Source organism: Astatotilapia calliptera, chromosome 17 (genome assembly GCF_900246225.1).
Source record: "Astatotilapia calliptera chromosome 17, fAstCal1.2, whole genome shotgun sequence".
Lineage (NCBI taxonomy): Eukaryota > Metazoa > Chordata > Actinopteri > Cichliformes > Cichlidae > Astatotilapia > Astatotilapia calliptera.
In genome coordinates this window covers 16159921-16448278 of record NC_039318.1, presented here as the reverse complement: position 1 = coordinate 16448278, position 288358 = coordinate 16159921, and the positions used below count along the sequence as shown (strand labels likewise).

The 288358-nt window shown below is 42.3% G+C and overlaps 7 protein-coding genes across 11 annotated transcripts; 4 read left to right on the top strand and 3 right to left on the bottom strand.

Annotated features, from left to right (window-relative positions):
- Positions 1-18537: 18537 nt before the first annotated feature.
- kcna1b (potassium voltage-gated channel, shaker-related subfamily, member 1b) lies at positions 18538-24628 on the top strand. Its single transcript, XM_026146634.1, has 2 exons — positions 18538-20536; positions 20829-24628. Exon 2 carries the CDS (start codon positions 20999-21001, stop codon positions 22487-22489), a length of 1491 nt encoding a protein of 496 aa, XP_026002419.1. The 5' UTR covers positions 18538-20536; positions 20829-20998; the 3' UTR covers positions 22490-24628.
- A 34083-nt stretch (positions 24629-58711) lies between these two features.
- Positions 58712-103494, top strand: LOC113008816 (potassium voltage-gated channel subfamily A member 1). 2 transcript variants are annotated; one of them, XM_026146629.1, is made up of 3 exons: positions 58712-61376; positions 69216-69291; positions 98345-103494. In XM_026146629.1, exon 1 carries the CDS (start codon positions 58902-58904, stop codon positions 60603-60605), a length of 1704 nt encoding a protein of 567 aa, XP_026002414.1. In that variant the 5' UTR covers positions 58712-58901; the 3' UTR covers positions 60606-61376; positions 69216-69291; positions 98345-103494. The 2 variants fall into 2 exon arrangements, with proteins under 2 accessions (XP_026002414.1, XP_026002413.1); XM_026146628.1 differs by lacking the exon at positions 69216-69291.
- Positions 103495-131176: 27682 nt separating this feature from the next.
- On the top strand, positions 131177-131575 carry LOC113008837 (histone H4). The gene has a single exon (XM_026146667.1). It carries the CDS (start codon positions 131214-131216, stop codon positions 131523-131525), a length of 312 nt encoding a protein of 103 aa, XP_026002452.1. The 5' UTR covers positions 131177-131213; the 3' UTR covers positions 131526-131575.
- A 710-nt stretch (positions 131576-132285) lies between these two features.
- On the bottom strand, positions 132286-132779 carry LOC113008833 (histone H3). Its single transcript, XM_026146662.1, has one exon. The coding sequence runs from the start codon at positions 132741-132743 to the stop codon at positions 132333-132335; it is 411 nt and encodes a 136-aa protein (XP_026002447.1). The 5' UTR covers positions 132744-132779; the 3' UTR covers positions 132286-132332.
- A 3325-nt stretch (positions 132780-136104) lies between these two features.
- LOC113008828 (histone H1.10-like) lies at positions 136105-137250 on the bottom strand. Its single transcript, XM_026146656.1, has one exon. The coding sequence runs from the start codon at positions 137204-137206 to the stop codon at positions 136571-136573; it is 636 nt and encodes a 211-aa protein (XP_026002441.1). The 5' UTR covers positions 137207-137250; the 3' UTR covers positions 136105-136570.
- An 8144-nt stretch (positions 137251-145394) lies between these two features.
- LOC113008752 (protein NLRC3-like) lies at positions 145395-159337 on the top strand. Of its 4 annotated transcripts, none has more exons than XM_026146445.1 (8): positions 145395-145454; positions 146538-146701; positions 150531-150763; positions 150887-152669; positions 153661-153861; positions 154991-155164; positions 157256-157429; positions 158315-159337. In XM_026146445.1, exons 2-8 carry the CDS (start codon positions 146574-146576, stop codon positions 158322-158324), a joined length of 2703 nt encoding a protein of 900 aa, XP_026002230.1. In that variant the 5' UTR covers positions 145395-145454; positions 146538-146573; the 3' UTR covers positions 158325-159337. The 4 variants fall into 4 exon arrangements, with proteins under 4 accessions (XP_026002230.1, XP_026002232.1, XP_026002234.1 ...); XM_026146447.1 differs by having other exon boundaries at positions 157256-157433; XM_026146446.1 differs by having other exon boundaries at positions 145427-145454; positions 146563-146701.
- Positions 159338-166140: 6803 nt separating this feature from the next.
- On the bottom strand, positions 166141-269970 carry LOC113008751 (potassium voltage-gated channel subfamily D member 2-like). The gene is made up of 5 exons (XM_026146444.1): positions 268492-269970; positions 181302-181464; positions 176535-176630; positions 175681-175919; positions 166141-167415 (listed from the first exon to the last, which is right to left on the bottom strand). Exons 1-5 carry the CDS (start codon positions 269601-269603, stop codon positions 167229-167231), a joined length of 1797 nt encoding a protein of 598 aa, XP_026002229.1. The 5' UTR covers positions 269604-269970; the 3' UTR covers positions 166141-167228.
- Between the last annotated feature and the right edge of the window lie 18388 nt (positions 269971-288358).

Here is a 288358-nt window from a genome sequence, read left to right as displayed (position 1 = left end):
AAAAAAAAACAAAAAACACCTGGGTCACCTGTATGGAGAAAAAAAACAGAAGAGAAAGCAAACAACAAAGAGCAACATAATAAAAAATAAAACGGCACCATCACAATAAACTAGCTAGCAGTAAATATCAGTAGATACTAAGTAATAAACGATATTGTGCAGCACGCAAGATAGACAGCGCACAATGTGCTTTGAGGCAGCAGCCAAGAAAGCTGTAGTCCGCGTCTGTGAATACCCGTGTGTACACCTGTGTGCATACCTGTGTGCATACCTGTGTGGATCAGCATGCTTGTATTCCAAAGGTTTCTCCATGTAACGATCTGCTAGGGAGTGTGGGGGAGCCACAGCCCTGTCCTCCAGGGTATGAAGCAGGTATGGAGGAGATCAAAACTCCAGACATCCAGAGGCCCCCAGAACACAAGAGACCAAGGAAGACCAGAGGGGCAGCCGCGCTACTGTCTCAGTAAGAGCTGAAGAGAGTCCCAGATGAGGGCTCACTCAGCAGCCGCGGAGCAGAAGCCAGGGGGAGTTGCAGTGACGCGCCCGTGAGCTCCACCGGCAGCCAGCTGTGCCTGAGTGACCGAGCCCCAGGCCGAGAGGCCGGGGGCACCCCACCTCCGAAGTGGCCCGAGCGAGCCCCAGGCTCCAGGCCCTGACAAGCGGCCGCCAAGGAGTGAGCCGGTGTGTACCCGGACGCCCACCCCCACCCCCAGACACAAAGAACCACCAACGCACCGACACCTGAGGGAGTCCGCCACTGGCAGGGGAAGTGGTGGTGGGTGGAGATAGGCCTCCAAACATGGAGGGCCTGAGATGTCCCCAGAGAGGTGGCGTCTGATACCCAACCTGACATATAGACACAGACATACAGGCACACACAGACACAAACATCCATTCCCACCCTCATGCTCTCATATGCACTTACTCCACACTCAACCAACGTGGAGACAGACATAAAGAGACGCTGTACACACGATCACACTCCCCAAGCGTACTCTACGAACCGGGTCTAGGTACCCTTGCCCCTGGAGGGGGGAACCGCACCCAGACCCAGGTGGTGTTACCCTTTTCCCTGCGGTGGGGAGAGGCAGACCGCCCCGACTCCGCAGCAGCAGGGAGGCCCCACATTCCAGACCGCAGTCGGACGGCCAACTCCTCCTAGCCCCCCCGCTCCAGCAGGCCGCAGAGAACGGGGGTGAGAGAAGACTCCAAACCTCCATCCACCCGCTCATTGTAGTGTTGATGCATGTGTGTTCTAAGCCTCCTCTGCACCCTGGTGACATACCCCTACTCCAAGGCCCTGCATGTGTGGGTGGTTGTGGTGGAGCGGGAGGAGGGAGGCAGCTGGAGATGGGGAGGGAAGGAAGGGAGGGGCAGGTGACCCCTCCCTGGGGCCAGCTCCCCCGCTGACCCCAGTAGGCACTCCCATACTCCGTGACCCGCCAGGGAAAGCTCTGCTCTAAAAGAACGTACGTACCTGGCCCCGCCTACTATCCTCGGAAACGTAAAATGATTGGCTAGAAGTGTATCACAGCTCAGGAAAAAAAAGCACCGAAATAAAGCACCGAAATGTGCTCTGCTTTTCGGTCTGGTTACTACCGTTTATGTCAGAACCGGTGCCATCATGGCACCGGACACCGGTACCCATCCCTACTCTTCTGTGGAGCCAACTTCCAGTTTGGATTAAGATGATGGACACTACCTCTACTTTTAAGATTAGGCTTAAAATGTAACCATTTTGATAAAGCATATAGTTAAGGCTGGATCAGGTGATCCTACATCCTCCCTTAGCTATGCTGCAATACGTCTAGGCTGCTGGGGGATTCCCATGATGCACTGGGTGTTTCTTCTTCACTCACTATGTGTCTATACACTTCTATACATTTAATCATTAGTTATTATTCATCTCCAGCATCTCTTTTTTCCTGACTTCCTCCCTTCACCCCAACCAGTTGCGACAGATGGCCGCCCCTGCCCGAGCCTGGTTCTGCAGAAGGTTTCTTCCTGTTAAAAGGGAGTTTTTCTTTTCCACTGTCACCAGAGCACTTGCACAGGTGGTCATATAATTGTTGGAGCTTTTTCTGTTTTCTCTTTGTTATTGCAGGGTTTGTACCTTACAATATAAAGCACTTTGAGGCAACTGTTGTGATTTGGTGCTATATAAATAAATCTGAATTGAATTCATGCTTGTTACCACAGTGAGATACTTTCGCCTCGAGTTTAAAGTAAGAAATAAGACACCAGCATGAACAAAGCTTAATTTCCTGAAATTGTCTAATGAGCTGCTCTGAGAGTATCTCAACAGCTGAAGACAGATGGTGATGAGGAAGAGGAGCTATCATGGAAGTCCAAGTCTCTGCATGGGATGTACCATCTTCAGAACTTTAATAGTCTCAGTGCAGCCTAGGATACAGTCATAACTTTTAACTGCTTAATTTTCAGATTTTCACTTTTTTTTTTTAATAATTAATGTTTATGTACTGAAGGCAATACAAAAAAATACTCTGAAAAAATATAGATACATGAAACATTCCTACTGAAATAGATCAGTTTCAAAGACGTGCTTAAAATGACAGACCATGTCTTTGTATTTTAGCATATATATATTTTTTGTGACTATTTCCTATTTTTCCATGAAAGAAAGCTGACCATGTGAGCCACAGAAACGTTAACGAACGTAATAACTGTGCCCAGTTCTTATAGTCAAAAACTGTATTTTCTAATAATACTGTGACATAGAAAATAGAAAAAAGATAGAAGTGATGAGGCTGATTATCTCTAACAAATTAAGATGAGTCTGTAACCATAACTATACAAAAGCATAGAGAAAGAGCATTCATATTCCATATGCTGATTTCATTTTTATCTCAGCACTGCAGGCTGAAATGAATCCATCTTTAATAGCTGCTAAATACTTTCTAAATGTATGTAAATATCAGAGGTCAGATGTATTTTTATATGTATCTGTTGGCGCTCTGACAGATCTGTTTAATGTTGTCGTGTGGCTAAACATGGACTTCAGGGTTTTCCCAGCCTTTACATTCGCTCCATCAGCAGCAGCCCCGCCGTTATCTCCCCCTCCCCCCATCTGTCAGTTCGCCTCCCCCTATCCTCGCAGGCTCTCCCATGACGTGATTCTAATAATAGCTCCCTGAAGTCGGGCCCGGCAGCCCCCCCTCTGGGGGGGGGGGGGGGGGGGGCTTGTTGGTCTTGAAGGGCTCAGCATGAATTGGCTGCGCTCTTCTCCATGCGAGCTGTGGGCCTTATAAATAGCACTGGGAAAGAAGAGGCTCTGCATTGGCGTTATATAAGCATCTTGCATGTTTATGAATGGGGGGGGGGGGGGGGGGGGCATTGATAAGTAATGCTGCAGCTGCTGCTGTTTCACACACTCACCACTCTCTCATCCCTGTGTGAACAAATTCTGCACGGTTACTGGATATACTACTATAAAAATATTCAGTTTTTTGAGATGCAGGCACCTCCTTTAACCTACAGTGTGCCTGATCCTGACACAGAAGTGACTTTAACATGTTGCCTGAAAAGGTCACAAGGAATCCAGTTTGGACATCCTGTTTAATTCAGAATATATAAACCACACACAGGCACAGGTCCAGCACACACATCGTTCAGATATCTGGGTTTCCATCCAAATGTAATAATTTTTAAAGAAAAAGTCTTTGTAATGTGCAGGCGGAGGAAGAGTCAGACACAGGAGCTTGAGGAAGAGAGAAGAAGACCAAAACCAGGAGGTGATTAAAGAAGAAGATACAGGGCAGGATGTAGAAACCATCAGACTACAGACAGGGACATGAGAAACACAAGGATGAGCTCAAAACAAAAACAGAAAGTAAAGAGGACATGAAATTATTGATGTTAATGTCCACCTCCTCCCCCTTTTTCTTTATTTATTGGGCACCAAAGATCATCTGCCTCCTATTCCAGCATCCTCCTCTGTCACACCAGCCCTCTGCATGTCCTTCTCTACATCCATGAACCTCCTCTGAGGCTTTCCTCTTTTCTTCCTGCATGACAGCCCCATCTTCATCATCATCTCTCCCTCCTCTGACAACATGCAAACCATCTCAGTCTCTCTGACTCTGAGCTGTCCCTCTGATGGACTCCTGTACATGCTACCCACTCTCAATGAACATCTGAACATCTTCAGCTCAGCCTCCTCAAAACATCCATCATATGTGTCTGTATCTTCTTTTAGCTCCATCCACAGCCAGTGTAGGGACTAACGCGTCATTAAGTAACGTGTTACAGTAACTACGTTTTTAGTTTGGTAACGAGCATGGTAACTAGTTATTATGTCAAAATCAGGAACACGTTTATCGTTACTGGGATTTAGATAGGGTTATTATTCGTTACTTCGTGTGGTGGCTATCGCGGAGCTTCCACAGATTCAGTAACATTAGCAAGTGGTGGAGGCCAGCAGGTGGATGAGGGAAAGGGGAGGCGGGAGGAGCAGAGACCCGAGGCAGCTGCCGGTCTGAGTGTCAGGTGAACTGAACTTCAGGTAAGAAGTTATGAGCTGCAGTCTCTCTGGGTCAGATATAAACCAAGTTTGGGTGGAGTTTATTTTCGTTGTGCTGACTTTTTCATACTGGTACTAGCTAGCATGATGGAGTTTCTATACAGCTGGATGGGTGCTATGATGTTACTGATGTTGAACTTTATTTTGTTCATAAGGTCAGTTATTAGATTTGCCAACTGTCCCCTAAAAAATGGAATCGTCTCGTATTTAGAGTTAATATTACACGTTTCGTATTGAGGTGAAAAGGAACAGTTTGTCCCGTAATTCAGCTACAATGAAAAAGACACACAGCTGGAGTTATTCTGTGTCTTTGCTGCACAGCTGCCTCTTCTTCTCTCATCCTCTCCCCCTCCCTCTCCTGTTTCTACTTCAATCATGAAACTGATCAATGATCAGCTGATCGGCTTTTCTCTCGTTTGTTTATCGCCCACTTTGCGCCAGAAAGAGGAAACCAGCGGAGGTCGCGTTAAACAACAGCAGCACGTTTAAGCTTGATCAGCTGTTGTTAGAATTTATTTAATATTACTTTCTAGTATCAGCTGATGTTTGCTGGAGCCACAGCTGTAAAATCTGCTGGTCATGATGTCGGTTTGGATATGTGGTGAGAGGGAAACATGAAGATGAAACCAGGAGATGTCCTTACTGAATCATCAGAGCTGTGATGGAGAAACAGGTTTACCTTTTAGGTGACATGAATGAGTTGAAGGGAAGTTATGAACTGTTTCTGAGAGACAAATAACACCAGGATCCTTTTTTTATGTAGCTGACAACTGGTAACTGTGCAGGGGCGGGTCTAGCAAAGTTTTGCCAGGGGCGCCAGGTAGGGCATTAACAGGGAGAGGGGGGCACAAAGAAGTACTTTTCTTTCTTATTCTCATTTAAAATGTCTCGCTTTTAAAAAATAATTATCTGAATCTTACAACAAACGATTGACAGATTGATGCATATATACCATCAGAACAGTGAACATCACTGTCACAACAGGCAGAATTTCTGAGTTCTGAGTACAATCAAAAGCACCACGACTGCAGTTTTCGTGTTGGATTTAAAAAGCACACATGACTCTGTGACGTAGGCTAGAATCATGGTGGTGGTCAATGACAGTCCAGGCGTGGGATTTCTCTCGTGGAAATATGCACATTATTTTTTCCTTTCTATTAGGTAGGTGGCACAGTGCACTTGTGGCAAGTAAGCAAGCTAGAAGACTGGCAATCTTGCTGGGTATCCAGTTACGGAAGCAACACATTAACAAGAGAATTCTGAGTAAAACCAAAGTTACTTTCCCTAGTAACTAGTTACTTTGAAAGCAATGAGTAACTTATAGTTACTAATTTAAAGTGAAACTTACCCAACACTGTCCACAGCTGATGCCTTTGCCTCTCCTAAGGCTGGTTTTACCTTCAGGCCATGTAGTTTTGTTAAGGTTAGGGTTTCAAATGTACTTCATGCATGGGATTTTGAGAATCAGGCTTTAAATGTCACGGCTGAGGCAACAGTCGTGTAGTGGAATGAATGAGGACCCAAGATGCAGATGGCGGTGGAGATGCGAATGAGGATTTATTTACAGTGGAAAATAATCCAAGCCAGGACAGAACTAAACATAAACCTAGACTGGGGAAACTAATAACAAACCAAACCCGTAACCATAACTCACGGAAAAACATAAGGAAGTTACACCGGGATGACGAGCCGAGAAAGGAGAGCAGGAACAAAGGACAGAGAGACACTGAGATTACCAAGAAACACAGACGACACAACGAGGGACACAGGCAGACACACGCTATAAATACACAGAAGGTAATGAGGGAATGGCGCACAGGAGTAGGGATGGGTATCGTTTAGGTTTTATCCGATACCAGTACCAAACTGGTTCTTTTGAAACGGTGCCGGTGCTTAAACGGTGCTCGAACCGGTGCTTAAAGAATGGAGAACACAAAATTGGTCCAAAAACCTCTCATGTTCAGCTGTTTTTTTGTAAAAAGATAACAATGTTAGCCTTTTCTGCAGCTATAGGGGATTTATGGCATCCCTCTTGGCTGGAAGCAGTGCTTAAACAATGGAAAAAAACACCAACTTTGTCCAAAAACCTCTCATGTTTAGCATTTTCCACTTTTTCTTTGGTCATTTTAGCTTTTTTGGCCAGGGTGAAGGCAGTATCTGCCATCAAACAAGAAGACAGCCGCATGTAACTACGACGGTGTTTGCTAGTTCACCTTACATGAATTAATGTAATAACGTGGTTAGCCTACTCAACGTAAATTACACACGGACAACATTAAGCCACTCACTCAGAGAAGAACGGCTGCTGCTGCCATCATCATCCATCATCATTTCTGCTACACTCGCAGGGCTAGGGGCCAGGACTCTCCTCTTCGGGTTTTTGAGGGATATTGCTAACTCCGGGTCCGATAACAGGCAACCCACCCGCAGTAGATGTGCCCGGTGTGAGGTCTCACAGCAAGCTATCAAATACGGCGCATTTCTCGGCTTTTAACAAAATGCTATACGTCGCCAGGTGTTTCATCAGATTCGAGGTGTTACCTCCTTTGACAGTATCACAGTATCAGCTTAAAGCACTTGTTGCAGGTTGCTGAGTTTGCATCTTTTGCTGTGAAGTACAGCCAGACTTTGACTGCTTTGCCTTGGGCATTTTTAATCTGTAGCTCTGCTCTAAAAGAACGTACGTACCTGGGCCCGCCTACTACGCTTGCAAAGGTAAAATGATTGGCTAGTATCCAAAGTGTATGACATCTCAGGAAAAAAAAGCACCAAAAACAAGCACCGACATGTGCGCTGCTTTTCGGTCTGGTTACTACCGTTTATGTCAGAACCGATACCGGTACCCATCCCTACACAGGAAGGGAGCACAGCTGAACCTAATTCACCAGACGAGACACAAACCTTCAAAGTAAAACAGGAAACACACAGACTGTTTTACAACACAAACACGGGGGCACGAACAGAGCACCGAGGACAGACACAGGTAGGGCTGATAAAACACTAAACTCCAGGTTCAACCCTAATCTAATACAAAATCAGAATAAACACAAAATGATCCAGGATCATGACATTAAACATGTTTATATCTGCTGTAAAGTTTTAACATGGTGTCTGTGGGACTGTGCTGGAGCCCCTGCTGGACATTAGAGGAACTGCTTTTGGTTTTTCAGCTGTTGAACACACATACCCACTTAAATTTGGAAGTGTGGAAGCGAAAGAAGTAAAATTGAGCTCCAGGGTTTCCTCATTTATTCTACTATCACTCAGATTTTCATCCATCATTCTCCATCTTTTCCCCTGAGCTTCAGCTCATTGTTACTAACCAGTGTGTTATATTTTCGTATGATTACATTGGATTTTTCTACCATCTTCACCTCTCACTGTCTCCTGAGGTTTCCCTGATGGTAAAGTGAGCTGAGAGTGAAGAGATAAGTGGGATGTAGGATGAAGTGATGGCTGCAGAGTGTAGAGGAGAGGGGGAGGATGGAGAGAGCGATGAAGAGCTCTGTGGAAAAGAGGAAGGCTTAATGAGTATGTTGCCCCTGACTCGGGCACGAGTGCGAGGCAGGAGATGACAGAGCTGTGCGTTGCCACGGGGGATGCAGCGCCGGCCTGCACAAAGCAGAGGCTGCCCCCCACCCCCTCCTCCACCTCTTCTCTGCTGCTCATTGCAGGAAGACCAGGGTGCACAAGAGTGCCGCTCAGCCACTTCCACACAGCATTACTGCACTATGGTGTTAATGTAGGCCTCACATTGTGATGGAAATGTGCTTTAGCTTTAGATGATTTATATGTAAGAAAAGTGAAATACAAGAAACTTTCTATTTCTGCTTTCTTGACGTGTTTGACTTTAATGGAGTTAGAATTTGCTTTGTGAGTTACACTGTGTGTCACTGTGAGTTTAGATTTTGAGAATGTAAGCATTTAAATGTTTCAGAAAAACCCAGAGAATAGAGTTCACTTCATTTTACAGGCTGTAACTTTAATTTCTGTTCTCCTGAATGTAGGGTTTATGATTTTTTTCCCCCAATTTTTCAACTGGAAACCAATGATGTTCTGTTAGGGCAAGCAAGGCCAGCAGTGCTTGCCCTGTCAAATATAAAAATATCCATAAATCAAAATGTACCAAAGTAAAACGATCTTGCTCCTTTTGTATTGGACAGCACCAGGGGCAATTCTAGGATCAGAACTTTGGGGGCGCTGAGCACCCAGAGAGCTGCCCAGCCAGGCAAGATAAACCTGTCTCTGTCAGTCCCTGCATCCTTAAATGTTGTCGCGAGTTCTCTCTGACTGTCACTTTGGTGCATTTAAACCCCTGTTCCTCCTTGTCCTCATCGTCTGTTGTATTCATCTCCGTTATCAGTCATCATAATTTTACCATCTCTGTGCAGGTCTGCAAATTTCTTTATTAAATCATACGATTCTTAAATTCATCAAGTCTCTCTGTGCCTGGGTCCTCGTCACAAAACATGACATCACTGTTTTGTGCATTTTAACACAATTTAATCCCCACATTTGTGAAAGAAAAGCAAAAAACTTTTGTGAAAAGTCTGTAACAAAACCATCAAATCTGATCAAGGTTATTTTAATGCTGCAAAAGAAGAATGGATTGGAATAAAAAAAAAAAATACATATCCTAACCTTAATTACTGGGGGAGAATAATGAATGATGCTCATAGTGAGTAAAAAGTAAACTGAGTGCATTTTTTGGACAGAGATTCACTTTTAATATATATGTATAATATAATACAGATACATAAAAAAAACACTTCCAAAACAGAATAAATTATTACAAAATATTAAAAAATATATATATAAAAATGGAGGCAACTTTGCCTGTGGTAGAATGTATGCAATGTATGAAAAAATCTTTACTGCAGATACTAATTTTACTAATGTAATAATAATAATTTTGTGCTGTAAGATTTATGAGTTTCATGCTTTCATAGTGGTCCTTAGGAGAGCTTGACATTTTTATCAGGTGGTACACACTGTAAAAAGTTTGAGAAACACTGGTAAGTGTATGTGTGCTTTTGGAAAACATTTAAAGCTGCAGTACAGAATCTTTGAAACAAGCTTAAAACATTTTTAGAATATAAACAGAGCACTCTGCTTCTCTTTACAGCTCCTCACTCCACCAGGGCTGTTTGGCACTTTCTGATAGTGTGCAAATGTGGTGCAATGCGCCAGTCATACAGACAACTGGACGGTCCAAATGTTGGCCTACCTATTACTGGCTGAGGTTTTAGTAGAGTTGTGGCTGAACCACATAAAAATATATCATTAATTTTAATCTCCCCAATCAATTATATTGTTATGTTGGAATGTTGTTAAAGAGGGTCAAAAATGTTTCAACCCAGTTTGTTTTGCAGATTCTGTATAACAGCTTTAATATAGGGAGAACACAACTTCCTGATTGTGTGAGTAAAATCAGGTTTTTTTTCTCTTTGTCAGTTTAACAGTTTCTGTTGTGCCTGTCACTGTTCCCTGTCTGTTTTCTTACCTGGTTTTTCCTGACCTTGTACTTTCTCCTCGTGTTCTCCTCTTTCCTCTCTCCCTCTTTGGACTGACAATCATACACAAATAGATTGTATTCAGTTAGATGAAAAATTACATTAATATGAAAATAATTCTATTAAGATCACTAACAAAAAGTCCTCTCTCAGTTTACTTTCAACCAAAAGGCAAATAACCAAACCACATGAACATCTAATAAAAGATATAAACATTGAAACACTGATCCAACATTATTCTTGATTGCTAGATCATTTGATCATCATTTTACCTGAATGTGGCTCCTGTTTTTTTGGAAAAAACTTCCTTACATCCATTATGAACCTGGCTGTCTCTCTGTACACACACACACACACACACACACACACACACACACACACACACACACACACAGCAGGAGTTATAAGGTTAATGGGCATCTAGTCAGTTAGCTAGTTAGCTAGTTAGTATCCATTTCAAACAGGACAGTGGTAACAACAGTAGGCTGTGGACAATTTTAAGTTTTAGATTTTAAATAGGCTGTATACATTTCAATGGGAGCAACAGGACGGTCAAATATCACTGATTTTACTACAGAGCAGGACGGATTGTAGGGTAGCAAACATTGTCGGAAAACACGTTTTCAACCCAGCAGGTTACCTGGTGTAATGTTTTTCAGCTAAAAAGAAACATGTTCTGACTCCTACCTAACTATATAAAGAGTAACTGAAGGTTAAATGCAGCTAACATGTCCTGTTTTAAGGCAGGCACTTACACCTCTGCTCCGCTGCGTCTCAGCCACCATCGCTCTGGCAGCAAGAGCGCTAGAGATGTCAGTGAAGTTGGCCCCCCCACCTTCTTCAAATCCAGGTGGGCGGGCCAACTTCACTCACATACTTTTGTTGTTAAAATATTCCGTCTCAAACAAGTACAGTACTGTATGCTTTTTATATTTTTAGTAGTGTGTCACACAAACAGCAAATATTGTAAAAGAAAGAAAGGTAAGAAATCTTTGGGGGTGCTTTGATTCATTTTGAAGCATCCCCAAGAATGGGCTAAAATTGCCCCTGGACAGCACTGTTATACAGTTCCTCGCCTGTTTGCAACCATCCTTTACATTACTGCCATCTTGTGGCCACTTGTGTCACTGAATGCTTAACTTGTTTCTTACTCATAGGAAACTGTACTTTTCTCTCGTTTACATGTGTGTGTGTCTCCCATTAACAAGCTGGTTAAACTGAGAGGTCAGCAGTTTTTTTTTCCTGGTGCTTTGCACATTTTGGCTAAACCTCTCATCTTACACATAAATTGATGACTCAGCTTTCACTGCTCCAAGGTCAGTTACTATCAGCACTTTGCGTGGAAACCCATCTAGCATTAGCGAAGTAAACGAGCTCCAGAGATTTAGCATCTTAACAGGTGAATTTGATCTTGCTAACTAACTAACTAACTAACTTGCTAACGCTTGATTTAAAGAACATGGAGTTTGACAATGAAAAAAAAAATCATCTTTTCTGTAAACGTCATTGCACACCACTGCTAGAAACATTGGTTCACTGGTTTCTAACAGCAAAGCACAGCAGAAGAAGACATTAGAAAAGTTATATTGTAAATATTTTTTTCATATTGGTGCGATTCTAAAACAAAGGAATCTGACTAAATCTGTTTTTTATTTTAAATACTGTTATTTAAAAAAGAAAGAAGCAAAGATTTATAACAGGCAATGTCAGACTGACTTAGATAAGCCAGTAGTTCCCAAATATGATTCAGCTCCACAACACAAGTGAACAGAAAGTATTGAGAATTGAATTAGTACACATCGAGAGTGTACACAAAGAGTGTAGTACACAAAGAGTCTAAGTGATAGTGAAGTGGTAAAACAGATCACTCTCCCATGTGAAGCAAACTACGACTAGCTAAACTTTCAGTGTCCAGGTGTTTTAAACATGCCTTCATCTAATATTATACAATTAAAAGAAAATTTCACATGTAGGCTACTTCGTGCAAGTTTTAAACCCTTTGGTGTGAATTAGGAACAGCTGTTATAAAAGGGCACAATTACACAGACAAAGTGCTTTAATATGTTCAAATCCATAAATTCTGGGAGACAGATTACTTTAAAAATCCTAAAACAAGAACTATGGAGTTCTCAGTCCTTAGTGGAGGGACAGCTCACATTTATTCTGTTATTTATCATCACACAGTAGTTAAATTGTGCTCACTAATGTACTAAGAGTGCATGCAGTCTGAGCTACAGCTTTCCTTTGGGAGGAGGGTGTTTAAACTTTGCATTATAGGAACCCTAATCTCCCGTCTTTTGAAGATTATGCATCGGAATTTCAGGAGTGGGACCACGTCTCCAAACATGCTCCTTCCGATTGTCATCTATATAGGTTCCCCCAGTTCTGCAAGCTGTTCATTCTCGTTTACGTGCCCCACTCGCCCTCCCTCCTTATTCTCAGTTCTTTAACTTCTTCATTTCTATTTAGTGCATGGGGATCTGCCAGGCCCGGGAGCCGTCGCCAGTCCCCTTTGAGGCCTTCCCCAAACCGCAGCTCAATTCATGTCCAAGCATTCACTTTTACCTACTAAAACGCTGTCAAACCTAAAATGAGGACATGGGCCCAGCTATTGAAATAATGTTAAATCATCTTGAGAATACTCTTTTTTTTTTTTGTTAAAATTCTTACTTTGCCTAAAGTTACTCACAGTGCTTCCATCATTAGACTAGAAGTATTTCACTCTGTCTTGTGTGCTGTTTAATGAAGTGCGGCAGTCTTTGTGCTGTCACTGTTTGACTGATGAGGTTGTGTTCAAATAATTCTCCTGTGCAAATTAAAAAGCTAATCCTTGCCCATCCTTACAATCACTGCCTCCCAGCAGGCAACACCGGGCCCCGCACGGGCTTAGTGACGGCAAACGCCACTGCTGATTGGCTGAGCAGCAGATGGAGGAGCCGAAGAAGAGCGCTTTCAAAACTTAAAGCGCACATTAAAGTTTCCACTCACTCTGAGATGGGATTTTAGGTGCGGCATGCGTCTTCGGTTTCAGCTGCAGCTGTAATCCGACACGCCGCCACTTATAGAAGGGGCAGCAGGCTGTCTTTGTGCAGCAGCAACGTGCACGGATCATCTGACGGCAAATAAAGAAGCATGTCAATGAAGTCATCCGGGGTGCACCTGTGCATCCGCGTCAATGTGTGAATATGTGCATTCAGCACTATGTCATCTTTTACAGGCTCGGCGCCTCGCTTGTTCTCCCCATCAAGTTTTCACATGGTTCATGCTTTCATTCACAACAAACCTTGTGAGCATGTGCTGTCCAGCTGCATTAATCTTGTGGAGCATGAAGTCATGCTAGGAAATCTTCTCATTGGGTTACCGGTGTTTACCACCAAAATAGACTTTACAGGACAGTTTACCTGAAATCTGCAAACCAAAAGCAGCGGGTAGGAATAAAGGTTAAAACTACCACAGACAGCCAGGAGGAGACAGACCCCAAAACCATAGGAGACACAGGTTCACTCTATCTGCAAGGAGATGCAAACCAACAGAAAACAATGAGAAAATGAAGCCACAGCAGAGCAACAGCAAACAAATATGTGCAGTGATGTGACAAAAACAGAGAGACACAAAACCAAACACACCACAGAATAAAATGAAGAAGAGAAGATGATCTCAGAAAATGGATCAATCAGTGGAAAACAGTCCTGTGATTTAGAACTTCTTCAGGTCTGATGTTGTGACTCTTCCGCTCAGTGTTATATTATATTTGAGTTCCAGATATGTGCAGATGTGTTGGAGTCAGTTTCTTTCTGGAGACTGGCTCAAATCTTTAAAACCCAGGCCTACATTTCCCACAATGCATCTAAGCTCTAAGCAGCATGTTTTCCTGTTTGTGTGTAAAACTGGTAGAATTTCTCTTTTAAAACTGATTGTTATTACAAAGACGTGAGCCTCAGTGAAGGACAGCCAGGTTATAATCTGGCCGTTAGAGGTCAAAGGTGAGCGTAACATATGGATCCAAGCGTCTGCCATATGTGCAGATTGGCTGCTGTGCATGACCGAGCACACATTCAGTTCCCTGTATGGTGGACATGTGCCAACTTACATCCTGACCGTGTGTTCCAGAAATAATGACATTTCTGAGCGTTAATCATCCACACTAGTGCTCCTGCTGCTCCCAGCTTCTTAAATTTAGTTTTCAGGAATTTGTTTGGAGCCACCGTGCAGCAGAACCTCAGCCAGCTGTCAGACAGTTACAGTGACAAACCACAAATATAGTTCAGTCGCTCACACAGAATAACCTTCATCCACAGTAGAGGACATGCTGTACATTTCTTCCATGCTCGCTCCCTCTCTGCCTGATTCACACTGTTCAGCTTTTCATTTTTGATCTTTCACGTTGAAGCACGCTGCAGCTTTCATACTCACAGTAAAGCTTAAATCAGACTGAAGAAGAAGCTTTAGTGAGCAGTCACTGGTGGACGGGACAGGTAGCCTTATAGATATCTGCTCGCTCAAACCACAGACTGTATACAAAAGATGGACATTTCCACTGCAACATCACCCACTGTTTCTGAGTATTTGTCAACATTTATGTTTTGGTCTCCACCAGTCGTCTGTGTCCGCATCCACCTGTAACTCAAAGAGCTCACACCTCCCAGAGCAGCCTCAAGTGGACATCGAGGGAACTACACTTTCTAGTTGCTGCTTTGCAGCAAACGAACCTTTAAATGTCAAAAACAAACAAATGAGGTTCTGTTTATGTTTTACTGTCAGTTAATGCCGCTGCTAAGAAAAATATCTTCATTTGAAACAATGTTTCTAGATTCATTATGTGTCTGATCATTCTCTGTGTTCTCCTTGTTGTCTCTGAAGTGATTTTTTTGTCCTCTCAGTCTAACTGGGACTGATTCCAGCTCTCCGGCCAGCTGATCCCACTTCTTCCTGCCCACTGCTGCCTCCGTCTGCTGGGCTTTCACTCCTGCTGCCTCCATCAGGACTGAGACTGCTGCTGAAACTACACAACATATATATTTTTAAGGGACTGAATACAAAAAAAGAGGAAAATAGTTTGAGGATGTTTGGAGAGGTGGAGCTGTCCGTGGTGCTGAATTCTGTCTCCTGGGATTTTGGAAACACTTGTCATACACACTGCCTGCCTGAATTACACAGTCTGGTCCCAGCAGCTGAAAAATCTTTATGTTCGTGGACACGAATCATCAGACATGAGAAATTGTGTTCAGGGACATGAAATCTAAGAGGGAAAACATGTTGACATTAGAATCTGAAAACAGACGAGCATTAAATTAAATATTGTGAGCATTTTTCTTTTTCTCTATGATATTAGTGAGCATTTGAAGCCTCAAGATCATCACTTTCACTTTCATCTTAGTCTCTGAAATGCGGACATAAGGAATGAGGTGCAGAAACCAAACCACATTGCAGACTCACACAGCAACGTGACTATCCCTGCCTTAAATCCTCTCTTTCCTGGTCTCTTTTGACTGTAACAGGACCATCATTTCCACAATAAGACCATAAACTGATTAGCTGAGCACATATGGCGTTATTTTTGTGCCACTATTCTGAGCGCACGTAAAAAAATTTTGCAGGTGCAAGTGTTGCATTTTGAGGAGAAATTTATTTTGAGCGAAGAAAAGCTGAATTTGAATGAACAAAATTCATTTTTGCATGCAAAAAATGTATTTCAGTGTTTGCTATTATTCATATACACACACAACAGCAGCCCCTCTCGCTCAGTTTTTGCATTTGCACTTGCTCGCAATGTGTTGCTTGCGCTCTCAACATTTCTGCCCGTGCGTGCTTAACTCTTTCTGTACACCGTTACATATGTGCCACAAAACCAGCCGATCACAGACTTGGATGCAAAACAAATCTGATTGGCTGTTTTGGTCCAATCAGCTCGAAATGACGAAATGCATTTCGAATGCCAGAATCCATTTCGTCCAAAACTCAAACGAGGCAGTGGTGGAGGAACACAGAGTGGCGGAGTTTGAAATATTACTTTCTGGGTCACAAAATAAACTTTTAAGATATTTTCATGGATTCTGGGATATTGCATTTCATCATTTCGAGCTGATTGGAGACCAATATAGCCAATCAGATGTGTTTTGCATCCAAGTTTGTGATTGGCTGGTTTTGTGGCACAAATATAACGGTGTACAGAAAGAGTTGAACGCGCATGGGCAGAAATGTTGAGAGTGCAAGCAACACATTGCAAGCAAGTGCAAATGCAAAAACTGAGCGAGAGGGGCTGCTGTTGTGTGTGTGTGTGTGTGTGTGTGTGTGTGGGGGGGGGGGGGTGTGGATAATAGCAAACACTGAAATACAGTTTTTGCGCGCAGCAATGAATTTTGTTCACTCAAATTCAGCTTTTCTTTGCTCAAAATAAATTTCTCCTCAAAATGCAACACTTGCACCTGCAAATCTTTTTTACGTGCGCTCAGAATAGTGGCACAAAAATAACGCCATAAGCACAAAGCTCATTTTCTGATGAACTATAAAACAATTGGACTTCTCTTTACCTTCGCCCCTGGTGCACATCAAAAAGAATGCAGGTTAAAGTACTTCAGCGTTAGTTTCACATTTCAAAGCAATTAGTGAGGTTGTCCTTTTATCTTTTATGAAAATGCCTAAAAAGGTGGAGCTGGAGCCGAGTCAAGTTGCAAAGCAGAAACTGTGGGTTGAAAATGTTAACAAATTATTGAAAGAATCAGTGTGTCTAAAGCTGGCACTATATATTTATGAGTTAAAAATATCAATTTAGAGCAAAGTCAGAAGGTTTGGAGATGAACTAACAGGATTTATTTATAAACATATTTACACCTGCAGATTTCCTCTGATTCATACATCCCATTTAAAGCTTCTCATTGATCTAAATTAGAGGCAGCTTGTTAATCCACAGCACGCAGAAGATTTCCTATTTTATCTTTTTTAGACTCTAATTTTAAAGTCACACCAGCTGACTTAGACTCAGCCCACTGAGCTGACCTCTCCGATGATCCAGGTGCGATTACTCAGACTCAGTACCGAGGCTAAGAACTCAATAAAGTCAAATTAAACCTCAGAGCGATTCAGGCTGCAGGTTGGGGGCTTTTTTCTAAATCCTTTATCTCACTATCACCTCATTGCATTCGTCACACAGATCAGTCCTTATAGCAGGAGCAGTATTTTTTATAAAAATGATGAAATTTAATTATTAAAAAGAAGATTAATATCTGTGAAGACGCAGAAGAGTAAAGATTTGGTGGACATTCTGATGTTTATCAATAAACTTTTTTAACTAAAACAACAACAAATATTCAAATTCAAATATTTAAAAACTGATTTTTTTTTTCAATTACAGTGGTCCCTCAGTTATCACGAGAGTTACGTTCCAAATATAACCCGCGATAGGTGAAATCTGCGAAGTAGTCATTATAGATGTTTTAAGGCTGTAAAACCCCTCACTACACATTTTATACACTTTTCTCAGACAGGTATGAACATTTTCACACTTTTCTCTCTTGTTTACACACTCTCAAAGTTCAAATCTTTGTAGAAAAATAAGTCCAGTATTATAGATTGAAACCAAAGTCACCCACTGGCGCCTTTAACGGTGCAAAACGTTCCGTTGACATTGTTGTGTTTGTTGGGGAGAAAACTTACAAACATACAGTACAGTACTTTAGAGTCATACTGCTAGTGATTTAAGATTTATGTAAATTTGACAAGCTGAACACATTCTGTACTGTACAGGAGACACGGTATGAGATTGATTGACAATGGTCTACAGCCAATCAGGTTGCAGAACACAATGCGCTGTAAAAAACAAAAAACAAAAACAACAAAAACATGCAAAATTGCACTAAAATGAAATCCTCGAAACAGCATATGTAGTTTAAAGTTTACTTTAAAAAAACAATTACTCATATATTTGTATGAGTCATTAACCCTCTGGGGTCTCAGGGTATAATTGGCCGTTTTTGACTATTTTACCTCCATATTTCACCTTTAAAATATGTTTTTCTTGCCTTGTTTGGTATCATTATTTTCAGCACAACCTCAAATATCTGAAATTTTAGTTATTTTTTCATTTTGGCATACTATATTAGCACAGTTGATCTAAATTCAGACAAAAAATTCAAAATCTGAGTAGAAAACAGTTACATTTTCACATTTCAAGTCATTTTCATAACTTGAAATGCAAATAGAAATTGTACATTTCTAAAAATTATGCACAAGTTTTGCAAACAACAAAGTTATATGGTACTATTTACCTAAAAATGCAGCCAAGGCCTCAGGCATTTTTTATATAACCATTTAAATCTATTTACAGAACAATCAGGTGTGCTGCATCAAATAAGATGGCACACAAATTATTTGTGCCAGTCCAAAAAATGTAGTTTGTGTTCAGTATAAGACAGAGGAGAACACCACAGGCCTAAACCCTGCAGGTCTGACAGCAGGAGGTGCATCAGTCCAGTTTTCCATGTGGGAACAGTGTTTACACTGGAATCTGCCTTTTCACGGCTTTTTTAGAGCAAATATGAAATTCAGCAGTCTAACTGACACACAATACAAAACAATAACTACACAACAAACTAACTATAGCCTCCAAACATGCTAAACGTCACTAATGTCTCACATATGAATACTAGCTCTCTCTGTCTTTCGCTCGCCTGCTTTCTGTCGCGGGTGTCACTCCTAAAAACTTCCCCTTCTCCCTAAACAACCAAATGTCACATGTTTGCCATATCATTTTTTTGATTGACTGACATGGTAAAATCTAACACCAACAGGGAAGGGGTGTTTTTTCTTTTTTCTTTTCACTCGCAAGCGGAGAGTGTTTGCTAGCGCTGTCTGTAGAAAACGCCGTTTTTACAGTCCTTCCCGCTGTAAACGCCACTGTTTACACATCGTGTGTATTTTTTTATCACAACTCTGGTTTTACGTGGCCCATCGACACAATTCAAAAACTGGTATGTAGTTTGAAGTCTGCACTTTCGACCCAGGTTGAAATGGAGACTCTGACTTACTGCATCTTGTAGCTGTGTCGTCTTAAATTGGTCATGTGATTTTGACGGCGACCCAGCGACCCCAGAGGGTTAACATATTTTAATAGTCAAATTATTTTATTAATCTGACTCTTAGTTTTTAACACAATAGCCTTTAAGTTGATCATTGGCAAGTTTTCCATTGTTTTCTGTAAGCTAAATATTTTTGAGGGTCTCTGTCATTTTAGCTGCCAGAACAGTTTGTTTCAAGTAATTTAGATGTTGACTGTAAATATATGATGAATAAATTCTTTTGTATTTTCGATCTTTGAAATAAAATTCAGGATGCTTTTACTTTTTTCCCCCCTGGATTTTGTTTTTGTAATTCATTCCACTTTGTTGGTGAGTTTCTTTTCTTGGCATTAATGAGCTTCCATACCTGATGGTGATAATTATATTTCTTCTCATGTATGAGGCTCTCTGCGTGTTTAAATAAAGTTGTTTTTTTTATTCTTGATTTTTCTCTGTTACACAGTCAGAGCAGATGAAGTCTGCTGATTTTTCTCTGTCTCCATAGCAACACGGAGGTATTTACACCAGCATGCAGGTCTGACTGTCGCAAACTGCTCAGCAGCCAATTACAGAGGCCAGTTTGATCCTCTGCAGATTCCTGCAGTCAAACCTGAGACCTGCTCGCTGTGAGACACCTGCAGCACAAACACGTCGAACTGGTTACATAACCCATGATGCAGTGCGCTTCTTTCGCTCTCGTTCCTGCCGTTGTGGGGCGCGTGTCCGCGGATCCTTCATGTGGATTTTAGCGGAACTTGACGGACAGGGGCCGAGCAGCTCAGCTCGACCTGCTGCACGACTCTCCGCTGTTTGTGCGCACATTCAGTACCGGAGCACCTGCTGGCTTTTACAGTCTGTCTGCACTGCGTCGAACCCCCCCTCCTCCTCTTCCTCACTCCCCTCCCTCCCTCTGTCGCTCACTTATTTTCTCCCTCTCCCTCTCTCTGTCTTTCTCCTCATGAAATCCTGCAATATGCTTCCAAATTCCCGGACGCGGACTCTCTCCTGAGCCGGTTTTCCTTCAAAGCCTCGGATTTTTTTTTTAACCGTTTTTACCGCAGAGAAAATCACGAGTCTCTGAGTGCGGATGCTGCTGCAGTGCCAAGTCCTCCCAGTCCTCCCCTTCAGACTGAGAGCCAGCTCTTCTTGGGAGTTCTATCTTTTTTCCAGCATGATTTTAAGAAATTGTCAGTCAGGATTTTTGCTGTCTGAAGCCTACTCCTTCTCTTCTTTCTCCTCCTCCTCCTCTCTCTGCGGGCTTCTCCAATCGACGCTGAAAACCTACACCAAGAGGATACGGATGTTGACCAAGACAACATAGTCTATTAATATTTCAGAGCTACTGTAAAGCGATATTAAACCCCAGGTTGTGGCGGGTGGCTGGGGAAGGTGCACAGGATCTCCATCTGCTGCTCTCCAGCTCTGCTCAGGTGGGTTTTATGTGTCATCTTCATCACTTGGATTCGGGTTGAAACTGTGTGCTGGTGTGAAGGTGAAAAGCTTTTCGTGGCTGAAGGTTGAGTGATGTGCGCAGTGGGGCTGCAAACTCGAGTACTGATGTATGCGGTAAAATTACAGCAGATGCAGCGCGGCTTCTGGAGGTGCTGCAGGATTTTTTTTTCTTCCCTCTCAACAACAGGAAGCTCTCCAGCCAATGAAACATGTCTGTGGTGAAATAAAACCATGTTTGAGTGACGGCATGTCATTTTTTCTATCTTTCAGGTGAGAAAAAAGAGATGTGATGGCGATAGTGCTGAGGATGATGATGATGATGGAGAGGGAGGTTCTCCACAGCTCCTGGCCGCAGTAGGAGCTTCTCCACTCCAGCCTACCGCCTCCTTCTCTCCTCTACACCTAAACTTCCTCTTTCTCTCCTCCACCCGCCAGGAAGGATGACTGTAGTGTCCACAGAAAACATGGACGAGACTTCCACCCTGCCGGGTCACCCGCAGGACCCCTACCCGCCTGATGATGACCACGACAACCATGACTGCTGTGAGCGGGTGGTTATCAACATCTCAGGGCTGCGCTTCGAGACCCAGCTGAAAACCCTCGCCCAGTTCCCGGAAACCCTACTGGGGAACCCTAAGAAGAGGATGCGCTACTTTGACCCCCTTCGAAACGAGTACTTCTTTGACCGGAATCGCCCGAGTTTTGACGCCATCTTGTACTATTACCAGTCAGGAGGACGGCTGAGGAGGCCGGTCAACGTGCCGCTGGATATGTTCTCAGAGGAGATAAAGTTTTATGAACTCGGTGCTGAGGCAATGGAGAAGTTTCGGGAGGATGAGGGGTTTATTCGGGAGGAAGAGCGACCTTTGCCTGAGAACGAGTTCCAGCGGCAGATCTGGCTCCTCTTCGAGCACCCAGAGAGCTCGGGGCCAGCTCGGGGTATCGCCATTGTCTCGGTGATGGTCATTCTTATTTCAATAGTAATTTTTTGCTTGGAGACATTACCAGAGCTGAAGGAGGATCCCAACGACCGGATTCGCATGGTCGGCAACACCACCATGTACTACAAAGCAAGCGTCCTCACAGACCCTTTCTTTGTGGTGGAGACGCTCTGCATCATCTGGTTTTCCTTTGAGTTGATAGTTCGGTTCTTTGCCTGCCCCAGCAAGGCAGCGTTCTTCAAAAACATGATGAACTCTATCGATATTGTGGCTATAATCCCGTATTTCATCACTCTTGGCACAGAGCTGGCCGACGACCAAGAAAACAGGGAGGGTAAGGCTGGTGGGGAGCAGGCCACATCTTTAGCCATTCTCAGGGTAATCCGTCTGGTGAGGGTGTTCAGGATCTTTAAATTGTCCCGACACTCCAAGGGACTCCAAATTCTGGGGCAAACTCTAAAGGCCAGCATGCGGGAGCTGGGCTTGCTCATTTTCTTCCTTTTCATTGGCGTGATTTTGTTTTCCAGCGCTGTCTACTTTGCGGAGGCTGAGGAGAAGGACTCGTTCTTCTCCAGCATCCCAGATGCTTTTTGGTGGGCTGTGGTGTCGATGACAACAGTCGGCTATGGGGACATGTACCCTGTGACCATCGGAGGGAAGATTGTCGGCTCGCTTTGCGCCATAGCCGGAGTGTTAACCATCGCGCTGCCGGTGCCAGTCATCGTGTCCAACTTCAACTACTTTTACCACCGGGAGACGGAGGGTGAGGAGCAGGCCCAGCTGCTCAACGTCAGCAACCAGAACTTGGCGTCAGACACCAACTCGAGTCGCCGCAGCTCCTCAGTGGTCAGCAAGTCGGAGTACATGGAGATAGACGAGGACTTAAACAACAGCATTGACAACTTCAGGGAAGCTAACCTTAGGACTGCCAACTGCACAGCTCCCAGCCAGAACTGTGTTAACAAGGGCAAGCTGCTCACTGACGTGTGAGGCGGCATGCGACCACCGCTGTAAATATTGTAGAAATATCTGGATGCTTTATATCCATTGGTGCATTTTATTCTCATCTTTGCATTGATTCATTCAGACATTTGTGGAGACTTTAATGCACATGTGGTCAAATTATTAAAAAAAAAGAAAAAAAAAAGAGAAAAACATTTGTTTGGCAATAGTACAAAAATCTGCAGGTTCGGGGAAACATTTGAGAAATTATTGACAAAGTTTAGTAACTTGCACCCTTCGATTTTCTAATGGTCTAAACATTAAATGGAAGCTTTGCTAATTTTACTTTTGGTCAAGGATTTCCATAGACTGTATATAAAAATATGGATGAAAGGTATGAAGAGTGAAGCTAGTGCTGAGGTGGCTTAAACCTACATTCCTTCTTCTGCAGCGGATGACCCCTCTTTGAGAAGTCTATGAGAAAATGAGCCTACTGCTTACCTGACTTCTCAGTTCAGCAATATTTTCCTGATGAGTTTATGCTCTCAGTTGCTAGTTTCACGTCTTACTGATTAAAACACTTTGGAAATTACGGTCCTGTTCGAGTCATATGGGACGATAAAAGAGGGGCGGAGCTAGAACAGAGCTTCCTCGTGACTGTCTGAGCATGTCCCTCGGTTCCTCATTCATCCCAGATCTCATGCTTCATGTTCAGATTCCAAACTGGCTTCAAACGAGGCTTCACAAAACAAAGCGTGCCATCGTCACACTGGCTACATCCATCTTTTATATACAGTCTCAGAAGTTAGTTTAAATGTCTCAACTTGTCAGTTTATCTACACTAAATTTTGTGGTAAAAACTGGACCTGTGAATTTTAAAGATATGAAAAGGCTGTAAAACAGATACCCACATTGCATCCTGGGAAATGCAGTGTTTTGTCCCAAACTAGAGATGGAAAAGTAAGAGTATTTCTTCTTCCTGTTTTATATCACTTTTAACCATTCTTCCAACTCAGTGTAAAAAGAAAACGCATCCTTTTGGAAGGGAAACACTCACCTGATGGAGTGCACCTTTATCAGAGTTATTACGGTAATATCTTCTTAGAATCCTTTCATAATTACGATTTAATTTAGGATGAATTAAAAGAAAAACTTTAGAGCAAAGCAATACAACTTTTATCTGTGCTGCACTGTTTGACAAAGAGATATTACGCCACAGAAAAAAATGGATCAAATGTAGGTTTAAAAGTAACAGAAAAGATTCAGAAACTATCAAAAGCAAGCTAAGACAATGACATATATGCAAGGCATATATTGTGAATTTAATAGTAGAAATGACTAATTGTACAATAATGAATCAAATGTCTTCCCGACACCTGCCAAGTTTTGTGCAACAGACCGAACTTTCAGGAAAAAAAAGGAACAGAAAAAAATAATTAAAGCCCAACTGAGATTCGAAGAACGATTTCCTCCCTGAAGAAACGCTTTCTGCGTGGATTATTTCAGGTGTGTCTTTCTGCGGCACATCCAGGGAAAGTTTGGAAAATGCGACGCCGGATGTAGACCCCGGCTTTTCAGGCACCTTATCAGAGATAAACAGGAAGCGTGCCGAGCCTTGTGAAGGATTACGTGCATCGCTGCTGCTGCTATGGGTCGGCTGGAGGTTCCCTGTATGATGCCATGCAACACTCCTTTATATAGAAGCATGTGGAGACTCTCTTCTCTCTTATATCGGCATGCACAAGACGTTACCTCATTTCATTTCTACATTCTTCTGTGCGTCGAGCTCCATCTCCCGCTCCTGGATTTTTTCTCTCATTTGTTTTCACCAAAAGTGCACTGGCTGCTTATTCTTATCATTTCAGTTGTTTCAGAGCATTTAAGTGTTGAATGTTTAAGGGAACAGGAACTCTTCTTCTTTTGAAGATTATGGCATGTCAAAATACTAAAGCATTATGGCCTAATTAGCTATGGTATAGCTACGTATATTCAATGCATGACGTCAGTATTAAATTGCTTGCAGTTGGGAGGGACCTGGGGAGGTGGAGGATGACGATGATGATGATGTGTGTTCTCATTATTGTCGCGCTAAAGACAGAATTTGGTGCATGATGGAGCTAAACTGTCGGAGGGAACAAATCTCCTAAAAAAGAAGAAAAGAAAAACAAATTAAGAAAAAAAATGAGATATAGCTGATGATCTCTAAAAAAAAAGATCTCATAAATTCCATCCTCCGTTTTCATTTGTTTAAAGCTTTGATCTTGGAGTGCATGGGATCATTTCATGTGATTTATGACCCCAAGAAGGAAAGCAGTAATATTTAGCAAATTTCGTAGATATATCTATAATTAGCGTCTTAGTGCCTTGAAGCCCTTCTCGTTCTAAAATTGACTGAAGTGCCTCCCGTTCCAAGAGAAAATCAAAGAGCTTACTGTGTGCAGCTTCTCCTGCCATAAAGATGCACTGCTCCCTGCACATATGGAACTAAACACAGATGAACCCACATGTTCAGAATTTAGTCCTGATTCCTGGGCCTAAAACACACAAAGAAAAGCTTTCTGGGATGATGACACACAGCATTCGTGCAGGAAAGTTCAAATATGGATCATTTAAGATTTCCTTATTTTTGGTACATTTGGAGTTTGATGGTATGTATACCACACGGATACTCAGACCTTCCAGATATTACCCATTAGAAAAGTAACATGGAGGTGATGTGTTGGATGTTCAGATGGAGTGACTGTTGAAGGACAGGAGCTGCTCAGCTGGTTCAATTAGAACAGGACAGAAAGGTCAAACAGCTCGATTTAATAGAAAGTCATGAAGGAAACGGTCACAAACCAAGGCCGACAGTTTGAGGATGGTGACCCTCATGCTGGTGCAGTACATCTGTGCATAGGTGTATGAAGAGGGATATTATAGAGTGATTGACAGAGTGACTTACAATAGATATGAGGAAAGAGGCAATCGGTGATCGGGTGATGAGGTGTGATGAGCAGAGAAAGAGCAGCGAAGAGCTAAACCCTGCGGTGAGGGTTCCTCTGTCATAGTGTCGTAGTTCGCATGTTGTCTGAAGGTTCCTACAGACTGTGATCTGATCTGTGCCCATGTCAGAGCACATAAGCTTCAGGTTTAAATTAGTAGTCTGGACTCTGCTGCTGAAGTCTGGATAGGCTTTGGTTGGATGTAGGTACCCTCCTCTGTGCACAGCAAAGAGGGATTATAACAGCACCCTCATCCACCATCATCCAAACACTGAGGTGGTGTTTAACCCTCCACTCGAGCTCCGAGCGTTCGAGAATAAAAGCCGAGCACCACTAAAGTTCTTCCTGCTGCCTTAACCTTTAAATGACTTAACATCAGTTCTTCCTTTAATTCTTCACATGAATGCTAAAAGAAGGCACTTCAATGAGCTGCTAAGGGAGCAAAATACCTATTCAGACACATGAAACTAATGAAATTAGTTTCTTATTTATACCAGCTAAATGCACAGAACTGTATACACTGATTAAGGTAACAAACATTTTTAAATAGCCACAGAAACGACACAGAAAAATACATTTAAAATAGCATGTGATCAATAACTGGTGCTAATTATGGCTCATTATTCTCACTTTTTTTAAAGAACTAAAATTAATTTGGAAGAAAAGTCAAAAAAGTGACAGCTCAAAGACCACTTTGTTAGGTACACCTTTGAAATCTAAAGTCATACATTTCCTGCCTTTACAAAAACTGCCATGTAAAACAGGTGATGATTTCTATTTATTACAAAGCTCTTTCTCAATTATGTCACATTTTTTAGATTTTACAAGTGTACCTGGGTTTTAGCGCAAAATGCAGATTTTGTGGTTTCACCAAAAAAAGTACCTCACTTTCAGAGAAATTTCTTAAAAATCTAACAATTATTGGCAATCTGTGAATACAAACATGGCGTGGGCGTCCTCGATGAAGTTAGGGAGCCTATGAACTGAACAGAACAGCAGAACACTGCCACCTTCTGATGCCGGGGACCAAAAACTGCTGGAGATTTGACCAGAGTCCTTGGAAAGAGTAAAAATTGCAGAGAACGATACTTCTGTCATCGATCTGTAACACCTTCACCTGCCTCTAGTCACTGCTGTGTTTGTGATGCCTTTTACTTGTCCTGAGTGAAAGGAAAAAAGCCTCTGCCTGTGTGTGGATGATGGTGGATCTGACCTCAGTGTTTCCTCTGCAGAGCGTCTGAACATTACCATGGGCGTTAGTCACTTAGCACGCCAGCAAAATGGCACTGCTGTTCGTACAGGGGAGAACCTGCCTGTGTCAGGGAAGACTGCTGTGATATTTTTTTCTGTTAAAACATTGACTTTAATTCCACACGGTCAATTTTTAGTGACATTAACAGGTGTAAGTGATTAATCATCACTTTTAGTGTTACAAAATGTTTTAGACTGCATCCAAGTGTCCAAAAATCCATCCAGTCAACAACATGACTGTGAGGGCACACTAGAGGGAAAGGATCAGGACACAGACACACACACACACACACACTTATAAAATATCAACTGTACCATGTGGACATCAGAGGAAACACAGGCTTCATTTTTGGTCAGCTGGGAGCGTTTATAACTCACTCGAAGTGATTTGAGACAAGGCTTAAAATGTCATTAATAACTGTCCAATCACAGGTTCTTGGCGTGGGAAGCCTCGCCCCTGAACTTTCCTTAACTTTTAGAAGGTACTGCCACAACTTTTCCAGTACTGTGCCGGTGTTTTTTATTCAGTTTGTAAGGCTGGCCCGCTCTGCTGTGGTCACTATAACGAGATTCTGACTCATGTCTATTTCACAGAAATACGAACATGAATGTTATCAGGTTTCTCTGGTGGGAAAATATCAAGGATAAAAATGCTGGATTTTGATCCTGAACCTCACTTCAGATAAAAACACCTGCAGACTTTCAGGCTGCTGTTACATTTGAAGCTGAACCTCAGAGTCAGAGCAGCAGTGACCCGAGGAGTCCTCTGCAGCCACCCACACAGCTGTTTTCACTCAAGTCTGTGTGGGCATGTGCAGACTGGACCTGGGACCGACAACATTAATCACTAAAAACACTAAACAGAGAGTTCAAGTTAATCAATTAATTATTTATTTATGTAACCACCATGTTTTAATTATTATTGTAGGAAAATGTATATGTGGTGCCATATTTTACTCATCAGTCTGCACTTAGTCACAAAATGAAGTTAAACGCAACACACAAGATTATATTTATGCTTTCTTGGCTATTAACCTTGAAAACACAAACTATTATTAATGTGAAAAAGACTACATAATCTGAAACATGCATGGTGGTATTTTCAGGTAACTTTTTCCATAAGATGCAGAAATTAAAATGAGTCTAATTTTGCATGCAATAATATCGTTCATACCAAAACAGTTTGGACAAATTCCAGGCTGGGGATGATATGAAGATAAAAGTTTACACCTGAAAGATGAATTTAAAAATGAATCGCTATTAGACACTAATAATCCGTGCACAAAGTGTGTTTGTGTGTGAGAGAGAATTATCCTAATTTATTCATGCACATGAACAGTTTCAGCTTAGCACGATGTATACAAGCACAGTAATTGTTTATGGATAAACTGAGAGAAGTCTTGTTGTGTGCAGAATTATACATTACAAGAAGCGTTTACAGAAGTGTCTCCCTGCAACTCTGAGATGTTGCTGACAAGAAAACGTGTTAATGATCTGATTTGACATCATGGTGATAAAAGAGCCTTCTTGCGTGCTCCAGCATTTTTATCACAAGCAAACTGGAGTCTCTCTTTTGCACTCAACAAACAAAAAAAACATCTATTTTCAGCCCTGCCTATGATTAGAATTAGATTCAAATTATTATTTGATCTCTTTTTGTCGAGAAGTTGTCTTATTGCTACACGATACTGATAAGAAAAATATGTTTTCTTGATGCATAAATGTTTGTATTTTGTGTCACAGTTACTGATTTCCAAAATTCTTATTTTAAGATTAACTTCTGGCACAGAGCACAGCTTCATTTGGGACTCTTGTGCTTCCTGAAGCTTTAAATTTATTGCTGCTGTGAGTGATGGAACATCAGGAGGAAGGTTTATTGTGCGTCTCGGCTGTGTGTCATCATCCTTTTACCTTTAAGGCTTGTCTTATAAACTGCCGAAGAAAAAAAATCCCTTTAATTAACATTTCAGTCTGATGGAAAAATTAATGCATGCAACGAAGGTGCTACGTTTTAAACATGCAGTATGTTCTAGGGAGCAAAATTACAAATTCCACATGTTTTTAAAGGAAGGATCACATTCAAAATGTCTATATTTTTTCTTAACAGCTGTTTAAATTTGTGATGACATCCAACATCAGGGTGATCGGTCGTCTTCTTGTGGTTTGAAATTCTGTTTGTTCATACTTGTTTACCGCAGGCCAGAGTTAGAGACATATCTGCACCCGAATGGACCAAATCATCATCAGAGCAGCTAAACACACGGATGGTACACAAACATTTTCTAGATTAAAGCTCATGTGTTTGGAGAGATTTTATAGTGTGTAGTTATTTTTAGAACCTTTATCATTTGGTTATGCAGTAGCGAGGAAGAGAAACAAGTTTCCTTTCAAATTAAAGTCCAGTTTTTATAACTACTGTAAACATAATTTATTTAAGAAGCTTCCAGCTGCCATGCGCAAACCGATCAATTAATTAATTTGCAGATGACAACATTAAATGAACTGCAGCGCAATCATTTTTATTCTATCTGCGTTTTCATTACAGGATGTTTGATTTTTTACAAATATTATTCGGACTGCTGACTCAAGCCATCACTGCAGAGTTTCTCCACCTTGAGGAGATCGTATATCCGTATCTGTGTATTTAAGACTGAGTTATTACAGAAAGTGTTGTGCAAACACAGAGTGCAGGAAGCAAGAAATCAGTTGTTGGAACATTACCAACTGTGATTGTTTCCATTCCATTAAAATCAGACATTAAGAGTCTTTACTAATTATTGATAAATATCAACATCTGTGGGGTTTGTGGTGAAGATTCTTTCTGAATTGAATATCTCTGGAGAATTTTTCAGCAATATTTACGCTTTTTATTGCCACTGAATTAAGATGGAAGAAGGAATTTTCTTTAAAATTGAAACTTCAAGGAGAACATAATGAAAATTATAGGTGAAGCAGTTATGAAAAAAATAAATATAGTTTATGTTTTAATTTTGCAACATTAAAATTAATAATTAATCTTGACCTTTGAATGACTTTTAGTGAATGACCTTATATAGCTGATGAAGGGTTGATGCCTGTAATCATCTGGAAGAGGGCATAAATTGAAACTTCCTTGTGAAAGTTCACCATTGCATTTTTCAGCGTTGAAAATTCAAATATATAACTGATTTTAAATTATATTCTGACCATAAAAGTGAGTTAAGCCTTCAAAATGAAGAGAAAATGTACATCACAATTTGCAACAGTTAACCCAACAGATTTTGGGTTGAGAAACTCTGTCTTATGTCATGTTCCGTAGGTTTTTGTGATATTTAAAAAGCCATGACGCAAGTGAAAATGATTCTTATGATGCAGAATTATAAAAAGTATGTAAATGTGTTTCAAGGATTTTTGGAAAAAATGTGATTATGTGCTGATGGTTTTTGTCAGCACTGCAGTGTAAAGAGAAGGTGCATGGATGAGTGAAGACTGAACTGCATGAACTTAACATTAACATAAATTTATGCTGGTGGAGATATATTTTTGCTTAAACAAACACTCTAATGATTGTTTGTCTTTTTAGAAACTCATAAAAAGATTTCCAGCTGGTTACTTTGGGACGAATTATGTTCGGCTTAACATTTAGCTTAAGTAAGTCTGTTCCCTCTTAGTCTCAAGCAAAAGTCATCATTTACAAAATAATATGATAAACGTACTTGTTTCCCCTTTGCTGGGGTGCTGAGATCCTCCTTGAACTCCGCAGTCATCAACATCGCAATACGTCTGTTTTACTCTGCTTTTATTGCTTTTTTAATCTTAAAGGCTCTTACTGGAGAGCACAGCGTTTGTCATTTGTTGTTGAGGCATAGTCTGTAACCTATGCAAGGTTAGTCAACGACATATGTCCATTCTGATTATCATCATATAACAGCAGTTTCAATAAATCTTCAAAGATGAACCAGTTCCTGTGATTCATTTAAAAGCACTCCATGTGGACTGTTTGTCTGTAAGGTGAAATTTTCTTTGCAGACGACCAACCTGTTTATGTATTTTTACAATCAGTTTAATAGCTTCTCATGTAAATGCCACAAAGCCACAGTTAATGACCTAAAGACACTTGAATAAACACATTTATCTACATTTCTCATGAAAACTATGATGGTGGTCGAGTAGAAGCAAAATGTCTTACAGAGCAACAGCTCTACTGATTTCTCTACTGCTAATTTCACATGATATACGTGGTGGTAATGAGCTTCCTTCAAAGGGTATCTGGTCTCTAGTCTCAGAGATATGGTGAGGAGCTTGGTGATTAGGATGAGACTCGGAGTATAGCTGCTACTCCTTCACGTCAAGAGGAGCCAGTTGAGGTGTTTTGTCATCTGACCATCACATCACCTGGTGATGTGATACAAGCATTTCCAACTGAGAATAGATCGCAGGGTAGATGCAGAACAGTGGTGGGACTTTATTTCTGGATTGGTTTGGGAATGCATTGATGTTCCTCCAGAAGAGCTGGAGGTGGCTGTGAGATCTGTCTGTCTCTGTTTTGACTGCCTCCAACAGGAACTAGACCTGCATTGGCATGAGAAAATGGATGGATGGATTATGTTTTATCAGCTTGTACTGTTTTTAAGGAGCTTTCTAAAATAGCAGATTGCAGGTGATATACACCAGCTTTTTACAATTTTAAATGTAATAATTCATTTGCTGCTGTCGTTGGTAGAGTTACAATGTTCAAATTTGCTGTGTTTTATAAGTTCATCATATCTTATGTTAGAAGCACAGGCTCACTTGAAGCTGTTTGGAAAGCTCAGTGTCAGCACTTTGAATAGTGTAATATAATATCTCTGCACATTTTTTCATGCCTGGGAGTCAATTATACTTGAGCACAGGATCAACACGAGCAAAGTCAAACTCCAGGAACAAATGTTGCAGAAGAGCAGCAGCACGTGTAGATGTGACCGCTCTAAAATAGCTTGACATATGAAGCAGCTCATAGAGTCCAAAAGAGATCCTGCTCCACATCAACACTCAGACCACTGTGATGAAAACGAGCATAGAAATGTGAACCAAAAAGTCCCAAACATTTATCCAAAAACATGCTACGGAACGCTTTATAGACTCTAATGACAGCTTGTTCGTTAGAGTCTACAAAACCTGTTTTATTCAGTACTGTCTGTGCCAATTAAGATTAATAAAAGGAAAAATGATAATGGAAGTGAATAAAGGTAGGTGGAAAGTCAAATAAATTAAAATAAGTCGAAGTAAACGAAAGGTATAAACAAATAAAACCAACTTTCAATGAACAAAGACTGATAAAAGAAACAATCTTTGACAAAAGAAAAGAAAGACATAAGATGAAGAAATGTCAGGAACGGTGAAAGGAAATAGGAAAAAAACAACACAAGACAAGGAGTGTTGAAGGTAGAAGACAAAATTCACATGGAAGGAAAAGTGGTGGAAGTTAAGGGAGGAAACTAAAAGGAAAATAAACCGGGGAAAGGAGAACGCATAGGAGAGGGAGTAAAGAAAAAATATCAAAGTTAAGCGAGAAAACAACATGATAGGAAAGCAAACAGAAAACAGAATAACAGAAAACTGTTAAATAGGAAAAATGAAATAAGAAAGAAGGGAAAATGTATGTTAAAGAAAATAGAGCAGGAAAGGAAAAGAAAGGATAGGAAAGTGACAAACATGAGGGGATTTATTTTACACGCTGGAGATATGAAGATGACAGTAATGCAGTGTTTTCCTGTGTGGAGTGCTGCCGGCCTGGTGGAGGGCCGGTGTCTGTGCTGTTTGCTGTGCAGGATTTGTTTGTGTGGAGCTGTTTGAGATGCTGCTGCGAGTTGTATTCTTAGCTCGGTAAGAATAGCTCCTCTGTGACTCAGATTGTTCGGTGCAGCCCACAGAGCAACTTCTCATGAGGACAGTATGGAGTCTGTACGGTAAAACGCTACGGACTCTAGCTTTAAGGTCACCGGCACTGCAGCAGGACTCACAGTGTGACTCACGCATGTCCTTAAGCTCAAATACTCTTCCTGTTTGTCGTGCCTCTTTTTTCTTCTTGGCCTTTTTTTTTTTTTAAACTTTCCATTGTTTTTGTTTTCTATTGCTTCCTTTCCTTCCCCATTTTCCACTGAGTTCCTTGTTTGCCTTTCACGTCTTTTCATTTTGCTTCCCGTCTTTTCCTTTTCTTTCCTTTTTCTTCCCATTTCCTTTCAAATTTTGTTTTTCTTTCCTTTCCCCTTTACTTCCTTTCCACTTCCATTGCCTTTCATGTCATTTCTTTCTTTTCTTATTTTACCTTCTTTTCTGTTCTTCAGTCAGAGAGTTACCTGACCTACAGCTGACTGGATTTGGGGAAGTAGGGTTTCTTTTTTTGTTTGTTGTTTTCCAGATTTGTAATCAGGAAAACAAATATTCCCATAAATGTTGGACTGATTCTGTTACACAGTGTGGAGCATCTCTCAGTTACTCATCTGCTCCATGTCTCCACTGGATGTAAATAATGATGATTTTCCTGACACTAATTCCTCCACCATTTTTATAAGAGTTTTTTTGTGTTTGCATGAATCATACCGATGCTGGAGACCACTGTGGCATACAGTAAATGTTAGTGTGTGTGCTGAAAATGAGAAGAGCCATTTCTGTATATATGGAGACAGAGAGGCAGCCTGGGGCAGAGTGCATGTTAGGTTAGTGTGGGTGGATGCAGAGGGAGATCCAGAGGAGAAAAAACACTACAGAAACAAAGAGAAAGAGAAGGAAACAGGGCAGAGGAGGAGGAGGTAGACAACCAAACACTGAGAGGTCTGCTATTTGTGGAAAGAGGAGAAATTGAGATGCAGCAATGGAAAAAAGAAAAGTTTGAGAGCGATAGATTTAGTTACATCGCACATGAAGCTCTGTTAGAGTCCTGGAATAATCTATCTGCTGCTGCTTTTTCTTATTGTTTATGTTTGATTGAGGTTCTTGGCCATAAAGAACATTCTGTTGACCCTGGATAATGTTCTCTAATGATGAAGCACATCCTGAACTGTTACGGATCCTTGGATACATCCAAACATTAGCCTCTGGGGCTGAAAAATAAAGGCCCCAGGCCTGCAGTTTCTCTAACGTCCACTAGAGACTCCAGCAGTGAGTCAGTCTCCACAGACTCCCACGAAGACATGTCCAAGTTTGTCTCTGCAGCTTGGTTTTTAAAAACGACAGCCCATAGGCTCATAGCTTTTAAATTCTTTAAAAACAAACTTGCTCTCAGCCCAACCGACATGTCAGTGTGGTTATTAATGCCCTGCAAACAGCACAGCAGCAGAATGATGACCAACCTCCTGCTGTGGGTTGATCATCTCAGACATTGTAGCTAGCCACCAGATAGCACATCATTATGCAGGGTGCATCAAAAGGAATCATCATGATTTCACGATTTATTTGTAAAGTGATGCACATAGAAGCTTGCACTAAGATTTGACATCAATCACTGAATATACAGTTTTACGTACATACAAAATATCACAAGTGCTCAATGTTTCCCTGCCTGGACACACAGCACATCTGTGAGCATGTGTGAAGTCACTACTGTTGTTATGCTGGCTGCCGTAAACCTTGTGAAATTCAAAAATCCGCCCTTTGTAACAGGACAGGTTTCCATCATTACCAGTGAACAGCTGCAGAATTAAAGCTCTTTGAAATCAAATGATTCTTTTTGATACACTCTCCGACTTTAGCAGCTCTTCAGACATCATTAGGGTTTATGTCCAAGGTTATAGCATAGCTGTACGGTACCTCTGTCAGCTAACATATAATACAAGATTTATACTTCTGTTTTAAATCCATGCCATAGGTAAACTGTAACCAGACACCCTTTATGCCACAACCTGAAATGTAGAAATGAAGTTACATGTCGGCCAGCAGCAGCATCAGCCACATGAGCAGGCTACACTGGAGGCTGTACTTTATAAATCTTCTTTTTATGGATGCTGGATGTTAACATCTTATGGTAACAGATGAGAGAACAGCCACACAGATCATTTTACTGGAGCTGAAAGATTTTCAACAGTTTTTAGCTGAGAGTTTGGTGGATTTTAGATAATAACAGAAAAGTCTTTGACCGGAAAGGGCTCATGACGTCAGACTCAAACGGCAATAAACTCATTTTGATGACACAGTATAATAGGTCCAAACCCGACAGGTGACGTCTCAGTGACAATGAGCATCTTTCCAATAGAATGAGACCCTCGGAAGCATAAATATATTTTACTGAGTGTTTAATGAGTTTTATGGGTTTGGGTTGGTTGCATAATAACTTTCGCTGGATAAATTTAAGGGGGTGTTTCATTTTGTGACCTTGCTGATAATGAAATACCTCGTGGTGTTTATTCACAGCTAAATTAAAATCTGGAAATAAAAATGATTTTTGGGTGTTATTGCATGGTAGAAAGGCGACTCTGTGACTCTTCTCTTATGGACGTTCCCTTAGGAAGAGGCAGAGAGCATTTATGCAGCTTTGTGATTGGTTCGTTGGTGCTTGCCAGTAACTCTCTCAAAGACAGTCAGCAACTCACAAAGAACAAAGAGTCCAAATTTAGTTCCTGGTTCTCGTCCACAAGCTGGACAGAGAGGAGAGGAAGAGGCTGAGCCAAGCAGTTGGTAGAAGATTTATTTTGTTAAGTTCTCACAGTGGAAACAAGTTAATAATGCAGCAGCTTTCAGTATACAGGTGTTCTTTGATGATTTACTCATGTGATCTGTTTCAGGACTCCTGTACAGTGAGCCTGGCTCTTATTACTGTGCTTCTCTACAAACAAGCCTGCACATTTCCTCAAGGAACAAAACACTGAGTGTGGAGGCCGATGCTAACCACAGCCCAGCCTTTACCTAACACGGCTCTGGGGCTTGTTTCACTGTTCGCTTTAACTGTGGGCTCGCACACACACACACACACACACACACACACACACACACACACACACACACACACACACACACACACACACACACACACACACACACACACACACACAGACATGCAGCTGTGCATCCCTAATTTCAGAGAACATTCACATATTAGCTTCCTGGATATTCTAACCTTAAACACTGATACTTAGTATCTAATCCAAACCTTAAAGATGTAACATGAAGACACAGTCTCAGGTGACTGAATCAGCTGTTGGGTTTTGCACTTTGCACCTTGTAACTTCAGAGATGGAGCGTCTGCTTCTCTCTGTATCATCCATCATTTAAAAGCCCCCTTTAGAGAGCTTTGTTTGATATCAATCATTCAGGTGTGTTGTCCGCATGCCAGCGGAGGAAGCTCACCTGACAGAGAGCAGATCTCTGCCGGACTGCATTTAACAGACCTCTGAGAGCAGCTTTTAAGTGCCAGCTTCAGAGAAATCATCTGCTGACTGAATGTAAACAAACAGATTTCCTCCAGCTCACGAGTTACAGTGATGGAGTCTGTGTTGCTCACAGGGGGGTGGTGTGGGCCTTCCTCAGGCTCAGCTCTCATAGCTATTCCTCGGACTTCACTCTTCTGGAGACCTCTGATGTTGATGCTGGACTCCAGGCCTAAAGCTACTCTTACTGCTGCCACTACCTTCAACTTTACCTTCCACATCTGCTCCAGCTGTTCCTTCAGCCGTTGGCACTTGTCTGCTTTCTCATGCTCCTTCTTTCTCATGTTGCTGTCTGCTGGGATTTCCACATCTATCATAGCTGTGGTCTTCTGCTCCTCGTCAGCCGCAGCCATGTCTGCTTGGTTGGGCAGCAGCTGCTTGTCTGTCTGGAACTTGAAGTCTCACAAGACTGTAGCCCTGCTGTTCACAACCACCTTTTGAGCTGTTTCCCATCAGGTCAGGCGAGCTTCTTCCCCCCGCTACAAAAACTGTTTTGGTCTCTGTAGATAATTTCGTAGCAGCTTTAATAGCTCACCTGTTTAGACTTTAAACTGAGGTGTCAATATTAAGGGTGCAGGGGAGGTCGACAAATGTGTCTTTATTGGGAAAGAGTTAAGGCTTACAGTTTGCATTATTAGGGGCAGATGGACTGACAGATGGATGGTGACCCATGTGGCTGTAGCTGCTAGCTTCACCTGAACTGGATATCTGGACCGTGCTGTTGGAGCCTTTGGGAGCATTTTTAATGCCACCATGTGGCCAATAATATGGCTGCTGTGAGGTCACTGTACTAACAGACTGTAGGATGCTACTGAGCTCTGATTAACGGGTGTCTGTGTGCCATACAGGTGTGGGGATCATCAAAATTAGGCTTTAGCTAAGCTTCAGAGGAAGTGAAGAGCTGAAAAGTGACTCTGGCTTCAGTTTCCCTCTCAGCACTGGGAGGACACACATGAGTGCAGCCTGTGGACTGAGTCATGATGTCAGGATAACTCATTGCTTTTAATGTCTTTGTGATGTTGTACAAGCATTAATTCCCTGATTTGATAGTCCTTTAAATGACTCCATTAACATGCTGCGTCTGTTTCTGTGTGCTAACCGGGCTATGCCTTATTTCATTCCATCCTAGGTGAATATTTGTCTTCCTTTATCACACTCGAGCTGTTTATTGTGACGGTGTGTCAGCTCTTCCTGTCTGTTTGCTGTAACAGCGACTTTTATGCTCCCCTCTTGAGATTTGATGTTGCTTTTTACAAATTCAAGCAGCGCTGCTCCAATTTCATGCTACGCACTTATGTTCCTCTTTCGCTTCTGGATAAATATTTGTCTGGTGTGGCCTTAAAATAGCAATGCAGATGACACATTTTTACATTACCGCTGGTGATAAGTGTGATGGGCTGTCAGTGGGTCGCCTTAGCGAAATGTTGCATCCCAAATCCCCTCTCAGCTGCACTAATCTAATGTGAGAAGAGGGAGGGGGAGGCTGTTAACTCGAAGACCAGCGGCTGAGGTGACTGCTTTTGTAACCTGCAGAGAGGAGGTCGGAGCAGGCTTCAGACAAACTGGTGACCTAGATGGGATATGAAGATATGAAGTACCTTCGGCTCTTTATTCCAGATCATGCTATGATCTTATATGTCTTCTGAATGACCACATGCTGCCCTGATCCTCATATGAAACATCGAGTAAATGATTCTACAGCGTCACAATGAAACGAGACAAAAAGAGCTCGCTCCTCATTAGTATGAGACCAGCAGATACTTCATGAATCAGTGTGGGATTACGTGAAGAAACAAATGTTGCACATTCACAGCTATAACATGAGAAATACCAGCCAGTTGCACCTCCACATGTTCAGCATTGCTGGTTCTCACAGTTTAGATAAGGTAATTTCTTTTTACAAGCCTCCAGAGTTTCTTTAATAGCTTCTTAATTCCTTTTTATGTGCAAATAAAGAAACATGAACAGTTGCTGTTGTTCACATGAGTGAGATGTTGAGGTTGCTCGACCTTAGAGAGGACAAAGAGGAGGAGACTCCTCGGGCCTCCTCACATGGCTGGGAGAGAACAGGTGCATGCAATGGAAGGCTTGTAAAGATGTGGCTGGTGGAAAAAGTGACGCAGACGTGAAGCTCACATGCTACAACAGGTGATGCTAAGCTGCTGCTGCTGTTCTGCTAACGACTGACGGGAGGTTTAAATTTCCTTCATGAAAGTTCCAGTGGACAGATACTGCAATAAAAACCTCTCACTTTATATTGACATTATTACACCTGAAATATGTGTTCATTGTTCATCTGTTTGGGATTAGTTTCTGAGGTGGATTGATTCACATTTGGTACCTTAGTGTATTGGACACAGTGAAATGAGATTGGTAGAACTTATTTGTTTTTTTAAAGTTTTCACTTGTAGGGTTAATTCCACTTCTTTTCTTGTGAGAAAATATCCACTGATCACCGTTTGTGGTCAGTTTAATTCTTCCTCTGGTTGTTTTACATCTTTTCATAGTCATTTGGTGTTTGCATGGAGATGTTTTCTGCCTCTTTCTTGTGTTTTCTGATTGGATGTGCATTTTTTGTCCACACTGTGGGTTGAAACAGTCAGAAAAACATGATGTAGAAACTGAACCCACTTAATGTGAGTGTAAATCTTTGTGATTTGGTGCAGCTGCTTGAGTGCAGCAGACTTCCTAACGCAGCTCCTCCCACCTTCGACTTGCGCACGAATCTAGTCTGTGAAACCTGGAGACAGCTGTGTGATTGGTTTGATTTTGGTCCTGAAGCTGACAGACACAGAACTAAAGCTACATCACCTCAACCATGAAGCAGACGGTTTGAAGACTAAAAGCAATCAGCAGCACATATAAACACTCACACTTACAGCTTATATCTTGCATACAGAAGTCAGTCAGCATCCACAAGGCTCAGCAACCAGAAACATTTATTAAAGATTAACAGAAGAACTTATGGTTAATGCTGAGAATCTGATTGGTCATGGGGACATCTCAGGCCCTCCAAGGTTTGGAGGCCTATCTCCCCCTACCACCACTTCCCCTGCCAGTGGCGGACTCCCTCAGACATCGGTGCGTTGGTGGTTCTTTGTGTCTGGGGATGGGCATCCAGGTACACACCGGCTCACTCCTTGGCGGCCGCTTATCGGGGCCTGGAGCCTGGGGCTCGCTTGGGCCACTTCGGAGGTGGGGTGCCCCCGGCCTCTCGGCCTGGGACTCGGTCACTCAGGCACAGCTGGCTGCCGGCGGAGCTCACGGGCGCGTCACTGCAACCCCCCCCCTGGCTTCTGCTCCGCGGCTGCTGAGTGAGCCCTCATCTGGGACTCTCCTCAGCTCTTTCCGGGACAGTGGCGCAGCTGCCCCTCTGTTGGTCTTCCTTGGTCTCTTGTGTTCTGGGGGCCTCTGGATGTCTGGAGTTTTGATCTCCTCCATACCTGCTTCATGCCCTGGAGGACGGGGCTGTGGCCCCCCCACACCCTCTAGCAGATCATTACATGAAGGAACCTTTTAAAAAAACAAGCACGTCCATACTCACAGGTGTACACACAGGTGATCACACCCACAAACTACACCCTTTTTGGCTCTTACCTCAAAGCACACTGTGTTCTGTTGATCTTATGTGCTGCACAATAATGTTTAATATTTAGTATTTACTGTCATATTCCCATATATCATTGTGATGCTGTTTATTCTATTACTCTTGTTCTCTTCTGCTTGTTTTCTTTTTTCTTTCTCAGCAGGTGATCCAGGTGATCGATATATGCATTTTTTATTTCTTTCTTTTTTTATTTATTCTGCTCATTCTGTTGGTTTTTGTCTTTTGCCCTTCTCCCCCGTCCCTCTTCTCAGCTGTTTCTCTTTCCCTCTTTCTTTCTCCCCTTCTTTCCTCCAGCCAAGTCTGTCCCGTATTCAGTAAGTGAAAATAAAATAAACAATAAAAGGTGAATCAAATGGACCATTACGGCAAGGCTGGCATGGTCAATTTGGTAAAGTAAATCCGTTGGGCATCTTTCTTTGCCTTTAGACAACAATTATGATGGCAAAAGAGCCAAACGGGACAGGCAAAAAAAAAAAAAAAAAGAGAATCTGATTGGTCCTTTTGCTGTGCTGATTTACTGTTTAATAACGCTACTATGAGGCATGGCTCTCACACAGAGGTGATCATCAGTTACTCATTGTTTCAGGTGTTCTTCACTGCCTCTGATCTGATCATTCGTCCTCTCAGACAGCAGGATTCAGACTGGTTCTGGTCTTTTGTTGGACTCCATGCCGGGAGCCCAGTGCTGGCGCTCAAAGCTCTTTCTCAGCACACTCAGGAAGAGATGAAACCCAATCAGCTAGCTGTTTGTTGTGTGCTGCATCAGTCTGTCTGGTGCTTTGTGTTGAGCAAAGGCGGTCGGCTCCGCTCCTCTCTGCCTGAATGCGCTGATGGCAGCTCAGGTAAATGCTGGAACGCCGCAGTGGAAAATGAAACTCGAGGAGACGGCCGGGCTATTAGTCGAGCCGTGTCTGTGTGTCTGCATGTGAGAGAAAGAGGAGAGATGTGTGTGGGTGGATGTGAGTGGGTGTTTGCAGCCTGTGTCAGTGGTGCTCCCACAGCAGCTCTCCAAGGTCACTGATTTCCAGCAGACTGACCTGGGCTCAGCACATCATTAGAAAGCAGCATGGAAACACACTTATGTGGCTTTCCAGCTTCATTTCCAGCTTGTTGAGGTCATTTGACCTTATCAGGTAACGTCCCTGTAACAATAATGTTCCTCAGTGTTACAGCTTCTTCAGGATGTTCACTGAAAAGATATCAGTGCATTCATGTTGACGCAGACCAGTACATAAGGGACCAGCTGCCTCTGCTTTACAGTGTGGATAAGAGCTAACTGTCACATAATCGATCAATACTTCTTGCTTTCAGGCATCTGCTGAGGGCTGTGGGTAATTCACCCCACCAGGTCTTGCAGAAATGCAGACTTAGTGTGAATAAAGGGCTCAACGTGTCTCCCAAAGAGCCCCAGTGGGAAAACTAGAAGCTCCCACTGCCTGTGTGAGACATCAGGCTCGGGCCTGCTCTATAATGGAGAGAAGCACTAACAGCTAATGCTAGGTCATCAGGAGAGTGAGAACACAGATCAGTTTGCAAAAACCAAATGGGTGAGGTGTGAATAAAAAGTTCCTGCAATCTTTCTATAACAAGGAAAACCAGCCCATTGTCTTGGTTTGGCGGGATCCCCTTTGAGGTTGGTTCCTTGTGATGTGCGGCCTCGTTTCCAGCTCTGATCTCCTTGCTCATGTCAAAAAAGGAGAAATTTTACAGAAATGTATATTTTGAAATGCTTGCTTTTCCTGAAACGAAAGACGTTGTACCTGTTCAGGTGACTGAACAGCTGACTGACTAATTTTCTGTTCTCCCTTGAAAAATGCTCCGTAAAGATGAACAGACACCAGGGTGAAGTTGCTCTGTTATTTGCTAATGCTATCCTGGTTAGCCAGCTGCAACCATTTTTGGACTTCTTATATGATCTGTTAGCACAGTAACTTTACAGCAGCCGTATTCGTCACATGATGTCATTAAAAATGCTCCAAAAGGTTCCAACGCATAAACGCAGTGCAGAGATCCAGTTCAGGTGAAGCTAGAAGACAGCTAACCGCTACAGCCAAAGAGGCCACGCACAAGTCTTAATAAACAAGTGAGTTATAGAAACAGTTGTTTTGAAGGGAGAAGTCATCTATAGAAACATGTTTATCAGATTTTTTCTTTTTTTTTTATCACAGCGTGGTAAAATGAGAATCAGAGCGTGACTTCCAGGGAGTGACGTAACAATAGCAGCAGCACTGGAAACTGTTCAGAGATGCACAAAGAAAGATCTGCCAAAACTGAATAGGGTCAGGTTGTTGTTTTTTCTCAACTTTTACCTTGTGACAACCTGAACACTCACACACTGCACACATTTTCTTGTGCAGTGCTTGAGTTACAGGTTTGGTGGGACTTTTAATATTCATCCACAGCAATATGCTTCCCATGCTGTTACACCACAGCATACAGTTCATAAAAGTTATTCTAGTGAAAACTGGCACAAATGAAAGGCGATGTCGCTGTGAGAGAAAGTGTGGAGTGCTCTGCTTCTGCTGCTGTTGACGCCTGAAGCTGGGGCTCGCTTGTAAAGACCACATTATGAAAACTTACATTTAAAGTGTGCTCAGATGCATGAGTGTGCACCTCTTCCTCTGGGCAGCCGGCCTTTGCATCATTTACATAACCCTGCCCCTTACCCTTTGTTTTTTCCCTTCTTGTGTCTGTGCCGTGTTGTCGTTGCCTTCGTCACGCGCAGGCTCACTGCCCCGCAGCGAGGCCTTCCACAGGACGGGACACCGTGTCTTTAATGCACACTGACAGCGGATACTGGCTTTCTGCTTGTGTAAGTGCACATACTGTAAGGATTCGACTGCCTTTTAAGGCTAGAGACAGAACTCTAAAAATAGGAGCTGTGAATAATAACGTCAAAACAATAATCTTCAGGACAAAAGGACAATTTAAAGACTCATCTTCAGAGGACAGAAGAGCTGAGTGGACTGGTGTCAGTTTAATGGCAGTCACTGAGATTGAGAGTGGACGGAGAGTCTTTGGCTGAGGAAGGTCATCATGTTCAGATGAAAACTTGGATCTGAGCCAAACAGATAACAGGGATGGACCAGTAACCCTGCACACACAATGTTGAATTTTGGTTCAGACATTCATAATCTGCAGTGGAATGAACCCCAGTGAAAAGTCAGTGAAAATGTTTTAACTCATTTTATGACAAAATACCTGCAAAACATCTAATCCCATCTGCCCCAGCCGCCCTTAGAACTCATCTAAGCACGCTAACATAGGAAAATAACATTTTCCTAAACCACAGTTTATATATATATATATATATATATATTTTTTTTTTTTTTTTTTTTTGGAGACAGGAGTGACCATATTTGGATAAGAACTCTAAGTTATCAGCTAATGCTTCCTTGCAAGGTTATGAGCTGCATCCATAGACTATATGGGAGCACCACAAGGGTGTTTTAGCTGTTTCCTCTTTAAGACCACCATGAATCCTTTTAAGCCGCCTTTCTCCAGATTGGTTACCCCTCATGAACTTGAGAAACCTGTGCCGAAGATCAAAACATTATTGTTTTTATTTTTATTTGACATCATGAAAACATGTAAAAAAAAAAAAAAAAAAAGACAAACTTTTCTTTTTTAAAATTCCAGGCATCAAGATGTCATCCTGTTCCGCATCCTCTGTTCCTTCAGCAAGGGTGTCGAACTCCAGGCCTCGAGGGCTGATGTCCTGCAGGTTTTAGATCTCACCCTGGGTCAACACACCTGAATCAAATGATTAGTTCATTAACAGGCTTCTGGAGAACCCCAAGACATGTTGAGGAGATAGTTTAGCCATTTAAATCAGCTGGGACAAGGACACATCTAAAACCTGCAGGACACCGGCCCTCGAGGCCTGGAGTCCGACACCTGTGCTTCAAAGCATGAACCTTTCTCTTAGTGCTGTAAGGCAGTCATGCTGTCTCATTCTATATATTTTTAATACATAAAAACATAATTACTCACTAATGAGTGCGTATTTGTGAGTACAATATTCTTTTTTTCTAATTAAATAACCTCAAAACACAACTGACTGTACCTTTAAGCAATACTGTTGACGATGTTTAATAAAAACAGGAGAGATATGATTTTGAATAAAGCCACATTTGGCACATTTGAAAGGTTAAATATTCACATAAACTCCACTGTGACTTTCTGCCAGAGTGAACCAGCCCGTTAAAACTAATCTTCCTCTCCTCGCTGCTGACTCTGGTCACCCTGATCTTCTTCCTTTCTGCCACAGCCCTGATGTCCTCCAAAAGTCTTCCAGCATCACCTTGTGGCTGAACTGCAGCACTGCAGGTTACTGTTTTTTCTCTCATCTAATAAAAGCAGCATTATGGAATACACATCCCCATATCTGATACACGATCCATCACACCGCTGTGGGAGGGATGCTGTGCTGGCGTGGAGACGAGCCTTGGCAACAGGCAAATACTACTGTGTGTCGCTATGGTAACCTGTGAACTGGTGAGATGGAAGAGAGAAGGAGATGTCAAAAACTGAGGGTGGAAAATGAAGGCAGAGGAGATGCTACATAACAAACAGTGATTATGACAACATGTCAGAGAGAATCCCCCCTCGGGATGAGTTCACAAACTGACGATCAAAAAAATCAAATGAGAGAAGCAGGCCGGGAACGCCTCCGGGACACATTCAGTGTTTGTACAGTAAATCTCAGTTTTTATTTCTGTCATCGTCTTTTTTATTATTTTTCCTCTGAGTCAAGTCCCTGATGTGTGACCTGTTTAATGAGCGATAAAATAGGACAGCCTCTTCCTGCTGGGCACTTCTCAGACAAATTCAGTCCCCTCCCACAACGAGCACAAACACATGGATGAAAACGAGGGGCTCTGCTGTCCAGGGTGACGGGCAGTCTGCCCTCAGAGCGCACACTTTCATTACAAATATGGAATCATTTAACACACTTTTATAACCATGGTGTCGCAAAGACAAGCATTACATTTAAACTGGTGCCTTTCTGGGTTCATCTGTGACTTTTAACAATAGAAGAGCAGCTTTTACCAGCCAAGAATGTCACAAAATAAAAGCTGGTCTCATTTGTAAACAACTATTTATCTCCTCTCGGCTTCATGGCTGTAACTTCCTGCACATATTCAGCTTTGCTTTTCATTTGAGTTGTGCTGTTTGTTCATGTTGGCTTTATGGTAAATGGCCTGTATTTGTATAGCACTTTACTTAGTCCCTAAGGACCCCAAAGCGCTTTACACTACATTCAGTCATTCACCCATTCATACACTGGTGATGGCAAGCTACATTGTAGCCACAGCTGCCCTGGGGCACACTGACAGAGGCGAGGTTTATGTTCTGTGTTTATTAATATAAGTTAAGGTGAATATGTTGCAAAGCACCTTGGGTAATGTAAAAGAAAGAAATGTAAATGTAAATAAAAGAAAGAAATCAGTCCGATTCTTCTCTTCATGCATCATTTTATGTGATCTGAGTCATCAGAGACTCGTTCAGCTCAATCATCATGTTCACCTGTTAGAAATATGACTGTGCCTCAAGTGCCCAGCAGAACATTGCTGACTAAGTGGGAAACATTGACTTCATAGCAGAGATGCTTCCCCACTGGAGATGTTTTAGGACAGGGGTGTCCAACTCCAGTTCTCAAGAGCTACTGTCCTGGAGATTTTAGATGCATCTTTGTTCTGACACACCCAAATCAAATGGATGGCTTGTTACCAGACCTTTGCCAAACTTGATGGCATGTAATGTAATCCATTAGATTTAGGTAAAGCGAACCAGTCAATGGTGTCAGTTCCTTCATCCTGAAGGAAGTGTGTGCATACTCTCCACATGAGGTCAGGCATTGTTGTGCACCAAGAGGAACCCAGGACCCCCTGCACCAGCATAGTGTCTGACAGTGACTCCAAGAATCCAGATGGCTGATGGCAATCAGGGGGACGTTGCCTAGCATGTAGAGTTCTGAGGTCCCTCCACAGATACGTGTTCAGTTAACTATTTAGGATTTACCTCCCTAGACACTTACCCGCCACCAAATGGGTCATGCTGAACTACGTAAAAGGCAGACATCCTCCACGGCTTCTCCAGAACCATTCACATCTGTCACATGTGCTCAGGGTGAACCTACTCTCATCTGTGAGAAGCAGTGTTGGTCAAGTTACTTGAAAAAAGTAATCAGTAACTAATTACTGATTACTTCCCCAAAAAAGTAATCCCGTTACTTTACTGATTACTTATTTTTAAAAGTAATTAATTACTTAGTTACTTAGTTACTTTTTAAAAACACGATTTACAACCTGAATAGGTGATAAAGCGATAGCTCTTTCAGCCCAATTCTACTTTTTCTGCATAATCCATCATACAAAATGTAATCAAATGGAAAAGTCTCTTTTTAAAACTTGTTTTATTAGTTTTAATCTTTTAACTTTATGCATCAAGCAAAGACATTGCGAACGTTTCCTGGCCATCCAGTGTAGATGTTAGTGAAACTGTTGGGAAGGCAGCGTTAGAGAAACGTGAACATTTTATTTGTACTGTATAATCTGCAGATTCTGACAGAAATCTGCAACTATCCTTTGAAGCACTGCTCCTCTAAAACAGCAGTAATGATAATTATTAGGCCATATGTAAATAACAAAAAGTTAAAGCAAAATTGGGAAACGTAAAGTCCGAAACAAGTCTTTATATTAACGGCCATCAGTCAAACGATACTGTTTGGTCTGGGTCTATACAGAGCGTGTTGTGTGTGACGTCTTCTTTTGCGCATGTGGGCCGCTTTGAGCGTTCACACTAGAGCGCGTTTGCTGTCACATTTTATTTGTAGTGTGAACAAGCAGACAAAAAAAATCGGATTTGATCAAAAAATCGGAATTGAGCATTAAGACCTGCAGTGTGAACGAAGCCTTAGAGACATGCATGCCAGTGAGCTGCTGGAGGCCAGTTTGTAGCTCTGGCAGCACTTATCCCATTGCTCCTTCCATAAAGGAGAACATACTGATTTTGCTGATGGGTTAAGGCCTTCTATGATCTGTCCAGCTCTCCTAGAGTAAATGCCTGTCTCCTGGAATGTCCTCAATTGTCTTGAAACTCTGCTGGGAGACAAAGCAAACCTTCTGACAATGGCAACCTTCATGCCACCAGCAGTGACCTGACCCTAGTCAAATACAAAACTAGTGAGAAAAGACGAGGAGAGAAAACTGTCAGGGTGCTCCGCCTGTAAAACCATCCCTGTTTTTGGGGTTGTCTCATTGTTGCCCCTCTTGTGCACCTGTTGTTAATTTCATTATGACCAAAGCACCTGAAACTGATTTAAACCCCTCTGCTACTTAACTGACCAGATCAACATCCTAGACGTTTCACTGACTCGATGGAACACTCTGGTTAAATGTTCCTTTAATTTTTTGAGTAGTATATGAGCAGAGTGATTTTTGGTTTTTAGCCTTTGCTGTTCCCTTAATTGCCTCATGAATAAAGTTATTAAAACTGTTAGGTTGAGATAAGCGCTGGCTGTAGCTGCATTTCTGCATGTATTAACATAATGTCCTCTGAAGGGCTGGAAACATGGCTGTGTGTGCTCTTGTTGGGAATTCAATGTGCCGGACGATGTTCCCTCATGCTGAAAAAATTTGTCCTTCCTTTCCTCGTTCCTCTCCAGGGGTGTGTGTGTGTGTGCTACAGCTCTCTGCGGGGTTTGAAGTCATCTGGTTCAGTTTAAACAGACGCTGCAGTGTAATGTTCAAAGCTTTAATTTTTGTTGTGCGTTTCTTGTAGTTGCAGATATTCATGTTCAGCGTGTCAGGTACAGGTATGAATGTAAAACTCCTCTAACAACGACTTTCTGTTCCACTTGATTTAACCCTTTAAGACCTACCATAGAACCAAGTCTGCCAGAGCTTATCTTTCTATTTTTAAAAGCTGTGGTACCATTTTAGGGAGTATTTCAAGTTGCTAAACATTACAGCCGTTATATCCCAAATTTTAATAAAATGTATGCATTAATTCCATAGTAACTACATAAATTGCAAAAAATGCAATAAACTAGAAAATTTTTTAAATGTTTTTTGTTTTTCAAGTTAGAGAAATTTCAGCAGTATATCCCTCAAAACGGTAAATGCAAAAAAGTTACCCAAAATAGTTTCCAACCACGGGAAATTTATTTTGAGTGTCTTCATAGTTTTATATCGGGGCGATCGTGGCTCAAGAGTTGGGAGTTTGCCTTGTAATCGGAAGGTTGCCGGTTCGAGCCCCGGCTTGGACAGTCTCGGTCGTTGTGTCCTTGGGCAAGACACTTCACCTGTTGCCTACTGGTGGTGGTCAGAGGGCCCGGTTGCGCCAGTGTCCGGCAGCCTCGCCTCTGTCAGTGCGCCCCAGGGTGGCTGTGGCTACAATGTAGCTGCCATCACCAATGTGTGGATGACTGGATGTGTAATGATACACCAATTTCTATACACTGTAGGAAAAACGAAAACAAATATTAAGATGCAAATTTGGGGGAAAAAAGCATTTGCATCAACACAAGCTATTTCTAACAGTGTAATTTGAGTTCTAAACATCCCAGAAACTATACAGAAAGCCATAAACTCAAACATGAACTTTAAAAACGCCAGAATATATTTGTAAATGCCTTATAGGAAAAAAACTAAATTTTCTGTGAAAATGAAGTCACTTCCGGTTTTGGGGAGGTAATGGCGAACGTCAGATCGCGCTGATGTCTATTCCAACGTAGGAAGTGTTATGAACAGCTGATCGGATCGGCAAGGCATGTTTCTCGAATATTATGTTTTTGTTGCTGCAAACGCTTTTTATGCAATTTTTGCAAAGCCATATGTGGAAGGAAACCATGACCTATGACAAGCTGATGGCATAAGATGTAAGTACAATTCCTCTGGTTTTATATGCATTTTTTTTTTATTGCGCTAGCTTATGTGGTTGCAGTTCTACCAGGCTTAAAAAATAGTTACACAAAATGGAGCGTGCCCACTCCGGCTGGCCAGTAAAATATTTAGCAGAGAAGAAGCTTACAGCAAAAATACCACCAGTTGTGCAGCTCTTTGAAGCCTCCGTTAGCTCTTTTTCATTTTTAAGTGTTAGGGCATGTTAATACCACTGACCATGGCTGCTAACAAAAATGGTAATCTAGAAATATGGTAATTTGCAAATCAAGGTAACAGAGAAACTCTATTTGAAAGTTATTATTCAAAACTTGCAGTCCTGCTGATGTCCAGGAGAGGCAGCAGTGAGTCAGTCCCCTTAGACTCCCGTCTACAGCAGAAACCTTTACAGCAGAAATGAACATGTTTACAGCCTGATACACAAACTGTTTGGTCTCTGTATAGCATTTAAAGTTTGCATTTTTAAGGTCGTGGCCTATTTTAACTGACAGCTTCACCTCTTCTTTAAAGTCCAACGGTTCAAATTTGTTTCTTTTTTTTGTAGCATTTTTGATGCTTCATACCTTCATCAGTCCAGGAGAACACATTTAAGCACCAAGAATCCCAAACTGAAGACTAAATGTACATTTTGTTCAGAACGGTTCTTTTTGGGGTTTTTTTTACCAACTTTGAGTGTCAGTACGTTGAATCTATCATAAATTTTACAAACTGCAGCTATCTGATGTCTGTGACGTAGAGGAGCACAAATATGTGTGGGTACCCCGGATTTGTTCTGGTTGGTCTGATAAAGGTTTAAATGCCATATCACAAGCTGCAGTCCTGTGAGCATGCCCACACACTGTGGCTGGTTTTAAAGCACAGAGAGGGGCGGTGTTCATCTTTGAAATACAGCCTGTGAGGTGATGCTAGCTCAGCTTTCGTGGCTCTAACCACAGTGTAAGCAGGTTCCTGCAGGCCTGCTGTTGCTGGCACAAGTCGCACAGGGTCAAATCTCATCAGAGCTCAACAGCATCATGACACAAAGGACAAACCAACAGAATGATAATCAGCTGTTATTTAACGAGCTTCTGCCTCCTCCTCAGGACTTTACATCCAATAGCCCCTCCACGTTGGTGTATGTCTGTGTGTGTGTGTTTGCTTGTGTGTGTGTGTGCGAGTGCGTGCGTGTGTGTGAGAATGAGAGAGAGAGAGAGAGAGAGAGAGAGACAGAGCAGAACACTTAAATCCTTTTTTTAAAATGCTTTTCACTCTTAATACCCTTGCTTGAGAGAGAAGATGAGTGATATTCACTCAGAACAGGAGGGGTGGTGGTAATGGGGGTGGGGGGGCTTATGGACAGCTGTCAATTAAAAAACCCTCGACACAATCAGTTTTCTGTCCCTTCCATCACACCGATCCATCTCAGGTGGCGTCCTACCCTTCTCCTCCCTCCTCTCCTCCCTTATCCCTCCTCCCTCTTCTCCTCCCTCCTCTCTTCTCTCCTCCCTGCACTTCCTTTATGACTCTGATGTCTGTGGAGAGCAGCAGAGGTTGTTGTTATTATTTCTCTGAGGCTGTAATCCCCTCTCTTCCCCCCTGCAGCCTCTGTTGAATTATTGTAGATTTGACTCTGTGTGTGTGTGTGTGTGTGTGTGTGTGTGTGTGTGTGTGTGTGTGTGTGTGTGTGTGTGTGTGTGGTTAATATCCTGTGTAGGCTGCTGTGAACAAGCACAGATTTTTTTTTTTTTTGTGATCTGCATCCCCGAGGGTTTTTGAACACATGCAGACACATTGAGGTGGGTGGGATGGAGGAGGGGAGGCCCTCACCCTGTGTGTGTGTGTTTGTGTGTGTATGATGGGGTTTACCCAGGGTGCACGTTAAAGCTGGAGGTGCAATACGTGACCAGTGGAGACTGATGATTGGCCCACAGCTCCTCCAGTCGCAGTCACCTTTTTCTATATATCTATATCTATATATATCTATATCTATATCTATATAGATATAGATATAGATATATAGATATATATTAGTGCTGACAAAAGTCATTAGTGCTGACAGCACTATATTTTCTGTAATTAATCTTAAACTATCACTGATTATTTCTGTCTTGGTTTTGATGATTTTTCCTAAACTGTGCTGAATTCCTAGACAAATGTTCAGTACTTTAGCTCCAACATTATTTACTTCTCCATGATTAAAGTTTTAGCACTTTATGAGCTTTGAGTGGAATGATTCCTGCAGGAAAAAACGATTCCTCCGGGTTCCAGGTATGAATCCAGAACCAGGTGCAAAAGAAGAAATGAAACCCTGATGTGAACCACTGACCTGTGAGCAGCGGGAACGCTCATTAGCTTTTAAATGTTAAAAATTAGTATTACAGGAGCTCTTGGTTTTAAAGCATTGAGCATGAAAGTGTCCTCTAATTATGTTTATGAAGCTAATATTTGTTTTAAGCTTAGCTGATTGTGGATTTTAAAGCTTTGAGTTTTCTGAAAGCGAACCAGCAGATCAAACAAAGTTTTTCGCCCAGCAAGACATTTCTGCTCAAATGGAGAAAAGAAGTGAAGCAGAGGTAAGGGCTGATCTTCAACTTCATCTTCATCATCATCATCATCATCATCAGTGCGCCTGCAGCCTCGCCAGGTAAATATCCAGCAGCCCTTTCTGTGCAAGCCGGTGTGCTGAGAGAACATCACATCACGCCTCAGCATCAGCTTGCATCACAAATGCAAAACAACACGCTCCTCCTCGCTCTGCTGCAGCATCCTCTGTCCACTCCAGCTCAGCGCTGTGATGTGCACTCTCATGCCTTAGCACGCAAACTGGTCCTCACAGAGACAGAAGTACAAGCGTGCACACACACACAGACACACACAGGAGGAGGAGGCAGATAGATAGGAATCCATTTTAAATTGCTGCCATGTTGACGCTGATGGTCAGTTTTTCTGCAAGAATGATCTCAGACTGAATTTCAGACCACAGTGCAGAGCATCCTGAAGGACCTGGACTCCAGATTCCAGGATTCCAGCTCTGTTTTAATGAGCTACATCGTCAGCCTGAAACGCTCTGCCTGTTTGGGCTGAAGCTGAACTTGGCCTCCTCCTACACATCAGCATCTGCTCACAGGCTTGCTGACAAATCTCACCAAACCAATCATACTAACAAACGCTGCCTCGACCTCCACCAAGCACACACACACACACACACACACACACACACACACACACACACACACACACACACACACACACACACACACACACACACACACACACACACACACACACACAAACACACAGCTCTTTAAATCCCTGCTCGGCTATATTTCTCAGCACTGATTTCCAAATCCATTTAGCAGCATCTGCAGCCTTTTCTGCACATAATCTGCGTGCACGCTCTAAGCCGCCACAGAAACTGTTACTTTAAATGAGTGGCACGCATGACGTGGTGTCCTTGATTTTCCTGCTTGCACATGTCCTCTCTCTGCGTTATTATGCAGGCATCTGCTGTCAAGACTTCTTAAACTCATCACAGTGCTCCCCCCTCCACGCCACTCTCTGCATGCAGCCCTGAGCCTATAAACACACACACATATATTTAACACACACACATGCAAGCACTCCGTGTGAAACCTACACACACGTGCACACACACACACACACACAGATGTGGTGATGTGAGGTTGGTGACGCTCCCTCAGGTGTTGCAGAGTCTGACTCAGGCCTACTGTCATCCCAGCAGTGTGCTGCTCGTCTCCACATGGGTACTGAATCTGACATTTCTCTGCTACTGTACCGATACACACACACACACACACACACACACACACACACACACACACACACACACACACACACACACACACGGTTCTGTGTCTGGAAGAACCCACGCAGATAAATGTTTCTGGAAGAACGCAGAACTTTGAGCTGTTTCTCGTGTTGTCTGTCTCCTGGTTTCCACTTCCTGTCTTTCTTGCCTGTTGCCTCTGATTCGCTGATTGTTCCCACATCTTTCTCATTCTTCCTTCAGCCCAATGGAGGAGTCGAGGAGAGGAACTGAACATGCACAATCTGAGAAATAAGAAGGGGAGTAGTTTTGTGTTTTTCCTTCATCATTTTCTCTGTTTGTGCTCTTCATCGTCCTCAGGTGTTCCTCCATTTAATGTTGTTCTCTGGTTTGTTTTGTTGATGCTCTGCATGCTTTTGTGTCCTCTCTGTGACCTTCATTTCTTTGTCAGGGGGACAGAAAGTACTTTGATGACTGGCACCAATCAGACGGCCGATCTACCCTGACCTGCAACAAACCAAAGAACAATAATCATATGAACACATGATAACGTGATAACAGAGTCAGCATCAGAGAGCTGCAGCTGTAGATATAAGCAGGTGTTATCTGCTGTTCATAGGCTGGAGGGTGAATCATCCAGCTGTGCTCTGGCATTTATTTGGGGTGTTTTCATCCTTTGTGTCCTTTTTGTTTCATAATGCTCGAGTTGATTGTTTCTTTTGTTGCCTTTATTTGATAACAGAACAGTGAAGACAGGCAGGAAAGTGAGTGCTGGTCAGACTCAAACTCCAGCTGCCACACTCCAATCATGTGGCTTATGGTCACCTGCCCACCACTGAGCTTTTCTCATTTCTTCAGCACTGTTGTTATCTCCTTTATTGTGATGGGTTTGTTATCTCTCAGTCCTCTTATTAAATAACTGGACAAAATTTAATTGTTTGCAAGTTTGTTGGGTTTTTTGTTGTCTCTCTGCTGTAGCATTATTTTAGCTAAGGCTGGTCAGTCTTCCAGGTGTGGACCTAACCACAGATGCCAGAATAAGAATACTGTGTGCTGATGGGAGGAGGCAGGAACTTGAAACAGAGAGAAACCAAAGTCCTAGGTGAGGTGTTTCAGGCACTGGGAGGAGACGCTGGAGCAGACACAGGACATGGTGATTTGATCTGGGATAGGAGCTAGAGCAGGCTGTTCGATCCACTGGGCTGGACATAGAACCCCAAATTGTTCCTGATGGGTTCATTGGGGTGAATGTAAGATAGAAACCACTCTGGCTGCTGAAGCAGAGCAGAAAAGGAGTACTAAATAACAACCAGTCCTTTAGGTCTGAGGAAGGCCTCAGTGTCCCCCAGAGGAGCCATTGGAGGTGTCTGCCCCTTCTTCTCCAATGACTGGAGCAGAGGAAGTGTCCAAAAGAAGATGGAACCAAAGTATGCACACAACAAGTTGCTCACAGCCTCTGGATCCTTGTAACACTTACTGATCTTTAAACAGATGAAAAACCGGTGCTTCTCTGGTATTTAAAAGTAGATTTGCTTGTCTCTGTGCCTCTGCTGTGTTTAAATGAGAACTTCTTTGTTGTGTGGCTGACCTGCAGACCTGATGCGTGTCTGCAGTTTTTTTAAGAAGCTATGTTGTTGTTATCAGCTGCAGAAGCTCTGAACTGTGTCTCTGTAATTAGAGAGCTAATTTGTGAGCTGCCGTCGTTATGGTTGCTGGTTGTTAGTGGTTACCTGTTGTTATGGTTACCGTTTCCCTGTGTAGCTAGTAACAGGACCTGGAGTACCGCAGAGTGGGACTCAGCTCCAACTCCTACACATGTTCATCAGGATGGCTGAGGTTTGGGACATTCTGTGACTGAACCTCCGTCAGTAACACAGCAGGATGCTTCCATCTCGGAGTTCAGAGTTTGCACACCTCAGGCCTTAAAAGCAGCCATTTTGTTTTTTACACATGAACTGGAGCTGAGGATGAAAAAAATCTGCTGTAAAATACATAATCAGTTCAGCTGTTTTTTTGTTTTTGTTTTTTATTTAAGCTAATACTACAAAATTAAAAGTTTATATAACTACATGAATCTGCTCTCCTTCCTTTGCCCCGAAGGAGCAGTCACTGACCACACTCACATGCAGGAGCTGTTTGTGTGATGGGGGTTTTTATTCAGCACCTGAAATCTGTCAGCAGCTGATGCCAGAAAGGTTTGTGCCTTCATGTCCCTCACAGGATGATTCCTGCACACTTCCTTCAGAACATCTTTGTGTTTTGCGAGTGTTTTGCCAAAGTGAGCGGACCCAGGTAAGTCCAGCCTGTGCCAACTTGGTTTTTCACAGAGACATTCATATTGGCTCATACACACCTGAGTAAAACACAAGACGGAAAACTGGCTGGATTTTTTATTTTTATTTTAGTGACCTCAGGCTCAGGGTAGGGCAGCAGAACAAACTGAGTTGTTTACGTGATGTAGTTATTTATACGTGTTTTTTCTTTTGATGTGTTGTTACACACCTGCAGCCTGGCCTTAACATTTTCACATGTATATATAATTATGCTTAAAGGTCAGCATGTGGAGGCATAACATTAAAACCAGAAGCCACCGCACAGCCCCTGGAAGATCAATGACATGAACAACACTTGGAGCTGCAGCGAGAACGCCATGGATGCGCCTTTATGCGCGGACCACAGTCCCCACCTGTTCGATGAGGACAGGTGCAGAATTTGTTATGTTCATGGTGTCAGGATATAAGGTTGGACCAAGAGCTTTCAGATTTAAACACAACCACTCCAGTGTTTGTATATTCTTTATGTAGCACTTGTGACTGCACCTGCTGCCATGACCACAGGTCTTAGGAGAAGATTTCTCATAATAATAGAACACAGTTAAAGCCCTCCTTCCCTCTGGGCCTCTGAAACCTGCAGATCAGACACATGTGAACATCACATTAGGATGCAGCAAAATAATCTCTCATCTCTGTGCTAATCATTTGCTCTTTTCTCATGTCCCTGTTTGTTTCTGCTCCCCCCCCCCCCCCGATTTTATACCTCACAGCATCCAGCTACAATTTCATGTTTTTGGAGCGCCCGCATGACAAACATGATAAAGTTTATTGTAAAAACCTCCTAATGGCTGTATCCAGTGCGTGAAATCGCTGTGTTGCCAGTGGCCAGTCACACAGTGGGATGGGTGATGGTGGGATATTATTCATGGCTGCAGGAGTCTGAGAACAGTGCATTAATCCAGGGGCGGGGAGATGCACAAAGTTCTTATCATGATGAGGCTGCGGCATTAGATAAGGAAACGGATAAATATAGTGCTCATGCTTTGTTTTGCTAATCCACCCACAGGGCTGAGAAACTAACCTTTTAAATAGGTCGCCCTCCTCTGCTTTTAGAAACAAGCGCTCCGGCTCTCTGTGTCCACCGGCGTGCATCTACGTGTCCTTTGTAGGATTTTGGATGTTCAGTCGGTGCACTCTGAACAGTACTCGGTTAAAGATCTTACATTAGAGGTGAGGTAGCAGGAGGGGTCTCAGTGGCGATGCTTCTTAAAACCAGGAATTTAACTTAGGTGACTGCAGTTTGTATTCTTCTTATTTCTTTTTTTTTGTTATTAATGGTAAAATGGTAAATGGCCTATATTTGTATAGCGCTTTACTAGTCCCTAAGGACCCCAAAGTGCTTTACACATTCAGTCATCCACCCATTCACACACACATTCACACACTGGTGATGCCAATCTACATTGTAGCCACAGCCACCCTGGATCGCACTGACAGAGGCACTGCAAATGCTGCCAAAATATTACCAGATCAGATTGTTCCCCGAATCTGAGTTACTGCCTGAATATGAAGCTCTGTTACGTTTGCTTTTCCTTTATGTCTAAAATGTTCACCTAACATAGAACCAGAGATCTTATTTCTTATGAAACATTTGCACTGTTTTGTTTTTCAACCATTCAACCATAAATAGCACCGGAACCTTGATCGCACCCTGACAGTACAATCAAGAATCCTCAGTCTAATCACGTCTGCATACTGTCGCTCATAAAAAGAGACATGCCAATTATATTCAAACAAAAGCAGTAGGATAATGTCAGACACAGTTTTCTGTTTTGTTGGTTGGCTTAAGCGACCCTGCACAATAACTGGCCTGGCTCTGCTGGAGGTTTCTTCTTGTTAAAAGAGAATTTTTTTCCTTCCCACTGTCACCAAAATGCTTGCTCACAGGGGGTCATATGATTGCTGGGTTTTTTCTGTGTGTATTATTGTATGGTGTACCTTACAATATAAAGCACCTGGAGGCGACTGTTTTGATTTGGCGCTGTATAAATAAAATTGAATTTGCTGCCTTGATTGGAAATACTGCTTAAATGTTGTGCTGCGTGTAGCTTTTTTATACTATAAGAGCCAGAAATCAACACCTGTGTCTGAAACATGAAGCTGAGTTTCCTTTTGGGGTGTTTGTAATGAATAATCTGACCAATAATATGGCTGCCTTCAGGTTTTTGTACTAACACAACATCTAGGAAATCTGAGCTCTGGTTTTGCTGAGTGAACCTAAAGTCATGAACACTGGGTAGTGACTGAGAGAATGAAACCTAACCGGTAAGGTTAAGTTAACATCTTCTCTTCTATTCAGAAGACCAGAATACCATCCATGAAGTTTGAGGGGCAGTTTTGTATTTTATTTGGATATTGCTGAGCAGTGACTGAAGTTCTCTAGACATCAACAGCAAGATACTGAAAAGCACAAGAAAAAAAAACATTCAAACTTATCATGAATTTCTCATAAAACCAACAAAAATAATGATTAAAAAGATGATTAAACGCAGAATAAACTCCACAGAACACAGAAACAAGGATCTTTCATGATTACAGCAAAAACAGAAAGTGATGCTCCAGCTTGTTGCTGGTTAATAATTACAATGTTGACATAAAGACTCACATGGCTGCATGAGATCCAAACATGATAGTACAAGAACTCACTTCAACCATAAAGTAACAGCTGACCAGCAGTGGTGGACTGATGGGGATGTTTCTATATGTGCAGACAAACACGAGTTTGTGTTTTAAAGAAAAGATGTATCCATCTCCTTCAGAGCCAGCAGGATGAGGCAGAGTGTGGCCCCAGGGCCGAGCCAGCAGCAGCAGAGCAGCAGAGGACACGAGCATAAAGGAAACAAAGAGGCACGCATGAAAGCCGCGAGTCCATGGATGCCACCATGTGGAAAGCAAGCCTTTATGCTCACACTGTAAGGAGATGGATGTGTGCGCAATAAGGAGACCTGAAAGCTTGCACACGTGTGCTGCTGTGGCAGCAAAACACACAAAGGAAGGTCTGATGTTGTGTAAGGAGTGAAAATAAAAACAAAATGACAGAAAGAAATCACCACATGACCTCACAGCATCTCAGTTTATTCTGTTTTTCAGAATAAACTGAAGCATGGATTTGTGTCCACAAAAACCAGCGAGGTCATCTGAGGTAGTGTTAGTCAATGCCAATCCTCACTCTTGTTAAGGGTTATATACAGACACCAAAACAGCTTCTGCATGAGCCTGTCAGTATGTTTATGTTAACAGGACTTTGTGAGGACTGGCTCACAACTGGTGCCCCTGGTGGCCGGCAGAGGAACAGCAGCGTGTGGTTTCAGATGGAATTTCATGGTCGCTGTCCTCCGCAAACAGGTGCGGCTTCAGGCTGAGTGTGCAAGCAAGTTGGGCTGTCTCTGTATTAGGAACCAATGCAAGGAGATCACAGATGGCTGACAGGGAGAGGTCAGAGTGACAGGAAACAGGAGCAAAGGTTTATAAATCAAGACAAAACAAACTTCATGGAAATAAAAAGTTTTCATGTATCTTCTTCTCCAACACTGAAATACTGACTCTGTTCTGTCCTTGGGCAGCTGTGGCGCTCGCAACCTTTGACCTCTTCATTCACACTGCCTGACAAGCTCACAGGTGTGTACCGGGTGGGAGCGCGCAGGTGAGACATGTGGGCTTTTTGCCACAAACCGTCATGTTGTGTTGGATCAGACTTTGATCTTTGAGGTTTTCAGTGACATTTTTAAACCGTCGCTGTTTGCACGTGCGCGCGGACTGTCCCCTGCGCAGAAATCCAAATAAATGAAAGTGAATATTAAAAAATGAGATGGTCAGTGCGCGCGCTTTGTCCCCAGAGAGAGAGAGAGAGAGAGAGAGAGAGAGAGAGAGAGAGAGAGAGAGAGGAGAGCGCAGCAGGTCGAGCAACACTTTTGACGTCAGGAGTGATCACTGCTGCCTCTCTCTCTCTCTCTCTCTCTCTCTCTCTCTCTCTCTCTCTCTCTCTCTCTCTCTCTGTGTATCATCCGGGTCTTCTTCTCCTTTTGTGCGCTTTTCCCGTCCGTTTGGCGCAGACGTGCGGCGGCTCGGAGCCTGAAGAACAGAAGACCCTCCACAGATGCGGTCCCTTGAGTAGGAGCTGCAGGAGCTGCGTCTCCCCCGCTGCTCCTCTCTGTGAGTTTCCTGGAGGATGTTCGCGCTCAGGATCAACAAGTCTCTCCTGCTCTGCGCGCTGTAACTGTGGATGGCTGCGGGATGGAGATAGCCTTGGTGAGCTTTGAGAACGGCGGCGCAAAAGGGAGCGGTGGAGGAGGAGGAGGTGGAGGCAACATTGCCGAGGAGAGCTGCCGGAACGCGCTGGATGTCCCTCAGCCGGGCTTCGTTCAAGGCGGGCGGGGAGAGGACTACAGCAAGGAGCTGAACACCCGGGGCGGCCCGCAGCCGCCGCACAGCCCCTGGAAGATCAATGACATGAACAACACTCTGAGCTGCAGCGAGAACGCCATGGATGCGCTTTTACGCGCGGACCACAGTCCCCACCTGTTCGACGAGGACATGCTGGACATGGACATGGATACGGAGAGCAACGAGAGGGTGCTCATCAACATCGCGGGTCTGAGGTACGAGACCCAGCTGGGTACCCTCAACCAGTTCCCTGACACTTTATTGGGAGACCCCGCTAAGAGGATCAAGTACTTCGACCCGCTCCGGAACGAGTACTTCTTCGACCGGAACCGGCCGAGCTTCGACGGGATACTGTATTTTTATCAGTCCGGAGGAAAGATCCGGAGACCCGTCAACGTGTCCATAGACGTGTTTGCGGACGAGATCCGGTTCTACCAGCTGGGGGAGGAGGCCATGGACCGGTTCCGCGAGGATGAGGGCTTCATTAAAGAGGAGGAGAAGCCGCTGCCGCAGAACGAGTTCCAGAAGCAGGTCTGGCTCATCTTCGAGTACCCGGAGAGTTCCAGCCCGGCCCGTGGCATCGCCATCGTGTCCGTGATCGTCATCACCATATCCATCATCACCTTCTGCCTGGAAACGCTGCCGGAATTCAGGGATGAGAGGGAGCTGGCGGTCACCAGCCGTCTGGACAACAGCACGGTGCCCCGGCCGTCGCTCACCTTCACCGACCCCTTCTTCATCATCGAGACCACGTGCGTCATCTGGTTCACCTTCGAGCTCATCGTGCGCTTTTTTGCGTGCCCCAGCAAGTCCGAGTTCTCCAAGACCATCATGAACATCATCGACATCATGTCCATCATGCCTTACTTCATCACCGTGGGCACTGAGCTGGCGGAGCAGCAGGGCCAGGAGCACCAGAACGGTCAGCAGGCCATGTCTCTAGCCATCCTGAGGGTCATCCGCTTGGTCCGGGTCTTCCGCATCTTCAAGCTGTCCCGACACTCCAAAGGGCTGCAGATCCTGGGCCAGACTCTGAAGGCCAGCATGCGCGAGCTTGGCCTGCTCATCTTCTTCCTCTTCATCGGGGTCATCCTCTTCTCCAGCGCTGTGTACTTCGCCGAAGCTGACGAGCCGGAGTCCCACTTCTCCAGCATCCCCGACGCCTTCTGGTGGGCGGTAGTCACCATGACAACTGTGGGTTATGGTGACATGAGGCCGGTGACAGTCGGGGGGAAGATCGTGGGCTCTCTGTGCGCCATCGCCGGAGTGCTGACCATCGCGCTGCCGGTGCCCGTCATCGTGTCCAACTTCAACTACTTCTACCACCGGGAGACGGACCAGGATCAGTCCTCCCTGAAGGACGAGCCCAACAGCGGCAGAGAGAGCCCCGAGCTTAAGCGCAAAGGCAGCAAAGCGTCCGTGAAGTCTCAGGATGTGGAGAACAACGAGGCGGGCGCTTCGGTGGAGAAAACGAACATCAAAGCAAACAGCAGCGTGGACTTCAAGAGATCCCTTTACGCGTTCTGTCTGGACACGCGGGAGACGGACCTGTAGCCGTGCACGAGCACACCTGGGCTTAAAGCAGATACAGTCGTGTAGAATAAACCCCATTAATGGGCTCTTAAGTCTTTGCACATTGCAGTTGGAGGATCAACACATTGCAATCCTGAAAAGTTTTAAGAGGGTTGGTTTATAAAAAGCACACTTTAATCCCCATCATCTGGTAAGCACGACAGTTAAAAGTGCGGAGTTATGAACGAGCTGCAGCGCATGTGATGCAACACAGAGGCCCTTTAATAAAGCAGGGACACCTGCAGAGCATCAAATCTAACTCATGGATGAATTAGAGGGAAGTGGGACATCAGATGCTGCAGATAATCAGGGACAAGCACGACTCGGAATAATTACTTGACACAGTGAGAGGATTACCGGGACCAACCAGACTGTGTATATAATGCAGGACGCAGACCACATTCAGTAGTGCAACAACAACAACAACAAATAATAATAATAATAATAATAATAATAATAATAACAATAATAATAATAATTTCCCAACTGTGATGTTTATACTGGCAGCAGACGTGTAAATATTCCCCACAGGCTGCTCTTATTGTAGAAAAACAAAAGTATATTTTTGAGATGCAGACACCTGTTTTCCTTCACTCAGGTTCTGTTTAAATCAGAGAGGGTTTGGGGGGGACCTCAGCCTTGAACTTTTAAATAAAGAACATTTGGGATTTTTTTTTAAACTGAGGGAACAACAGCCAAGAAAAGAGGACAGAGCAGAAACCGTCTGGAGAGATCGAGCATCAGCGATACCAGGTGAGAACATGTGAGCACATTTTAAGAGTTTTTATGTAATGACATGCTCAGTAGTGTGCACGTGAGGCACAGTCATGTCGCCGGGAGCTGTCCTTTCAGCACCACGCTCCTCGGTATGGAGTCCGATTGATGCCAAATTTCAAGTTACAAAAATTCAATTATATCTTAAATTTAAATTAAATTTTATTTTTGTCTATTAAAAACAAAGCATACAAACTTCTACTCTATATTATTTAAATATACACGAATTTTGGTTATATTCATATTGCATCCGACTTATGCTCGGATGCAATATGAATATAGTCTTTAATATAGTCAACAAAGTCATAGTCACCTGAGTGACACTTTAGATTATATACTATACTGCACTTGACAACAGTGGGGGGGGAAATCTCCCTTTTAACAGGAAGAGATATGTGTCAGAAACAGGATTAGAGCTTTTTGTTGCCACCTTCAGGCAGCAAGAGAAATTACACAAATACTTTTGAGACAGGGCAAGTGTGGCCCTGCTGATCCTATAAAGAGCTCTGCAGACCAATGTGTACATGTTGTTGTGCTGTACTGTCAACAGGGGGCAGTAGTTTGTTGTTGGTTATGTTGTTTAGCTCCACCCACAGAGAAAACAGAAGTGAAAGTAGAGAAAGAATTTCTTTATGATGGCGTGAAAAGAAATTAATCAGCCTGTGTGAGCTTTTTTTTGGATCTTTCATTATTTTTCGTATTTGTGGTGAATTTTCATTTCAAGTCCTCTCTTATCCATGCGCACGTTTCAACCAATCAGCATACTAACCACACACCAGGATACTCGCTGTGGATTTTATTTCATTTCATTTCATACTTTTTGGGAGGAATCCCCCTTCTGACCTGTTCCTACAGGAGTGTCTTTATTTAACATCTGTCCAAGAATGAGTCCGAGTTTAGGATCATGTTTCATAACACAGCTAAATTATTTCAAGTGTCCTAAGAAAATGATTGATTATTCAGGCAAACATGATAATTACATCATTACTCTAAATATTTTTTGAATCCCAGCATGTTTTTTCCCCAACATACTCAGCTAAAAATACAGCTAATAATATTCTGCAGTGAACATGGAAGTCTTCATCATCATGCTAAAGCTAAGAGTCTGGAAACATTACTAAAATGATTGCAGCTTTCACACAGGTTACATGTGGCTTGGTGCCTTCAGAGCTTAGCTCAGTATCAGAGCCGTCTCTGTACCCATACTGTTATCACAGCATTACAAACTAAGCTGCAAATATGGAGGAGAAGTGACGTGACGACCATCCATAACGTCGAAGCTGAAACCTTTCACCATGTTTGCTTGTATGACTCGAGTATTTTAAGCACTGTGATCGTAAACTGGTGGCTTTTCTCCAGTATTTCTAAATCCAGCAAGCTTTAAAGTGGCAGCGTCTTTAACAATCACACATCTTCTAATTAACCTTAAAGTCTGGACATCTGTTTGATGAATCACTTTCACAATATCTCCTGGAGGGCTGCGAACTCTAACTAACCCACTGGTGACTGAAGTCGCTAATCCTCACCTCGCAGGCTTCGTTAGGTCTCAGGCTATGGAGTACAAAGCCTGTGACATGTAACCTCTGATGTGTTAAAAACAGAAGACTTATGCTGGGAAAACAAAACGCTGCCTTTGACCTGCTGGAAGGACAAGTTGGAGCTGTTTCAGAGCAGATTAGTGTGAGAGTTACCGCAGAGGAGGGATGTCTTTGTGAAGATATGGGGCAGACTGAACACGGTAACTAAAATCATGACTTTTTTGGACAACTTAACTGTTGAGCCAGTGTCCAGGTAGATTTAAAATTAAAATGACTCCAACAGTTTGTCAGACTTACAGCTTCCAAATGATGAAAAGACACATCACTGTCTTCATGTACTAAGACCGGTATTTAAAGATGAATATTAATATTGAATATTTAAAGATGAAGGCAAACATTAAACGGAAAGCACTTTCACTTGTTTCATTCATGCTCTGCCTTCCTGTCGTTCAGTTGGACTCAAGCTCCCACCTCCCTCAGTGGAAGGTGGGGATTTGTTATCTTTTATTTTTAGTTTGGGTAAAAGTGGCAGTGCACAGATGGAGTCTGCAGGCGAGAAGCCATCAGCTGTCACTTTGGGTATTATCTCTGAAGCAGCTGGGAGCTTCCTGCACATTTTTCCTGGGAAACCGGGGAGCGCTGGAGGTTCGATGGGGGCATCTTAATGCACCAAACAAGTCCACTTTAGATATTTATAGAGGTTTTTATCAAAATTAGGAGAGACTGCACATCACAAAATCTGCATCCCTAATTATAAAGCAGCTTCCTCCTTTGGCCTGATCCTGTCCAGCAAACAAAAACAGCACACAAGGAAACCACCACATCGTTTAGTTTGAAGGAGAATATTGTCTGAATCGGTCAGTTATATTCAGCTTGTCTGAAGTCGGGTAGCAGCAGCAGGCTAAACAGGATATTTCAGATGTCACATTCCCCAGCAACACCTTCCAGTTTCTCCTTTGGGATCCCGAGGTGTTCTCAGACCAGAGGAGTTAAATATAATCTCTCCTGAGAGTTTTGGGTCTACCCCGGGGTCTCCTCCCAGCTGGGAGAGCACAGAAAGGCTCTTCATAACGTCTGAACCACCTCAGCTGCTTCCATCACAAAGAAGCAACACTACGAGATCCGTGTGGATGTCCTAAAGCACATTCAACTGAAAGAACTACTGGCTGTTCATGCATCAGTTTGTGGCTGATGGATGCTTACATAATACTCTATTACATTTCCCACACAGCCTTTAGTTTAGTCAGCAATATCTTGCCTTCTATTAGTAGTTGCGTCTGTTACCTCAAATATCGAGAGCAGTTTAAATCCAAAGCTCCTCATTTCTGTAGCTGACCACTGAACATTCGAGTTCAATTTCACAGTCTGCTCCAGCCCATTCTCACTCCCGACGCGGAATATACTGATGATTTGTCACGCCCCGAGGCGTTCCATGGGAACGCGAAAGGTGATGGTTTGTGTTCTTATGCTGCGTGCTGGATTGTGCAAACAGAATGATGCTCCTGCGATAACACATGTTCCAGCCCTGTATTCCAGCCCTCACCCTAACATTATCGCTAACCTTAACCATAACTGTTAACCACCACCTTAATCATGTTAGATAGTGTTTTCCAAAGTGATTTAAGTAAAATAAAAGTACATGTGTAGATTCATTCCAAACGGTTCTCATGTTTCCTCATTTTTCTGAACTCGTAATATAGGGACCTGTTGGGTGGCTGAAAGTGTAATATACAGACAATTTGTCACCTAGCATAAAATGTTACGCTTTGGGAGTGAAAGCGTGTTGTCTGCTTATTTGATCCACATGCTGAAGAAGCAGAGTTCCAGAAAGAAGAAGCTCCTACGTGTTTAGTAAAGTCTTTCTTACAGACAAGTACATGTGAATCTGACGTAACCCAGGTTGGTTTCATTCTATCAGTCACTACCCAGAGTTCACGACTTTAAGGTAGAACTTCAATGTGAACCAAAACTGGAACTTACAGAAACCTCACAGCAGCCATGTTATTGGTCACATGATGTCATTAAAAATGCTCCAAAAGGCTCCAACAAGCACAAACACGGTCCAGAGGTCCAGTTAAAGACAGCTAGCAGTTCATGCCACCGGCATCACCATCTAACTGTCAGTCAAAGAGGCCAAGCCCCTAATAACCCAAACTTTAAGCTTTAATACAATTTTATCTTAAAACTGTTGTTATGAAAGGAGAAATTATCCACAGAGAGAAAACCATTTGTGTGTCAGGCTGTAATAATGTTTATTTCGGGTGTGAAGCTTTAACATGGGATTGGGGACTGAGGAACTCAGGAACTGCAGGTTGGTTGCTGTACATGTGAAAATAGCATTTCATTTTAAGCATATTAAGCCCCACATATTATGAATTCAATATGAGACCATATAAGGTAAACTTCAGTTCTGACAGTTCAGCTAACCAATCAGTTGCCCGAGCTTTTCAGGAGGCAATTTTATAGAGAGAATCCAGAAGTGAACTTTCTGCTTCTGGCATCAGAATAAAAAGGTACATTTTTTAAGATTCAAGCTCCACCATTGCACAATGAGCATCTAAATGAGTATTAATGGCTGCATTATCACTTTCTCCATTTCCTTTGTAATAACTTCCAATTTATGAGGCCTTATGATCACTGGCACATCATAACAACTGTCTGCCTGTGAGAGACAGCCTGAAAAGCAGCTGGAGGAGAAACCCTTCTTTACTTACTGCTTAAAACAACGCTGTCACCGTTTATACCTAATGTTGGCTGCTGATGTTGGATGAGAACATTTGACTCACAGTCATGGATTTGCAGTGAGGGTCATCCACAGCAAACATAGGAACCATTTCTTCAGAGCCGGCTTTGTACTCGATAGTCGTCATGTAGACACAGGAATTAGACAAAATCAAACTGTGGAGCTGGGGTATGTGGGGTGTTACTGTGATCTTAGAGCTGTCCGAGATCATCCTTCTGCGGGAATGAAGGACTGTGAAAGTCTGTTTGCTTTGGATAAAATTAGCCTTTAAATTTAGTGTTTCAATGTTCTTCTTGTCAACAGTGCGAGTGAATAAAGTGACCTTTCCTACTTAACAGGCTGAAAGTTCTGGCTGGTATATCTGGCACCGCCTTAGACTGGTTTTCTTCCTATTTATCAGGTAGGACCTTTTCTGTTAGGACTGACAGGTTCTCCTCTAACATTGCTGCCCTAACCTGCGGGGTTCCACAGGGTTCAGTTTTGGGTCCATTATTATTTTCTTTTTATATGTTTCCTTTAGCTGGCATTATTCAGTCTTTTAATGATCTGTCTTATCCTTTCTATGCTGATGACATTCAGCTGTATATATGTCCTTTAAGCCTCATCAGCTGGATAGGCTGTCCACCCTAGTCCAGTGCTTAACTCAGATTTCTGACTGGCTTTCTAACAATTACCTTGTTTTAAACATGAACAAGACAGAGACCATGATCATAGCTCCTTCTGATCTATATTCTAAAATCAGTCAGGTTCTTGCCCCTTTCTGTCCTTCTGCTAAGCCAAATATTCGAAATCTTGGAGTAATATTTGACTCTTCTCTGGGCCTTGACTCACACGTAAAATCTCTGTCTCCATGCATTTGTGTCATCGCGTTTAGATTATTGTAATTCCCTGTTTACCAGCTTGGATAAATCATCGCTTTCCCGCCTCCAAGCTACACAAAACGCAGCAGCCAGACTACTAACTCGCAAGCGTGCTCACATTACTCCTATTTTATGTTCTTTACATTGGCTCCCAATAGATTTTAGAATTTGTTTTAAAATTATTGTTTTAACGTACAGAGCAGTACATGGCCAAGCCCCAGATTATTTATCCAAACTTCTCACAAAATACACTGCTGCTCGTTGTCTCCGCTCACAGACTAAGAGTTTGTTGGTTGCTCGCCAAACACAACTGAAGATGAAAGGGGACAGAGCCTTTCAGTCTGTGGCACCAAGGCTGTGGAACAGTCTACCTCTACAACTGCGTTTGTTTGACTCTGTGGAATCCTTTAAAAAGTAGTTAAAAACTTTATTGTTTAAACAAGCCTTCGGTTGACCAACGCTTTTTACATTTTTAATTTACATTTAACCTCTTATATTGTGTATATTGTGCATCTTGCTATTTATCGTACTGTTTATTTTAATCTTTGTGTGCAGCGCTTTGTGACTACCTGTCTATGAAAAGCGCTTAATAAATAAACTTTACCTACTTACTTATTTTACACTGAATGTAAAGCTGAATTATTCTGATTATTTCCAGCTGTGTGTTTTTGACTCCACAGCAGCTTTGAATAATTAATATCAATATCTGATACTGAAGTTCTTTGATCATTTTTGGGCTAATAGAAATTAGCTTCCAAGAACTTAAAAAAATATGATTTTATCTGGAAAATACAATTCCTATAAGAAAATATTGAATCCTGTATTTCATAGCTGGTAAAACTAAAGTTAAACTTGGCTCTGCAGTAAACTGCTTCACCATCCTTCTGTAACTCATTTTACTCATCTGCTTATCAGCAAAAACCTTCTTCACTTCTGCAAACCTACATGTTGTATACATACTGAGGGCTTTTATTGTGAAGGGTAGGAGCAGGAAGCCCTTTTCACACATGCTCAGTGTGTGTTATGGTACAGATGATGGTGACAGTAAACAGAAAAGCAGGTTGGTGGGGCTCCTGTGCTTTCCTGCTTACTGCAGGAGATACAGGAAATAAAGAGAAGCAGAAAATGTCGGCCTTAGATGTTGAATTGATTGATTGATTGATTAATTGATTGATTGATTGATTATACAGTCAACTTGTTTTCATAGCGTAAATGGATGCTGTGACTCAGTGACCTTCTTTTTCAGGCTCTGATTCAATAACAGGATAAAGAATATTTATCCAGAGGATAAAAGAATCAAGGAGATGTTCCCTGAGTCACTGATATGTAGACATTTTTTTCTACCTAATCATCTTGGCTCAACTTTCCAAACCTCATCATCCATCAGCTGCCCCCTCCTGCCTTTAATCATTTCAGGGGCTCTTCTGCTGACCTTTGTGAACGATCCAGGTCCCCTCGCTGCCTGAATCCAGTTAGATTATGTAACTTTTCTGTTTATCCATTTTTATCTCCACTCGCCATCGTTTGAGGCCTCTGTAGCCATGATGATAGTTGCCTTTTTCATGGAGAAAACGGTCGTTTAGCATAATTTCTGCTGTGCGAACCTTTCACCAACCAGAAAGCTGCAGGACAAAAATCTGTCCTGCAGATCCACATGGCCTCACCTACACCGACACGCCGCCAACAGTGCAGCATCTGGACGCAGTCGACCAGAAGCCAATGCACATGCTAGCCTGCATCCTTTATTACTTTCATCTGATTTCACTGGGTAATTACAGCCTTCATCACCATCTCCTCTGTGCACTCCTGGCTGCTTGTTAAAGAAAGGCTCTGAATGATGGCTAAATATCTTTGAACACTTCTTCTAGAGGTTAATTGTTTGTTTATTTGATCGTTTTAAAGTCTGTTTATAATCAATAATAGACATGAACATTTCTGTAGCTCAAGGAAATATAAATGTCAGCCAAGCCAGATGTCCATCAACAAAATATGGCATGAAATCACAGACTGTATATAAAAGATGGCTGTAACCACCTTGCTGTTGCCCACTATTTTCTGGACTCCACCGTTTAAAGTCTTAATGTTTGAATTTTGTGCTAACATTAAGACGTGCGAAGCTGAGGCAAACGTGTCCTGGAGCTGTCACAGTAGTCTTCATATTTTGGGGGTTTTGGTAATCGTTGGTGATGGTGATGAAGGTTTTGTGCAGCACAGATTGTTAACATTTTACTCATAATGAGCTTTACTGGTCTAGTTTTCCTCCATCTGGGCCCTCTCTCTTTCTCCAAAGCCTGACAGCACTGTAGATCAGACGTCTTTTAATAATTTGGCTCTAGGCTAATAAACACCTTCAATACTATACTGCTTTAGAGCTGCTGGATATTGAACGTTTCATGCTTTTATAGAAGTTGGACGGTATTTTCTGAAACTAACACATCTTTATGTCTCACTTTGTTCAAAGACAGAATAACAGGATTTGTCAGATTGGTGTAATATGCTTTGAGACACTAATTTGACTGTAAATAGTAGAAAAGTAGAAAGTACTCAAAGCTCTTCAGATAATGTTTTTAGTACCTGTTCTTAAGCTTTCAGTGGTATGATGTAACTTTCATCAGCCAGCATGAAATATACATATTTGCCTGAACACTGAAAATCTCTCTCTGTCTCTGCTTTAAAGGCTGAGACCTCATGCAGACGTGGGTCAGCTTCTCACACTGATGTGGCACTGATGACATCCTTCACTGCAAACAGGGGTGAACCAACAAGTGTCATCAGTTTTAACAGTGTGTGAGGGAGATAGATGTGCGAATTGGCACAGGCTCCTAGTAAATTAGGATTAGGGCCACTTCTGTTTTTTCAGTTGGTTTACATGAATACATTTTATTCAGAGGCAGCCCAAGTACAGGGAGTGCAGAATTATTAGGCAAGTTGTATTTTTGAGGAGTAATTTTAATATTGAACAACAACCATGTTCTCAATGAACCCAAAAAACTCATTAATATCAAACCTGAATGTTTTTGGAAGTAGTTTTTAGTTTTAGCTATTTTAGGGGGATATCTGTGTGTGCAGGTGACTATTACTGTGCATAATTATTAGGTAACTTAACAAAAAACAAATATATACCCATTTCAATTATTTATTTTTACCAGTGAAACCAATATAACATCTCCACATTCACAAATATACATTTCTGACATTCAAAAACAAAACAAAAACAAATCAGCGACCAATATAGCCACCTTTCTTTGCAAGGACACTCAAAAGCCTGCCATCCATGGATTCTGTCAGTGTTTTGATCTGTTCACCATCAACATTGCATGCAGCAGCAACCATAGCCTCCCAGACACTGTTCAGAGAGGTGTACTGTTTTCCCTCCTTGTAAATCTCACATTTGATGGACCACAGGTTCTCAATGGGGTTCAGATCAGGTGAACAAGGAGGCCATGTCATTAGTTTTTCTTCTTTTATACCCTTTCTTGCCAGCCACGCTGTGGAGTACTTGGACGCGTGTGATGGAGCATTGTCCTGCATGAAAATCAGGTTTTTCTTGAAGGATGCAGACTTCTTCCTGTACCACTGCTTGAAGAAGGTGTCTTCCAGAAACTGGCAGTAGGACTGGGAGTTGAGCTTGACTCCATCCTCAACCCGAAAAGGCCCCACAAGCTCATCTTTGATGATACCAGCCCAAACCAGTACTCCACCTCCACCTTGCTGGCGTCTGAGTCGGACTGGAGCTCTCTGCCCTTTACCAATCCAGCCACGGGCCCATCCATCTGGCCCATCAAGACTCACTCTCATTTCATCAGTCCATAAAACCTTAGAAAAACCAGTCTTGAGATATTTCTTGGCCCAGTCTTGACGTTTCAGCTTGTGTGTCTTGTTCAGTGGTGGTCGTCTTTCAGCCTTTCTTACCTTGGCCATTTCTCTGAGTATTGCACACCTTGTGCTTTTGGGCACTCCAGTGAAGTTGCAGCTCTGAAATATGGCCAAACTGGTGGCAAGTGGCATCTTGGCAGCTGCACGCTTGACTTTTCTCAGTTCATGGGCAGTTATTTCGCACCTTGGTTTTTCCACACGCTTCGTGCGACCCTGTTGACTATTTTGAATGAAACGCTTGATTGTTCGATGATCACGCTTCAGAAGCTTTGCAATGTTGAGACTGCTGCATCCCTCTGCAAGATATCTCACTATTTTTGACTTTTCTGAGCCTGTCAAGTCCTTCTTTTGACCCATTTTGCCAAAGGAAAGGAAGTTGCCTAATAATTATGCACACCTGATATAGGGTGTTGATGTCATTAGACCACACCCCTTCTCATTACAGAGATGCACATCACCTAATATGCTTAATTGGTAGTAGGCTTTCGAGCCTCTACAGCTTGGAGTAAGACAACATGCATGGAGAGGATGATGTGGACAAAATACTCATTTGCCTAATAATTCTGCACTCCCTGTAGTATCGCTCCCCAACTTGTGGGCCAGATCTGGACCTGAGTTATGAACGCTGGCCCAGGTGAGATCCAGTTCTGGTTTATCTGATTGTTCTGAGTTGGGGTGGGCCTGATGACCTTAAAGCTGTTGTTGAAACTCAGTTTATATGTCACAGAAAAACCTTTTATGAAAATGGAATAAAAGAGAAATAGATGCCAAACTCCACTTTAATATCAATATCAATATCCATCATCAATTCATCAATGATTTCAACAAAGGTCAGCCTAATACTTCTACATCCACTGATATTTAAATAAAGGTGTGAATAAACAATATTAAATTGTTTTTCATAGAGAAAGACAAAATTGACACTATTTAAAGGGACCAGACTTGACAGACATAAAAATATATTTAATATATTTAAAGGAAGTAAAACACAGTTAAAATGGACAAAATCTCAATCTACTGATTCTCAGGTGGTCACAAACTTCTGATCTACATTCCCATCTTTCCTGTGCTGTTTGCTGTTATTGGGCTAAACTGCTCTGCTGGATGCAGATATAACCGTAGCACCGGGACACCGTCCAAGCGTCATAAACTCTGGCAGCACCGCCGTCGTCCTGTAATCTGGTGAACTGGCGGCCGATCTCCCAATTAGGGGAAGCCGTCTGCTGCTGGCAGCTGAATAAACAGTGTCGAGGAGGGGGCTTAGTGTCATCCACAGATCCATGACAACATCCCTGAAAATCTGATACGGGCTTCAGTTTCCTGCTGGATAGTTTCAATGAAAAGTAATCTGTGCTTTTTGCTGTGAAGTCCTCGATGTTAGGCATTACTGAACCAAATCCATTACTATAAGTGAGAAACGCATTAACAGATTTATTCTGGGCAAATCTAGCAGATAAAAAATGCTTTTCTAGTCATGAGAACAGTAGATACTGTAGTGAATCACCATAATTAACCATAATGAGCATTCCCATTTTCACATTTGTTTATTTTATGGATGTTTTCCTACAGTCATTTCGAGCTTGTCCTGTTGATTTTATTTTGAAATTATGCTTTAATGCTTTAATTGTGAAAGAAACCATACGGGAACCTTATGGTAAATCTTTTCTGCGTCCTGCTCCTTTGTGACCTGACCATCATCACCAGGACAGAGCTCACTGAGCTCAGAGGTCAGGTGAGCTCTCTCCTGAGATTATGTGGGACCTATCCTGCTTCTCCTTACTTCCTGTCATATATTCAGCCTCCAATAATGAGCTCAGTGCAGAGATAGTAAAACCTGTGAACAAAAGTTCATGCTGCAGAGCGCTCTGAATACTCAGTTTCGCACAGCTTTTTCTACTCTTTGCTATGAATTATGTCACAGAGACAGGTTATCCATATCATGATCATCTCAGGCACAGAAGCCCCACCCACCTGCAGTCCAAACCTGTTTACAAGTGCAGCCAATAAGAAGAAAGTCAAGGAAGAGGAGCTATAGCAGCTTGTTTCGGACAGTGTGAGAGAAGGATTTTTATGAACACTGAATATGCAAAGCTGCTGTAATAATGTCCAGGAATAAAAGCATGGAGAGCGGTATCTGTGTTTGTCCATCGTGACTTTTTATTTATATTTTTATGTGATCATATTGGGTGGACAATTGAAAATCGGATGGAAAGTGTCTTATATAACACATGTACTGCAGCCTTATTTACTATGAACAGATATTCTTCTTGAAGGATTTTGTTGGCACAGAAAATTAGACACGTGGATTCAGATGTCTGGATGTGAGGAAGCAGCCGTCACTGCACTCTTTTTTCTTCCATCTTTTGTCTGACCTTGAACATTTTCCCAGTATTTGAGCCTGAAGTTTAAGCTGTGCCCTCAAAAACTTGGAGGAGATTAAAAAAACTTTGCATGCCGGCAAAAATACCCATCCGCAGCTGTCAGATTGACTGACATCTCATTTCACTGAGAGCCGAGAGATGCTAAAAAGACACCCCTGACTAATCTGAGCCACTGTCCCACAAATTCAGATAACACACATACTGTGTGCAGTATTTACATTATCCTGTTTCTATTTTTAATAAATGTACGAAATCCGCGGGCGTCTAAGACTTTGCATGACAGAAAAGCAACACAGGAAGTATTAGTGGGGCTGTAGCAGCACATCTAATTACAGCGCTCTGTGATTAGCACAATTACAACACGACCATCAGAAGCAAATATGTGACCATGAGGCTCAGCTGTGGACACATTACTGAAGCTTTTGGCACTAAAACTAACAGCAAAAGGCAGGAAGGCTGCGGAGCCTGCTCTGAATCGGCTGAGGTGATTAGATGAGCTCTGCAGCCCCCCAACAGGACTCTGATCCCCTCTGCTCTGCTGTGCACAGGCCAGGAAAACGCTGGGAGCAGGAGAGACAATGCAATGAGGAAGTTACATAACATGTACACTCATATAAATATATTTCACACACACACACACACACACACACACACACACACACACACACACACACACACACACACACACACACACACACACACACACACACACACACTCAGTGCTCAGCTGCAACCTCGGCCACTGCCTGAAAAAAGTGTGAGAGCAGTGAGAGAGCAAAGATGGGGTTGAGCTCATCCTTCGAGTGAAGGCGATGACTCTGGAGGAAAAGAGTCATTTCTATGGCCTCTGTGTTTTCAGAGCCTTTGGATCTTCATTCAGGTTTGACCTTTAACCTCTGTGTGGGGACAGGAAGCTTCCTTTACAGTTTTTTCTGATTGCTTAAGCACATTTTTTGTAACTATTGGCTAATTTTGCAAAACTCTTCACACAAATAAGAAAACCTGTCACCCAATCATCAAAACATTGTAGTTCTCTTGCAAAAGCAAACACAGCTGGATTAACTCTTCACACCTTCGTAAAAATGGTGTTTCCGTATCAAACAGTACACACAAGCCATCATCTACTAAGCACACAATGCGCCAACTGCACACTGATGGTATGAATACAAAACACATCTGGCTTTTGCTGTCTCTGTGCACAAGGTAGGCTATGTCAGTTTGAGCTCATACTTCTGTCATAGATCCATAAGCATAGAGGGATCCAAACTTCAAGTACTGGTGTTTATTCAAACACATCAAAACAAACACAAGTGTTTATTTCCAAGTATAGGATTATTTGCAGTCGCCATAATGACTATATGGGTTACTTGGTCTGCAGTGAACATGCTTCCTCTGCCCCCCAGGATCTGGTCATCTAGCAATTCTGTAAAGTAACAATTTCAGTATTTTTAAATCAATGGTATTGGTGTGTTTCTCATTGGCATATGGCAGTGCTACAAATCTTAGTGCGAAGTGACTGTACTAACCGATTCTCATTTCAAGATGTCCTTATGGTACTTGCTACAGTGTAGCGGCTCGAGTTAGGCTGGACCCGTTGGCCAGCTACCCTCAGGGTCATTCCACGGTTGATTACATGGTCCACTATTGTAGCTCTGATGTCATCAGCAATTCTATTTCTTACTCTTCCTACCCTTCCTCTCCCCCTCCTCATCTTCCTCTCCCCCCTCCTCGTCTTCCTCTTGCTCCTCCTTGTCCTTGTCGTCCTCTTCATCCTACTTCTTCACCTCCACGTCCTCTTCCTCGGCCTCCTCTTCTTCTCACTCTTTCTGCTCCCTCCATTGTACTCCGCACACACAGCTTACCTGTATTATAGTGCTTAGGCTGATTGCAAAGTGAACTAATTATCTAAGAAAGTTTTCACATGTGAAAGTGTGCCAGACAGTTGGCAAATTAGTGTTAATGATAGCCATACATGTGTATACTTTTGCTAGGAGTGTGTTGGAAATTTGGAAATTGAGTGTTGTGCAGTGAATTGTGCCTACAGTTTTGCAAAGTGTGTGTTACAAAATTGCAAACTGAGTGCAAAGCAGTTTTTGTGCTTTTAGTTTTGCACACTCAGTGAGTGGTTTTGCTATAAGTCTGACTAGTTTTAGAAATTGTGCTACAGGATTCACAGTTAGTGTTTAGGCATTCGGTAAAAACTGTAAATCAGAACACCTGTAAGCAGTGTTGGTCAAGTTACTTGAAAAAAGTAATCAGTAATTAATTACTGATTACTCCCCCCAAAAAGTAATCCCGTTACTTTACTGATTACTTATTTTCAAAAGTAATTAATTACTTAGTTACTTAGTTACTTAGTTACTTTTTAAAAACACGATTTACAACCTGAAGAGGTGATAAAGTGATAGATCTTTCAGCCCAATTCTACTTTTTCTACATAATCCATCATACAAAATGTAATCAAATGGAAAAGTCTCTTTTTTTAACTTGTTTTATCAGTTTTAATCTTTTAACTTTATGCATCAAGCAAAACATTTAATTATATGCAACATTCTCTGACTTGAATAAATTAGTTTAACATTTAAACCTATTTTCTGCACATTCCAGCACATAAAATAAAATATTTTTTGTGTTTTCACTCACTCTTTCAAACAGATGCAAGTAAAACACAGCAGAAAATAAATAAAGTCAAAGACTCAGCGGTCCTTTTGCTCTATTTTCACCTGTAAAGCAGGAGCAGGGTAGGCGGAGGGTTACCCTGGTGTAGGTGTGCTGCGGTCAGTTGAAGAATCTGCGCGAGTGTCTCTGTGAGTTTCCCATCACGTCGTAGCTACTCGGTGCTTGCTCGGAAGTTTAGGGGTTTTTTTCGCTGTAAAAAGAAGTTTTCTTCCCACGCACGATGGACGCTAATGTTTTTGTCACTTTTTATGGAATCAAACTCAAAGTAAGGTCAGTACTTCCACACTTTAAACGCTGCACGCTCATACTCTCTCCTGCACTCGATATATTATCCATTGTTGATCTGCACACAGCTGCTGTCACCAACGTCGCACTTGCTTACGTCACTGTCATGAGACATTCTCGCAAAAAAAATCACGGTTTTAGTAACGCAGTAACGCAGCGTTCCTACGGGAAAGTAACGGTAATCTAATTACCGATTTTGCAATAGTAATCCCTTACTTTACTCGTTACTTGAAAAAAGTAATCAGATTACAGTAACGCGTTACAAGTAACGCGTTACTGCCCATCTCTGCCTGTAAGAGCTATAGGCGAAGACCTTGCAGAACAGACTGAGAAAACAAACTACTTCACTCACTGTAACACTTTGTTCACTCTGTAGTTTACAATTTGCCAGTGACCGCTCAACGCTCTCTAAAATGCACAGAAAATGAGAGAGGAGATCTGTAGTCATTCAGACAAATCCGTCACAGCTTGCAGTGGGAGTCAAACTAATTGAGTTTCAGTTTTTAACAGAGCTTAAATGTGCTTTTCAGCCCTGAAACTTTTATTTGGATATTGGCTGTATGTAAGTTATGAAGGAAAAATATTAAACAGAACCAACACCTGGAGGCTGTGTGACTGAAAACATCAATAGGAGGGGGAAACTGCATGGCTTCTGACTGACTCTGAGGGAGTCTGTTTGAATTTAAGTGAGTGCCATTTCTAAAGATTAGTGTGACTGTGAGTGTTTCCTGCATTGATAAGAATCACGAGAATCCACTTTTCCCCGTCAACTTCCCAGGGTAGATGAGTTGTTGTCCACCTGTTCACATTTGTGACCCCAGCACAGTCTGAACATGTGATGGGGACACAAACTGGTCACCACATATCATGAAATACTTCCACGTTGCACCACGATTACGTACTGTTTACTTTAGTCTGAATCATGTCGTGCTGTATGATTCCTGATTGGAAGGACTCGTGGTGTGATTAAAAAACTGCATCACTGATGAATCCATCTTTGAGGGGCAGAAATGTGTTTTTTTTTAATACAGTTCAGCTGAGTGCAGAAATCTGCTCTCTTCCTCACATTTCAGCTGCTTTGTCCATTACTTCTTCTGCTGACAGTAATCTCTGTGCTGTGTGGAGGATTTATTAAGCCTCTCGTTGCATAAGAACCAAGCTCCTGTATGGAAGAGCAGTCGTAGGCAGAGGAGCACAGGTGTCCACGGGCAGACTTTAAATTCACCTGCCAATGAAGCTACTCAGTCACCTGTGACTCAGATTGATGAGCAAATATGCGTGCTTCTGGCTGAAAGTTATCTTAATGTTATGTAAACGTTAAACAAGAACAAAAGCTCTGCAGCATCTCAGGTATGACCAGGAGCCCAGTTCGATGATAAACAGTTGCTGCAGCTGAGGTTAATGCTTTGTGTTAGAGCTGAACAGTGAGCTGTGGTATATTTGAAGTCCTCACAGACGTTTAAGACAAGCTAAAGATGAAGCTTTGAAATGAGTTAACACACTGAACATCATCAACATGCCAGCTGAGGCTGAGCTGTCAGTCAGAGCTGGAGTGATAGCTGAAGGTGAATCCTGTCAGCTTCAAATGAAACTGAAAGCTGTTAAAGTTGAGTGGATATGACAAAATATAGAAGTTGACGCACTTAAAGACGCTGTAGTGTCACTTTAATGTGAACTACTAAAGTAATTTTATTAAAGCAGTAACATTTTTTGAAGCTGAAGACATTAAATCATTCAAAGTGCTTGAGGAGCAGCCGTGGAGTGTCAGTGCACAGGTGAGCCGTGAAGTTTGAAACAGTCGTCAGCGGTGGCACTGCTCCCTCATTGATTACATTTGTAGACGTGTTTATTCTCACTCTCCTGACTCACTGCCTCTTGAGCATCATTGCTGAGTGTGAAGCAATCATCAGGATGATCTCAAGATAAGAACTAATCCAAATAATCTGGACCCAGATGTCCTTCTGGAGCTACGCTCATGCACGAGAGTCTCCGGCTCACAGTTCAGTTCAGTTTAGGAAACAAATGTTTCAGAGATGATGACGTGTTTGGTTTATTGTGGACTCCCTCAGTGATCACTGACAAGTCCTGCAGCAGTCACTGCTGTGAGGGACTGAAGTCTTTATGATTATGCTGCACACTGAAAAAAGGTTGGCATTCATATGCTATTCAATAGCTGGGCCCACATCCTCATTTTAGGTTTGGTAGCATTTTTAGTAGATAAAGGCGAATGGCTTAATCAAGAAATGAGCTGCGGTTTGGGGAAGGCCTCGATGAGGACTGCCCAGATCTGTGATTGGACACCCCTCCCTCATTGCATTTACCTGGGTCTTTGTTGGTTGTCGGCCTGCTTGCGGTTTTGCATTTGCCGTCTTTGGTCGTTTCTTGAGTTTGTGTTGGCGTCTTCGCACCTCAGAAGTAAAGCTCACCTTTTGTTCATCATGTCTGCCTCCTGCTTTGTGTGTCTCCACTTGGATCCTAATAGGCTTTGCATTACTAAACCAGTAGCATATTGTCTGAGAGCACCGCACTGCTGCAGAGTGGATGCACACCTGCAATTACGTAAAAAAGATGGATCGGATGCCGGCGTGGAGTTGACACAGGTTATTTTAAACCTGGGCTGTACCGGGTCATTAACTGGAGCCGTGAGCGTAGCAGAGAGTTCATGAGTAAATAGAAAATGATTGCCTCATTGGCGTGTGATAATTAAAGGTTTTCAGCTGAGCTGCTCAGCTGGCTCGAGGTCTGTGACATGGAAATGTAAGACTCAGATGAGCTTATGCAACCTAATTGTTTAGCCCTGGAGAAGAGCAGTTAACTTTAAAATGGAAAGCATTGTGAGGGCTCAAATTAATCAAATATATGTAAACTCTGCTGAGAATGCTAATTAATCCCTCTCGGTGTCTCCGCCTTGCGTGCCAGCACCTTCCTGGATAAACTCTGATCATCAGACAAGCCGGGGGGGGGGGGGGGGGGGGGGGGAGGTTGCCTCGTAATTTCACTTCACGATAGCGTCACCTCCCTGACAAACAGTCTCTGAGAGTAATTAACATATGAAATGCAAATAAACAGGTTTCCAGTGGTGCTCAGAGGGACGTGGAAGCAGAACTTTCGGAGGGGAAGTTTGATCTGTTGAACAGAGTCAGTCTCTGTGAGGCCGGCTGCACTTAAAGGTTCCTGCTGTAACCTGTTGATGGGACAGGAGGACAAAGATGCCATTTATGTCTTTTATTTATAACAACTGCATGAGAACCTAATAGAGTATCAAAGAGAAGTTCTCCTCTGGCCTACTCACATCAGCTCATGCATATTTTCAGTATATTTAATGAGGCCGTGAAGGCCCACAAACAGCACGCTGTTTTCCAGTCTTTCGATCTCTCATTACTTCATAAGTGCAGCAGAGCAGAGCTCCATATGAAACTTTCAGGGCTGACAAATTGGTTTAAGCTCTGATATAAACTGCAACAGGATCAGTTTTACACCCACTGCAGGCATCACAGACCAAAGAAAAAAATCTGGTTTTAGTTCTCTGAGCGACAGTGAACATCAGTGCGATGGATCGATCAGAATCTGAATAAACTGTCATAGAGGAGCAGAAACCAAAGTGCATTCTGGGTAAACTTTCAGGCTCATCGCAGCAGGTGGGATAGGTGTCTGCTCAGAACAGGTTAGAGCAGAGAAGAGAAACCAGGATTGTCTTTATCGAGCTGTAAAAATAATAAGTAGGAAACCTTTGAAGCCAAAAACCTTTCCAGTGAGAGAAAGCATGAAGTTCACATCTGACTCAGATCTGTAATGGTGCATATACCAAACTTATTTTTGGTCTTAATTAACTTTCCATTAACCAAACTGTTTGAGCACAGTATGAAAACTTTTTATAATCTTTCTCTTTGTGTTTTTTATTCCTCTACTGTTTCCTTTATTGATGGCAGATATTCTCAAATGTTATGATGTCATTAGTTATGATTTTCAATCGTTTTCTGCAAATAGAATAATTTGTTTTAAGGCTTCTGCAGCATGAAACTATGTTTCAGCTGTGCAGTTATTCTTACTTCATGTTTCAGCACATTTATGAAGTTGATTCTTAAAGCAAAAGTTTAGATTTTGGGCTCATTCTGTTTGCATGTCTTATATTGGCTTTGCTTCCAGAACATAAACGTATCCTGTCTCGATGCACCTGCCATCCTTTTGACATTTGGCAGATTTTACATAATGTAGTCATACAGCATTAGTTTATATTTGAAGGCAATTAAGCAATTTTAAAACATAGCTTTATAAATAAAATGGACAAAGGTGAAAATGTAAATATAAAACCTAATAGTCTAAATGCTCAGGTGCAACAAATGTGGACACCATCGGTGATAAAACGAGCCATCAAATATCACAGAGGGTCAAAGTGACAGGTGTAAAAAAATCCATCCAAACCTTTTAACTGCAGATTATTTTTGGTTTGTGATTCGTTTCAGCAGTTTGACAGTTGTTCCTCTGCAAGCTGGGAGAGAAAGATCAAATATGCAGAAAACAAGCAAACAAAGAGGCATCAGTCCAGCGTTATCTAACCAGACTGACTTAATGCAACGTTTCCAGATGAGCGGCTTCTGCCATCACTTCTGCATCATCTGCTCTGAGTGCAGCGCCATAACTGTCTGCCACAGGGCTCTGTGGCACCTACACTGCTGCTCAAAGTGATGATGAGGATGGTGCTCACAGCCAATCAGATATCCAACCTACAGAAGCCACGGTTTCATAAAGGCCTACCTTATTTTCCCAGTGGCAATGCTGTCTTTGGAAGCAGAGGCTAGTGATGTGTCTAATGCAGTTACATAAGCGCACAACACCTACATTTACAAAATGTCAGATGCCTTCATGATGCTGTTTCGAGCTGCTTAACTTTTAACCCTCGGCTGTTTTTCTCTTATTTCATTTAGCGAGGGTTGAAATACTGGAGCTATTTTGGGTTTTATCATATAACACTGTTACGTTTTTCTCTGTAGACCAAGAAATTACAATTTGGAAAATTTCTACTTGTGGTATTTTGTCGTGCCTTTGTAACCCTTTGGCACTTCATTTATATGCTGCTTTGTGAACTTTGTGCCTCATGTTTGCGAATTGATGTGGTCAGTCTTTATCTCTTTGTGACAACTGTTTTGTGCCTTTTAATAGTTGCTTAGGTTCCCTTTTCTGATCTATATATAGATCAACCATATCTATCTATCTATCTATCTATCTATCTATCTATCTATCTATCTATCTATCTATCTATCTATCTATCTATCTATCTATCTATCTATCTATCTATCTATCTATCTATCTATCTATCTATCTATATATATATATATATATATATATATATATATATGTGTGTGTGTGTGTGTGTGTGTGTGTATATTAGGGGTGCAACGATACACAAAATTCACGGTTCGGTTCGATACTTTGGTGTCAGGGTTCATTTATTAAAATTATAAATATATTTTAACTCAAACGTACAGTTTTTAAATTTGTTGTTGTTGCTGAAACAACAAAGGGATAAAATAATAAATCTATCTGATTGAGAAATCACTCATCTTTGGAAAAGAGAGTTTATTACAGAGAAATGGCTCTTTCCAAAATTAAAGCTATACTATACGCTTCTTCTGGGCTATATTCTCAGCAGCATATTAAACATATCAGGTCCCCATAAGGAGAATCCTGTGCTAACGGCTGTCTAAATGACTCGGGTAAAGTTTGTAGCATGCCTGCTTGTTGTTTTTGTCTGCTTCCACTTGTCTTTGCACTAGGATGATGTTAGCGTAAATGTGCAGTCATATTCGTTGTGTTCCCACTAGTGCTGTCAGCGTTAATCTGAAATGACATTAACGCCACAACACGGCAAATCTCCGTTAACGAGCTACCGCGGATCGCCCTGTGCATGGGGCTGGACGGCGTCAACACGTTAACGAGATAACTGCGCTAACGCAGTAGTTCCCACCATTAAATGTGTTACAGGCTATAAATAAAATAGTAAGCTGCACAGAGGATCAAAGTGTTGGTCCTATCACACTAGTATAAATTCAATACCAATGCTAGTGTTGATATCGATACTATTGATATTTGGGTCAGTCCGCCCACCTCTCTTGTTTGGTGTCTCTGTAGACAGTTGTTGTTGTTGTCAGAGGCACATGAAAAACAGGCTACAACTCTAACAAAATATCCTGGCAATCAAATGACATCTCTGCATGTTTATTAGGACTCTAATTTTGGCTCCGGTTTCGGTGATAAGCTGTTATTTCCTCTCTGCTCTGTTCACACTCTAACTTATTTTATTCAGCACAAAAGAGTTTGGGAGTGACCCGTCACCTTACAATATTTCATGGTTTTCATGAGTGAGCGTGTTTGTAGGAAGTGTAATGAAGCCCACGTCTTCTCCTTTACGTTCAGCAGCAGCACTTTGTTTGTTTTCTTCACTAGTGCTGAAGCGTTATTAACATTTCATAGTTTTGTTTACAGGATTTAAAGCATTATTGTGTTTTTCCAAAATCTTTCACTACAGCACTGAATTTGGGTTAATCCGCTGCTGAAAATAGTTCCAAGATAAAGGTCATCACAGTGCCCAGCTGTGTGAGGACATTTCTGAGCCTCATTCCTCTCTACTTACTTCACTGTGTATCCATGTTGTGGGTGAAGAGGTGTCTTGGTTGCTAGTCTGCTCACGTGGACAAAGTCAGTAATTCACGTTCAGACCTGAGACCAATTTAAAACCTGGCTTTGGACTGTGGGAAGAAGCCGGAGCAGCTGATCTGATCAAAGATGTGTGTCTGCAACAGGAAGGGGTGGTCTTGGCACTAACTCGTAGACACAAAGTAAGGAAGTATTAAAAGAAAGACAAACAAGTTGCTGATTTGGATTTTGTTGATAGAAGGAAGACTTTAATCCACGAGTTAACCTAAACTCACCTACCAACCAAGCGTGTCTATACACATGTGGTCAATAAATTCTGATGCATGCATGCTGTGATATTTCATCTCTAGAGTAACAGCAAATATATACTACAGACACAAAATCAGGAGCCCACTGTTATAAATAAAGCTTTCAATAAGCTGACGCCTTCGCCACAGTTTTCGGTGCGTCACCTTCAGCCTCAGAGAATGGAGACAAGGATGTTTGTCACAGACACAAGGAAGGCCCTGAGGCCTTTTCCATCTCAGTGAAGGAGGCCCGTGGAGGCTCCGCCGTCCACCCGGATCAGCAGTTTACTGAGGACTGGATGTACAGTTGTCAAAGTGAGGCGGATCTTTTCCAGCCACAGTCTGTCCAGATCACCATCAAACATCCGAGGTCACATACGAAGGGCCTCACTTTCCTTTTCTGTGGGACATCTGCTGAATTAACATGTTTTCCTCTAACAAGACAGAATAGTTATTTCTCCCTGTGACTATAACACAGCGTCATATGTATGTGCAAAATCTAACCAATGGATGATATTAACTCAAAACAGCACTTCAGGCTTCTGCTGATTATACCAAAGATATCAGTGTGGAGCAACATAATCTAGTGCTGTAGTAATAAAATGTGATGGCATAAAGACCTGGTTCAGTGGCTCTGGGCAGAGCTGGACCCCCTTCCTGGATGAAGCAGCTATTTTTAGGGGCTCAAAGAGGGAAAATCCTGTTTCATTATCCACAGACGAGGTGGCACAACTGCGTCACGCCACTGTTTTTATTTTTTCTGTTTTTTCAGCTGACAGTCCACAGCAGCACGTTTGACTCCATGTGCCGCATCAGTCGTGCATGAACACACAGATTTAATTACTCAGTAATAATATTCACCATGTCTAACCCCGGATATAAATAGACACAGAGAGAGTGTGTGTGTGTGTGTTTGTAGTATCTGGGGTTGAGCTGCTGTTAGTGTCACGGCTCACCAATGGCAGGCGCAGGAGGCTGGGTCTCTCAGCAGCCAGTCACAATGGGTCTCGCTTGATTGAGTTTCATAGGCCAGCCATCTTTAACGATGCGGCTTCCAATTAACCTCGAGGCGACCCGCTGAGGACGCTGTCAAAGATGTGTGTCAGCACTGATGGAGGTTGACGAGGCGGGAGCCTCCACCTCCTTCTCTAATCCCTCCAGCAGCTGACGAAGACTCAGGCTCATCTTCCGTTTTTGATTTTTACCTCCTCTGAGCTCTCTCTGTAAACATCCTTCCTCTGACACTAACGAGGAGGACTTCACGGAAGACTACCGCTGAATACTTTCATTTGATTTTGTTTACTCTTCATTAATGACGGCTGCTGCTCGCATGTTCGCTGCTGGTCTTGGCCAGTTTCTGCTTTATCGTTTGATTACCAGGAGAATGTGAAGATAATTCAAGTTCACAGCTGTTTCTGTTCAGAGGTGCTGACATCACATGACGTTACTGTGAGCAGATGGATAAATCTGCTGATAGGAGGACACTGTGCAGTGTGAGATTCCACAATCACTACAAAAAGCCAAATCAGACTTGCTTCTTCCAGAAGTGCCCTTATCCAAGCTTATTATTACCTTATTATATTTTTAGTTTCCTGTGGAATATTTGGGGGTTGGGCCTCGTGGCGGCATGCTGGCTTTCATTAAAGGTGCATTTTGTGGTTTGATGGGCAGAAGAAATTCATGACGAGCTAAAAATGTGAAATATGAACAGATTTTAATATAATATTCATTCTGCTTTGGTCTTGTTACGAGTTCAAAATATTGGGGATGGACACCAGAGGAAAAAACCCATAATAACAACACTGGTCCGGTCGGGTTGAGTCAAACGATGATTTAATGATCACACACGTGGGAGATGGACACTGTATGCAGACAGTCTCAGATCTCGTCTCAAAAAACACATCACCATAGTTTTATGAAATCAGGGTATTAGAACGCCCCTTCATGCGTAGTGACAGGTGTAATACAATCAATGTTGACAATTTTATTTAACACAAAGAATAACATTGTCTCCTTCCTGAGGGCAGACGCTGACTGCCCCCGTCTCCTGGAACCGTCTGTACCCTGCTAAGACACAACATGGCAGCTACAAGGACTCTTTCATTTGTTAAGACCATCAGTGTGTATTGCTCTAAATCAAGTATATAATATTAAATGAATATTGCTGGATCAGCTACTTCTACTTAAAACATATTAGAACATGACTAAGCACAAAATCACCAAGAATGACATCTTATAAGTGCTGTGTAAGCGCGTGCGGCCTTCCAAGCTCAAAGCCTTTGCCCTCCATAGATCAGCCAGACTCGCGCTGGCTGTAGCTTTTAACCTTTAATTAACTTGAGCACAACTCTAAAATAAGCAACAAACTGCAATGTGTATGGAATGATCATGGTTACATCTGCAATGGAAAATCATGTTATTATTCTGGTACCTGTAAGAAAAGATCAAACTAAAGTTATAACAATCACTGTAATGCAAAGGATAATGTAAGGTCAAAAACTTCAATTTATGTTTAATGCAAAGCTGGTTATATACTTCTAATGAACTAATAATGCCATATTAAAATAATGAATGATAATGAGAAAAACATCCCCTCCTTATTTTACAGTCTTTACCATCATGATTTGTTTCTGATTTTAGTCAGCGCTAAGGCTGTTTTTATTGATTAAGGTTGCATGTATTGAAGCACAATATATATTTTTGTTTGGGCAGAAATAACTGGAAAATGTCATGGTACTGGGTCATTTTGACCCAGCGTTCTTAGTTTTCTTGTGTTTTTGTATTTTGTTCTTTATTTATTCCATGGTTCCTAGGTTGTTCTGTTAAGATGTTGCTTATTAGATTTCCCCTCGTGGCTTTACCCCCTGTGTGCCCTCTCTGTGTATCTGTGAGTCCTCGTTTCTCCTCATGTTTTATTTCATGTTTTCCCCAGCCCGCTATGTCTGTGTTCGCTCTCGCCCTCTGATCTGCATCTCTGTGTACTTCCTGTTTTACTTTGATAGTCTCCCATCAGTGTGCGTCAGTGTTGTGTTTGCTCCTGCCGTGTCTTGTTATGATTATCAGCGTCACCTGTGTTCCCCGTGTGCTTCCACTTCCCTCGTTAATCCTCTGTGTATGTATGTCCACGTCTCCCTCAGTTCTGTGTCGTGCCGTCAATGTCTCATCCCTGAAGCTGTGTGATTTTCCCTGTGGTTCCTCAGTCATCAGTTTATCATTCCCAGTATAGTTCTGTATCAGTGTTAAGCCTGCAATAACGCAGTGATCTTGAGTTGAGTTCTGTTTCTTTGAGTTTTGCGTTTGGGTCCTCACCTGCCTGAACACAGCCCGTTTATGACAGAAAATGCATAAATTTGTCTTAAATTATGTAAAACTGCTTCACTTTACTGTATGCAGATCCCTAATGTACAACTGTATTAAGCCAAGGCAGTTTGTTCTTTCCTTTTCACTCGTTTGTACTTTCACTTTTACGTGCGGATCGAGTTTCCACATAAAAACAGGGCTCTAGAATGCGAACAATTTGCCTGCACATGGAAGTTCTCAATGATGCGACTAAAAACAAAATCCTAGGTCACACCAGTGTGACCAGCTGTTCGAGTAAAAAAAAAGAAAAAAGTCTCCGCAACTCTGAAAGTCTCCATGTGGTGAACAACAGACACACATTATGCCCATATTGTGGTCTAAACCAATCAGAGATAGTCAAGGGCAGGACCTCTTTGATTGGTCCAGATATTCCTGTAGACCTACATGTGTGTACATTTGAAAGTGCAGATGTTGTGCCAAAGTAGGTATCCCCAACAAAATTAGACATTTTCCTGATCATTATATGCCACGATAAATGCACTACCCAAGTGTCCCCTCTCCTCACAGCCTTTCAGTGGCAGGCAGCAGCAAACAGGTCATCAGAGGAGCCCGATATGATGATTAAGTTTAACGTTATCTACAATATTGCCAAAGAAGTTCTGTTCACTAAGTTCAAGTTCCAGTTAAATATCTCCTGCTGATCACTTACTCCCTTTTGTTCTTGTTAAGTGATATGTTGAATAAAAATGAAAAATCAGGACCGATCTGGTCCCTTTGGATCTGTCCAGGCCCTTGCAGAATCTGAGCGTTCATGTAAAGGAGTTCAGCAGCATGTTGGATTAAATCAGTTCATGACTCTGTTGAACACGTCTGCAGTCAGTCTCACTGCAGCTCATCTTCATCGCTCTTCTCTCTCACAGAGGACGAGGGTGTGAAGTCGTGGGCCGTGTCGACGCTGAGCATCGCCGAATGTTCCTTCATTCATCTTAGGCCGCTGAATAACCAGAGAATGAACTGGAGCAGAAAGAAATACACTTCTGCTCACTGAACAGGAACATTTTACAAACCAAATGAGAGATCATGTTCACCTGTAACTGTACTTTTTACATGAACAGTTTGAGCTTTAGCAGCTGACTCAATAGGACATTAGAAATGCCACCGTGTATTATAGCCCCATGTTTCTGACAGACAGTAAAGTACTGATATCAATGACACTGATGGGATTTCAGTTCAGACAGTTTCTTGAAAAAAAAAATACAAACGAAAAAATAAAACCTTTTTTTTTTCAATGTTTGCGCAGCAATGATTTAGTTGGTTGGGTTAGACTAGAATTTCTTAGGACCTGTTGGATGGTTTTCCATGAATCTTCATTGTGTCCAGAAGATAACTCGTATGGATCCATTCACCTTTGTTCATGAGCTTTACATCTGTGGTTTTGAAAGCACTCCTTTTATTATATCACAGATTTCTTGGACAATATCTGTGAAAAAAATTTTGGCCCCCATCTTGTTGGATATTTGGATTTTTTACATGGGAGTCTATGGGGACTGACTCACTGCTGTCTCTGCTGGACATTAGAGGAACTGCAGGTGTTGGAGCTGCGGTGTTGGCTTCACATCTCAGTCATGAAGGTTGTCACTTGAGAAGGCTCCAGTGTTTAGGCTTCAGTTTAGTGGGAGAAGGTCTTGCTAGCAGGTGTACTCATTTGTGTATGCTGAAATTGGAAGATGGAAATTTAATCACAAATGGCTTGAAAATTATGATTCACAGTATTTATTTACTTTTCATGGGTAACTATCTCAGCTGCAAGTTGGTTATAAATATTTTTTAAAGTAGCATTTAAAAGGTCTCTTATACCTGCAGACACCCTGTTTATGTATAAACGGTTCATTTTGACTATTGTCATTATAATTATGTTAGCACGCTATCATTAGGGCATTACGTAAAACAAGAGTTCAAATCTTAATCTTGTGTTTAGAATAGAATAGAATAATCCTTTAATTGTCCCACAAGGGGAAATTTGGTTGTAACAGTAGCCAGAAAGACACATATACAAACAAACAGTACACAGGACGCAGAACAGAAACATACACAATTTTCTTACATATTTACATATGGACAATGGTTACTATAAACAGAGTTCTGTAGCTATATGTGCGGCTAAGCATGTTTGAAGTGATGGAGTAATTTTGATTTGTTTTTGTGACTGAATCCATGAATAGGTTTTGCAGTGGTGCTCTTTAGCTTGCTAGTAGTAGTGTACACTTTTTGAACTTGTTGACGGGGCTCTAAGCGACTCTACTCACGTTCATACACAAGCATGAGAGATAAACCCCATGAAAGCATCTCTATGACTGCAGGGAAGTCTTCTGGTGCTTTGCAGTTTGACCCACTATCTGAGGGAGACTGAGGGCTAAAACAACCGAGAGATATTAAGAAGATAGGATTAACAGTTTACCCTGATTTTTTTTCCCAGAGATGGAGCTCCATCAGAAATACATCTATCATTGCATTCGGATGGGATTAAATCATCTCCCTGTGAAATCGGAGTCAAAAATCCTTCTCAGGGGGGATAACTCCTGGTCCAGTCAGCTAGAAATCTCCATAAATATACAGATATCAGATCACGCATAGTCATGCATGATCATTAAAGTAATGCAGAGGTGGATATATTTTGATCAGGAGCTGCTTATCACTGATTTGAAGCCAATTGGGTTGAAACTACTTTATCTGCTTTCCTGATTCCTGTTTTTATCTTTGAAAGCAATGCTGATAAAATTTTGTAAGGATACTGTGACAGCTGCAGTCCTCTTCTCGACTGCCCGTCACCATCAGATTTCCCATGATTCCAAAGCAACAAGCGGCCAGACCATCTCTGGGTGTGAAAACACATTTGGATACAGTCAATTTATGCATTGAGCTGTGAGGTGTGTGTGTGTGTGTGTGTGTGTGTGTGTGTGTGTGTGTGTGTGTGTGTGTGTGTGTGTGTGTGTGTGTGTGTGTGTGTGATTTCTCTCTCTCTGTACTGAGGCTGTGCAGATCCTTTTTGGTTGCAGAAACACTTCCTGAACTAAGGTCTTCGAGTATGTTTTTTAAATGATTCTTTAATGTTTTTAATAAATATAGTTATTAGTTTTAGCTTTACTGCTTTTGCTGTTTTTTAACTCTAAATGTGAGCTTAATTTGAAGACCATAGATTTATCTTTATATTGAATATAACTTACATAGAACAACATAGATAATGATAGATTGATCGAAAGATAGATGAATCTTTAGACAAATTTGTTTGAATTTATTTTGTTATAGCAGTGGAAGAATTACAGATAATTCATCTCATTATAATACAATGTTTAGCGAATCCGATTATTCACTTACTTATAATTTATTTGCTTACTGTTGAATTTTAATAAATAATCATGAAATAATTATAAAATGCTTCCAGTTAAGTTCTCCAATAAAAGCTTAAAAGTTCTAAAAAAAAATTTGAAAATATATTTTTGAATGTTTTTTTATTATTGAAAAACAAAGTGTTTGATGTTGAAATCCAAATAAAATCCAAAATAGTTATACCATAATTAAAGGGCAGCATGTATGAAGTCACAGAAACAACAACGATATTTGACCCTTAAATAAAATTACAAAATTATAAAAATTTCACGTTTTGAAATAAAATAATATATTAAAATGAATAAAAAATGTTAAGAAATAAAAGTATTCACTTCTTTGTTTTTTCTTGCTGTTTATTTTTCAATGAAGGGCATATAATTTTTTTTGTTGTAAGTTCGAACACATAAAAACAACATTAAATGATTTTAATAATGAAATAAATGGCTACTAAATAATCTCCCAAAAAAGAAAAAAAGAGTTAAGATAAAGTAAAAAGGTTATATATGATCACATATGACTTGAGTTAAATGTTTACTAATCAGGAATAAAAAAATGTTGCAATTGAAAGTAGAAATTAAAATTTGTGAATCAATTAAATTTAAAAGAATTGTTTTATAAAAGTAATAGTAAACAAATATACATATAACAACTAAATAATGTTTTGTCATAACATAAATTAGAGATGGCACGATGCCACTTTTTTATGTCCGATACCGATATCATAAATTTGGATATCTGCCGAATCCGATACAGTGTATTTTTTAATCAATGAAACAGTTTTTTAATATCTTGCTGCATTTTGTATAACTTCATAATCAAGTTTAAAAAAACAAAACAAAACACTGAAGCTATTCTGTTATACCTGTAGGCAAAAAATACACTGCACCCAAAATATTTCATAGTTCAGCAATACTGATCAATCTAATTTACTTAAACCTACTCCATCCTCCCTATTCTGGTATTTTAAGGAGTAAATACTAAACAACCTAAGTAATAGGGTTGTCAACTCCCAGCAAAAAAAACAGGGAACCACCCCCCACCCTCCACCTTGTGATGACGTAATTAACTTTAATTTAATGCGCGTGTAAAAAAAATGCACAGAAATCAATTATTTTTCTACAATATTTGAATAGATTCAATATCTTTTTTCAACAGAATTACAGACTGCACAGATGGTACCTTCCCAAAGGAAAAAGTACTATAGCTTACTAGGGTATATTAGACTTAATAGTTACTATATACAGTAATGGACTTCTATACATTTTACATCGGATTAAAACTTTGGGTGTAAGATTCAGATAATTATTTATTAAAAGCTAGACAATTTAAATGAGAATAAGAAAGAAAAGTATTTCTTTGTACCCCCCTTTTCCCTGTTAATGCCCTATCGGCCCCCCTGGCTAAACTTTGCTAGATCCGCCCCTGCACAGTTACCAGCCGTTGGCTACGTAGAAAAAGATCCTGCTGTAGAAAGTAATATTAAATCAATTCTAACAACAGCTTATCAAGCTTAAACGTGCTGATGATGTTCAGCCACTGGTTTCCTCTTTCTGGTGCAAAGTGGGCCAAAACAAACAAGAGAGATGGGAGTTGGGACAGAAAAGCCGATCAGCTGATCATTGATCAGTTTCATGATTGAAGCACATTTGATTGAAGCAACAGGAGAGGGAGGGAGAGAGAAGAGGCAGTAGCTCCATATATTGGTTGTTAAGCTTAATGTGGGAATCCTTTACAAACATTGAGAGATGAACTTACACACTTGCTTTACTTCTCTCTGGGATACAGTAACTTTCTTGGAGATGAAATGCCGGTTTGGTAACGTGGCTCCAAATGCTCAACCAGACCGCCGACAGGTCTTGCACGCCACAGCCGCTCTATCACATGACGCATACTGCTCGGACGTGCTATGGTTATGAGCTGAGTTACGCCATGTCGCAAGTTTTGTGAGGTGCTTTTGTGATATTTAATGGATCAGATTACATTTTTTATTTCTCTCCAATATCCGGTACAGTAATTTAGGTCAGTATCGGACCGATACGAATACGTAATATCAGATTGGTCCATCTCTAATATAAATAAAGGACCAAATAAATACATAAATTGACCACAACAAACAACTCTAAGAAAAAAAAAATAATAAAATAAAATAAAAGGGTTATGTGATAAGGTAATATGGGAAAAACAAAAACAGAAGCAACATATTGCTAGCTTCAGCTGTTTGACTTCACTGTACTTTCATTCAAATATATTCATATAAAATAGATTTTACAGTCCTGCTAATATAAAATCCATACTTTGTACATCTACTAATTAAATAGGTATTTTTATGTTTAATAACCTACAGAGAAATTTGTCATTCCTGGGCCTCCGTACATGGGCCTGTCAGATATTTTTTCAGGCGTTTTTAGTCTCTTAGCTCAGGTTTTTCACTGTGAGCTGCGGTAACTATGGCAACCATGGATAACTTCAAATTAGTGGTGGATGAAGAAGCCCTCCAGGTTAGCAGGATGTATCACAACTCCAGCCTCTTCTCTCTATGCATTACTCCTACTGAGTAACGCCAGACATACAGGACTCATGAATACACAAATACACACACACACACACACACACACACACACACACACACACACACACACACACACACACACACACACAAATGAAACAACACATCTCAGCTTTAAATAGTCCAGAGGGCAATGAAGCTGCTGGAGCGTTAAGAGCGAGCGCCCAAATGTCATTGTTCTCATCTTAATGTAAAATTTCACATGTAGAGTTGAGCCTGTGTGAGATGGGGAGGGAAGTGGCATCAAATCATTTCCTTCATTTCATTTTAAACCTTTCCAGACATAAATCCTCAGAAACAGCAGAGCCTTAACCGACTCGAACCAATCCATGATCATTTCACTGAATTTCAAAGCAAAGCATAAACAAAACAGGACAGGCTGGGTGCCCTGACACCAAAAACCAACCAAAGAAAAACACAACCCACACTCCTCCTAACAGGAGAGAAGCAAATCCTCCAGCTCCTCCTAGTGGAGAATAGTGAGATCGACCAGAGCACCAACAAAGCCCAGATGAAAAGCCTTTTCACCATGTTTTCAAATTTTTCACAACATTTTAAAATTATTGTATTATTGTTTATTTCATTGTGAATAAAACAGCTGCTGATTCAGAAATGTTTGGGTTTTTATCAATCATTTAACCCTTTTCTGGAACAGTTTTTATGTGATTATTACAAACAAGATGGTTTGTGGCAAAATCTAAAGACAACAATTGTACCTTTAAGCTGTCCCTCTGATGGACTCATTTATAATGTCCATCCTGCTCACTTCTCACTCTGAACATCTTCAGCTCGGCCTCCTGTCTTTGTGTGTGCATAAATTGCTCCGTTAGTCACTATTAAATACAGGATTAAATTGTTGGCACAGTTTCAGTCAGAGGTTTTAAAGCACTCGTTCATGTGAGCCAAACGCTCAGCTGCAGACTACTTTGTGATGTCATGAAGGGCAGATATTAATAATGCCTGGAGCTTTCTTTAGGTGCCTTCCCAGCTTTGACAAATGTCCAGCTAGGGTAAGCACATTTACTCAGAGCCTTCTTGATATGATGTTTTTCTTATTCCCTGGCTGCTGTGTCTGTGGGGATGGTGTTTGCCCTGTGTTGTAGCATCCTGATGACACCCAGTTTGTACCCCAGTGGATAATGAGACTCAAACCTTAAATACTGATCCGTATGCGTAGGTTTACGGTAAAAATAAACCTTTAACTTTACCCCATTAATGATTGACATTTCACAGTCTAAGAAGGCTAACCTGCTACTTTTCATATCCTGCATGGTGAATTCAATATGTTGGTCCACCAAGTTAATGTCATCAACAAATTGTGGTACAACCTGAGATTTGATTTTCACCCAGATGTCATCTGCATATCTGAACCAATGACTTAGTAGTGGTGGTCCTGTTACTTAGGTTGGGATCATCCTGCAATCTCTTACGGACTACTGACACTGCTACAGTGACTGGAACACAAGTGAAGAGAGATGTAACATTGTACAAGACCATTGTTTCATCTCCCTCCATAATGACATCTCTTACCTTGTCAACAAAGTCCAAGGTGTTCTGGACTTGGTGTTCACAGCTGCCTACCAACGAGTTGAGGATCAAAGCCAGAAACTTTGAGATGTTATAGGTGACCGAGTTGATCATACAGACAATTGGTCGTAAAGGTACACCCTGATTATGTATCTTTGGTAAACCATACAGACTTGGTGTAGCTTCCTCTGGATATAGCCTGTGGTATGTGGTCCAGTCAATAGCTTTGTCTTGTTCTAACTGCTTCAGACAACCACTCTCTTCCTGTAACTACTTCCTGGGTCTCATTTCAGGGGCTCATAAGTATTTCTCATGATAGTCTTTCTGGTTTAGCAAAACTGTGCACCTACCCGTGTGAGTGCTTTCCTCTCCTTTATGCTCATGTTGGATGCTAAGGGCTCTGCATTGCTTAAAGTGGCCTTTGATGGTCTTTGATCAGTGGTTGTCAATCAATCGTCATGACAATTTGCATATTAATAATCATGAAACTGACCTCACAGCCTAATGTTAGTCAGTGGTGCTAGTTTCAGTCATTTTGCAAATGTGGTGTTTATAAGGTTGGGGAAACCTGCAGTCAGTTTCTCCCACTGAAAATGCTACATCCAAATGAACAGAATCAACTTTTTGGCAATCATATAAAGGATTATTTTAAACTGTGAATCAAAGATGGTCACTCATAGTGGACATAAATGCGACCATCTTTGAACAGAGTCCGTGGTTTACGACAACAACTGTCTGCCATCTATAATCCAGTTTTGAGATCCCTTCCCAGACGCCTTAATGCCCACTCACATCCTGGGCCATCTGACCTCAGGAAATCACATGATAGGGGGCGGATAGGTTTCACAAAGTTGTTGTTTCTGGCTACTGTCTTTCCCCCTCCTCAGAAAACTGTTATTAAATTAAGTAAATTGTGTACCAAATTGATTTGGGGGACAAACCACGAAGTAACGCAGAGGAAATTAATGTATAAAGGAAAAGAAAATGGAGGATTAAGAGCGCCAGATCTTAGCATTATTTTGATGATTCCTTTTCTAAAAAATGCATATAGCGCATTTGCGCGAAGCACCCACTGGATCCAAGGGAAGAAATCTTTGTGGAAAAAAATGAAAGGGAGAGCCCGAATGGGAGTGCCATACTTTAAACTTGTGTTTGGGGATCTTGTGGATCAGTGGAAATTGGATGCCTTAAATCTTTTACAATTAAACTCAAAACAAATATATAATAAAATCAATCTAAAAAAAAATGAAGGTATGATACAATATAAGGCTGTGGAAAAAGAAGAAAATCAGAAAATAGTTAAAAACATATATGATAAAGTAATATCCGAGAACATGAGAGATACAGTGTGGCTTATCTCTGTCGGACGTCTCCCAGTAAGAGCTGTAGTTCTGTGGAGTTGCTTCGTTACTACTAAGAAATGCCCTATGGAGAATTGTGATGAAAACGAAACTCTTGATCATCTATTGATATCATGTTACAGGACGGTTGAAATAAGAAGGAGGATGGAAAAACTAGGTTTTAATATTGAAAATAATATAAAATCAGTAAGATACGGTTTGTTTAAAGAAAAGATGAGTGAAAATAAAAGAAGATTGTTTTGGCTGGCGATGTGCGTTATAAATGTACACATATGGAAAACAAGGGCTAAAGGTGTTATAGAACAAAAAGTGTTAAGTAGTTTCACCGTATGTAAAAACATTGTAACGGAGCTGAGAAGAAGAAAAACGAGAGATATGAAATTAGGAAATGACTTGCCGTGGGAGCTTTTATTATTGTAATAAGTAAAATAAGATGCGAATAATTTGTGCATGGTGCTTGTATTATGTGTATTTGTAATTGTGAATTTTGATATTTAAATAAAGTGATTTAAAAAAAAAAGGATAGGTTTCACAATGAGTGCACCCGAAAACTTGGTTGATTGTGACCTACAGCCGTCTTCCCACCTTGGCTCGTGTGATTAGGTAGAGGATCGTTAGGGGGTCCATTGTCCCTCTTGGTGGGTTACTCCCACAGAGCTTTAATCTGGGACTCTCCACCATTTGACCCTAGAACTGAAGAAGCTTCTCGGATGAGAGGCGAAACGTCTTCAAGCAACTTAAAGAAGTCCAGACGCTTTTCTTTCCAAGCTCCTTAGACCACAGTAAACTTTGTCTCGACCCACTAACTTTTCACTGAATCCTCTTCCTGCATATTCAGAGCTGAGATCCTGAGGATTACTGGTATTTTAAAGAAACTGAGGATGAAGCTATAAGAAGCGTTCACTCTGAATGGCAGAATGTTGTTATTGTTACGTAACACATGTCTGCAAAGGACAGTGGTCTCAGAGCCTATGTGATTGAAAGGCCATCTGCTTTGGTGGGATTCACACTGTGCTGTGCCGTCTCAGCTCTGTGAGTGTGAGGTTAGTGGGATGAGATTAAACTCTCCTTTCAAATCTCAGTTTAGCCTTTTATTTAAACCTGCAGTTTCCTTTCAGAGTGTATTCGTAGTGAAGACTTCACACGCTTCGAGTTCAGGACTGATGTGTTTATTTGGCAGCTGGGTGGGGGTGGGGGGTGTTGTCAGTCGTGGTAACACCTCGTGACCCTCTTGGAGAGCATTTGTTGAGGGAAAGTGTAGGAGGAAGGTTTTCCTGCCTGCTGGATTTGGCTGCTGCATATGCTGCAGTGGATTACACTGATCCAACTTAATGCCTCAGACGTGCAATCATAACTACAGGAGCTGCTGAGGGCACAGCCGTGGACGCTCGCAGCACCATCTGCTGCCACTGCTGGTGGATTAACTTCGAGGAAGATGGTGTAAGGTGGGGGTGGAGGCACATGCAGACCCTGAGCTGTCGACCACCATGCAGAAGCCCTCTTACTCTCAGCTTCTTTCCTATCCACACAAACCCTCACACACTGGTTTATAATCTGTGGAGTAAAAAATGTGACAAAGTTCCATTTCTCCCTCCCGGTTTAAACATTCATGCACAATCAAGGACACACAGAAGATACAACACAAAGAGGAAACTAGCTCGCCACCAAGCTAACATTGTTAGCTGGCATTAGCTGAAGTTAGTTTATAGATTGCAGACTGTTAGACTTGATGGATAGCATTAAGTACCTGCTACCTGCAAATAATCATGCGCATTTAGGCGGTAACTGTAACGGAATACTCATATTTTGAATTTTAAATATATAACACTGGTACATGTATTCCGTAACTCCCCAACACTGACCATGAAGCAGGTTCAAAATACCCAGGATCTATTTTCCTTATCTGGATTCACTTAAACTAACTGCTAATCTGAAATCACATGCAGGGGGTTATCAATGTGATAAAACTAACCAGTGTGTATTCATCTATGTGTGTGTGTGTGTGTGTGTGTGTGTGTGTGTGTGTGTGTGTGTGTGTGTGTGTGTGTGTGTGTGTGTGTGTGTGTGTGTGTGTGTGTGTGTGTGTGTGTGTGTGTGAATGTGAAAACAGTAAAAGCCCTGAAGCTGAAAGAGCTGCTGTATTAATAAAGTTTATTTGAAGCAAGAAGGAAGGTGCCAGTTACCACAGTCTGAGAGTAAAAATAAAGACAAGCAGACTGTGTGCAAATGTGATATAAAGTCCAAATACAAGCAGATGCTGTGATTTAGGATCAGATGTTGATTCTTGTAGAATAGTAAATATTGTTTGTGGCCAAAACGAAACATCGAGAATAAAGTTTCTCTCAGGATCTAAATTTCTAACTGAAGCTGTTCTGACAAAGTCTTTAAACCCCAGAAAAAAACCTTCAGACCCTCTGACTATCTGCATTCTGAGCTCTCAGGAATCTTCAGGGATGGTGACCTCATTGTGCAGGAATCTGATTGGTCAGTGATTTCCTGCCTGTTGGTCTCTGATCTGGAGAATAGCCTGCTGTGGAGCACATTGGGTCTGCAGGATCAGTTACTGTAACGCTAAATCCTGCATTAACATATTCACATCTGCAGCCAATTTATTATCCCCAATTAACCCAACATGCAGGTCTTTGGACTGTGGACCTGGAGATGACCCACTAAGCTACAGGGAAAACAAGAAAAGTCAAAGAATGAACCCAGCTGGGGTTTGAACCAGCAACCTTCTTCCTGTGAGGGGACAGTGGTGGCAAAATGATAAATTTGATCCTTTAAATTTGACAGTTGTGTCGACTCAGCTCAGCTCAGCTCATAACTTTTGCAGTTATACAAAGACCCCCACCCCACCCTCCCAAAAATCTCACCTAAACCTACATATTTCCTGGTCATTGGAAGAACTAACGCTTTTCTTTTGATCTATGAGAAGTACAATCATCTGGTTTATATTGGAGTTTTTCAGGTCCAGTAATGACGGCTGCCTTTCTCTGATCGTCCTGATTAGCACTGAATGTTTAGCCCAAATGTGCAGGTTTCTTTGGGTCACATGATGCCCAAAATGTATGTGTCAAAACACCCATAGAAACAAGCACTTCAACTCTGAATGTAGTCAGGAGGATTAGCTTTTTTTCTCTGTAGTTGCCACAGCAGCATCCTAAGTAAGTACCACCTGTTTGGCCCAGATGTGGCCTGGTATCAACAGCTGATTTTGCAAAACATTAGGCCTCATTGATTGGTGGATTTAGCTGGATCAACTCAGGCACGCAACCTCTTTATATCAGCCAGATATCATGTTTGTTGTGTCACATCTGGCTCATTTGCTATAACTTGGCCAATAGTGCCATAAGCAGCCTGGATTAGGCCCGAATGTGTCTGCAGAGTGTTTATTTTGGCATCAAAGTTGTGGATCTTTAGTGGAATATGCTTTGTGGATATTTTCTAGTTTTTCTATTCTCCCCACACTAACACATCCCATATTCTTGTTTATGTGTCCACAGAGAGTTTAAGCCCTGCCCTCCAACCATCAGGAGAGTCGATCCGACCACATGAATCCCCTCCATCAGGAAACGCCAACAACTAAAAACCTGCTGCTGTGCTTTGAAAATCAGCATCATCCACCCTTTTTAGAACTCTGTGCCTTCAACCAAAACTCACCAGTGATACTTCTGAAGCTTTCTTTTTTTTTTTTTTTTTACTTTTTTTCTTTTTTCAAGCAGGACTCAAGAGGACATATCTGCCTGATGAAGGAGGGCCCGGGATCCTGCTGCTGTCTCTCTGAAGAAAAAAAACAATAAAACCCGACATGCAACGTTTCAGTCATTTTAACATCCCACCGTGTTCTTTTTTTAATCAACCAACTGTGTCAGTGATTTACTTCATATCGGAAGAAATCCCTTGCTGTGCAATATCATTGATATTTACGTGAAGCTGTTATGTGGATGTAGACTTTGGATGAACTTTTTGGTTTATTTTTTTAATGATCTTTTCCTGATTTCTATTTTTCTAAAACGGTGTAAGAGAGATGATGGGATACAAACAAAAAACAAATTTTAACAAAGACGGAACCTTCACTTGTTGGTAAAAAGGGTGTTTAGTTTTCCTTAAATCCTCCCCTTCCTGCTGTGACCAGGGCCAAAGCCATAGCCTATCTCAGATAACAATGGACGAAGCATTTCAAATGACCGGTGTCCCTAACAGCAAGATGCATTCAGGGTCTCACATTCTCACGTGTCAGCTCATCTTAGCTGTTTGTTTCCTGTTTTTTTCAGGGCCTTGAATCCGAAGTATTTAGTGCTCCCTACCTTTGTGTGGCCTGTTTTTCTTGCTGTTATTTTGTACTTCCTCCTACATATCAGTCAAGCAACTTTAAGTGGCATGATTATGTGTGCCTGTAGAGAGAGACATGAATGAGTGTCTTCTTTACAAATTGGACATAAAGTACTGTAAACTTTCAAATATGTCACAGAATAATGGCTGGATAACAAATCCATGAAACAGGGATCTAGTGGTTTAAAAAATGTGGAGTCAATTAGTTAAGTGTCTAAAATACAAATGGTTTTTCTAGAATAACCCTTTATTTGGAAGCATACTCAACAAAACCACCCATTCAAACTGTAATTTTTCTATGAGCTTTATAAAAAAATGAAAAAAAATAAAATAACTTTACCAGCAATTACAGATTTCAAGGGTTACATGACAGCTTATCGATTATATATTTATTATTTACTATTATATATTTATTTTTAAAATTATATAAATGAGTAGTACCTCTACAGGGCAGCCAAGTCAACTAAGCAAAGGATTGGAGCTGGTAGTTCCTATAAAACTGTCCACACCCTAAACATCTCAGTTAAGTGTGTTCGTCTCCTTTGGATGCTTTATAAATGTGATAAAACTGAAATATCTTGGGTTTTCAAGTGAATTTGCAGAACAACGGGAAAACAAGGGTCCTGCTGCTTTTTGGAGACTGAAATGTTGATGTTGTATTAAACTGGCATCCTAAAGGATTCTAAAATGTCATTTTGTCAGATACCTCACATAACAGCACACACACCAAAACAACACTTTGTGTGTAAATGACCATCGCCAGGAGCTGTGACAGGGCAGCACAAGTTGACATCCAGTTCAATATTTTATCAAGCAAATCTTCATTTTCTGACCTATTTAATTTTATATAAAAAAAAGGCTTTCTGTAACATTAAAGTTCCAGAGTGTAAAATATCACCACCAGAAGTCAGCAGATTGCAGACTGTAGTCAACTGAGTTCTGTTTTTTTGCGTCTTGCAATTCAAGTACATACCTAGCGACCGTGGCCACTGTAGGACAAACACATTTTAATCAGTCAAGAGATATCTAAAACATCACATAATGGCTGTAGTTAAAACACTGTAACTAATATATTATATAATAAAATAATATCCAAACTATTTTTAACATGTTTGAATAATATTAACACTTAGCAATAAATCAGAAAAATTAAAAATAAATGTTTCACTTAAATATTTTATGTTTTTATCCCTGAGACACCTCAAAGCTTTAGTTGCTGTTCATCTGTAGTGAGTGTACCCAGAAAGCAAAGTCACTCCAGACCAGATCAGCCCTAGATTTTTCTTTCCCTATCTTTGTCAGTCCACTGTTTACCTCAGCTGTCAATGCCGGGTGAGAAGCATCCAAATCTATTTTGTCTGGAAGAGGCTGATAAACTTTGTGAAAGAAGTCAGACACAAGTCAATGTGTTAGTGAAGATCACTTCTGTCTGATAACAGTGATAACTGAGGTGACTTGTTGAGTATAACAACAACTCAACTTATATAAATAGTTTCTTTTTAAGATACTTTGTTGAAGTTAGACTTATATTTTGTGAGACGAACCATTTAAAGCCATCTTTGAAAACCAAAACCTCAAAATTAAGTAAGTAAAATTTTATTTATATAGTACCTTTCAAGACAGAGATCACAAAGTGCTTCATAAAGAAATGCCAGAGCATTTACAACAAAAAAGACAAAAAAAAAAGTTAACCAAACACAAAGATTAGTTTTTAGTTGTTTTTTTTTAAAGAGACTACAGAGACTACATTGTCCACAGATCTCAAGGTCAAAGGTGGAGAGTTCCAGAGTCTGGGGGCCACAGTGGCAAAAGTTATGTCTCCCTTAGTTCTCAGCCATGCTACTATATAAGCTAAGATTCAAAGATAACTAAATGTTTTACAGGAAATAAGCTCTGTCTGTAAAGACTACGAGCCAGAAAACTTGAAACTTAACTGGGAAAGCTTTAATAAATCCAATTTTAAACATAATCTATAACACCATCTCCAGTTACTGGATTTAAAAGGTGTTCTGTCCCATATAACAATAAGAACTTGTGCCTCTTCTCACTTTAACTTTGGCCAACCACCACAGCCGACTGAGAGAATAATCAAAATATGAGCACAGATTTTCACTCAGCACTTTTGGAAAGAAGATACTGCAGAGATGTGATATATGGTTTATAAACTCTAAGATTATATTAGCTTGTTGTATATCAATCCTTACAAATGTGCTGTACAGTGGTTTATAGTTTGCATCTAAAAGATAGATATGAAATCCTGATATGAAGCCTCCAGCTGAGCGTGCTCATGCTTGACCAGAGAGCAGATGTTTACCGGGCTAGAGGTGACAGGAGCTAAAGGGCTGGTTTCAACAGATTTCTGTACAACAGGGCGTCTTTGTTTGAGGTTCTTCCTCACAGTCTTCATTTGTAAGACCCAGAAGGTTTCTTTATTTTAGTGTGAAGAAGTTTAAATACATACTGAAAATATTCACAATTAATAAAGCATCCATTTATAAAACTGAGGAACCGCCTCAGATGTTTAATAGAAGGAATATGTCTCTGTGTTTCCACATAAAACTGGTAAAATGTCGTCACAGAAAAATACTGCTGTGATGAATCAAAGAAACTCATCAGCAGGTTCTTGTGTTTAACCACCTTAGTTTGGCTTACAGTGGCGGGCCATGAGTGATGTCTTTGTCACTTAGAAGGCTGCACCACTGAGGAGGATCAGTAATGATGATTATTAGTCATTTTTGACAACTTGCAACATGCTGCATACTGGTACAATGAAAAGTCCCAAACTTACACCACTCTTCTTCAGATGTTTTTGCACTCTGTAAAGTTATCCAGGGAACCCATTAGAACTAAACATTTGAAACTGACACTTCAGTAGAAATCTAGAATATTTCCATTTGAAAAAAGCAGTCTTGAGATTGAACATTATACTCAGGCAGGTTCAATTAAAGGTAAAATAAGATGTAGAGTTTCAAATATTTAAGAAAGACCATGTGGAATAATAAATATGTTTAGAAGTGGAAAGTGGAAAAAAGTAAAAATATATAGGAAAACTACAGCCTGACAATGCAGCAGATAACTTCATGTACCAGTGAAACCTGTCACCAGTGGATAAAAATATCATTTCTTGAAAAATGATGGTTATTAATCTTCTATTGAAGATAAAAGCCTGAAATTACTCAGAAACATCTTCATATTGCATATAAAAGATGGGAATCATAGCTGGTGGTACAGCCCAGGCTATGTCACCAGGTTGTGGGTTTGGATCTCTTAGTTGGAGGAGTCAGATCTCTGGGCTAAATGTGGCCCTGTCTGTAACTTGGACACTAATTTGGACCAAACTGTTATTTCTTTTCTGATTTTTATGTCCAAATGCTAGAAAATTAAGATGAGTTGAAGCTGTAAATTTGATTTTCTGTGGTAAACAAGTTGCCTCCAAGGCTGGAAGTGAAAGTCAGCTTTAACATTTTGGTACTTTTGAAATTATTGACTCAGATGAGCTAGGACACAAAATCTGGGTACATGTGTCTGCTTATATAGTGAAACACTAAAGGAATTCCTTAGTTTTTACAAATAAACAATAACCATGAGTGAACTAGGATAAAGAAACCATGAGAAAAATAGGCCTGTTTGAGATTTTACAGTACTTCCTGTTTTATTGTCTCTGCCCTGCTCTCTGTAGCTGTGAACTGTGCTCCATCAACCCTTGAAGCTGCTAACTCTGTACTGTGTAGATCGGAGATGTCGGAGATGTCCAACCTTACCCTAAAGTCCTACAAGCATCCTGCATTAGCTCTCCATATACCTCTTTCACACACAAACACACACTGCTCATCATTAGAATCAGTTGCAATTTATCTTATTCAGTTTGATTCAGTTTGTGCCTCTCAAGGAATTGTTATTCTCTGACTGCCAAACTAAACAATCTTATTGTGTCACGTGATATTCCTGCTTTAATTCACAAAACGGGCGTTGACGAATAGAGGTGGTGCAGACAGTCCTCTATAGGTTTAATCAGATGGTGTACACGTGAGGACTGATCGGCACCTATCAGTAACTTTTGCACATACCTGCTCCAGTTTTGTAAATTTCGCTTTATGCTGACATCATAAGTAATTGTTACCTTCAGTAATCATCATTATTTCCATTTAGGATCTGATAATGGTGTTTTATTAGGACCACAGAGATTTTTCTCCGGGAGATCTGATTTCCAGAGATGAAGCTGCATCAATCTTTTATTCAGTAATTCAAACTATTTTAGCTCCTAAAATTATTACTGTATTTTTCAGACCATAAGGCGCACTGGATTATAAGGCGCATTAAGCGAAACAAAACAGTCAGATAAATCAAACTTTATGCAACTCATTCTTCTTGCTTCCTCAACTTCCGTACCATTGATTCATTAATGCTGAATCCTTTTGCAGCTGCTCTATTCCCATGTTGTTTCAGTATATTAATGACTAACCTCGTATTGTCGATGGATTATCTCAGTTGTTCTCCTGACTAATGTTTGGTCCGTTTACAGCATCCTGCCATGCGATTGCATTTGTCAAAAATCATCAGGAACCCTTACGTTAACTTTTATTGAGTGGAAAAAAGTTAGCATTCATCCTCCAGCCTCACTGGTTTTATGTTATGCTAACATAACTGTGTCGCTAGCGATCACGTAGCACATCATTATATATCAGCTAGCCCACCTTCAGTAACCCTAGAAAAGTCACTGCTGTTTACTTTTCTGTCTTCATTTATGTTGGAAGTGATAGCAGAGCTGTATGTTTTAATTTGTTTCAGAAATCTCTCAGTCAGAACATGCTATATCATGTTTAGATGGAAACTAGCGAGCTAACTTCCTGCTAACTTGTAACTCCATTAAATTTAATAAATTCTGTCATCATGGATGCCTTAATTGTTACGCCTGGTAAAGCAGCAACGCTGATCATTTTATTAAAGATGAGAGAATTTAGACAGTTTTTTAAATCTCAGTGATGCCGCAGTGCTCGTTTGACTTTGGAACCTGAAGCAGATGGAGTTTTGGATCCAGATTACTCTGCAAGGCTCCTGACTACAGTAGCCATAATGCTCTGGTGCGGCTTCGTAGCTGACCAAAGTCGTAGTAAAACATTTTTTTTGACCAATTTTTGAGCACCGCGCACCACATAAAATCAGTTCAAGGTCAGTAAGCACAACCAGAATTCATAGATATGGCGCACCGAATTATAAGGCCCACTGTCGATTTTTGTGAAAATTAAATAATCATGCTTTTTATTCACGGTTTTATATGCAAAACGCAACATTTGGTTAAACAACTTATCTTAGCTGTTTTCTTTGAGTATCTTTTTTAATGTGTTTCATGTAGAGATTAAAAAATTACAATCAAATCAAAGCCATCTGAAACATATTTCACACCACTTCCCATTAACCTGAAAATGCCAGTGTCTGTAAAATCATGAATCAATCTTAAACTAAACTAAATTTAAAGATTTTCCAACATAAAGCTTTCCGTTTGGGTGATGTTTTGTACAATAACTTTATGGTTTTATCTGCTTTTTGTTTAAGTTAGAGTTAGCATAAAGACATTTATAGGAATCTTTTTTTTAAATTTGAATGGCAATCTTTTTATCTGCACTTGTGATAAAACCCCTCAGAGGCACAAACTGATGCTCGTGGCTCGCACATTTTGCAGCATTTTGGACATTTTCCAACACGTCTGAAAAAGTGACTTTGTGTTGGAAACCTGCAAAGTTTTCTTAGTGCATGACTTTGACTGCATTAGCCCAGCAGTCGTACAAACCTGGGGATGTTGTGTTGTACTGGCAGTAGTGGAATTAGTTTCCGTCTGTGTGAGTGTGAAGCTGCTGCCCTCCATCAAGAACCTTTACTGACACCTCTCCCAAATACAGCGCTGCCAAACTGGTCTGAATAAGCCAAAAGTTTCTGTGTGTAGAAGTGGTTTAAGTGTTTCACATGTTAGACCTCCACCCATCAATGTTACATCGTGTTTTTAAATAAAAGAATCCTGTTTGTTAAACTGTTGATAATATATGCAGAAGAGTTATGAAATAAACAGAAACTAACTGGAATCTGCTGCTTAGCTGCTTTTCACTGTTCTTCCACTTGGTGAAGTGAATGAATTTTCTGCATTTCAAACAGACTTGCCTGTACGAAAGTCTCTTAATGTAGAGCGGTCACATCACTGTAGTTACTTATTTAATACCATTGCACCGATTCTTTGAAGTTAGTTTTTGGACCCTGCACAGCACACAGAAAGTAATTTAATTTAATTCAGTTCTATTTTATTTATATAGTCTCAAAGTACAACAACAATCAACTCAAGGGGCTTTATGTTGTAAGGTAAAGACCCTACAATAATACAGAGAAAACTCCAACAAACTCCCGAGCTTGAAGGATAAACCGCCCGCAGGGGCGTGCTGGGTGTTTATTTTTAAAAAAAAACACCCAGCACGCCCCTGCGGGCGGTTTATCCTTCAAGCTCGGGTCCTCTACCAGAGGCCTGGGAGCTTGAGGGTCCTGCGCAGTATCTTAGCTGTTCCCAGGACTGCGCTCTTCTGGACAGAGATCTCCGATGTTATTCCCGGGATCTGCTGGAGCCACTCGCCTAGCTTGGGAGTCACCGCACCTAGTGCTCCGATTACCACGGGGACCACCGTTACCTTCACCCTCCACATCCTCCCGAGCTCTTCTCTGAGCCCTTGGTATTTCTCCAGCTTCTCGTGTTCCTTCTTCCTGATATTGCTGTCATTCGGAACCGCTACATCGATCACTACGGCCGTCTTCTTCTGTTTGTCTACCACCACTATGTCTGGTTGGTTAGCCACCACCATTTTGTCCGTCTGTATCTGGAAGTCCCACAGGATCTTAGCTCGGTCATTCTCCACCACCCTTGGGGGCATCTCCCATTTTGACCTCGGGACTTCCAGGTTATACTCGGCACAGATGTTCCTGTACACTATGCCGGCCACTTGGTTATGGCGTTCCATGTATGCCTTGCCTGCTAGCATCTTGCACCCTGCTGTTATGTGCTGGATTGTCTCTGGGACATCTTTACACAGCCTGCACCTGGGGTCTTGCCTGGTGTGATAGACCCCAGCCTCTATGGATCTTGTACTCAGAGCTTGTTCTTGTGCTGCCATGATTAGTGCCTCTGTGCTGTCTTTCAGTCCAGCTTTGTCCAGCCACTGGTAGGATTTCTGGATATCAGCCACCTCCTCTATCTGCCGGTGGTACATACCGTGCAGGGGCCTGTCCTTTCATGATGGTTCCTCGTCTCCCTCCTCTTTCTTGGGTTTCTGCTGCCTGAGGTATTCACTGAGCACTCGGTCAGTTGGGGCCATCTTCCCAATGTATTCTTGGATGTTTGTTGTCTCATCCTGGACTGTGGTGCTGACACTCACCATTCCCCGGCCCCCTTCCTTCCGCTTAGCGTACAGCCTCAGGGTGCTGGACTTGGGGTGAAACCCTCCATGCATGGTAAGGAGCTTTCTTGTCTTTATGTCAGTGGCTTCTATCTCCTCCTTTGGCCAGCCTATTACCCCAGCAGGGTACCTGATCACGGGCAGGGCGTACGTGTTGATGGCCCGGATCTTGTTCTTACCATTCAGCTGACTCCTCAGGACTTGCCTGACCCTCTGCAGGTACTTGGTGGTTGCAGCCTTTCTAGCGGCCTCTTCATGGTTCCCATTTGCCTGCGGGATCCCCAGGTACTTGTAACTGTCCTCTATGTCTGCAATGTTGCCTTCTGGTAGTTCAATCCCCTCAGTTCTGACTACCTTCCCTCTCTTTGTTACCATCCGACTACACTTCTCCAGTCCGAACGACATTCCAATGTCATTGCTGTATAGCCTGGTAGTGTGGATCAGTGAATCGATGTCTCGTTCACTCTTGGCATACAGCTTGATGTCATCCATGTACAGGAGGTGGCTGACAACTGCTCCGTTCCGTAGTCGGTATCCGTAGCCAGTCTTGTTAATGATCTCACTGAGGGGGTTCAGGCCTATGCAGAACAGCAGTGGGGACAGAGCATCTCCTTGGTAGATCCCGCACTTGATGGTGACTTGTGCTATGGGCTTGGAGTTGGCCTCTAGTGTTGTACGCCACATCCCCATTGAGTTCCTGATGAAGGCTCTTAGGGTCCCATTGATCTTGTACAATTCTAGGCATTCCAGTATCCAGCTGTGGGGCATTGAGTCATAGGCCTTCTTGTAATCAATCCAGGCAGTGCACAGGTTGGTCAGTCTGGTCTTGCAGTCTCGGCTGACTGTTCTGTCTACCAGTAGCTGGTGTTTTGCGCCTCTGGTATTCTTGCCAATCCCTTTCTGTGCCCCACTCATGTATTGACCCATGTGCCTGTTCATCTTAACCGATATGATGCCTGACAGGAGCTTCCATGTAGTACTGATGCAGGTTATTGGTCGGTAGTTGGAGGGGACCGGTCCCTTCTTGGGGTCCTTGGGGATCAGGACCATCCGACCTTCGGTTAGCCATTCCGGGTGTCTCTCGTTAACTAGCAGCTGGTTCATTTGTGCTGCCAGACGCTGGTGGAGTGCAGTCAGCTTCTTTAGCCAGTAGGCGTGAACCATGTCGGGCCCTGGTGCTGTCCAACTCTTCATACTGGAGACCCTTTCTTGGATATCTGCCACTGTGATGGTTACGGGACCCTGTTCAGGGAGGTCGCTGTGGTCTGCCCTCAGATCCACTAGCCACTGAGCATTGCCGTTATGGGTTACGTCCTTCTCCCATATGCTCTTCCAGTATTGCTCCGTCTCCAGCCTTGGTGGTGCTGTTCTCTTATTATTGTTCCCTTGCCACTGAGAGTACACCTTTGCTGGTTCTGTGGAGAACAGCTGGTTTATTCTCCTGCCTTCTATCTCTCTGGTGTACCTCCTCAAGCGGCTGGCCAAGGCTGTGAGTCTTTGCTTGGCAGTTTCCAAGGCCTCAGGTATGGACAGCTTGCTGTATTTCTTATGCACCTTCTTTGTCGCACCTTTCTGCAACTCCGTTAGTTGGCTAACCTCCCTCCGTGCTACTTTGATCTTGCCCTCTAGCCTCCTTCTCCATGGAGGGTACTGCCCCTTGTGGCTGTTCAACTTGTAGCCAAGCATCTCACTGATCACTGCTGCCGTATTGTATATCAGCTTGTTAGTGTTGGTAATCGTGGTTGTAGGTATCGTCCGTAGTGCTGCATTAACATCATCTAGCAGACCTTCTGAGGGTACTTCACGTAATCTTGGTAACCGGCTACGGGAGATCCAGGTTTCAAGCTTGGCCATGATCCTATTTTTCAGGTCAGTTCCTCTCGCACTCAACGATCCTTCTCCTATCGCACTTGGGGCTATGTACCCAATCTCGGGTGGGGGTGATATCTCCCCCCTGACCTGGCGTCCTGACTCCTCCTTGCCGTAGCATTTGTGTTGTACCTCGTCAATCTCTAGCTGTGAGAGCAGTCCCTTCTTTCGAATGTTGGAACACTGAGCTACTAGTGGTTTCGCCGTCATTGTGGATGTTGGGTATCGAAGAATCCATAGGTCCGTCATCCTATTCATGTAGCCCCTTCCGCCGGGGTTACTTGCGTAGTAGCATTCCAACAACGCCCTGTTTTCGTCTCTTGCCCACCGATGCCTTCTTGTTCCAGTAGCCCACTTTTCGTCAGGGTGCCCTGGTTCCTCAACACCTGACGCGGACCTTGTTGATCCGGGCGACGATCAACAAGGTCCGCATATATATATATATATATATATATATATATATATATATGCATAATGAGTGAAAAAATGAGTTGAGAAGCGACACTCAGTGCATCATGGAAATCCCTCAGCAGCCTAGACCTATTGCAATCATAACTAAGGGAGGATTCAGGGTCACCTGATCCAGCCCTACCTAAATGCTTTAGCAAAAAGGATAGTTTTAAGCCTAATCTTAAAAGTAGAGATAGTGTCTGTCTTCTCAGTCCAAACTGGAAGATCATTCTACAGAAGAGGGGCTGAAAAGAAGAAGACTCTCCCTCCCATTCTACAGGGTGGGCCATTTATATGGATACACCGTCATAAAATGGGAATGGTTGGTGATATTAAAGTCCTGTTTGTGGCACATTAGTATATGTGAGGGGGCAAACTCCTCAAGATGGATGGTGACCATGGTGGCCATTTAGAAGTCAGTCATCTTGGATACAACTTTTGTTTTTTCAAAAGGAAGAGGGCCATGTGACACATCAAACTTATTGGTAATGTCACAAGAAAAACAATGGTGTGCTTGGTTTCAACGTAACTTTATTCTTTCATGAGTTATTTACAAGTTTCTGACCTCTTATAAAATGTGTTCAATGTGCTGCCCATTGTGTTGGATTGTCAATGCGATATAAATCACAAAAATGTAACATTTTCTGTAAATTCTGTGAATCTCGGGCAGCTCGACTTGCGGGAAGCGTTTCCAGCTGCACGTCATGTAGCTGTAGTTGAGTGTTTTAACAGATGCATGAAGCTATATATTTTTAGACATAAGTTGTAACAGCCGCTGTTTTCTTTGTGAGTATTTATTACACAGCGTGCTGCGGGGAAAAGCCTGTTCTAATGTTTGATTCTAAGGTTTATTTTTTAGCACCTGGCGGCTCTTTTTTACTTCTCATCCATAAATAATCTGCTCTTTCACGTGATTCAGTTTATTTTGAAAAGTCTCAACAGGATCTTGAGCTTTATTGTGAAAAGTTTATGTGGAACATAAACAAGCGGACAGGCGATGGTGTTATTGTTGTTGTTGCTAACCAAAACGCATAAAAACAGGCACTTGTCCATCCGTAGTGTGGTTATATTAAATATAAGAGAAAGAGAGAACTTTAAGAAATTAATATAGCCACTACAGTGACCATCAAAACGATGAAAAAATATTGCCGTAAACAGTTTATTTTGCGACACCATGAAACAAACGATAGCGTAAAATGAAATGATAGACATTTTTATATCGTCATCTGATATATATCGTTATATCGAACAGCCCTACCATATACCACACCAAACCATCACTTTTGTTGTTCCAACAGTCTTGGAGGGATCCATCCAGTGTGGGTTAGTGTCAGACCAATAGCGGTGGTTTTGTTTGTTAACTTCACCATTCACATAAAAGTTTGCCTCATCACTGAACAAAATCTTCTGCGTGAACTGAGGGTCCTGTTCCAATTTTTGTTTTGCCCATTCTGCAAATTCTGTGCGCCAATCTGGGTCATCCTTGTTGAGATGCTGCAGTAGCTGGAGTTTGTAAGGGTGCCATTTGTGAGTAGGTAATATCCGCCGAAGGGATGTTTGACTAATGCCACTCTCCAGTGACATGCGGCGAGTGCTACGTTGTGGGCTCTTGCTGAATGAAGCTAGGACAGCCACTGATGTTTCTTCACTAGTGACAATTTTCTTGTGTCCACATTTTGGCAAATCCAACACTGAACCAGTCTGGCGAAACTTAGCAAGCAGTTTGCTAACTGTAGCATGGGAGATGGGTGGTCTCGTAGGGTGTCTTGCATTGAAATCTGCAGCAATGACCCGGTTACCGCGTTCACCAGATATCAACACAATTTCGATCCGCTCCTCACGTGTTAACCTCTTCGACATGTCAATGGCTGTGAACGAAGAGAAACTTGTAAATAACTCATGAAAGAATAAAGTTATGTTTAAATCAAGTACACCATTGTTTTTCTTGTGACATTACCAATAAGTTTGATGTGTCACATGGCCCTCTTCCTATTGAAAAAACAAAAGTTGTATCCAAGATGGCCGACTTCTAAATGGCCACCATGGTCACCACTCATCTTGAGGAGTTTGCCCCCTCACATATACTAATGTGCCACAAACAGGACTTTAATATCACCAACCATTCCCATTTTATGACGGTGTATCCATATAAATGGCCCACCCTGTACAATACTAATTGTTTACCTACTGACAAACATTTCAAGTTCAACTAAATGAAAAAACAATTTGTGACAAAGAGGTACAGAAAAGAAGACCAGACACCAGCGAGGGAGGATAAGGACAGACGCAACAACATTGTCATCCCCTATGTAGCTGGTGTATCAGAAAAACTCAGGAGAGTTTTCTCCAAGCACGACATCCCGGTGCATTTCAGACCCAGCAACACGCTCAGACAAAAACTGGTTCACCCGAAAGACAAAACGCCAAAACACAGACTTAACAATGTGGTGTACGCTGTATAGGGCTGCCACGATTAGTCGACTAGTCACGATTACGTCGACTATCAAAATCGTCGACGACTGATTTAATAGTCGACGCATCGTTTGAAGCTTTGAAAGATCCCAAAAGACGCAGGAATAAGTAGTAGTATTTAAGAGTGTAATAACGGACTGAAACAGAAGATGGCAGCACTGCATCTACAAGGATGCCAGCTGCCGTTAAACCCCGAAGAAGAAGAAGCTGTGTCCCAGAATTCATAGCGCAGCCCTGCTCAGTTTCCAACAATGGCGGCAGCTAGTTAGTTTTAATATTACTCTTATTATTCTTTCTGGGTCACAAAATAAACGTTTGACATATTTTCAGGCGAGAATGTAGATGTGGAAACCTCAAATATCTGCTCAGTTTATCAAGACACCACATATTTTCAAAAGCGCTCCGACGTTTTCGGAGACGTCTGTTACCCACTAGCTCGATAGCTAGCGGGGGCAAGGCTCACTAGAGCTGTGAGAACACCGGACTCCCGGCAAATCGTTTTCAAACCCACCGCCCTCTTTCACTACTCAGGTTAAACATGATATATGAGTCACTTAGATAACTTAAAAATGTTATTGTTTGGCTTTTTTTAGTATTTTATTTGTTCCTGAGTAAATCGGTTTGGCTGAGATTAAAGTTATAGTTTTTACACAGCTGAATAAATGTCAAGCAGACAGCTGATCATCAGAAGTGTGAGATGCTGGAGAATATACTCCGGTGTCCTGTTATATTTTAGATAGCAAGGAGTTTATTAAACTTCACCGAAACAATCTGCAAATTTCATTAAAATTTAATAAACCATCAACTTGTCTTTATTTTTAGTTAGCACTTTAAACACTTATGGCTGTAAGCTAATGATAGTTATATAAGAGCAGATGCTGCTGGTGCAATAAGCTGTACGCTGTACGTCCAATGGATGATGATCTGATTAGTCGACTAATCGCAAAAATAATCGGTGACTAGTCGATTATCAAAATAATCGTTTGTGGCAGCCCTAATGCTGTACAGTGCAGCCACTTCATAAGCGCATGGCACAACACAGAAGAGCCACCTCCACAGGACAAGACTCAGCAGTCCATCTGCATCTTAAGGATAAAGGACACTCTTTCGAGGATGCCACTGTTCACATTTTGGACAGAGAGGACAGATGGTTTGAAAGAGGAGTGAAAGAAGCCATCTATGTCCACTGTGAGCGTCCATCTTTGAACAGAGGCGGGGGTTTACGACACCAACTCTCTGCCATCTATAATCCAGTTTTGAGATCCCTTCCCAGATGCCTTAACGCCCACTCACATCCTGGGCCATCTGACCTCAGGAATTCGCATGATAAGGTGGGGCCAGGTTTCACAATGAACACACCCGAAACTCTGGCTGATTGGGACACACACCCAGTTTCACACCTTGGCTCAGGCGATTAGAGGATCATCAGGGGGTCCTTTTGTCCCTCTGTGGGGGGTTACTCCCACTAGGTTTATATCTGGGACTCTCCACCATTTGACCTTAGAACTGAAGAAGCTTCTCGGATGAGAGGTGAAACATCTTCAAGCAACTTAAAGAAGTCCAGACGCTATTCTTTGCAAACTCCTTTGACTACGATGACCTGGATGACTGAGAACCTTCACAGACAATTTGTGGTAACCTTAATATGATTAAAAATAATTAACAACACTTTTTGTAATGATGTTAAAATCAGCCCAACTTTTATTTTCAAACACAACAAAGTATAACAGCTAACATACTGAACACTGTTGTGCTGAACAACAAACAATTATAAACAACACAAAACACTGCAAACCACAACACAATTAAATATAAATTATAATATGAAAACAAAAAGAACATGCATATTCTCTGTCATATGGGCCTGCATGAATAAACTTTCTGAATCCTTTATAATCTGCAACTGAAAATAGTTGTGGATGATTACTATACCTTTCTAATGTGACGTTGTTGTTCCTGGCTCTTTCTCTGTCTCTGTCAGGGTTCCTGGGTCGTTGACCCAGTGATTTCAGTTTGTTCATGTTCAGTTTAGTTCGCCACATTAATGTTCTCACTTCCTGTTTTTTCCCCGTGTCAGCTTGTCTCCTGTGTCATTAGTTAGATTATGTTCAGCCCTGTACTCACCTGTTTCCAATCATTGTCATCATTCAACCTGTGTATTAAGTTCCTCGGTTTCACTAGTTCTCTGTCGTGTCATTGATGTACGTCTGATGGTAATGTGTCTCTCCGCCAGTATGTTCAGTCAGTCAGTCAGTCAGTCAGTCAGTCAGTCAGTCAGTCAGTCAGTCAGTCAGTCAGTCAGTCAGTCAGCCAGCCAGCCAGCCATTCTTCCAGTCTTTCAGCCTTTCAGCCAGCCAGCTACTCCATCCTTCCTGCTTTATTCATTCTCCCTCCAATAAATCCTCTTCATTTCTGCACCGTGAGTCCAGCGTTTGGGTCATCTCTTCCACGCCTCCACACACACCGCTGACAGAATGACACGACCCGTGCCGAGAAGACACGCTTTTGACCCAGCGGACTCGAACCTTTTACTCGTCTGGCTCTGGGCGGGCCTCGGAGACGCCGCGGTCCTCCACCTGCTGCCTCACCTGCATCGGAGCATTCGCCGCGGAGAGTGGGCGTCACAGGCCAAGCTTCGGCCGCTCGCTCTCCCGCTGCTCCGCTCCTCGCTCGCCCGCCAGCCGTTTTACTCACCGGACCTTCAACCTCGCCATGGCACAGCGGCTCCGCCTACCACCTCGGCTCAATGGAGGCTCCCGTGCCAGAGGCTCGGCTGTGTACCCCGCCTGCTGCCTCTTCCCGGAGAAAGCGGCGCACACGCTGCCATAAAACGGACTACTTTCAGCCACTCCCGATGGTGAGCTCCAGTGACTGTTTTTCGCACTCACCATCTGATTACTCACTTGAAACGCACCATAGACTCACTTCTGATTCATGAGGAGTCTCCCTTCTAGACGAGGACGTGGACTGGGAAGAGTTTTTCTGCTCTTCTCTAAAGACTGTAAATAGTGGTGGCAGAAAAACCAGAACATTCTCCAATAAACCTGCCAGTAACACACACACCGTCACTATTTCCACACCCATTATTCAGCCATTTCCGACCAGCACGGGGGCCCAGTCTACGCCCACACCAGTGCCAGCTCCCAGGAGGAGGGCAGCTGCGACCCGGTCTACCTCCACACCCGCTTCTGTTTCTCAGGTGGGGGTGACTGGTGTCCAGCCACCTTCCGTGCCCATCCCAGCGCCCAGGCTGAGGGCAACCAGAACCCAGCTTGACCTCCCTGGAGGCTTGGAAGAGCTAACCGGTCCACCTGCTACTTCACCTCGTCATCCACCTCCTGATCCAGCTTTTCACGCCCTCGCACTGTCACTGGTTAGGCTAGCTGAGGTGTCCCCTGCTCAGGCCCCAGCTTTATTAGCCCAGGCTGCAGTTTTGTCCCCTTCAGTAACCCAGTCATTAGCTCAGCCATCAGCCTCACCAATCTCCGCTCCGTCGTCAGCCTCGCCTACCTCTGTTCCTCCTTTAGCATCTTCACTCCAGTCAGTTCCCTCACCTGCTGTTCAGCTTTCAGTCCAATCAGTTCACTCACCTGCTGTTCAGCTTCCAGCCCCGTCAGTCACCTGCTGTTCAGCTTCCAGCCCCGTCAGTTCAGTCACCTGTAGCTCAGTCTGCTCCTGTCCAGTCACCTGTAGCTCAGTCTGCTCCTGTCCAGTCGCCCGTCCTCCAGCCTGTCCCCCAGTCGCCCGTCCTCCAGCCTGTCCAGTCGCCCGCCCAGTGCCCTGTAGTCCAGTCGCCCGCCGTCCTCCAGCCTGTCCAGTCGCCCGCCGTGTGACGTTGTTGTTCCTGGCTCTTTCTCTGTCTCTGTCAGGGTTCCTGGGTCGTTGACCCAGTGATTTCAGTTTGTTCATGTTCAGTTTAGTTCGCCACATTAATGTTCTCACTTCCTGCTTTTTCCCCGTGTCAGCTTGTCTCCTGTGTCATTAGTTAGATTATGTTCAGCCCTGTACTCACCTGTTTCCAATCATTGTCATCATTCAACCTGTGTATTAAGTTCCTCGGTTTCACCAGTTCTCTGTCGTGTCATTGATGTACGTCTGATGGTAATGTGTCTCTCCGCCAGTATGTTCAGTTAGTCAGTCAGTCAGTCAGCCAGCCAGCCAGCCAGCCATTCTTCCAGTCTTTCAGCCTTTCAGCCAGCCAGCTACTCCATCGTTCCTGCTTTATTCATTCTCCCTCCAATAAATCCTCTTCATTTCTGCACCGTGAGTCCAGCGTTTGGGTCATCTCTTCCACGCCTCCACACACACCGCTGACAGTCTCTCCCTCCTGTTCTCTTTCAAACATTTGTTTCGGTGTCTCACTATGGGGAACGCTCTCTCAGCATTGTCCTCAGAAGCCTCTATATCATTACTCCAGCCAGTATTGGCTGGCAGTCATGAGGCTTGCGTCAGGGAGGGGCCACCCTTCTCCCTATAAAAGGGTGTGATGCAGCGTCACCCGTAATTCAATTTCCTCTTCTCGCTTCTTAGAAACCTCATCTCTCCTGACTGTGAACATAAGTGCTAGCTTAACTGTCCACGCAAGCAAGCTAACACCTTGGTCACCGGGCGCTAGCACGGCTCGCGTTTCGAGTCGCCTGCCCTTCACCACAGAGCCAGGTCGGAGAGTGTGTTAGCTGCCACCACGCACCTAGCACAACAGTTAGCTGACCAAGCTAACTGTCTTTGCTACACACGGTCACCAAGCCAAGTAGCACAAGCGCTAGCCACCACACTAGCTAGGTCATACTAGCTCACCATAGCTACCTGACCGAGAGAAGAAAAAAATAAATAAAAAATCAGCGTTAGCCATCCAGCCGTTCCAAGCTAGCTACACCAAGCTTCCTTAATATGGCAGACTGCAAACCGCTGCCCAGAATTCGCCCCTGCGGTTGCAAAAACTCAGGTTCAGATACACATGATGCGTGTGTGATTTGCCTCGGGCAGGAGCGCCTATATGCTCTCGGTCCAGTTAGGGCTTTATGTACCTATATAGAAAGAACAAAGGCTTTCAGGAGGTCAGATCAGCTGTTTGTTTCCTGGGCTAAAAAACATCTTGGCAAGCCCGTTAGCAAACAACGCATTTCCCACTGGATTGTTGAGGCGATCCAATTGGCTTATAACCCCCCCCCCCCCCCCCGGAGGGACTTCGTGCTCATTCTGCCAGAGGGATGGCAACCTCTTGGGCCCTTTTTAGGGGTGTCTCTATAGAAGAGATGACCTTTGCAAGGTTTTACAGGTTGGATGTCACTGCACCATCTCTAGCCCACACTGTGTTAAGTGTGGGTCCCCACGAGACCTCCTAAATTGGCAGTCAGTCGTTCAGATGGGCTTATCTGGCAATACGGGAGTCTGCATATCCCCATAGTGAGACACCGAAACGAATGTTTGAAAGAGAACTTGAGGTTACTCTATTCCGTAACCCCTGTTCTCTGATAACATGAGTGAGGTGTCTCACCAGATCACCCTCACTGCACGACACGAGGAAGAGGTGAGCTTATCTTGAATGACGGGTGACGCTGCGTCACACCCTTTTATAGGGAGGAGGGTGGCCCCTCCCTGACGCAAGCGTCACGACTGCCAGCCAATACTGGCTGGAGTAATGATATAGAGGCTTCTGAGGACAACGCTGAGAGAGCGTTCCCCATAGTGAGACACCTCACTCATGTTATCAGAGAACGGGGGTTACGGAATAGAGTAACCTCAACTTCTGTTCCTGTGCTACTGAGTGTAACTACCGACCCTCCCCCCTCTTCCCAGCGTAAAGCACAAGGCTCGCATGCTGAGTGAAGCGGAAAAAAAGTGCGAAAGAGAGGCTGAGAGAAAGAAAAAAAAAACCCCACGGCTCGCGATAAGGAGCCGGCTCGCGTCGTTCACGTCAAAGATCTGGCTCTAAGAGCCATTTCGTTCACGACAGACCCCTGCCTACTAGGCATCAAGCCCCATGAAGATATTTTGGACAAAGGTAAATGTGTGAACGAGCTTCCTGGGGTAGTCTAAATGCAGATCATAGATCAAGCCAAACAATACAGCAAATGCATCTGCAAATCTGGGAATATCACGCATCACCTAGTCGCCTTTCACCACAACAGCCATGCTTGAGGAAGTAAAATGGACTGCACTGGGAAGCGCCGTCGGTAACCACTGTGAGAAGGGCAACTGGAATGTCAATGAGGGTTGACTCATCCAATGCGTACGCCTGGAATAGACACAGTATCAATGGTAAACGGCCTGTATTTGTATAGCGCTTTACACATTCAGTCATCCACCCATTCACACACACATTCACACACTGGTGATGGCAAGCTACATTGTAGCCACAGCTGCCCTGGGGCACACTGACAGAGGCGAGGCTGCCCACTGACCACCACCAGTAGGCAACGGGTGAAGTGTCTTGCCCTAGGACACAACGACCAAGACTGTCGGAGCCAGGGCTCGAACCGGCAACCTTCCGATTACAAGACAAACTGCCAACTCTTGAGCCACGATCGCCCCAATTAAATAAGTAAGGTTGGTTTGAGAGAATGTGACAAGCATGACCTGTAGTCTAGCAAAACATTCAGCAGTGTAGTGGGTTACTTTGTAATGAGTTAGGGTACTCTACTTTTTTGAAAAATGTACATTAACGTGTTAGCTTCTTGCATTACATAATTTGTATGTTTGTTATTTTTCTAAAAAAAAAGTAATTTTTTATTTCATGACTTTATCTCAAAAAGAAACTAAATCTTGACTTCAGCCTGGTTTTGGGGCCACCTGCAGCGTAGCCATAGTGCTGTGATACGCCTTTGCCCTGCTTCTGACCTGTGTGTGTTTGTGTGTGAGGGTTTTCTAAAGAGAGGGTATTTTGCTTGTACAATTTGGTAGCTGCTACGGTATTAAATTGTATTTTAAAAAAATCCCCAAAAATCCATGGCATTTTATCTCACTGGCAGAATCTAAGTGATGCAAAAATACACTTACATTACATGTCTTAAAGAATTCTGGGTCCTCCTCCTGCAGGTATACAGGAAGAGCAGGAAGCACTGCAGTGCGTTTCACGTTGATATCAGGCGCCTCCTAAAAAGGGAAAAGTTAATTTAACACAAAGTTTTCAGGTGTCATTCTTTGGGGAGAATACATGTTTATGAAACTGCATGACATCAGACTACAAAATTTTGGAGACATTTCTTTTAAGACACAACATTTCTGTCTACACAGTATTTTAAAATAGTGTTCTCCAGATCAGAGCTGTAATCTATATAGAACATGGGGTTCAAAGCAAGGAAAAATTGAGTGTTTATCGGTGAAACTTTTAATTTGTGTTAAATTTATCATTGTCAATATATGAACTCTGCACCTTAACATTAAGTCCCACAGTTAAGGGACTTAATGAATGGTTTCTTCTAAAAAATAAAAATGATTGAGTCATTTCACATCATATGAAAATATTAATTTTTAATACAAATTTGGCCCTACAAAAATGGAAACTCAGTAACCAAGATAATGGAGATTCTCTAAACACGAGCGAATATCACAGTAAAATTGTTGATTGGGATTTACACATTGGATGTATCCTCAGTGATTTGGTACAATTATACAACATTATTTTATAAGAACTGAACAACTGATGAAACAACTTACTTATGTGACCACATATGAAGTGTTATAACTTACCACAAAAGGTGAACTGTGCCACTGACCCTTGGTAGATCTGCACATGATAAAAAAAATGCATTATAAATAATAACACAGCTATTAATAATTATACTGGCGGGGTACATTAAAGATGTTAATGTCACAAAATAAAATAGACTGGTTGAAAAAAGTACAAGGTAATGGTAATGGGGGGAGCCATGAAAATATATCTTTTCAACATGATTCAGTGTGACAAAGCAGGGGCATGATTTAAAAAAACAGGTCTTTTAACCTACAAATGTTTTAATGGCCATGAAGAAAGGACTCTTCAATAGATCTTTCAACTCACCTGTGTTTACTGTGTCCACCTGAAATTACTTGCAGTCTGAATTTTTTTTCTTCGGTCTTTTTGTCTTCGGTCTTCAGCCTTGGAAGAAAAAATAAAAATACTGAAAACCTTATCAGCACACTAAATATACAACACCTTGCTATATTTCAATCTGGGTATTACTTTTAATTGTTTTAGATAGAAGTTGCCACTGCTAGCTAAGTCACTTTTGAACGATGCTAATGAGAAGAAAAAAAAAACTGCCGAACAATGAGGCTGCTGTTGTGAAAACTTTCTTGCGTTGGCAAGGGGTCGTTAAAATATCACTAAGACCCTCTCTTTATGTGTGATTCTTATTAAAACTGTGTTTTAATCTGTTAAAACTGTAAAACTGACAACATAATCTATGTTTGAAAAAAGAGCGCGAACAACAGCGAACAACTATTCACCACCTGGGTCTGTGCTTTTTAACACAACAGCGCATTCGAAAAGAAGTTCCTGGCTGCAACATATTAATATACTTGCTTTTGTAAAATAAACATAACGAAGGTTCCGTTTTACTGACAAGTTTCTCCAAATGTGCTCTCTAGTCGCTCGAGAAGGGCAGCCATATTGAAAAGAATTTTCGGTCAATGTCGTTCAGTAGTGATGTGCGATACCACTGATTTTCTTTCCGAGCCGATACCAAGTAATATTCAGGGTGGTATCGATGATACTGATCCGATACCGATACTTTGTACAAAAACTTATTTCATTTATTGTATCTCAAATTACAGCATCATAATGATTACAGGACATCAGATTACTTGTTCTTATCACTTAATAATGCAGAGTTCATCATATAGAAATAAAAAAACTGAAGTTGTGCTATTTGAACACCTTGCCTGCCTGCAGCACTAAAGGACTCCGTGAGAGACGTCTGTCTCGCCCTAGCAGCACCTGTCCCTCTCCTCCTCTTAAGTTCGCCTCACCAAACGCTCCTGATATTCTGTGATATGATTTACTCTGAGGTGTTTGACAAGGTTAGTGATGTTGCCACAACCATACATGCCAACCCTCCCAATTTTTCCGGGAGAACATCGAATTTCAGTGCCCTTCCCGAAAATCTCCCGGAGCCCCCATTCTCCCGAATTTTTCCCGATTTTCCAGCCGGACAGCAAAATTGAAAAACCATATCGCAGAATTCATAGTGCGGCCCAGCCAATTCCAGTTTCCAACAATGGCGGCAGCTGCTTAGTTTTAATATTACTCTTATTTCTCTTTCTGGGTCGCAAAAAAACTTTTAACATATTTTCAGGTGAGAATGTAGCTGTGTAAACTTCAAATATCTGAGCGGATCCAAACATCGTTTTCAAACCCCCGCGGTCTTTCGCTACTCGGGTTAAACATGATATAGTCACTTTGATAACTTAAAAATGTTATTGTTTGGCTTTTTCAGTGTTTTATTTGTTCGTGACTAAATCGGTTTGGCTGAGATTAAAGTTATTAGATTAGATTAAATAAAATGTAACTTTATTAATCCCTTGGGAGGGTTCCTCCGGGGTTTTCACACAGCTGAATAAACGTCAAACAGAAAATAATTAAACAGAAGAGTTTACGTCAGCGCCCTGTTATATTTTAGATAGCAAGGAGCAGACAGCAGAGTTTCACTCCACCGAAGGAGCTCGTGACGTACTACCCGGCTTTCTTTAGACCACGAAGGCCGGGTCCTCAGGTGGAAGCAGCCTCTGAATTTGGACACCCCCGCTGTTTCCGGGCCGGCCAATAATAACGGTGACATTTAACGTATTTTATCTGATAAATAAACCCTGTAAAATGTACTTATCACCAGAGGTGTGGACTCGAGTCACATGACTTGGACTCGAGTCAGACTCGAGTCATTAATTTTATGACTTTAGACTTGACTTGAAAAAATGTTCTAAGACTTGTGACTTGACTTGGACTTTTACACCAATGACTTGGGACTTGAATTGGACTTGAACCGGTTTACTTGAAAAGACTTGATATTTTACCCCAAATATAAAATTTAACATGCATATTATATAGAGATTGAAAATGTGACGTCATTCACGGGTAGAACCGCAAAGGATTCTGGGAACTCGTGGCAAGCGGTACTAGCGCACGCAGGCTTTCAATTAAAATCAGTTATACAGCGATAAAAAGAAACACAAAAATGTCAAGAAGCTGTTGTATTATTAACTGCAATAGCCGGTCGCATGACAGCCACGGGAAGCCGACGGGTAAAGAGATCGGTTGTTATCGGATTACGTCGTTGAAGAGAAATTGTTCATGTTTCCGAAGTAACAAAGAGGAGACGGATGGCCTGGATTGCAGCCATTCAAAGATCAAATATAACGTCCCAGAACACTCCAGCTCACAGGTTAGTCTGCTCCAAGCATTTACACGAAGGTCAGTGTTTTTTAGTAGTTAATACGTCATTTTCATAACATAATTGGTGATATAGGTTACAAGCAAGAACAGAAATTGTCGCGCTATGCTCCTTTATTTATTGTGCATAAATAGTGAATTGTCCTGACACAATATTGCGTTTCACTTCTGTTATTATGGTACATTGACAAAAACATATACTTTTATTCACAGGATAAAACAGGTTTTTTGTATCACTAATTGCCCAGTACGATTACAGCATACAGTATTATTGTCACTGCTACATTTCTGTGATGCTACCAGAAATTATTTCCACTACTAATTAATTACCGTTGAGCTCAAAGGTCCTATTAATAAACGGTTAAGGAATGTGTATTTATGACGACAATTTGTGAGACTGGTAAACTTATGATACGTACGATGGTCTTTCGTTCTACACGGTGCATTTCAAGGTCCTGTACCCATCCGTCGGTAAACTGTACCTGGGCTTGTTGCAGTGACCTGAAGTTACTAAACTTCATGAGTGTATGCACTCACTCCAAGAACCGTATAATTATAAATATGCATATAAATATGCTAAGATGAGATAGCTGACTTCATCTAACTAGCAAATGTTGTCCAGGCTACGTTGGTGATACAGTTTTTTTTAATGTGTATGATATTTTTGTCATGCGATTTTAAAGCTGGTCCTACAACCGCATCCAAGAATAACATGCAGCTTATCTCAGAACTGTCGGTGAAAATTATTCTTGGAGCTAGGTTTAATTGAGCTGCATTTTAAAGAGGTGCAATTTCACAATTTGTGTATATTTTCTAAGTTCACTATTTTGTCATGTGTTGAGAAAAACACAGATTTAAAAATTACATGGTCTAATATTTACATTTAGCATATAACTGCAACATTATTTTTTCGTTTGTTTTTTTTAAAGACTCGAAAGGACTTGAAATTCAAAGTTTCAGACTTGTGACTTGACTCGGACTTTTACACCAGTGACTTGAGACTCGACTTGCCTGACATTACTTGAGACTTGACTTGAGACTTGAGGATAAAGACTTGAGACTTACTTGAGACTTGCAAAACAATGACTTGGTCCCACCTCTGCTTATCACCCCCCAACAGCCCCTTTGAATGTCTCCCTAGTATGGCCACAACACCTCACTCTTGGAGCACTTTTTTTGCCACATGTATCGCAAACCATGTCTCAGCTGTTTGTGGAGGTAAAATACTTCTGCACGATTACGCTCAGCCATTGTTGTGAGTGTGCACGCCAAGGGGCTGCGAGACATTTATACAGCCGTATTTCGTACATGACTATGAAAGACGGAAGAGGAAGTAGTTCCTTTGAATGTAGATAATCCGAATGTTATAGTTTCTTTCCACTGTGTTCCTGTTAGTGATAAACTAAAAATTTACTCTAAATTACTAAAATATCGATATTTTAATGTGAGAATCGATTCTAGAACATAAATGATTGGTATCGGAAGAATTGATATTTCAGTATCGATCCGCACATCACTATCGTTCAGGTTAGAGAGAAAATGTCATGACGTAGTTGATGTACACATGCGGAGCTCGGAAAAAAAAAATTTACTCAAAAATCATAATTAAGAAAGCAGTATTTACTCTTAACTTCTAAGCCATATACAATTATAACTGTTTGAATTGTTAACAGAAAAGAAATTTTTTAAGTTGTTTCAACTTTGTGAGGAATTTCAATTGTTATATCCACAAACTTTATAAGTCAGGTAGACTGTTGGGGTTTACAGTGCAGCCTTCAGCTCTTAGCCACTACACTATGTGACACCCCTTTCATCCACGCTTACATTAGACAAAACTTTCTATTAATGTGCTTTGATAGTCTCTGGGAACATCCAACTCGCTCACCCCCTCCCTCCTGTGCTGAATCATAGAGCGAGCGAACGAATCACTCACTCTGTCACTACCCGATCCGTACCGGAAACCTGATCGGTACCCCGCATGCGCAAATCTTACGTCACTTCCTCTCTTTGCCAACATTGCGACATTCAATATATTTGAATGATACGGTTATCGCCCAGTTAGCTCCTAGCATTTCTCAACAGCTCTGCCTCCTTTTCGACTACCCGGGACATTTAAACAATGGATAATCCGTGTACAAAGAAATTCATGCTTTTCTCCTCAACAGAGAGTGTCCCCCGATTGAGCAACAGCGCCGTAAAATAAGAAGAATGGCGCCTAATTACAGAGTTAATAATGCAGACTTTGTAATATCTCACGTGTAGATTCATCAGCCAGATGAAGTGTTTACTGACAATTGACAGTGATAGCGGAAATCATCATCACTATTCCAACAATCCTCTCCTCACAGACAAGCATAAACACACTCGACTATCGCTAAATCAGATTTAACACACGTTTGTATTGACGATAATTCAGTTTATAATAGGGTTTATTCGCTCGGTCAGCAGGTGGCGGTATCCTCGTACACTGGGGAGTAAACTGCCATTAAACGAACAGAAGAAGAAGAAAACATCTGCACATGCGCGGTACGGATCGGGTAGACCCGATTTGTACGGTCAGACTTTACACATGCGCAGTAAGGATCGGAGAGTCCTGATCCGTAACTTTCTTTTTATTTTTCGTTTTTGTCTACATTGTACTGAAATGCTTCATTATTGCAAACATTTTAAGATATACTTGTTATTCTTAACATCTTAACAGATACTCTGACCCATAACTATCGTAAAACGCTACGACCGGAAGTAGAAACCTTTCGCGCATGCGGGGTACCGATCGGGTTTCCGGTACGGATCGGGTAGTGACACACTCACCCCCTCCCTCCTGGCTCACAGCTTCTTCTTCTTCTTGGTTGGCAACCAATGTTAAGGCGCATTACCGCCCCCTGGCTCACAGCGCAGTGGACATTTAGATGAGAAAATATATATAAAATATATATTTGACACACTTAAGGAAAATACTAATAAAATACACATAAACAAAATAAATGTTTATTAAGCAATTTTGATAGGAAATTGCTTAATTTTAGAAATGTTTTTGCTCTTTTTTCTCTCTAAAATAGTTGTTGTTGTTTTTTTTTATCATTCATCTTAGCAGTGGGATTTACGTGAAAAGGGAAACAAATTAAGTTTGAGTGAAAATGTACAATTTTTGCACTCTCTGGTCAACTGACTCAGTGAATCAAATGACTCAAAAATCCGATTCACTTTGGTGAGTGACTCATTAACACTCGATTCAGTAAAAAGAATCAAATTTACCATCACTACTATTCATTCACTTCCACATTCACACACTGGTGGAGGCAAGCTACAGTTGTAGCCACAGCTGCCCTTTTGCACAACATTCAAATTTGTTACACCTATCAGGCAAATCAAATGTTATATTTACCTTCCTTTTCTATATATGGACCACCAGGACTCAATTCACTGGTTATTCGTTGATGAACCAAACATGTGACTGGACTCTCTGCTGAAGTGGTCATCATGATGGTGACATAGTGCGCACTGAACTGCAGCCATAATGCAGTTTTCTTTCCCACAGTCAGTTCTCAGTCTCATCGGTACAACACCAAGGTTCCCAACACATGACAAGTAATAGTAAACTATAACCGCTGGATTATTATTTGTTGGTCCACATTCTAGACACAAAACCTGAAAACCCATCAATGCACCCTGAAATGGCCAAACCGAATGGTTTCAGCTTGTCATAACCATCAGCATGCCACATGTAGTTGGGTCCCAGCAAATGATAGGTTCTCCTAATGAATCTTCTGCGTGTTCTCACCTGGCATCCATGAGGATTAAGCTCCTGGAGTATTTTCATCACATCATCCCTCTTTACTTTAAGATGATGCTTTTGTTTAAGTACCTGCCACATTGTTCGATACCCAAACAATCACCCAGGTCCTTGAAGCTTCGCTCTGATTGCGTTAATGATCGTTGTTCTAGAGTGAAAATGTTTTCTTCGGTTAAGTCCAGCATTATTGAGTTTACTTTTAAGACTCCTTAAACTCATCGTTAAACCATGCAAACTTAAAATCATGTCCATGATAACACTATATGAGTGACCTTCGTTGAAAAATTGAATGCAGTACTGTAGGTTGTCTGATCCTTCAGCCTGGTCTGTGTCCCGCAAAAGCTCCAGAGAGCGTCCACAGGAAGCACAAAAAGGAGTGAATAGGCTGAAGCTAACGCCACAAAACGGGCAAAACATTTTCCAGTTCTCTATGTAGTGCAGCGAGCACCATCAGGGTAATAAGGAAGCGCTGTGAGGAGTTAGTTTCTCGACGTTTGTTGACATCCCACGTTTAGCTGACTATAAATCACTTTTCTGTGCTACAAATATTGAGTAAGCCTAATCGTTGAGTCACTTCCGGTATTTCAGACAATCCCTTTCCGTCAAGAGCCACTTATTTTGTTGCAGACTTGTTAATTTGTTGCGGACTTGTGTTTTCAGTGTTTTCTGAAATGTTATTTTGTTGTCAATTTTTAATTTGTTTTTTTTTCAATGTAAAAGTGTTTTCAGAAATGTTATTTTGTTGTCGATGTTGTAAATGTGATTTGCACTTCCCAGCCACTGTAAACAACTGAAAAGAACACAACATTAATAACAATCGCACTCTCCGAAGTAAAAATTGTACACACACAAATTGTTAAAGACAAATTTGAATTAATTAATACTAACATTTTTAAAGGTGAGGCTCACATATAAAACAATGAAACTCTTTATTATATTAAAAAGGGGATAGACCCTATTTTCTGTACCAATTTGGTGACAGATCATGACATGAAATAACACTATTTATGTATTTATATACTGTATATATCTTCCCATACTTGAAAAGAGGTCCTTTAATCTACACAATGTCATCTCTGTATCCAAACGCCATTGGGTGTTAAACATAGAAATTATGAAAGACTTAAGTTACATTAAACACGCATTACTATATTATTTCCTGGATGTACCTTTGTCTTGAAGATCGTTCTACAGAAACATAAACATCGTGACTGAGCATGGGTCTCACTGATACACAACCAAGTTTACCTGAAAACTCGCATCATCCCTCTATGTGAGCTGTGCCTGCACTAAAGTCACAGGGCTCTGACAGCATGAATATGAAAACCAGTTATGTCGCTGGACTGAGCCGCTTTAGCTTAATTACCACAACTGAAAAACACTGCGTGGAGACAAAAGCTTCGAAAAACTGTGACTGACAAAATCCCGCACAAACGATTTTAACTACATCACTCACCACTGAGTGCGAAACTTTTTCATAAAATTTTAAAACTAAATGAGGGAGGTTACAGTCCATCGAAATATATCATTGATATATTTTTTTTTATGATAAAACATGTGGTTAGTGAAAGCTGCGAAGTAACAAAGATGTGAAGACTTGGAAAGTGACCTTCTGCTAGCAGTCCATTTCATGCCATTTTGCGTAAAAATACGATACTGTCATTACAGTGGTCATTATTAATCTAATTTTGACGTATTATACTGTTTAGAACTTTAACTTAAAACTGCTATACGTTATTGTTTAAAACGTGTTGTATATTCGAACAAATTAAGATAATCTCACCTCAGACAAAATGGAGATCATCCACTGCTGAGCCGTGAGTGTCCTGCACATGGCACAGCAGACTACGGGTGGAAGTGTAGAATGATTGAAATGAAAATGCTTTCAATACTTAAATCTATTAGATTTCTTAATTTTTCATGGTACTCATACATTTTTGTTAAATCTGCTAAACAAACTATTGCTTAATTTACCCTAAACAAAACTGTGTAAATTTAAATAATTGAACATCTCAAAAATGTTTAGTTTTGTTTAGATTTAATTAAAACAACACATACATGTTTTTTACTGAGTAATACTTACTATTACTTTTCTATTAGATATTAATGAACCCAAATCACAGTTTTTACAGTGTACATCACCTTCCCTGACAGTCGTAGCTTGGCTCATCTGAGGGTGAAATTATAAGAATGTGTTATTTTGCAAAGTGCTCTCTAAGGTTCCTAAATAAAATATGGCATTGAGGTCATTTCTTTTGAATTAATCCCATCACCAGTGTGTGAATGTGTGTGTGAATGGGTGCATGACTGGATGTGTAAAGCGCTTTGGGGTCCTTAGGGACTAGTAAAGCGCTATACAAATACAGGCCATTTACCATTTTTGAAATATAAGAACCTCTCCTGTTTTTAATGGCACTCTGGGTTTCCTTACTTTCTGTTCTACTCCCAACCCCAAATACAGTGGGGCAAAAAAGTATTTAGTCAGCCACCGATTGTGCAAGTTCCCCCACTTAAAATGATGACAGAGGTCAGTAATTTGCACCAGAGGTACACTTCAACTGTGAGAGACAGAATGTGAAAAAAAAATCCATGAATTCACATGGTAGGATTTGTAAAGAATTTATTCGTAAAGTAGGGTGGAAAATAAGTATTTGGTCACCTCAAACAAGGAAAATCTCTGGCTCTCACAGACCTGTAACGTCTTCTGTAAGAAGCTTTTCTGTCCCCCACTCGTTACCTGTATGAATGGCACCTGTTTGAACTCATCATCTGTATAAAAGACACCTGTCCACAGCCTCAAACAGTCAGACTCCAAACTCCGCCATGGCCAAGACCAAAGAGCTTTCGAAGGACACCAGGAAAAGTATTGTAGACCTGCACCAGACTGGGAAGAGTGAATCTACAATAGGCAAGCAGCTTGGTGTGAAAAAATCAACTGTGGGAGCAATCATCAGAAAATGGAAGGCATACAAGACCACTGATAATCTCCCTCGATCTGGGGCTCCACGCAAGATCTCATCCCGTGGGGTCAAAATGATCATGAGAACGGTGAGCAAAGATCCCAGAACCACACGGGGGGACCTGGTGAATGACCTGCAGAGAGCTGGGACCAAAGTAACAAAGGTCACCATCAGTAACACACTACAATGGCAGGGAATCAAATCCCGCAGTGCCAGACGTGTCCCGCTGCTGAAGCCAGTGCATGTCCAGGCCCGTCTGAAGTTTGCCAGAGAGCACATGGATGATACAGCAGAGGATTGGGAGAATGTCATGTGGTCAGATGAAACCAAAGTAGAACTTTTTGGTATAAACTCAACTCGTCGTGTTTGGAGGAAGAAGAATACTGAGTTGCATCCCAAGAACACCATACCTACTGTGAAGCATGGGGGTGGAAACATCATGCTATGGGGCTGTTTTTCTGCCAAGGGGACAGGACGACTGATCCGTGTTAAGGACAGAATGAATGGGGCCATGTATCGTGAGATTTTGAGCCAAAACCTCCTTCCATCAGTGAGAACTTTGAAGATGAAACGAGGCTGGGTCTTCCAACATGACAATAATCCAAAACACACCGCCCGGGCAACAAAGGAGTGGCTCCGTAAGAAGCATTTGAAAGTCCTGGAGTGGCCTAGCCAGTCTCCAGACCTCAACCCCATAGAAAATCTGTGGCGGGAGTTGAAAGTCCGTGTTGCTCGGCGACAGCCCCAAAACATCACTGCTCTCGAGAAGATCTGCATGGAGGAATGGGCCAAAATACCAGCTACTGTGTGCGCAAACCTGGTAAAGACCTATAGTAAACGTTTGACCTCTGTTATTGCCAACAAAGGTTATGTTACAAAGTATTGAGTTGTATTTTTGTTATTGACCAAATACTTATTTTCCACCCTGATTTACGAATAAATTCTTTACAAATCCTACCATATGGATTCATGGATTTTTTTTTTTCACATTCTGTCTCTCACAGTTGAAGTGTACCTCTGGTGCAAATTACTGACCTCTGTCATCATTTTAGGTGGGGGAACTTGCACAATCGGTGGCTGACTAAATACTTTTTTTGCCCCACTGTAGATGCTGACAAGCTGACACAGTAACATGGAAGAGGGAAATAAGAACAATAATAATAATAAAGATAAAAGATGAAGTAACAAGTTTTTAGTTTCTTGTTTATTCCAGATGATCATCCAGATGTCTGTGACATGTGATGACAAACACCATAATGGAAGGCCTTTCTCATCACATGCTTAAACTCATCATCTCATCATATATTTTTGCATACGCTGAGCAGGCAGTCAGACATGCTGTAACTGTGGGGTAGAAAACTGCATGAACACCATACAGCAGGGGTCTCAAACTCCAGTCCTCGAGGGCAACTTTTCCATGTGTCCCTGTTACAACACACCTAGTAGGTCATTAGCAAGAGTATAGAACTTGACTGCATGCTGCGTTGGCAATTCAGCCATTTGAGTCATGTTACAGCAGCTCATGAGTGAATGAACATGGTGCAATAAAAGTATTTTTAGAAGTATATGTTTCCAAATACATACATTTACTTAAATTTACTTGAGTAGGGTTAGCATGCAGTCAAGTTCTATACTCTTGCTAATGACCTACTGACCTATTGTATTCAGGTGTGTTGCACCAGGGACACATGGAAAAGTTGCATGACACCGGCCCTGGAGGACTGGAGTTTGAGACCCCTGTCATACGGAATATGACAGGTGTGGTTGAACTGCGTGAAGACTCTGAAGTTTCTCTTTTCTTCTGGCAGGACAGGAATGTGGCCTTGTCTTGTGAGCCACCGTAAGGATGTACTTGAAGTAGAACTGGACCGTCACCGTCACTCTTCACCTTTTCAAAGACAAAGCAGTCATTTAGATAAAATATTAGATATTGTTTACCTGTAAATGCACAAAGAGAATTTAGAAATTAATTCTTGCCTCAGAGTCTCTGGAATCTAAAAAAGCTAAATATGATGATTTTCAGCAACATAAATTAGTGTTTTAAGATTAAGATTTAAGATTACAATGAATTTGTGATTGTTTCAAAGCATACTGTCGTGAGAGAAGGCACTGAACACAGACTATTTGCTGGGGAGGTTGCATAGCTGTGTAGGTTGGCGAAAGGAGCCGGTAGCTGGCCGGGGCATCACGATGGTTGCTAGTAGTCTGTAATAGAATAGAAAATAATGGGAGTAAATATTTCTAGTCCAACATCATCAGATAACCATCAAACCATCAAAATAAAATTAAACATTTAAATAAAATTAAACACCAATAATCTCCAAAAGTTGATTCTGTTCATCTGGAAAACGCTACGTCCAGATAAACAGAATGAACCTTTGGAGATTTACTTACCTGGATGATTGAGCATGCATCAAGACGTTTAAATGCCAATAAATTGTTAAAATTGAAAAGCATGTGTCCCTTTGATTCAAATGTGATTATCTGTAAATATGTCGCTGATATTAAAAACTGTTTTAAATGTTTTAATTCATGTTCAGACACAACGAGAACAACCATACTCGAAAGGGCAGGTCCCTGTTTCCTATTACGTCCTCAAATCACGTTGTCGCTGGGGTTTTTCAAATACGTCCGTTGTACTGACTTAAAGTCGCACCCGTGCGGTGACTTTTCATCAGTATCACTTAAGCTGACAAAATGAGTGGACGCGGAAAAGGAGGAAAGGGACTCGGGAAAGGAGGCGCTAAACGGCACCGTAAAGTTCTCCGTGATAATATCCAAGGCATTACTAAGCCTGCCATTCGTCGTCTAGCCCGTCGCGGTGGTGTGAAGCGTATCTCCGGCCTGATTTACGAGGAGACCCGTGGTGTACTTAAGGTGTTCCTGGAGAACGTGATCCGCGATGCAGTCACCTACACCGAGCACGCCAAGAGAAAGACTGTGACCGCAATGGATGTGGTGTATGCTCTTAAAAGGCAGGGCCGTACTCTATACGGTTTCGGAGGTTAACGCTACTGTCTTGATTCCAACACAACGGCTCTTTTAAGAGCCACACAACTCGTCTTAAGAAATAAGTGTTCCAACTTTACAACTAGTGGCTTGGGTACACCGAATTTTGTGAAACTGTTAAGAGTGCTAATGAGACTCTTAAACATTGCAACGTGATTGTACATAGAACTTATGGGCCGTTGAAACGGCCGTTGTGGCTGCAAGTAACTCGTCGGGCTGGCTTCGTGCCCCAAACAAAAATGGCGACGCCGCTGATGTGAAGTTAACAATGTTAACTTTTTTTTCCACCTAGCTTTCCAATATCCACCTTTCCTAATCTTAAAATGACTGTCTTGCTCATTTCTCAATGAAACTATTTCCCTGTAAAAACCTAACATTAGTTGCCTTGGGACAACTTTTTTTTTTAAACAAAATGGATGCCATAACGCGCTGTGACGTAGTCTCTAGAAATGGCTTCTAATCCGGTGGCTCAGAGCTGCGCTGTGTTTGTGATTTAAGGTGAACATTTTCTATTTAGAGTTATATCAGAAAAGCAAGTTTAAAAAAAAAAAACCCTTCACGGACACGAGTTTTAATCTCCTGTGAAACGTTCTCTAAAATGACAAACTTTCGATGTTTCTAATTTAATTATTTTTCTTTCACCACAGAGCCAAGTGAGAGGTAGAACAGCATTTTCCCGTGCTCTCTTACGAACAGTTTGTAACAAGTTTTCATAATCAGGGACTATTGACTTGTGAAATTAGCTCTTCAGATGTAGTTGTGTGGCTCTTAAAAGAGCCGTTGTGTATAAAGTGGTCTCAGATCAGCTTATGCCCTCTCTCCGCGGATGCGGCGGGCTAACTGGATATCTTTGGGCATGATAGTGACCCTCTTGGCGTGAATGGCGCACAGGTTGGTGTCCTCGAATAAACCGACCAGGTACGCCTCGCTTGCCTCCTGCAAAGCCATAACAGCAGAGCTCTGGAAGCGCAGGTCGGTTTTAAAGTCCTGAGCGATCTCCCGGACCAGGCGCTGGAAGGGTAGCTTGCGGATCAACAACTCAGTAGATTTTTGGTAACGGCGGATCTCCCTCAAAGCCACGGTTCCGGGCCTGTAGCGGTGAGGCTTCTTCACGCCACCGGTGGCCGGGGCACTCTTACGGGCAGCCTTTGTAGCTAGCTGCTTCCTGGGAGCCTTTCCTCCGGTGGATTTACGTGCTGTCTGCTTCGTTCTAGCCATGTTTAGTAACTATCGGCTTCCTTTCTTCAGTGCCGTCACCAGTCTTATAAAGCCAGCGCCGGCGTGTGGGCAGCGCTAATTGGTCCAATCTGTGCGCGTGATCAACGGCTCGTCTGTTGAAGCGGGAAAATCAAAAGTCCTGATAAGGAAGTGAAGCCATAGATTAAGCGCAGTGATTCAAACCAGAGCTGAATGAAACACACCCCAAAACGCAGAGCTTAATGGAAAACACAACTTTTATCAAATCATTTAAAAGATAAAGCCAATTAGACTGAATGTAGACTGGTGTATTGGTATACAATATACACAAAATAATAGTAGTTTTATCATTCTTAATATGTATGCTCCCTCTTGTCAAAATGAGCAAGAATACCTTAGTAGGCTGGCCTTTATTAATACATTTATTCAAGACAACGATACTTACAGCATATGTTTTGGGTGATTTTAATGCTGATCTCACAGACAGCAGTTCTTGGTTTGCTAACCACTTAACCCACTTTTGTGAAGTTAACAATCTTATCCTGTCTACCCAAATGTTACTGCCTGCAGAGAGCTATACATACATAAGTGAAGCCTGACATAGTACATCATGGCTGGACCACTGTATCTGTACAGCTGATGGACATGCAGCTTTAGCAAACATGACTATTAGGTATGAGGTAACTCTGTCAGGCCATATACCTTTTGGTTTTACTGTGAACGTGGAACAAATGCCAGCAACAACTGGAAATAATATTGCTAATATTGCTACCAGTGTAAAATTAGACTGGTCAGCATTTGGTGAAGATGATTTCTTAGCTTATCATAGTAATACCGATATACATCTGAACAACATTTCTTTGCCCAAAGAAGCTATTTTGTGCAAGGATGTCAACTGTAAGAATGCTGTGCATAAACATTTACTCTGCTCCATGTATGATGATATAGTGACTGCTCTGTATGAAAGTGGTACACTGCTTGATAAACAATATAAGCATAAGAAACCTAACATCAGACCTGGCTGGAAAGAACATGTATCCATGTACCATGATCAAGCTCGCATAGCTTATAAATGTTGGGCCATGGCTAGAAGACCTAAACAAGGCCCAGAAAAAATGTGCTAATGCCAGATATAAGTACGCTGTTCGCTTTATAACTAAAAATGAGCAAATGCTGACAGCAGATTCTTTGTCCAGGAAAATGTTGTGTAATAATATGACAGATTTTTGAAAAGAGCTCTTAATGACTGTAAACCATTTCTACCATCAACTGTTGAAGGTGTTTCTGGGGCAGATAACATTGCAGCATTATGGAGACAGCATTACAGTGCGTTGTTTAACTGTATAAAAAGTGAACCATATGAGGACAATTTTGACATGAGTAATGACACAATAAGTGTAAGGACATATGAAGTATATGGAGCCATTCATAGGTTATCTGATGATAAATCCTCTGGTTTGGATCACATCACTGCAGAACATTTAAAACATGCTAGTTTAAGGCTAGCTCCTCTTCTAGCACTCTGTTTCACTGGGTTTATGATTCATGGCATATTACCAGACTCAATGCTGTGTATTTTACTGGTACCAGTTATGAAGGACAAAGCTGCAAATGTGAGCTGTTTGGATAATTATAGGCCGATTGCACTAGCCAGTATTTTATCTAAGGTGTTAGAAAGAATCTTGTTTGACAGAGTTAGTGTGTTCTGGTTCTGGATTTCTGTGAACCACAGAAGCCTTTTTGATAAACTGAAGAGACGGGGAGTTCCTCAGTACATCGTGAGGATTCTTTCTTACTGGTACGCTCATCAGAACATGCAGGTTAAATGGGGAAGCAGTATTTCTGCCCCCTTTGGTGTCAGCAATGGTGTTAGACAGGGTGGGATTTTGTCTCCAATTTTATTTAATCTATATGTTGATGATTTGTCCATACAGCTGAGAGCCTGTAACACTGGGTGTATATTAGGTAAAACATTGATAAATCATCTTATGTATGCAGATGACCTGGTTGTTTTTAGTCCAAGCAGTGCTGGGTTACAGGATCTTCTCAATGTCTGTACTGAATATGGTGTGCAATATGATATAAAGTACAATGCTGTTAAAAGTGCTGTTTTGATATGTAGAACCAAGCAGGATAAACACCTACATTTTCCTTTGTTTAAACTGCCCCAAAAAACTCTTGAAGTTTATAAAAAGATGAAATACCTCGGCCACTTTATTACTGAGCAAATGAATGATGATGATGACAACGGTGTAAGCTCTATGTGCAGGCAAATACTATCACACGCAAATTCAGCTTTTGTTCACTTCCAGTTAAAGTGGCTTTGTTTAAAGCGTATTGCACACTTCTATATACTGCCCCCCGTTGTGGTCATCCTACAAACAATGTAGCATGCAGAAGCTGCATGTTGCATATAATGATGCGATGAGAATCCTTTGCAGGATACCTAGAAGGGGTGGTGCCAGCCAGATGTTTGTAGCTGTGGGTGTTTGGACTTTTAAAGCACTTTTAAGAAAGTTAATGTTCAATTTTAGAGAATGACTGGATGGTTCGAGTAACAGTGTAATTTTAGCACTCACAGATCCGACAGTGAGTGGTTCTCATTACTCATCCAGTCTGAGAAAGCACTGGTTGAAGTGTTTGTGTATTTATTGATTTTTTCTTAAGTAATTGTGTTTTATGTATATTTTGGTTTTATATATATATATATATATATATATATATATATATATATATATATATATATTTAAGGTTTATACCTTGTGTCTTTGTGTGTGTGTGTGTGGGGGGGGGGGGGGGGGGGATTTCTGTCTTGTTTTTATGGACATGAAGTCTGCCCATAAAGATTGATTGATTGATTTTTCCGACACCATTAAATTGTCAGCAGACAAGAAAGCTACTACAGCCTGCAAACAGACGAGTTGGTGAACACAGAAGATATCAAATTAGTGCATACATTAAAAAACATAACCAAATGTATTTTACTCAGACTATCTTCTAAGATCGAAGATTTTAGAGAATATTTTATTTTCAATTTAACTGAACTCACCAGGTATTGTATGTCTCTTACTTGTTTAAGCCCCGTTTTAATTTTTGTTTAATGTTTTTGGCTGATGGCTGAGACTTATGGACGTGTAAAACCAGTCACAAATTCAGAGATTGCATTGGTCTACATGGACTGGGTCTTCCAAAAGGCCGGAAGTGAGCGGCTGTGAAATTGGACACCCCGACTAATTTAAAAAAAAAAAAAAAAAAAAAAAAAAACCCACACACACACCCTCCTGACAGCTCATGGTTCTCCTGGCTTTGCTGAGCTTATTGGTTTAACATCATTTCTCCTTGCATTATTAGTACCCGGTTTTTAACATTAAACCCTTTAAAATTTCACCTGCGACAAGGAAACTTGGTATAAATAATTTGCATCATGTTCATCACGCTCAACCGGAGTTAAACAGACTTCTAAGGCTGTGCCATGACAGGAACAATAACAATATTGATGTAAAAATAAGTTTTATTTATGAACAGACTTTCGAATAGAAAGTGCAAACAGTACACGTTCACAGCACATCAGAAAGCATATTTACAAGCTTTAAATTTTTAGGAGAAAAAAAAAAAAAAAAAAAAAAAAAAACCCACACACACACAACAACACAAACAAACACCAAAAGGGTAATTCTTCGTGGATATTTACAGTCCAGAGGCGGGTGGGACAGGAACCAGTCCAATTACAGTCTGTGATAAAGCCAACATGAAGCATAAAGGAGTCCGATGAGCAACCGGAGGATCTCTCAGAGAAACAGCTGGTGGCTCTAAAAAGAGCCTTTTGTTGCGAAGAAGAAGCGAGTGGTTTACTTCTTCTTTGGTGTAGCCTTCTTGGCCTTAGCAGCTTTAGGCTTTGCAGCCTTCTTTGCAGGCTTTTTGGGGGTCGCTGCTTTCTTGGGCGCGGCTGTCTTCTTCACCTTGGGGCTCTTTGCCTTCTTGGCCACAGCCTTCTTTGCAGCTGCCGTGGGCTTCTTTGCCTTCTTCGGGGTGGCTTTTGCTGCTTTGGGCTTCTTGGCGGTGGCTGGTTTCTTAGCTGCAGTTGCCTTCTTTGCCGCCGGCTTCTTTACTTTAGCAGCGGGCTTTTTGGCTGCCTTCTTGGGCTTCTCCGCTGGCTTTGCTGCCTTGAAAGAACCGGATGCCCCGGTTCCGGTGGTGTGGACCAGAGCGCCTTTCTGCACCAGGCTTTTCAAAGCGCGCCTGACGTGAGCAGAGTTATGCTCTACGTCGTAACCGCGAGCGACGAGATCCTTCTTAATAGCAGCCAGAGAGAGTCCTTTACGTTCTTTGGACTCTTTCACAGCTTTTACGATGAGCTCGCTAGCGGACGGGCCAGACTTCTTGATAGTCTTGCTCGCTGATGCCTTCTTCTTCTTGGCCGGGGCCTTTGCTGGAGCCGCCTCGGCGGCCGGTGCTGGGGCTGCTGCGGGAGCGACTTCTGCCATGTCGTTAAGAGAGTGGTGTTTGTCGATGAGACGATAGAAATCTCCGCACAGTGACTGGAACTTAAATACAACACGAGAACCGTGGAGACTCAACCCTGCCTGCAGCTCACAGCTGCAGCGAGAAGACCTTGGCTCTTGTGTTTTCTCCTCTTAATAAACTACGTTAAAACAATATCTGAAGGTGAAAGTAGATAAAAATTTCAAATCGAATCGATAGAGAAGAACTTTCTCTTTATAGGGAAGCTTTATAAACTTTATTAGTTTTCTGCAATTTGTTTTGGAAGCCTTTAAACCTGCCCTGTCCGCCGCGCCGTGAGGCACCGATTCGTGTCTTTTCTCCGACATTTTTCTTCTAAATGCGTTAAAATCTAAAATAACCCCTCAAAAACGAGGTAAACAGCGAGGCAACATGTTTGTCCACACATGCTATGTCAAAACAATGATCCCCGTCGGATACCTTTTCATAAAACTGAGGTTATTTCGGTGCCTGCAAACACACATGAGTTGGTGGAGGAAACAGTGTAACTCGTTAACTCCACACACTCTGTGCCCTCAATTTACTGTAGATTTTCATTAATTAATGATACACGAATTATAGCTCTGGCTCCGTGAAATGTGTAATATGGATAAATCTAACAGTTTAACAGCACTACATCTCTTAGACAGGCAAACAGACTATAGCTCCACCAGGCTCAGCATCATCATATTGCATCCCAGTTCACTGGCTACTGCATCCCAGTGCAGTCAAAACGCTAATCATCGCTAATAACACCCATCAAAAGAAAATTACAAGTAAATATCCAGAGCTGACAATGTTCACATAAACAGGAATAGATTAAACAGTTAGTCTGGAAAGTTCTGGCAGGAAACTCTCCACTTCCTTAACCATAGCTGCTTTTTGGCCAAATGTCAGTGGCTGTAAGCTGGAACTCCTAAAATTAAGTGTTTCAGTACTTTCACTGCTTGACTCTAGTGTTGTGTGTTTGTGTATATATATACATATATATATATTTTCTTGATTTGCTTTGAATAATGACTCATGGTTGTCAAGCAGTTAGTTCATTTGAATATTAAGCCTCTTGTGGGTGTGGGTACCTTCTCTGAGTTTGAACTCAGCAATTTGAGTCAGTATTGGTGGTTCAAAGTTAGAAATGCTCAGCCAAACTTAAATACTGAAAAATACTGAAAATAAAGTAAAGGTTTATATTTAGTTACTGATTTTAGTTGGATTTTTTAAATGTTTTAAACTGACATTTTCTTGTTAAACAATACAATTAAATATACATTTCTACTCATTTCTACAATACGTTTATAATTAAGTTACTTTGAATTCGTGTATTGGTCATTTCATCAGTTTAAAATTAGATTACATCATTAAACTTTATTTAATCCCACACTGGTACAACAGGAAGAGATCTCCGTCGGATATGTTTTTACAAAGGAAGAATAGTGAAACTATATGTTGGAAAAATAAAAGTAGAAAGAAAAAATAGATTAATAAAATCATTAGAATTTTTTTAAATTCCACAATAATATGCTATATACAAATGGTTAAAATGTTGAGTAGAATTATAATTGTTAACAATAATATTTGATTATCTACAGAGCAAACAGTGGAAGTGATGAACATGTATTTTTAGACAGTGTTTATCCTGTTTGGATATTGTACAGTTTGACTGCTAAAGATAACGACCTGCAATAGCACTCCGTCCTGCTGTTGAAGGACTCAGGTCCTCCACAGTCTCATGCAGCGGATAGCAGGTGTTGTCCATAATCGACATTAGCTTAGCCAACAACTGCCTTCTCTGTGGGATCTATCTAGGGGACTATCCAGGACTGAGCTACTCTCTTTAGGTAACCATCTTCTGTAGGTTTGTAAAAATTACAGGAAAAAAAAAATCACACTTCCTGTTTTGTGTGGAATGAAAAAGCCTAAGATGGTTGTAGTGGTAATGAAGATAAATATGAGCAAGGAATTCAGTGCATATGGGGACTTTATTTGTTTTGGGGATTAGACCCAAACCTTTGCTTGTTAATTTTAGTTCAAAAACTGTCTAAATGCTGTTTTTCTGTTTCAGAATTGGCCTTTAGGAGTAACATAAAAGCACAATCAGTCCTCATGGAGTAAAGCTATTGATCTATTACCCCTTACCTGACACAAATATATAAATGTTTTAAATTATGACAATTTGAGTGATAAAATTCTGCATAATTATTAAACTAATTACAAATTATATATATATATATATATATATATATATATATATATATATATATATATTTAAATAGATATAGATAGATAGATAGAGATAGAGATAGAGATATAGAGATATAGATATATATATATAGATATATATATATATATATATATATATATATATATATATATATATATATATATATATATATATATATATAGATATATATATAGATATATAGATATAGATATAGATATAGATATAGATATATTATTAGCCATCGGCAGGCCATATTACACACTATCCAAGCCAGAATTACGCAGTGCTACTACTACTGTACAGCTATCTAGCTAATCTTAGTAAGCTGAAAAAGAAAAGTTAGCTATACGTTTTCACTTTATCAGCTAACAGGTACTTAATTAGCAGGGCAGGGGTCTGACTTGAAACTGGAAAAACAGCATTATCTTTGACTACGAGTTCAAATAATTCAAAACTTGCCAATCCCAAGGTTTTAGCTATAGAGCCTATGCTGAACAATAGCCATATCTAGTGGCTCTAATAATATGCATAGTTTAAAAAGTGACCATTATGTATATATTGTATTACATATACCTAAAATTGTCAACTAGGTTACAGAGAGAGGGGAGAGAGCATTTATCTTTTCTAAACGGGTGAAAGTCACCGGCCTTCCAGGTCCCTGAACTGCTTCCATGTTTCGTATTCTAAAATATGTGACCCTGAGAAACTTTAAACAAATAGTTATTATTAAAATATTTAATCGAAAATTTATGACATTCTTTTTCTGTTATATCCGTGAAAGCAAGGCCAGGGGTGTTTATAATGTGCCTTTTTGTATGTTGTCCAGCAGAAAACAAAAAACCTGTATAAGGTAGATTTACTTCAGGCCTGTTCAATCATACTGCATCAGATTTTATTAGGTGCAGTTTTTTGTGCTTCAAAACCCCGCTCAAGTATTGTACTAACATTCGAAGTATTGAGCCCTTTTATAATGGGCGTGTCTAACCTATATTTCATACTAACATGTTTATAGCTGTAGCTCACATGTTTAATTGTTAAATATTTTTATTTTAAGTACTGAAACAGTGAAGGTAAGTTGAATAATTATTATTTTGATTCAACTAATGTTCGATAAAGGTCAGTGAACAAGGATGCAGTTTATTAAAGCAACGTAGATCTTAGTTTAAAACAACTAGTTGAAGTCATAGCTTTCTTTCTATTTCACATAGTAATATTTATAATACAGGAATATCTGAATCAGTAACTAAGAAGTTAAACTAACTAAATTTAGGAAAACGCTGTGGGACTCCGTGCCTGGACAGTTTCTTCCATCAGCCCTAGTGTGTTTGCAGACACTGAGAAAACCTCGGGCTAATGAAAACATGTCCGCAGAAACTAGGTGTTTATGCATGAGATGTCTGCAGAAACATGTTATCTCGCTGTTTAACCTCATTGTTTGTGGTGTTTGTGTATTTTTAAAGCATTTACAATAAGAAATTGCAGGGCAAAGAGACGGAGCAGTGCGTCGAAGAGAGGTTTAAGTCCGCCTCAAGCAAACTGTAGATGAACAGTAAACGTCTACAATGCTTCTTTGTAAAGAGCAAGTTCTCCGCTATCGTATCGGTTTAAGTTCATGCTTCAGTTTCTCATTTAAATGTGATTTTAAAGCCGTTTTTGGTGACGAAAAAACACAACTATCTGCGCCCTCCCGCCGCGGACACGAGCAGCAGGCTGGGTTGAGTCTCCATGGTTCTCATGATGCGTTTAGGTTCCTGTTTCTTTCGGAAATTCCAATTTGGCTGTGTAATTATATTATTGGCATTATTACTATTAGTTATTTTTAGTCAGTCGGGTGACAACACGATGACAGGGGGAGCTTCACAAGCGCCCAGTGACTCTGCCGCCCAGGCCAAAGCTTCAGGGAAGAAGAAGAAAGGAGGATCCGTTGTGTACAGAGCTGTGGCCGCCTCCCAGGACCGCAAAGGTCTTTTCTACTACGCCATAAAGCAGGCGCTGACCTTCCAGGGCTACGATGTGGATCAGCACGGCTTCCTCATCAAACGCGCCATTAATATGCTGGTAAAAAGCCCAAGTAGGTGTTAAGGGAAACTGCACTGGAAGAAGTGCCCTCCGCTAAGCCAAGTAGGCCGCTGGTTCCTCTGAATCAGCGTCCAAGAAGAAAGCGTTAGCTCGGAGAAGATGCTTAAGAAGCTCAAAACGCTCTTTTAAGAGCCACCAAACTGTACACTACAGGGCTGATTTCATTTTCAAATGAAGAATGAATAAAATTAATACACACATCACCCCTTCAGACCTCATCAACTTAATATAAATGGCTGTTTTGCTTCCAGATACCAAGTGATTTAAGACAAAGGTGAGAAGCTGTGCTATTATTCACTCATAGGAGCGAATCTAGGATCAAAACTTTACAGGAGTTCAGCCCTCAAATCATAACACTAATGTTGCCTATTTGATGCTGTTCAGAGAGAAAATGTACATAAGTGGACACTTTAGTCAAATTAATGACCCTGCATTATCAGAAGAATTGGAACTTTTGCTTGCTAACATTTTAGGCAGAGTGCATTTTGGATTTTACCACTCATTTGTTTCATGAAATTACCTCTTAATGTTATTTCTGCTGCAGCAGCACGTCTGGTTTATTAATAAGGGATAATATTAAATCACTGTGCAGTTAAAGCACACAGTGCCTCTGTGTAAGTGACGGCATGTCAGTCTGTTACGGTTTAAGAAGAAAATGGGTTAAATTCATGAATCTAAGATTTAAATTAAAGATCTGGGGTTAACACAAGAAATTGAAATCTACATAAATGATAATAAAAAAAAACAATAAGCACCCTATTTGCCTATAAATCCAACAGATGCAGCAATTTCCTCAACAAGGATGATTTAAAATTTAGTAGACAAATATGATCTTGTTGTCTCATTCATGATGTTTTTTTTTTTTGTTTTTTTTTTTGCATTTATCTCTTTAATAAAAAATAATAACTTAGTGATAATATAAAGGCAGAGTTTTTATGATGGGAGTGACCACTGCAGTTCATTAAAGGTCACTCGTGGATAATGCTGATATTGAATTATGTAAAACTGTGGGAGAGACTGGATTGTCCTGAGGTAGTGTATTCTGTATTCTCCTGACATGGCATGTAGCTGTCAGGCATCCCACTATATCACTGCTTGATTTGGCTTTTTAAGCAAAAGTCAAATCAAAGAATAATATTACTAATCAAATAATCATATCACATAAATTAGATTAAATTTATAATCTAACATGTTAAAAATGAGCAGAGAAAAAGTCCAAAGTTATAAAACAAATTTATATTGATTAAACCTATACCTGATTATATTCTGATCAGTATTAAGCGTTTAAGCATAATTAACCATTGGCAAAATCACATATAAATTATGATTCTGTTTTAAAAACTACAACATACTTATTATCTTATATCTCTTATTCAGATTAAATACATAATGAGGGGCCAGAGACATATTTCTTATCTTTTCACATCCATATAATACAGTAGGATATAAAATGCATTATCTCAGTCTTCTTATTGTTATTCTATAAATATGTGGCCATGATTTGATTGCTAACAACTGTGGTAAAAGAGGAAACCATGGTGATTTCATGACTTAGTTAGTTACAATACAGCACAGATCATTTTTAGAGCTAGAAACAATAAGTTACAAGTCAATATTCAAAATCTTTTCAACCAGAGAGATGGGGGCTACAGTTTGAGTGGGAATGAAAATTTTCAAGTGCATGTGGTGAGAACTACTAGGAAAGTTTTTCCGTGCTTGAAATAAATGATCAGTCAGTCAATCAATCTTTTATACAAAATAGTTGCGAGATTCCTGCTGTAAACACATTCAGATCTTTAGCTTTGGGACTTTGACTTTGAGAGATAAGAAACCCAGTTTCCAACAACAGGAACATTGTGGAATATATCATTTTTTTTTCAGAGGTCAGCAGCAAACAGACAGAGCACAGTCTGCAGGATCCAGCTTTCTGTCTATAAAAAGTGATCACTCCAGACATTCTCCCCCAGTTTTCAGGTATATATTTGGATCCTCGGACACGAGGTAAGAGATTGTTTTTACTGTAAATTGAGCTAAAGATGGAGATTTAGGGTTTTTGGGTTTATAGATTCTCAGGATAAAATAATTAATTCATCCGGATTTGCCAACATGAACACGGGTGTTTCTATTTCACTGATTAATATGTGTTTATATTAAGCACCTTCTAGATGTTGGAATTTTTGTATTTGGTACAAAACTTATTTTCAGAAAATAAACTGTCACAAAGGGAATTTGCTGCAGTAGCTAAAAGAAGACCAGAAATGAAAGACAGAAGACAAACTACTAACAACTCAGAACCACAAACATAGCACAGAAATATAGATTTTTCTGGAGGTCAGAACTGGTATTAAACTTTTTCATTTGGGACATTACCGTGTTTGTAATAATCTGAAATGTTTTTGGTTGATACCCATAGAGATACGAAGAGGAGTAATGTTTGTCTGGACAGCAGGTGGCCTTTGTTTTAGGATGTCTTAAAGGATCCGGTCTCTGCCAGTGCATCTCCTCATACAGTGCACTTCATCAGGAGACTTAGAGTAGCTGTGTTGTGGCTGCCATCAGCAGCTGTTATTGAGTTTAAGGTAATTTCATGGTTTTAAGTTACAATAAATACATTAAAAATATTTTATTTTTAATAAATCAATTATAATGTATACATTGTTGGTCTTAAAAAAAAACCCATTTAAAGGTTCTACAAAATGTTTCCAGGGTGGAACCAATGTTCAGTCTGTTGTTCAGGGTTGATGATAATTCCAGTTACACGCCACACTCGGTAGAGGGCAGCAGCATGCTTTCCTTTCTCAATAGGTGGTACAGATTTGGAGAAGGATGCAGTGAAGTTTTTCAGCTGTGGGTACAGAGTGTGCGCTGCAAGATATGTTTTCGTTAACCCCTTCAAGTTAAAAATAAGATGCTTATGTGTCACAGAACTGTTGACTTTATGTTAGTCACGTGTAATACAGAATGTGTCAACATTTTGTAAAGGTCAAATTGTGAATGTTTTTGTATTGTTGAATAATATACTTTATTGTTTACTGTCTATGAGAACGACTTACTTTGAAAATTGATTATTTTATGTTGTTTGTACAGTTCTCACAGCATTGGTTGTGGCACCTGTGTCCAATACATGCCAGTAAAAATAAAGAACGCCTCATGTCCGTTTTTCAACTTGGAGGGAGTTACATGTGTGGAAAGTAAGACTAAAGATCTGATTAAATAATTTCTGAAAACTGGACTTCTGTCTGTGTTGTTTCTTTTTCATTTGACATTTGTAATTTGACAATGACACTCCACTTTACACGACATTTCTAAAGCCTCAACAGACCAACATATTAAAATAGCTTTGACAAATGATGCTGCTGGCACTGGAAAAGCATTCTAAGTGCAGAAATGCACTCTGGACTGGGCAGAGGGCTTGGAGAACCAACATCTCAGTGTGGTGATTCGACTTTCATTCAGGGAGCTGAACCTGAGAAAAACCCTTTTTGGGGTTGCAGCTGTTCTGGATTTAGTAAAGCTCAGATTAATGAGATACAGCTGAAGGTGAATTCATATGATTTTGATCTTATTTTACACATGTCTGAGTCCCACCAAATGCTCATTTTTACATTTCAGTGTGTTCTGTATCACAGAACATTTCATCTCTAAAGTATTTGCACTTGTGTTCATTATGTGCTGATCACTGTGCAGAGGTGAAACTAAAAATGTGAAACCAACTCGACTCACCTACACATTCACATATAGAACAAACACCAGAGAAGTGCAAAAATGTGGTATATCAGGATCATCCGCTCTGTCACACTTGAAATGTAGTCATGCAATATAAACATGACAGAAGGGGGAGGAGCTGTTCTATTCAGGGGAGAAGGAAGCAGAAAATAATCAGTGAGTTCAGACTCAGTTTTGCAGTCACAGAGTGCAAGAAAGAAAACAAGGTGAGTGTTATTGTGCATTTATGTGCCGTCAGAATAATCAGGAAAACTAATTTCTGTCTCAAAAAAGTTATGTGACTCTTCCTCAAGATGGAATAGCAACTCTGAAAGTCATTATGTTAAGTTTTTTAATGAAGTTTCTGGTGTCATATGGACAAAGATGGAGGATTAAAGTTTGGTTGATGATCAGTTCAACAGTTTTCTTCTGATGAGTCAGCTGTTAGAGAAAACAAGGATTTATGAATTAGTGAGATAGAGGATCAGCTAGGATCACTACAGGCTGGAGTGTGTTTGTGAGAGAGTCTGACTGAGAAGGGAGGGAGAGAGTGTTACGTTTTTAGTCTAGGCAAGTAATTAAACGCAACAAGAAGTTTGCCCATTCACACCCCACCCAAGCAAGAACACCAACAACGATACCTTTTAAAGTGCTAAGCACTTTATATTTATATTTATTTACTTCGGCAGTGAGCAATGCCAAAAATAACAAACAAAACTCCCTAGTGGTCCCTACGCTTCCCTACACAAAAATGAAAAAAACCAAACAAAAGACAATTCACTTACCTAGCTTTCTAATGAAAAAAACAGGAGAAAACGTATTCAACAAAAATGGCTTCTCACGCCTACTACGCTGCTGCAGTGAAGGATATATACAAAGTGAACAAAGCGTACGATCGCTACTTGACAAATCTATTTACAGCTATTTACAAAATGGACATAATAACGCCAGACATACACATGAAAACTCTACACTGCAATAAATCAACACACAGGTTCTTGGTTAAGTGGTGGCGGTTCGGGGAGAAGGGCCAGGTGGCTGTCATCCGGTAGTTAAGTACTGGAGGTGATCCATCAATTATCCAATCCGAGGATAGGCAGAGATTCCACCCAGATACCTAGCAGCCACGCCCAGGTGTCCACCTCCTAGGAGAGAAAAGGGGAAAGATACCCACAGCCATCCTCTGGTGGGAGGAGTAACACAAAACAAACACATCACTGGATCATAACAAGAGTTTGTTATATTTCCTGTTCCACCACTTTGGCTGTTGTGTAAACACGATTGCTATGATGCTTTTATTTCCATTGCAGTCAGTATTGCTGGTTTTGCTCTCAGGCTGACTGAAGATGAGTAGTTTGGAGGAAAAGGAGATCAGGGCAGAGTCTCCAGCACCCAGCTGTCTGTCTATGAAGAGTGACCATTCCAAAGATTTTCCTCCAGTCTTCAGTCATGAACCTGGACCCTCAGACACAATGTAAGAGACTGCTTCTACTGTGGATTGAGCTGAATATGATTTGGGTTGTTTCAGTCTTTTTATATTATTTCAGAAGCATTTGTAAGAATTGAATAAGTTAATTGGGCTGAATCTACTCTGGAGAAGGTTATTTTCCATAATATAGGATAACAGAGGATTGCTGTATAATCATTAGTAGCTCATCCTAAAACAAGAAATTATGCTTGAGGATGTAAAATTCATACATAGGATAAATGTACATGCAAAACTATTTTTAGCTGTTTTGCATTTGAAATAACAAAAACTTGTCATGGGATGGTTGTATGGAAGGCAGAGTGAACCATACGCAGCTTTATTAGCTGGCCAAGGCAAATATGTCAACACATAAGGCATTTAAACTGGAGCAAACTGACTGAAAACCGACACTGCCAGATAGATGAGAGAACACATACAGTAATATGAGGGGGGGATCACCAATTGAAGAAAACCAAGGGCTTAAATACACATGAGGTAATAAGTGATGTGATGGAATACACCAGGGAACACAGGAAATAATCGGAGTTATGAGACAGTGGAAGCAAATCTGAACATATGTGAGACAGGCGTTGAACAAAATAAAACAGGAAGTAATGCAAACTAAGAAACAGACATAAGCTTGACACTGGGACGGGACAGTAAACAGAGATGGAGACATTAGAGACTGAGACGACAAAAGGACAAAACACAGAGACAGAGTGGACAGCAAAAACAGGGAACAGACATGAAAACAAACAACAACCAAAACCTGGAAACATAAGCAACAAAACTCTGAGGCTCTCAAAACCTGAACATCACATGAACATAAGTATCTCATAATTCTGAAGAATGAATAACAAGTCCAAAAAAGGTCTCAGAACCATAAGCAAGGTGTTACTTTGTGTGACTCTATAAAAGTTTAGATGTTTCAAAATAAATGTTCTTGTAAACTCTGACCTAAAGTAGCCTGTGATAAACAGAATACTTTGTTTCATCAGATAAAATCATGTAACAAACAGATATTCAAAAATTGTAATGTTCAGAAGAAGTAAAGTTGATATAAAAATCTTACACAAGTAATGAAATATATCTATTGTTACATTACAGGAAATGTAATGGAACAATCACTTTTGACAGGAAAAACTTAATTGTTTAACATGAAATCAACACAACATTAGTGGTAAATACTTAGGACTTGCTACTGAGCTATAACACGTTGGCAGCTGTAGCTCAGACGGTAGCAGAAATCACCTGCTATTTGGAAGGTTGGTGGATCAATCTCTGCTGCTTCAGTCTGGATGGCAAATATCCTTGGGCAAGATACTAATACTGAGTTGTTCTCCATGCCAATACATCGATCCAGACACAGACATAAAAATTTGGATCACCTCTAATTTAATGTTTCTAAATTCAGATTAAACTAGGGTTACTGTACTTGGCCCTAAAAGATTTAGAAATAGGTAAAGATATCGTCTTTTAATGTCATTGCCTGGGCTTCCCTAACACTGGAAAATCTGAACAAAGTCATTTTTGTTCAAAATATGTCTTTCAGTTTACAAATTTGTAGGACTGCTTTCCTCGATTTGCACAGTATCTCTAAAATTAGAAACGTCCTGTCTCAGAGTGATGATGAAAAACTAGTTTATGCATTTATTACATGTAGGCTGGACTATTGTAACTCATTATTACTGGGCTGTCCTAAAAACTCCCGGAAAAGTCTTCGGTTAATCCAAAAGGCTGTAGTGAAAGTATTGGCACGGACTAGAAAGAGAGAACATATTTCTCCTATATTGGCTTCAAGCACAGTTATACCAAGTTTCTTTTTATACACTTCAGCTCGGCATTCAACAATCATCACTAAAAGACTGATAGCAGAACTAATTAACCTTGGCCTCCCACATATTAATCCACATCTGTATGTGGTTTAAGGACTTCCTCAGATACTGCCCACAGAGTGTGAAAGTAGGGCCTCACCTCTCTCGTCGACACTCAGTCTTAACATTGTCTCAGGGGAAGAAACTGTGAGTCTGGAGGTGTGGTACCTGATTGACCTGAGGCGCTGACCAGACGGCAGCAGGTCTCTACACATTTAGGTTAAAGCTCTATCATGAAAACAAGACGAACTGTATGTCTTTGGGAGAGCATGCAAACTCCATACATCCCAGCCTGATGGTGGAATTGAACACAGTTCTTGCTGTGAGGCAACAGTCCTAAACACTGTGCCACAGTGTGTTCCCGGTGCCAGAATAACAGGATTCAGCCCCATAAAACCAACCCTGACAGAGTTACAGGTCAGTGCCCAAAACCGGTAACATGCAAAAGAAGAAATGTCTCACTTGTGGTGTGGTGGTCAGAGGAGTTATGATTAAATTTGAGACAATGACATCCAGAAGAGTTTAACCTTGAGGAAATATAATTATGAAATATAATTATGTGTTTAAACAAACTCACCAAAAGGCGGCAAAAGTTTGAAAATACGCCCAAGGTGCTGTAAAACAAAAGTAGCGTGAAAAAAAACACAAAAATAAAAACAAAACAAGAAAATAAAAAATCACGAAAGAATAATAGGACTAGGCTCAATGCTCACAGTCATACAGCAAAAACTACTAAAATCTACTCCAGGCATACAATATTAAAATTTCTCCCATACACACGCTTTAAAAGAAAAAAAAAAGTTAGTGAATAGTGATATACCCACCACTTGATAACTGTCAGCTGCACCGGTGATGGTCATTGTAACGCTTAATTTTAGCTTCAAACACTCAAAAAGAAATTCCAATGTTTTCATGAAGGGCAACTATTAGTGGACAGATGATGGTCGATTCGATAAATTCAGAAATTGTCAGGTGTAACTGTCCCAATCCTGGGTCTGGTGACCCAGTGTTTGTATTTTTGGTTTAGTATTCTTTGATTATTGTTATTCATGATTTTGGTTTTCCGTCCCTTAGTGTTTATCTCACCTGTGCATAGTCTCTGTTCCTGTGTCTACTCTGTGCCTTTCCTTTGTCCAGTGTTTCATCTAGTCACTCTTGTCTCTGTATTCCCTGTCTCCCCAGTCACTTTGTTAAGCTTCGGTCTTAAGTCTGAGTTTTGGTCTGTGTGTTTCTCTTTTTATTTTGATAGTTCCTTGTCCTGTGTTCAGTGTATTCAGTTTTTCTTCCTCCGTAACTTGTTATGTAAGATTAGCCCAGCTGTATTTCCCTCCTGTTTCCCATTCCCTCATTTTGACCTTGTTTTATTTAGGCCTTGTGTTTTGCTCTGTTCGTTGTTGTATGTTTCTCTGTTTTACTCCTGTGTTAATCATTCTAGTTAACTCCTGGCTCCAAATTTCTCTGTTTAGTGTTTTTCAAGCTCCCTAGTTTTTGTTTCCCATTTAGGTTAAGTTTTGTATTTTTGTCGCTTGGATGTTTACAGCAAATAAAGCAGCCTCTTTGAGTTTATCCCCATGTGTGCCTTGAGTCCTACACTTGGGTCCACATCCTGCCTGCCACATCAATAACCCTGACAGAAATTTTCAATTAATAATCCCATGAAACAGTGGTGTTACTGGTTACAGTTTAAAATCTTTAAGATGTTAAGCCTTCTCAGATTCTGGAATTTATTTTTTTGGTACAAAAATGATTTCAAGAAAATAAAATACAATAAAGTAATTTTGTTTGGAGTCAAAATAGACCAGAAATAAAAGATGCTGAAGGAGAGACTACTAGGTGCTCAGAACTATAAACATGCCAAAGTTTTTTTTTTTTCTAGAAGCCAGTGCTGGTTTTAAACCTTAGTATTTCTTTTATGCCAGTGGTTTGTATTGGTCAAAATAAATTTTCATTGTCATTCACAGAGAGAAGGGAAGTCATGCTTGTGTGGAGGAGCAGCTGTGCTGCTGTGTTTTGTGTCAGGATGTCCTGAAGGATCCAGTCTCTACCAGCTGTGGACACTGGTTCTGCAGACAGTGCTTCACCTCATACTGGGACCAGGCTGCTTCATCGGGAGACTCCCCCTGTCCCCATTGTGGAGAAAAATCCAGTATCAGAGCTCGACTCCAGACTACCAGTCAGAGTAGCTGTGAACAAAGTAAGTCTGAACCTCTGTGTGCTGTTGGACTAATTTCTGAAAGCTGGATTTCTTGTTGATTTGTTTAAGTATTAGAGATATTTTTATGTTCTTTAGTTTCACAGTTTTTTTTCTTTTTTCCAGCAATTGCAGGTTTGCAGGAGGTTTTAGATGAACATAAGATCAGTTTGAAGAGGAGATATGAACATGTGAGTGAAGGAACTGATGAAAAACGAAATGGAATTCTTCTCAACAACATCTACACTGAACTCTACATCACAAAGGGACAGTGTGAAGAGATTCATAACCAACATGAGGAGAGGCAGCTGGAGATAGCTTCCAAAAAGAAGACTCTTGATGACACTCCAATCAGATGCCAAGACATTTTTGAAGCCGTATGTGACCAACAGAGACCAATTAGAGTGGTTCTGACAAATGGCGTAGCTGGCATTGGAAAAACCTTCTTAGTGCAGAAGTTCACTCTGGACTGGTCAGAGGGTTTGGAGAACCAAGACATCAGTGTGGTGATTCTGCTTTCATTCAGGGAGCTGAACCTGATCAGAGATGAGCAGTACAGTCTTCTAGAGCTGCTCCATATTTTTCATCCAGCATTACAGAAGGTCACAGCAGAGAAGCTCGCTGTCTGTAAACTTTTGCTCATATTTGACGGCCTGGATGAAACCAGACTTTCATTGGATTTCATCAACAGAAAGCTTGTGTCTAATGTCACACAGCAGTCATCAGTCAGTTTCCTGCTGACAAATCTCATCGAGGGGAATCTGCTTCCCTCTGCTCTCATATGGATAACTTCTCGACCTGCAGCAGCCAATCAGATCCCTCCTGATTATATTGACAGGATGACAGAAGTACGAGGCTTCACTGACACCCAGAAGGAGGAGTACTTCAGAAGGAGATTCAATGATGAAGAGCTGTCCAGCAGAATCATCTCCCACATGAAGACATCCAGGAGCCTCCACATTATGTGTACAATCCCAGTCTTCTGCTGGATCACTGCTGCAGTTCTGGAGCACATGTTGACTACAGAGCAGAGGGGAGAGCTGCCCAAGACCCTGACTGACATGTACTCACATTTCCTGCTGGTCCAGACAAAGAGGAAGAAGAACAAGTACCTCGAGGGACGTGAGACAAGTCCACAGGAGCTGATGGAGGCTGACAGGGAAGTTCTCCTGAAGCTCGGGAGGCTGGCCTTTGAACAAATGGAGAAAGGAAACATCCTGTACTACCAAGAAGACCTGGAGCAGTGTGGTCTGAGTGTCACAGAGGCCTCAGTGTACTCAGGAGTTTGTACAGAGATCTTCAAAAGAGAGTGTGTGATCTTCCAGAAACCAGTCTTTTGCTTTGTTCATCTCAGCATCCAGGAGTTTCTGGCTGCTGTCTACATGTTCCACTGTTACAACAACAAAAAGACAGAGGTGCTGCAGGACTTCCAGGAAAAAGACATCTCATCTTTGGATGTCTTTTTGAATAGAATCATGGAAAAATCTCTTAAAAGTGAAACTGGCCACCTGGACCTGTTTGTTCGCTTCCTTCATGGCCTGTGTTTGGAGTCCAACCAACAACTTTTAAAAGGCCTAATGGGTCAGACAGACAATATTCCAGAACACATTGAGCTAATCATCATTAACTTGAAGAAGATGAACATACTTAATGTTTCTCCTGACAGAAGCATCAACATCTTCCACTGTCTGATAGAGATGAACGACGTCTTAGTATATCAAGAAATCCAAAAGTTCCTGAAGTCTGAGAACAGATCAGAGAACCTCTCTGAGATTCACTGCTCAGCTCTGGCCTACATTCTGCAGATGTCAGATGAGGTTCTGGATGAGTTGGACCTGGAGAAGTACAACACAACAAAGGAGGGACATTTAAGACTGATTCCAGCTGTGAGAAACAGCAGAAAGGCTCTGTGAGTCCAGATGTGATTGTAAATCAGTTTACATTAGTTGTATAGTTTATCAGATATTCTCACTACAATATTCCCAATGTTATTCTTATACTTTTACACTTTTCTTCTTACTTCCCATACATTACATTTCAGTTTGATCTTCTCACACATCTGGAGCTGATTCAAAAACTGTGAAAATATTTATTTATAATGAAAGATTATTCTAATTATTTCATTTTGTCAGTAGCTTAAAATTTTTGAAGCCGTTACTGAGTGTCGCAGTTATTTGGTTTCAGTAATATAAATGAAATCAGTAAAGTTATTCAGTAAAATCAGCTCAAGAGCAATATTTTTATAAAACTTGTAAGAACCAACATGAGACACCATGAACTACTGATCATGTGAGATCAGTAGTTCATGATCTAACAACATCTTTCTGATTACATTATGTTGAAAAATATTCAGCCCTACTGAATTATTAATTGTGTTTGTGCTGAACAAATTTTTCAGAAGTTAAAAATAATGCTGGGAAGCATTATTTAAGGAAGTAAGCACAGTCATATGTCATCCACATTGAAATATTTCATTATGTTTATATTTAATGAAGTTCAGGTCTGATACTGTTGAGTTATTCGTTTTATTCCTATACCACGCGACAACAGATTCTAAATGTTTCAATTGTGGATTTGAAGCTGAAGCAGTGGGTGAGTGCTTATCCCATTCATATGCAGATTAGGAATGAATGGGAAATCTCTCTCCTAGGCTGGGTAGGGCACACTCTACGCAAACCTCCAACCAACATCATAAAGCAGGCTGGAACCCCCAAAGCAAGCGAAAGAGAGGCTGCCCAAGAAACATCTGGCGAACTATTGTTTAATGTCAGCCAGATCAGGTTAGCTGAACCACTGGTGTCATAAAGCAAAATGCCAAACAGAAACTGCTTCTTATTAAATTTAGGGAGTAATCTAAAGTGTCTTCTTTATAATAACATGTTTTCTCCTCTACATCACAGACTTTGTAAAGCTTGGCTCTCAGAGACTCACTTTGAAATTTTGGGCTCAGCTCTGATGTCCAACCCCTCCCATCTGACAGAGCTGGACCTGAGCTTCACCCCCCTGCATATTTTGAGTGGAAACAACTCTTTGCAGCATTCAGCAATGAAACCATTGCTTGCTGGTCTGGAGAGTCCACACTGTAGACTGGAGACTTTGAGGTCTGTTCAGTTAAACTTTTCTTTCTAGGATATTAAAGTTGCTGGAACTATTAAATAATCCCATTATAACATAAATTAGTCTAAGTCTGTTAGCCTCAACCAACTAACCAACCCAGTGATGTAACATTCTGTACTGACTGAAGATGGCGCTAAATATGTTTCGAGCACTTTAAATTTAAGCACTCTTAAATCCAGCTTCACAGACAGTGTCACATTTATGTCACCTTTTGAATGCAGGGCTCAATGGTGTAAATTAGCCTATATATGTGTAGTGTTTCAGTGCCCTTCAAGGTTAAGCAATAGTCCAAAGAAGGAGAACACTTTGTCACAGTGTGCAGTCGTGTTTAGGTAGACGCTAACTTGTTTAATGCATTTCTAAAGCATCACTGACATGTTTTGGTCAGTTAAAACTGTTCTTACCTTTGCCAAATCTTTATATTTTGCTGTACTTGAATCCTTCGTTGTAGAGGAACTAAACACAAGTAACAATTTTATTAGATATATATTGGTAAAACTTTTGCTGCTACTATTCTTCTGTAGTTTTATAGTAGAACTGTGTTGAATGAGCTACTTACATTGACCTTTACTGAGAAAACTTTTATTCCGTCTATTTTATTTTTGTAGTGAATTATATCCTGCTGCTACTGCATGTACTGGTTATAGAATTATTTTTAATAACAGAGAGAGAGAGACCCACAGATTTTGTATTTTGGAGAGAGTGGGCCTCTGTGCACATTAACTGTGTAGATCTTAGAAAAAAGGATTATAGATATTGACACTGCTGGTCCTCAGACTTTCAAAACAATCATATAGCTGCTGCAGGTATTGCCACACATAATGCGCAGCCACTAGCCAGATCTCAACCACTGGGAGTCCCAACTCCTCCTCCTGGAGCATATCTGGTTTCTGCTATGAACACGTGTATTTATTCCACTGCAGTGAGAGGCACCCAATCAGTGCTTTTTGGTGACAAGAGGCACTGATTGATGCCAGATACGACTTTAAAAGCTTTCACATCCCCCAGTAACTCAGTTATTATTGCTGGCTCTTTTACCTAGTGCTAAAAGTGATTTGTCTCAAATTATTGCAAAATATTGTGATTAAGGAAATTTTGTTATTCTTTATTCAGACTGAAGTGCTGCAGGTTGACAGAGACTGCATGTGCTGCTCTGGTCTCTGCTCTAAAGTCCAACCCATCCCATCTGAGAAATCTGGACCTGAGCAAAAATGATGTGCAGGATTTAGGAGTGAAACACATTTGTGTTTTTTTGGAGAGTCCACACTGTAAAGTGGAGACGCTGAGGTCAGTTGCCTGTTAGCATTCTCTTAGAATTTATGATTAATATGAAGTTGTTTCTATTCTAGGAGTATATTGTTTAGTCTTTTGGGTATAGTATTATTTTCCTCTCCTTCTGAATTCTGTTTTCCATGTTTCTAGCTCTTATTTCCTTGTTTGATTATAATAGTTTCCTTTCGTGTGTAATCTCTCCTAGTTTTATCTTTGTGTTTTGTCCTTAGCATCTTCGGTGTGAAGTCAGTTTTGTCTTCATATTTGTTTTCCCTTTCTGTCTTTCTCTTTCTGTCCCTGTGTTTTCTTATTTCTTGTCTTATTTTGTGAGTCCCTCATCTCATGTGCTTTGTGTTCAGTTTTGCTTCCCCTTGTCTCATCATTTAGATTCTGTTCACCTGTGTCTTATTTTCCCCAGCTGTGTCCTTTCTCGCTAACTATGTCTTGTGTTTATTTAAACACCCAGTTTTCCTCAGATCCTTCTTTCATTCTCCCACATGCTGTGTATTCCTGTTTTCTGTTGGGTCCCTTTAGTCTCTAGTTTTGGTTTTGGTTTTCTATGAGTTCCAGCAATTGACCTGTCTTTTGAGTTTGCTTGTTGTCTCTGGAGTCATGCTTATTGGGGCCTAAATCTCCCTGCCACACAGTGAACAAACATGGATACGAATGTTTCATGCACAAATCTTTAATTTATCAATATTTTCATAGTTTAATTGGTTTGTTCTTTAGGAAAATAGTCCCCCTGACCTTGCATATGAACAAATGACAGCCTTACTGCTTTTTCAATTTAAACATGATGAACGAGCCATCACTACTGTTACTAATAATAACAACAATGATTACAATTATTATTTTTATTCCCTTTGGTCATTGTTTACTATTTTCCAAAACACCATATGCCATTAAATGAAAAATAAAAGGAATGTAAAGAAAATAAAATGCAATTGTGGTGACCCACTAGAGGACTCCACTTACACCCAAGCTGAGAGGAAGGATTCTGCTGTGTTTGGGCGCAATATGCTCAGTTCATGTTTGGAGGTGAAAAAAGTTGGAATGTAAAACCAGAGCTCCTGTGTCGTGTGTCACATGCCTCCATACAATCACTAAGGGAATGACCACTCTTCAAAGGAAAAAATGAATTAAATTGAATTGAATGAAATCAAACATTTCCCAATATACAAATGTGGCAAGAACAAAACAGGCCAATACACAGGTTTCAATGATCCAACAGTAATTTTGCATGGTAACAAACTTCTTCAGCAGGTTAAAACATTTCCAACATTTCCAAGCAAATATTATTAAATGAGGCCACTGACGGGAACAGCAGACATCTCAGTGCTTAACTCATCATTTATAAAGCATTAGTTCTCCTTAGGATGTATTTTATAAACACATAAAACATAAATGTTATTCTTGATTAATGAACTTATATATAACATGTTCATGGTATCATAAGTGATTAACAAAGTATTTAGATGCATGCACACACACACAAATGTTTGCAGCTGAGAATAAATATTTCTATGTTCTGTATCTCTTTGTGCTTTGTCTATGTCATTTTCCTGTTGTGGACATAGCTTAGACTTGTTTGAGTCTTAAGGTACTTTAATTTTCATTTTTAAATTCTTTTCTAAAGAGAAAGCACATTATTCCTATATTGGCTTCTCTTCATTTACTCCCTGTTAAATCTAAATTTAAAATTGTTCTCATCACATACAAGGGCAAGAATGAGCAGGCTCCATCGTATCTTAACGACCCTATATTACCATATCATCACATTAGAGCACTCTAATGGTGTGTGTGTTTGTGTGTGTGTGTGTGTGTGTGTGTGTGTGTGTGTGTACTTTGTTAATCAGTTATTGAGACTTTCTAAATGATAACGCCAACACATTATATATAAGCTTATTAATCAAAAGTAAACATTTATATCTGTATTTATAAATGACATATTAAGGAGAAGTAATGCTTTAAAACTGAATTAGGCACTTGCTAATGCTTTACTAATATTTAATAGTGTTTGACTTCACAAAACTGTTTAAACATTGATATTGATTCTTCAGATCACTGACAGAAAGACAACAGTTTCTTCTTTTATTCTTTATGCAGCTTGAGTAACTGCAGTTTGTCGGAAATCAGCTGTGCTGCTTTGGTCTCTGCTCTGAAGTCCAACCCGTCCCATCTGAAACATCTGGACTTAAGGGAAAACAACCTGCAGGATTCAGCCATGAAAGAGCTGTCTGATCTTGTGAAGTGTCCACACTCCAGACTGGAGGATCTGAAGTAGGTAGAGGTTTCGGTCCAATTGCTTTCAGCAGTACCGTTTCAATTCAGGGTTGCTTTCTTTGAAGAACCCAGTCTATGTAAGCTGGGTGCTTCAAACACCGCAACCACTGAGAAAGCCAGAAGTGAGCAGCTATTAAATGATGATTTAGCCTATAAAGTGCTGCTCAGGTTCCCTTTCAACCATGACACTACCCACTAGAAGCATTTTGTACTTCAGTGTCATACAGAAATGACAGCATAATCTTAATTTTTTTTAATTTGACTTACTTTTACTGAGATGTTTCATAGGTATGTGGTGTATCAGAGGCTGATTCTCCTTCACCCAAACATGCCATATCATAACTGCCCTAAGTCAAATAGAAAAAACGTTAAACCAGGCTGATTTTTGCCACATGGGTCTAACAGGACAGAGAAGATACAAACATATAGCATCCTTATAAAACAGAGGTCACTAACAGGCGGACCGCGGTCCAGATCCAGACCCACAAGGTGTCCCATACAGGCCAGGACCTACAGCCAAAACAGAAGTTTATGATTAAACACCTGGCGTGGTGAAAAATGGAAAAAATGGAACGTAAAAAAAAGAACAAAGGGTGAATACCTGACAAAGTGCTTGTGCAATAATGAAGCTTTCAGGATTCAGCATTTCATTTTCACTGTGGAATTGAGTGAAATCTACAGTGGAAACAGACTTCATGCTAAAGGTCTCTGTAGTGAGACTCTGAAGTGTATGAGCTTCGGGATTAGCAGGTTCACTCCAACATGTTAACATAGGGCACGAGAGGAAGACAACTGTGTTACACAGCTGTTCCAGTGCCTCGCTTTTTATACTGGATGTGCTAAATCACTGACTTGGGTATTATTTATTTCTTCTCTCTACAGATGGAAGTGATGGTAAGATGGGGTGTATGCTGAGAGAGGATAAGTTATTTTCTGATGATCCCGAGAAGCTGAGATTCCAGAAACTTGTATGTAGAGACAGTCTGCCAGGGCATGTTACTGTGCGCTCCTTTGCCCAAACAGTTCCACTGTCAGAAACAATTCACAGTACACTATCATCCCTGTGTGTCGTCTGGATCAGAGCATCATTTGTGGATCTGGACTGCTCTGTCTTTTACATACTTTTTGCCGACACATTGGGACACCAATCCTTCTGCTCCAATAGAGACACAAAAGCTCTGGGTTTGAGTAATTGAAAACCAAAATTTACACTGAAATGCAAAATTTTAATCTTTAAATTATACCAGTGTTTATTTCTCCTCTGTATCAAATTAATTAAATTGATGCAGATTATTTAAACTGCCATATATTCTAGGATACTGACACTTAGAAGTAATTATAAGGGGAAAAATTGTGTTAACCAAAGGCCAAATTGTGTCTTTACACTTGTAGTGTAAAATAAATTTTGTTGCGATTTTAAAGTTGTAAGCTTAAATCTGTTTTAAGCCCTGAAATCTTCAGATGGATGTCTGCTCTTGAAGCTATGATGGCTCAAAAATGTAAGAATAAAAACGAAGTACCAAATTTAGACCCCTCCTTTTGTACTTGGATTGCCTGTGACTCTGAAAAGATAAAAGTATCACATGCCTTCATTAAATATTATATTACTCTATAAATACATCAGTTGATTTTGACAGGATCAGGTGGGAGCTTTTCTTCCTGTTGCAAACAGGAAGCACCAACAGAACAAAAAAAGGTTAAATTCCACCTGTAATAACTCACAGCCTATTTTCACCAGCATAGATCAAAAGAATAACACTTATTTAAACTCGCAAATAACTTGTTCTATCACAGTTGTGAAACTTTCTATAAATACTTGTTGGTATGTTGAAAACCAACCAATGTTATAGTGAGACCTGCAAAGCTATATTTAAAAGCCATGATATTCTTTTGGAGAGTTTCTGCCAAGATGCCTAAACCCATTCAGCCAAAGAATCATAGCGACAAAGCTGAATGCATTTTACTGACCGTTCTCAAGTTTATCAGCTAATGTTCAAGTCAAGTCAAGTAGCTTTATTGTCATTCCAAACATGTGTGCTGGTACAGTACACAGTGAAACGAGACAACGTTCCTCCAAGACTGTTGTGCTACATATGGCATATAACAGACAATCAACACAGAACTACATAAATTGCAATGTGCAAAAATGGCAAAAAAAAAAAAAAACGAAACAAAGACAGTTCAACACCAGACAGAAGAGAACAATATAGACACAAGACAGTGCAGATACAAGACACAACAGTGCAATAGAAATGTGCAAAAGACTGAGTATTGTGCAAAAAGTCACTTGGTGTATGAAGGTGTGTGTGTGTAAGTGCTTGGTAGTGACGTGTATGATCTCTCTGCGGTAGAGTATCAATTCCTGTGCCTGTTACAACACACAGAGGTGTTTGTGTGAAGCCAATTTAATTAAAACTAATAGATAACGCCTTATTTCATATCATCATGTGCTGTATCTGAAGCATACTCTCTGTTTATTCATAATAATAAAAATAATAATAATAATACATTTTATTTGAATGTGCCTTTCAGAACATACAAGGACAGTGTACACATCAGAGAAATAAAAAGCAAGCATAAAAGCAGGCGGTTTACAAAATCACAAAGGATAAAATAGATTTAAAATAGCGGAATGGAGAAGGCTATGTGGGATAAGTTATTTTGAACAGGTGAGTTTTGAGTCTAGACTTAAAGAGAGAAAAGCAAGTGATATTTCTTATATCAGGAAGTAGGGAATTCCAAAGTCGAGGCGCAGAGCAGCTGAAAGCCCTGCTCCCCATAGCGGCAAGACGGGGAGAGGGAACAGAGAGAGAAAGCAAAGAAAAGGATCTAAGGGATGGTGATCTGAATCAAATCAGAGGGGAGAGCTGATGAATAGCTTTAAATGTATACAAAAGTATTTTAAAATTAATGCAATATTTGACCGGGACCCATTGAAGCTGCTGCAGGACAGGGGTGATATGGTGAATAGAAGGGGTCCTGGTTATAATACGGGCAGTGGAGTTCTGGACACGTTGAAGCTTATGGATGGAAAAGGAGTGAATTGTGGTAATCAATCTGAGAAGTAACAAGGTTATGAACAAGAATGGCAGTAGCATGTGGAGTGAGAAAAGTTCAGAGACAATTAATGTTACACAATTAGAAATATGCAGACCGAGTGACATTATTGATATGCGAATTAAAAGGTAAAGTACTGTCGAGGATAACACTAAAACTTTTCACACATGGAGAAACGGAGACCGGTGAGTTATTGATAGTAATAGAAAAGCTATTAGTTCTGGATAAGGTTGATTTAGAGCCTACCAGAAGAAGCTCTGATTTGTTACTGTTAAGAAAGAAGAGAACCATGAGTTGAGTTCATTTAAACAGAGGGTGAGGGAGGATGGGGGAAGAGCAGAATCAGGTTTAGTGGACCGATAAGCTGGGTGACATCAGCATGACAGTGAATCTGAATATTATATTTATGAAAAATGTGTCCACACAAAGAAGGTAGATAATGAAAACAATGGACCCCAGGAAAGGGTTTAAAAGTAAAGGATTTAAGTCGAATAATAATACTTTGCGATCAGATAAGTATGATTTAAACCAGGCTAGTGGAGTATGAGAGAGACCAATGGAGATTAACCTACTAAGGACAATGGAGTAAGAGATAGTGTCGAAAGCAGCACTCAGATTGAGGAGAATAAGAATGGAAAGTAAATTGGAGTCAGCTGCCATAAGAAGATCATTGGTTATTTTCATGCACTGCCTTTAGGGATTTGCCAGCTTGCTTACCGTATTTCCCGGACTACAAAGCGCACCTGAATATTAGCCGCACAAGCTAAAATCAGGGGAAAATCCTGTTTTGTACATACATTAGCCGCACCTGACCAAAAGCCGCAGGTGTTTCAATATTGACTTATCATATGTAAGAGAATATGCACAAAGCGAATTGTCAGGAAAGAGATGGCTGTTTGGAGACACACCCCTTTTATTAATATTTTGAAAATCAAGTTATGGGTACATATTTGCACATGTGCTGTGCTTCATAAATGAGTAACAAATGTAGTACATAACAGTAACCTACAGCACACCAGAAAAATAGATTCAGACTACCTTTTAGGCTCAGGTGCAGTGACACGGCTTTAACAAGAAGAAAAGTCAGTCATTCACCACCATCTTCCTGCGCACTAAAACCACCAAAGTCCTCTTCTCCAGTGTCGGATACGAACAGGCTCAGGATGGCTTCGTCATCCACTCTCAGCTTCTATGTTGCCTGGCGGATGGACATGTGACCAACATACCACTCTTGAACCCCGATCCTTCCGCCAGGCAACGTAGTGCCGTACAACAGCGGAACAAACAAAACAAATCGTCTTATGATATCACAAAAATCATGGACAATCTATAGAAAAGCCGCACCTGACTAAAAGCCGCAGGGTTCAAAGCTTGTGCAAAAAGTAGCGGCTTATAGCCCGACAATTACGGTAGTTTGTAGCCGACTCGCTAGCAGCACGGCCTCTTTACCTGGCCCTCCAGCACTTTCCATCGTATTGTGTCAGATGTTTACTTACTCCTTGGCCTCCTTTAGCAGTAATTATACGTGTAATAAATGTAGCTTGTTTGCAGCTCTGGAGGCCAAAATCATTGAATTAGACCCTCGGCTTCGCACCCTTGAAAAACACATAGCTAGCCAGGCCCCTGTAGCCAGTGTAGCCAAAGGTAGCATAGGCCATTAGTTTTCCCCTGGCAGATTGTCCCAAGCAGCCAGGTATGCCATCCTTATACAACTACTGGAAGACACTGAAAATCTGCACTGAAAACCTTGTGATTGTTTTGGTTTCTAGCCGATTGCTGTGGTAGCCCGTATCAGGGCTACAAGCATTGCAAGAGCTTGGTCCGCATAGGTGGCAGTAAGTTTGAATGGTTTCTGGTGAACATTGTCTGTGAAGGAAAAACAGATAAAAATAAACTTGGGTCTATCATTATCATGAAAAATACCCTGAAAAATACATGGAATTTTTTTTTTCTAGAAAATTACCATGGAATTGCACAGTACTTAAAATTAATTAGATAATATTTAAAATTATTTTAAATAAAGTCTGCATTTCATTCCCTGTAAAATATCAGGAAGTAAGGCAATGTTAAATGACTTCATAAAATGGCCCAACCTTGGAACGCACAAGGTACAGTGTTAAAAGGGTAAATATTGTTCTTCTGGATAATTACCAGGTAATTACAAAGTATGTGAAATTACTTAGTGTAAATTTTTTCATTGTTTCCTCTAAATTTCAGATAAAAATATGTTGAAATTACATGTAATTACAGGGTACTTTTGCCCTTAGTTTCGAGTTGTATTATAAAGTGTCACCTAAAAAAGCTTTACTATTAGCACAGACACATCAAGGTAGCACTCTGTATCACTTTAATCATAACAGGCTGAATGTCAAGTTCTTTAATAATGAGAGCTTGGGTGACTTCGATCTCTCAATCCCACCTCTGAAAAGAGACGTACAAACTCTGGGAAGTGTTTGAATAGGACAATGTTTTTATTCTGTTTACTCAGACACGGCACCGGACTAAAACCATGAGCTTCTTTTTCTTTTAGATATTATCTTCGATGAACACAAGCTGTAACAAACAAAAGTGATAGTTGTCATAAATGTCTCTAATTTTTACACTTTCTTTTATCACTTCATCTCTGCTCCAAATGCATGCATGTTCTAACGACTTTAGAAAAATATCATGGGATGTTAATTGAACATACAACACTACAAACTCTCATGGAAATAATTTTAAAAATAAGAAATTACAGAACAATTACAACACATGTGCACTATTAACACTTATAATAATAAATTCCTCAAAAATATGTTCATCCTTTCCCCCTCAGCCCGTCCCCTGCACCCTAAATACAAAGCAGAGGTTGTCCTTATAAAACAAAGGAAAGCATAGAGAAGTCACTTGCATAAGTCACATTAAACTTGCGCAGACATGGATGACTGAAGTTGTAAAGGTGCTGCAAGCAGGGTTGGCCATTTGGATCCTCATTCTGACAAGTCAAACAAGTCAAGCTTTGACAGTAAGAACCCAATACCAGCTGCTCTTTACTTCTGGAGCAAGAGAAAAATGTTGTCTTCTGTGCTCTTACTTCCATATATTTTTTTTATTCCATACATGGCGTAGAAATGAAAAATCCAACATTTCAACACATCCCTAAAATTCAGCCAGAGAGAGAAATATTTCCCCAAAGAAGAATGAGAGGTTTCAGTTTGTTTCGTAAGAAAATTGTTTTCTTTGTATCAAAACGGGAACAAACTGATGGTGTTTCACCTCTGCAATGATGAGGCTTTAAGACTTGGTGTGTACGGCACATCATGATGAGTCACACAGATTCAAAGAACTTTTTTTGTATACCAAAATCTACAAGCAGATATTCAACATTCATCAGGGTCCCAGCAGACAGCATCAACACCACTCTGAACCTAAGAACTCATTAATGAAATGAACCCTAAACCCTTTTTAAACCTTTAAAACCACACATTGAAGGTTTTTGGAGTAGATAATAACAATAAATTATTATTGACAGAGACAGACAAATAAAAAAATCTGGAGTGCTCTAAAAATATTCCATAAGACAGGAAATGTTTTCTTATTCTCCCTTTTTTTTCTTATTGATTCAGCATTTTTGAGAAATAAACTTAATCCAACTTCACCTCACAGAAACATGTGAAAATAATTTTCTAAAAGCTTAAAGATGTTGCAACTATGTTGACAGCACATGTGAGCTTTGATGTTGCTGATGTGACGATACAAGAAAACCCAAAGACTGCCATGAAAGTATGAGATCATCCATCAGTGGACTGACATATCATGTTAGCATTTTAGCTGCTGTCATGTTGTTGTTGTTTTTTGGTTCCAGAAGTGATTGTATTTGGCTACTATGTTGGTTCTAAGTTATCAACTAATGATAAGTCTGCATCCACAGACAGTAGAGGAGCATTACACAGACACGGATACCTGTTAAGTAGTTCTCAGAACATTCCAAATAAAATCCTAGAATTTCACCAGAACTGGAGCTCCACCTTCCTGGACCGTCTGTTAGTACAGTAACCTCATAGAAGCCCTGTTATTCATCACAAGATGTCATTAAAAATGCTCCAAAAGGCTCCAACAGCACAAACACTGTCCAGAGGTCCAGTTCAGGGACTCCAGTTAGCTGAGGTGAAACCTAGTATACATGTGTGTGGCCATCTGCATGTCAGTGAGAGAGACCACACCCCTAATTATACAGTCTATAACTCACCTGTTTAATACAGTTTTTAATCAGGTAAGTTATAAAAACATTTTCCCCACATACAGGTATAATGAAGGGGGAAATATCTACAGAGACAAACAGTTTGCGTATCAGGCTGTAAACATGTTTATTTCTGCTGTAAAGTTTTAACATGCGAGTCTGTGGGTACTGACTCACTGCTGCCTGCTGGACATTTCAGGAAATGCAGCTTTCAGGCTGTCAGTGTGACCATGCCCGCACTCAGAAGAGGGAGACCAAAAGACTGATCATAGATTACTTCTGGATGTTTGGTTGAATTTTTTACTTCAGTCTCCATTTAATGTGATTCAGGCAACAAATTTACTTGGCTGAGTTGAAGAAGCTCGATCATTTCACGTGTCTCTGTGAGATAAGCATGTGAAAGCTACACAGGCAGCTAACACTGGATTTTATACTCATTGCTCTTCTTTCCATACTACAAAATCACTTTTTTGGTCATTTTTACATCAAACAATGGGATCTGTTAATTTGTAGTTTAGATAAATAATATTTGTTAAAATCTTTAACCAAAAAGTAAAACAGAGGTTGTTGATGGAAACACCAACAGCAAAAAAAAAAGCACTTTTTTTGCTGTTGTGGTTGTTTTTGTGGGTAACTGGTGGTTTGCCCATTTTCTGTTTAAACTGTGGTTTCAGCTGTCAGCTCAGAGTCAGAGCTGTAAATCTGTTTCCCGTCACCTAACCCAACACTCAGGTGAACAATGAGAAAAAAAACATCAGGCAACAAGTGCATCAAATCAGTCTGCAAGATTTACAATACACATCACTGCCAGACCCAGTGCAACAACAGAAAGATTCTCTTATCACAAATTGACATCAACATTTGCACGATGGCGGTTTGGTGTTTCTGTACAGCAGAGAGGAAGGCAGTCAGAAAGGTCAGCTAGAAAACTCATATTTACAGAATAAGTACTAGAACCCGAACTGCTCACACCACCAGCCAGATGTGCATGCAGAGGAGCGTCCTGGCTTACATGGAAACACACGGGTCCGTGGACAGGAACGCACAGATACTGAGCATGCTCACTGTTTTCCTCATCCTCTTCTTCTTCATGACAGCTGCAAATATAAATCGTTCACATCTTTTCAGAAGAAAAGCCCCGCCCACTGTCTGTGGCTAACACATGTTCAGGGCTGTAGCCAGCAGATCACAAACTACTGATGTGGGGTAAAAGGAAATATATCATTATTTCAAAAAATGAAAACAAGAATAAAAAGATAATTAAAAATCGAACAAATAAAATCCATGAAATGAAATAAAAAAAAAAAAAGATAATTTCGCTGTTGTAGCACGTACACCTCAAGATAAACTTTCCCATTCACCAACACTAATAAATAATAATAACAAAAAATATGATGACTGAAAGAAAATAACGTGAAAATAATAATAATAATAATAATAATAATAATAATAATAACAGTAATAATAATAATAATGCATTACATGATATATTTCATCACTGGGTGCAGGCTGTAAATATCTGCTGTCCCACCCATGATAGGACAAACGCTGAAGTCTTTAGCGACAAACAGCCTCCACCCAGGACAAATATGTACTTATAAAAGAGACTCAGAAGACTGCAAAACAAATGGCGAGTCCCAACCTTCAACATGTCCTCAGAACATTTTCTACAAACACAGAGGGTCTGTCAGGTTCAGAAGTGTGACAGTGTGATGATAAACCCTCCGTCACCATCCGTCTCATCCTGGTTTCTACTGGGACAGGTTTAGTCTAACTTAGCACAAAGACTGCAAGCCCAGCTAACTGAATTCCAGTGATTGGAGATAAAGTTCAAATCAGCTGAGGACCTCTGAGCCTAAACTAAACGCTGTGTCTGATGCTTTATGTATTTTCTACATTATCTTTCAAAGGAGTACGGTAGACCTAATATGAAAGTAATGCAGGTAATTTAAAAGGTTAAAACTTGATTAAAACACAAGTCTGGTTAGCTCAGATTAAGCTTCTGGCTCTAAAGTCCACCTCCAGACAGTCAAATTCAGCTAAATGGACTAGTAACTGACTAAGAGGATTCAACATATAATGAATGTGAAGCGTTGACCCCAGCTGCCAGTCTCTGTGCTAAACATATTTCAGAATGATCCAATGGTGTCTTAGTGCTGGCTCGCTAAGCCACCATTCAGGACAAAGATACGTTGGTGGTGGTGATGTCCTCTCAGCAAGAAGCAGAGATCCACCTTCAGTCAGGCGGCTGCTATTTTGCCAGCGGAAAAATCCTCCCAGAAGAAAAAGAGAGAACAATAAACAACTACAGTCCAAATCAGAGTCAGTTTTAGTGTGACCTGTAGACCTGCTTCTCCACGGCAGGTCTGAAGCATTTAAGCTAACCCATCACTTCCATTGTGGACACATGATGCAGCTACCAAAGCCTACTCTGAGTCTGGTGTGGTTCAAGCTGTAGACCGCCAACGCCTGCCGTCTTCCAGCGCAGTGGGTGGTAGTGTGGGAGGGTCTTTTTGGGGCCTAAAGTGCAGACACCCGCACAATGTTGGCCTGGGAGTAGTCAGTGGAGCTGGTAGATTCATCACCTTCAGGGGTGGTGCCAGGTGGCGTGGGCATGCTGATGATAGCGGAGGTGATGTAGGGTTGGTCACAGTTTAAAGGAACCGTCTCCTCAAATTTGGCATTGAGACTGGATCGACTGGAACGACTAGAGAGAGGCAAAGGAGAGATACTTAGTACTTAGTCTTCACAAGCAAAGGTGAATTTTGAGCAGTTCAAATGGACTTTAGTTCAACTTCCTGTCATGTGTTTCAGTTGTAAACACATCAATTCATCTCAGTTCCCTTTTAGTACTGCTGACTTCTCCACTCCTATGTTGGCCCATCCCATGCTTCTCAGTCTCAGTTTAAACATTTAATATGTTTTTTATGTTCTGTTGTGAAGAAAATTTGGGTTTATAAGAATGTAAATGTAAATGATTTTACATTAAAATTCAAATTATATTTTATCATCTGAATTATATTTTTTTTTATCTAAATCAAGGTTAAAGAATTACATCTCTTGCTCAGTTCTTTTTTTCTGCACCAATTTTAAGTCATTTATACTAATTTTACAACTGAGGTATACAAAAAGGTTTGGATTTGTCAGTACTGAATTTTAATACTTGAAGTTTTACTCAGATTGATTGATGAACACGACCTTTGTGTAAAAGTGCAGATCATGTAAACCTAATTCCAGAAGCTCTAAAAGAAAGGATAGAGCCTCCTCTACATCATCCAATGCTTCCAGTAAAGATAGCTCACATGCCTGTACTGACAGCTCTAAAATGCCCTCATTCCTGAAAACTCCTCAAACGCACCAAAATTTCCAAAATAAACTCAACCTCTAATACTTGGAATCCTGAAACTTGCATAAAGACCACTTTAAAATCTATAAAAACATTTAACTAAAATGACCTTTTCTAAAAGTACTTTTGGTATCTCTAGCAGGATCAAATCCTCTAAAAATAATGTCACTAGCTGAGCCCACGTCCTTATTTTAGGTGTGACAGTGTTTTAGTAGATAAAGGTGAATGGCTTGGACGTGAATTGAGTTGCGGTTTGGGGAAGGCCTCGAAGGGGACGGCGGCTTCCAGGCCTAGCGGGTCCCCATGTACTAAATAGAAGTGAAGTTAAAGAATATAAAAGGGGAGGGAGGAGGCTGGGGCATGTAAATTTATTTATTTATTTATTTAGGACAGTGCATGTTAATGAACATAAATGTAAAAAAAAAAATTACATGAATGTAAACATACCAGATTATAGCCAAGGGCTAATTTCCATCTGTTGTCCTTAAGCATAAAAATAGAGAATGAACAGCTTGTAGAACTGGGGGAACATATATAGATAAGAATCCGAAGGAGCGTGTTTGGAGGCGTGGTCCTGCTCCTGAAATTCCGATGCTTTATCTCCAATTAAATCCACTTCCATACATCTAGAACCTTTGCAAGAGTGTCTGTTTTTTTTCCTTTAACCTGATGGACCCCAAAGGGTTTTCTGAGTTTCCTGTTCGAAAATAAAATGCCAACAATTGAGTATTTCTCTGCAATTACAAACTCTGTGTATACAATCTTGGTATCAAAATTTCATCAGAGGTGTAAATATTGCAGCAGATATTACTGTGTCAAAGTTACTGAGACTGGAACACAGAAAATGTAAGTAGATTTTATCCTCACCGAATTTTTTTTATTTATTTTGTAGCATATAACCATTTTAAAATGTGACTCCGTTCATATTTCATTCCAGAAATTCAGTAACCAACATATAAACATCATATGTGCAAAGATTTATGTTTCTAAAGTGAAACAGTGAAATGGAATACAAGCATGCTGATCCACACAGGTATGCACACAGGTGTACACACTGTTGTAACTTTATGCAGTGTTGCTCCAACTGCCCGTGTAGCGTGGGTTGTGGTCAACAATAACTTTAGACCAAGCACAGAGGACTGAGACGAGGCTATGGTGGAGGTCTAGACTTTTACTCCATAAGCTCAGAACACATACAATAACACAGTACCACCTACTGGTGGGAGGTAGTAATAGCTGCTGCTTATTACAATATACCACATCCCTCTTTTCCGAGATAAAGATACTACCTCTTAACTCCAATATTTTGTAACATAAATGCACCTTTTAAATCGTAGGAACATTAACAATATTATATTCTTGAGACATTAAGTAGAGCACACCTCAGATTGCTTGTCACTTGAGCAATGCAAATACACATCAGTGTAGTGTTTTGAAACAGATGAACACATGACAGATTAGATAAGACATGTCAAAATGAACATATGAAACATGACATATTTTCTCTCTTTTCCAACAAGACAGTTATCTAGCTTGTACAGAACAACGCAGGTACAGGATAGAGTGACTTTAAGTTTCCCAATCACTTAGTCTCTATACCTGGCAGGGCGTATTATTGCTCGGCCACTGCGTGTGTAACATGTGGGTGTGTTGTCCATACTTGCAGGACTAGAGTTTTGTGGGGTGTCATTTGCTGGTGGCTCCACTGGCTCTTGGGTGTGAACGGACAGTTCATCTGGGTCCATGGGTGTGTCCTTGAACAGACTTGGGTGTATTTTCCTCAGATGTCTCCTGTTCCTCCTGAGCACTTTACCATCTGGTGTTTGCACAGTGTAGGAGCGTGGTTCCTCTCGCCGATGAGTTACAACAGCTGGCTCCCAACCGCGCCTTGTTTGCATGTGCACAGTCTCGCCTGGGGTCAGAACAGGCAATGGTCTTGCGTGCTGATCATAGTGGCGTTTCCGCTTTGATTGCAACCTGCGCACTTTGTCGTGAATGTTCTGTGGGGTTGACTGCCTCAACACAGCACTGGTGCATGGCAGGGTGCTGCGGAGAACCCGTCCCATCAACATTTGTGCAGGTGACACACTAAGTCCTGTGACTGGAGTGTTCCTCAAAGACAACAGCACTAGATGTGGGTCTGTTCCAGTCCGTGCGGCTTTCTTAAGTGCATGTTTGACAGTCTTTATGGCTCGCTCCGCCATGCCATTCGAAGAAGGAAAGCCGGGACTGGAGAAAGTTAGCTTTATCTCCCAGGATGCTGCAAACGATCTCATCTCGTGGCTGGCGAATGGAACATGATCGCTCACTATCTCTTTGGGAATTCCGTGTCTTGCGAAGACTGATTTCATCTTCTGAATCACAGAGTGTGCCGTTTTGTCAGGTAAGTTAAGAACTTCTGGATATTTTGATAAATAATCCACTAACAAAAGATATGGATGATCGTTCAGTTCGAAGATGTCTGCTCCGATTTTCATCCATGGCAGCTCTGGAATCTGGTGTGGAATAAGCGGTTCAGCCTGGTTCTTTGGCTGCATTTGCTGGCATTGTTCACACTTTTCAAGCATGGTCTCTATGTCGCGTGACATGCCAGGCCAGTACAGCACTCTTCTTGCTTTGGCTTTTGTGCGCTGCACGCCTTGGTGGGCAAGGTGCAGCTTCTCCAGGATCACACGCCTGAAGCTTTGGGGTATTACGATCTTGTCCCCGATCATAATAATGTCATCGTGGAAACTGATATCGTGTCTCATAGGCCAGTAGCTGTGGAGTGTTTTGTCTAAACTCTTCCTTCTGGGTGGCCATCCGTTGAAGTGTCTTTCACGCACGGCTTGTAGTACGCTGTCTGCTGCCACTGCTTTTTTCAGGTCACACAATGTTTTCTCGCTCAATGCTGCTGTGGCCTCCAGAGCATACACAACTCTTTCATCATTTGCGTTTTCACTCACGTTTCCGTCGTCACTGGTAGTTGTGGCACGTGAGAGTGCATCGGCTATGAACATGTCTCTGCCGGGGGTGTATGTGACGGTGAGATCATATCTCTGTAGTTGCAGCAGCATTCCTTGTAGCCTCGCTGGTGCCTTGCATAGCGGTTTGCGCACTATCGCCTCCAGGGGTTTATGATCAGATTGCACTGTCACTGGTCTTCCATAGACATACTGGTGGAATCGTTTAGCGGCAAACACAATGGCTAGCAACTCTTTTTCTATTTGTGCATACCTTTTTTCTGTGTCTGTGAGTGCTCGTGACGCGTAACACACAGGTTGTCCGTCTTGTAATAGGCATGCGCCCAGCCCATCTTTTGAAGAATCGGCCTGCAGTGTTAGTGGTTTCTTGTGGTCATAAAATCTCAACACTGGAGCTTGTGTGAGCGTCGACTTGAGCGTCTGTAACGCTACTGTGTGATGTGGCTGCCACTGCCACACTGTGTCCTTCTTGAGTAGCTGTCTCAAAGGTGCTGTGAGCGATGCTTCATTTTGGATGTACTGTGCCAAAAACTTCGTCATTCCCAGCAGACGCTGAAGGCTTTGTTTGTCTTCTGGAGTCGGCATGTCGACAATAGCTTTGATCTTTGAAACATCTGCTTTCTGCCCTGCTGCTGTGATGATATGGCCCATGTATTTCACTGTGTCAACTTTGAACTGAATTTTGTCCTTGTTAAACTTCACGTTAGCTGCTCTTGCTTTCTCCATGACCTTCTGCAGGATTTCATCGTGTTCGTGCTCTGATGTAGCTGCAATTATCATATCATCTGCAATGATAAATACACCAGGAATGTTGCCGAAAGTCTCACAATTCTTTTGTTGAAAGACCTCGCTGGCTGATTTGATCCCGAATGGGAGTCGGAGGAAGCGATATCGGCCCCAAGGTGTATTGAAGGTACAGAGCTTTGATGACGGCTCGTCCAGCTTGATCTGCCAGTATCCATCTTTTTCATCCAATATGGTGAAGATGGATTTTCCTGCTAGCTTGCTGCGAACGTCCTCGTGTGTGGGAATGGAGTAGTGCTGGCGTTTAACTGCTTGGTTCAGATCACAAGGGTCCAAGCACACCCTTAGTGTTCCGTTCTTCTTCTGTGTGGCGACAAGACTGTTGACCCAATCTGTAGGCTCATTGACAGGCATTATGACATCTCTGTTTTGTAAGTCCTGTAGCATCTTCTTCAGCGCATCCATTATGGAGAGTGGCACGTTCCTGCATGCGTGAATCACAGGTGTTGCATTTGGGTCAATATGTATGTGGTGAAGTCCAGGGAACTCACCTAAGCCTGTGAACACATCAGCGTACATCTCCACAAGTTCTTCCGAGGTAGAAGGTGGTTTAGCTGATTTCGGTACAGAGGATGTCATGGCAAGGGTCTCAACTCGTTGCACCAGATGGAGCTCTTCACAAGCTTGTCCACCTAGGATCGGTTTATCTGCATGGCTTGATACAAGAAAGTCAAACACAGCCTTGTGCTTCCGTGCTTCACACTCAAGAGACACCACACCATCTGCACGTATGCGGGCTCCACCAAAAGCTATGAGTACAGTCTTTGTGGGCTGTAACCGAGGCATATCTGGTAACTCGTCATAAACTGATCTGGGGAGCACATTTGCGTCCGCACCTGTGTCTAGCTTGAAGGTGAGTGGTACGTCTCCGATTGTCACACTTTCATGCCATTTGCCAGTCTTGTGCTTGTCGCTGGACACCATGCCGATGTATAGTGAATCGCCATCAGTTTCAATGTTGTTAATAGTTTTTGTTTTCTTGAAGTGTCTACTCTTCTCTGCGCTAGCTCTGCACACTTTTGAGAAGTGGTTATTTTTCCCACACTTGTGACATGTTGCCCCATAGGCTGGACACTGTCGGAATGCGTGTTTGTTGCCGCATTTGTGACAAACTGTTTGTTTGTCGTTGCTCAGTTTGTTTTTACTGTGTCCTGATTTAATGTATCCTGGCATTTTTCTTAATGCGTCCACTGACGTGTCTTGGGCTGCAGTTATTGACTGCATGGCCTGAATCTGTGACTTGGCCACTTCTGCTGATCTGCATATTTCTATCGTCTTGCGCAGTGTGAGGTCGTTGCCACGAAGCAATCTCTCTTTTAGTCTTGCGTCACTTATGCTGAACACCAATTTATCCCTGATCATGTCGTCCTCATTGATCCCAAATTCACAACTTTTACTTCTCTGACGGAGTTCCGTGACATATCTGTCCACTGTTATATCCGCCGACATTGGGTATGACCAGAACTTGTGGCGTTCAAAAACAACGTTCTTTCGTGGACTACAGTATTCCTTAAACGTTTTCAAAATGTCCGCCATTGTCAGTGCGTCTCCGGTCGGGGTCACTGTGAGCGTGTTGTACACTTCAAGCGCTTCTTCGCCGATAGTGTGGAGAAGAATGGCTATTTTAACCTTTTCATCCTTCTCCAACGCACCCGTAGCAGTCATATACAGTCCGAATCTTTGTTCCCATCTGCGCCAGGTCTCAGATAAATTGCCTGTGAGCAGTAGCGGTGATGGTGGCTTGAATTGCTCCATGCCGTTAGCAATGGCTACTGTTAGCTAATCTACGGCTAGCTTACTCACGTCGCGGTCCCTGTTCACACGGTCTTGCCGACTTCTGACACCATGTTGTAACTTTATGCAGTGTTGCTCCAACTGCCCGTGTAGCGTGGGTTGTGGTCAACAATAACTTTAGACCAAGCACAGAGGACTGAGACGAGGCTATGGTGGAGGTCTAGACTTTTACTCCATAAGCTCAGAACACATACAATAACACAGTACCACCTACTGGTGGGAGGTAGTAATAGCTGCTGCTTATTACAATATACCACACACACGGGTGTTCACAGACGCGGACTAAAGCTTTCTTGGCTGCTGCCTTAAAGCACATTGTGCGCTGTCTATCTTGCGTGCTGCACAATATCGTTTATTATTTAATATCTACTGCTAGCTAGTTTATTGTGATGGTGCTGTTTTTTTATTATGTTGCTCTTTGTTGTTTGCTTTCTCTTCTGTTTTTTTTCTCCATACAGATGACCCAGGTGTTTGTTTGTTTTTTTTCTTTCTTCCCCCCCTTCTCACCGTCTCTTCTCCCCTTTGGTTTTCTCTCTCTCCCTCTCTTTCATTCTTTCTCCCTGTCCTATCCCCCAGTCATGTCTGTCCCGTTTGTAGCAACTGAAAATAAAATAAATTCATAATTAAAATAAAGGTCAATCAAATGGACCAATATGGCAAGGCCATGATGATCCACTTGGTAAAATAAATCCGCTTGGCATCTTTCTTGGCCTTAAGACAACAATTCTGATGGCTAAAGATCCAAACGGGACACACAAAAAAAAAAGAAAAAAAAAAAAAAGAAAGAAAAGTGAAAAAGTGAAAAATTACAGCACTGTCAATACATAAATATCTAGACATTGTACAAAAATGTCCAATTTTGGCACACATTGGACACTATGTTAGTTGAATTTTGTAGGTATTAAAGAGCAGAAATTATTTAATTTTATTAACAGGCCTAAAAATGCGTGTTTTTGAATATTTTTTTAACCACACATTTACATGGCAATGGCGCTTTTCTGCCGTGGGCATGGAGCGTCTCTGGCCCTTTAAACTCTGATGGGGCTGTAACTTTGGTTTCTTTTGGCCAATTTGCATAATTGACACCTCTTTTTAATCGTTTGAGCCAATAGGATCACAGTAATGATGCCACACTCACGTTACTTCAACCACTCAGAAGTTACAAGGCCAAACCCCACGTGGTCCCAAATTTACTGCATGTGGCGTCTGTCTAGTCACGTGTCTGTAGGTGGGTCTAAAATGGAGGTTGTTGACAGAAAATGGCTTTGATCTGGCTAGTTAGCCGTGGAAACTGCTGATAAACATGAGGCTACCAGCTACTGGTGAAAGTAACGGAGGAAATCGGGACGGTAAGCCAATTTCTGTCTTAGCGCATTTGCGCCGCTATGCGTTTTTGTGGTCTTCTTTTGCGGCTCATTCAGTGAATTTTGGTCAGAGTGTGGTGAAACTTGGTGTTACATGGTGTTATAGATACATGAAGTCTGAAGAATCTCTGGTTTTGTTTGTTTAGCGGACATTTGGCATTTACCTAGCTGCTCTTTTAATCATGGCTTGTTTTAGTTGTGTTTGGTGGTTGTAGAAATGGTTTATATGAGAGTTTAGCTGAGATTCAGAGGTTTCTGTGGATATCACACGTCAGGACTTATATTTCTGACCCCGTGTTATAACCAATTATACGTGAACTCGTTCCTTTTGCCCCCGGTACCCGGAGCCGATCAGGTTAAAGGGCTTGTGAAATCTCTGGTAGCTCCTGGTAGAGCTTTCTTCAAGGATCATGCGCTGTAAATGTTCTTAAGAATTTTTCTTTTTTTCTTAATGACTTTTGCAAAGTCCACGTAGATACTGGAAGCTCATCAGGAACTTAAGACCCTTCAGAAGAACCTTTGTAACCTTCTGGAATATCCTTAAAGTCAGTAGGACCCCCTGCAATTTTCACAGTCATGTCTTCTGGGTGATTTTATTTCTTTATGGAGATCAAATATGACTAGAAGTAAACAAAGAGATGTAAATGTTGGATGTAACCGTATGACTGTAAAAAACAGAGTTGCAGTGCTGTCTAACATACCTGTTGGTTAGTGGTCGCTCCCTGATCTGGATGGTGCTCAGCTCCTGGAGACTGCCCTGCAGACCCACAGACATGTTGGAGTTTGGGACGTTGAAGGTCTTCCTCTTCCTGCGGCCACAGCAGGAGCTTAGGCCATGAGTTGAAGAGGATGAGATGGAGGAAGAGCAAGAAACCTGCTTCAGCAGTGTAACATCCTTGCAGGTCGCCTCATACGTCTTCTCATCTACAAACTCGTGATTCTGAGAAAAAGCAAAGCTGCAGTTTTACAGGATGGCAGGTAAAGGAGAATCTGCTATGAACTAGATCAGGGGTGCCCAATCCCGGTCCTCGAGAGCTACCGTCCTGCAGCTTTTAGATGCATCCTTGTTCCCACACACCTGAATCAAATGAATGGCTTGTTATCAGGCCTTTGCCAAACATGATGGCATGCTGAAGAGATCAAACCATTTGATTCAGCTGTGTTGGAGTAGGGATGCATCTAAAAGCTGCAGGATAGTAGCTCTCGAGGACCGGGATTGGGCACCCCTGAACTAGATAGATGTCCAAATTCAAACAGTAAACAATCAAACTGAATATTTTTTGTTTACTGCTGAAAAATTGGAAAAAAATTAATCTCCAGGTAAGGTAAATGATAGTCATTCTCATTAATTAAAAAATAATGATTTAGATTCAATTTAGGCTCTTTGAAGTTATTGAGAATTTTTTTAATGTGTTAAATCTATAAAATCTGGGAAAACATGTAAAGGAGTAAACTGTTAATCAGTTGGTCAAATAAAGTGTGTGTGTGTGTGTGTGTGTGTGTGTGTGTGTGTGTGTGTGTGTGTGTGTGTGTGTGTGTGTGCCTGCCTCCTCACCGTGGTCTTTTCCAGGCAGTTCAAGAGATGATGATGATGCACCTCGAAGTTAGGGTTGGCCTTACACACCAGCGCCTGTCCTGCTTCTTTGGATGCCTTCAAGACATAAACACAAAACACATGACCTCAGTGACCCCATCATTTACAGAGAAACACCTGAGCAAGGCTAATATTTCCACCAAAATCTGCCAAACCTCAGCATTTCCATCTTAGCCACAATTCCTTCCTGTTCTCAAGTTAGTGTGAAAATGATGGATCACTCACTGGATCAAACCAAGGCTACCAACAGCAGCCATTCAGCAGCTTTTGTTTTACTTCTGTGGTTTGACTCCAGCCTCATTTAACCCAAGAGAGCCTCCAGAGCTTGTATAACTCTGGAGTTCAGACTGAATGTGACCCAGGTGGGCAGAAGAGTAACCAATCACGTGGAGCTCAGAAGCTCAGCTGCTGCCAAAGGAAGAGTCAAAATCATGAGCCCCTATGCTGGGCAGAAGCAACACAGCTTTTGAAATATTAACAAGACTTCATTCCAAAGTTTTGCTTTACATTGACTCTGCCCAGTTGCATGCGGATTGGCTGGGCGATTGACATGCAGTTCAGCCCAATTTCATTCCTCCACAAGTCAATGAAGTCCAACACTATTACTGATGATGTCATGAATCGCGCAGGTAATCATCTCATAACAGCAGAGCTGCATGGTAGGGCTCAAGTCAAAGGAACAAAACAAAAGAGGAAGAAGACAGAGCAGAGAGTAGGAGAGACACTGAGAGGTGGAGGTGTAGAGAACTTCCTGTTGGTCAGGTAAGGCACCCCCACACAGCAAAGGATCAGATCATGCACATGTGAGTTAGTTAGTGACTGACGGGTATTTTGTTTTTCAGACTGTGAGCAAAGCTAAGAAGGATGTGAAAAGACAGAACACTACAGACAGGCTACAGACAGACAGTGATAGAAACAGGATGAAGATGAATTCATCATGGACACTTCAGCATCAACATTTCAGTCAGCTAAACACATGAGCAAGGACCAGATGAGGACCAGCTAACACAGGCTAAATTCACAATAAAACACTTTCATTTAAAAAAGAAGAGCAAACTCTGTCCAGACACTGGATCAGAAATGATCTCCAAACATCCGGTCTAAAGCCAAAGATCATATTACCTTTACTCTATTTAGTGCTGATATGAGACTGTTTTACAGAGAAAGTCCAGACTTTGCAGGGTAAATGTAGGGTAAGTAACAAGGCTGTCACTTTCTGCTTGTGTTGAGGAAGTTTGGAGTTTTGAGGAATTAGAAGGTTATAGCTTGTTCCCCTCCCACCACTGCCAATGGCCTAGAGCCCTCTTATATTCCAACAGCAGGGATGGAACCAGTGAGATGTAACTCAGCAGAGTTACTTATGTACTTCACTGAAGTACAGTTTTAATGTCCTTGGACTTAGATTCTTATCTTTATTTTTTATTTTAATTCTACTGATATGTGGTGCTGTATAAAACCCCACAAAGAAAATGATGCTTCTGTCATCCGAATTTTGCTTGTAATTTGGCCTCATTGATCACAAAAATAAACCAAAGAAATGTAGGTTTTTGCTTTGCAAAGAGTCACGGTGTATCTGCCTATGTTACTCCGCTTTAGATTCTAGACCCTCCAGAGTCTTGTGGACATGTTGTGGGGATATCAGGATGTAGCCATAGTCAGTCAGGTCTTCTACCATATCTGTGCTGAGCTGTGAACTTAGAGATGGATCACTTTAACAGCGAAGAAGAAAGGGTCCATCAGAGTTTGCTGTTTGTCAGGTATCTGGGAGCTGGAACCACCTGAACCTTCAGCGCTCTTGTTTGGCAGGTAAAGAGAAACTAATGTAAAAGGCTGGAGTTTTGAAATGAGAGCACAGCTTTATCATTACATTGATCCAAAAACATGTCACTGCTGAAGCGCACACACACACACACACACAGATGAAAGCACAATGAAAGCAGCCCTCAGCATGCTCCTCACAGCTGGATATGAGACAGAAAAGATGAGAAACCAAGAGAACAAACAACAGCACCACCACTGCATGTCCACGGTTACCTCCTCCTCAGGGTCAATAATCAGCCGGCTGCGTTTGTACTGCAAATAAGCGTTAGCGCCTCCACTCTTCACTGCTCGAATTCTAGCAAGCCTGGTTTTTTGTTTGTGAACACACATAGGTTTGTGAGCGATCAACTGTAAGTGGGAACACAAACACAGGCTCACCACCATGGTCACTAAAACAAACTTGCAGGAGGATTAGATGTGAACATGAAAACAGAAGCTGCAAAGATTCAGATCCCATTTGCTGCCGTCCTTCATCTGCTCATGTTTATCTCAGCCTTTGACGTCCACGAAAACTGAGTCTGATAATCCAACAAAACACCCAGAACCAAACTAACAAGGTAACTAATGTGAGCAAATCATATCTTCTGCATTCAGAAAGTCACTTCAGTGAAGAAAATATCAAAATATCAAAGATGTCAATATCTGGACACAAGCTGTCCTTTTTAATAACTTCTGCTTGCAAACAAAGTGTTGGCTTGTGTGATGAGCAGCTGATGAAGCAGTGCACATAAACAGCAAAAAGTGAAAAAGGCGTGTGGCAAGCTTCAACATAAGTTACAAAAATAGCACCCCTACTGGCTAAATGCAAGATCACTTGACTGATCACTTGCCTCTTGGCCTGGTTTGTCCATGTTTACATTGTAATGTAATCCTGATTAATGTCAGTCTCAGGAACTATTACACAGAAACTGCAAGACAGACACCAACACTAAATTAGGTTTGTGGGTTTGGGGAAGAATAATCATATTAATTTATCCGGATAACATGATTTTCAGATTGACAGCGGTCCCCAACATTTTTTGTGCCACGGAGCGGTTTAATGTCAGACAATATTTTCACGGACCGACCTTTAAGGTGTCGCGGATAAGAACAACAAAATAAAATGGAAAAAACCAAGACAAAAACTGTGGTATTTTGTAAATATCATAATAAACGCGAATTCACTGTGTAATTGTGTAACTTTATTAGCAGCGTCCTCCTGAAATGCGACAACAACATTGAGAGTAATATCCTCCTCTCTGCCCCTTAATGCTCTCTGGTAGCTATGGTAACTCTTAAATATTTCTTTCAAAAATTAGACACAACTACAAAGCGGGAAAAGATGCAGGAAAACTGAGTTACCGATAAAGCCCTGAAAACCATCAATTTCACACCCGGGGGTGGGGAACGCTGTATTGGAGAAGAACACCACCAAAGGGCAATATGACCCGGTGAGCAGCCAGCTGAGCTCCGTGAGCTGTGTGAACCTTTAAAAATTTGGATGAACACTGAGCATCACCTCCATTTAGATGACACATCTGTGCAGCAACAAGTGTCTTTAAATCCTTCAAGAATCTGTGGAAGAACGTCAGGGTGTCTGCAGCCACTCATTTCCCAATCAATCAAAATCTATCCAAACTTTGTGTAAATGTCAAATTTGAACTGCATCCTCACAGCTGACACTGATGTGGTCAGCAGGATTTTCATGATCTCTGACAGATTATCCCAACATAAATTGAGCCAAGGGTGTTTTATTTACCGGTTAAAGGTAAGTGAGCACAAGTGGTGTGAATATGTAGGTGTAAAATGAGCTTTCCCAAAGTTTCTTCAGGTTCAGTTTGAAGCATCAACTCTAATTTGCACAGATAATAAGTTCATGTATGTGATGCTGATGGTTTCTGCAGACAGAAGCTGAGTGACTGATGATGTGCATGAGAGAACATAAAAGCTTTGCTCAGTAGAAGATGTGTTGTATGAATCTGATAATATTTATTCTTCAGAGATCTTCTGCAGGTTTCAGGCTGCAGACAGAAACATGATTCAGCTGCTTCTCTGTAACTTTCCAACATGGTGTTTCTCTCTGACTCCCAGTGGGGTAAACAAAGGTCTCCAGCACAACCAGAAAACTCATTTGTTGATGCTGGGAGGAAGTAAAGCCTGGACAGCTTCCTGCTCTCTGTGTCTTCCTCTCTTTTCTCCTGTGGGTTGTGCACAAACTCAGATTTCAAAATTAGAACAAACTACTGTCACCACACTGATGTGCGAGTGACCTTCTGCAGCAGCCGGCCCTCTTACTTCAGAAGTGCCCTGCTTCCTCTCAGAGATACTCTGGATTTCTCTCTGAACACTCACAGCTGTAAACACACCCACATCCACAGTTGCTCTCTGTAAACACCTCTGCAAATATGCAATGAATACGTTCACCACACGGTGGCAGCGTCTTACCAGAAAGGTTCAGTGTGATGACCAGCATTACATTCTGGTCTGTAGATCTGAAATGACTGCAGACTTCTAAAGTTTCTGTGTTAGTTTTTAAAGCTGCAGTCTGAGCGCTTTCAACTGCTAAAATTAATCAGGTATGTATTCCAGGAACATCATGTCTGTACAGATGTTCATCTAACACTAATATAACAATAATGTTAGCGTGCCTCAGGGCAGGCTGGAGGCTTCCAGAGTCACAGCACAGTCGTGTGGTTCAGTGTGGGATTACTTGAGAGCTGCCCGCACTGATTAATGAACATAACGTCATAACTATTTCTTCACATTCTGTTAATTTCTGTTAAAGTTTTAAACTCATTAGAAACAAAAAGTTCTTCATAAAAACACTGATGTCCTGCATCTAAATCCCAGGTCACTGCTGTCCTCCCATTACACTCTGAAGACAGTTTGTGTCAGTGGATGGATGAATGGATAATATGGAGTCCTCACCTTTTGCGCTCTTCTCTTCTCGGCTCGCTGGCTCTGGTGGTAGATTCGGCTGAAGTTGGACACGATGACGGGGACCGGCAGAGCGATGACCAACACGCCACTCAAAGAGCAGATGGAACCAAAGATCTTCCCCATAATGGTCTTTGGCACCATGTCACCATATCTAAGAGAGCAGAGAGTCAGAGGTCAGCCCGGCTGTGAGGTCAGCAGCAGTTTGTGTAAACTGAGATTTGCCATTTTCAGAGGGTCTGAACAACAGCAGGTATATCTGGGTTTTTGTTCTTTCGCACAGCAACGTGGAGCATCATGGATTCTTCAGATTTCGCCCACTTAGAAAAACCTGAAGACAAATAAATTTGAATACACCAAAGATCCCACAGACACACTATGAAGCTTATTCCTGTAAAGGTGTAAAGAAGAAGAACTTCAGTGTGTTTATGATGAAGATACCAAAGTTAACCTGATTGTAAATGAAAGACTGGGACACAGTATATACACTGTGTTTTGAGTCATTTATACTGGAGGAGACAATCATGACCTATGCTGAGCATAAGCTACAGTGAAATGAGTGCACCTCTGTTGATGTATTTCAGCCTCTGATAGGTCATTTTCCCAAACATCTCTGTGATGTCATACAAAAGGAAAAGCATGCTGGGTCTCTTTTCTTTGCACGGCAGTAAAGAAGCGAACATGATGGTAGATGGTGTTAAGATCTTTGGTCTTCATGCAGTGCAACGATTATTTCACAAAATGTTTGCATTACTGTGATTCAAGTGAGAATAAAATGTTGCCTGATATGTGCTGTTACAACACAGAGCATAAAGAGCAGACAGAACAGTCTGTGACTGAAGTTGGAGCATTTCTGATGTGGACCCACTTTATAAACTAGCTTGACTCCTTTGGTTCTGACTCCAGGTGGTGTAGTAGTGAACTGCTAGCTCTGTCCCCTTACAGTAAGAAGGTCCAGGGTTGAATACAGCTGAGAGGACTGAGAGGTGGTGATAAAGAAAGAAGACCCTGATCCAAAACTGACACCTTCAAGCTTGACTGAAATTTGAAGCTGCCCACCTGAATAAACCAAACACAAGTCTGATGATCAGAAAGACAGAGATTGAGCTGTTTGACTACAATGGTAAGAGCTAGGTTTAAGGTGAAGCTCTCAAACAGTCAGACGGAATCAGTAATCCTGTGTGATCATCGAGCTGTTGTTAAACATCTGTTTTCCTGTAAGCTGAACACCACACTCAACAGTTTCCTCTTCATTTATGATCAGTCGGTTTGGTGTGACAGATACTCAATGACTAAACTAAATGCAGCTTTTTCAAAGACTCTGCAGAAAATGGAGCTGATGCAGCGTTTTACCTTCAGTTTCATGAATGAAACTGCAGTTCAGTCAGCATCCACGTGGAGGCGCTAAAGCTCTGCATTACCACCACCACCACACGTCAACACATTCATCAAAACTTTAAAACACCCAAATAATTCTGCCCCACTTTCAAACAGTAAGACAGCAGCGGCATTCCCAGCATGCTCAGTGCTCAGACGCTAGGACAGAGGAGAGTGTATCCATCAGGCTAAAGTCATGAGCTTTATTCACCCTGAGGCTCAAAAACACTCAGAACATGTCAGTAACTGTTCGGTTTCTAATTACTGATTTTTCAAAGGAGATGTTTAGTTTCTATTATCATTGCTTTCAGTAATAAATCGGTCGCTCTGATTAAGTTTACACCAACAGAAATCTCAAAATGTAAGATATAAAACAAATATTTTCACATGTGGAAATGATATTTTTTCTAGCTCAAACTGATCTGTAGACAACAATCAAAGGAAGATGGCACGGCTTTTGTATAATCATCTACAGTAGCGATAAAAACAACATAATAAAAACTAAAAAATACTGGGACCACATCAGAGGAGGCAGAGAAATCTGGGTCTCCTTTGGTCTGACGTTAAACAGGATTACTTTATCATTTCCATATTGTTGTATATTCAGTGCTGCATTTTGAGCTACAGCGCACTAGTTGCCAAATGCAGTGTTCTGATTGGTCAGATCTGTTTATTTGCATGTGAAAAATCTGAAAAGTCCAGCTTGGTTCAGAAGAAAAAAAAAACATACCCCAAAGTGTGAGTGGCTGGATGTGGAATCCTAAAATATTTCAAACTAATACCTGGTCTGTAAAGACCTTCAGAAAAAACTCATTTGAAGTCTGGAGTGGAGAAAACATTAATCAGACTAACAAATACTCAGACTTCAAATTATCAGCATGAAGATATAAACCAAGCAGTTCAGATATCGACAACTGGTGTGTCAGCTGCTGACTAAATGTCAGCTGCTAAATGCAGCACTGATTAATATCACCCTCATAAACATGATCCACATCAAGCGGTTCAGGTTCCATTCTTCGGGTTCCAAGAGGAAGTCACTTCTGTAAACTTCTGTCCTCTTTGTCTTCCTGTCGAGTTTCATGTTTCGCTCAAGGTGAAGTTTGAGTCAGTGACGGATCGCCTCGTCTCCTCCTGCAAACCTTCAAAGCTCGAGCCACCGCGTCTCACAGGCAGCCAATCAGAGGCCGCGACCTTGTCTCAGTGTGTTTCACCCAATTAGAAACACACTCAGAGTACAGGTGTGTGTGTGTGGCTGTGTATGGTTGTGTCAGTCATGTGACTACGTCCTTCATCAAGGAGGGTGTGTGTGTTGACTCTGCTGTGTATTCACCTCTTTATAGCAAACACACACACACAAACTTGTGTGTTTGATCAAATATGGGTGTTAGTAGGTGTTCCGCCAGTAATGACTTTGACCTCAGTGGAGTAACTGACATCAGCTGAGGATAATAAGATACAGCACCCACCTTTAGTTCACTGGTTCATTGCAGCACAAATATTTTTTCCACAAATAGGAATATTGCACTGTTTTTGAACCAAATTTTTAAAAACAATGAGAACAAGGACAAAACGTTTAAGCACTGACGGTCTCTGAGTGTTATATTAACAATTATTATTATGGTAGAAAACCACATAAACCTACTGAAATACTTTATATCAAACTTTGTTGCTGATGCGCACATGAACCTGCAGGATGTCTGAAGGTTTTGACTGTTGAGCGTCTTTAATGTGATGTCACTGCCTCAGCTTTGAGGTACTGTGTGGATGACCATGTTTCCTCTGATGGCCGGACTCCCCACGTGATCGATATGCTTTCAGATGCACACTGAGGTCACAAATATGAACAGTGCAAATGCTCAGAGTCTGGGTGGTTGGAGATCCTTACGGCTAAGCTGAAAGGAAAGTGAGAGTTGAGCAGGATTTGTAGGCTGAACACCAACATTCATCCTGTCATTCGTCATTAATATTTTAATTTGGAGGAAACACCCTCAGCTCAACTTTAGTAGAGAGGTAAATTCAAGAAAATCAGGCAATAAAATATCTGCTCCATCAACCTCCTTCTGCATCAACAGCAAAGTCTTTGAGAGCTTTCCCAAACTCACTCTCTTCTTCGGCGGTTTTACTTTGCTGATCTCTCAGTAACCCAGAGCTCTGAGAGGATCTCGTCTGCTCCTTCAGAGTAAAAGCACCATAATCTCTTCAGACAGTGTGAGAGCCGAGCGCTGAGAGCTGAGGGTTTGATAATGATCCTGATGAAACGGCTTTAGTGATGAATAAAGATGATGGCTTTAATGATGGAGCATGCTCAGTGAGGAGAGTCAGTTTGATGCACTTACACTTTAATGATTCAACACAAACTGTTTCCCGCCTGTCTCTGAATGATTACGATCATCAGGCTCATCACGATGAAGGTCATGATAAAATGATGGAATATCATTTGATGATCTACAGGACGATTATATTTTTTTTCTCATCTTATTCTTGACTTTATCATTTTGTGACAGTCTCGAGCTGTGAGGGGAGAGAGCAGGAGGTGCAGGGAGGGTTAGGATGTCCAAGTCCTTCACAGAGAAAGCAGAAATCAGTCCATGAGCCACTGACAGCTCCTGAAGGAGTCAAGGAGGCCTGTTTGTTTAGGTTAAGTTAGAATCGGTTCATTCAGTAACAATAAAAATCTTCTGACTAAAGTCGCACAGAGCCCCCGACATGATAAATTTGAGTAGATCAGAGCAGGTTCCCTCAGACTCATATCCCAATTTTATTTCAATGTAAACGAAAGACTTCGAGTTGATATTAGTTTCTGCAGACATGAAGCATTCAGGTTCACTTCTCTGATTGGCAGCTTGCCCACTGCAACACTCGAGGCTCATGGGAGTTTAGTGTGAAATGTCATTCAGAGCATGTGTGCTGCTGAGAGAAGGTGAACTTCATCACATACCATCACACTGCATCACATCATCATCCTTCACGTGTCTGTGAGTGTGTGTGTGTGTGTGTGTGTGTGTGTGTGTGTGTGTGTGTGTGTGTGTGTGTGTGTGTGTGTGTGTGTGTGTGTGTGTGTGAGATAACAAAATGCAGATATTGATGCTGCGGTCAGCACTTTGTCAGACCCACTGAAATCTTCAGATTTGAGCTCCTCAGAGTTTACCATTAATCCCTCCATCCAGTGGAAGCGCTATCAGCCACGCTTCCACAACCAATCAATCAGTTAATCAACATCCTGGAGGGGGAATCTGCAGCAGGTTGTAAAATAATGAAACCAATAGCAGAAAGTGTTGATCACACAGCACGGCGAGCCAGGAAACCAGACACAACTCCCTTAGGAGGAATCTGCCCGCAGACCGGCTGACCCAGATTCTGCTGCAGAAACAGCGGACAGAAAAATATGGCTGCACTTCAACGGTGGCAAGGAGGAGTTCTCACAGCTGGAGCCCAGAGCCACTAGCAGAGCCTGAATCTACAGCTGGAGCAGTTTCTAAGTAATGAAGTCCAGTTTTTAACAGAAGATGAAACACTGAAAGTTTCAGAACAACAACGATCCATCACCACACTGAGGCCCGAGAGGAGCTGCAGATTCAGGTCACGGCGCCGGTGCGGCCCAGTCTGGACCTGAGCTGCTGCACACATGAGAGGAAACGTGTTCCTGCTAGTGTGTTATCACACTGAGAGGTGTTGTACACTGTGAGCTACAGATTCTGCTTTAACAGAGAGATCTTTTCTAATCTGTGGTTCGCTTTGACTTCTTCACACTTGTTGGGCTCGTACGTATCTTAAATGGACCCCTGCACCTTCACAGGAGAGCTTAGAGTTCCTCCTGACTCCATGAGACTCTACAGCAGTAAGGCAGTCTTTCGACCTGCATGTAGACCCTAAAGTTAAAATGTGGCACTGAGCGGTTGCACTGGGAGAAGGTGACGTTGGAAAACGTAGTTTAGTGTGCAGGAAGTAAATGTGTGTGCGTCCTGCAGAGAGCTTTAACACGCTGGCTGCTGGCAGCATGTTTAACGTTTCATAAAGTGAATTCACGTTGCTCTCGCCTCGCTACGTCTAAATTATTTATGCTGCTATCTGGACAAACGGCGCCTCGCTGCTGCTCTCCCATTAACAGGACAAACAGGCCACACACACACTCCTGCTCATGTCAGAGTAAAATGTTTCTGGCTTAATGAGAGGCCTGCTTCATTATGGATGAGCGTTCTCTGTGCGCCTGTGTGCGTTATTAATGCGGTGACATGATGGAGGCTTTGAACAGGTTTTATTAACAGCAGCACATTCTTCTTCACCGTAATGCTAACCACACAGACCAGGACCCGATCGACCCAAGGCAGGACCGCTGGACTGTGACCAGCCCGAACCTGGACCTCTGGGCTTCAATACAGTCACACATGTTCCCATGATCCCTGAGTCTGAGCTGACAGGCTAACAGTTATGAACCTCCAGAGAATTCTCATACTGTCAGCTCAGCCTTAAGCAGCTCTGCAGTGATGTTCAGCTCACTGTTCGGCTGTCCACCTGCAGCATTAGCACTCCGATTCAGCAGGATTACCAGCAGCTTCATGTTTAGCGCACAGAGTCTGACTCTAATGTGATTTGATTTACAGCAGGTCTGTCAGAAGAACATCAGCTGAGATGCTCTCTGCAAGCATGAGTATCACAACACAATGGAAAGAACAACCTCACAGCATCTAACCAGGAAGTCTCTCTCTAAGCAGTAGGATCATTGTGAAGTCTACAATCAGGAGACGCCTTCACGTTGGTTACTTACATAACTGTATGTGTTGGGTCTGCACCTTGCAGGCCCTGCTGGTTCAAAGACTTACCACTCATGAAGAAAGCAAGACAAACAGCTCAACCGGTTTTAACGTGCTAGCAAGGGAACAGCGTTTGGCAGTACCTCTGCCCTCGGTCTCAGATGACTCCAAAAAACCAGCCTCCCCTGCAGCCTTTTATTCTGTGACACGCAGTTTCACAAACACCCATTGTGAAACCCCTTTGAACTAAGACACTCAGTGTTTGTGTATGCATGTGCGAGCATGTGTGAGTGTGTGTGGATGTTTTTGTGTGACTTCCTGCTGATCACAAAGGGTCATCTCCCCTAACCCTGTATATGGCTCAACCACTTTTTAACAGTCTCACCATACACAAGCACAGGTGAGGCCATAAAGGGCAGGAAGTAAAACATCTAAATAAGAAAACAGAACCTTCACATAGAATGTGCCTGCAGTTAAACATTATCTATAGCTAATTGCCTCCCCCAGCTAGATGTAGGGAAGGAACAGAAAAATCTCTAAACATTCAGGTTAAGACAAGGTTTACAAATTTAAGTACAAAAATGACAACATTTAACAATTAACTCTAACAGTATTTTTCCCCCTTATCACTTTCATCTGTTTAATTGTTCTCCCCTCCATCTGCACCAGCAGCTCACATCACCTTGTGATGAAACATGCTAATGTGACCTCAGTCTGAAAATATTTTCCTCCTCTGAGGCTCTTTTATGCATTTTGACTAATGCTAGCACAAAAACAACTGAAAACCTCCTCAGTTGGTTGTGCAGCTGCTTTCTGTGGAGTGAGGAGTGAAAGATGATGAAGGCGGAGGAAAAACAGGCTCCAAACAAAGAGAGAGCGAAGAAGAGAGAAGCTAAAGGTCGCAGCAGACACTTTTATTCATCTCTCTATTTTTAAACTCGTCACTGTGACAGATCGAAGCTGTCAGGGTCAACATCCATCTTCTTCAACACACACACACACCTACACACACGTGTGTGGTTAGTTCGAAGTGAGGACCTTACAGTAAATAAATGCTCATCATTCAGCTCTGATGATGGCACACACCTCCATCACTCATATCTGCAACTGGAAACCCATCCAGCCTCAGCGTCATCATTCTTCTTCTTCTGCTGCTGTTTTAATTTGCACACAGCAGTTTGTCCTTCACGTTTACCTGACCTCGGCTTTCCGTCTCCTTCATTTACTTTATTATCAGAACGATCCGGTGGTTTCAGATGGATTTTTATTTCAGCCGCTCACATTTCATCCACACACAAACACCAATTAGGTGGCAGCTGTGGAGTCTGAAGAGCAGAGGAAGAAGCGAGGAGGATGAGCAAATGCAGAGAGGAAGAAGGCAGAGAGGATGCAAATGTATTCCCCAGCTGTCACTGTTTTGCATTAATAAGCCCTGAAAATAGATCCACAGGCAGAGTCCATCAGTCTCTGTCACATTGTTGAAACGCTGCTTTTGACCAGCAGCAGCTCCTCTTGAGGCTCACGCTCGCCTGCAGTGACTCAGCCTGAGTTCCCTTTACATCTGAATACTGACACAGATTCTCCTGTAAACAGCTCAGACTGCTGACCTGAATCAGAACAGCGTCAATAAGGACCTGCTCCGCCACACCATCCAGGACAGGGACACTCTGTTGGATGAAGGTACAGGGAGTCCATCACAGTTAAACTGTTAATTAAAATGAAATGTTTAAATGTTTAAGATGAAGTTTTGCTGATGTACTCCACACCTTTATTTTCTCTATTATGCATGTTCATATTTAAATTAATTGCCGCCCCTTTACTACTTTTTTTACTCAATGCCAAGTTTAGTCACACGTGTTCAAACCTGAATCTTGTGAAAAAAAGATGCAAGAGAAGATTAGAGTCGGCCCTTTATCGTATTAAGTTACAGTTCAGTTACAGCGGAGAGATAATACCCACAGTTAAATATTTGAAGTTATTCATCCATTCATCTGCTGATTATTCATGCTTTTGACCATCCCAGTATTTGAACTTAGACTTTATGATATATATATAAGAGAGATCACCTGCACTGGTCTCTTTAGAGATCCGGTGTGCGTGGTGCTGGTGTTACGCAGAAAATCACTTCCCAAGGTGTAGTACAGTGGAACCCCGACTTACGAATACCCCATTTAACGAAAAATTCAAGTTACGAAGGCACTTAACGGCAATATTTCTGCCCGTGTTACGGCAAAATGCCTGTGTAACGAAATCCGCTGGCTCTGATTGGCTGAGCCCACAATGACCACAATTCCCACAACGCCTTCCGAATCATGTGACAACCCCTTGGCTTTCGTACTTGCGCTTCGCTGTTCCACTTGAACGACATATTGTTGTTGCAGTTAGCAATTAGCCTATAGCCTATCGTTCACTCAGAAGGCGCGATGGGTGCTTCGACTTACGAAAATTTTCGACTTACGAAAGACCCTCGAGAACAAATTAATTTTGTAAGTCGGGGTTCCACTGTAGTTCCAGTGCTTCTGGAACTACTACTGCTGTACCTGGTTCTTGGTTGTATTTTAGGTCAGAAGGTTAGCTCAGAGCTTAAAACCTTAAAGCATCTCTAGAGGAGCACAAAAATCAGACATTTAAAACGTGTTTCTTTCTGCACTATAACTTCACTATGGCTCCAGATGCTACCATTGGGACGGCTGTGAGATTGGTTGATGGTTTGCTGTTGGCTTTTGTTGCTCTGTGAAGCAAACTGCCCAGACTGGATGTTAAAAAGACCACGAGATCCTTCAAAAGGATGCAGGGGACCAGCTGAACGATCTTATTACTGTTTGAATCAAACGTCCTGTCCACCTATCATGTTTGTTTGGGTCTGATGTTTGGTATTCACCGTTTTGTCATCCGGTCTGTCTCCAGGATTGTTTCTGTTAGTCCTCTCTCTGTGGTCTTCTCTGATAATGTGGAATAATTGGTGTGTGTAAAGCAGCTGCAGACCTCGATCTAATGACGACTCAAAGAGCAGCCATTAGCAGCTCTCTGACTTTAAGCAGCACGCTCATTTAACCACACGAAGGAGAAACTTCAATTAACTGTAGCCTTCAGACACAAAGCACAGAGGAGAGTAGAAATTACATGAATGATCAGATAATTAAAGAAAAAAACATGGACGACAATGAATTAAATCCTGATGTTTACCTGAAGAGCCATAATTGTCAGTAATGATCCGCTGATTAGATATGGAACACGCTGGGCGAGAACATTACTTTTTTTAAGCTTTCAGACCTTAATAAGTGAACTGATCAACAACAGGAAATAATCTGCACCTCCTTTTAAAATGAAATCATTATCTCCTCCAGGATCCTCACGTGATTACAGTCTCATTACAATTATCTTTATTCAGTTGCCTAAAATTGTGTACGGGAGTTTTTCTCCAACAAACAAAAGTATTTTTTTCTGTATTAATATTTTACATTTTTTGTCATTTTTTTAATCCTTCATTTTAGTTTTGTATTTTATCTTCGTGTTCCTGCAGGTTTTAAGTTTCCCGCTTCCTGACAGTCCAGGAAAGCATACAACAAGATAGAGAAAGTGACTGCTGAAGAGACATCGACATAATCATGCCAATAAAAACATTGGTCCAACAGTTGTTTCAGCCTTCCAGAACCTCATTAAAGAGATTCCTCCTCGTCCATTGCTACATTATGAATCCCTCATCCTACAGAGAGATAAGCTCTGCTTCATTACAGACTCTCGCCTCACTCAGACACAGTAAGGCTCTCGACCTCCGTCAGGTTGAGTGATTATGCATCTTCAACATCTACATTGGAACAAGCAGCAGCAAGATTTGGAACATTTATAAAGAAGAAGACAGCATTATTTATCACGGAGACACAACAGCAGACTGAATTTGTTTCCTCTGTGGGCAGAGGCCACAGGCAGCAGGACCTCACTCAGAGGCAACTGGGGCATAAAACCCCCAACCAATCACTAACCGAAAGCTCGAACTGTAGTTTTAAGGTAGAAGCTGTTAGTTCATTTAAATTTCTGTAAAATGTGAACCTTTCATTGGTGCTCAGGTCTGCAGGAAAAAATTTAATGAGCCTCTGAAACCTTTTTCCCAGCGAAATGATTAGAAGGTCTGAATGTTTTGGGGTGTTTCCATTGCTCTCTATAAAAAGAAGAAGATGAAACAAAGACCACAAACACACAAACCATGCTGACTCCAGCTTCCTCTGACTGGAAGGTCTAAACCAGAGGTCTCGAACTCCAGGCCTCGAGAGCTGGTGTCCTGCAGGTTTTAGATGTGTCCTTGTTCCAACAAAGCTGATTAAAATAGCTAAATTATCTCCTCAACATGTCTTGAAGTTCTCCAGAGGCCTGGTAATGAACTGATCATTTGATTCAGGTGTGTTGACCCAGGGTGAGATCTAAAACCTGCAGGACACCGGACCTCGAGGCCTGGAGTTCGAGACCCCTGGTCTAAACAGATCCGCAGAGAACATGGAGCAACATGATAAAGAACAAACTGTACTTTCAGAGTTAACCCTGCAGGAGGCACTATGTGAAAAAAACAACATTAGTGCTCCCTGTGTGAGTCTTCATCACATGTGTTTTTTTGTCTTCATCCGTGAGTTATCTCTGCTCATGTTTTGCTTTTGATATTTTTCCAGCCAATCAGATGTAAGTATTCCTCTGCTGAGGCGAGTGGAGTTGAAGATCAGTGCAGTTTGTCTTATTGGTGGGGAGATGAGAAAATGAAGATGCTGGATGTGGATTAGTTTCTTTAAAGTGGCAAAATCCAGCACCCTGGTGGAAGATCAGCTCTGAGAACACTTCTGGTTTTTAGCTGTAGGCTTAAAGTCCTGACAGAGGAGAGAGCAGAAACTGGCAGACAGGTTCAGTTCAGCTCAGATTGATCTCCTCCTTAAATAAAATGTGCTGTATTTTCAGGGAAAACTTAAAAATGATAAGCCATCAGCGTGCGAGAACAGATATTGATGTGAAAATAAAAACTATCAATCACCGCAGAGGAGCTGTGAATCTGAAGAAAGATGCATCAACGTGCCGATGTGCAGCCATTTATAATAACAGACAACTAATCCATGAGCTCCCGCTGAGCCTCTGCCTTCAGCTTTAACCTCTGATTGGTCCTGCTGATCGTCTCTGCGGGATCACTGAACAATCGATGACATCACAGGTGGAGCTCTATTGATCCATTGATCTATTGACCTGAACTAAGTGCACTGTGAGTCCTGCAGCAGCTGACACGGAGGAGGGCGCAGCACCGAACCCTTCATCTCTCATTCTGTTGATCGAAGTTCACTCTAACACCACCACCGCCTGGGACTAGGGACAAAATGATGGAGTGTTTATTTAACGGCACAATCAGCACAGAGTTTGGATGAAGAACGACGGCCGCATTGTTGCTGATATTTTTATTAAACGATGAAACATTTTTCACTTTGTCAACAAAACGTCTCATTAAACTTCAACTAGTCAAAACCAGAAACTTTCCTCTTACACGAGTCCGTTTAATTCAATCACACTTTCACTTTTTACTCCAGCAGATGAAACAACATGAGATGATCTGTCCCAGTAAATATACAGCACCAGTGTTTAGTTTGGTTCTAACCCTCTATAACACATCCACCCAAATTCCTATTGAAAATGATGAATGGGGCAGCTGTCTAAACAACATTAAGCTCTGAAAGGTGAAAGGTAGTCTTCTCCTCCTCAGCCGTCTGCAGACTGGTTCAGATGCAGAGAACCGTTTCCTCTGCTCTGAGGATAAACTTGTGATGCTCATAATCAGACATGAATACATGTAAAACTGTAGGAAACGTTCATCAGCTGTGCAGTTACACCAGCCTGTGGAACATTTAGCTGTTTGGTAATGACTCTCTTCATGTAAAAACAAAGACTACTAAAAGTCTGTTGGCACTCTAATGCTCAGTGGGTAAACACTGGTGACTGAGCGACCAGGTTCTGGTGCTAGCAGGGTAAGAGGAACAAAAGCTTTGTTATTTCCACCATGATCTAAAATCTCTTAAAGACAAATGTAATCTATCGGGAAATGTTTAACCCTCAGATGGACCCCTCGCTGCTGAGCACAGCTTAAATTCCTGAGAAGTCTTGTGCAGCTGTGTGCGAATTCGTCTGCTGGTTTCCTGCTGCTGCGCTGCCAAAGCTAAAAACTGTAAGTGCAGGTTTTCGACAATGACGGGTGTCAAACTGAGAAGAAATGAATCAATACCATCAGTCAACGTGTGGCTTCTTCCAACACTGTTCTCAGCTGAGAAAATAGTTTCTACTCCAAAGTGTCAGGTGGTTAAACTCTGTGATGACAGCAGTAATAAACAATAAATGAAGTTTTGATGCGATGTATGAGTAGCAGTCTGTACACAGACATCATCACCACGGCCCAGCAGAGGGGCTCAGCTTCCTGCTGCTCACGGCAGATCATGGAATGCAGAGTCTATTGGTTTCGATAAAGGCTGACAGACATGATCACCGCTCTGTTCACGTCACCAGTGAGGGGAACAAGTACCTGTACTCTCAGAAACTGGGTTACAGTAAAAGTCCATTGCTGTGTACCACAGTGAATTCTTGGATCTCCTTTCAAGGGCCGAAATGTACAAATGTGTGACTGAATATCCTTGCATGGAAGATCAGGTGATCTAATAGGTCAAAACTGTCACCAGATGGTCTGAGTGAGATACAAATCAGTACTCATGAAAGGGCCCAGAGGCACTCCTTCATCACCACTGAATGTACAGTGAGATGCTTTACTGAGTTCCACCCTAAAAGAACTGCACTCAGTGTCACTGGAAAGGTTCTGAAGCTCAAGTCCTTCCTGGGTAAAGTTCCTGTGATGGACACAAAACCCACCTGGAGCACACCTCAGGTTACACCTGCAACTGCAGTCGACGAGGACTGAAAGCGAGTAAACACGTTCAGTTGGCACTGACACCTGAATAAAATCAACGACACATCAGCCTATAACCCCGCAGCTGTGCTCGGCTCTGCAAGGCATGCTAGGATGCACCCGGCTCGCCGTCACCTCCCTGAAACCCACTGAATAATTCAGTGTGACTTTTCACAAACAGCTGCAGCACACACAGAGGGCCGGGATGTTTTTAGTGGCAATTAATTTGCTGCTGACAGGTAATAAGAGGAGACTCCGCCTCCATCCATCCTGATTTATCTCACCTGTCACCGTAACAACCCCCTCCCTCCCTCTCTGTGAAGTCTCTCTATGGGACTCGACTGTTGCTAATTACCCCGTCGCAGCTCGCTTCCTCGCCTACACACCTGAGCTCCTAAGCTACCTCTGTGTGTGTGTGCGTGTGTGTGTGTGCACGCGCCCTTGTATTGCATTTTCTCTCTTGTTATTCATAGCAGGGGCTGAGAGCTGGCTGCTGACCTTCGACACCTGGAAGGTCTTCCTGGTCTTTCCTCATACTGTAACTAAGGAGGGTCACTGTGATGAAACCAACCTACAGACGCCTGCACTGGCTTCACGTCTATCCCACATGGTAATCAGAGGGCAGTACAATACTTTAAACATCTTAACAGTAGTAGCTTAGGTTTAAGCTTAGGCTCAGCAAAGGGTCAGTACTTGTAATGCAACAGCAGGAGCTCTGAGCATGATGCAGACTGCACATTAGCAGTCCGCTCTCAGTTTCCAGAAATTTAAAAATGGAAGTTCAGTCTGAAAAATGCTGATGATTTTCAGTCACTCTGTGTCTGGAGTGCTTTGTGTCTTAAAGTGAATCTGAAACCATTTTAAAAGCTGTAAATTGTTTACACCTGCGGATGCCCTGGTTCATGACTCTGTCAGGGATGACAGACAGAGCATCATTAGTGTCAGAGTGAGAAGGCACGGGCTTGTTTTTAGCCTAACCTCCCCCTGCACCGCCACTGCTTAAGGCGGTCTCTTTACACACCAGGACAGGAGGCCAGGTCCTGCAGCAGGTCCAGACTGTGCAGGTGAAAGGTAAAGCGGCTTTAATATGAAACTAGCTGAACGAAGGTGCCACAAACTTTAGTGTGTGACATACACAAAAGAGTATGTCACACAGATAAGAACACACCAGAGCACAACCACCAGCAGATGCAAACAAAATCAGGCAGCTTACAAAAGATCAGCCCAGTAAGTGTTCGAGAAGACACTCAGGAACACGATGCCTGCGAGTGCTGCTGTTAAATTAGGGTGGATTAATGGGGAGGCAGAGTGTGACTGCTGGAGCTGCTCGAGGTGCTCGAGAAAGTTTCCTCTTGTAATCAGCTCATCGTATCTCTTTGTGATATCCGTATGTGTAGAAACAAAGCTGTCAGAAACATGTTCTGCAGGGAAGTATCTCCCTCTGGGTTACTACAACTCGAGTCAGGCCGAGGTCACAGCTGTGCAGTGTCCCGACAGTCAGGACACCCCGAGCCTCGCACAGGTACTCACACAGCGTGCTGTGATGTCACTGCTCCACAATCGGCCACAGGAACTTTGAAACAGACACGATTAACTTTCCTCTAATCTGAATGCTCGTCGCCCCAAACCTCTGAAAACATGAAGATCAGACACAAACACACATTAAATGCTATATAATACATGTGTGTGTGTGTGTGTGTGTGTGTGTGTGTGTGTGTGTGTGTGTGTGTGTGTGTGTGTGTGTGTGTGTGTGTGTGTGTTTTGGCTGCTTGTTCAGCCTGTTCTCTGTTCAATAGATTAAAGAGCCAAAAGGCAGTTTAATCATCATGTCTAATCCCTCAAGCCAACACAATACATGGTAATCCAGTTTAACACACACACACACACACAGAGGCAGACACAGATGAACTGTGTCCAGTATTGTGGAGTTTCATATTTCAGTGTGGATTTTTCACTGGAACTTGTTCTGCTCCTCTCGTCATCATGTGATGTTTATGTGAGGTTTTACTTTCTCCTCCGCCTGCATGACTCTGTCGGAGGTTATTCGGTTCATGCAGCTCAGTTCAGTTCAGCTGTCGATTTCAGAGGTAGTTTTATCTGACTGCTGCAACCAGGGGGCGCTACAGTGTGACACCTCCACATACGGTTTAAACGATCGTTTGTCAAGTCTCGAGATCAGCCTATCTAAGGTTGCCATCTCCTCAACAAGGGGTGTGGTTGACTGTGAAACTGCTCACTCATTGGCTAACAGCATGTGATTGACAGGTTGCTAGCCTTCTTTTGAAAGAAGTTCTACAAGTGGAATATCTGAAGAACTGGCGACTAGTGATGGGATTTCCGGCTCTTTTTAGAGATCCGGCTCTTTCGGCTCCGAACCGGCTCTTCAGGTTGTTTTGTTGCTTTAATTAATTTATTATTAACAATAATATAAAATTATGCACAAAAGGAACAATGACAAACCCTGGTTTACTCCTAAACTCAAAAAGCTGTGGCTGGAAAAGAGAAAGGCGTTCAGAAGCGGAGACAGGGACTGCTACAGAGAGGCCAAGTACAGGTTCACTAAAGAAGTGGACATTGCTAAACATCAGCACTCTGAGAAGATGCAGCAGCAGATCTCAGAGAATGACTCGGCCTCTGTGTGGAAAGGTTTTAGGAATATCACAAACTACAAGCCTAAAACCCCCCACTCCACTGATGACTTGCTCTTAGCCAACACCCTTAACGACTTCTACTGCCGTTTTGACGAGCCATCAGGCAGCCTTCACACCTCCAACGGCCCCAACAATAGAGACACTTTGGACACTAATTCCCCCACCTCTCCCCCCTACATAGAGCCATCACCACCTTCAAACCGTTCACCTACAACACCCCCCTCCTCACCCCACACAAAAGAGGATTTCACACCACCTCCTCCCACCACAACTCTTCATATTCATGAAGCAGATGTGAGGAAGCAGTTTAAGAACCTGAATGCTCGGAAAGCTCCTGGCCCAGACGGTGTGTCTCCTGCCACCCTCAGACACTGTGCAAACGAGCTGGCCCCAGTGTTTTCTGGCATTTTCAACTCCTCACTGCAGGCATGTCATGTGCCTGCCTGCTTCAAGTCCTCCACCATAATCCCTGTCCCCAAGAAACCTAGGATCACTGGACTAAATGACTACAGACCCGTGGCTCTGACATCTGTGGTCATGAAGTCTTTTGAGCGCCTAGTTCTCTCTCATCTCAGGACCCTCACGGCCCCCCTCCTGGACCCCCTGCAGTTTGCATATAGAGCCAACAGGTCTGTAGACGACGCCATCAACATGGCCCTACACTTCATCCTGCAGCATCTGGACTCCCCAGGAACCTACGCCAGGATCCTGTTTGTGGACTTCAGCTCTGCCTTCAACACCATCCTTCCAGACCATCTCCGAGACAAGCTTTCCCAGATGAATGTGCCTGATCCCATCTGCCGGTGGATCACTGACTTCCTGACGGACAGGAAGCAGCATGTGAGGCTGGGAAAGAATGTCTCGGACTCCCGGACCATCAGCACCGGCTCCCCTCAGGGCTGTGTTCTTTCTCCTCTGCTCTTCTCCCTGTACACCAACTGCTGCACCTCCACCCACCAGTCTGTCAAGCTAATCAAGTTTGCAGATGACACCACCGTTATTGGACTCATCTCGGACGGGGACGAGTCTGCCTACAGGAGGGAGGTTGAACGTCTGGTGTCCTGGTGCAGCCACAACAACCTGGTGCTGAATGCCCAGAAGACAGTGGAGATTATTGTGGACTTCAGGAAGCACACAGCCCCACTCCCCCCCATCATCCTGACTGACACCCCCATCACCTCTGTGGACTCATTCCGCTTCCTGGGTACCACCATCACCCAGGACCTGAAGTGGGAGCCCACCATCACCTCCGTCATCAAGAAAGCCCAGCAGAGGATGTACTTCCTGAGGCAGCTGAAGAAATTCAACCTGCCAACACGGACGATGATGCAATTCTACACCGCAATCATCGAGTCCATCCTCACCTCCTCCATCACCGTGTAGTACGCTGGAGCCACTATCAGGGACAAACAGAGACTGCAGCGTGTTGTGCGCTCTGCTGAGAAGGTGATTGGCTGCAGACTCCCATCTTTGCAGGACCTGTACACCTCCAGGACATTGCGGCGTGCAGCTCGGATCTCAGCTGACCCTTCTCACCCTGGACACAGTCTGTTTGACCTGCTCCCCTCAGGCAGGAGGCTCCGGTCCATTCGCACCAGAACCTCTCGCCATAAGAACAGTTTCTTCCCCTCTGCTGTTGGACACATGAACAATAACCATATGACTGTACCCGCCACTAACACATGACCCTACGCTGTGTCACTGCATCATTCTATGTTTGGCACTGATCACCACCTGCACTCATGTATATATCTTTCAACGTAGCACTCTTAATTCTTATTCTCATGTATATATCTCATGTATATCTCATGCACATATCTTTCCACGTAGCACTTTTAATTCTTATCCCTACTTTTATTTTTTTCCATGTCTATTTAAGTGCTATTTATGACAGCATGTTTGCACTGAAGCACCGCAGCAATTTCCTAATGTTGTAAACCTGCTCAACATTTGGCAATAAACCCCATTCTGATTCTGATTCTGATTCTGATTCTAGAGACAAAACACGTACAAATTCCAAAACACATTTCTAGCATGAACTGAACTTCCAAAGCAGAGCTACTAGATCACTTAAATTACACAATTGAAAGCATATTTGTGTTGTTTGTGTATTTATACACAAGCATTCATATATATTCAAATAATTTTAAAAAAAGTTCATTTACCTGTTACTACCACACACCAAATCCGGTCGTTGGTACTTGCTGGCTTGTGTAGCCACTAGGTAACAAAAGCTCAACACTGCGCCCAGCATCCTGGAGCACTTCTGTTGTCTTTTGTACGTATTTTGAGTTTTTATATGCTTCTGAGTTTTTAATGTGCTTCTGAGTTTTTACGTGCTTCGGACTTTGTACGTGTTTTTACGTGTTTTGGAGTTTGTACGTGTTTTTACGTGTTTTGGAGTTTGTACGTGCTTCAGAGTTTGTACGAGATTTGAGGTTTGTATGTGCTTTGTCTCTAGGGGCCACTGTAAATATACTTTTATTTATTCACTCCACATAAAATGTAATAAATAAATCATATAATACAAAAATCAACTATTCACATTTCAACTTTTAACTATTTAAATTTTCAGCTTTTTCCTTTTACAAATTTAAAGTGAAACAACACAAAACACTGCAAACCACAACACAATTAAATATAAATTAAAATATGAAAACAAAAAGAAGATGCATATTCTCTGTCATATGGGCCTGCATGAATAAACTTTCTGAATCCTTTATCATCTGCAACCGAAAATAGTTGTGGATGATTACTATACCTTTCTAATGTGATGTTGTTGTCCCTGCCTCTCTTTCTCTCTCTCTCCCTCTGGCTCTGTTCCTGTGCTACTCAGTGTAACTACTGCCCCCCCCCCCCCTCCGCCCAGCGTAAAGCACAAGGCTCGCGTGCGGAGTGAAGCGGAAAAAAGTGCGAGAGCGAGAGGGTGAGAGAAAGAAAAAAAGAAAAAAACACGTGACGGCTCGCGATAAGGAGCCGGCTCGCGTCGTTCACGTCAAAGAGTCGGCTCTAAGAGCCATTTCGTTCGCGAACGACCCATCACTACTGGCGACGCTGAGACCCAGTGGTTGAACAGGAAATGACTCCCAGACGGAGTCACTGTTTTCTCATTAAGATCAGCTGACCAGTGCAGCTCTGAGGACTAGCAACATTATGTAATATACACATTGCAGCGTTCCAGCCTCGGGTAACTGATAATAAAGATTAGCTTAAATTCATACTGAAACTGCTTCCGCTGACCTGTGGCATGGTCTTTACCTTCTCCATCTCTGAGATTCACCTGCTGTTTGTTTGTTCACACTTAGGTTCAGCTTCAGTCCACAGTTAGAAATATAACCCAACATAATTTCTGAACCGCAACCAAATGGCTGCAGTCGGCAGATAGAAACCTGGATGTGTCGGTCTGTTAATACGTGTCCAAGTTGGAGCAGAAAAGAAGCAGCACAGAGGAAGCTGCCGGGATTCAGCGCAGCAGAAGACTGACCGATTCCGTGATTCTGCTGATAACAGCTCAGAGTATGAAAGTGATAGGAGCGTTTCAAATTTGCTGCTGATATTTCTGCAGATATTTTTCCCTCTGAAAACGAGTTCAGCAGCCGGCAGTGGCACAGTAGGATGGGGAGGGAGGGCCAGGGATTCTCTCAGGTTAACACCTGCTATCTTCGAGGTAAATATAATGACACGCGAGCAGCTCTGAGGCTCCTCTGCAGTCTCCATCAGCTCTGTTTGTGTTAAGTGAGCGTGTCACTCCTAAAGTCTGAAATTAATGAATTAGTCAGGCCAAAATCAAACAAACAGCTGTAAATAGAGAGTGTTTGGTCAGGATTAACACCTCTGTTGTGACCAATCTGAATGGTGCTAGTGACAACCTCAGACTGCTCTCCAGACTCTCAGCCATGAGTCTGCCACGCTCACTGCTTCATTTAAAACGCTGACAGCAGGCGGCTTTGTAGCGTCTAAAACACGCACACGGGTGTAGAAGAAGAAACCCACGCCCATTAGTCTGTGGGCTTCGTGTTTACGCTCCCGCCACGGCACTGACACCATCACGGTCACTTTTACTGTTAATGCTTCCCATCCCCACAGATAGTTTACAGACCATGACGAGTGCGGGGGTCTGCTATGACGAGGAGACAGTGCAGGCTGAGATGCTCAGAAAACAAGAACTAAGTGTTCATTCAAACATTTGACAAACTGATTAAATAAGAAATGCTGATATATCTGATTCTGTCCTTTCTGTATATAAAAGAAGCATTCTTGTGTACTTGATGGAGACCTAGTACTTTATTATATTTACCTTCACCTCGCCATGAACCGCCATTAAACACCTTATTTAGGGGATGTTTAGGACACAGGTTTAAAAGATGGATCCTGTCACCTTATTTAGAGAAACAGGCCTGACTGTGAAAGGTGAACCTGTCTGCTATGTTTAAGGCCTGAACACGACCTCTCCATCTATCCGATACGTTCGCTTCACACAGCCCATCAGTTCATCATCTGCCTGAAACAAACTATTTTGGTTGCCAGCCCTCACTAAAAGCTCACCTTATCAGTGCTCATCACTAATTCCACTGTGAAGGTTCAGCTGTAAACTTCTTCAGACCATAGCCTCACTCGTGTTGCAGAGTGATTCATATCTGTAGACATCAGTGTGGCAGAACAACATCTGTCTGTTCAACATCATGCTCACATTTCTCTATGAGGCACTGATCACTGTTCATACACAGTTATCGGTGTGTCTCTTCTTCCTGGTGTTCAAGTTGACCATCCGACACATGCACGTAGTTAGACCAAACTAAACAAAGTTTAGAGTAAGCTATTTAGGTAGTCTGATTAGCTTGTCTATGGGTTTCTAACCGTGTGATCCACAAATGCTGGAAGGGGAAAAATCATAGAGACAGAGAAGCAGAGCTCTGCAGCAAAACAGGGTCAGCAGGGGGAACAGAAGGATGCAAATACCGGTGTTTATAGGATAAAATGGCTATGGCTAATGGCTATGTGGTGATACATCAGCACTCAGCAAACACACACGTGTACGAGGGGCGTATGCTAAAAAGTCAAATGAAGTGGAAAAACATCTGTACAGCTGCTGTACAGTGTGTTCAAGGCCATCCAGGACTGAACGAGCTGTGGCCGGGGAATAGTCTCCACTGTTTGTGCCATTACATCAGGAACAGCAGAACATTCCTCCCTGAATTCCAGAAACCGACTCCTCTGGGACCAGCAGCACTGTTTCCTCACTGAGACTCACCGATGAGCTCCAGAACCTTCTCTGAGATCGTATCAGTCACATGACTTCATTACATATGAATGTGTGTGTGTGTGTTGTGTGTGTGTGTGTGTAATTAGTATGTTGGTAGGCAGTAAATGAGGTTTACATTAATTGTATTAAAGCTAATTAATGGTTTCAGCACACAGAGAGCAAAGATTCACTTAATCACCGACAGAATCAGAAAAATCCTCTGAGCTGACGTCTGCTGTTACCAGTCATTGACACACACACACACGCACACACAGGTACACATGCACACACCTGCAGAGTCTAAATATAGAGCAGCTCTGTGCAGTTCTGGTGAAGCTGGTCAGGAGAAGACATGAGCGCTTACACACAGCAGCTCATCAACATGAATGATGAATGAAATTAAAAATAAACTGGATTTAATAATTGGAAGAAAAGAATCTTTCCCCCAATTGCAGAAAAGTTTCCATGCTTGCTTGAAGCAGGAAAGTTTTGTGCCGAAGAGGAAATTATGATGATAAATGGGAGTGGAAATCCATTTGTGGGAGAAGATAATGATGTTGGATTTTGCATGAACAGGCTGAAAAATGGTTCAGAGGTTCCATTACAGATTGAAAATAATAACTTTGGCTGTTTTTTGCATGTGGTCTGTGCAGCTTTAGAGAGGTCAGCCCGCTGGGAGGAATGAGGAAACCCGCTGCTCCGCAGCGTTCGCTGAAGCAGTTCATGTTGCAGTGAGTGTCAGACTGCAGGAGCCATCAGGATGGTGTTTATTCAGATCTCATCTGGAGCAGAGAGTGCTGCCTCACATTCGAGGGTTAGAATTCACTATAAAAGCTGACATGGAGATAATTAGACGAGCCTCTTCCTTTTCTCTGCTTCAGTGGTTTCATACTGGATCTTCTTTTTATCAATACTTTAAGCTACATTGATATTAATAATTAACTACGGCTCCCAGGAGGCTCTGCTGATTGGATATGATGAAAATCAATCAGCCAGCAGAGACCTGAAGGAAGATTTAAATTTTCTGGTCCTCTCTCAGAATCCCACTGACATCTGCAACCAAAACATCCAGATCTGACCCAGCAGGGTGAGCCCACTGCCTGTGGTGAGTTCACTGTCTGATCAGACCAGAAGAATATATTCTTTAAAACACACTTACTTTATTCCTCTTCTTTTCAGGAGTCCTGCTCTGTTTGCCTCAGACTCACTGCAAAGGACAAACCCTGAGATCATAACTATGTTAATGAAAAGTGTCGGTTAAAATCCTGAAAACATCAGCGAGCAGCCAAGCTGTGAGGTTGAAGGTCGAACCGAAGAACCCAAGACTTCTCCGATGGAAAGCTGGAAATACCTTTACATGTTGTCGTGCACGGAAAAGTTAGGAGGTTTCAGTGTTGTAGTTTTTCTAACCTTCAGAACTGAACATCCATAATAAGAACACACAGTGTGTGTGCGTGTGTGTCAGCTGTCATCAGGTCAGTGTCAGGCGTCAATCAGCCGGTTGAGGCATGACTCCAGCGATCTGCTGTGACTCACTTTAGATCGACTCGCCTTCAGCTTCAGCAGCCAATCAGAGCCTGCAAACCTAGCGAGTGAAAGCGGCGGTAATTACACCTGACAGCGTTATGTCTTCGTACTGATAGCAGCTGACAGGAAGGTGACGGGAACCTGGATTTATGGGAGCTTTCAGCTGGATAGCTGCTGGATTTATAATGTTCATAACGATGCATTCACTGTCAAAGAAGGATCTGTGTTTGCATTTCAGCTGCCGACACCAATAACTGTGAGATCAGATATAAACACTCAGCTGACATCCTCAGATTTCTTGTTTTCTCATAATATTCAGTCATTATTGCAGAAAAATAAAACCTGTACATTTTCACAGCTGGAAGAGGAGGCAGAAAAGTCCAAACCAGCAGCGAGCTGAAAGGCACGAGCTGAACCAGACCCACACGCCCATCAGATAAACAGGAACTTTACACATACAGGTAAACGGATGCTGATGACCACACACTAATGGTGTCAGAGGTTAGACAGAGCACAGGCATTCAGCAGTGTGTGAGGCCATCCTGCCTCCCAGCCTGCCGCTGAGGGCAGGGATGGTGAGGTTTTAAGCCCCACTCTGACGTTTGGTAATATTTTGGGTTTTACGAGTGCTTGATGGAAATTGGTCACCCTGTCGACACACAATCATAAAATACAGCCATGGACAACACATTGATTTCCTTACATCACTGGGAGTGTTATGGTTTGCGTTTCATTCACACCGTGGATTTGTGAGTGATGGCAGCTGAGCGCGGCTCCCTCATTGCAACTGTTTTACCGTAAACGGACACGAACGAGCTGCAAATACCTCAGAGCCTCCTCCTGTGGTCATGTCTGAATGCTCGCCTCAGATGTGCAGTCTGTTTATCTGAGAGCTGAGCAGGAGAAGAAGCAGAAGAAGACGGAGCCTCAGCCAGCAGCCATCTGCGGTGCGTTCGAGTGGTGCTAGGAGCAGCCAGAATGATTTTCAGGGTTTAATTTGCAGTAAATTACATCCTGTCACAGGCGTCTCAGTCAGTGTGAGAGCGCGCTGCAAATTCACCACAAATTTGTCGCTTACATTTGGATATTCTCGCATTGGAGTGGCGATGTGGGGCTGATGGTGGGTGATATGGAGACCCTGCACGCCGCAGCCTCGGTGCAGGCCTGAGTATCTGTTCTCTGGGGGAACATCTGGACACGGGCTGTGCTGCAGCGTCAATATTCAGGCTGCTGTCTGCACTCATCTCACAATGATGTTCAGTTAAATATGAGAGATGTGAGACACTGATCAGATTATCACGTCCCACGTTCAGTTATGATTTTGAGGGAAGAGAAAAATATGTCTTGAAGACCGAAACGGAGCAAATAACAGATTCCTGTAGCTGTGAAACTCAGGTGCAGTTCGAGCGAGTGAAACGATGAAAAAACATGAAAACATGATGATCCACAGGAAACTTCTTCATGCCTCTGTTTTCCTATGGAACGCTGTGATCAGCATTTTAAAATAATGTGTGCGAGTCATGAAACTGAATGAACGGATTTCCAGATTTGCCGTCTCTGGTTTGGACTTCTGAAGTGTTGCATTAAGCACTGAACAGAAGGACCCATATTTGGATGAGAGGCTGGAGCTCTTAGTCATCTGCTGGTTTTAGCTAGCCTGGTTGTCAGCCTGCATCACCAACTGTATCAGAGCATCACTCAGACACAGATACCTGCTCTTTATTACTTCATGATTCCAAATGAAATCCTGAAACTGAAGCTCCGCCCTATTGGATGCTCTGTTACTACAGGAACCTCACAGCGGACATGTTATTGGTCAGATGATGTCATTAAAAATACAGCACATACATGTCCAGAGGTCCAGTTCAGGTGAAGCTAGCAGACAGGTACCACCACCTGTCAGTCAAAGTGATTACAGTATCATGCTGCCTTTGAGCACAACCAGCATGGATCTAAAACATGCTTCATGATTGAGGTCTGACAAAAACATCTTCAAATCCAGATGCTTATGGATCCAACATTTTTTTTTAAATTAATACACACATCCTGTGTCAGTGTCAGTCTGTCAGCACTTGTGTAATAATGTTGCTATAAAAAGACGAGGGACCACAGGGGCCATGAAGATCCACAGTAACAGGATGGAAATGTGACCATCATGGGGTCAGCGGGGGAGCTGGCCCTAGCTGGCCTCCTTTTCTTCCCCATCCCCGGCTACCTCCCTCTTCCCGCTCCACCACACTCACCCACACAGGTAGGGCCTTGGGGTGCGGGTGTGTCACAAGGGTGCAGGGGAGACATCCCCCCCCCCCCCCCCCTGTCCCCTTCTGGCCACCTGTGCCTCAATTTTATCTCACAACTTAGACATCCACATTACTTACACTCTCATAACACACACATATATATAGGGCCTTGAGGGTGGGCACGTTAACGGCGTCCAGTGGACGGTCTGTGTATTCAAACCTACCTCTGGCGCCGGTGCCCACCTCTCAATTTTAAATCCATGTAGACATTGAGGGTTCTCGGGAGGGGCCATGCTAACACCTGCTGCTCTCTGGCAGCAGCACCATGCTCTCCCTTGTTTTAAATACACTTTAGAACAACACGCAGCAACACTACACATGAGCGGGAGGAGGGAGGTATGGGGTCTTCACACACCCCCGTTCTCTGCTAGCCATTGGGGCGAGGGGGCTGGGAGGAGATGTTAGCTGTCCGATTGGCCTCCCTGCTGCTGCGGAGCCTGGGACGGTCTGCTTGCCTCCACCCCGGGGGGAAGGGTAACATCACTTGGGTCTGGGTTCTGTTTCCCCCTCTGGGGGCGAGGGTACCTGGACCCGGGGTATAGAGTATGTTTGGGGAGTGTGATTGTGTGTACATGTCCATTTATGTCAATCCTTACGTTGGGTGAGTACTGAGTGTTTGTATATGTGTGGATGAGGGTGGGAATGCATGTTTGTGTCTGTGTGTGCCTGTTTGTCTGTGTCTATATGTCAGGTCGGGTCTTAGACTCCACCTCTCTGGGAACTCCCAGGCCCTCCAAGGCCTATCTCCCCTCACCACACTCCCTGCCGGTGACTGATGCCCTCAGGGGTCGGTGCATTGGTGGTTCTTGGTGTCCGGGGCTGGGCACTCAGGTATGTACCGGCTCACTCCCGGTGGCTACCTGGCGGGGCCTGGCGCCTGTTGCTTGGTCAGGCCTCCTCCGGGGTGCGGGGAGCCCTCGGGCCTCCGGCCTCTGGGCCTGCGGCTCGGTTCACTCTGGCACAGCTGCCTGCCGGCAGAGCCGGCGGGCACGCCGGTGCAGCCCCCTCTAGCTTCTGCTCGGTGGCTACTGGGTGACGCCTCGTCTGGGGATCCTCAGCCCTTCCCATGAGGGTGGCACGGATGCCCCTCCGGTGGTCCTCCTTGGGCTCTCGCACTCTGAGGCCTCTGGATGTCTGGGGCCTGGATCTCCTCCATGCCTGCTTCATGCCCTGGGGGACAGGGCTATGGCTCGCTACATCCTCTTGCAGACCATTACATGTGGAAACCATTTGAATACAAGCGCGCTGATCCACACAGGTGTGCACACGGGTGTTCACTGCTCGTAGACTTAAATTACACCTTTCTTGGCTGCTACTTCAAAGCACATTGTGCGCTGTCTGTCCTGCGTGCTGCACAACAACATTGAATATTTAGTATTTACTGCTGTTTACACTTAGCTAGATTAATGCGATGGTGTTGTGTTTAGTATGTTGCTTTGTTTTGTTTTTTTTGCTTGTTTTCTATTCTTCTTCTCTCAACAGGTGATCCAGGAGATTTTTTTTCTCCCCCCCTTTCTCACTGTCCCTCTCCCCTTCTGTTTTTCCTTTCCTTCCTCTTTCTTTCTCCCTTTCCTATCTCTCACTCATGTCTGTCCCGTCTGTAACATCTGAAAATAAAATATAATAAATAATAAAAACAAAGGTCGATCAAATGGACCAATACGGCAATGCCACGATGATCCATTTGGCAAAGTAAATCCATTGGGTATCCTTGTTGGTCTTCAGACAACAATTCTGACGGCTAAAGAACCAAATGGGACAGGCAAAAAAAAAAGAAAAAAAAAAGGAAATGTGACCATCAGTGGCTGAGACATCTCACTCCTCGCTAAAGGAAATGAAGTGCACTGCTTTGTAATGGTTCCAGTTTCTGAGGGCAGGCAACGTGATTGTGGATCTGAGAGGATTTCATAAAGAGACTGATGGAGACACAGCATCTGAAAATATCAGAGCTGTTTTCCTTCTTCATTGATCTGTCATCTTATTCATCCTCCTGTCAGAGGAGGAGGAGGAGATTAGATGGAGTCCTGAGGGGAGAAGGAGGAGTGTGGAGCTCAGTCTCACCCCGCAGGATAATAAATCTAATTTGGTGTCTCGACCTCAGAGGCTGTGATTCACTTCAAATGTGACTAATTGAAAAGCCAGATTATGTGTCTGCCCTGTGCCACAGTGCTGACCTTTGACCCCTGCAGGCGGCCGCTGGGTTTCAAAGCGTGAAAATCCTCCTAATGAGCTCGGCTCTTCCAGGGCTGCTAATGACTGTAAATGGGTTTTATACAGTCAGATCAGCTATGAGACGCTGCAGTGACAACCAAACACAGTGCAAAACTCAAAATCTACCAACTCAACCACAGCAACGAACCACAGCTCAAAGGTTAGAGGTCACCAGGACAAGGAAAATGGACCACCACACACTCCAGCATGTTTCCAGCTATTTAACCAAATACTGAATCAATATCGATATACAGTGTGTTCTCACATGTACATTATGTTATCATAGGAAAGGTGGCGCAGCAGTGAAACAGCTGAACGCTGTACAGGTCACCACGTGGGTTTGATTTTTGGTACTCCGGCCGTTTTGTGACGACTTTAAGATACCCACCTGGGTTTGTTTACAGCATAAAAACATTTGCTGTTTTACTATGAATATCTCACCAGAGACATGGTGCTCAAATATTCCACTCAGGTGATAGAGAGACATCTGATGTGATGAACTTCAGGAGAATTTGTCAGTTCCACTGGATTCGCAGCAACAATTGAACATACAAACATACATTAGATGAGCAATTTTGTATTTTTGGAGGGTCGGTGGTAAGACCGTAATCAGCAGCATCTCTGTAACGGTGACAAAGCTAAAGACCCTGCTGTGATGTAATGGCTCTACTGGGAGTAAACTGATGACACGGCCGGACATTTGTGGCTGTTCTGCTCTCAGTGCAGAGTGAGGACCTGGAATGAAACCACCAAGTGTCACGCTGTTTTAAACCTCGACTATGACAAGCTGATGGACTCTGGAGGAATCTAACACAAACTGAGGTCACCTCGCACAGAACAGGAGAGCTTTTATTTACACAGCCATCCACAGCATAGGACAGAACTAAAGAATAAAGAGTGTGCTCAGCTGTTCACTGAGCACCAGCACCTTCATCGATGACACCATGACCATCTGCTAATGGGACCTGATGCAGTGGCCATGAAGGAGATGAAGAACATGTCTGAACTGAACTGTGGGACACTGACGAGGTGCCGGGTCAGAGGGTGCCGGCTGATTCTGAGCTGTATGTGGACAAAGTCAGGGAACGCCTCCCTAAAAACACGCTGCTGCGTATAAATGAGCAGGGTTATATATGAGAGGAGCAGGATCTTTTGGTCCCCTGAGACCTGATGGCCTCCCTACAGCGAACATCCTCGGGCTGAGCGTGACAGCCCATTAGCATCAGAGCTCAGCGGTGTAGGAGAAGGAGAGACACAAGGCAGCGAGAGGAGATGTACTTGAATATCGAGATAAAGATGGTTTTATACGCTGACCCCGTCCTCTGCTTCCTCTTCTTCTAAAGCTTTAAAGGAAGATAAAAAGAAAGCCTCGGCGTGGTAAAAACCGAGGAGCCCAAGGTCGAGAAAATCAGCCAACCGCCAGCAACAATCAGTGAGAGAAAAGGATACAAGACGTATAAAACCCAGATAGCGCATAACTGCTCTCTCTGAATGCAAAAGGGAAAAGAAAGCAGGTCAGTTTATTCCCCTGTGTGCCTTTTTTTCCTTTTACTGCTCTCTTTTCTCTTCAATCAGCTGCACAGCAGATTTATGTTGAGCCAGAGTAAAAGTGTAGCCTTGAAACGGCCGAGATGTTAGTCTGAATAAGAGAGTAAAGCACATCAGAAGAAGAGGAGGGACGTCCATAAAGCAGAGAGCTTATCATCAGCTGGTGGAGCTGTAAAACACTCAGGTTACGATCTGCCGAGGAGACGGTAAATCAGCCTTTTACAGACAGAACGCCAACGATAGGTTGTCACAGTGGCAGAGAGAAAAAAGTGAACTCCTTTTTATCCTAGGTGATCAAAGAAAGGACGCAGCCAATCCTGCAAAACTAACAGCGCTTTAAAGTTACAACAAGGCTGCTGTTTTCCACCAAGAACTGCATTTATTATTAGCACACAGGTTAAAGTGGAGGATGATAATAGCAAAAACAACTGATGTGCAAATCATTTACAGCCCTCACTCAGCTGATGAAAAAGCTCAAAGAGTCAGTAATAAAGTAATAAAGTAATAAAGTCCAAACAGCGATGAGAATAAAGTTTGAATTTTTAGAAAAGCCTGCGGTGTGATGGGGGATGAAGATGAACTCTGATGGCAGCTGTGTAATCAAATCTGAAGGAGCCGATTATAGCGTATGACATTTCATTTTTCCTTTGCTTCATAATTATTTCTCTAAATGTCACAAGTCTTCATTTGAAATTATTTATAACTTGTTTCAGACTACTTTACTGTCCACTGCAGCGAACTGCGGAAGAGACACTTTACAAACCTGTGACCGGGTTAAGTCTGAAGTGTGATGAAAGAACATGATCATGGTGCAGGACATAGGTTACCGTTCACCTCTGACCCTGAGCGCTACCGTCAGGTGACCATCAGGTAAGTGTGTGAGGGGATGGGAGCTGTATAATTTAAGTAATAAAAATGTGAAGTTAGGGTAAAAGGCTAAAGACGGTAACAAACTGTTTATGGAGCAGGAATGTTTCCACAGCAGCAGAAAGGTGACAGTATTATACCCAAACATTTATATTCCATTAGCACACCACTGCTATGTTTTACAGTGAAGCTACATCCACACAGGGAGTGAGTTACAGTGGCGTGGTGACCAGAGAACACAGGAAGTGAATTATATTTGATGACTTCAAGCATTCATTGCTGAAACAACAGCAGATGATGGGTGGTCTACTTTCCAGTTCAGAGAATGGTCTGAAACAGAGAAAATATCCAGCGAGCAGCAGCTCTCTGCGACAAAATACCTCACAGAGGAGAAGAGACCTCAGATAACCACTCATTACAACCAGTCTGCAGAGGAGTATCTCTGTACCTTAAAGGCAATAGGCTAGAGCAGCAGAAGCACACGCAGGGCTCCAGCAGCAGAAGAGCACACTGATGCCACTCCACAAACTCACAAAACTGAACACCAGGAGATGGAGAAATGCTCTGCTCTGATAAATCAGAGTCGGTCAGAGTTTAGAGTAAACTTCATGAAATCATGGATCCTGCCTTGTATTAATGTTCTGGCTGGTGTGGAGGAGATTTTCTTGGCACACTTTGGGCCCCTCAGTGAAACTCCACGCCTTTTGCCTTCAGATCATCACAGCCTGGTTGCCTGAACATGACGATGCGTTCACTGTACTCAGACGGCCTTCAACAGAGCACCTTTGGGATGTGGGGAAATGGGAGATTCTCAACACTGATGCAGCTGGCACATCTACAGAAACTGTGTGATGCAGTCATGTCAACATGCCAAAACCTCAGAGGTACCTTATTGAATCTGATCAAGAAAAAAGCAGCTCTGAAGGAAGAATGTGGTGTACTAGCAGGTGTACCTAATAAAGTGTCATGTATTTTCTTGTATTGTATTATAAATTTTAAAAAAATAATCATTCTTGTCTCTGCTGTGTCTCATCCTGTTGTTCTCTGCATTGTGTTGGCTCATGAAAAACCAACAAAGACATTTTCTTGTTTCTCTTTGTCACCCATTCTCTCCTCCTCCTTCTCCTCCATCTCATGATGATCAGCAGAGCTGCACTTTCTGACGGTCCTCTTATTCGTCCCTAAAAGCTACAATGAAACTAAACACAGACGCTCAGAAATCAAATCTAGTCTGAAGTGAGAGGAGTCTGGACAGGAGTACACACACATGTTTGTACTAGTGTGTACTGTGTACATATGTACTATGTCTATGTTATACAATAGCAGTTTGGAGGCAGCGAGCTTTATTTATAATAAAGCAAAAAATTTATATTATTTATAAGAAAAGGGAAGCTGATGATAATTCTGTGTTTGTGTGTTCTGTTTAATTAACTTTGTCGCCCCCAAGGATTTCTACTCATCCCTCTGCTGCGCGCACACTCACACACACACACACACACACACACACACACACACACACACACACACACACACACACACACACTGACTGCATTCCCTCCGTCCCACATCCAATCTATATCTGGCTCTATTTGCATGCGTGTTCACATGTATTGTGTTGAAGAAAAGAAGAAAAGGCTCGTGCTCCTTACAGAAAGAAGAAATCTTGACAACAAACAAGCAAACATCACGAACACAAGCTCGCACACACATGCAGCATTTTTATCTGCACTGTGTTAATCATCCTCTCCGCACTTTAAATCGATTCATTTATCTTTCTCCCGAGGAGTTTAGGCTGAAACTCTTTTCCAAATCACCAGCAGCTCCACCAATCAACTGAAAAATGAAGTAATTTAAGGCCATTTCAGAGAAACTCCTGCTGTAATTGTGTTTGCAGTAAGTAGCAGAGATTCTCAGACGAGGAGGTTTTTTACGCCGTGTGAAGTCAGTGTTTTGTTCAGAACAATCAGACGAAGATGGAGAGAGGAGGGCTGGACCAGGTTTGAGACTTCCAATCAAAAACCCAACAAAAAGAAATGATTTCACTTAAAATGAAATATCCAGATGAAGAAAAGCTTCTTGACTTGTGCTTGGTGACGGTTCAGTCACAATACAGTAAAAACAGGACAGTGACCTTCCTGGAAAAATCTGCAGTTTCCTGGTGATCGCACTGATTTTATTTGCATCGAGAAAAGAGATGGCAGATAGTCGTGGTGATCAGCTGGACAAGGTATTCGCACAGGTCGCCTAGTGGGAGGCAACGTGTCTCCAACCAGTCACAGTGTGACTGACTAACTAACTAACCTCTGTCAAATTTATGAACAGACAAATTTCCAACATTGCCAACAATCAGTCTGAGTCTCACTGCGCCAAAGAGCGCAGCTCGTCTACAATGTGGGGCCGGATTCAGCTGGTTGTGTTCATATATCAAAGCAAAGTTGTAGCCTTGCAAAGTTGCACTTAACACTAGATGTCGGATGGACGTGCAGATCATGTCTATCATGATCCACGACCAATTCTGGACATCTACACGACGTCCAAACTGCTTCCACAATTTAGAAGTCCAACCATGAGCCAGCCTGGACATCAGTATAACATTCAACGTTTGATCTTTGGGCTGGGTCATGTGGACATCTATGACAGGAGCAGGAAATCTGCATGATTAATGCATTTAATATTTTTTTATTTACAAATATCAACATTGTTGTCAACACGATACATATGAATTAGGCCTGGGCATCAATTTCAAATTCTATAACAATTCTATAATTAATTCTATAATTCTGATCGCTTATCAGTACATATCCATATTTTTATATCCATGTATAAAAACAACTGACATTTGTGAGACTTCATCAGAGTAGATCAAAAATGGAAGAAAACCATGAATCAACATATGAACATTACCTGATCCTACTGAACTGAAGCAGAGCAAAGTTACAGAGGTTTTATTAGAGACACAGCTAAGCGTTTTGCAATTTTGCATCATTTTTAAGTTTAAATTTCTTCTGTATAGAACAGCAGAAATTAGGCTTTTTTGTCGTTTAATATTTACAGTTTCCTGTTTTTTATCTTATTTCTTGTAACTAGGTTAAAACAAATATTTTGAAATATCAAAAATGTTAAAATGTAAAATAATAATGGTCAAAGTATTTAGAAAAAATCTGGAATTCCTTTTAAAAGGAGCACAATGTGTTTAACGACTGCATTATACAGGGTTAATTTTAAAAGTATCACTGTTTTATTGTGAAGAGCTGTGAAAGAGGAAGTGGTTGTGTTTGTGAGCCAGACTGAGAGACGTTTGTGTCAGTCTATGAACCGGACTATCTGCTCGCCGTCCTTTGTCAATGCTCACATTTTGAAACTGTTTGCGAGAAACTGGGAACATTTCTGCTCTAAATCCACCAAACAGCTGCTCACTTTTGTTTTAGCTCAGGAGCCCATCCCATCTTGGAGGCGCCACCCTCTGGAAACATGAGACGTACGCAGAGGTCCTACGGATGTGAATACTAGAAGTTCAGTAGGCGTAGAAAAGAAACACATCGCCTGGTGTTACAAAACGACCCGTTCAGTGATCCAAAACTGTACGTCCAAACATGGCTTATAAAAGAGAGCATCTTTACAGCATCAACTATGATCACACAGTCTGCATCTGTCTGTAATGACCTGGCCAAAACATGTCGATGGTGTGATTTAAAAAAAAAAGAATCTCAATCTTCTTTTATTCCACTCAGATTCTCAGTTTTTTAATGACTGTGGGGTATCTGAAGGAGACCTTTTAGTCTGATCTGTTTCAGTGCTTCTGCTGTTGTTTCTGGATTTCACTGGCTGCTGCTTAATTTTGTGTTATTAACTATGAATAGATCTGTGCACAACATTTTGTCTTTAATTGGAAGTGATACCCAAGCCCTCACCCTGACCCTATCCAAGCACAATATCTCACTTTTCCTTCTACTGCATTCTTCTCCTGAGAAACATTAAAAAAACAGAGTTGTGCGTAATGACAGATGAACAACAGCTAATACAGAAACTGTATAAACAAATGTCTCTATCATTATAAGGCTATAACTTTCTCTTTATCAAAGGCTTCTAACATCCTTCAGACTCACTCGCCGACCGAGCCACACTTTGATCTATTTTTCACCGGCCCTTCGAGTCCCTGTGATGATGCTGTGTACTGCTAATGCATGGCACATGTCTTCTGAAAGGCGTGTAAAGCTGCCAGCATGATGTCTATTTATTTGCCTGTCTAATGAGAACATGTTAAAAGAATGCATGCGATGGGGTTTGGATCCATGCGGGGAGGATGGAGGTCTTTGTGTTTGCAGACTGGAGCTGAGCTGAAGCCAGCATCGTTCCTGGATCTGAACCAGAATCAGATGTTAAGGCATCCAAACATCCACTTCTGAGTGCCTGAGACTCGGACATTTTTCACACTGTCGGTGTTTGTAGTAGTATAAAACACGTATGATGGTGGAGCTGCAGTCTTTCATGAGGCCTTTAACCTGTGTGAGCAATGTGATGTCAGCCTGTGGCTCTGACAAGCTGAATAATTCAATCAGCGCTGCGGGCTACATTACCACAGAGCTGTGAATAAAGAATCAGCTGGCACGGCCACGGCTGTCTTTAATCAGATAATGGCATGGCCTTCTGGGAGATGTGGTTTCATTGTGCGACGGTTTGTAGTGACGATGTGACTCTCAGATGAGCGTCGGGGGGCTCTTATTAAACTGATCCAGCATCAGCGCTGTAGCTCAGTGGAAGCGCAGCGTTATCATCTGATGCTGCTGACGCTGGACTTCTTTACCCTCCAGAAGTCTTTATTTTCATCATGAGGGGCCTGAAAGATTTCACTTACAGCCCATCCTGCTCCCTCTCAGGAGAAGCTGTTGGAGGATCTTTGCAGGTGAATATTCAGCTTCTTAATTAGCTGCCGGGAGACTCCAGTTTGAAATCTGCTGCTGTGCTTACCGCAAATCATCCTGGGAGGCTTCCATGTTATGTTGCTTCTGTCTCTAAGCGACTTGCAGTGCTCTTAAGCACAGATTTAACCTTATTATGTTAGAAAAACAGCATGAACACTGCTGTAAGAGCAGAAACAGGACACTTTCATACTTTCTGAACTCCTGCAAACAGAATGCACTTGTTATGAACTGATGGCTGCAGTAATAACACATCCTCAACTGGTGCCAGAATCTCCTGTGAACAGGGACCACTCTGTAACCAAAGCAGTATCATCTTTATACGTGGCTAAAACACCTGAAGATCTGTGGAGCTCCTTCAGAGAAGCAGGGTGGGGAATGCCGCAAACGTGCTGTTATTCATTGTGTATTCATCTACATAACCTGCAGTCATTTAACCCTTTGTCATCCTCAGAGTGCTCCTTCCCTGAAAAATGCTCATGTCACTGTGATATGCATGCGATATTTTTAGGTGGGAGTGGCTATGGCGAATGTGATAACAGGTGTTTTCTGTTTGAGAAAGCAGCAGAGAGTTAGGAGGTAGGCGGGACAGATTACTCAGAGTCACAGCAAGTTGGACTTTGGTTTCTATTATTTAATAAAGCAAGTGTAATTTTCAATCACTGAAACTGCCTGTTTCACTTTAATAGTGCACACTAAAGTGAAGCTGGAGGCTCCAAATCCTGACCAAGCATCTGTATGTTCATCCCAAAGCTGTCCCATAAGCTTCCATACAAGCAGCTGTTTTATTATTTATTCCTCTAACAAAGCGAGAGTGGAAGCAGAGAAATGTTTTCAGCACTATGAAATCAGCAAGATGACGCAAAGACCAGCAGGTCACATGTCATCGGCCTTGGAGGAGAGACTGGGCGTGGGTAAAGCCTTTCACAACAGATCTGCAGGTTTAGAGCCTTCTGGAGAAATATTCAGGCACAGATGTTTGAAATACTATTCATGATGGTGGTCTGCATTCATCGCGTGTCCACTTCAGATGTTTTATTTCTCCTAATTCAATAAAAATAGCTTTAAAAATCTGGAACTGAAAAGAATCGCTCAAGTAGAAACACAGAGACTGGTTTCCTGGTTCTGGCTGCATTGCTGATCGTTTGTAAGTTCACATCTCTAACCGAGCGAAAAGGTACACCTGCACACCTGTGCACACCTGAGGATGTGTCAGCAGGATGTGTGATCTCTGTGGAGGACGAGCAGCTGCTGGACAAACACTCCAGATCCTGATCCTCCTCTATGTGATGGTAGTCTGCTCTGACTCATTCATACTGCGGCTGTAATGAACTCCGCAGTCTGACGCTGTCAGGACAGGAGCCGCTTTAATTCGGAGTGTTTATCTGTGTTCGTCTCTCGGTGCTTCGCACTGCTGCAGATTTCACTCAACCTGAGTGCAGTGTTTGTTTTACACTAGGCTGGGACCTTGTGTGCATTTCAGAGAGAATAAAAGACGGAGGAGTAAAGGGGAGCAGGAGGACAGGAGCCACAGCTCCTAATAAAAATGCACACATTCTTTTTGATGCCAGTCACTGCTCTCAGCATGGTGTGCATGACTTCTCCGTAACTTCTTAGAGTTCACTTGACTCCTTAAAAAAACGGGTCTGATCTGACTGCACGAGTGACGACGAACAAAACTGAAAAAACCCAAAACAGGCCCATCGACAGTCTGAAGCATGTCAGAAAGCAGAAGGTGATGATAATTCAAGTAAAAGCACCGCATCCTCATAACTGCTGACGAGTGTTTGCAGAAAGATGGAGTTGGAGTTGTCTGTGCAGTTTGGTCCTCTACTTCAAATCATCAAATCACGCCTCAGCCTTTTGATTGTGTTTTATGTTTTAAGTATTTTTTGTATTAAAGTATTTTTTAGACACATGGAGCAGAGAGAGATGTCTGCAACACAGCTGGTTGAATCCCAGTACTTGCCTATAAAGGGTGCTGTCAGTTCCGACACACTGCAGGTGTGTTCTCAGGGTGAGTCGGACAGACAATGGTGGGGTTCATGCACTAAAACTATTGTGTTAGTGTCACAGAACGACCTCGGTGTGGGTTAAACCCCGTTCATTGTGTGGAGGAGATGCTGGACAGCCTCCTGGGAGAAAGTCCTGACGTAGACTGTCATAGATTCATTTACACAGCTGACTGTTTGATTACTTCAGTCCGTTAAACAGTTAAAATGTTTTTTGTTTAATTTGGTAAATTGAGAAATCTTCGAGAAAATTCTGCCTCTTTATGTTCTCCTTTTAATTAAAAGTCCTGATTCCACCCATTGCAGACAGGCTCTGCTTCAAACAGTCTTTGGTGCTCTGAGGTGTGTCCAGCTGGCAGCAACTCACTGGCTGAAGGAGTTCCCAGTTTACCAACAATGCTACAGTGAGAGCCACCTTCAGAAAGGCCGGGTCGGTTTCAGGAGGTTTAGGGTGTTTGTGAGCGGGCTGACAGCTACGAGCGGGCGCTCGCGCTCCTCCTTTAACCTGTTGCAGCTTTAAATCACAGATGATCTGCACCTGTGGAAACTCCTGAGTAAAAACATCAGCACATAAAAAAAAACAGATTTCTTCCGTTAACGCGCAGAGTCAGGACTAGTTTGATGACCAGCCACGCTCAGCCTGATTCATCCCAGATCTGTCACAACACTGTTTATCAAAGTGGAAGCCGGCAGGGCTAGCAGGGAAAACTGGACGGATACAATAAATCTTTTTTTTTCCTAACACAGGGAAAAGCTTATCTTCCTACTTCGGCTGTGTGCTGAAACTCTGAGGAAAGTGAAGTGGATTTGCATAATTTCCGCGTTATTACTGTGAGTCTGTGTCAGGTTTGAACCGTGAAGCTGTTGCTGGGTTCTCATTAGCTCTGTGAATCACAAACGGTGATCTGTGAGCAGATTTCATCGCGACGACGTGCAATCTCTGCGCTCGTTATTCTTATTTTCTGAACCCGGCTCTGACCCCTGCCACAAATTAGCCTGCAATCAGGAAGAGTAGAGGAGTACGGAGGCAGAGATGCGGGGACGATGAAGCTTTCAGCTGCACCAGATTAACGTCTCTGCGCTCCGCAGCTACTCTGCTATTTATCAGGACTTAAGTCAGCCAATGACAGCGCGCCGCCTCATCACAGAGCTATTAGAGAGCAAGGAGATTAGCTGTGATGTGCTGAGAGGTCTCTGTTAATGTGACAGCTCACTATCAGAGCATCTAACATTCTGCATGTTTCTGCAGAGGCTCAAAGGAGATGCTGACCATCCATAACCTGACAGCCAATCAGAGCTGCCTGTTTCACACAACACCTTCAAAAATAACGAGACCAGCAGGCAAACCTTAACAAGAGAACGTCTCAACCTTCAGGCAAACATGAAGGGCGGGAACCGAATCCAGAAATCTCCTGCGAAATCTGAACGTGACCTCACCCGTGCGCGACGCTGATGAAACTTCTCACCTTTCGTTCTGACTGATATCAGTGCAGCCACTCAATTGTCATGAGAGCGGCGCCCGTTTCCACGCAGCTCATAGCACCGTCTCTCTGTAACTTAAACATCTGTCTCATATCTGAAAGATTAATTTAAAAGCATCTTTATAACCATTCTGGAATACGACAGCCTGCTGAGGTGGAGGTGCGGGTAACTCATCGACCCACCTGCTCAGGTGAGGAAGGGGCGATCAAAACTAGAATGAATCAGACTAATAAATCATTAATGAAACACATAAAGGTTGTGTATGACAGAATCCTTCCCTTCAGCCCCCAGTCGGTCACAGTTGCCCCTCCCTCATCTTGGATCTTAGAGGGTTCTTCCTGTTCAGAAGGAGTTCTAACTTGCTGCTGTCACCAGCTGCTGCTCGCAGGCATGCTCTGATGGTTGGGTTTCCTCTCTGCAGTGCAGACTCCACAGGATGAAGCAGCTCAGTGTGACTGCCAGAGAATAATTGCTTACAAATTCCAAATTAAAAGTTAATCAAATCATATATTATATTACATGCTGTATCACAGATGATAAGGAACCAGCATTACATTTAGTTTAATTCTGTAATTTTATCAGCGTTACTATGGATTTATTGCCAGATGTTGCCGTTTTTCCTGATCAGTGAGCCTTTTCTCACTGATCGATTAGATGAAGCTGCGGGAGAGTCAGGGATGCCCACGGGACGTCTTCATGAGCGGACAGGTATTTATATCGCGCTGCCTGTTTATTCACTTATGAAAATGAATTTCATCAGACTGGATTTCAGATCAACATCACGGTTATAAATTAGATGCACGGCACAGTTTTTGTCACTTTTTCCAAAGCCCAGCTGTGACAGAACCACCAATATAACTTCCAACCACCAGCCCAGGAGTGCACATGATTGATCATAATTACACTATTTTAACTGTAGTAAATAATAATGTCCAAAAGTGTAGTCAACTAGCAGTTTACCACAAATTAATCATGGTTATCATATTGATTGTGTATTTAAACTGCAGTGCAGTAAAAAGCTAGACCGAGAAAGTACTCAGAGGAGACAAAACCTGACCTCAGAGGCACAAACAGGCCATGCTGTTTAGTCACTGGGTTTTTTGTTTTGTTTTGTGTATGCAGGCGAGCAGAGAGGGACCTTTACAGGTGTGTGCAAAGAGGCCCATTGTTCCCAAGTCTGTTAAAGCTTTCAGCATTCTCGCAGCAGCAGGCAGCTGCGTTTAGAGCAGAAGCTGTAAAAGCCTCAAACAGCCCTCAGACACCGGGATGTGCTGCAGAGATCAGCTGTTAGAGCCGGGAGGTCCGGTGCTGGTTTCAGAAGCCAGAGACGAAACGGGAGGCAGGAAGGAAGGGAAGCCGAGGAGCAATAAGAGGAGAGTTTCATTAAAGGGGCTGAACAAGCGGCAGTAAAAAAACGACCCGATGGGACTCATCTGTCTCTAGTAAAGTGAACGAGTAATGAGAGCAGAGCCTCGGCTCAGTTAGCGTGATAAATAGTTCAGGTGTAGCGTCGTTAAATGAACCGACAGAGGCGGGCGGGTCACATGATACCTGCATGTTAAAGCTGAAAAAGCCGCAGCGAGAAAGCAGATGAGCAGGGTCGGTCATTGTGGAGCAGACTGGTTTTCATGGAGACCATGATGTCAAGTGCATCCGTGGCCGTGTGAAAGTTTTAGAGACCAGCGCTCAGGCCAGAGACTCTGAAGCTGCTGCAGCGCCATACATCACACACATCAGGACGCCTGCTGCAGCATCGCAGGCCTCTCACAGAGACGTCTGACAGGAGTTTGATGCAATGCACACACCGTCCCGGTATTTACTGCCCAGGGACCGACCAAGTCCCAGAGAAAGAAACCCAAGGAATGAGCCGATCAGGTGGTCTAGGCTAAGTTAGATATCACAGCAAACATAGACTCCTAACATTTCTACACATTATATAAAGAATTGTTACATTATTCTCAGTTTTTAAACACTGGTTTCTTTTGAATCTTTCCGGGTGCTTCTGTGGACAAACAGCTGAACGGTCAGTCTGAGGTCAAAAGGGAACTGATTCAAAATCAAACCTTCAGCTATCGTTGGAGCTTCATTCTGCTTTTCCTTTAAAATGACCATCACCATCAGATGAGCGGGTTACAATCAGGTTCAAGGTGTTTGCTCCTTTTAAGGTTTAAGGGATAAACAAGACTATGCCATGGGGATCACAGTGTTTCAGCTGTTATATGAAAAACACTGTCCTATTTTTTATAAGCACATCTACAGTTTTTCAAAGGGCAGCTCAAGCAAATTCAGTCTGAACCCAGGTAGTGCTCTGACTCTGGAAACATAAGATGTTGAACATCTGAGCTGGGACAGATGAAAGGAGCTGCACAGTCCTGGCTCACATCCAGCCTCCCGTCTGCAGATGCACTTTAGCTTCAGTGGAAACAGACGACAGGCTCGTCCTGTATTAAAGCAGAAATGTTAAAAATGTTCTGTGTAGATTTCATGATGTAGATGACTGATTTATAATAAGTTGCATAATTTCATGACTAAATATATATATAGTTTGTGTTGAAATGTCTTTATTTGAAATGTACATGTGTAAAGTGTAAGAGCTAGTGTCTCGTGAGAATACCAGACAGACACTAAGTATCGACTGACAGAAGATCTGGTGTCAGTTAGTCTGGTTTATTATACCTGCTGAGTTAACTCTGTGGTTCCGGTCATTTCTGTAAGAGATCGGAGACTCAGAGAGGAAACCAAAGAAGAAGTCAGAACAGTGCAGCAGGACCCACAGACCTGCGTCTGCAGCTGTAAGAGTGTGAGAGTCCAGCACCTCACTCGACCCACCTGGACTGAACCTAACCGACAGCAGCAGACTTTATTCACCTGTTAATAAAATAGAAACGCATCAGCACCGTTTTATTTTTAAGGCTGAAATATAAAAACCTCACAGAAGTGCAGGTTATTCGTTTGAATGCCTGGACCTGACCCAGCCTTCACTTCTGCTGCATTAAACACGTTTGAAGCGCAGCTTCAATATCCTCCCTGTCAGCGACTTGTTGTTTCATGGCCGTTATCTCAATCGAGCAAAGGGAGACTTATTAAATTTCAAATTCCTCCCAAATGTCTCACATGCACAGCCCCATTGGTTCTTTGAACCTCGGCTTGCCGACGTTGCCGACTACAACTGCAGATTATTTTTCAGACAACAGCCTAGAGCTTCAGGGGGCCAAGGATGCAGAGGCCCCCAGGGCAGCACACTATCAGCACCTGTATAAGCTCGGCTATTCACAACAGCAGCATCAACACGTTCACACACCCCTGCACAGCTCTGTACTCACTCACTGAATCTCATCAGATCCACAATAACAGTGAGCATTTGGAAACACACCTCACACGCATAGTGTTATACTCTCGGCCACCTGGGGATTCAGTGTTGAGCCCTCTGCTTCCCCTGATGGGCCGACTGTTCCACTGGGAAATACAGTCATCCAACCGCTACCTCACATGTGGAAGCAATGACATAAGCAGTGAAAATGGCCCATTTTTCCCCGAAATGTCAGTGAGAAAACCCAGGAACAAGAAAATTACATAATTCAACCAGAGTGTGTGAGTTAGCTTCAGTTTTACTAACATGAAAAGATGAAATAACTTCAGGTGAAGGTGACCACAGACTCGCCTGAAGTAGGTGATGTTTGCAGTTCAATATTTACATCGTTTACACCTTTAAAACGTTTAAATGTTCACTCACGTCCACCTCGAGTCTGCAGGGATGAACAAACCAGCATGACTGAAGTTTTATTTATGTCCTTATGTAAGAAATCTCAAACTGTCAGATGATTTCCTGATCTAACGAAAGTCTCACTGACAGGTATAACTACAGGTGAGCACCCAGACAGGTAAAACCAGCAGCGGAACATAGAGCAGCAAGTGATTCTCATGCTAACAACATTTCTGTGATATTACTTTTAAATCTTCATCTCCCTCATTGTTTGCAGGGGCTTGCTGTAGCAGCTCGCCTCACAAAGACAAGTTTTGTGCACGTGTGTCAACCCCACATCACCTCATCAGCTGACATTAAATACATTAACATGAGTTAAGGATCGGTGATGATGAGGAAGCAGCTCAGAGTTGGTGTGAAAGAGTGCTACAGTGGGACTCAATCACTACACACACAAAGTCAGAGTCATAAAAACACAAGGAGAAACTAAAATAAAGTCTTTATGTCTTTGTGTTGTGATAACATCTAAGTGTCTGATAGAAGCGATCGGGAAACTTGGAGCTCTTTTTGTTCCGTAACAGAACAAAGACGAAGTGAGAGCTGCTGAGAGTGCAGCATCAGCTGCTCTGCACTCATTAAACTGTCAGAACAGCGACATATACAAACTGCTGGAGGAGAAAATCACAGTGAGATGTCTGTCGCTTTCTGCTCTTAGCAAATAAACCTTTTCCCCCTGTTCCCTCAGAGCACGCTCCATACTGCACTGCAAACGACACAGCACACATAAAAACTGCTTTAGCCTGATACGTGCAGATGGAAACATGCTTCAGTCGCAGTCTTTGAAGGCCTGCCCCTCTCCCCACGATGATGCACTGTTCCCAGGAAATAAACAGAAGCACACTGTATTGTTTGAGCCACAGGAAACGTGATCATTTCCACTAAACTGTGGACAGTCTGGAGGCTTAAGAGTTGCTGACACGCAGGTGTTTCCAACAAATACCCAGAGCCCAGGGAATGGTTTTCTTTCAGTGTTTCCACAAAATAAACTGGACCGTGCTACTGTGTTAGGATGTGGATTTAGTGTGAAATTAAATGTTTCATATACAAAAGTGCACATGTTGTTTTAGGTCTTTCCAGTAAATACACAGAGCCAATCATCTTCAACTGTCATCATCAGGGTATCAGTTAACAGGGGGTAGTTCTTGGTGAGTAAGCTTTTTCCAATAAATATACTGGATCTTGTGAAGATTCGACAGCCTGAAACCAGGAGACAAATCTGCTGCAGAGATGAAAAGAGTGGAACTGACTGGTGTACTGCTGGCAACCAAACTGCAACAATCCGAGACAGAGAGGCTAATTAGCTGTCACGTTCGAGGGAAAGTTCATGAGCGCTGAGGTCAGCAGACAAAAAGAAATCTGAGAGATCTTTAATTTTAGCCCTTTGTAAAAACAGAAAGTATTGCTCTGAAAAAATAGAAAACCACATTTACCAGAGCACAGGTAAAGAAACACCCACAGCAGGGACACACGTACACTCCATCCAGAAGAGAGTGAGGGTGGGTACATCAGCATAAGGTGGAATAAAACAAACAAACCTTTAGTGAGAGAGAACAGCAAACCCCATAACCTACAGGAAGTTATGCTAATGAGTGAAAATGATCCATCGCTCTGTGAATCCTGGATCTTACTGCTTTGTTACGGCCCGGGCCTAAATGAACCGGGGGTAACCACCAGGGGCTCGTCCGGGATTCGGACCACTGTTATTATGGAGGATGTGGGGTCAGCTGAATTTCCACATAAGTGGTGCAAATTTCCAACACATCCGTGTCTATTAGACTGTGGTTTCTGACGGGAGTCCAGACTGTGAAACAGGATTCATGTCTGAGAGAGGGCTGAGGCCAGGAGCAGCACTGTGAGAGCAGAAGAGGTATGAGCTCAGGTGAACAGGTGAGTGAAACATGGTTCTGCTCATCTCTGGGTGGTTGAGAGCCAGAGCTGATTCAGGGTCTGAAAACCATGAATGTGACAGTCTGACATGAGCAATAAGCTGCGAGCTGTGGAGGAGGCTCAGCAGGAAGGCGAACAGATTCGAATGTTTCAGCTTCACTGTGGGGTTTTTATGGAGAGCAGATGGAAACAAAGAGACTCCTGAAGGGAGCTCCATTAACATGTGTCTGTAGAGTTTGGCTCGAATTCTGCTTTCACTTCATTAAAGCGCCTCCCAATGACTCATGGTATGAATTGGTGCTGTATAAATAAAGCTGAACTGAACAGGATTTTTCAGGATTACTTCTGCAAATACCAACAGAAAATACCAAAATCTGAGAGGTTGCTGATTGACGAGGAAAAACTCTCAACATGCCTCTTTTTACATCTGCAGTTTCATTATTGTCTTTATATGGCTGATATTATGCTGCTTCATGTGTGCTCTCTCTGTCAATCTCTTTCAAATAAACTGAACATGTACGGTCTTCACACGGTCCAACATCTCCATCATTCACAGCTTCCTCTCAAACCAGCAGTCGTCTCTCTGCGATTAGAGCAGATCTCCACAGCAATGACCCCTGACCCAGCCTTCAGCTGATCCTACAGGATCTGACATGTTATATTGACTAATTATGTAATACGTGCATGTTATATTGATCAGTTTTTACCTGCATATGAATTTTTGGAGGGAAATAAATAAGAGCTGGATGCCCAGGTCATGCTGAAATTACCATTCTGCAGGGTTCAACTAGTTATGCTCAGATTTGATTAATTTGAAAAGGAAAAGAGTTGAGAGAAAAAAAATGGAACATGAAAACTGTTGAAAATTAATGAAGTGACAACAAAGCAGCATGTAAAATCAAAAAGTCATTAACAGGGTTACAGAAGGAGGGACAGGACGCTGGGAACAGCAGAAACAAAGCGCTCTGTCAAAATCTCCACGTCAAACTGACAGCAATCCATTTATTAAAACATCATTCAAGATAAACCTCTAATAATTCATAAAAACATGGAGCTGTGTGCAACAACCTTTAATCTGGACACACTTACAGTGGGGCAAAAAAGTATTTAGTCAGCCACCGATTGTGCAAGTTCCCCCACTTAAAATGATGACAGAGGTCAGTAATTTGCACCAGAGGTACACTTCAACTGTGAGAGACAGAATGTGAAAAATAAATAAATAAATAAAATCCATGAATCCACATGGTAGGATTTGTAAAGAATTTATTGGTAAATCAGGGTGGAAAATAAGTATTTGGTCAATAACAAAAATACAACTCAATACTTTGTAACATAACCTTTGTTGGCAATAACAGAGGTCAAACGTTTACTATAGGTCTTTACCAGGTTTGCACACACAGTAGCTGGTATTTTGGCCCATTCCTCCATGCAGATCTTCTCGAGAGCAGTGATGTTTTGGGGCTGTCGCCGAGCAACACGGACTTTCAACTCCCGCCACAGATTTTCTATGGGGTTGAGGTCTGGAGACTGGCTAGGCCACTCCAGGACTTTCAAATGCTTCTTACGGAGCCACTCCTTTGTTGCCCGGGCGGTGTGTTTTGGATCATTGTCATGTTGGAAGACCCAGCCTCGTTTCATCTTCAAAGTTCTCACTGATGGAAGGAGGTTTTGGCTCAAAATCTCACGATACATGGCCCCATTCATTCTGTCCTTAACACGGATCAGTCGTCCTGTCCCCTTGGCAGAAAAACAGCCCCATAGCATGATGTTTCCACCCCCATGCTTCACAGTAGGTATGGTGTTCTTGGGATGCAACTCAGTATTCTTCTTCCTCCAAACACGACGAGTTGAGTTTATACCAAAAAGTTCTACTTTGGTTTCATCTGACCACATGACATTCTCCCAATCCTCTGCTGTATCATCCATGTGCTCTCTGGCAAACTTCAGACGGGCCTGGACATGCACTGGCTTCAGCAGAGGAACACGTCTGGCACTGCGGGATTTGATTCCCTGCCGTTGTAGTGTGTTACTGATGGTGACCTTTGTTACTTTGGTCCCAGCTCTCTGCAGGTCATTCACCAGGTCCCCCCGTGTGGTTCTGGGATCTTTGCTCACAGTTCTCATGATCATTTTGACCCCACGGGATGAGATCTTGCGTGGAGCCCCAGATCGAGGGAGATTATCAGTGGTCTTGTATGTCTTCCATTTTCTGATGATTGCTCCCACAGTTGATTTTTTCACACCAAGCTGCTTGCCTATTGTAGATTCACTCTTCCCAGTCTGGTGCAGGTCTACAATACTTTTCCTGGTGTCCTTCGAAAGCTCTTTGGTCTTGGCCATGGCGGAGTTTGGAGTCTGACTGTTTGAGACTGTGGACAGGTGTCTTTTATACAGATGATGAGTTCAAACAGGTGCCATTCATACAGGTAACGAGTGGGGGACAGAAAAGCTTCTTACAGAAGACGTTACAGGTCTGTGAGAGCCAGAGATTTTCCTTGTTTGAGGTGACCAAATACTTATTTTCCACCCTAATTTACGAATAAATTCTTTACAAATCCTACCATGTGAATTCATGGATTTTTTTTTCACATTCTGTCTCTCACAGTTGAAGTGTACCTCTGGTGCAAATTACTGACCTCTGTCATCATTTTAGGTGGGGGAACTTGCACAATCGGTGGCTGACTAAATACTTTTTTGCCCCACTGTAACTGTGGGGTGGCTGTGGCACAAGAGGTCAAGCAGGCCATCTACTGATCAGAAGGTTGGTAGTTTGATCCTTGGATGCTTTAGTCTGTGTACCTCAGTATCCTTGAGCAAGACCCTGAGTTTGTCCCAATGTGTCCACAGGGCTGTGAATGGTACATAGGAATGTTTGTATGAATGAGATGTGTTGTATAAAGCACTCTTATGCATAAAAACCCTTGACTGTAGAAGCAGCATGGTGTAATACTGTCAGCAGCAGTCAGAGAGTGGCATCTGTAAGCTCCAACCCACAAAAGTCCAAATAAATCCTCTGTCACGGGTACACAGGCAGTGCCTCAGAGGTACTGCAGTTAAATTCCTACAGGTACACTAAAATACTTTGTTTTGTGAAAGTGCATGTCAGGCAGTTGTTTGTCTCCATGCCTGAACAGATAAAAACAGATAAAAGCACAGAGCTGTGTGTCTGATAAACTGTCCTCAGATCCGCCTCTGACAGCAGAAACCTGCTATAAAGCTTTTTCTGCTGTGCCGACAGATTGCCATGTCTCGAGGCTCCTCCAGCCGCAGAAATGAGAGATCCAGGCAGGAAACAGATCTGCAGCTTTCTAATCACACTCTCCGTCTTCTTCTTCATGTTCTACATACTTTATTGCATTTGCTTCCTAATTTGGGCCGAGGAAGTGGAGGCTGATTGCATTGCAGGGTAATCACAGTGAGCCTGAGGGATGCTGCTGTCGCCGTGGAAACCCCCTCATCTTCCCCCTCCTGCGAGGAGGTTTTCTACCCGTTTGACTTCATTTAGTTCGGTTTGCTCATCAGCGTGTGACTCCCTGCAGTCAGAGTGCAATAAAATCTGCAGAAGCATCACAGAAGCACCCCATTTGTACGAGTGAGAGCAGCCTCGCTGTCACAGGCTGCCGTCTAACCCTTTAGCAAAATCTTTTTTATCTCATTTCAGCCTCTCAAATGAGCTTTAGTGGGTTTCACAGTCTGTGTGCCTTCAAACACCTTTTATCTTTTGATGTTTGGTTAGGTTTCAGAATCAAATCTGCTCCATTAAAAAAGGCAAAATGCTGGAAAACTTCAAGGCTCAACTCCAGCGTTAACCCTCTCACACAGGCAGCAGCAGCATCTTGCCTGAGAAGATCCTTCTGGTCAGCATGCTGCTGTGCTGTTAGCAGGTGTTAGCTGTTAGCTTTATAATACTGAAAAATCAGGGGTTGGGCTAAAACAGAGGCCTCCACACAGGAAGAGCCAGCATCCGAGGAGTGAACAGAGGAAAGTCACGATGCAGCAATGACAGCATCACAACGTGAGGGGTACCGAGTTAAAGTGACTAAAGCCACTATAAGAGCAGGAAAGGACGCTAGTGGTTGATAAGTGGGCAGTAAATACATCAAAAGCTTCCCTGGAACGACCAATCATCAGCTACGAAGTGATATACAACGAGCCAATGGCGAACTTCAGCCTAAGTGAGACTTTTACAAGTCCAGTATTCTCAGAATTAAACTAAGGTCCTCAGCATGGCAGAGGAAAGGCTTTAAAATCAGAACTGATTTGGCTGTAGACGATCTGAGGATGACGAGCTACTATTAGAGCAGCTGTCTCTGAGTGGACATGTACCTGAAGCGCTTCCTGTTGGGTTTTTGGCTGTTCTTGTCAAGTGATTGCCGGTAAATTTCCCGCTGATGTAGATTTACTCACAACCCGTTCTCACTCCCAAAGCGTAACATTTTATGCTAGGTGACAAATCGTCACCATATTACGTTTTCGGCTACCCACCACGTTCCTAAATGACGACCTCGGAAAAAGAGGAAATATGAGAACCGTCTGGACTGAACCTACACATGTTCGCTCTTTTTCTTCAAATCGCTTAGAAACACGCTATTTAACATCATTAAAGTCCTGGTTAAGGTCAGGAATAAGGTTATGGTCAGGGCTAGGGATAAGGTTAGGTTTAGGGCTGGAATACAGGGCTGGAACGTCTACTACCGCGGGAGCGTCATTGCACTGGATTCCAGCCATAACCCGCCGCGTACCATAAGAACGCCGAAGGTCTCCTTTCGCGTTCCTCAGGAACGCCGCGGGACGTGACAAAACGTCGACATGTTACGCCTCGGGAGTGAGAACGCTCTGTTACTCACTAAGCGGCCACGAGGAGCCTTGGGGGTACCAAGTGATGTGATAAACTGCGAGCATGGACTGAAGATCTCAGTCTGATTGTGAGGTGAAGAGTTCCTCTGTTCCCGCTCAGAAATGAAGGCTGTATTTAACAGCTGAAGGAGGCGCACTGCAGACGCTGCTGTAAGTGTTAAAGCCTTGGATGTGTGAGCGTTATTGGTGCGCCACCGGCCAAGTGTTCTTTAAACTAATCCGAGGACATTTTTCCTGTTTGTTTGGTTTTTATCTCAATCTGCTGCAGCTCACTGACCCACTTCATTTATCTCTCCTCTTCATCTCACTGTGCTCTCTGTGGAGGCAGATTCAGCTTCTACACCCATACACATACACACACACACACAAATACACACACACAGGCACACACACACATAAATACACACACACACAGGCACACACACACATACACAGATAAATACACACACACAGACACACACACGCAGACACACACACACACACACACACACACAGACACACTCCCCTCTGAATCTGAAAACACAAACAGCAGAAAGTGAGGAAGTCTGGCGCTTGTCATCTTTACATTATTTATACTGAGCAGGACTTAAACTTAAACAACTTAAACATAACCTCGACATAACCTAACTGAACTTTCCTCCAAACTCAGTCTTCAACGTGTAGGTGTATACTAATCCTCTGAAGCCTGATCCATGAAATAATTCTAATTTTAAAAACTGGAGTGTTTATAAATTTATACATTTGAATGCTCGAGTACTATTTACTATATGTACTATATGCCCTGGGGCGCCTCTGTCAGTGCGCCCCAGGGCAGCTGTGGCTACAATGTAGCTTGCCATCGCCAGTGTGTGAATGTGTGTGTGAATGGGTGAATGTCTGAATGTAGTGTGAGGCGCTTTGGGGTCCTTAGGGACTAGAAAAGCGCTATACAAATGCAGACCATTTATTTTTGTTACATTTTTTTAATGTTAGTTCTTCAGGGGATAAAATCGCACTGATGATGTTGAGATCTCAAAACCTCATGCATCAAATATGATACTCTTGGGTTACACTTAGGGCTAGGCGATATGGCCAAAAATCCATATCACGATATAATTTGAAGCACGTGAGGTAACGATATATATCACGATATATTCTTTTCTTCTGTATAATGTATTTTCCACACTATAAGGCACACTTAAAATCCTTTAATTTTCTCAAAAATCGAGAGTGTGCCTTATGTATGAATTCTGGTTGTGCTTACTGACCTTGATGGATTGTCAGAGCATTAGGGCTGCCGTAGTGAGGAGCTTCATGGAGTAATCTGGGTCCAAAACTCTGTCCGCTTCAGGTCCCAAATCAAACGAACACTGAGAGTTAAAAACGGTCTAAATTCTTTCATCTTTAATAAAATCATCAGCGTTGCTGCTTTAGCAGGTGTAACAATTAAGTTTAACATCCAGGCATCCATGAAAACAGAATTTATTAAATTTAATGGAAGTTAGAAGTTAGAAGTTAACAGGAAGTTAGCTCGCTAGTTTACACCTAAACATTTCATACCATGTTCTGATGGAGAGATTTTTGAAACTAATTAAAACGTACAGCTCTGCTACCACTTCCAACATAAATGAAGACAGAAAACTAAACTGCAGTGGCATTTGTAGGGTTACTGAAGTTGGGTTAGCTGATATATAATGTTGTGCTACGTGATTGCTAGCGACACTGCTATGTTAGCATAACATTGGCACAGTGAAGCTGGAGGATGAACGCCAACTTTTTTCCACTCGATAAAAGTTAACGTGAGGGATTCTGGTGGTCAGGGACAAATGCAATCACATAGCAGGATGCTATACATGGGCCAAACTTCAGTCAGGAGAACAACTGAGATCATTCATCCACAATACGAGGTTAGTTTTAATATATACTTCTTCCCACTCCCTTTCAACATGTAAATTAATCAGAACGTTTTTTTTATATGTAATTTGTATAGTATTTTTTTTCTCTCTTATTTTCTTTTCTAAATGTACTTGTATATTGTTCACATGTTGAAATAAATTACCAATCAATCAATCAATCAATCAATACTGCAACAACATGGGAACAGAACAGCTGCGAGAGAATTCAACATTAATGAATCAATGTTACGGAAGTGGAGGAAGCGCAGTTTTTGGCTTTCCCCATATTTCAAAAGTGCTTCATCTCTCTTGCTATGACTGTCGCCTGGCATAATTTGCAGATGATAATGGTTGTAGCCGCTGCCATGCTTTCGACCAAAACAGGCGCAGCTTGATGACATCATCAACATGCGCTATCGCGATAGAGCGGTATAGTCAAAATCTCTATCGTTGGCCAAATTTATATCGTTTCTATCGTATATCGTTTCTATCGTATATCGTTTATATCGCCCACCCCTAGTTACAGTGTTAATTTAGAACAATCCTACTTAATTTAAGCCTTGGTTAATTTAGGTTAAGTACATCTTAAGTCAAACACATAAACACTTAATTTAAGTCAGACTAACTTCATTTGTGTCCTGTAAAGTTACTAAACTGTAATACGGCTTTAACCTGAGCTCTGCTTAAGTCAAATTTAGGTTATCTTAAAACCTACTATATAAATCAATCAAGAAACTATGTCCTACTTGATATAAAGTTAAACATATTCCTAAACATAGATCAGGGGTCCGTTTTTCGAACCTCGCTTACTACATCCAAGATCAAATGACACATCCAAGATCAAATCATTGCGCTAACTTTGAGCTCGCTATTCCGGTTCTCTGAACACACCTGTTGTTGACGATTAGTATAGCTGGATGAAGTAATGTGAGATCACTGGCTGGCTTAAAAGGGGCTACGCATCGAAAGTAGAAACATTGATCGGCAACCCTTTGATTGGTCGGCGAAAATGTCGAAGGAGCGCGCTCAGTATTTTTCGGCAGCAGAGCAAGAACTCGATTGAGGGATTCCAGGAGTTTCAGAGTTTAATTAAAACGCAAGGGAACACTGCAAAGGCTGCAAAAGCAAGGAGAGAGGGCTGGCAGAAAGTTGCTGACAAATTAAACTCGTAAGTAATTTAATAATAATAATAATAATAATGGAGTGGATTTATATAGCGCTTTTCAAGGCACCCAAAGCGCTTTACAATGCCACTATTCATTCACTCTCGCATTCACACACTGGTGGAGGCAAGCTACGGTTGTAGCCACAGCTGCCCTGGGGCAGACTGACAGAAGCCAGGCTGCCATATTGCGCCATCGGCCCCTCTGGCCAACACCAGTAGGCGGTAGGGTAAATTTATTATATTATATTACATTATATCCTCTTTCACATTAGAGCCACAACAGGACCCACTAGAACATGGGAACAAGTAAAAGTGGAATACAAGAATATTCTACAGAATGGTAATATTTATCACTTATATTGCTTTTAGTCTCTTGAAAAGAGACCCTGAAATAATCTGTTTGTTTGTTTATAACAGCAACCAGGAAAAGGGCAGAGCAAAAGAAGACAGGTGGTGGTCCTGCACCCCCTCGTCAACAAGTTGGTTAAGTGAATAATACCCTCACGGGAAAATCGATCTCTCTCTATGAGCACACTGTCGCGCTGAGCAAAAGGATCCTGACTATCCCGCAATATACGCTGGATTCTGAAAACTCTCCTTATCAATCTTGCACCTTCCGCAATGGGTGGCTCGCGTATACGGACAGGACATGGCTGCGACAGACTTCCCAAATCCACCTTCGCTTTTATAGCCGTGGTCTCTCATCTTGATTACACGAAGTAATTTACAATTACTACTCTGAAATATGAATTACATCTGTAATAATCAAATACATGAAATAGAATGATTAATAGTACATTTCCCTTTTTTTTAGGAAATGACCTGTATGTATCTGTATGAAATCAATGAAAGGATCAAGTACTGCATTATCTTTAGTTACATTGATAATATTTATTTATGGAATAACAGTGGTAAAATATCGCTGTTGCTTTCGTATAAATGAAGCGGACATACCTGAGTAGCCGCGATCTAATCTTGTTTACATAAAGTAAGCCTGCTCCCGAGCAGGTTTACGCTTACGGATCTGTTGCTATGACAGCAAGTCCCTGATGAGCTTCGGAGAACCGAACGATCCAAGATCACGCGAAATCGTCAACAATCAAATCCAGCTAACTTACTTAGCGAGGTACGAAGAACGGACCCCAGCTTAATATAATATTAACCTAACACAACTCAGCCCTGAATCTTCCCAGAGATACCTACCTTAATACCTACCTATCATTATCTAAATTAAGTGAACCTGAATGTAGTCAGACTTAATCTAAACATAGTCTACCTTAGCCTTACTTATCCTATCCCACACAGTTTCAGTCTTCAGTTAATGACTGAAATGTTTATAAAGAGAAAAGCCGATGAACTTAATCTAACACTACTACTGATGGGATGAGGGTCCAGTCCACCTGTACAGGCACAGGATTCATATTAACCAAAGCTCAGAAGCTCTTGTTGCTCTCTTGTTGCTCCTGCACTCGCACTGAAACACTCCTCTTTGTGTCTCCTCCGAAAGCAGCAAAGAAGGAAAACAAAGGGGAGCCACCGAGCACGCTCCCTGCGCTCCGGAGCTGCGGCGGTGAGCAAACATTTGAGCTGTGACAGCAGATGAAACAGGTTGTTGGTGTGTGTGGAGCTGAACACTGTTTGTTTAGCTGCTGTCAGACGGCAGAGACACACACCCGTAGGCTGACACTCATTTAGCGCGCCAGTCTACGCTCTGAGGAGCTCGAACACATAAAAAACATCCGACGCTCAGTCTCTCATCACTCCAGTAATATTTACCTCAGTCTGAGTGGGGTTAAAAACACTTTCTAACAAACACTTCACAGAAAACTCTGTACATGGTCCCCGGGCCTGGGGCTATTTAGGGTTTCCGTCCCTGATTCTGGTTCTGCTCGAGTTCCAGGTTCCTGTTTGAGTTTTGATCCATGTTACTTATGAACATTTGTATTATTTATAATTGATTTCATGTGTTTCTGGTAATATCAGATCCTTCTGTTCAGGCTGTTCTTTCAGTTTTGTTTTTTTTGTAGCTCAAAATAAATGAAACGTTATTTTAGATAGACAAATGATTCTCCTGGTTAAAATTTGAGTAATCCTGAGCAGAGATGGGCAGTATCTGATTACTTTTTTCAAGTAACGAGTAAAGTAAGAGATTACTATTGCAAAAACGGTAATTAGATTACCGTTACTTTCCCGTAGGAACGCTGCGTTACTGCGTTACTAAAACCGTGATTCTTTGCGAGAATGTCTCGTGACAGTGACGTAAGCGAGTGCGCCGTTAGTGACAACAGCTGTGTGCAGATCAACAATGGATCACATATCGATTGTGGGAGAGAGTATGAGCGTGCAGCGTTTAAAGCATGGAAGTACTGACCTTACTTTAAGTTTGATTCCATAAAAAGTGACAAAAACATTAGCGTCCATCGTGCGTGGGAAGAAAACTTCTTTTTACAGCGAAAAACACCCCTAAACTTCCAAGCAAGCACCGAGTGCGCAACCACGTAATGGGAAACTCACAGAGAAAGTCGCGGATTCTTTAACTGACCGCGGCACACCTGCACCAGGGTAAACCTCTGCCTGCACCACTCCTGCTTTACAGGTGAAAATAGAGCAAAAGGACCGCTAGTCTTTGACTTAATTTTTTTTCTGCTGTGTTTTACTTGCATCTGTTTGAAAGAGTGAGTGTAAACACAAAAAATATTTTATTTTATGTGCTGGAATGTGTAGAAAATAGGTTTAAATGTCAGAGAATGTTGCATATAATTAAATTTTTGCTTGATGCATAAAGTTAAAAGATTAAAACTGATAAAACAAGTTAAAAAAAAGATACTTTTCCATTTGATTACATTTTGTATGATGGATTATGTAGAAAAAGTAGAATTGGGCTGAAAGATCTATCGCTTTATCACCTCTTCAGGTTGTAAATTGTGTTTTTAAAAAGTAACTAAGTAATTAATTACTTTTGAAAATAAGTAATCAGTAAAGTAACGGGATTACTTTTTGGGGAAGTAATCAGTAATTAGTTACTGATTACTTTTTTCAAGTAACTTGACCAACACTGATCCTGAGTTTATCTTGTAATCTGTGGTAATCCTGAGTTCTGGATCAGCTCAGGTGTCACGGTTTAAGTTTGGACAGGTGTTTGGTTTGTGTTGCGTTTGTTGTTTCTTCATGTTTTTCAGTTTAATCATCATCTTCTGGTTCTTTGTTTCCCTTCACAGGTTCATTTTACTTCCACCTTATGTGCCTCCTGATTGTGTGTGTGTGTGTGTCCTGTTCTCCATTAATGGGTTGTGTTATTCCTGCCCTTGGACTCCATCAGTACATTAAAGGTTCTCCTTTCATCAGTGTGTCCTGCACTCTGCTGCCTGTCGCAGCAGACCTGTTATACAAAATATATGAAGTACACCTGAATTACTATTATTACTACTATATTATATTACTAATATTTTTCATATCTAATTTGTAATGTTGTTTTGTTTTCCATCCTCTATGTATTGCTTTGGTCTCTCTGTAACAGCTGGACATATCTCATGTTCGAGTGAGTGTGCCTTAAATTTACCTGTAAAGATTTGTACTCCGTAACATCAGGACGCCTCTGATCATCCAAAATTCACACACAGAGTAAGAGTGGGCCAAAACCAACACTGCTCTGGTCTCTGTAATATTTCCTCTTCATAACAACTCATCAGAGACGAGACTGAAGAACAACAGACACACACACACAGCAGTTTATTATATAGCCTGAGTCCTCTGTTGGGCCTCTGTGTTTTCATGTTTTATTTCTACATATAAAATGCTGTAAACACTGAAGTAACTTTGCTCCCAGACAGAAACTCTTACTGACAGAAAAATGTGACTTCACATAGAGAGTGACCTTTTTTATTACAAAAGCTCCCGAGAAGACAAGAACCTCTCAAAGATCCTCCTGTGGGCCCTTCACAGACGCCCTTCTTTCACCTGCTCAGCACTAATTACCAGCTGAGTCTGTGTGACGTCCCCACACGCACTCTGGATACACACTGATAGCCTGGCTGTGGGTATCCATCCAGTCACAAAAAGCGCATTTGGTTAAAACCGACTTTGAGGTCTTGTGACGTTAGAACGTGAACATCTGTCTGCACTCACGCTCATGACATCAGAGTGTGAGCTTTTCTTTGCATGTCCATAAGAGAAACTGGAACACTGACCCAGAGTCACTGTCGACCGATGATGTGTAATCTATTTCAGCTGGGAGGAAAACCTCTGAGCGCTCTGAGGCGTGGATTTGATCTGTGTCTACTATTTCTGCATTTCTGCGTCTTTTGTTGTGTTTTTCATGCAGCTGTGAGGCGAGCCGAGCTCCTCTCAAAGAGCACTACAGTAAAAGTTTATCTCTCATTATCTCAGCAGACGTTTGTATCGACCGCTGCGTGACGTGAAGAACATGAAACACATGTTGCAGCATCACAGCAGACATAATTGATTTTAAAAATGAGCCGCTGGCTGGAATTCTTCTCCACTCTGAACACAACAAGAAGTTTTTGTGTGTTTTTGAAAGTTTCTGTAAAAGCACCTGCAAACTTGCTCCACACAATGATTTATTCATGCGCTCAAACTCTTTGTGCTCAGTCAGTTAAAGTTTGGATCCCCTCAGCGAAAAACTCCAGAAGTTTCTCACAGAACTGAAACCAGGAGGTCCGACTGAGGCAAGAGAGAGAGAGGGTGGGGAGCTTAGCACATGAGGGGTCGGGGTATATTCTTCTACACTGAGCTGATCTTCAGCAGCTGCCTGTTGAAAAATGTAATCCACGTTTAGCTGAACTCGTTTAGGCTTCATCAGTGTTTCTGAGCAAAGCCAGGAGGCCCGTCAGGAGCGCCCGTTCCCAGCCACTGCACCACAAACCTCCCTGTGATTGCAGTCATTAGCAGGTGGCTGCCGTCACTGAGTGGTAGTGAAGCGTGATCAAGTACAACATGAACCAGAGACCGCTGCTTCCAAAGTCTGAAGCTGTGCCCTGTGAAGCGTGCTGGCTGCAGTGATACGGCAGAGGTTTTACACTGAAGGCGAACACTTGCAGTGTCAGCATCTTCATGCAACATACAGGCAACCAAAGCAATTTAAGTGCAGCTTTGGGCAAACGGTTGCCCCTAATTGCCTGCAACCTTCAGCAACCGCTCTCCAACCACACATTTCCCTGTGGCGACCACGGGCCTCAGTCTGTTTAGATCAGTCGCACAGACTGAGATGTCGCAGAGCAACGGATATCATTTTCACCTTTCTAATTAAAGACATTGACCAGCAGGCGCTAAACCTTTTTTACCTGACATGAAGCAGCGTTAGCTTCAGTCACATTCTCCCAGCATGAAGTCAGATTAAAGGAGTGCTTATTGTGACAGTAAGTGCACACAGACACAGACCCACTCAGTCCAAGCTCTCAGACAACACTCACAGACCCACAAACATCTGTGACTCAGTGTGGCGGTGAAATGCTGGAACAGCTCATTCTGCTTTTATAAAGCCGGTTTCTTTGCGTGGACCAGCAGCCCCACACGATAGAAGCTCAATGAGTAAACAGAAAAACCCTGAATATTGCTGCGTCCCTGAGAAAGGATCAATAATTCAGTGGAAGCTGATCATGCTGACAGAAAGCGTGAAGGTGCTGTTGTGTTTTCCAGCCTTTCAGTGAACGCATCAATAAAACTGGAAGAAATATTTTTCTGTTAGACGATCATATCAGCAATTCTCTCGTCTTTACCTGCAGGACAAAACCAATCAGCGCCGATCGAGCTCTGATCGAAGGAGGAAAGTGATAGTGGGTGATGCCCACCCGGGTCCCACCATGGCTTCATTAATCTCACAAACACACCGATCAGTCCGCAGAGGTAATCGATAGATTGGCCTCACAGTCAGAGCCTTGTCTTCATCACACTCAGGTTTTATTTATGACATATTTTTAAAGGAAGTCATCAGAGAGGCTGTAGAATACACAGCCGTGAACCTAGACCTCCGTTTGGTGGACGGTTTGCTCTTGTGTTGAACATCTGTTGTAGCTCCTTTAAAAAACCTGCGAGTGCTTTTGTTTTTCTTGTGTTTTCTGTGGGATTAATCATGTCTTAGTTTCTGTTATGACTTTTTCAAAATGATCTTCTATTTTACATTCTCAGGATTAAAAACAAGGTTGTAAACAGATGTTAATTGACCTAATTTATAGCAATTTTACCCCTGACGATGATTAAAATTATATTTTGTCTAAAATTCTAATCATTTCTACCCTTGTTAGAAAATATTTTATTATATGTAGTAATATTTGATCATAGCTGCTAACAGTTCCATTCTGATAATATTAGGACTGTGTTCTGTTTTATGGTAATGACTTTCATACAAGTCCATCTTCATTCTCAGGGGGAAATAACGAATCAGATGTCAGCATTAGCTCACCAGCTTTAAAACTAAAGAGTGAATCAAGACATTTCCAGCCCCTCAAACTGCATTTAGACCAATTTATAGACATCATTAATGATCACTGTTACATAACATTCAATTGCTCATGGTTTAGATGAGATGGTTATTATAAAGCATGGTCATTTTCTCTTGTTTTCTGAATGACACATGCAGTGATGAGGACCCGGAGCCCACAGAGAGCCTCTGTCTGTCTTCTGGGAAAAGGAGACTGTGTGCTGGTTAAAGAACGATTACTGGCTGTGTATTTATGGCATCCTGAGTATTCTGGTTTTCTAAAATAAAAGATAAGTAAAAAATTATTTTTGAACCCCTTGATCATTAGTTTAAATTCTGGGAAATGGGTTATTCATTTGGATTTACTCTCAGATTTTTTGAGGAGGGCTTTTTTCCTGTGCTTGGCTTGATTTTTGCACCGTGTTCACAATCTATGCTGTTTTGTGGTGAAGGTCACGGTTTGAGTGCCTTCAGTTCTGATCTGTTTTCTACTTGTATGACTGAACTCTCTGTGTTTCTTTGACCTTCTGCAATAAGAAACTAACTCTGAAATATTAGATTTCATTACATATTTGTGTTCGAGTGGATGTGAGCAGCGCTCACACAGCTCCTCTGTCTGAGTGTTTTTAAATGAACGTGATAAATGAAAAGTATTGAGGACTGAATCCAGCTGTGACCTTCGTCGTGTTTCATTATTCTGGACTTCATTCGGTGCATATTAAACCCTCACAGCAGGTTTATGTCACGGCTGCAGCTCTGCTTCCTTTAAACTGGATGTAATGATCTGATGAAGTCTCAGCATTCACAGCTCAGCGGACTCGTGTTTCTTCTGAGACTAAATGGAGAAAACATCTATTTAATTTCAGGCTAATGAGTAAGAACGAGCCTTGTCATGGTGTTATACAGACCTTCTTTAAATCGGGACCATCTGTGCACCACGGCGACGTCCTGCTGAGGGCGTGACATGAGGTCAGGCGGCCGGCAGATTTACACTGTGAAAGCATTTTTTCAGTCTGAGTCAGTCAGATGAAGATGTGGAAGCAGAAACTAAAAGCTGATCAAGGAGTTGAGGAGCGTTTTTTAATCCTCTTTTTTCCTGCCTCTGTCTGTGCTTCAGCTCAACTGTGAAACCTTTGATCCTTCCTCCTCCTCCATCTCCTCCTCTCAATCCTTTAAGTCCTGCTACACCCAGACTCTGTTGACTGCTGCCGGAAAGCCCGCTAAGGTTATCGAACATTAAATCCGCCTCAGGGACAATTTGTTCTCACATTGATGAGGGTCAAAGGTCAGAGTTGGAGGTGCCGCAGAGGCAGGTATGAGCTAATCTCCAACATACAGACTTATAGTTTTGATTTTGTCATCAGTTGTCAGATACATTCAGTGATTTTCAGAATAAAAGCTGTCCCTGTCACGTAAACAAAAACACAGATAATCTGCCCAGCCCTGCTTCAGGCCACGTCATCAGACTCATCACAGACCAAAGAGTTCTGGTCCCTGAGCACCAGAAACACTGAGACAACATTAAACGCTTTGACAGATTTCTAAAAGAAGCTCTAACCTACTGCTAAGTTTAGATAATAAAACACTTCAGACGGGTTTAAGCAATAAAAATATCCCGACAATAATAACTCTCACTGTGTTTCCTGTCTCCTCCTTGAAACTTCATACTGGACCCTGATTGGCAAGAAACAAGCTGTCACAGTTAAGGTGAACTCAGAAAAAGCTTCCACTGAAAGATAAAAGTGAAAACAGCAAACGACATGAAACCAAATTCATCCATATCTACTCTGAAAAGCACAAAACTTCCAGGGAAAGCTGACAAATCTCAGCTTCACCACTTTATTCTGGGAATTTCATCAAACATGCTTCAACCTGTGACCTTCAGCACGCACTCTAATGAAGGTTTACCTGTCAGTGCTGCATGTTTGCCTGTCAGTACTCAACACTGGAGTCACATGATTTTGCTCTATAGGAGGACTGAGAAGGGATTAGTATGGATGGATGGGTAAAGTGGGAAAGTGAATCCTGTTTCATGGGTGTTACAGGTTCTGCTCAGGTATGACTAAATATCGTGAGTGTGATGCATGCAGTATGGATGTAAGGTCAACAACACTGGGTGTGAAACTGATGACAACGCGAACCACATGCAGTTGAAGGTAGAGGTAAATGAAGAACATGACCAAACTGAGCCTCAGCGTGAGGTCAGTGATGAAAAGACAAACAGCACACTTATCAGAAGTGCTTGACTTGAAGGTAACTGTACTGCAGGTTCATCCAGAAAACTTCTTCAGTTCTAGAAGCTGGTGAAGATTCCCAGGTATCGACCCATAAGCGAGGCAGTTCCTGCAATCATGTGGGTGATTAGGCTCACATGACCTGAAGAAGCCTCTCTGATGAACAGTGACACACCTTCATGAACTTACAAAGTTCAGTTGCCTTCAGCTCAAGCACTTTAGCCCACAATGTCCTGTATGAGTAACAGTTTAACAGTTTTCTTGAAGTCATTATCCCCGAACCTCACTTTGTGTTTTAGGACTGTGACCAGCAGCTTTGTTTGGATTGATTTTCCTCTGAAAATGCTACATGTTCAGCATGTTATGACATGATGTGACGTGATGACGATACAGCTTTCAGGATAGGGCTATCACTTCTGACTGCTGTCATTTGTTTTAACCATTGTTAATATTTCATGCACAGTCTTCTTGTTTTTATTAAGTCTGTGTCACACAGTAAAGTAATTTCTGTCATTTCACGTCCCGTTTAATTTCCTCCATCCTTTTGTTTTTTAAATCCTACGAGCTGAGAATAAAGGAGCTCCTCCTTCTCCTAGTTTGTGGGATGTAAAAATATTGGAGGCGATGAAGTCGGGGTGCTCATCAAAACTCCGCTGACATCAGAGACTCATATAATAATTTGAGAGCAGGGTGAAAGCAGAAGCTTCGTTTCTTCTACTCTCTCTGTGTTCATGTGTGAATCTGCAGATAAATGAATGTTTTCATGCCGTCGACCTGATTTTTACTGCGGGAGCAAGGGAAATAAAGCAGGAACATAAAAACAGGAATCAGTTATTACAGGACCACAGGAAACAAACTCTGCGGCTCAGATTAGTTTTATCTTGGCTCTTTGTGGAGCAACAAACTCTCTTTTTCTTTGTTTCCCTGTTTTCTTTCTCAACAAGAACATTTAAAAACTGCAGTTTATGCCACTTGGCTTCATATCTTAACTACAGTAAATATGCATTTGCATATCAAAATCATAGTTAACATTATGTTTCATTTCTTGCTATCATTAATTATCCAAAATTGCATGCAACAATTTCAGTTTTGGTAAGTGATGAGCAGTCCAGAGTTAGTATAGAAGCTGTGATTTACGGGTAAATATTTTCAATCAGATAATTGACCCATTCAGTACAAACCTATCCAGTAAACCTGGATGTTTGTGAGTGGTGGGTCACTACATGTTCATGAAATCAGATTATCAGGGTGAAGGTTTAAGGTGAATTGTCCTCGGTGTTGGCAGCCCTCAGTGGCACATGACCTTGTGACAGCTTTGAAACCTGTCAGAGTATCTGTCTGTTGGGTCAGCGCTGCACAGCTGCACATCGCCCAGATGTTAAAATGATCTAAATATGGAACAAATTCCAATGAAAAGAGTTCGGTTCAATACACAAACCTGCACAATGTGAACACAAAGGCAGCTGGAAACAAACACACACATCACTGTTTGTTCTAAAGATTAGACAGACTCAGATCTGCCATCTGTCAGGTGTCCATGCAAGTGTTAATGACTCTGTGCAGGAGGTCGTGTGCGTAATATTCAGTGTTACTGTGTGTGAGAGAGAGTGCTGGCAGCACTGTCTTTGTGAAGACTCACTGCATATTCGGACAGACGACACTTGTAAAGTGAAGATCTGTCCTTAAAGAGATTTCTCAGAAAAAACGACACAAACATGGGGGTTGGAGTTCCTCAGGGTGCTGTTTTGGGTCCATGGTTTATTTTATTGAACACTGATGATGGTTTTTCAGTGTTTTAGTGAGTCTCTGTGCAGCTCAGCCAAGATTCTTCAAACATTAAAGACGAAGAGGAAAAGATGCACTTCATATGCTGCCAAAATTTAGACGCTAACTGAGCAGCGCTCAGGGTTGTCCTGTTTCTCTTTCCTCTCACTGGCTGTTTCTCACTACACGTACTTGTGTGTACTTGCGTTCTCGTGGACTTGTGATACGTCATCAGTTGTAAACCAAGTACTGTTCCAATTCAAAGTACGCATCAAGCCAAGTACGCTAAAATTCCCGGGGTTCCAGCCCTCCTGGGTTTTAAATGCACCTTAGAACACACATGCATCAACACTACAATGAGCGGGTGGAGGGAGGTTTGGAGTCTTCTCTCTCCCCCATTCTCTGCGACCTGCTGGAGCAGGGAGGCTAGGACTAGGAGGAGTTGGCCGTCCGACTGCGGTCTGGAGTGTGGAGCCTTCCTGCTGCTGCGGAGTCGGGGCGGTCTGCCTCCCCCCACCGCAGGGAAAAGGGAAACACCACCTGGGTCTGGGTGCAGTTCCCCCCTCCAGGGGCGGGGGCACCTAGACCCGGTTTGTAGAGTACGCTTGGGGAGTGTGATCGTGTGTACAACGTCTCTTTATGTCTGTCTCCATGTTGGTTGAGTGTGGAGTAAGTGCATATGAGAGCATGAGGGTGGGAATGGATGTTTGTATCTGTGTGTGCCTGTATGTCTGTGTCTATATGTCAGGTTGGGTGTCAGGCGCCACCTCTCTGGGGACATCTCAGGCCCTCCAAGGTTTGGAGGCCTATCTCCCCCTACCACCACTTCCCCTGCCAGTGGCGGACCCCCTCAGACATCGGTGCATTGGTGGTTCTTTGTGTCCGGGGATGGGCGTCCAGGTACACACCGGCTCACTCCTTGGCGGCCGCTTATCGGGGCCTGGAGCCTGGGGCTCGCTCGGGCCACTTCGGAGGTGGGGTGCCCCCGGCCTCTCGGCCTGGGGCTCGGTCACTCAGGCGCAGCTGGCTGCCGGCGGAGCTCACGGGCGCGTCACTGCAACTCCCCCTGGCTTCTGCTCCGCGGCTGCTGAGTGAGCCCTCATCTGGGACTCTCCTCAGCTCTTTCCGGGACAGTGGCGCGGCTGCCCCTCTGTTGGTCTTCCTTGGTCTCTTGTGTTCTGGGGGCCTCTGGATGTCTGGAGTTTTGATCTCCTCCACACCTGCTTCACGCCCTGGAGGACGGGGCTGTGGCCCCCCCCACACCCTCTAGCAGATTATTACATGAAGGAACCTTTTAAAAAACAAAAAACAAGCGCGTCCATGCTCACAGGTGTACACACGGGTGATCACACCCACAAACTACACCCTTTTTGGCTCCTACCTCAAAGCACACTGTGTTCTGTTGATCTTATGTGCTGCACAATAATGTTTAACATTTAGTATTTACTGTCATATTCCCATATATCATTGTGATGTTGTTTATTCTATTACTCTTGTTCTCTTCTGCTTGCTTTCTTTTTTCTTTCTCAGCAGGTGATCCATGTGATTGATATATGCATTTTTTTTTCTCTGCCCGTTCTGTTGGCTTTTGTCTTTTGCCCTTCTCCCCCGTCCCTCTTCTCAGCTGTTTCTCTTTCCCTCTTTCTTTCTCCCCTTCTTTCCCCCAGTCAAGTCTGTCCCGTATTCAGTAAGTGAAAATAAAATAAACAATAAAAGGTGAATCAAATGGACCATTACGGCAAGGCTGGGATGGTCAGTTTGGTAAAGTAAATCCGTTGGGCATCTTTCTTTGCCTTTAGACAACAATTCTGATGGCAAAAGAGCCAAACGGGACAGGCCAAAAAAAAAAAAAAAAAAAAAAATTCCCGGGGGTGTTCTACCAAGCATGCATCATCTGTGGTGACTTAGGTGGAAAAATAATCAGTTAAATTAAGGGAGATGGCCCTAAAAACTCTGAAGCAGAGATGTCATCAAGTACACTGCTGTTCCAACTGTAGAATGATCGAGCTGCTCTCTCGCGTTCTCGGGAAGTCCGGACTTCCGCGTGAACAAAATACAGACTAGCAAGAAAGCAAGTGCACACTTGTGTAGTTGAGTATTGAGAAACGGGCACGGTGTAACAATCTGTCTTACTTCCTGTTCTATTTTGAAGGTTCGATTCTCTTCTGGCTGCTGTTGAGATGTCATTAACTCTCTCCTCAGTCTTTAACCACGTTTCTTTGACCTGGATGGAAAATGTCTTTTTATGTCCCTTCCTATCCTCACCACTTTTGCCCCGTCTCATTCCTGCATGTTTCTCTTGTTGACTTCCTGTCGTTGGTTTATGTCATGATCCTGGGTCCTTTTGACCCAGCATTTTGTGTTTTCTCTTCGATTTTGGTTCTGTTCTTCCTTTGTTTAGTGTTTACTCTGTTCTGCCCGTGTGTTCCTGTTTTATTGTGAAGGTCTGCGTCTTATGTGAGTGTTTTCAGTTTGCCTCCCTAGTCTCGTTATGTTAATCACTCCCAGCTGTGTTTCCCACCTGTGTGTAATCTCCCTGTGTTCTCTGAGTGTATTTAAGTTGTATTTTCTGTCTTAGTAATTGCTGGTTCGTCTGTGTTGTTTCCCCTTGGTCTCCCTGCGTCTTCCCATATGTATTTCTCCGGACCTCCCTGCATCCTCGTTCTGGTTTGTCTTATTAGTTTACCCAGTTTAGGTTTCCAGTTTCATGTTTTGTCGCCACCGCTGTTTGTACTTACCCACCCCTGTTAATAAACACTCACCTGCACCAGAGCTGCTGCCTTTTGGGTCCTTCCTACATTCCACACGGCTTGCCCCGGCAATCCGTGACAGTTTTTCTGTTTGGTTTCTGTGGTTTTTGTTAACTTCAAGTTTGTATTAAATATGTTTTTTACTATTCATGCTGCTGGGAGTTGGATACCCAAAAACCTGTTACCTGATGACTCAGGTGTTCACTGATATAGTGAAGATATCTGTACGTATGTTTGCAACCATCCAGCAGAAGTCAAGTTGTAAGAGAGTATTTGAAGAGCAACAATCAAAGTAGAACTTTAGCCCTGAAAACGTCTCTGCACTGAGCTGCTGTACAATGGAACAACTTCCTTATCAAACTATAAAATGAGGAGCGTTTCTAAAGAAGCCTTGAACATACGGTTTCTCTCGGTAACTCGCAGCTTTGTTTGGTCTTTGTGCTGGTTTGTGTCTGCTGGACGAGCTCAGTGGAAAAAGGCCTTCAGGTGTTTTTATGATTTAATCTTTTATGACTTTAGCTTCTGCTGTGAGGTTACCATCTATTTTTAATCGTCAAACAGACAAACACACTCACCCAAAATCTCTCCTAGCAAGAAGCTGTTTTCAAACACATTTCTGGACAGTAGGGACAGTTCGAGTCCTGAGAGGGTCAAAGGTTGAGGGGTCAAGGGTTTCACAGGTCCCAGTGACGGTCAGCAGGCCTCCTCACAAGTCTGACAGCTCCTGTATGTTTGATGAATATGGATGCTGTCAGGTGAGCGCCCCGGCAGCTCACAGGTCACCTTGGTGGCGATCTCCGAGCAGCACCATCTGGCCTCCACGCTGACACATTTACAGTTCACGCTCGGCTGCTCTGTGCACACTCACTAACAGGTGCAACAACACCAAACATGTGACACCTGGTTTTACAAGGCCAGGGAGAGAGATTATGATCCAACACTCCGAGTCAGCTGTGAGGCTGCAGGACAAAGCCACCTGCCATCATCCACGGCAACAAAACACATATCCAACAATTACACAGTGCGTGAAGAAACTCAACAATCACAGCAAACAGACTGGCAATACTCACACAGCAACCAGCAACGAGACAGCAACCAGTAAATATGAAGCTGGGAACATGCAACACACTGACAATGGAAATATTTGAAATATTTGAGAAATAACACCTCTCTTCCTGATAGCGTCAACTCATCTGGTGTCTTGCTGACAGAAGTGTAGCGGTGAACAGTCATAGCAAGTCCGACTGCACACCAGCAGCGCCACTTAAACAGGAAGTAAACTGAACACCTTCAGGTCCTACCACATAAATCTATATAAACCCGTCACCACCACCACAGTCCTTCTCTGTGGTGCCGACCAACATAGCCGGATAAAAAATCCTCAACAACCTGGTGACAAAATCCACTTCAGGATCATCTGAATCTCCTGAAGAATTTTAAAGCCTAATAAATTACCTCTGAAAGATGGTTAAGTCATACTTAAAGGAGCAAAAAAACTCTTCTGGACCGCTAGAATCTCCTGGAATCACATAAATACACACTAGAACTTCTAAAGACCAGCAGAACGGCCCATTACATCGACAGGACCTTCTCAAAACCCCTACAACCTTGTTAACCTCATCAGGACCTCTAGAATCTCCAAAAGGATCCCATTCTTTAAAACACCTATTCTCCATTCTCAGAAGAAGGAGAGCACATAGTTCTTTGTGTTTTTTGCTTTTTGTGTATTTTTCTCATGTCATCCAGATGTTTTGAAAGACCAGGGTCACGATTTTTTTTTCACCCGACCTACTTTTTTTTCCCACTTGAATCGTGTTTCAGCTCATTTGAGAGTTTTATTTGTGTTTCTGTTTCTGTGTGTCACAGGCACATTTAAGCTGCTGTCTCTGCCAGCCGTCGCTCGAAAGACAGATTTTTTCTGACTCATGAAATCCAAGAACAACCACAGACCAAATAATGTGGCTCAGATTTAGTCACAAAGAATCTCTGTGAAATTAAACTTAAATAATTTTGTCAAAGGGAAACGTTACTGTGCGAGTGTGACATGTCTGAGGCCCTGACTGACTGTGAGGAGGTTCATAAGGAGAACTGAGATCACCTTCCTGACATTTAGAACAGTGGCTGTTATGCAGACTTTAACTCTAAACGGATTAGCGGCGAGCTCCGAGTTGTCATCTGTTATTTGAGTATTAAATTAAGTAAAAACAGCAGGACGACTCGAAGAATCCACAGGAGGTGAAATGTGTGGCTGCAGACTGAGTATCACTGTGGGATTCGAACCTGCGCTCCTTTCTTGTTGCTGTAGAAACAAACAGTAGCTGCTGCGGCACATGAAACAGATTAGTGGGTTACACGAGAGTGGTCGATACAAAGCCCAGAGAAACAATGGAAAACAGGCGGCGGCAGTTAGCACACCGTCCATCACCCACCCGCTCAGAACAAACAGCAGCTGCATGAGTAAACATGAAACTGTGCAGAGATGCTTCTGCTGAGCTGTTTGATCAACACCACCACTCCAATCAGCTCCTCTCAGCTGATCACATCATTACCTAACCTAAATCCAGTGATGGGTGCTGTCTCTGCCGCTTACTACTCAACTGAAGGAGGGAACATGAGGAGGTGCCATGCTTTTTTCATCATCACCGCACACCTCCTGCTTCCTCCTCTCTCCTTACCTTTGGACTAACTGCTCTCCTCAATTTTAAAGCAGCTTGCTGTGTGTTTACATTTCCTCTTCAGTGACAAATAGATGTAAAGCTAACTGAATGAGTATAACACCACGGAGTCCCTCTCAGAATGGTAAATGGACTGATTACTTATATAGCGCTGTTCTACTTTCCCAGAGTACTCAAAGTGCTCTATACAACATGCCACATTCACCCTATCACTTTCTCTAAAATGAGTGCTTTCTAATGACATTCACATTCCAATAGGGTTAGTATCTTGCCCAAGGATACTTGGTATGCAGACTGGAAGAACCAAGGACCGAACAACCAACCTTCCGATCAGTAGGTGACCCTTAAGTCTGAAGACGAACAGGCCTATTATCAAAATCACAAGAATCTCCTCCAGGACCACAAGAACGTCCTGTAAAAGAACACCAAGATCTTCATCAGTCAATACTACAAACCACCTGAAAGTGTCTAGAAACCACCTACATTCTCTTCAATAACCCTAAAACAGCCTCAAAGGTCTAAAGGAAAAAAGTCTCTTACTCAAATATCCTCGGGCAACATACTGAACACAAAAAAAAACAAAAAACATACTGAACACCAATCAGTGTGTGTGTGTGTGTTACTGTATCCTGGTATTATGTAGAAACAAGGTGAGCCTCTCCTCTCAGATCCACACCTGCTGCTGTAATTACCCTCCGGGCCAAATGGATTATATAACACGAACACACACACACACACACACACACACACACACACACACACACACACACACACACACACACACACACACACACACACACACACACACACACAGCTGTTGGAGTGATATAATGACCTGTTAACACTGATGGATGATGAGGTTGAAGGTCTGAATTAATCAGGAGGAAAAATCAACAGTGAACCACAGCAGGAGCAAACGCAGGAGCAGAGCTTCCAGCCTCATGTGGACTGCTGTGAAGCTCCTGAGTTTCCCCCTGCCACTCCACAGATCTTATCATTCGCTGCATATGCAGAGATACATAAATTTACAGCCTGAAATTTCCACACCTTCAGCTGTTTTCACGCAGCCTCCTCTTCATCCTCAGTTTCAGTTTCCACATCTGCAGAGGAAATAACCGAGTCCAGCTCTAACAGATGGATCACAGTGAAAGTTCTTCAGCATGTTGAGCTCCACATGAAAACATGGATCTGTCAAACACCAACCAGACAAAAAGCTCCAGGTTTACTTTTGGTCCTGAATAAAATCAGTTTGTGGTTTTAACACCTGAATTATTTCAGTTCATGCTTAGCTAAGCAATCACTTCTGTTTGAACTGAAGGTGGTTTGGTGTGAGGCTCGGCAAGTCAGCTGAAATCCTTTAACTGTGACATGTTTAACAGAAACCTGTGTATGACTTATAGAATATTTAAGCAGGGAAGAATGCTGGTGTAGTTCAGATGATTGTATCTGGTGTAGGTGGTTTAGCTGTGGGCCTTTGTGATGTCAGATGTTGATCATTTGAGTTATTTGAAGTTCAAAGACAGAAACATCTGTCTGCATATTTTAGGTTGAGAGCAAATGAATATAAGATGGAGAAGCATTACTGCACAGTGTAAACCTTTATATAGAAATTGTATTTCCATTGGTAAATCGACTGATTCTTATATAGCGCTTTTCTACTCTCCCGGAATACTCAAAGCGCTGTATACAACATGCCTCATTCGCCCATTCACTTCTATACACAAGTGCAAACTAACCTGCATTCACACTCCGATGAACGCATCGGAGGGCAATTTGGAGTTAGTATCTTGCTCAAGGATACTCTACATGCAGACTGGGGAAGCCAAGGACTGAACCACCAACCTTCCGATCAGTAGCTGATCTGCTCTACCACCTGAGCCACAGCCACCCCAATTCATCGGGACACGAATGACTCGTTACTACATGTTTTCATTTCTTTTCCTTAATTTTTTTTGGGTGATGTGCGCCGAGGCTGACCCTTGGTATGTATGTTCTGTGATGAGAATGAATAAAGTAAAGATGGATCGGACATCATGTTCCCAGAGCACAATGACAATCAAGATCAGAAATCTGCCGCTCAGCATCCAAACCTGTCTTCAAATGCTTCACTTTATTTTGGATACTCTGTTTTTTCTCATGCCGCTCGTTATCACAGTAAAGATGTAGGGAAATGTACTGGTCGCTGTTTTCTCTGGAGCCCGAGCCTGATCACGTCCAAGCTCAGGCTTCAGTAATGAAGCAGTAACATCATGAAGTTGTGAGCGCGTGCAGTGGATTTTTAAACCTTTATAAGATTTTCATCAGATTTGATGGAGATTTTATGTCCCATCGATCTCTACAGCAGCTTCTAAAGACCTGCTCACAGGCACTTCAGAGACAGCAGAAGAAATGCCACCATGATGATGAGATCTCTGAGATCAGAGCTGTGTGACCTCTGACCCCACAGGTACCTGAAAACAGGTTAAATCAAACCTCCATTCTACTAAAAACAGAGCCTGCAGCAGTGTGTGTGTGCGCGCACACGTGTGTCTGAGTGTGTGTGTGATGTTTATCTGAAGAGGTGCCAGAGTCTGAATGAGGCTAAAAATACAAAAGCAGCTGCTGCTGAAGCTTCTTCTTTTCTTCTTACTGACTGCAACACACACACACACACACACACACATGCGCACACACACACATGTGCACACACGTACACACTGATTGGCGGTAAGCACAGTCCTCTCACCGCGACCTCAGTGCCTGCATCATCTGTTGCTGCTCTCAGTGGAAATGAGCGAGTGTAATCTTGTTTTTATTGAGATTCCAGCCCGGCTGCAGAAGAAGGAAAAATTAAAAACCTAAAAATAGAAGTAGAGCCACAGCAGACGGCCGCGCTGTGACGGGCCAGATGTTTGGCAGCTGGGTTTTCTCTAAGTCAGTTTCCTTTCACTGAAGCTCTTCCCAATGCTATGTGTTTCACTCTAACAGAGATACATTTTATTCTTTCCAAACAGAAGCCATGTCCACTGAAGGCTGCCGTTTCCAGGGTTACAGGGCCATTACATAACAAAACCGGGTCACCTGACCACAAACATGAAGTCATGCTGGATTTTGTCAGTTAACCATGATCAGCACAACTGCCATGTTGGAGGCACCTGAGCAAGTTCTCTTGCTCGTGTTCCTGTTTTCTTCTCAGGCATGAAGTCGTGCACTCCTGCTGTGAATCATTGCACATTGTTTGAATTGTTTTCTTTGGACACTGTGTATGTGGCAGAAGTAGAACTAACAGTGGCACTTCTATTTTGGGTTCTATTGTGACAGAAATGGTGGGAGGTAAACATGTCGACAAAGCCGCTGTCAGCTCCTCCTTTAATTTTCTGTTTGGCTCCAAACGAAGCGACCATTCGGCTCGGGGTTTTCAAACGCTTTGGGCTCCTTAATAATTTACTGATGGGAATGTTTAGTGTCCTGCTGTTCTTCCTCACATTCATGTGTTTGTAATTCCATCAGCAGCAGTGCCACGACTGAGCATTAATAAGTAATCGGCCTGAGGAGCAGACTGAGCATTATATCAGCACAGCCATTCTCTGCCCTGAATGTTTCCATCAACTTTTATCTGCAACAAAGAATTATTTCTGTTTTCCCAATGGATTTCTGACTAAATGTTTCCCAAAATAGTTTGCAGATCAACTTGTTAAAAGCTGCAGTTCATATAGCATCCACGAGAGGCTCCAGGAGTGAGTCGGTCCCCACAGACTCCCATGTTTAAACTTTACAGCAGAAAAAAACATGTTTACAGCCTGACACACAAACTGTTCTGGGCTCTATGGATAATATTCCTAACTGTATTAAACTTCTGTTACAGCAGAACGATAACAGGAAGTAAAAGAGAAGAATGAGAAGAAGAACAATATCTCTATATGCAGATGACACAGTTTTATATACAGGAAAAAAAGGAGACTGTAACAGTTTATCTGAGGTTCATATCAGGAGTCAGAGACAAATATAGCAACTGTACAAGGAGAGAATGTTTTATAACTCACCTGTTTAAATTGTATTAAGGCTTTGAATTTGCCTTATTAAGGGCATGGCCTCTTTAACTGACAGGTGGATGGTGACACAGGCGGCTTTAGCTGCTAGCTGTCTGCCCAGCTTTACCTCAGCTAACTGAAGTCCCTGAACTGGACCTCTGAACTGTTTTTGTGCTGTTGGAGCCTTTTGGAGCATAATAGCATCATGTGACCAATTATATGGCTGCTATGAGGTTACTGTACCAACAGACCGTCCAAATAATCTCAGCTCCAGTTTTGGTGAGTGAAATTTGAGGATTATGATTAGGGATGGGTACCGGTATGGTTCTGACATAAACGGTAGTAACCAGACCAAAAAGCAGCGCACATTTCGGTGCTTTATTTCCCCTGAGATGTCATACACTTTGGATTCTAGCCAATCATTTTACCTTTCCAAGTATAGTAGGCGAGCACCATTTAAGCAACGGCACCATTTCAAAAATACCAGTTTGGCACTGGTATCAGATAAAACCTAAACGATACCCATCCCTAATTATGATTGGATGTTACTGATTACAAGCAGCAGCGTTGGTGCTCCACCCAGTGCTCCATAAGCCACTGGGTGACATGACAATCTGTTATATACAGACTGTGATTTTCTCGATCAAAGTGACATTTGAAACGTGTCTGGTTGTTTTTAACTTCAGGCACCAACTCTGTGATCCATCAGCACAGAACAGCCCTACTGCTACAAAGTTAAATCCACCGAGCATTTCTTTGTTTGCCTTTCTGAGATTAAAAACAGCTTCAGTTCCTCCCAGAGGTCTGAACATCTCAATAAAACTCAATAAAGCTCCATAAATGGGCCGTTTGAGGACAAACTCTGTGTTTGATTGATAGCGGAGAAGAGAAACAGCCTGTTCTCGCTTCTTTATGATGTTTTTCTCATTAGAAGTCAAACTCCCCTGACACACAAACACAACTGTAAATCCATTACCACCCTCGTCACAGACGCAGGAAACACATTAACGCTGTAAATCAGCTCATAAATATGTGTTTTACTCTGCGCCTCCATTATGTCTGTCCTGTTGTCGAGCACATCACGGCTCCTGCTGCTCGCTTTCTTCTTACCAACGGGTTCAGTGTGTTTGTGGGAGGTCGGGACACACTTTAGAAACCAAGTGTGTATCTATGATTCTGTTTGTGTGTGTGTTACTCTTTCGAATGAGCCTCGCAGTGTTCAGACAAGAGCACTTGATTTTAACTCCTGGTCCAGACCATTGAAACTGCATGTGGGTGTGTGGTTCACTTCTGTAACACTGACTTTTGGGGGCTTTCGTTCAGGTTTGGTTCCCTGTGTTGACCTTGGGTCACACAGCTAAATCTCTGAGTAAAACGACGAGGAGATAACCAAATGAATGAAAAAGCTTCAGTCTTAGAGCTGCTCTGAACAGAGAGAGCGAGGCTGAGGCCACAGGTAAAATAGTTGCTGTGGAGATGGCCGGCCGGCGGCCCTGAGCTTGTTAAGTCTGATAACAGACGTCTTCAACGCCTGTTTGTGTTTCTGCAGGCATCAGAGCAGCCAATTTCTGTTCTTCTGCTCATCACGGACACAAAGTTTCTTCTTCTTCACGTTATCAGTGCACTGCTCCTCCTCCTCCTCTGCTTTGTCTTCTGCTGCTTTTTCTTACAGTGTTCAGCACTTTTCTCACTTTTTTTGCTTCTAATCAACCACGGGCCAAGCGATTTGCGTGATCAGACACTAAAGTTCTTATTTTTTACAGCAAATCCATGAATCAAAGGTAATCAAACATTTCTGATGTGAGGCAGATTGTTCTTCTGCTTTTATGAGCCTGATTTAGATTTCCACCTTTATTCTTACCTGTGTGAGGACCACAGCTAAAAATCACCTTATAGCAACTTTGACACAAACACATGCGAACATACACACACACAAGCATGAGCACACATAAAGAAGGATAATTTTTAGTCAGAGTCTGAAGTGAGACACCCGTAAACGAAGCAGCATCTGGCTGCAGTTTAAATACTTTTTTGTCTCGGTCTTGGTCTCGTCTCGACTTGGTCTTGGTCTTGTCTTGGTCTCGATACCCTCTGGTCTTGGTCTCGGTTTAGGCGGTCTTCACTACAAGTCTAATAGATAGATAGGAACCAATAAAAGTGTAAAACCCCTGAACTGAGAGCCCATGAGTCATGAGTCACTGAGAGCAGTGAAGCACAGAAACAGCTTCAGAGTCCATCCTGTCGTCCTTAAGAGATTCAAGTCTTCTTGAGAGGTTGTCTAGTCTTTGGGTCTTTGGGGGGGGGGGGGGGGGGGGGGGGGGGAATAAGTCGGACTGTAAATAAAGAATGGACACACACTGGTCCGGAAACATCATGTAGAGTGTTCTGGGGATTGTCTGCTGCAATGTCACAACCACACAGGTTTCTGGTCTGGTAACAGGCAGCACTCTTACAGAGGTAGGGAGAGGAGCTTGTGTGATGTGGGAGGGCTCAGTTTAGGTTTGCATCGACTGGAACTTTTAACTTTATCTGATTTAAACAGGCGAGTCATGAAAGGTTGTTCTGAAGGGGGACATGTTTTTGCAATGTGGGCAAAGCAGTGCTGTGTCTCTGCTGTGTAATGCCTACCCCCACTCACGTCAGCAACACAGCACCGTACTGGATGGAGAGCGGTCTACTGTAATGTTGATATCATGGTGACAGAGGCTGTTTGGGTAGGGCTGTGTGTCGTCACTGATTTCTATAAACTATTCGATTCGATTCAATCAAATTTTGACTCAGTCAGAAATATTACAATTCTTATCATGCATCAGTACACGTCCATATTTATATATCTATCAAAATCTGAAGAAAACCATGAATCAACATAGGGCTGAAGAACATTACCCGAAGCTGAGCAAAGTTACAGCAGTTTTATTAGAGACAGAGCTAAGCGTTTTGCAATTTTGCATAATTTAAAAAAGTTAAAATTTCCTCAGTATTGAACAGCAGAAATTAGGCTTTGTCGGAGGTCGACAAACCAGCTCCCGACAACACTGTACACAACAGTAGACCAGTGCGTAATAAGCAAATGTATTATGCAGAAAACTTAGATTTGAGATGGGAAACTGTTCTTGAAGGACACTGAGAGAAAAAGCTGTGCAAGAAGTGTGATTTTATCATGGTGGAAGCAAAACAGCAAAAGTAAGAGGTAATCAATAATGATGTTTATCAAACGTGAAGCGTAATTTTGATCTTCTTTTGCTGCTGGTTCAGTGAATTTTGGTAAGAGAGTGACAAAACCTGCAGCTTCAGAATCTGTGAGATGTCGGGTTTCAGCCCCGACGGCGTGTCTGTGTATGTGCCATCGGCTGAACGATCCATGCTTTGTGTTTAAATCTTTGTACGGAATCCATTTACCTGCACTCATTTGCTGGTTTAGTTGTATAGTGGTTGTTGAAATAGTTTTGTGAGCTTTAACCTGAGATTCTGGTGTTTCAAGCAAAATACATTCATATTTAAAAATCAATTCAGGATTTAATGAAACAATATCACTTTTTTCAAGCTAAAATTGATTTAAATCTGAAAAACTATTTTTTAAACCCACCCCTATGTAAACATGTTTATTTCTGCTTTAACATGAGTGTCTATGGGGACTGACTCACTGCTGCCCCTGCTGGACATCGATGGTTGGGTTGTTTTTCTTGTTTCCACTGGCATTATCGTAGTTTTGGCCCACAGGGAGAAACTTTAACGCTTCCTCGAGATTCAGTCTGTCCAAGAAAGCAGTGACATGATGGACTTCCTGTGGGTGAGTCAGACTCACAGACCTGCAGCTCTGCTCCAGCCTCTTTAAATCTGAACTTCTCTGTTAGCTGCTGTGCTTGTGAAATTAAATTTGAGAGCATTTATTCATATCCTGCTCCGTGCTGTGATTTGTATTCTCCTGCTGTGGCTTTTTCATTTAATTTCACCTTTTTAAATCCTTTTCTCTGCCTTTCCCACAGCGCCGCTCGTCACAGGACAAAAACAAAAAATTAACCCACGCCTGAGCTGTGGTTCCACTCGCAGCTCAAATCATCTCCTGATGACCCTGTTTGTCTCATCAGATCCTTTCACAGATAAACATTTGATCACAGGGTGTACATGAGGGAAACAAAACAAGAAAACCAGTCGCATTGATTCTACGGGTGAATGATTTCAGACATCTATAACACTCTGATTTGTCTGACCAATAAAGCTGTCATGGTGTAAGAAACATAAAAGCACCACTTTGTTCCACTTCTCTTTTTGTTATTGGTTGTGCTGCACCTCTTTGTGCTCATTTTACATCTTTTCCGGTTCTTTTCTCATTTCTGTGTTGCAGTTCCTGGTGGTTTCAAACTGACTCTCTGCCACGGACTCTAGGCTCCTTGGCAGGACCTATGAGGCAGTGATTTAACCCATAAAGGGACAGTAGAAGCCATTTGACTGCACAGCAGTGAACTGTGGACTCCATCATTGAAAGAGGAAGTGAAACGCATTATGCACCAGAGGTGTGGACTCGAGTCACATGACTTGGACTCGAGTCAGACTCGAGTCATTAATTTTATGACTTTAGACTTGACTTGAAAAAATGTTCTAAGACTTGTGACTTGACTTGGACTTTTACACCAATGACTTGGGACTTGAATTGGACTTGAACCGGTTCACTTGAAAAGACTTGATATTTTACCCCAAATATAAAATTTAACATGCATATTATATAGAGATTGAAAATGTGACGTCATTCACGGGTAGAACCGCAAAGGATTCTGGGAACTCGTGGCAAGCGGTACTAGCGCACGCAGGCTTTCAATTAAAATCCGTTATACAGCGATAAAAAGAAACACAAAAATGTCAAGAAGCTGTTGTATTATTAACTGCAATAGCCGGTCGCATGACAGCCACGGGAAGTCGACGGGTAGAGATCGGTTGTTATCGGATTACGTCGTTGAAGAGAAATTGTTCGAGCCATGTTTCCGAAGTAACAAACGGCGACGGGTGGCCTGGATTGCAGCCATTCAAAGATCAAATATAACGTCCCAGAACACTCCAGCTCACAGGTTAGTCTGCTCCAAGCATTTACACGAAGGTCAGTGTTTTTTAGTAGTTAATACGTCATTTTCATAACATAATAAGTGATATAGGTTACAAGCAAGTCTGGTGCTGAACAGAAATTGTCGCGCTATGCTCCTTTATTTATTGTGCATAAATAGTGAATTGTCCTGACACAATATTGCGTTTCGCTTCTGTTATTATGGTACATTGACAAAAACATACTTTTATTCACAGGATAAAACAGTTTTTTTGTATCACTAATTGCACAGTACGATTACAGCATACAATATTATTGTCACTGCTACATTTCTGTGATGGGTACCAGAAATTATTTCCACTACTAATTAATTACCGTTGAGCTCAAAGGTCCTATTAATAAACGGTTAAGGAATGTGTATTTATGACGACAATTTGTGAGACTGGTAAACTTATGATACGTACGATGGTCTTTCGTTCTACACGGTGCATTTCAAGGTCCTGTACCCATCCGTCGGTAAACTGTACCTGGGCTTGTTGCAGTGACCTGAAGTTACTAAACTTCATGAGTGTGTGCACTCACTCCAAGAAGCGTATAATTATAAATATGCATATAAATATGCTACGATGAGATAGCTGACTTCATCTAACTAGCAAATGTTGTCCAGGCTACGTTGGTGATACAGTTTTTTTTAATGTGTATGATATTTTTGTCATGCGATTTTAAAGCTGGTCCTACAACCGCATCCAAGAATAACATGCAGCTTATCTCAGAACTGTCGGTGAAAATTATTCTTGGAGCTAAGTTTAATTGAGCTGCATTTTAAAGAGGTGCAATTTCACAATTTGTGTATATTTTCTAAGTTCACTATTTTGTCATGTGTTGAGAAAAACACAGATTTTAAAATTACATGGTCTAATATTTACATTTAGCATATAACTGCAACATTATTTTTTTCGTTTTGTTTTTTTTAAAGACTCGAAAGGACTTGAAATTCAAAGTTTCAGACTTGTGACTTTACTTGGACTTTTACACCAGTGACTTGAGACTCGACTCTGACTTGCCTGACATTACTTGAGACTTGACTTGAGACTTGAGGATAAAGACTTGAGACTTACAAAACAATGACTTGGTCCCACCTCTGTTATGCACATTTGTGTGATGACCACAAACTGCAGGACCTCTGACTAATGGCCCTGAGACAGTGAGAGAACAGACTGAGCGCGTCCAGGCAGAGGTGTGTTGACACAGAGGAGAGTGAGCTCTGAGCCGGACAGAGAGAGTGGAGGGGAGCACTGTGAAAGTTTAATGTAAAGCCTTCAGAGCAGAAAGTCTCTATGTTTGTTCTGCTGCTGACGGATTCTTAACGGCTCAGTCGGCGTTTCTTCCACAAATCCCACGAACAAACCCAGAGTGTCAGCCAGACTCACAATAGTCTCACTTCACAGCACCATGGCTCGCGCTGGCTTCCTGCCGGGGACGACAAACTTTAAAAATGTCTCTGAAAAGCAGAGTTACATGTGGTTTCCGCACACGGAGTGGACCACGCAAGCGGCAGTGGTTCAAGGATAAACTGATCTGCTGTTCAGCGCTGACTGCGCTTCTCACTCTGTGTTGAATCAAAAACATCTTAAAGCCAAAATCAAGAGAGAAAAATCATCATGGCTCACGCATAATTAATAGATAAGACTAGAAATCCCTCACACAGGCTCAGTGTGACACATTAAACTACAGGGTGGGCCATTTATATGGATACACCGTAATAACATGGGAATGGTTGGTGATATTAAAGTCCTGTTTGTGGCACATAAGTATATGTGAGGGGGCAAACTCCTCAAGATGGGTGGTGACCATGGTGGCCATTTAGAAGTCGGCCATCTTGGATACAACTTTTGTTTTTTCAATAGGAAGAGGGTCATGTGACACATCAAACTTATTGGTAATGTCACAAGAAAAACAATGGTGTGCCTGGTTTCAACGTAATTTTATTCTTTCATGAGTTATTTACAAGTTTCTAACCACTTATAGAATGTGTTCACTGTGCTGCCCATTGTGTTGGATTGTCAATGCAACCCTCTTCTCCCACTCTTCACACACTGATAGCAACACCGCAGGAGAAATGCCAGCACAGGCATCCGGTATCTGTAGTTTCAGGTGCTGCACATCTCGTATCTTCACACCATAGACAATTGCCTTCAGATGACCCCAAAGATAAAAGTCTAAGGGGGTCAGATCGGGAGACCTTGGGGGCCATTCAACTGGCCCACGACGACCAATCCACTTTCCAGGAAACTGGCACCCATAATGTGGTGGTGCACCATCTTGCTGGAAAAACTCAGGGAACGTGCCAGCTTCAGTGCATAAAGAGGGAAACACATCATCATGTAGCAATTTCAAATATCCAGTGACCTTGAGGTTTCCATTGATGAAGAATGGACCCACTATCGTTGTACCCCATATACCACACCAACCCATCACTTTTGTTGTTCCAACAGTCTTGGAGGGATCCATCCAATGTGGGTTAGTGTCAGTCCAATAGCAGTGGTTTTGTTTGTTAACTTCACCATTCACATAAAAGTTTGCCTCATCACTGAACAAAATCTTCTGCGTGAACTGAGGGTCCTGCTCCAATTTTTGTTTTGCCCATTCTGCAAATTCTGTGCGCCGATCTGGGTCATCCTCATTGAGATGCTGCAGTAGCTGGAGTTTGTAAGGGTGCCATTTGTGAGTAGCTAATATCCGCCAAAGGGATGTTCGACTAATGCCAGTCTCAGTGACATGCGGCGAGTGCTATGCTGTGGGCTCTTGCTGAATGAAGCTAGAACAGCCACTGATGTTTCTTCATTAGTGACAGTTTTCTTGCGTCCACATTTTGGCAAATCCAACACTGAACCAGTCTGGCGAAAGTTAGCAAGCAGTTTGCTAACTGTAGCATGGGCAATGGGTGGTCTCGTAGGGTGTATCTGCTACAATGACCCGGTTACTGCGTTCACTAGATATCAACACAATTTCGATCCGCTCCTCATGTGTTAACCTCTTCGACATGTCAATGGCTGTGAACAAAGAGAAACTTGGAAATAACTCATGAAAGAATAAAGTTACGTTGAAACCAGGCACACCATTGTTTTTCTTGTGACATTACCAATAAGTTTGATGTGTCACATGACCCTCTTCCTATTGAAAAAACAAAAGTTGTATCCAAGATGGCCGACTTCTAAATGGCCACCATGGTCACCACCCATCTTGAGGAGTTTGCCCCCTCACATATACTAATGTGCCACAAACAGGACTTTAATATCACCAACCATTCCCATTTTATTACGGTGTATCCATATAAATGGCCCACCCTGTACAACCACAGTCAGACTCTGCTTCTGTCCCTGCTCAGGTGTCACATTTCAGGACATGATAGAATTGTGTGATGTTCAGAAAGGTCTCTGAGTGAGGCTGCTGAAGTTCTGCACTGTTTTTTTCTTTCAGACATGAACGAGGTGACATACATCTCAGACGCCCTTAAATCACAGGGTTTAGCCTCGGTGTCAGCACACACTGATTCTGAAGCTACGTTTGAGCTTTAAGAAAACTTTCCTCCTCCTGCTGGATCAGAGTCAAGTTTCCTCTCAACACCTTTGCTCTCTGATCTCATCTCCTGTCCTCCAGAGGATCACAGCTCACCTGTGTGTGCCTGCTGGACACGTGACCTGTGAGGTGACAGAGCCTGTCACATGACTGCGGCAGAAGAGCATCTGTCTCCTGAATCCAAAGAGTATTCTGTTTTCTCTCGATGTTTTTAGTACCTTGGGGCCACCAGATCAGGGCTCCAACAGATCTCCAATTAATTAGTGATTATCAGCAGCTGATCACTGATCAATCTGCATGGATATTATTGGCTGGTTGGATTCAGTTAAATTTCCAGTAAAAAGACAGCAGTGATGTCGGTTTGCTTGTTTTAGTTTAAGATGGGCTGATAAATCTGAAGCTGCAGTCGCTGATGATTTGTCGGCATCTTTACGCAACAAACAGGGCATCAAACGGCCACTTATTTCTATCTGCCGCGCCATGATTCATTCGTAGAGTCCATGTCACCTTTCTGCTGACGTTTGCTGCTCTGTAATCCCACAATTTCGAGAGAAAAATAAGGAAGAGGAGGGAGAAGTGTGTGTGCTGAGCAGAGATCTCAGGGGTGTGTTTATCTTTCATCTGCTCTGACTGAAGCTGCGGTTTCTTTAAATAAAAGGAGCTTTCTCCTGCAGCTGAAGGACCGTGTGTGTGTGTGTGTGTGTGTGTGTGTGTGTGTGTGTGTGTGTGTGTGTGTGTGTGTGTGTGTGTGTGTGTGTGTGTGTGTGTGTGTGCAGCTGGGCAGCAGTGTATTTATCTCTTCGTCATTGATATTCACAGCCAGCTCCAGATCAATGAGCCTCGACACTCGGCCTATTATTTCATTTCTGGTGTCTAAAAGGCAAAGCCACGACTCCGCTAAATTGTTTTCCATTTGGTTTTGGCTGACTCGTCACAAAGAGTGAGGCGAGGAGGAGGCTAGCAGGGAGCGGCCCTCCTGAGGGAGTGAAGGATGGAGGAGGAAGAGGAAATAGCCTCTGATCCTGCAGCCGAACCTTTGGAAGGAAAAATTTGGTGGGAGAGCCGAGCTTGTGTTCAGTCAGATCACTGCTACCCATCGTGAACACGAACACGTGTAGAATACGGAGGTTATCCGTCTGCTCTGAAAAAGCAGATTTAAGTGTAACAGAAGGACACTGACTTTATTTCACAGAGTTTACAGATCTCAGAGAGCAGCACACGTCTAGAGCTTCTGGTTAGTAACGTGGTGTTTGCTGGTTTAGGCACAAATGTTACTTGATTTCAGATGAGGAAGAAAATTTATACTTTTAATACTTTTAATGTTTTTTGTCCTAATTTTCCCAGATCCACACAGCATTTTTAATCATCCCAGTTTTCTTTAGAAAGTATAAGTGATTCATATCAGCACACAATAACTAAACAATATTTTCACAACCAGACCAACGTTTCACTCTGTAATGCTCAGAGCCGTAAAAACGAGTTAAACAGAGGGTTAGCTTAAAGATTACACTCAGTATTAAACTCCAGTAAACGTTTGAGCTGTTGCTGAGAAAGCATCATGCCTTAAACCAAAGAAATCACTTTAGATCTGAGGAAAAAGAAAAAGGAGGTGGATATACAAAGTTATCACGATGCTGTGATAAGTGTGAAGAAAAGAGTGAGAAGGATTATCCAGCAATTCAAAGAGAAGAGTAGCGAACAGGCCTGGCAGAGGCAGTAAGCAAAGATTTCAAAGACTCTGAAAGGAAACCAGTGAGAGTCTGAAGAGCCCAGAGCAACTGCAGAGGCATGAGTGAGGGACTCATAGTCTCTAAGAAGATGGTCACTAGAACCCAGCACAGGAACGGACAGAGAAGCTGCAGAGAACAACTCCACTTCTGCAGAAGAGACACCTTCACATCAGACCGAAGTATGCTGAGGATGACCTGGAGACAGATCCTACAGACTGAAGCGTCCTTTGATCAGATGACATGAAAAAAGAGCTCTGTGGACACAGAGACGCTGCTCATGTTTGTGTCTGGAACAGAGAATCTCATTGAGGTGAAAAGAATCACGCAGCGAGAAGGACATTTGAAGAAAACCTCAGTCAGCAGCAGAACTGGGTTGAAGAATGACCTCTAGAAAACCAAAGTGAGCATTACTGACCAGGCTGCACAAAGCCCTGACAACCAGATCATCAGATCTGGAGGAACCTGAGAGGTTCTCCAAAGAAGAACGGGCTGGGACCGTTTAGGAGGTGATACAACTGCAGTCTGTTATCCAGCAAAATGAACTGACAAGCAGCTGTTAACATGAGGGACCCTGTAGATTTACCCTGTAGGTTTGTTTTGGTGGAATAATTAATTTTTTGTGTGCAAATTAAAATAACGCAAGCATCCAAGGCAAAACCAGGATTTTTGGAAAAGTGTGTTAATGTATATCTTTTTATTTACTTTAAGATTGAGAGTCAGTGCTTTATAGTCAAGGATTTTATATAGGTGACTTCATGTCCATCATGCAGCTGTTGGTGCTGATTTTACTCTCATTGGATATTTCTACTGTAACCTCCACGCTGTAACCACCTGGGTCACGTTACCCCCCCAAAAATGCAAATATTCCCGTGTGAAACGTTACGTGAAGACAGCTGTGAATCAGATCTCATCATCATCGCCGCTCATCGCAGTATGTGACTCAGTTTGTGTGAGAAACACGTTCGTTACAACCAGCACAGAAAGCAGAACAGATGGTGTCAGACTGCATGTGTGGACAGTTTGTTCCCATTTAAAACAACGAGCTGCATCACACACATTCAGATCATCAGGAGCTCAAAACTACAAATTTGTGAAACCAGAAGATCAAAAGATCTGTTGCTGGTAAAAACACCTCCTGTTTACGATCTAGCGGACAGCGGCTCGCAGTGCTTTACCTGCTGCAGAAAACATCAGATCTACAGAGTTTGATGCAAATCGAGAATATGTTTTTAAGAAAGCTGTGAATTTGATGGTTAATGAAGTAACTCTGCTGATCTTTCTTGTTGCAGTCTGAAGTTGTATTTGGAAAGTGTCCAGCTGACACATGTCCAGGATCTCACAGGGTACCAGGAAGCCAAGTGAAGCCCAAAGTCCAGCTGTCATCTGGCAGCAGCAGTAAACAGTGAAAGCTGAATGGGAGTAACCGCCAAAGCTCTTTTGTGATCTGAGGGGTTGCTGTCATATTTCAGAATGACTGGATGTGCACCTGAAGCTGAATAAATGTTTAAACATATGTAACGAAAAAAACCCACAGCACACAGATGTTTTTATTTTTTGCTTCAGTCTAACTAAAAAAACCCAAACACATGAACTCCAACAACGTGCCTCAAAAAGCCGTGGCCCCACCCCCTCCAGAGGGAACAAGGTCGTTTAAATGACTCTAATGATCAACAGAACAGGAAGTGAATTCATGAGAGTCATAACAAAGGAGCTTTTTCCTCTTCACTGCAGCTCCTGCAGTTTTTGGGAAAAGCCTCATCACCACTAAAATGCAAATCCCACCACTTCACCTAATAAGCCTCTTCATCAGCTTCCTCTTCTTTTCGGCTCTAATTGTCTGTCATCCAAAATAATCACCCCCCAGCCTCAGAGTGTCATTAAAGCGGTCATTTCCAGATTACACAGGAGCAGCATTTTGGGATGAACTGAACTCTCTTCTGACTACACAAACCATCTTTTCTGCTTGGCTGCTCCTCTAGGTGGCTTCATTACAGAGCCCATTAAGAATAATCACAGTGTGTGTGTTCTGAGCGCCTAATGCATTAATTTAATTAGCAGCATTAACGCCTTATCATCCCACAGAGAGCGGAGAAGAAGAGACAGCCGGGATGGAAGTGTGGCAGTAAAAACAGCCGTGAAGGAGGTCAGAGTCTAAGCGACAGTCGGACAGTCAGCAATCAGTCACACCTGCATCCAGGTCTCCTCTCTGGGATCAACTTATTGCACTGTGAGGAGTCAGAATCGAATCCCTGATCCACAGCTGACTGCAAAAAACAGTTCAAACAGAGGAGGTTGTTCTGCAGAAGAGCTGGTAAAATTCCTTCTACTGCAAGTTTGGATTTTAAGCTACTGCACAATCCACTTTGTATTGTCTCTGTCCTGTCTTTGTTTATTGTACATAGTTAGTAATACATAGATAGTTAGTAGTAGCTTTTTATCTCCTAATTTTACCCAAATTTAGCGAGTTATTATTTATTTGTATTTCCTACTTTTATATCTCTCAAAAATATATTTTTTATATTCTTATAAATGCACCATGGGGGACTTGGGCTGAAACAGCATTTCAGTACGCTGTATACTGTGCATATTGTTGTATTGACAATAAAGACCTTGAATCTTGAATCCTGATTTTCTGCAGCAAACAGCTAAACTGCTTTCAACCTCCTTTGAAGGTTTCTCTCTAACAATGACCTCAGAAAGTCTCAAGACTTTCATCCAGGAAACGAGGGTTCACCTCACACCAAAACGGTAGTGTCAAAAATTAAAAATAAAAAAATATATATATAAATATAAATATATATAGATATAGATATATATAGATATATACAGAATATACTCAGACATTAATCAATACTAAAATTACTGCTGAATGAAGATACAATAGTTGTTTTTGCCTCCTTCTGACACACACACACAGATCCTGCCTCAACAACAGCTAAAGTAGATAACATTAATAACACTGAACACTTTAAGAGGAAGGTCAGAGGTCAGTAAACCTCCTGTTTCAACAACAGTGGAATACTTTACACTCATTATAAATAGTAACCTGGCCAGAGCACATTAGCATTAGCTGTTTAACTACTAGCAGTTACATTTTGCCACCTGTTATCATTACTGTAGCAATTAGCAGCTTTAGTTAGATAAAGATAAATAATTATAGCAGCTGATCAGATCACAGCTGGCACTTTGATCAGGGACAGAGTTGTTTACGAACATGTGGAGATGTGCGTGGGGTGCTGCTGTGCAGAGCAGCACAGGGACGTAGCTGAACTGAGCAGAGAGTCCAGAGGGTGGAGAATCAATTGGAGCAAATAACGAGTGAAACCTGGAGCAGAGCAGCTAATCAGACGGTCTCAGGCCTGGAGAGCAGACAGACAGACACCGTCTGCAGGATGGGGTCAACGTGTTTGAAATTCTAGCATCATGACAATCACTCTTGTTTCACTAGCTCTGTTTTAATCTTCATAAATTATTATTTAATATCTATCCAAAATGACTTCTTCAGGTTCATAAACAGCTGCAGAAGGCTCTCCTGTTTCTGTTGATAGCAGCTTGATGAGTCCTGACAGATGATTTGTGGCTGAAAGTAGATCTGGAACAAAAGCAAGAAAAACACGTGAAACATCATGCAGGAGGAAGTATTTCTCTCCGAATGGAGCTGAGCATCAGCTCAGTGGCAGCGTGACTTTAAGAAGCTGGAGGTGAAATGAAGTCTTCAGGATGTGAAGACTGAATCTAAGGGTCTGAAAGTAAATATGAAAGGACACAGAGTGATTATGTGACAGCCAGGTGACTCCTCTCCTCTAATCTCTGCTGTTTCTACAGACAACACTTTAATTCCAGAGTTTATTCTATAAGGCAATCACACAACAGTCTGTTACATCACTGAGTAACCTGGCCTTTCTGCCGCTATCCTCTTCCAGCTGCGCTGTGTCCTCATCACTAAACGACACGATCCTGAACAGCCAGAGATGATATGTGACGAGGAGGTAGCCTCTGACTGAATCCAGTTCAAATATGAGGCGTGCCGAGGTTTTGATCCCAGCAGACTCTGTCTGTAATTTCCTGAAAATATTAATAAGTTTGATGCCGTCTGAGACACTGTGAAAAAAGCTGGACGTCAGCAATTCCGCGTGAATCACGCAGATTACACCGGTTTAAAGAAATTACACAACTGAGTGAGGGAACATTTTTCCACATTTATGCTTTTATGAAGAAACGTTTCCAACATTTACACAATTCCCTTTAATTTTTTTATTAATTCAGAGACTGAAAATGAGCCTTTTACGTTTTCCACTGAGGCATGGGAAGCAGCGAGAACCGAGCCCACTCTTATGTTCACGAGCAGCAGCAGGTCATGTGACTAAATAATACATGTGTGTTTGTGCCGTGTTGTGTCTGTGCCGACAGAAAAATCACAAACTCACACCCAAATCATGTATGGTGCTGCAGGTCCTTGGACAGTTTGGTTCCTGGAGCAGGATTTAAGAGCATCTGCAGGGAGTTCAACAAGGCAGGAAAACACACCTGCAGCACCAGCAGCTACCTAAAAAAATGTTCCGCAGACACAAACTTGTGAAGTTTTCTCACAGCAGAGAACACAACTCAATCAGAAGGTCTGACCTCACCTGAGGTTCACACGTCAAACAGTATCCTAATGCAGCAAGTGCTCGTGTGTGTGTGTGTGTGTGTGTGTGTGTGTGTGTGTGTGTGTGTGTGTGTGTGTGTGTGTGTGTGTGTGTGTGTGTGTGTGTGATTACAGTGAGCATCTGGTCCTACTTTCAGTTCTCCAGCTGATTCAAACAATCAACATTCAGCCTCATGATCTGCTGTTACTATGGTGATGTAACTGGTAAGACATGAACCACCTTCATAACCCTGAAAAAACACAGTTACACCTGAACATGCCTCCAAAACCACAGATCTGTGTGTGTGTGTGTGTGTGTGTGTGAGAGAGAGAGAGAACTTGAAGCTCCAAATGTTTTCTGACACACCGCGAGGCGAGTCATGATTTTAATATTTTGAATATTCAGTGTTCACTACTTCTCAGGAAGATCGAACCATTCCTGCAGCTGTATGCTGATCTAAAACATGCTTTGCTTTAACATCATCTGCAGGTGGCGCTAACACATCTACACAGTTTTTGGCCCCTATGAAAAAAACATGAAAAACATGATGGAGCAGTAAAACGTGGGTTGTGAGGTACAAACAGGAGAAAGATTTCTACTCCAGAGTGCTCACCACAACTCAGTCCCATTACTGACAGAGGTGTGCATCACCGAGCTGTAACTAACCCAAACTAACGTAAACCTGCAAAGCCTTTCTGTTTACATACTCAAGCTAACAACGAGCTGCATTCTCACCCCTGCAGATTCACACCCTACTGCTGAGCTTCACTCTTTCTTTTTCTGAAACGGAGGCAGCAGAGGCATGTGATCATAGAGACTCAAGTGTCCTTTTTACTGAGACAGCGGCAGCTCTTTTTCAGCACCACGGACAGCTGCCCTTAAACACTGAAAACTGATGTCTTCAAACCAAACACCAACACGCTCTTAGCTCCGCCCATTTTTGGACAAGAAGCTCCACCCACTTCATACACACATGGTCAGCATCACCTACCCCAGGGTCGTCATGGTGACGATGGTGTACCAGAAGGCTGCGGGGATGCTGGTGAACTTGCTCCCGGACATGCCCTTCTCGGCGTAGAACATGACAGTGGCGAAGATGATGATGGCCATGGTGAGCGAGAAGAGCAGGAAGCCGAGTTCCGAGGCGCAGCTCTTCAGCGTGTAGCCCAGGATGCGAAGTCCCGCAGAGTGCCGCGAGAACTTGAAAATCCGAAACACCCGGAAGACGCGTAGTGTGACGAAGGCACCACTCACGTCCTCGTTGTCGGTCATGACCAGGCCGATGTAGTACGGCATGATAGCCACCACGTCGATGATGCTCATCACGCTCTTCACAAACTTGTAGCGACTGGGAGCGACCAGCAGGCGGAGCAGGTACTCCACGGTGAAGATCATGACGCACGCAGTGTCCAGGCAGAAGAAGGCCAGCTCGTACCGCTCACCACATGACATCACCTTGACACGGTTGGGCGCGGTACCGCACGGGACCGTCTCCACCACATTGGCGAGCACCGACACTGCGATGAAGAACCCGGTGACATAGTAGAAAACCAGAGCCATGGTGGATGTGTGCGGATTCTCAAAGGCGCGCCACATGCTCTCCCGGAAGCTCATGTCAACGGGCACTGGCTCGTTGGACTGTTCAATGTCCTCATCGTCCTGGATGCGCTCCTGGTTCTCACGCCGCCGGTCCTTGTAGTCCTCATAGCAGCAGTCCCCGATGATCTCTGGAACGATGCCAAAGAACGCCAGCTCCTCGTCGTACGCCGCAATGCACTCCTGACGGGGGTAATGCAGCTTCCCAGTTCGGTAAAAGTTGAGGATGTGACGGAAGATGTCCGGGTCACGGTCAAAGAAGAACTCGTTGGTCTCCTCGTGGAAGAAGAAGTCTCGCTCTGTGCTGCCCAGCAGCGTGTCCGGGTAGCGCTCCAGCGTGTCCCGCCATGTCTGGAACCTCGTGCCGCTCACGTTTAGCACCAGCAGCCCGTCCTTCGTGCGCCGCTTCTCCTGGGGCGGCAGTGGCATGGGCGTGCTGGCCACCGGCATCCAGCCAATGGCCGCCGCGCGTGCGAACGGCAGCCACGCGGCCACTCCCGCCGCCATGCTGCTCCCAGAGCCGTGCGCGCGCTCAGAGAGGGGTCAGGCCGAGCCGCGGGAGGACATGCGGGGGAAGGGGGTAGCCGGGGAGCCCGAAGAACGGGCCGTACGCACCAGTGCCACGCGGCGGGGTCACGGACGTCCACGTGTGCCGCGCGTGTACAGAAACGCGTAAAAGTGGGAAAAACTCTCAGAGCGTCGCTCTCCTCTTTGATTCGCCGCTCGGACCCGCTCCACGCGCACACACGCGGCCGCCACGCATGCTCTGTCCAGGCTCTGCCCGCCAACGGTCCCTCTGATGTCGAGAGCTGAGCGCGAGGAGCAGCGCGAGGAGCAGCGAGGACAGACTCGAAGCTGCGCTGAGGAGGCTCGCTCTCACACACAGAGAGAGAGAAAGGGAGGCGCACACACTCCTCTCTCTCTCTCTCTGAGGGGGCGTGTCATGGAGCAGTTCTCGGATCAGATGGAGACACGCGGACCGTGTGTAAGCCCTGGCGGGCACGCGCCCCCCCGTCAGGTGGAGCAAATTGTTTTAGGCTCCACAGGGAGCGCGCAGGACGTCTCTTTGTTTTTTCCTCAGGCAGCAGAAGTCCGAGGAGGAGGAGCTTCATGTACTTATTACAAAAGTTGCCTGTATGAGGGAGAGCTGTGGCTCAGCAGGTGAATCTCAGCGGTCCCATCATTAACGCGAGAGAAAAAAATACTGTGTGTGTGTGTGAGAGAGAGAGCGAGAGAGAGATGAAAGCTGTGTGTGTGTGTGTGTGTGTGTGTGTGTGTGTGTGTGTGTGTGTGTGTGTGTGTGTGTGTGTGTGTGCGTGTGCGTGTGTGTGTGTAATATCAAACATTTCCAAAATTTATGAGAAAGAGCTCTGCTGTATCCTTGTGTGTTTGTTCTTGTGTGGATCTGAATCTGAAACCAGCACACGGTCAGTATAACATCTTAACTGTGGTCTCTAATGCTTTCAGGGATCCGTGTAAAGCGCTGTAGATGGTTGAAGTTAAAGGAAATTCTCACTTAGTTTTGAGAAACTGTCCGAAAATCACTGAGCTGTGAAATAAAGTATGTCATCCTGAAACGCACTGATTCGACCAAAATGTTCAGGCAGCAGCGCTCTAATAGTCTGAAGGCCAGCTGGTCATCCTACAGACACAACTTAACAAATGCTTCATTTGGAGAGGAGCTCAAGTGGATCCAGCCTTAGAGAGAAGGAAGCAGAGATCCTGGACCTGGTCTCCAGCCGGATTGCCTGGCATCGTCAGGTCCATTAGACTCATTAGTCTAATGGACCTGATCCAGTGTTTGCCAAAGTGCCTGGGCCTGTTTTACTGCAGCTCCACACTCTCACTGCAGGAGGTCAGAGGAGTCGACACATCTGGAGTCTCCTCATTTTTCATAAACTCTGGCTGCTAACCAGTTTTCTGTTTATGGAGTGCTGTGACATCATAGCAGAGTCATGTGTATCTCCAGACTTTTTTAAAGAAGTTGCTTTCTGTCTGACACCTGTTACTCTCAGCCAGCCTGCTTAACTTTGGGATTTCCTCTCACAGAAGATGGCAGCTGAACAGCTCCGAAACATCAGTAGCCAGATGTTCGTTTGTCAGTCTGAGTGAGCCCCACTGAAATCAAGTGAAGTCAGAGAAGAGTAGGTGCTCGGCAGTTCGCAGACCCTCTAAACAACATTATAAGCACCGGATCGCTTCTTCCTGTCAGCCATTGCTAACAGGAAGAAGCACACAGACTAACTTCAGGCCAGAGAGCATGTGAGATGAGGAAGAGTTAACCAGCATGTGGAGCTCATTTAAAACTGCGCAGAGCTGAATAGACGTGGCAGACATCAGGAAGAGTACCAAAAAGAGCACAGACATGAGCAGCCCAAAGAGCGCAGTCTTCATCACACAAGAAGTCACATGACGGGCTCTTAGAGACGCTCCGAAGAGATGGATGTCCATGAAACCTACACACAGAGCAGGTTGATCCATTGAGTGAGTTAGAGCTGTGCTGAGCTCCAGCATCAGCAGTCAGAGGAGGTGCAGGCAGGAGGCAGGAGGTCTCACACTGCTCCTAAATCACAGAACACAACGAAGCCAGAGCAGCTCAAATCAATGCTGCCAGTGTGTGTGTGCTGTCATTCAGAATCTTTGATTGATGGCTCCCTGCAGAACTAACAGGGAGTCTGTGTGTGTGTTCCCGTCTTTGTTTTTCTCGTTATGAGTTTGTGAAAATCTCGCCACTCTCCATCATTATCGACTGTGGGGTAAACATCATGGTCAGGGCCGTTACAGGCCCAGCGCTCTGAGGTGTGCGTTTCTTCTCAGGACATCTGCAGACACGGTGAGTTTAATGATTTGTGATTGGCTGCACCGGGCCGAGGTTGTGTCTGCGGTCCATCAGAATGTAGCTCCACAAACCCTTGGAGAAAGCAGGGAAACACACAGACCAGGCACTGCCTTAGAATCTGTCTGCTTTGACTCTCCTCGAGCCTCTCAGAGGTCAGAACTGCTCACACAGACCTGACTTGCTTTATTTCAGTGATTATCATTAAACAGAGACACACAAATAATCCATCGCTCTGATCAACATGCTGCCCTCAACACTTCGAGCTAATTGGCTGCCAGGGATTTGCAGGTCAAAGGTCAGTCACCTTTTTTTCCCTCCTGCACAGAAATTTATTTACCACAACAACCCAACCAAACGCCTGAAGAGGAGCACTCAACAGCTGTATGACTGTTTCCTGTTTACCCACACGCACACACACAGACACTCATGCACATCTAAGACAGGACAGACTCCTTCATTTCAAACATGATTGCATGATGCTGTTGTTTCACTTTAGTGTTCATGTTGTGGCTCTCTGGGTCATGTGATATCCCCTCCACCCCACCCCCATCCTATGTATTGTTGTTGTTGTTTTTTTAAAACTGGAAATGAGGATTTCATTGACTGAGAAGAGGATGAAGACCCTAACTGCCACAAATCCATGTGAAATGCAGTCAGGCAGCGTCCTTCAGTGTTTTCATGAATCTGCATTAAAGCTTGTTTAGTTGCTCTGTTATTCACACGAGGTCACCACAGTGGAAAGCTCTGTATGTTTCAGTTGGCAGATTCTAAAATGTCAGTCTATTATTAATATTTTTTTAAGTGGATGCCCTTCATGAAATGATTTCATGAGTGACCATGATGAAGTGGACGAAGAAGACGAGCTTACTGATCATCAGGAGATGCAGCTCAGTGAGAAAGACAAATGCACTTATCAAAATAAAACAGGAAATGATAATCAGGGACGATGAAGGAACTAAGCGAGAGAAAGATGGACGGATGGGAAAGCTTTAAAGACATGAAGACACAGAAGTGATCATAGGTCATAACCCCAAAGGACTGAAACTCAAAGGCACCGCAACTCGACTGCAGGCTCGACAGGACGCCATGAGAGGGCATCAGTAACAGCGCGCTGATCGTCAGCACTCAGACTAACCCAGCGAGGGATGACGCAGAGAGAATGTTTCTTTTCAAACTAGAACCATCAAACTTCTGCTGCATCAGAGACTCAGAGAAGGAACACAAACCTAACTTCATCCACAGATGAACATCACACGTGCTGATGTTTCTGCAGCCTGAGTGCACAGCATTTATCTCTAAGACTTCAAGAAACTTCAGAGGGAGGGCGTTATTGTTCCATGTGTCTGTTCTTGGAAACATGCGGGAAAACTGGAAAATGTAAGCTGACAGAGAGCGTGGTGTGAAGCTGCTGCCTGAATCACAAAGTAACTTTAAACTTCTGATTTTCCGCCGCGGTGCAGCAGCTTCACGTCTCAGCTGTGAGAAAAAACAGTTTAATTACAGCTTCGTGCCAAACACCCTGCCTCAGATGTGCTCTGCATTAAACAGCAGCTCCTCTGACTGCAGCAGGTTTCCCTACAGCTACAATTACAGCTCATTACTGTTTCAGATATCAATTAGACCCAACACACACACACACCGGTATCAGAGGGACTGTGGCAGTTGTACACTGAACCCGATTTCATTAATAACTGACATTTAAACACTTCTGTAGGAAATGAGTTTTTAATGCCAGCAGAGACGCTCATACTGAATGTATCGATTATAGATTATTGATGATTTTCCCAGCAGTTTCATCCCTTCTGAGGTTCAGTTAAGACTAATATATTCATATCTTTGAATATACCAGCCAAGCTCTTGAAAACCCCGTCTGCAGAACCCTCTGCCAACTTTCTCCCAGTCAGTCACTGAATCTCACATGTAGAAGTAATTTTACTCCATGTCTCACAACTCACTGTCACAATCTGGTGTGTAGAGAAAGCAGGACTCACAGGCTGGTTTACAATATCCACATTTTTTAATACAGACTGAATTGAACATGAATGATTGGAATTAAATGGGAAACACACGAGGAGTTGAAAGGGAACTGAGAGAACGTGAGGGCTTAAATAGACTGGATAATGATGATGAGTGGAAACAGGTGAGAACACAGCTGGGATAAATCTAACTAATGAAACAGAAGAAGTAAAATGAAACATAATGCACACAGACAGATGACTAACACAATAAAACAGGAAACATACGTGGGAAACTAAACAGTCCAAACTGAGGATAATGGCACCCGACACTCCCTCTTATAAAATAGATCAGTGCTCCAGAGAGATCTGTATGAGGTCTGATCATCACTTCTCCTCCTGACCTTAAAAAAGGAGTTTCACTGTAATGTCCTCAGTCTGAGTAACTGTGACGTATATTTACAGTGTTTGACCTCGATGAAGCGTTTGAAGTGAACAGGCTCTTATTTGTTTGGGGCAGTATATCAGAAAGTAAATAACAGGTGAAACCTCAAATGCAGCTCTTTAGTAGGATGTGAGTTGGAAAGAGTAGGAGTTTGGTTGGTCTTCTTTGTTTTTCTTTTCCTTCTCTGGAAGGATTATGTCATAGGCCAGTTTGAATTGAGAAGGTGTGGTCTGAGAGTATACAAAGCTGGACTGCGGCATGTGAGAGAGGGATGGATAGGTCGCCATTTTGGAATTTGCCTTGTATGTGTGTAAAGGATTGGCCAAAAAAACTAAGGTTGTTCGGTGCTCAGTGATCTCTTACAGCCTGATACACAAACTCTTCTGGTCTCTGCAGATAATTTCGCCCCTCATAACAGCTGTACAGGCGCAGAATGTTTTTATAGAAGGATGTTTTGTACTTGTGAAAACTACTACATAAACACAGATAAAGCAGCTATTACGGTAAATATAAGGGCATCCTGTGCAGGAAGCCTCTTTGTTCTCGTGTTTTACGTCTCCATATAAAATGGTGTCTCTCTGCTCACAGGCACAAACTGACATACTGGTAGACTGATATAAAAATGTGACTTTCCTAACCCAGCGATCCCAGCCAAATCAATGAAACTCTTGACAACGTTAATGCTGAGAGCTCTCATTGTATTCCTTTGGATTCCAGTGTGAAGATGCTGGTCTCCCTCAGTCCTGTTTGCTATGAAACAGGAAACTAGCGGGCTGACGGGGAGGAGGTGTCTTTGAAAGGCAGAGAGGAGAGCAGGATGAAGGAGTTGTTTCATCAGGTGCAGTTTGAAGGTCATTGAGCTGCTGCTGGATGCCATAAAGATTCCCGAGCTTTGTTATAAATATTTGAAATGTGTCAGCCTGCCAGTGTTTTCGGAGCTTCGATTGGCTGAGTGTTTTTATTTGATCATGCTGGTTCTTTGTGAAGCTGTTTGAGTGGTTATTACAGTCCAAAGTGAATCTAAAATGCTGCGTTCACTGCAGATATTGTGTTAGTGAATAAAGAAACACAGCTGTCCATATTTCATGTGTGTGGAAGCTCTCAGTGACGCCTTAGGCTGGCCTGGAGATAACGTTGATGTCATGTTTGTGGCTCAGATGATGTTCAGCTGATCGTATTTTATCTCGTGATGATGCAACTTTAACAGACACACATCTTGCTACACATTCCCAGCTCCATGTGTACCACGACTGACAGAAGGAAAGGAAGTCAGAGAGCTGAACAGCAGCGATGTTTGGAGGTTAGTGAAGTTTTGGAAGAACTGAGTTTTATCTTACCCCCTCAGAATCAGAAGTTTGCAAACACACTTACACATACATAGACCCCCAGTAGTGTCTGGCAAATGTCATTTAGAAACAAGCATCTTGCATAATTCCTCATAATTCTTCTTGGTTTTCTTGGCACAAACCTGGCTTCTGCGTGTGACCCTATATGTATACTTTTAAACTGTGTGGATCAGAGAAACTTCAGCATTAATTCAAACTTGTTTTTTAAAGTCATCAAAGATGAATGCTGTACAATTGTTTCACCTCGAAAAAAGATTTCAAAGAATTGATTTTTTAAAAGCCCCAAATGACCCTGACATCCATGAACAGGAAGAGTGGATGGAAACTTCTGACCACAATTCAAAGCACCGTCATGTGAGAAGAGGAAGATAGAAAATGGACCAGACTGGTGGACAGGAAATGTCTGAGATGAGTCCATCCATAACACGAGCTTAGTCATCTATTAGTGTTTTTCACGTGATGCTTTTTGAGTCTGAGAATAAACTCAGGAACTCAGGAAAGCAGGAAATAAAATGAATTTGTCCAATTTAAAGAAGAAAAATGTTTCTGCAGGAAAAAATGCCTCAAAAATGATGAAAAGCACTGGAAAAGATTCAGAGGGAGACGTGTGCGTCACAACCAACAATGACCATTATTTACCCTATTTACCGTTCAGACTGGAGCACACTCTTAGAAATCTGCTTTCAGGGTCTTTTTCAGGTTCCCTGCCAGTACAAGAGGAGCTGGTCAGTCCCGGTTTCAACTGCTGGATGAACACAGGGAAATACAGGTCTGCCTGTCTGATTGAGATGAGCTGTGTGCATAAATCTGATGTCTGATGGCTTTTCTTTGCTCGTAAAGCCTCATTTATCCTCATCAATATGGATTCTCTCGAACTTCTTTGTGTGGCACATCGTCTCTCTCAAGAGACTCAGACCTCAAGTGTTCAAACCTCCATGACACTTCCACAAACTATCGACTGACCTCTCCAGCTCTTTGTTTTCCCACAGAGCACCTCGCTCGCAGAGGCCATTTTGTTTTTACTCCATTATTCAGAGCACTCTCAGTTTTACTCTCAGGAGGACTCTCAGTGTTGTCTAATGTTTTCTGACCAGGAAATTCATTCAGTGTGAGTGTTAGAGCCAAAGGACGAACACCGTTTCCTACAGAAGCACCTGGAAACCATCCAACCTGCTCAAGATCGAAACTGTGACTCCAAGGGAACCTTTCGGAGAGGTTGGAGAGGTCGTTGATGTGGATCAAGGACATGAATCTGTTTGTCCATGCTGTCTCACAGCAGTTCCCCAAATACAGACGTCAGACTCTCATTTTGCTCTTTTGTGGTTTGCATGTCCAGGTTTTATCAGCCTGCTGTCTTAATGATAGGCCCACAAGCACATGCAGGAGATTTTTCCAGGTTTTAAGTTTAGATGGTTGAACAGTTTCTCTTTTCTTTGCTCAAAGCTCTGAGAGAAGAAAGCAGGGGAGCTTTTTAATCTGTATCAGCCTGCACACAGCTGCAGCTGCATCTGCAAGCTCCTTTGTAACCCACCTCCTCCACGTCGGCTCCTGCTGTTTGTGAGAGAATCAAAGTCATTTGTGTTGTCAGTGATGCTGTGCTGTTCTTTCTGAACAGAAAACCTCCAATTCTGAATAAATGTGGAAAAGCTGCAGCTTTCTCTCCATGTGGATCTTTGTTTTAAAGTATTTGGAGTAAATCTGTATCTTTAAGTGCTTTAAATGAAGTCGTTTGCTCTCCTGGGAGCCCATTACTTGCTGATCTAAACTGTGCGTCTGACTCTCACCACAGCGATGGCTGCTTTTTTCTGTCTGTGAAACGGGAGAAAATAATATAATTAAGGCAATTTAATCATCATCAGGCACAAGTTCCCCACCTCTCCCTGCACAGTCTTCATCTTCCGTATGAATGTAAAGACACTGCACACCTTCCTGTTACTAAGCCACAAACAAGGAATGAAAAACTGGATGAAATAAGAAAAAGAGGAAAGTTTCTGTCATTTTAGCAGCTTTGAGCATTAAAAGATCATTTTGCTTCCTCTCCCTTTGCAGTGGCTCTCATTAATGTATGTGTTGTTGCAGGGCTGCTAATATTGACTAGTCACACATGTTAATGTGAAATCCAGCAGAACGTGTAGATTATAATGTTGCCTCCTACATTTCTTCTGTTGGATGTTGTTGTGTTCCGTCTGTTTTGTGTGGTTCCCTGACATAAATAAAGTTTCTTGCTTCTTTTTGTTAAAGTCTGCTCATCATTTGTGAACCTTATTTCTGCTCTGCTGCTGCTTTTGGATTCGCTGTGGGACGGTGAGTTTTATGTCGTCACTGTCTCAGCTCGCACTCAGGGTAACGTTTGCTTCCCAGAAGGCTGCGGGACACGTCTTCAAACAGACGGCATGAGCAGCTTCCTCCGAATCCCCTCGACAGCGCCGTCCTCACTGCTGCTGCTACACCAATCGAACCTGCTTCAATTGAGGTTCCAGGTCGATCTCTGAAAACAGAAGGTGTGATGTGAAGCTTCCGCCTCCTTCCCTTCAGCCCCTGGGGTCTGCAGCAGCTCGTGTGAAGAGACAGGATGCTGCAGTGCTGCTGGAGAGATTCAGACAGAGAAGCTCACCATGTGCAGACTCTGGAACATTTTTCACTCCAGCATTCAATCACATTTAATATTTATGACTCCACAGAGCTTCTCCATTGTTTGTGTCTCATTTCCACTCGCAGCCACCTGCAGAACTACCATCTGGAAATGAAGTTTGGATACAGCTCCATTCACTTCAGTCTGTGGTTTCTTCTTCAAAGGGTCAGGTTGTAAGGAAAAGTACATAAATCTATGACCACAAGGGGGTAGCACTTTAAAGTTGTGGTGTAGCTTAAATAAATATATCAACCTGAGGTTTGAATGTCCACTAGTGACCAACTATCACCATTAAAGATGACGAGCCACCATCGAATTGATCAAAGTTGTCTGAGATGGGATAAAAAACCTTTGCCATTACTCTGCCAGCACCCACTTGTGGACAGTCCAGGCCTCAGTTGCCTAGTTAACTGCCAGCGGTTATTTCACAATTCATCAATTGAAGTCGCTGAATAGCGTTGAGTTTTGATAGGCTGTTATGGTGTGTCAGACGCGCACATCAATCCATTCATCTGGAAAAATGACCACATGTAATCACATCAATCAGCTGTAGTGGGACTAGACTGCAGATCAGACATCTCCGACACCAAGACATGCATTTTGTTCCTGTAATGATGACTTCATTTCTTCAGCTGTGTTTGATTGCATTAGTTTGGTGGAAGTTGGAGTCATTTTCATGCTTGGAAAGTCGTTACAGACAGAGAGAGGGTAGATTTACTAGCCAGGCTGACAAAAGTCAAGATTTAGCAACAAAAGATCCAAACTCTACAGGTTACATCGCATGTTTCGAATCAAACTGTCTGTCGTGTCCCTGAGCAGGAAGCAGATTTATGAATCATTAACAGTTTTTGGTGAGCAGCAGGTTTTACTGAAAGACTGAATGATTCAGGTCCAAACAAACTTTCACCTCCCCTCTGGATGCATTTTTAAAAGGCTCCTCCACTCTGTGGTGGGATTAAATGTTCAAGTTTTTTATCAGCTTTGTTTGTTTGTTTGTGTATGTGTGTGTGTGTGTGTGTGTGTGTGTGTGTGTGTGTGTGTGTGTGTGTGTGTGTGTGTGTGTGTGTGTGTGTGTGTGTGTGTGTGTGTGTGTGTGATGTTGGCATGTTTATTACCATATGAACTGTGACAGCACCCAGTGATTGGGTTATTGGTTTGTTTGTTTCAGGACCCAGTGAGACGCCCAGCCATGGTTCCTGTCCTGTAAACCGCAGCGACCCTGAACACACAGTCTGCAGGTCTATCAGTTAAAGATTGATGAGCCGAGGGCTCAAACACAACAAGTTCTTCCTGAGCCTGTAATGACACCACGACAACACTGCAGACATCTGCTTGACAGCCCGAGGCTCAGCTCGCTGCTTCTCCACCACATTAAACTTCCCGTGCCAACAGATGTCATTGCTGTTTCCTTCACCGGCAAATCTGCGCAAGAACAACACAGCAGCTAAAACACATGAGTGCCGCACACACGCCTCCAACAACATGTGAGCAGGTCTCTCAGAGCTCCACAGAATAAATGAACTCCAGAATAAAACCAGATTTCTGCTTACAGTGACTGGACTTCAGCGCCTTTAAAGCGCTGCGTTACAAGGAAAGCTAAATCCACCAACATCCACACAAATCCATCAAATTACACAACATTCAATAAAAATAGATTCAAAGAATAAAATGAGCAGTTCAGAGACATTAACAAATACAAAGTGGAGCCTGGAAACAGACACACTGAGAATAAATAATCCTCTGCTTTGTGTCCAGACAGAAAAAGCTTCTTCTATTTTTACTCCCGCTCTCAAAGGAGAAAACTCACTGATCATTTATAGCCGCAGGTCCAATTAAAGCTTCCACAGGAGGCAGAACTCACTGCTTTGTGTATCTGGAGCAAAAATGCTCAGCTCAGAGAGTCTGCTGTGGTCAGTAAATCCTGAATCAGCTGACAGCAGGAGGAAACCTCTGGAGCACATTAGAGACCACTTTGTGTTTGTCCCCTGGAGCTCACTTTAGTCCCACTCTGATGTGTCCTTGGTCTGAAGGACTTGGAGATAAAGTCACATGACAGTGATGGAGGAAGGGGAGTGCGGAGGACAGGAATACATGAAAAGACCAAGTTCAGTTCAGGGACTACAATTAGCAGCTACACCCTGTTTTGCCACAAAGTCAACAAGGCCACATCCCTAATAATGCAAACTTTGACCCTCAATACAATTTAAACAGGTAAGTTATAAAAACCGTACATGTGTTAGGAAGGGTTAAATTATCTATATAAACCAAAAATGTTGTGTATCAGGATGTAATTACGTTTATTTCTGCTGGAAAGTTGGGAGCCTATGGGGACCAACTCACTGCTGGAGGGATGTGGGGACATGTCTTTTGGATCATTCTCCTCACTCAGTAAGTATTGTGCTTCTTAATAATATGCATTATTGGATGGATGGATGAACAGATGGATGCATGGATGGATACATGGATGAATAGGAAATGATGGATGGATGGATGGATGGATGGATGGATGGAGGATCCAGCTGTATCATACTCTTTATGCTTTAGGGTAAGGGTCTACACCAGATTTCTCCATCTGGCTTAGTTTTGTGGTGAACCTTTGCCAATAGGTGACTTGGAACAACAACTTGGTGAACACCTGGCAAAGCCACTCAAGAAAGGTGGTGGTGGTGTGTGTGTGTGTGTGTGTGTGTGGGGGGGGGGGGGGGGGGGTATGGGGGTATGGTAGAAGCAAAACAGTCACGTTTTATTGATGTCAGGTGAAAAACAAAGCCAGCACTACAACAGCAGTTGCAGTTCCTCTGGCATCCAACAGGGGCAGCACTGACTCAGTCCTCATAGACTCCCATGTTGAAACTTCACAGCAGAAATAAACATCCTGATACACAAACAGTTTCGGTCGCTATAGATCATTTCCCCCTTTAAAACAGCTCTACTGTGAGATGAGTTTTTTCACTTCCTGCTTCAATCATTTCCTCTCCCTCCTTAAAGCCTCAATTTCCCATGATTCCCTGCAGTCATTATAAACCTTCTGAGTCGGCAAACTCTGATCAGGTAAATTGTGGCCGTTAGCCTCCTGTGGGGTTTAATGCAGTGTTAATAAAGCAGTGCAGCAGTGTGGTGATCGGGTCAAAAAAAGAGAAATAACCAGAGGGGATTGTGGGTAATTCAGCCGATTAGAGATTAGAGAGTAATGCCGCAATCAGAGGATGAAGTCTTACAGCAGGTAATTACCTCCACAGGACTTTATTTCCCTCTGAGGGCTGAGGAGGAGGAGGAGGAGGCTGGCAAAAGTTTTAAACTCACGCTGATTAAAACAGTTTTAACAGGAGGAAAAAAACTGAAACAGGTCACACATTTAAGACTAAAAACAGCATCCATCCACTGTTTTGATGAGGCAACCATCATTATGAGGAGGTTTAAGTTTAACTGGGTTAATTCAACCCTCCTCTACATTTCTTCAGTCATGTCATCAGAGTCTCAGTGTTTTAAGCATCCATGACCTGATTTTTAGAGCTTCCTTTAAATGTTTCATTAAGAAAAGCCTCTTCCTCTGGACTTCTGAGGATATTTACTAGGGGTGGGTTTTTATAATTGATTTATCTATTAAAATCGATTCTGGCTTGGATAATGTAAAATCGATTCATTAAAATCCTGAATCGATTTTTTAATATTAATTTATTTTGCCCGAAATGCCAGAATCTCAGGTGAAAGATCACAAAATTTTAACAACCACCAAACAGCTAAGACAGTAAATGAGAGCAGGAACACGGCTTCTGCACAAAGACGTAAACACACAGCGCGGACCCGCGGATCAGAATCAGTGAGATGTCGCCTTTCTCAGCTGACGGTCGGGGCTGAAAGCCGACAGCTCGCTGATTCTGATCCGCGGGTCCGCGCTGTGTGTTTACGCCCTTTTTGCGCTGATCATATGGCTGTTAGTTTTATCTCTCTCCAAACAATATTGACCGAATCAGCAGCAAAAGAAGATCCAAACTACGCTTCACATAAACATCGTCATGAATTCCCTCTGACTTTTGCTGACTTTTCAGGATAAAAATCACACTTCATGCACAGCTCTCTCTCTCTCTCTCTCTCTCTCTCTCCCTCTCTCTCTTTTCTGCATTATGCGCTTGCTTGTTACGCACAAGTCTACCGTTGTTTACAGCGCTGTTGGCCGACGTTTTTTTTCCCCCTTTTACTTACTTCCGAAAAGTAAACCTAATTTCTGCCGTTCAATATTGAACAAATTTAAACTTTTTAAAATTAAGCAAAATGCAAAACGCTTAGCCGTGTCTCTAATAAAACCGCTGTAACTTCAGAGGTAATGTTCATATGTTGATTAATGGTTTTCTTTCGTTTTTGATGTACTGCAGATTATTTTTATAAAATCCCAGGCCAGGAAAATCACCTTCATGTTTTTCTGTGTTTTATCTTCAGCTACTTTGACACAAAGGCATCTGCTGTGACGCTCACACCTTTGATAAAGTCTTGCGTGTGTCAGCTTCCTTTTAATAGATACAAGAATATGTAAATGTACTGATCTGAATTATAATATTTCTGACTGTCAAAATTTCCCAGATTCAAATCAAATCGAATCGAATCGAATTAAATCGAATCGAGGATCGAATCGATTCGGGACCTTGTGAATCGGAATTGAATCGATTCTAGAAATCAGTGACGATACCCAGCCCTAATATTTACCCTTGGACCCCCTGCTATGGTTTTAAATGTCCTGTTACTAGACTGCATTGATCTTCATTGCCAAGGCTTATTTATCACCTTTAAACAGAAGCATCTCACCATCAGACTCCTCATAACTCTATCTGAACGTGATTTTTGGGGGCAATCTCTATCACACAGTCTTTACCTAAAACCAAGAAAATAATGCTGACAAAATTCAATCTTTTAGCTCTTTCACTGCTGGACCATCCGTAGGCACAGAGATAAGTTCACCCCACAGTGATTACTGCTGAATCACTTAACCCTTTAAGGCCTACCATAGAACCAAGTCCGCCAGAGCTTATATTATATTTTTACATGCTGTAGTGCCATTTTTGGGAGCATTTCAAGTTGCTATACATCAATACAACCATTATAGCCCAAATTTTAATAATGTGTATGCATTAAGTGCATAGAAATTACATAAATTGCAAGAAAGTGCAATAAACTACAAAAAATTCAAAATCGTTTTTGTTTTTTTAACATATATTTCTAGTTAGAGAAATTTAAGAAGCTTATCCCTCAAAACTGTAAATACAAAAAAGTTGCACAAAATAGTTTCCCACCACAGGAAATTTATTTTAAGTGTCTTCATAGTTTTATTTTTGAAATACACCAATTTTTATATACTGCAGGAAAAACGAAAATAAATATTATAGTGCAAACTTGCAAAAAAACAGCATATGCATCAGAATAAACTATTTCCAGCAGTGCAATATGAGACCTAAGCATCCCAGAAACGACACAGAAAGTCAGAAAGTCAAACATAACTTTTAAAAACACCAGTATAGGCTCATGAGGCCCTGATGGTAAAAAACTACATTTCCGCGAAAATTACGTTCCTTCCGGTTTCGGGCAGGTAATTGCGGACATGCGATAGTTCACGCTGACGTCTATTCTAACGTAGGAAGTATTATGAACAGCTGGTCGGATCGGCAAAGCGTGTTTCTGGAATATTATGTTTTTGTTGCTGCAAGAGCTTTTTATGCAGTTTTTGCAAAGCTATATGTGGAAGGAAACTGTGACCGAGGACAAGCTGATGGCATAAGATGTAAGTACAACTCCTCCGGTTTCATATGCAAAAAAAATTATTACGGTAGCTTATGTGGTTGCAGTTCTACAAGGATTTAAAAGTAGTTGCGCAAAATGGAGCGTGCCCGCTCTGACCGGTTTTAAAGGGTTAAACAGCACCTGTCTGATAAAGTCAAGTAGAAGATCTCAATCTTAAAAAAAAACAGAATCAGTCAGTAACATCACCAGTCTGAAAGGTTAAAGAGACATTTCTGTGGCTCCATCCACACATGGAGAACACCTATCCAGAACGTTCCCAGGAGCGACCGGCCAACCAAAATCACTCCAAGAGCGCATCAACGACTCATCCAGGAGGTCATAGAAGCAGAGATGGGCAGTAACGCGTTACTTGTAACGCGTTACTGTTATCTGATTACTTGTTTCAAGTAACGAGTAAAGTAAGGGATTACTATTGCAAAAACAGTAATTAGATTACCGTTACTTTCCCGTAGGAATGCTGCGTTACTGCGTTACTAAAACCGTGATTTTTTTTGCGAGAATGTCTCACGACAGTGACGTAAGCAAGTGCGACGCTCGTGACAACCAGTGTTGGTCAAGTTACTTGAAAAAAGTAATTAGTTACTGATTACTGATTACTTCTCAAAAAAGTAATCCCGTTACTTTTCTGATTACTTATTTTCAAAAGTAATTAATTACTTAGTTACTTAGTTACTTTTAAAAAACATGATACACTACCTGAATGCGTGATAAAGCAATAGACCTTTTGGGCCAATTCTATTTTTTCTGCATAATCCATCATATAAAAGTGAATCAAATGGAAAAGTGTCTTTTTAAAAAATTGTTTATTACTTTTAATGTTAACTTTATAAACACTGTATCAAACAAAAATTAAATTAAATTCAACAGTCTTTGACTTTAATAAATTTGTTTAACATTTGAACATATTTCTGCACATTACACCATATTTTAAGAAAATAAAGGCTTAAACTGTATTTCTGCATACTCCAGCATATAACATAAATTATTTTTGTGTATACACACACACATATTTTCATATAAATAAAGCAAAAAATAAATAAATAAAATAAATAAAATTAACAATAACATCTTTTAACAGTTGGTAAAGTGCAGAGAGGCATAATATTGAGATTACAAAAACAGAAAATGCTATTGCATGCTACATTTAGGCTGTTAATCCAGTCTCAGTTTGTGTAAATGTTAAACTAATTTATTCAAGTCAGAGAATGGTGCATATAATAAAATTTTTGTTTGATGCATAAAGTTAAAAGATTAAAACTGATAAAACAAGTTAAAAAAAGAGAATTTTCCATTTGATTACATTTTGTATGATGGATTATGTAGAAAAAGTAGAATTGGGCTGAAAGATCTATCGCTTTATCACCTATTCAGGTTGTAAATCGTGTTTTTAAAAAGTAACTAAGTAACTAAGTAATTAATTACTTTTGAAAATAAGTAATCAGTAAAGTAACGGGATTACTTTTTTGGGGAAGTAATCAGTAATTAGTTACTGATTACTTTTTTCAAGTAACTTGACCAACACTGCATAGAAGACCAAGACCAAGACCAACAAGATCTAAAGATGTCAGAGGTCATGATTCAACAATAACTGGGTAAAAATGGCCTCCAGGGAGAGTTGAAGGGGAAAACCGCTGCTGACCAAAAACAATCATCTGGATGATCACTGAGACATCTGGGTCCGGTTACATTGGCCATCAGAATAACAGCATTTCATGAAGACAACATCACAGTAGCAGGTGGTGGTACTGTGATAGTCTGGGCCGAATTCTACTATCTACCATAAAATCCTGGAGGAGACGGTCTGATTATCAGTTCATTGTCTGAAGGTCAAAAGCACTCGGACTACGCAGCAGAACAAGGATCAGAAACACATCAGCAGGTCCACCTCTGAATATCTCAAAAGTGTGCAAGTCAAAGTTTAGACTTTAATCAAACTGCAGGGCTTTGGCATCATTGTAGTGGCATGTTGTTCACGCTGGAAAACCCTGTAGCGTGGCTGAAATCACAGTTCTTCTCTCATGGTTCAGACTGGTGTGTTTGGTGTTACACTCTCAATCAAGGGTTGGCTGAGCAGGCATTCTGAGTTTCCCAGTCTTCAGCGAGGCTACCCGACTTCCATCAACCTCATTAGTAACTGCTTAAAAGGAGTAGCTCCTGCTCCCAGTCTCTTTCACATAGTTGTTTTGTCCTTTCTTTTATCTGAAACATGTCAGTGTGACAAATACACAAAACCTAGATTTTCAGCCCTTTCCCATCCCCCTGGCAGCACTAAAAGTGCTCCAAAAGTTGAATTATTTCTCAACGAGTCTCTCTGAATGCAGAAGTCTGCAGGCTGGGATTTTTGTGGACGCAGAGCCCCTTGTTTTTATCAGTTTGTGTGTTTCCGTGTTTAATTAGCGTCATTTCTCCCTGTTTGTAGTGTCGGCACACTCAGGCAGCACAAAACTCTCTATATAAAATTAGTGTTGTTTTGAACGCTGAAAGGTCGCATTGCAACTGCTTTGTATTTGATATTTTTATTAGATTTTAAAACTATAAGTAGATAATGGTGCTCCATGTCTCTAATGTATTTATTAAAACTTACTTTGCTGTACAGCACATCTACACACCAGCACATCCTGTCTCAGTCACACATATCATCCGGTTATTGTTCTAATCAAAGCCAAAACACTTCCTGCAGATATCATCTGAGCTTGTGGCTAATTAACCCTTTCATTTTTGTTCTTTCACTTTCCTACAAATCTTTGGAAAATCAGAGGATAACACGTGTGTGTAGAGTTTTATCTGATTAGTGAATCTTGTTGCAGCTTCAGATGCATTAAAGCCTCCTTATCCCTGCCATCCATCACTGGCACTCGTTTATCAGGCAGAGAGGAGCTGCTGGAGCTGCTGAAGCAGCTGAGGCGGCGACTCGGCGGAGTAAGCCTGAAATCATCTCTGTATCGAGCTTCCACGATAAACGCACCAGCCTCGCCTTTCAGAGCATGTTGGGTTGAGCTGCATGGTCCTCGGGGGCTCCGCATGCACACCACAATAAACTCATCGGCAGCTCATTAACAGAAGGTTCCTTCCTCACGCAGCTCACGTTCACACACAGAAATATGAAGCTGAGACAGCAGAGCTCATTATGTTAGCATCAAACAACTTCATTCTGCGCTATGAGAGCACTGCTGATTCACTTAAAGGGAAGCAACAATAATAATGATGATTAATACCAGTTCTAATGTTTTTTCAGACTCATTTGTCATTCATGAAGTGGTCAGTGAAACAAACACGAGTTATTTCCACTTGGATAATTTGTTCTATTTACTCGAAGGCTCACGGTCACGCTGTGTGACGCCAGCGCTGAGTGAGATGGATCGGACTGTTTGCCACTGTTTTATGCAAACACACCACATTTCTTGGTTTCTGTTTCACTCGTTATATGGCCTTTCCTCTTCAGCCAAAAATAATACTTTAACAGCTGTCTTTAATTATTAGGTAATAAATGCATAACACAGCTTATTGAGCACGAGCCACTGAGTAAATGATAAGTTAGACAAGAAAAATAAAACAAAGTGGGGTGGGACTGAGATGAGTGGGAGCTGCAGGCCCTTGCCCTCCTCGATCCAGAGAGTCAAGCTGACTGGTGAACGTTTGGTGGCTGGACACGGTCAACAGAGCCTACACGAATAATACAGATCCACCGCCCATGAGAACCGGGGAGAGGGGCGGGGTAAAGACGGGACCTGTGAGCGCTGACCCCGCGGACTCAGAATGAACACCTGTCCCACATGATAATGAGCCCTGAAATTTTTGCTTACGGTTATTTTGCTGTTTGTATAAAAACTCAATAAAAGGCTTTAAACCTGGTTTTCCGCTCATTCACAGCTCTTCGGTATGAATCTTTTACAATCAAAATGGCAGTGAAGCAGTCGGAATGAACCTGCTGGTCAATAACCTGATCTGACCTCCTGATTGAAGTCAGGTGACAGCCTGATGGTGTCGCCTGGAGGTCAGGAACGTACTGATGGAGCACATTTAAACTCCAGCTTCAGAGAATTCACAACGTCCAGCTGTCAGCTTCATGTGTGCACAGACCGATGGAGGAAGCTGAGTGATGTTTGCCAGTTTCCCGTCATGACAGGGTTGATGTAAATTCTTTCTCTGCTCGCTGTGATTGGTCAGTTCTCTGTCAGCTTTCTGCCTCAGGGATTCACGTCATATCAGCCACTTGGTGCTTTTATCTTCTTCCTCACTCGGGGTGAAGAAGAGC

Excerpts from the sequence above, each read along its gene's own strand:
- kcna1b (XM_026146634.1), top strand. The coding sequence starts at position 20,999 with ATGACTGTAGTGTCCACAGAAAACATGGACGAGACTTCCACCCTGCCG.
- LOC113008816 (XM_026146628.1), top strand. The coding sequence starts at position 58,902 with ATGGAGATAGCCTTGGTGAGCTTTGAGAACGGCGGCGCAAAAGGGAGC.
- LOC113008837 (XM_026146667.1), top strand. The coding sequence starts at position 131,214 with ATGAGTGGACGCGGAAAAGGAGGAAAGGGACTCGGGAAAGGAGGCGCT.
- LOC113008833 (XM_026146662.1), bottom strand. The coding sequence starts at position 132,743 with ATGGCTAGAACGAAGCAGACAGCACGTAAATCCACCGGAGGAAAGGCT.
- LOC113008828 (XM_026146656.1), bottom strand. The coding sequence starts at position 137,206 with ATGGCAGAAGTCGCTCCCGCAGCAGCCCCAGCACCGGCCGCCGAGGCG.
- LOC113008752 (XM_026146445.1), top strand. The coding sequence starts at position 146,574 with ATGAGTAGTTTGGAGGAAAAGGAGATCAGGGCAGAGTCTCCAGCACCC. Across the intron at positions 152,670-153,660 it reads AGAAACAGCAGAAAGGCTCT|ACTTTGTAAAGCTTGGCTCT; the intron begins GTGAGTCCAGAT and ends TCTACATCACAG. Across the intron at positions 155,165-157,255 it reads TGTAAAGTGGAGACGCTGAG|CTTGAGTAACTGCAGTTTGT; the intron begins GTCAGTTGCCTG and ends TTCTTTATGCAG.
- LOC113008751 (XM_026146444.1), bottom strand. The coding sequence starts at position 269,603 with ATGGCGGCGGGAGTGGCCGCGTGGCTGCCGTTCGCACGCGCGGCGGCC. Across the intron at positions 181,465-268,491 it reads GTCACCATGACGACCCTGGG|ATATGGTGACATGGTGCCAA; the intron begins GTAGGTGATGCT and ends CTGCTCTCTTAG. Across the intron at positions 167,416-175,680 it reads GAGCGACCACTAACCAACAG|TCGTTCCAGTCGATCCAGTC; the intron begins GTATGTTAGACA and ends GCCTCTCTCTAG.